This window comes from Oryx dammah, unplaced genomic scaffold (assembly GCF_014754425.2).
Source record: "Oryx dammah isolate SB20612 unplaced genomic scaffold, SCBI_Odam_1.1 HiC_scaffold_2, whole genome shotgun sequence".
NCBI classification, from domain to species: Eukaryota; Metazoa; Chordata; class Mammalia; order Artiodactyla; family Bovidae; genus Oryx; species Oryx dammah.
The window spans coordinates 82,443,169-82,678,488 of NW_024070186.1; the positions used below are offsets into that span (position 1 = coordinate 82,443,169).

General features: G+C 40.3%; 2 protein-coding genes across 11 annotated transcripts; one reads left to right on the forward strand and one right to left on the reverse strand.

Annotated features, from left to right (window-relative positions):
* The first annotated feature begins 72,680 nt into the window (after positions 1 to 72,680).
* On the forward strand, positions 72,681 to 134,896 carry PLAAT1 (phospholipase A and acyltransferase 1). Of its 10 annotated transcripts, none has more exons than XM_040267504.1 (6): positions 72,694 to 72,842; positions 80,351 to 80,484; positions 81,094 to 81,232; positions 86,665 to 86,933; positions 134,015 to 134,056; positions 134,589 to 134,896. In XM_040267504.1, the coding sequence occupies exons 2-5, from the start codon at positions 80,422 to 80,424 to the stop codon at positions 134,051 to 134,053; spliced, it is 510 nt and encodes a 169-aa protein (XP_040123438.1). In that variant the 5' UTR covers positions 72,694 to 72,842; positions 80,351 to 80,421; the 3' UTR covers positions 134,054 to 134,056; positions 134,589 to 134,896. The 10 variants fall into 10 exon arrangements, with proteins under 10 accessions (XP_040123387.1, XP_040123438.1, XP_040123431.1 ...); XM_040267497.1 differs by having other exon boundaries at positions 134,593 to 134,896; XM_040267461.1 differs by lacking the exons at positions 134,015 to 134,056; positions 134,589 to 134,896 and adding exons at positions 78,322 to 78,450; positions 94,089 to 94,337 and having other exon boundaries at positions 72,696 to 72,842.
* Positions 98,859 to 214,707, reverse strand: ATP13A5 (ATPase 13A5). Its single transcript, XM_040267447.1, has 30 exons — positions 214,583 to 214,707; positions 194,806 to 194,979; positions 193,973 to 194,119; positions 193,541 to 193,611; positions 193,354 to 193,434; positions 184,203 to 184,272; positions 181,178 to 181,312; positions 170,889 to 170,961; positions 169,822 to 169,950; positions 162,415 to 162,585; positions 158,718 to 158,875; positions 155,864 to 156,052; positions 151,977 to 152,038; positions 149,343 to 149,493; positions 145,684 to 145,770; positions 144,874 to 145,030; positions 142,712 to 142,829; positions 139,048 to 139,172; positions 138,093 to 138,253; positions 136,159 to 136,284; positions 134,973 to 135,052; positions 132,574 to 132,616; positions 130,594 to 130,703; positions 127,195 to 127,291; positions 125,127 to 125,199; positions 111,746 to 111,920; positions 109,211 to 109,413; positions 104,416 to 104,504; positions 101,775 to 101,855; positions 98,859 to 99,881 (listed from the first exon to the last, which is right to left on the reverse strand). The coding sequence occupies exons 1-30, from the start codon at positions 214,643 to 214,645 to the stop codon at positions 99,621 to 99,623; spliced, it is 3,660 nt and encodes a 1,219-aa protein (XP_040123381.1). The 5' UTR covers positions 214,646 to 214,707; the 3' UTR covers positions 98,859 to 99,620.
* Positions 214,708 to 235,320: the final 20,613 nt, after the last annotated feature.

A 235,320-nucleotide genomic window follows, 5' to 3' on the forward strand; every position in this document is an offset into this window, starting at 1 on the left:
AAAATGAGGTTTAGCTTGAGACAGTTCTATGAAGGAATCTAAAAACTTTTTTTGTTGTTGTTAATCTAAATTAACCATTTGAAAAACAGGACGGTAAAAGTATGTTTGGGGGAAACAAAAGAGTTATAAAATGTATTAGAAGGAAGAGATCTTGGAGACAGGAAATTCCTAATAGAGCAGCTTTTTTTTTTTTTTTTTTTTTTTTTTTTTCAGTAAAAGGAGGGGAAAGCAGAGATTGGAGTGGAAGGAAGCAGAAGGGACGGGATGTGAGACTCACAGGAAACTAAGTTGCTCCATTTGCCAATAGGTCTAGTTACTTCTGAAAGCCTTTTCATTTACTAATGATTCACTGTTTTGAGTTTTCTTTGGACTTCATTTTTTGTTTGTTACTACTGATTATAATAATAAAGCACTGAATTAGCACTCTCACCATATGTTAAGGTCTTGAAAACAAATGTAAAGGACAAAGATGTTTCTTCTTTGAAAAATTCTTTGTGATTTTAATTTTTCAAGCACTCAGGAAGTAAATCTGAAAGGGTTGGTGATTGAGATCATTTAGTAGTATTGTTTTCTGCCGTGCTTCCTTGGCTACTGAGTATATTTTGACGGGGAGTGTCTTATTCAGAGTACTGAGGTGTAAAAGATTTCTTCAGTACTTTGCAATAGTTTCCACATAACGGTGAAAAACACGTTCCCTTGGGCCCAAGCCAAAGGCTTTTAATCTATTGCCCAGAAACGCAACCTTGCCATATAATATAGTAGCTGAGGAACTGGCTCTTAGCTTCTAAAGAAAGTGAGGCAACAGGGGCTGAAATTTTCTAATAGTATTTTGTAAGTTTCACTTTTTAGTAACAAATGAAGTTAACTTGCAAGAAATGTAGAAGTGTCTACAGTTTATTTGAGGTAACATTTTAGGGTTTACTTTATTTCATTCCCTTCCTTAATTTTCAGAAAACAGAAGATATTGGAATACACAAATAAAAATATTCAAGACAAAAATAAAAATCAACCAGCTGCATTAATTTTGGAATTAGGGTTTTCAAAAAGACAAGCTGTTAAATTCCAGTTGCTCTTCTAGATCTGATCTCGAGTGGTCTCGGCCTGCAACAGCTTGGAATGGGGCTTGGATTCCCAGCCAGGGATTGAGGCTGGGTCTTGGCAGTGAAAACGGCACACTGTAACCACTAGACAAGTGGTCAGTGACAAGTGTCCCGGCCTTTGGCTCTGCAGAAAAGAATTTCCAAAAAGATGGAAAGTAATGAAGCAAGTAAAGCATTCATTAAGAAGAAAAACAGTATAGTACGTGTGGATAGACAGGGAGAGAGTCATTGAGTCGTGCCCTTGTGGTAGCTTTGTTGGGGGTGTGTGCAATTTCCATGTTTCTCTCTCGCAGCAAATATTTGAAATGGGCAGACCAGTATTACAGCTCACTTACAACTCAGTTTTGTTCAGGAAACAAAGCATATTTCACCCTCGAGGTGTGAGGGTGCGCTGATCCAAAAAGAGAGGCCTCAATCCGTCTTGGCTTCCATCTTTTACATATTTGTCTCCTCCCCTCCTTGAGCCTACCCTATGCAAATCAGGCGAGCCAAGAAGTGGGCATGTTTGTTTCACCTGAAGTTCTCACTCCAGTCCACAGATTATCTTTTGTTCCATTTTCTTGGGCTTTTCTCTGTCTTTGTCTTTTAGCCACTGCCATTTTGGACTCCTTTTTCCTGTTCTAACTACCTAACAGTTTGAATTACTTTCATGGGGTATTTCTTCTGGTTTTCCTTTGGTAAATCATTTGATTTGCCTGTTTCACAGTCCATATTTGGTGTATCTCAGTATCCTCCCATATGTGTGCATACATCTCTTAGCCAAGATAGATTTTACCGAAAAGGCATCTGGGTAGAACATCATTTGATATACCTCACCTTTGACCTCCAAGGAGCCTTTTCTGTGCATGTGTGGACACAGAGGTCTCCTGACTTCGACAATAAGAGATATGTGGTCTGAGCAGAGCCCAGCCTCCTCCCTTAATTATCCTGCTAGTTTTGTTTTGGAATTTTGGTCAACAGAGAATGTCTCCAATTGCTTTACCCAGGGGGAGAAGGGTGTCCATCTGCCTCCTGCCTCATTATAATATGCTGAGAAATGGAGTTTCTGGTTATTAAATCCAGAGTTGAAGTTATTTTCAAATAATTACTGTTTCACTCTTCACAGGCCAATGAAAACAAGCTTGAAAACCAACATTTCCTGAATATGATGCTGAAAGCTCAGCTTCTCATACACTAGCACCAAATGGAACCTCAGGGACAGTTTGGGTGAAGTAGAAAAGAATAGTTTTATTGCTTTGTCAGGCAAAGGGGGGCACAGCAGGCTCCTGACTCAAAAAGACTGAGTTTTCATAAGGAGTTTTACAGCAGTTGTTCAAGCATGGGGTGCTGACAAGCTTTGGTTGTATGCAGGGTCTGCAGACACACACTTAATCTCATCTCAAGTGGTTTCCTAAGCTTGATGAGCTTCTCAGTTCAGTTCAGTTCAGTCACTCAGTCATGTCAGGCTCTTTGCGACCCAGTGGACTGCAGGACACCAGGACACTTCCCTGTCCATCACTAGCTCCTGGAGCTTGCTCAAACTCATATTCCTTGAGTCAGTGATGCCATCCAACCATCTCATTCTCTGTCGTCCCCTTCTCCTTCTGCCCTCAATCTCTCCCAGCATCAGGGTTTTTTCTAAGGAATCAGTTCTTTGCATCAGGTGGCCAAAGTATTGGAGTTTCAGCTTCAGCATCAGTCCTTCCAATGAATATTCAGGACTTATTTCCTTTAGGATTGACTCTTTTGATATCCTTGCAGTCCAAAGGACTCTCAAGAATCCTCTGGTTTTGAACCATAGTTCAAAAGCATCAATTGCTGATGAGCATCTCAGGTCCTTTTAATCTTGCCTCAGGTGGTTTATCACCTGCTTTCCCTTTGATTAGCAACTGTTCTAATCTATCTTTTGGAATGCAGGAAAGCTCACATAAACTAGATTCTTGCTTACAAGAAATGGGGACAGAAATGTTTCCATGCCCAGGAGACCCACAGGGTCTTGCTTGGTCTCAAATGAAGAAGGTGAAATGATAACATTCAATAAAACATGACTTTGAGAAGTATCTAAACAGAAGATATTTGTTTGCAATTAAGAATTTCTTATCTTACACTGATGCAGGACCCTTCAGGGATTTCTGGGCCCAAAACCCTTTTTGTGTTTCTGTTTTCTTGTTAGCAGGAGATAGGCTTCATTCAGCTTCCATGAATAGGTTGAAAGTGAAAGTGAAGTCACTCAGTCATGTCCAACTCTTTGCGACCCTGTGGACTGTAGCCCACCAGGCTCCTCCATCCATGGGATTCTCCAGGTGAAAATACTGGAGTGGGTTGCCATTTCCTTCTCCAGGGGATCTTCCTGACCCAGGAATCGAACGCAGGCCTCCCGCATTGCAGGCAGATGTTTTAACCTCTGAGCCTACTAAATGCTGACTGAGCATGCACACAGCCTTACAACCTTTTCTGCATTGCAATACTTAGGTTCAGTTCAGTTCAGTCACTCAGTCATATCCAACTTTTTGCAACCCCATTAATCGCAGCATGCCAGGCCTCCCTGTCCATTACCAACTCCCAGAGTTCACTCAGACTCACATCCATCAAGTCAGTGATGCCATCCAGCCATCTCATGCTCGGTCGTCCCCTTCTCTTCCTGCCCCCAATCCCTCCCAGCATCAGAGTCTTTTCCAATGGGTCAACTCTTCGCATGAGGTGGCCAAAGTACTGGAGTTTCAGCTTTAGCATTATTCCTTCCAAAGAAATCCCAGGGTTGATCTCCTTCAGAATGGACTGGTTGGATCTCCTTGCAGTCCAAGGGACTCTCAAGAGTCTTCTCCAACATCACAGTTCAAAAGCATCAATTCTCGGCACTCAGCTTTCTTCACAGTCCAACTCTCACATCCATACATGAACACTGGAAAAACCATAGCCTTGACTAGATGGACCTTTGTTGGCAAAGTAATGCCTCTGCTTTTCAACATGCTATCTAGGTTGGTCATTACTTTCCTTCCAATGAGTAAGCGTCTTTTAATTTCATGGCTACAATCACCATCTGCAGTGATTTTGGAACCCCACAAAATAAAGTCTGACTGTTTCCAATGTTTCCCCATCTATTTCCCATGAAGTGATGGGACCAGATGCCATGATCTTCGTTTTCTGAATGTTGAGCTTTAAGCCAACTTTTTCACTCTCCACTTTCACCTTCATCAAAAGGCTCTTTAGTTCCTCTTCACTTTGTGTCATAAGGGTGGTGTCATCTGCATATCTAAGGTTATTGATGTTAGGACCAAACGGGACAGACTCAGGGGGAGGCTAGGCCGGAGAAAAGCTGAGGCTCTGGGAACTCCCGCAGGCAGTGTAGCTCGACCAATCAGAAAAAAATCCCCATAGCCCCGGCCTGCGCCAGACCCGAGCCAATCCAGATAGGGATGCGAGGTTTAAAAGTCCCCCGCGCGCGTATGGTTTAACCAATCAGCTATGCTGTTACAGAAACAACAGTCTGTATAAAAGTATATGTGATTCAGAGCTCAGGGCCTTTGTCAGATTCCACTGTGCTGGATGAAACCTAGGCCCGGGCTCGAGCTTATAATAAACCCCTTTATGCTTTTGCATTGCTGTGGACATCTTATTCTCTCAGTTTTGGGGACTCGGACTCTGGGCACAACAATTGATATTTCTTCCGGCAATCTTGATTCCAGTTTGTGCTTCTTCCAGCCCAGTGTTTCTCATGATGTACTCTGCATAGAAGTTAAATAAGCAGGGTGACAATATACAGCCTTGACATACTCCTTTTCCTATTTGGAACCAGTCTGTTGTTCCATGTCCAGTTCTAACTGTTGCCTCCTGACATGCATACAGGTTTCTCAAGAGGGAGGTCAGATAGTCTGGTACTCCCATCTCTTTCAGAATTTTCCACATTTTATTGTGATCCACACAGTCAAAGGTTTTGGCATAGTCAATAAAGCAGAAAGAGATGTTTTTCTGGAACTCTCTTGCTTTTTCAGTGACCCAGCAGATGTTGGAAATTTGATCTCTGGTTCCTCTGCCTTTTCTAAAACCAGCTTCAACATCGGGGAGTTCACAGTTCACGTACTGCTGAAGCCTGGCTTGGAGAATTTTGAGCATTACTCTACTAGCATGTGAGATGAGTGCAATTGTGCAGTAGTTTGAGCATTCTTTGGCATTGCCTTTCTTTGGGATTGGAATGAAAACGGACCTTTTCCTGTCCTGTGGCCACTGCTGAGTTTTCCAAATTTGCTAGATATTGAGGGCAGCAATTTCACAGCGTCATCTTTCAGGATTTGAAATAGCTTAACTTGAATTCCATCACCTCCACTAGCTTTGTTCATAGTGATGCTTTCTGAGGCCCACTTGACTTCACATTCCAGCATGTCTGGTTCTAGATGAGTGATCACACCATCATGATTATCTTGATCATGAAGATCTTTTTTGTACAGTTCTTCTGTGTACTCTTGCCACCTCTTCTTAATATCTTCTGCTTCTGTTAGGTCCATACCATTTCTGTCCTTTATCGAGCCCATCTTTGCATGAAATGTTCCCTTGGTATCTCTAATTTTCTTGAAGAGATCTCTATCTTTCCCATTCTGTTGTTTGCCTCTATTTCATTGCATTGATCACTGAGGAAGGCTTTCTTTTCTCTTCTTGCTATTCTTTAGGACTCTGCATTCAGAGGCTTATATCTTTCCTTTTCTCCTTTGCTTTTCAACTCTCTTCTTTTCACAGCTATTTGTAAGGCCTCCTCAGACAGCCATTTTGCTTTTTTGCATTTCTTTTCCATGGGGATGGTCTTGATCCCTGTCTCCTGTACAATGTCACGAACCTCCATCCATAGTTCATCAGGCACTCTATCTAACAGAATTAGTCCCTTAAATCTATTTCTCACTTCCACTGTATAATCATAGGGATTTGATTTAGGTCATACCTGAATGGTCTGGTGGTTTTCCCTGCTTTCTCAATTTAAGTCTGAATTTGGCAATAAGGAGTTCATGATCTGAGCCACAGTCAGCTCTTGGTCTTGTTTTTGCCGACTGTATAGAGCTTCTCCATCTTTGGCTGCAAAGAATATAATCAATCTGATTTCGGTGTTGACCATCTGGTGATGTCCATGTGTAGAGTCTTCTCTTGTGTTGTTGGAAGAGGGTATTTGCTATGACCAGTACATTTTCTTGGCAAAACTCTATTAGTCTTTGCCCTGCTTCATTCCCTATTCCAAGGCCAAATTTGCCTGTTACTCCCAGTTGTGGATGTGACTGGTGATAGAAGCAAGGTCCAATGCTGTAAAGAGCAATATTGCATAGGAACCTGGAATGTCAGGTCCATGAATCAAGGCAAATTGGAAGTGGTCAAACAGGAGATGGCAAGAGTGAACATCAACATTCTAGGAATCAGCTAATTAAAATGGACTGGAATGGGTGAATTTAACTCAGATGACCATTATATCTACTACTGCGGGCACCAATCCCTGAGAAGAAATGGAGTAGCCATCATGGTTAACAAAAGAGTCCGAAATGCAGTACTTGGATGCATTCTCAGAAATGACAGAATGATCTCTGCTCGTTTCCAACGCAAATCATTCAATATCACAGTAATCCAAGTCTATGCCCCAACCAGTAATGCTGAAGAAGCTGAAGTTGAACGGTTCTATGAAGACCTACAGGACCTTTTAGAACTAACACCCAAAAAAGATGTCCTTTTCATTATAGGGGACTGGAATGCAAAAGTAGGAAGTTAGGTTCAAGCAGATGCTAACTTGGGAAGGGAGGGGATGCAGTGTCAAGGGTTGTTGTTGGTCAGTCATTCAGTCATGTCTGACTCTTTGCCACCCCATGGACTGTAGCATGCCAGGCTCCCCTGTCCTTCACTATGTCCTGGAGTTTGCTCAAACTCATGTCCATTGAGTTGATGGATACCATCCACCCATCTCATCCTCTGTTGTCCCCTTTTCTTCCTGCCCTCAATCTTTCCCAGTATCAAGGTCTTTTTTATTGGGTAGGCTTTTCATGTCTGGTGGGCAAAGTATTGGAGCCTCAGTTTCAGCATCAGTCCTTCCAATGAATATTCAGGGTTGATTTCCTTTAGGATTGACTTGTTTGATCTCCTTGTAGTCCAAGGGACTCACAAGAGTCTTTTCCAACATCACATTTTCTCTAAAATGTCTATTTTATTTCATTCTGATGTCTTTGTGAAACCCGTTATGTTCTTTAGGAACCCAAGGAACAGAAATTTTAGCATCTTAAATTTCACAGTTACTACAATCCAAAGGACTAAGGTGAACTTTATTTCTATAACTCAATTTGATCTCACTTTGTGTTGCACAGCCTATTGATTGTCAATTCAAATTTCTTCTCCATTTTCCACCTCCTTCAGGGACAGTGTTTGGACTAAAGGAGATGTGTATTGCAGGGATGGGCAGGAGGAGTGAAGGGGAGCTTGTGGTCCTTGACAACACTAGTATGGTTTCTGCCACTAACGTGTTTGGAATGCCTTCTTGGTCTTGCATGGCGACTGCTGTGCAAGAAAAGAATGTGCACTTTTCTTGACTCTGCCAGGAATGATACATGAAGGATTTCAGTCAGTGACTGAAATATCATACCCTTTCAATTGTAAGTTTTCTCTCTTCTTTTATGGAAATTTGGGCAGGTAATGGCTCTCACTTTCAGTAAATTTCCATATTCTATTTACGGGCATGACATTTTGGATCTTCTTCCTCACCATTTGTGAGTTTACAACAAAAAATTCAAGAGTATTTATCCCTGTGTCACCTGCCCATTAATTTTAATCCCCAATTATTTAAACACCTAACCCAACTCTCTGCTACCAGGGATTTATTTTTATAAACAAGATGAGGAAAAGTGAGAAAAAAATATTGATTCAGATGGGTGGTAACTACTTTCAAATTCTCCACCTTACACATACATCCTTGACTTTTCCATAAAACCCTCCCTCCCAAATATGCTGTCTTTGCCTGTTGGTCTTGACAACTTTTTCTCAACCTTCAAAGGGACCCATATGCTTCAGGGTTCAAAGAAGAAGGGTCATGGAGGCGAAACACATGCTGATTAGTATAATCAGAATTTACACTGTGGCCCAAGCTCATGTTTATGGTAGAACCCGATAAGATTAATGATGGAGGTCCTGGTGGTAACAAAAGAGTGTCATAAGATTCGACTAAATGTCTAAGAAGGTAGGTGCTTCTCTAGATGGATAATGAGTTTTGGCTGCACTTGAGTCTAATTAGGAGAAAATGAGTGTTAATTTTTGAAGCTCAATTGTGTCTCACAGTTTAAAATGTTAACACAGTGGAGGTGGTTGATCACAGAACTAAGATGTCATTTTGCACAGATTGTCAGAGCAGACTCTACCAACGGAATGGCAGGATATTTGCATGAGAGGACATCATAAATTCACTTGGTACTAATAATGAGAGAAAACTCCTTTCAGAAGAGATACTGTGCACAAAGAGCCAAGAGGGAAGAGATGGCAATGGAGACATCCATCAAGTAAAGAACGGGTGTTTAGAAAATCACTCTTTCTACTCCATCCATCATGCTTTCAGAGACTGCTGTGTTAATCCACTTACCACCCCGGAGCATGAGTCCAAAGACAAAGTACAGAAGTACTCCTTGGGGAGAGCTCTCAAGGAAACTTCTGTAGAGCCTAATATAGACAATGGGGATTTCCTCCATGTCACATCCGAAAAATATTGAGAGCAATTTACATACAGCAACATGCAGTGGCAGGTAGTTTTTCAAATATGAGTCATTTCTTAATTATTTGGCCTAGGGAGTTTTTTCTTTTCTTTCCTCACAGCACAAATTCTGAGTTGTGAACACATGCTGTAGATTCACCCTCACCTCTTCATGGCATGTGAATTTGCTAATTTCTTAAGGGCAAAAACCAAAATAAGCTCTTACTTCTCTGAATGCTACTGGAGTTTATTGTGTACTCAGTTACAGGAATTTATTAGCTCTCCAGATAAAAGGAAAGGATGTTAGTTAGAAATGTTGCAATAATTACAGAAAATCTTCAAAATATTATTTTCTTAGCTTTTATAATTGCGCCAAAGAAGAAAAGCAAATGCCAAGTGCTTATTTGACTATTACATGTAATCAATTTCAGTATTATACCTTGGTAATGAAAACAGTTCCTTTAATTTTCAGAGTGCTTTTTTGTCTTTTTATAGTGTTTTTGTAACTTTTGGGGGCTTCCTTGGTGGCTCAGTGGTAAAGAATATAACCACAATGCAGGAGATGTGAGTTCGATCCCTGGGTCTATAAGAGCCCCTGGGGAAGGGAATGGCTACCCACTCCAGTATTCTTGCCTGGAAAATTCCATGTACAGAGGAGCCTGGCAGGCTACAGTCTATGGAGCTGCAAAGAGTCAGATATGACTGAGCGACTAACACTTCGTAACCTTTATCACACTTGATTCATTGATACAAATGTTCTGAAAGTTAAGCATTTCCTTATTTGATCAACTAATAATTCTTTGAAATAAGTGAATAAATCTTTCTTTATGTGTAGAAAAAACATATGAAATTATACAATGGAAACAGTTTTGGGGCATATTATATTCTAGTGGTTTCAATGGAGCACAGCAACAAGAGAAAAAATAATTAGATCTCATCAAAATTAGAAACTTCTATGAATTAAAAGACACAATCAAGAAAGTGAAAGAACAACTGATGGAATGAAAGAAAATATTTGAAAATCATATATGTGTAAGGATCTAGTATCCAGATTATATAAAGAAATAATATAACAACAAAAAAAAGACAAACAACCCAGCTTAAAAAATGGGCAAAGCACTGAAATAGACATTTTCTCAAAGAAGATAGGCCACTAAGCAAGCACATGAAAAAATGCTCAATATCATTAGTTATTAAGGAAATGCAAATAAAAGCCACAATGAGATACCACTTCTTGACCAGTAGGAAGGCTATTTTTAAAAAAGTGAAAAGAAACAAGTCTTGGTAAAGATATAGAGAGGTTGGAGCCCTCCTATACTGCTAGGGGTAATGTAAAATGGTTAGCCTCTGTGGGAAACAACCTGGGAGTTTTTAAAAAGTTAAACATAGAGTTACCATATGATCTAACAATTGCCTTCCTATGTATATACCCAAGAGAATTGAAAACATATGTCCAAACAAAATCTTGTACATTAACATTCATAGCAATCAAAACCATAATAGCTACAAAGTAGAAACAACCCATGGCACCCCACTCCAGTACTCTTGCCTAGAAAATTCCATGGACGGAGGAGCCTGGTAGGCTGCAGTCCATGGGGTCTCGAAGAGTTGGACACAACTGAGCGACTTCACTTTTACTTTTCACTTTCATGCATTGGAGAAGGAAATGGCAACCCACTCCAGTATTCTTGCCTAGAGAATCCCAGGGATGGGGGAGCCTGGTGGGCTGCCGTCTATGGGGTGGCACAGAGTCGGACACGACTGAAGTGACTTAGCAGCAGCAGCAGAAACAACCCCATAGACTGAGCTTCCCTGGCAGCTCAGAGGGTAAAGCGTCTGCCTGCAACGCGGGAGACCTGGGTTTGATCCCTGGTTCAGGAAGATCTGCTGGAGAAGGAAATGGCACCCCACTCCAGTATTCTTGCCTGGAGAATCCCATGGACAGAGGAGCCTGGTGGGCTACAGTCCATCGGGTCACAAAGAGTCGGACACGACTGAGCGACTTCACTTTCTTTCACCTTTCAGAAACAACCCAAGGGCCTATCAACTGACAAATCTCTAAACAAGATGTGATCAATCCATACAATAGAATATTTTTTGGCATAGAAAAGGAATGAAATATTGATACATGGTACAAAATGGTTTAATTTTGAAGACATAATGCGAACTGAAAGAATCAGACAAAATAGGCCATACATTATATGATTCCATTTATGTGAAATGCCCAGGAGAGTCAAATCAGTAGAGGAAGAAAGTAAATTAATGATTGCAAGGGTCTAGGGGAAACAGATCATTCTGTCTTTTTTGAGACTGCATCCAAGTACTGCATTTTGGACTCTTGTTGACCATGATGGCTACTCCATTTCTTCTAAGGGATTTCTGCCCACATTAGTAATCCAAGTCTCTGCCCCAACCAGTAATGCTGAAGAAACTGAAGTTGGACGGTTCTATGAAAACCTACAAGACATTTTAGAACTAACACCCAAAAAAGATGTCCTTTTCATTATAGGGGACTGGAATGCAAAAGTAGGAAGTCAAGAAACACCTGGAGTAACAAGCAATTTGACCTTGGAGTACGGAATGAAACAGGGCAAAGACTAATAAGAGTTTTGCCAAGAAAATGCACTGGTCATAGTAAATACCCTCTTCCAAAAACACAAGAGAAGACTCTATACATGAACATCACCAGATGGTCACACCAAAATCAAATTGATTATATTCTTTGCAGCCAAAGATGGAGAAGCTCTATACAGTCAGCAAAAACAAGATCGGGAGCTGACTGTGGCTTGGATCATGAACTCCTTATTGCCAAATTCAGACTTGAAGAAAGTGCGGAAAACCACTAGACCATCCAGGTATGACCTAAATCAAATCCCTTATGATTATACAGTGGAAGTGAGAAATAGATTTATGGGACTAGATCTGATAGAGTGCCTGATGAACTATGGATGGAGGTTCGTGACATTGTACAGGAGACAGGGATCAAGACCATTCCCATGGAAAAGAAATGCAAAAAAGCAAAATGGCTGTCTGGGGAGGCCTTACAAATAGCTGTGAAAAGAAGAGAGTTGAAAAGCAAAGGAGAAAAGGAAAGATATAAGCATCTGAATGTAGAGTTCCAAAGAATAGCAAGGAGAGATAAGAAAGCCTTCCTCAGCGATCAATGAAAAGAAATAAGAGGAAAACAATAGAATGGGAAAGACTAGAGATCTCTTCAAGAAAATTAGAGATACCAAAGGAACATTTCATGCAAAAATAGGCTCAATAAAGGACAGAAATGGTAGGGATCTATCAGAAGCAGAAGATATTAAGAAGAGGTGGCAAGAACACACAGAACTGTACAGAAAAGAGCTTCACTACCCAGATAATCATGATGGATGATGTGATCACTCACCTAGAGCGAGACAGGCTGGAATCTGAAGTCAAGTGGGCCTTAGAAAGCATCACTATGAACAAAGCTAGTGGAGGTGATGGAATTCGAGTTGAGCTATTTCAAATCCTGAAAGATGATGTTGTGAAAGTGCTGCACTCAATATGCCAGCAAATGTGGAAAACTCAGCAATGGCCACAGGACTGGAAAGGGTCAGTTTTCATTCCAATCCCAAAGAAAGGCAATGCCAAAGAATGCTCAAACTACTGCACAATTGCACTCATCTCACACGCTAGCAAAGTAATGCTCAAAATTCTCCAAGCCAGGCTTCAGCAATATGTGAACCGTGAACTTCCAGATGTTGAAGCTGGTTTTAGAAAAGGCAGTGGAACCAGAGATCAAATTTCCAACATCCGCTGGATCATTGAAAAAGCAAGAGAGTTCCAGAAAAACATCTATTTCTGCTTTATTGACTATGCCAAAACCTTTGACTGTGTGAATCACAATAAACTGTGGAAAATTCTGAAAGAGATGGGAATCTCAGACCACCTGACCTGCCTCTTGAAAAACCTATATGCAGTTCAGGAAGCAACAGTTAAAACTGGACATGGAACAACAGACTGGTTCCAAATAGGAAAAGGAGTATGTCAAGGCTGTATATTGTCACCCTGCTTATTTAACTTATATGCAGAAACGCTGGGCTGGAAGAAGCACATGCTGGAATCAAGATTGCTGGGAGAAATATCAATAACCTCAGATATGCAGATGACATCACCCTTATGGCACAGTGAAGAGGAACTAAAGAGCTTCTTGATGAAAGTGAAAGAGAATGAAAAAGTTGGCTTAAAGCTCAACATTCAGAAAACGAAGATCATGGCATCTGGTCCCATCACTTCATGGGAAATAGATGGGAAACAGTGGAAACAGCGTCAGACTTTATTTTTGGGGGCTCCAAAATCACTGCAGATGGTGATTGCAGCCACGAAATTAACAGACACTTACTCCTTAGAAGGAAAGTTATGACCAACCTAGTTAGTATATTCAAAAGCAGAGACATTATTTTGCCAACAAATGTCCATCTATTCAAGGCTATGATTTTTCCAGTGGTCATGTATGGATGTGAGAGTTGGACTGTGAAGAAAGCTGAGCACTGAAGAATTGATGCTTTTGAACTGTGGTGTTGGAGAAGACTCTTGAGAGTCCCTTGGACTGCAAGGAGATCCAACCAGTCCATTCTGAAGGAGATCAGCCCTGGGATTTCTTTGGAAGGAATGATGCTAAAGCTGAAACTCTAATACTTTGGCCACCTCATGGGAAAAGTTGACTCATTGGAAAAAACTCTGATGCTGGGAGGGATTGGGGGCAGGAGGAGAAGGGGACGACAGAGGATGAGATGGCTGGATGGCATCACTGACTCGATGGACATGAGTTTGAGTGATGTCTGGGAGTTGGTGATGGACAGGGAGGCCTGGCATGCTGTGATTCATGGGGTCGCAAAGAGTCAGACACAACTGAGCGACTGAACTGAACTGAACTGAACTGAGGGGAGAGAGAAAAGGGAAGTGAATGCTTATATGTATGGGATCTCTTCTTGAGGTCATAAAAAAAATTTTAACTTTAATATATGGCATGAGTGCTTAATTGCTCAGTCATGTCCAAGTCTTTGCGATCCCATGGACTGTAGCCCTCCAGAATCCTCTGTTCATGGGGATTCTCCAGGCAAGAATACTGGAGTAGGCTGCCATGTCCTTCTCCAAATATATGGCATAGCAGATTTTTTTGTAAACAAAAAATAATCAGTAAACTGGAACATAGAAAAAATTACTCAAAATGCTTATCAGAGAGGAAAAGTAACTGAAAGTGAGAATAAGCGATATGGAAGGGAGTGAGAAGTCTTGGCAAATTTCTAACTAAACTACAAAAGAAGGGCAGAGAGGCAATAGAAGGGAATCAACATGTATTTTTTAAAAGAAGTGAGACTCAAATATATTTTAAAATAAAAAAGCAGTCCTCATTTCAGAAAACAAAAAATTCTGAAGAGTATATATAAGAAAAAATCGCCAAGTAGACTCAGCACAGCAGAACACAATGACAAGAAAGGAGAAGACAGATAATCTACTGATATCGAGAGAAAAGATAGATTTCCCAAGAGAAATAAATATTAAAATGGCAGTTAGCTTCTCAAGGAAAAAAACAAAAAACAAAAAAAGCATGCCAGAAAAGAATGGCTTAACACCTTCAAGGTATTGAGAGAAAATAACTAACATTCTAGAATTGTACACATCATAAAAATATCTTCCAATAATTAGAGCAAAATAAAATCTTCTCAGGAAAAAACTGAGAGAATGGGACAATAACAAACTCTAAATGAAAGCTATTAAAAAGTGGGAGGTTTGATAATGGGCAAAGACATAAATATATGACAAATATAAATATGATGAACATAAATATAAATCTAAACAAAAAATCAATAGTATAATAATTAATAGTAATAGCATCTAACTTATAGAGTTAAATAAATAAGGTGAGTCAAAATGCTGTACAATAATAGTATATCACTTGGGAAGAAGCTGATTAGAGTTACAGTCATCTGAGGTTCTTGCATTGTTTATGAGGAAGGAAAAGATAAAGATTAAACTTTGCATATTAAAATTTTTTACTGAGCATTAACAGAGTAAAAAAAGGCAGTAAAATTTTGAATTGCTAAAGGGAAAAATAAAATGAGAGGAAAATACCAAACCAAACTAAAGCTTCTATATTCACTGTGTAACAAACTAGCCTAAAATGTAGTGCCTCAAGACAGCAATCAATTGCTACTGCTCATGCGCCTGTGAATTAATCAGACAGTTCCTCTAAACTGGGCTAGTTTAGTTGTTCTTGAATGGAATCACTTATGCCAGGTTATCAGACGCTTTGTCCTTGGGAGCTGCCTAGTCTGAACTAGTCTTACCTAGGACGATTCATCTCTGCTCTATGTGGTTTCTTGGCAACTGTCAAGTTTCAATAGAATGAGTGAAAGCCTAGTCCAGAGATTGGCAAACTTTTTCTGTAAAGATCCATACAGTGAAAATTTCAGACTTTGTAGACTAGACCACTCAACTCTGCCGTTTTGTCAAGAAAGCATACATAACCAATATGTAAGTGGTTGAGCTTGGCTGTGTTCCTATAAATCTTTACTTACAAAAATAGGCTGCAAGCTAGATTTGGCCAGTGGGCTGTAGTTTATTGACTCCTGGCCTTGGCTTATAACTGGCACTAGATTATCTTTCACCTCTTAATATTAATAGAAGGAATTGCAATCTTATTGCCAAAGGGATTTGCTTATAGGGAAAGACCTAATTGTATCATATTCTGAATGAAAAACCCTTTATAATTTCAGTAAATCAAAAAGAAGTCAAGAAAAGATGGGGGAAGGTCCACAGAAAAAGCAAAAATAAGATAATAAAGCAATATAAATAAACTCAAACAGGCTGTTATTCATAAATTCACAGTGAATGTGAAGGGAATCTTCTCTCAATTTAAGGTTATAAAGCCAAAAGTGTTAGAACTGCAGAGAGGAATTTTAAAATTCATCATCACTGTGGGAGATTTTAGCTCATTTCTCTCAGTAATTGATTAAGCAAATGACATTGTAGAATGCAGCTGAAGACGTGCTTCACAGCCCTGCAATGCTAGTCCCTGATACATATTTGAAAGTTATTCATATATGTATGCACCAAGTCTCATGTACAAGATGGTTCACAGAAATCATCACGTATAAAGCAAAAGACTGAAACCAATAAAATGTCAGTCAAAAGGAGAATGAACAAAGAAAATGAGCATGAGGTCCATAGTAGAATCCTACACAGTAGAAAGACAAATAGAAAGACTCCAGCTACACAGATGAATCTTAGGAACTGAGAGGATATGTACAAGGCACCCTGCAGAAAAGCATGTATAGTCTGACTTCATTCACCCAATGCACAAAACATACAAAATTAAGCAATGTATTTTTAGAAATATACAAATGGTAAAACTATTAAAAAGGAGCTTACCTTTGTAGGTGACCTTTGTAGGATGGGAGTGGGATTGATTTTGGACGCATGATGCAGTAAGTGGCAGCTTGCAAAAAGCAGCAGTGAGCCGTAGCTGGAAGCAGGGTCTTAGTTTCCTGGATGGGGAGTTCTAACCCCTGGACCACAGGGGCCAGCAGTTAGGGCTAGAGTCCCCAGTCCTTGCCTGCCTAGTCAAGAATGAATTCAGGTGAGAAGGCAGAAGGTAAGGCATAAAGGAAAAATTTTATTGAAAAGAAAATTACTGAAGAAAGGCACATGGACAAACAGAGTTGAGTTTTGGAGACGTTTAAATCCTTTAAAAGGGGGCAGTTTTCTGGGTCTTTGTCTTCCCTCAGACAAATCATCTTGCTTTGTCTCCCCTTCATTAATTTGTCTCAGGACTCTCCCCTGGGGTGTGCATGTAACCTTCAGCCAAGATTGATCTCGAAGTGAAGCCTTCTGGGAGGAACAAGACTCATTATGGCCTGGAATTATCCCCTGGTTTTTGACCCCAAGGAGCCTTTCTGTGCATGTATAGTGTCTCTCTTTGATTGGTAAAGAATCTGCCTGCAATGCAGGAGACCTGGGTTTGATACCTGAGTTGGAAAGATCCTCTGGAGAAGGAAATGGCAACCCACTCCAGTATTCTTGCCTGGAGAACTGCACGGACAGAGGAGCTGGGCAGGCTACAGTCCTTGGGATTGCAAAGAGGTGGACATGACTGTGTTACTAACTTTCACTTTCACTTTCAGAGATACCTTAATCCTTTACTCAAACAGGGTTTGCCTCCCTTTGTCCTTGCTATAATGGTCATCTGAGTTAAATTTGCTCATTCCAGTCCATTTTAGTTGGCTAATTCCTAAAATGTAGACATTCACTCTTGCCATCTCCTGTTTGACCACTTCTAATTCACCTTGATTCATGGACCTAATATTCCAGGTCCTATGCAGTATTGCTCTTCACAGCATCAGATTTTACTTCCATCACCAGTCACATCCACGACTGGGTGTTGTTTTTGCCTAGGCTCTGTCTCTTCATTCTTTCTGGTGTTATCTTTCTACACTTCTCCAGTAGAATACTGGACACCTACTGACCTGGGAAGTTCATCTTTCATTATATCTACTACTGTGCAAGAATCACTTAGAAGAAATGGATGGATTAGCCATCATAGTCAACAGAGAAGTCCGAAATGCAGTACTGGGGTGCAATCTCAAAAATGAGAGAAGGATCTCTGTTTCCAAGGCAAACCATTCAATAGCAGAGTAATCCAAGTTTATGCCCCAACCAGTAATGCTGAAGAATCTGAAGTTGAATAGTTCTATGAAGACCTACAAGACCTTCTAGAACTAATACCCAAAGAAGATGTCCTTTTCATTATAGGGGACTGGAATGCAAAAGTAGGAAGTCAAGAAACACCTGGAGTAACAGGCAAATTTGGCCTTGGAGTACAGAATGAAGCAGGGCAAAGGCTAACAGAGTTTTTCCAAGAGAACACACTGGTCACATCCAACACACTCTTCCAAAAAAACAAGAGAAGACTCTACACATAGACATCATCAGATGGTCAATACTGAAATCAGATTGATTATATTCTTTGCAGCCAAAAATGGAGAGCTGTATACAGTCAGCAAAAACAAGACTGGAAGCTGACTGTGCTCAGTTCATGACCTCTTTATAGTCAAATTCAGACTTCAATTGAAGAAAGTAGGGATAACTACTAGATCTTCCAGGTATGACATAAATCAAACCCATTACAATTATACAGTAGAAATAACAGATTGAAGGGATTCAGTTAAGTTCAGTTGAGTTGCTCGATTCTGTCCGACTCTTTGCGACCCCATGAAATGCAGCACACCAGGCCTCCCTGTCCATCACCAACTCCCGGAGTTTACTCAAACTCGTGTCTATTGAGTTGGTGATGCCATCCAACCATCTCATCCTCTATTGTCCCCTTCTCTTTCTGCCCTCAATCCCTCCCAGCATCAGGGTCTTTTCAAATGTGTCAGCTCTTCGAATCAGGTGGCCAAAGTATTGGAGAGTCAACATCAGTCCTTCTAATGAACACCCAGGACTGATCTCCAAAGGACTCTCAAGAGTCTTCTCCAACACCACAGTTCAAAAGCATTAATGCTTCTGCGCTCAGCTTTCTTTATAGTCCAACTCTCACAACCATACGTGACTACTGGAAAAACCATACCTTGACTAGAAGGACCTTTGTTGGCAAAGTAATGTCTCTGCTTTTGAATATGCTATCTAGGTTGGTCATAACTTTCCTTCCAAGGAGTAAGCATCTTTTAATTTCATGTCTGCAATCACCATCAGCAGTGATCGTGGCACCTAAAAAAATAAAGTCAGCCACTGTTTCCATGAAGTGATGGGACCAGATGCCATGATCTTTGTTTTCTGAATGTTGAGCTTTAAGCCAAGTTTTTCACTCTCCTCTTTCACTTTCATGAACATGCTCTTTAGTTCTTCTTCATTTTTGCCATAAGGGTGATGTCATCTGTGTATCTGAGGTTATTGATATTTCTCCCGGCAATTTTGATTCCAGACTGTGCTTCTTCCAGCCCTGTGTTTCTCATGATGTACTCTGCATATCAGTTAAATAAGCAGGGTGACAATATACAGCCTTGACACACTCCTTTTCCTATTTGGAACCACTCTGTTGTTCCATGTCTAGTTCTAACTCTTGCTTCCTGACCTGCATACAGGTTTCTAAAGAGACAGGTCAGGCGGTCTGGTATTCCTATCTCTTTCAGAATTTTCCACAGATTATTGTGATCCACACAGTCAAAGGCTTTGGCATGGTCAATAAAGCAGAAATAGATGTTTTTCTGGAACTCTCTTGCTTTTCCCATGATCCAGTGGATGTTGGCAATTTGATCTCTGGTTCCACTGCCTTTTCTAAAACCAGCTTGAACATCTGGAAGTTCTCAGTTCACATACTGCTGAAACCTGGCTTGGAGAATTTTGAGTATTACTTTGCTAGCATGTGAAATGAGTGCAATTGTGTGGTAGTTTGAGCATCCTTTGGCATTGCCTTTCTTTGGGATTGGAATGAAAACTGACCTTTTCCAGTCTTGTAGCCATTGCTTAGTTTTCCAAATTTGCTGAAATATTGAGTGCAACACTTTCACAGCATCATCTTTCAGGATTTTAAATAGCTCAACTGGAATGCCATCACCTCCACTATCTTTGTTCCTAGTGATGTTTCCTAAGGCCCACTTAACACATTCCGGCATGTCTGGCTCTAGGTTAGTGATCACACCATCGTGATTGTCTGGGTCATGAAGATCTTTTTTGTACAGTTCTTCTGTGTATTCTTGCCACCTCTTCTTAATATCTTCTGCTTCTGTTAGGTCCACACCATTTCTGTCCTTTATCGAGCCCATCTTTGCATGAAATCTTCCCTTGGTATCTCTAATTTTCTTAAAGAGATCTCTAGTCTTTCCCATTCTGTTCTTTTCCTCTATTTCTTTGCATTGATTGCTTAAGAAGGCTTTCTTATCTCTTCTTGCTATTCTTTGGAACTCTGCATTCAGATGCTTATATCTTTACTTTTCTCCTTTGCTTTTCGCCTCTCCTTTTCACAGCTATTTGTAAGGCCTCCCCAGACAGCCATTTTGCTTTTTTGCATTTCTTTTCCATGGGGATGGTCTTGATCCCTGTCTCCTGTACAGTGTCACAAACCTCATTCCATAGTTCATCAGGCACTCTATCTATCTATCAGATCTAGTCCCTTAAATCTATTTCTCACTTCCACTGTATAACCATAAGGGATTTGATTTAGGTCATATCTGAATAGCGGTTTTCTCTATTTTCTTCAATTTGAGTCTGAATTTGGTAATAAGGAATTCATGATCTGAGCCACAGTCAGCTCCTGGTCTTGTTTTTGTTGACTGTATAGAGCTTCTCCATCTTTGGCTGCAAAGAATATAATCAATATGATCTCGGTGTTGACCATCTGGTTGATGTCCATGTGTAGAGTCTTCTCTTGTGTTGTTGGAAGAGGGTGTTTGCTATGACCAGTGCGTTTTCTTGGCAAAACTCTATTAGTCTTTGCCCTGCTTCATTCCACATTCCAAGGCCAAATTTGCCTGTTACTCCAGGTGTTTCTTGACTTCCTACTTTTGCATTCCAGTCCCTTATAATGAAAAGGACATCTTTTTGGGGTGTTAGTTCTAAAAGGTCTTGTAGGTCTTCATAAAACCGTTCAACTTCAGCTTCCTCAGCATTACTGGTTGGGGCATAGACTTGGTTAACTGTGATATTGAATGGTTTGCCTTAGAGACGAGCAGAGATCATTCTGTCGTTTTTGAGATTGCATCCAAGTACTGCATTTTGGACTCTTTTTTTGACCATGATGGCTACTCCATTTCTTCTGAGGGATTCCTGCCCACAGTAGTAGATATAATGGTCATCTGAGTTAAATTCACCCGTTCCAGTCCATTTTAGTTCACTGATTCCTAGAATGTCGACGTTCACCCTCGCCATCTCCTGTTTGACCACTTCCAATTTGCCTTGATTCATGGACCTGACATTCCAGGTTCCTATGCAATATTGCACTAAGTGCAGGCGGTGGCAGCGGGCCAGCGGACTAAGGGCAGGCGGTGGCGGGCCGGCACACTAAGGGCAGGCGGCGGCGGGCCAGCGCACTAAGTGCAGCCGAGAGTTACCCCACGTCCGAAGTCAGGGACAGCGGCCCAGAGTGCCAGGCTGCTATGGCGCAGGAACGGCCGGGAGGAGCCACCCCGCGTCCAAGGTCAGGGGCGGCCAGGAGGAGACACCCCGCGTCTGAGGTCTGGGCGGCAGCCAGAAGGAGCTACCCAGTGTCCGAGGCCAGTGGCGGCCAGGAGGAGACACCCCACGTTCGAGGTCAGGGGCGGCTGGGAGAAGCCACCTCGCGCCCGAGGCCGGGGGCGGTGACCCTGAGGAGCCACCCTGAGCCCGAGGCCAGGGGCGGCAGCTGGGAGGAGCCACCCACGCCTGAGGCTAGGGCCGGGCTGCCGGGAGGAGCAACCCAAGGAGCAGTGGCTGAGCAGGCACAGGAGAGCCTAGCGGAGCTATCCCACGTTGAAGGTCAAGAATGGCGGCAGTAAGGAGATACCCCTCGTCCAAGGTAAGGAGCAGCGGCTGTGCTTTGCTGGACCAGCCGTGAAGAGATACCCCACACCCAAGGTAAGAGAAACCCAAGTAAGATGGTAGGTGTTGCAAGAGGGCATCAGAGGGCAGACACACTGAAACCATACTCACAGAAAACCAGTCAATCTAATCACAGGAGGACCACAGCCTTGTCTAACTCAATGAAACTAAGCCATGCCTGCGGGGCAACTCAAGATGGGTGGGTCATGGTGGAGAGATCTGACAGAATGTGGTCCACTGGAGAAGGGAATGGCAACCACTTCAGTATTCTTGCCTTGAGAACCCCATGAACAGTATGAAACAGCAAAATGATTAAACCAGGTATGCCACCTATAAACCTTGCATTGCATTGGTGCATGCATGCTCAGTCATGTTCAACTCTTTGTGATCCCACAGAATGTAGCCCACCAGTCTCTTCTGTCTTTGGAATTTCCCAGGCAAGAATACTAGAATCTGTTGCCATCTGCTCTTCCAGGGGATCTTGCTAACACAGGGATCAGACCTGCATTTCCTGTGTCTCCTGCGTTGCAGGCAGTTCTTTACCCCTTAAGCCATTGGGGATGCCTGTAAACCTTGCATCCTTTAGTAAATGAAATTGAGTCTTGGGTATTCTAGCCGTCTTCCAATTACTTCTCTGGAATCCTCTTGCTCACTCAGTCACTCTTGATTGGATGAAATAGGAAGGAAAGAGGGAACATTTTCTCATCAACCAAGGGCTCCCCTGCAGATGGGACCCCTAGAGGATTAAGAACCTCCTTTGAGAATCAGGGCCTTCCCTGATGGCTCAGATGGTAAAGAATCCACCTTCAATGCAGGAGACCCAGATTTGATCCCTGGATCAGGAAGATCCCTAGAGAAGGAAATGACAATCCACTCCAGTATTCTTGCCTAGAGAATTCCATAGTCAGAGGAATCTGGAGGGCTACAGTCCACTGGATTCGGACATGACTGAGTGACTAACATTTTTCACTTTTGAGAACCAGAAAGGCAGGGAGCACAATGTTGAGAGATGACTGATCTCTTAGACGGGATGAGGCAGAAGCATAAACTTTACTCACTCTTTCCCTCGCTTTGTCTCTAGTGCCCAGGCAGCTTTGGGCTTTGTGACCTTGACCCTCACCCTGATTCATGTTTGCCTGTGGGATTTTCTGGCAGAAGTGAATTTCCATGGCTTGCTGCTTAGCACTCCCTAGCCCAGGGTTTTCACCCTTCCTCTAGCTCTTCCTGCCATGTGATATTTCAGTGACCCATCCCCTAATCCAGATCCAACAGCCAGTGGAGCTATTATTATCCCTTGTAAGTGAGGTTCACATAGCATTAAGGCCAAATCTTTATTGATTTCTTCACATATATTAAATTACCACTGATGGTTAAGAATATTGTCTGTAGCATGGGTGAGACTTCTTGGGTTCTAATCCCAGCTTGATCACTTACAAGCTGTGTGCATGTGTGCTCAAGCGTGTCCTATTCTTCACAACTCTATGGACTGTAGCCTGCCAAACCTCTGGGTCCATGAGATTTTTCCGAGCAAGGATACTGGAGTGGGTTGCCATTTCCTCCTCCAGGAGATCTTCCTGACCTGGGGATCAAACCTGTATCTATTGCAACTAGCTGTGTGCCCTGGAACAAATGTTCAAATCTTTGTTCCTGGATTTCCTGTTTATAAAATAATGTCCCATAAAGCCCAACATGATCTATTTTCCATTTCTTTCCTCACTTCCTTCAGGTCTTAGTTCAAATCTCAGTCATCTCAATAGAAAGACTTTCACAACTAGTTTCTGTAAGATAGCAACCTCCCCCTCCTCATCTGCTGCCAACCTTGTTCTCTACACCTTGTAACCTGTTTTAGTTGCTTCCAAGTGCTTATAAACATCCAATATGTTACATATGTTGTTGTTCAGTTGCTAAGTTTGTTCTGACTCTTTGCGACCCGTGGACTGTAGCATGCCAGTCTTCCCTGTCCTTCACTATATTTGTTCAATTGTTCTCTCCCTCATAGTAATGTAAAATCTGTGCACAGGAATTTCATCTTCTCTGTTCATTACTGTATTCTGTGTGTCAAGAACAGTGCCTGATACTTAGCAGTTCCTCAGATGTTCTTGCTGGTCACTTAAACTCTATGAAACTATGAAACTTGATTTCTTCTTTTGAACAAAGGGAGAAAAATCAAATTGTCTTGCAGTCATGTGGCAGAATCAGAATGAAAGAAAATTCATTTCCCTGACCTCCAAGTCTGGGTCAGAGATGACTCCTAAAGTCTCCAGCACCCAGAGATTATCCTTATGGTGATACTTGTTATAAAGAACTTGCTTACTTTTCTCTAACTGAGGTCTATGTGATACCTGTGATGCTTAATTACATGGTAGATGCTCCATCAGAGTTTTGAAAGTGAATAAATAACATGAAAAACAAGGCTTTAAAAAGTAATACATCATTCTATGCATATTTAGGCTGCTGTCTGAGGAAGGAGGGCTAGCTTCCTCTTTAAACAATACCCAAGCTGGGGAAAGGAGAGGGTAAACAGAAAGCCTGAATGGTGACAGCAGTCACATTTCAACTGATGGAAATGGGTAGAAAATGAAGGAAAATAAACACTGATTAGCTCCAAACTATTTCCAGTTATGTGGCTGACAATCACCACTACACAATGCATAGCAAGCATTTCTATCAGTAACACGTCATATTCTGGTTCTTTCCATTTTTACTTATTATAAATAAATTCTTGCAAATTGAATCCCACAGTGGAATGTCCTGCTCTAAGCAATATGTAGTCTTTCCTAATGGACTGATCTGGGTGAGAAAACTTTCCCATCCAACCTGTGCAAACTGATTCTGTGAGCAAAGTCTAGATGGATCCAACGTCACCCATACTGTTTTATTGAGATGAGATAATATAATTTCCTTAGTCAACAGTTTCTAGTCTATGAAGCCATAGATCCATTCCAGGAAAACATCTGTCAGATTGCTTTTATTCCTATGAAAGAGTTGTAGTTTTTTTTTTTTTTTTGTCATGGAAAACTGCTAATCTAGGAGAGAATATTCTTGTCTGGACTTTGCAAGTTATTAGCTGTGTGATCTCGGTACAATTAAATAACCTCTATGAACTATGATTTATTCATCCCAAAACTGGGATAATTGTAAGAGATGACCCCAAGGGTCTCTAATTCACCAATCACTTTCCCCAGCATCTAGTTTAGTTCAGTTCAGTCACTCAGCCATGTCTGACTTTGCGACCCTTGGACTGCAGCACACCAGGCCTCCCTCTCCATCACCAACTCCCGGAGCTTTCTCAGACTCATGTCCGTTGAGTTGGTGATACCATTCAACCATCTCCTCCTCTGTTGTCCCCTTCTCCTCCCACCTTCAATCTTTCCCAGCATCAGGGTCTTTTCTAATGAATCAGTTCTTTGAATCGGTGGCCAAAGTATTGGAGCTTCAGCATCAGTCCTTCCAATGGATATTCAGGACTGATTTCTTTTAGGATTGATTGGTTTGATTTCCTTACTGTCCAGGGGACTCTCAAGAGTCTTCTCTAACACCACAGTTAAAAAGTGTGTTCTTCAGCACTCAGCTTTCTTTATAGTCCAACTCTCACATCCATACATGACTACTGGAAAAACTATAGCTTTGACTATACAGACATTTGTCAGCAAAGTAATCTAGCAGCATCTAGAAAAGTGTCTTAGACATAAAAGATGCTTGATAACTGTTCAAAGAATTCTGATACATGATACTGAGAAACTATGATTGGTCTTTTGCATTTTTATAGCATATCAACTCCTAGCACATAAGTAGAGTTCTGTACATATTTATTAAAAAGGAAATGATTTCCTTTTACTAGTAATAAAGAATTTCAGATATTGCAATTTGAATTGTGGGTAATCTAGAGTTAATAATTTTAAAACTGTATTATTTTAAATGAATAAATAAATACAAGAAAATCAATCCCTGTGACTTGTGCTTCCCCAGTCTTCCCTGGAGAGCTCAGTCATGTAGTTGCTGATTCATTGCCTTCATAAGGGGACTGTGTCCACACAGAGGAGCATCCCATGTGAATCTGAATCTGAAGATCTCAGGGCATGGTTTTTGACATGGAAATTGGTGAGAAAGTGAGGTCTCAGGTCACTCAGTGTTTTCAGAGTCAATAACACAAATGTCAGATCAGAAAGGAAGCTCGCACACTAGCAATATAAGGAAGAGACAGAATTTATGATGAACTATTTTCCTCCAGGAGAAGAGGAACTCCTGTGGCATTGGTAAAAGTCACCTACTGCCCAGCCCAGCAAGAAAACCTTAGAGCCCTCTTTGTGGACACAGCATAGCCTAGAGAGTTGTGAATGGAATCACTGATTTGCAGGCTTTATGGACAAATGATTTTCTCTGTCTTAATTTTTTGACATTATGTATGAAGGAATTGTTGATGTCAGTCTGTTACACAAACATGGTTTCCCTAATGATGAGTTGTTTACTTGCAGATATAAATCACATAAAATCTATGAAGACCTCAGCACAGAACCATTAATCTTGCTGAGAAATGAATACCCTGTGAATGCTCTGGAGAATGGAGCATATCATCTTCTGTGAGATTAGCACATTTTGGATGAAGCTCTGTTTCTGTGTATCCAAGTGAAAGTGAGTTGTCTTCCTTCTTAGAACTTCGTTTCTCTCTTGAGGTCCAGAGAATTTCTTTCTTCTATTACAGTCATTTGGATGTGTGTTTCATTTTTTTTTCTTCTTCCAGTCTTATATGAGATATAATTGGCATATAACATCATATTTGTTTAAGGCATATGACATAATGACGTGATATATATATGTTTTGAAATGATTGCCATGATAATTCTAGTTAATACTCATCAACTCACAAAGTTATAAAAAATTTTTGTGACGAGAGCTTTTAAGGTATTCCCTCTTAGCAAGTTTCAAATATGCAATATAAAGTTATTAATTATAGTCACTATGTTGTACACATTCCCAGGGTTTATTGATTTTATAACTGGAAGTTTTGACCACCTTCACCCATTTTGCCCATTCCCAACTCAAACTTCTGACAACCAATCTATTCTCTGTATCAATGAGTTCAGTTTTTTTTTAGATTCCACATGTAAATGAGTTTAAGTATGGGTTTTCATTCCTTCACTAGACCAAGGAGCTGGAGTTGATTTCATAATCATTGCCTCCTGAGCTGAGCCAATTACTTGCCAAAGTGATGTTCCACGTGCGTGTGCGTGTTCAGTCGCTCAGTTGTGTCTGACTCTACAATCCCCTGGACTGTAGCTCAACCAGGCTCTTCTGTCATGGGATTTCCCAGGCAAGAGTACTGGAGTGGGTTGCTGTTTCCTTCTCTAGGGGATCTTCCTGACCCAGGGGTCAAACCAGTGTCTCCTGCATTGACAGGCAGATTCTTTACCAGCGAGCCACCTGGGCAACATACTCTAGTAAAAAAAAAAAAGGAATGATTTAGGCATTAGTCTACTATTTCAGAATTAATTATTATCATCTTCTCTTTTAAATAAACTCCACTTGATTCAGCTTTAGAAACTAATTTATGCAGAAGCCCTCTGGCTTAGTAAATGGAGTTAGCTTGGAAGTCAGGAGAAACTTTTTACTGTTCATTTTTAAGGATCCTTGGGGGAAAAGACCTTACTTAGCATTTCTTTCCTGGAATAATAGAACTGAAAGGACTCATAAAGGTCATTCGGTATATTTCCTCAGACACACAGAGGAAGAGGGACATATATCGATTGGCACTGTACGTTAGTGGTCAAGGTGAAGGCTGTGTCCTGACCCTCATCTATGTGACACGAGACAAGATAGTGTTGACTTTGGTGGGGAACTGGCTTCGAAGCAGTAGGAGGACACTCTATCAAGTGATAGAAATATTCTCTATCCAAATCTGGATGATGATTGCTGGCATGTGTAAACATGTAAAAATCCTGCACTTCTACACTTAAATTTATATATTTTATTGAGTATAACATTATATTTCAGAAAAAAAGGAATATTTTAATGAAACTGCCTAGTTCCTCATCCATTATTTTATTATTTCTTATATGTCTGCCATTTTTCTGATTACAAAATAATGCATACTTAGTAAAAATTCTGACATATCAGATATGTAAAAAGTTAATGAGTAACTTTCAAAATGCCATTATCAAGAGAAGAAATATTGTTAAAATTTTATTATTCCCAGGGTGTACATTCATTTTAAAAAGCAGGTCTTTTGAGAGTATGGAAGTACTAAGTGTTGCCTTCACCCCAACCACACCCAGCCCCGGCTCATAATCTCTAGGATATATTTACAGTGGAGAAGTAGTGACAGGCACTACTGTCCCCTGCTTCTCAAGCTTGTTAACCCCAAGTCTCCTTTTGGTTCTGGACAAGTCTTAGTTTTCTCCATCATTGGTTCTTCTCTAGACTCCAGAGTTTGAGGCTTGTTTACCTTTTCGGTGACTCCTCCATTCTACCTTCCTACAATTGACATTAGGAAAGTATTACTGTGTCACTAGTTCTTCCACTATTAAGGGTCTTAAAATGGGTTCATGTTACGGCTCTGTTTCAAAGATATGTTGCTAAACATCACAGAAGAATGAATGAGAGGTGTGATGTGAGTAACCAGCCAAGGAACTGACAGTCTCAGGGAGCTGTGAACACAGTTCTCCTTTGTAAGATACAGATAGCAAGATTTTAAATTTCCTCACACTCCTGTTCCTATTAGCAGAGGATTAGCAGTCAATTTTGTCTCCTTTTAAATTCCACACGTTGGATAGGAGCTAATGAGAATGGAAATTAGCTTGTCTGTCTGAGCCTGGAACTTGCCAGTTCATCTTCTTCTTTTCTCTTTCTTTCTGATCAACTCGATCCTGAATAAAAACTGGTGGGTCCAAGTAGATTAGAGGTCAGGACTTAGAACATCTGGTTGTGCTAGAAAGCTAAGGAAGTGCTCAAAGGATGATGGAGATACATTAAAAGGACACAGAGCATCAAGATAAGCAATGATAGTAAAGAATTATAAGCCATATTACATACACGTTGATTATGAGTCAGTAAATGAATCAACTGAAACTGTGGGAAAGAAAAGGATATTGACATAGTTTCAAGGTACCTCAAAATGCTTGTTATTACACGGAAAAATAATAACTTTACAGTGGATCGGCAGACTCTAAGCGACTGGCCAAAGTGCACATCATCAGTAATGCACCAAACTGAAGATCAGAGAAATAGAGTCAAGGGATTAGATATGATAGATGTTTGTAACATTGCACAGGAGACAGGGATCAAGATCATCCCTAAGAAGAAGAAATACAAAAAAGTAAAATGGCAGTCTGAGGAGGCCTTACAAATAGCTATAAAGAAGAGAAGTGAAAGGCAAAGGAGAAAAGGAAAGATATACCCATTTGAATGCAGAGTTCCAAAGAATAGCAAGGAGAGATAAGAAAGCCTTCCTCAGTGATCACTGCAATGAAATAGAGGAAAACAATAGAATGGGAAAGACTAGAGACCTCTTCAAGAAAATTAGTGATACCAAGGGAACATTTCATGCAAAGATGGGCACAATAAAGGGCAGAAATGGTATGGACCTAACAGAAGCAGAAGATATTAAGAAGAGGTGGCAAGAATACACAGAAGAACTGTACAAAAAAGATCTTCACAACCCAGATAATCATGATGGTGTGATCACTCACCTAGAACCAGACATCCTGGAATGTGAAGTCAAGTGGGCCTTAGGAAGCATCGCTACGAACATAGCTAGTGGAGGTGATGGAATTCCAATTGAGCTATTTCAAATCCTAAAAGATGATGCTGTGAAAGTGTTGCACTCAGTATGCCAGCAAATTTGGAAAACTCATCAGTGGCCACAGGACTGGAAAGGGTCAGTTTTCATTCCAATCCCAAAGAAAGGCAATGCCAAAGAATGCTCAAACTACCGCACAATTGCACTCATCTCACACACAAGCAAAGTAATGATCAAAATTCTCCAAGCCAGGCTTCAACAGTACATGAACTGTGAACTTCCAGATGTTCAAGCTGGATTTAGAAAAGGCAGAGGAACCAGAGATCACATTGCCAACATCTGTTGGATCATTGAAAAAGCAAGAGAGTTCCAGAAAAACATCTATTTCTGCTTTATTGACTATACCAAAGCCTTTGACTATGTAGATCATCACAAACTGTGGAAAATTCTTCAAGAGATGGGAGTACCAGACCACCTGACCTGCCTTTTGAGAAATCTGTATGCAGGTCAGGAAGCAACAGTTAGAACTGGACATGGAACAACAGACTGGTTCCAAATAGGAAAAGGAGTATGTCAAGGCTGTATATTGTCACCCTGCTTATTTAACTTAAATGCAGAGTACATCATGAGAAACACTGGACTGGAGGAAGCACAAGCTGCAATCAACATTGCCGGGAGAAATATCAAAAACCTCAGCTACGTAGATGACAGCACCCTATGGCAGAAAGTGAAGAAGAACTAAAGAGTCTCTTAATGAAAGTGAAAGAGGAGAGTGAAGAAGTTGGCTTAAAGCTCAACATTCAGAAAACTAAGATCATGGCATCTGGTCCCATCATTTCATGGCAAATAGTTGGGGAAACAATGGAAACAGTGAGAGACTTCAGTTTTTTGGTCTCCAAAATCACTGCAGATGGTGACTGTAGCCATGAAACTAAAAGATGCTTACTCCTTGGAAGAAAAGTTACAACTAACTTAGATAGCATATTAAAAAGCAGAGACATTACTTTGTCAACTAAGTTCCGTCTAGTCAAGACTATGGTTTTTCCAGTAGTCATGTATGGATGTGAGTGTTGGATTATAAAGAAAGCTGAGTGCTGAAGAATTGATGCTTTTGAACTGTGGTGTTGGAGAACACTCTTGAGAGTCCCTTGGACTACAAGGAGATCCAACCAGTCCATCCTAAAGGAGATCAGTCCTGGGTGTTCACTGGAAGGACTGATGCTGAAGCTGAAACTCCAATACTTTGGCCACCTGATGCAAAGAGCTGACACATTTTAAAAGGCCCTGATGCTAGGAAAGATTGAAGGCAGGAGGAGAAGGGAATGACAGAGGATGAGGTGGTTGGATGGCATCACCAATTCAATGGACATGAGTTTGTATAAACTCCGGGATCTGGTGATGGAGACGGAGGCCTGGAATCCTGCAGTCCATGGGACTGCAAGGAGTCGGACACAACTGGGTGACTAAACTGAACTGAACTGAAGATTAGACGCATTGAGAAGAACACAGCATCACTCCTGTGATATTTCTGCCAGAGATGAATAATCTAGATCTAGTTGTGAGGAAACATCAGAAAACATAAATTGGGGGATATTCTACCAAATAACTAGGCAGTAACCTTCAAAACCATCAAGGCCATGATAGCATTTCATATAGAAATAATTAAAAAGACATGCACTCTGTGATTCTGTGAACTGTATCCTTTTTCTATAAAGGATAAAGGACATTATTCTGGCAATTAGTGAAATTTGAATGGATCCTGAAGATGAAATGGTGGCCAGGTTATCAATGTGAATTTCCTGATTAATGGTTGTGCTGAGGTAACGGGGAAGAATGTTCTTGTAATGAGGAAGAATGTTCTTGGTTTTTGGAAATACAATATATTAAGTATTGTGGGGGGTTAAAAAGTATAACCTCAGCAACATTGTTGTTGTTTAGTTGCTAAGTGGTGTCCAACTGTTTTGTGACTCCATGAACCCACCAGCGTCCTCTGTCCATGAGATTTCCCAGGCAAGAATATTGGAGTGAGTTGACATTTCTTTCTCCAGGGGATCTAAATTTACAAAATATTTTTATTGATACTCTCTAATTAAAAAGGATAATTAATAGACATATAAGTGACATAGTATAATTCAATGAAAAGAAAACAGGTGGGTAACAGAGGGCTAGAGTCTATCTAGTTCCTTCACTGTCATTAAGAAACTTTGGGACTTTAGACAGTCACTTTCTGGACCTTAGTTTAATATGTATCAAGTGACAATAATAATATCCATCTACATCTGTCTATAAAGATAGAAAGTCACTAAGAGATTTAAGTGAAGTAAATTTTTAAATGATTTCTATATTACTATATAAATAGAACTCTATTAAATTTCCCAGATTTTCTATAAAATCATTCTTAGAATCTATGCATGGGAACATTTTATCAGGTGAAGACAATTAAAAATAGGTCCATATAATACAGATTAAAGCCCTAGAGATAAACTTGGTCTTTTAATGAAGTTTTCTGTAGAACAAAGCGAGTAAGAACACTATTCCAATTGACTGCTGCTGCGGCTAAGTCGCTTCAGTCGTGTTCGACTCTGTGCGACCCCACAGACGGCAGCCCACCAGGCTCTGCCGTCCCTGGGATTCTCCAAGCAAGAACACTGGAGTGGGTTGCCGTTTCCTTCTCCAATGCATGAAAGTGAAAAGTGAAAGTGAAGTCGCTCAGTCATGTCTGACTCTTCACGACCCCATGGACTGCAGCCTACCAGGCTCCTCCGTCCATGGGATTTTCCAGGCAAGAGTACTGGAGTGGGGTGCCATTGCCTTCTCCTCCAATTGACTATTTAATGCCTAATTAAATATGGGATGCCCTATGAAAGTAACAAGCAAAGTATTCAGGCAGTGGGATAAGTTGTGGGGGAGGGAGCAGTGGAAATCCCTATGGAGAATTTTAAAAATATTAAAACCAACCAAAAGACCATCTGCTTTTAATTTTTACCATGTGCTAGTGATTGTAGATTGCTGTCACTGTTCATATACCAACCACTTTCAGGATGAACCATAGTTCGGCCCAGTCCTTCTACCCCATCCTTGTTATAGCAACGTATCGTAGTGTTTAGGAATAGAAGTAAAACTTCAGTCCTGCAAGGGCAATCTACAGGCTACTGAACACAACTCCTCTTCACACATACATCCATACACACACTCACCCCTCAGTTGGCAGTACACTTTTGACCTTTCTTATCCAAGATCTAAAGGATCTTATAAGATTTTTGACAGAAGTTTGTCAACTAAAGTTGGAGTTCTGCTATGCTCACAGGCAGCAGAATGTGGAAAGATCTAATCCAGGGAGGCCAACTTCTTCTGGAATGTGAAGAACTGGCTGTGATTAAAGATGAAATTTTATGAAACTTCTTTTATATGGTGGACTATCTTTATCAACGACTTGCTCTTGCTTTGTATTTTAGTTTTGAAATATTTTCTTTCATTGCTTCTCACTAAGAAACTATTCTATTTGGCTCCCCATAGTTAGCCAGCTAATGAATCATTTATAACTTGCCATTAACAGCCAAGTTTTAATTTTTATATCTGGATATAATTTCTATGTCTTTTTCAGACACAGCTTATAGGATTTTTAAAAACTTGTGAGGGTTCTTTAAAATCCTCAGAATCTGCAAAATTCAAGTATAGAATAAAACTGAAAACTTTACTATAGAACGTGATTAATAACTAGATGACTTAAAAAGTCTTTGTTAAAAGGAATATTATGTACTTGCAAGCTTATTGGGAGTTTTCAGTTTGTTTCTATTTATTCACTTATTATGTCTATCTTCCATGAAATCTATAAGCCTAAACAGAGGAGCTGTTTTAAGCATCCATCTGCTAATTTCAACCCCTGTCATCTCTGGGTCTGTTGCTGTTGACTACCACATACTCCCCCCTGTTATAGGCGACAGACACCTTTTTGGCTTTTAAAGATAGCTATCTAATTTTTTAATTATAAGCCAGACATTGGCAAGGCTCCATTTTTAAGAGTCTGGTTGCTTTTCTTCCAAGAAGGGGTGTTGAATTTTTTTATGCCTGGAATAACTGACTGACAGATCAGCAAATTCCCTTGGAGGCTTGTTTTTAAGCTTTGTTAGGTGGGGTCTAGGGCTTCCCTGGTGGTTCAGTGGTAAAGTATCTGCAACACAGGAGCTCTGAGTTCGATCCCTGGGTCAGGAAGATCCGCTGGAGAAGGAAATGGCAACCCACTTCAGTATTCTTGCCTGGAGAATCCCATGGACAGAGGAGCCTGGTGGGCTGCAGTTGATAGGATCACAAAGAGTTGGACACTACTTAGTGACTAAATCATCTTCATCATCGTCAAATGGGGTCCAATGCAGTCCTTAGTGGAGAGCCCGATCTCTTTGGTTCCCAGAGGCAAATCTGTAGTTTTCAATGGTCTCTTCAATTGAGATGGTCAAGCTCTATGGGAAGTCCAAAACCTCCTGAAAGCTCACAGAACCCCTGTAGCTATTTTCTGCCAGTTTCACTGAGCTGCCTTGTTAAGAACCGTATTTAGGTGAAGATAAGAGACCAATACAGAGAAAGCAATGGCACCCCACACCAGCACACTTGCCTGGAAAACCCCAGGGACGGAGGAGCCTGGTAGACTGCAGTCCATGGGGTCGCTAAGAGTCGGACATGACTGAGCGACTTCACTTTCACTTTCCACTTTCCTGCATTGGAGAAGGAAATGGCAACCCACTCCAGTGTTCTTGCCTGGAGAATCCCAGGGACGGGGGAGCCTCATGGGCTGCCATCTATGGGGTCGCACAGAGTCGGACACGACTGAAGCGACTTAGCAGCAGCAGCAGCAAGAGACCAATAGGTGGGTTTCTCGAACCCTTTCTCTGTGTGACTCCTTCTTCCCGGGACCCTGGCCCACAAGTCGCAGCTCCTTCCGCATCCCCACTCTGATCTCTGCTCTCCTGTCAACTCAGGGAAACTGCTCTGTTGGGGCTTCCCCTCCCCCACCCAGAGAGTGACTCAGGCTAAAGCCTATCCATCCATCAAGGGCTCACTTAATGCATATTTCTTTTCTTAGGAGTCAAATTCTTGAGCCGCCCATTGCCCAATGTCTGAAAACACTGTCTTCATGTTTTATGCCCACTTTCATATTTGTTTAAAGTACAAGTCTAGACCTGTCAGTACCAGAAGCAAAGACTAATTTGTTTGTCTTTACTTCTCTGTTTTCAATGTATTCAAAAATTTTAAAATACTTATTGAGCCCTTAAAAAGTATTATCTGTGGTATGATTTTCCAAAGTGTATTCCATGAAAAATTTAAAAGACTGTGTGCTAAAATAGCTTAGAAAATGCATTTGTCCTGACAGCAGGACACCTCAGAGCCATAAAAAGCTAATATGGATTATACATTTTCAAGGGACTACATTATTTGCATTTTTCAAATTCATTTTACCACAAAATCCATTTTTTAACAAACTGTCTTATGATAGTACTAAACAATGGACCACTTTTTGGGCAGTGATGATCTGTGGCTGCTATTTATTAATTTTATTAAAAATTTATGCACCTAATTAAAAAGGAAGTATGGTTATAACTATCTTCTAAAATTAATTTTTAGATGGAAAGTAAGCTCAGTTTCTTCTTTTCCTTAACACACTTCTAGCCAAAATTATTCCAGGAAGTCCTCAAGACATCTAGGGAAATACATGTGTACATATACATAGATTCCCAATGGTTAAGTTTGCAGCTGGGCCCTTTTAATATTTTATGTATCATGAAAAAAGGATAGTTTTAAAGGGATAAGTATAATTTTATATTATGGAAACATGTATTTCATTTTGACATTTTTTTCTTAAAAGAAAAAGGCATTTTTTTGATACTGTAAGATTAAGTCAGTATTTTTCATTCTCTGAAGTTATCGTCTTATTGTGCTATTTGATAAACGAGGTGTCACTAAAACATGAGAATGATGAGCCTTCAGGAGAAGGAGCAGCAGCTGTGAGATCTCTTCTTTACCATTAATAATTAAACTATTTTAAGTGTTTCTTACAGAGCTGTCCTCCTCCAACACACACAAAGATCTGGATACAGCTGGTCTGGTTGAGAGCAGTTCCTAGCTGCCACAAGTCTAGGAATTATATGGAAACAGCAGGAGTTGGGAAGATCCCCTGGAGAAAGAAATGGCAACCCAATACAGTATTCTTGCCTGTGAAATCCCATGGACAGAGGAGCGTGGTAGGCTGCAGTCCATGGGGTAGCAAAGAGTCAGACACAATTTAGAGACCAAACAACAACAGGAGAGGGAACAGACATGAAGACAACTGACTGAGGGACATTCAGGGCCCAGGGTATAATCCGATTATTTTGCTTATGTCTGCCAAGCACTGTCCCTCTCTGGACCTTGGTTTCCGCAACAGACAACGAGCTCCTTGGACTAGGGAATTTCAGAATTTGCTTCTAACTCTTACATTCTCTGGATCTTTTTGAATAATACAGTGCTCAGATGCTCATTCATGTCTGACTCTGTCACCACATCGACTGTAGTCTTCTAGGCTCCTCTGTCCATGGGATTCTCCAGGCAAGAATACTGGGGTGGGTTGCCATTTCCTCTTCCAGAGGATATTCCTGACCCAGGCATCAAACAGGTATCTCCTGAATCAGCAGGCAGATTCTTTACTACTAGCGCCACCTGGGAAGCCTTGAATAATATTGTGAGTGTGTTGAGTCGCTCAGTTGTGTCACGCTCTTTGCAATCCCAGACCGTAACCCACCAGGCTCCTCTGTCCATGGAATTCTCCAGGCAAGAATACTGGAGTGGATAGCCATTCCCTTCTCCAGGGGATATTCTTGACTCAGGGATGGAACCCAGGTCTCCTGCATTGTAGGCAATAAGAATGTGTCAACTACAAATTGGCAGTTACCAAGAGCATTGCCAATGACTGAACAAGACCTTTGCCATCTGCCTCTATGGAGATTGAACCCCGTGCTGCTATAGCTGTTGAACTTCAACAACCCGGGGGAGTTCAGGCTGGAGTGAGGCACTCCGTGCTCCACGGAATCTGATGGGACAGGTCTTTAGATAGTTGGATGTTTTTAGGAACAGATTTGGTGATCTCAATCCTTGCATCTCCTCATATCTAGAGAAACACTAAATCCCTTCATGGTGACATCAGATCCTCATGAATAACAAAAAACCTTTGTTAGCACTCAACCTAAATTGAGTGCTTCATGGTATTGAACTCCTCCTTCACCAAAATGTTACATATTGACTTTCCCCCACTGCTGCTTTGGAGCAGTCTCTCAGAGCTATCTGCGATGCTGCCTCCCAGGCTGCAGTCCTCATTTTGCCCCAAATAAAACTTAACTCACAATTCTCAAGTTGTACATCTTTTTTAGTCAACAAATGTCACTTCTAGATAGCATTCCTTCTGCCTGGAGTACAAGAGATGTGTTCTGGAAAATATGGCTGTCAAGCAACTTGTGGGTTCATTTTAGCTTTATGCCTGTAAACTGAAAAATTCTTACCCCTCATATTTGGCCTTCCTGACTTAAATAATTCCCCCCAATCATTATCAATTTGTTATCTGTCAAAACCTCTCATTTCAGTTCTTGTCAAATGACAGAGATGATGGCTTTTCTCCTGGAACATTATTCCATGTTCCTTCCTACCAATAGCAAAAGATTATTAAGCAGGAGAGAGGCTTTTCCCGCAAAAATGGGATTTTGCAGAGAACTAGAACAAAAGGTTTTTAAATCCCTAAATGAAGTCAGGAGGAAAAAAATAAGTCATTCTGGTTTTAGTTGCTAACAAAGGCAGAGAAAGAAAAAAATCAGTTGCTATATTACTTCTCCATTAGCCAAGCTCAGCACAAAGTGAAAAAGGATTTCCTGATACAACTGTATATTACCTTCAATTGCATTATTGGTTTAGATTACAGCAGAGGGGAAAAAATAAAAGATTTCGTCTTTGTTTTCCCTGGAGCCTCAGATGCACCTGATAGTGTATCTATCTCTAGGAGCATTATATAGGGATACCTTGGGATGCTCTGTGTTGTTGTCCTAACTAAGGACAGGTAAACCTGCAGAGCTGCAGGTCCTGAGGCAGCATTCCCTGAGGCAATGCATTTCCCCAGAGAGCTGGAGCACCTTAGCTAAGGGTGGTGCAGACTGGAGACTACCCACAAGTAAAAATGCAGGAAGGCTAGCCCTGAGGGGCAAGGCATGTCCATGAAGTGGGGGAGGGGCAGCAAAGAGATTTGAGATCTAATGCAAGGAAGATGGCCCCTCACTGGGCCATTGATTGAACTTTCTCATTTTGGAATCCCACCGGCATAATGGCTAAGTACAGGCTACGACAAAGTCAGCTACTTACTGACGATATGAACTGGGGTGAGTTACCAAAATCCTCTGAACTTCAGTTTCCTCCTCTGTAAGATGAGAATGATAAATTTAAAGCAAATAAAAGAAGTGAGGATAATAAACTGAACCATAAGATGATGAGAAGTATATTGAATGAGTGAAAGCAAGTAAAGCACTTAGTACCTGACTTGCCAAAGTTCAGTTTTGGAAATACTACAGTCACATCCTTCTATCCTCTAGCTCTGCCCGCTTCCAGCTATCCCTAGTAGCTACTAGAATGTAAGCTCCAAGAGGGCTCAGATTGTTTCCTTAAGGTTCATGGTTGTATCTTCGGCTTAGTAGAGTACCTGACACATTGGAGGCACTTCGTGAATAATTGCTGAATGAATAAGTTAATACATGAAAGAATTTCTGACTAGCAGTCTTGGACAGCCTGCCTCCATCTCTGTGAGGGTGGGTCATGCAGCCCGAAACACTGGGTCATCCCAAGTTGACAGGCTTTGCCCTGTACCTGATCATTCATATTATCGACATATGGCTCTGATGATGTAGGCAAATGTATTTGCTTTTAAAAGGCAATGGCAACCCACTCCAGTATTCTTGCCTGGGAAATTCCATTGACAGAGGAGCCTGGTGGGCTTTAGTCCTTGCGGTCACAGAGAATTGGACATGACTGAGTGACTAACATTAACTAACTGTAGTTTCCAGCACTTTGGTCCAGGTCTTTCTTGTATGTGTGTGGGACTGTAATGTTATCTTTTTTTGTTACACATAAACATTTTAAAATTCATGGTGCTGGGCCAACAGATTAGTGATATCACTTTGTCCTATCTCTCATAGAATTTCCCAAAGGAAGCAATTATAGCAGGCACTTCATTTCATCTGCTCTTCTACAGTAGAGTATATCTGTATACAGACAACTCATTATCCTGATACAAATTTTCCACACTGAGACTCAGCCACTCAAAATCTTCTTTAAAGCCCTGCCCATGGAATGACTATCACATTTTAATACATCTCTCGTGGAATCTCATTTCATAGGCAAAGAAAAGAGAGAGAAAAAATGGGTGAATAGAAGAAGGCATGTCAGTAGCGGTGCAAATAGCAAGCTTAGAAGTTGACAACTGAAGTGGTGGAGGATAACACAGAAGATCAGAGAGGAATCAGAGAAATGAAGGAAGTAGGCAGGAAGGCAGATAGTCACTAACAGGCTCCCACCATGTGCTGTTCATACTTCTTATTATAGCATGCACCACATTCTATGCTATTTTTCTTTTTCTAAAAGTTGTTCCCTACCACTATATTGTAGATTTGATGATGTAGACCCTGTTTTAGTCTCATAGGCTAGCCTAGCCTCTGTCATATAGTAATTCTTAATAATTTTGAATGGGTCAGTGAATTAGTAGATGGAAGGATGGATGAATGGCCAGACTATAAGAGAGAAAGGAGAAAAGTAGAGATTATTTAATAAGAGTGATCCAAGTATCTAGGACCCAGAGCAATTCCCAAGGTTGACCACAGGTGCAGAGTCTCTTTGGGTTTGGACTGAGGGAGCTTCTCTCCTGAGAAGGAGAGGATGGAAAAAGGCACAATTTTCAGTCAGAAAGCTGAGTTCCATATGACAGAGAAAAATCTAAATATTTTACCACATGAGAACAAGAATCAGCATCTAGTTTTGAAAGTAGAGGGAGTAGCTTGAAAAAAAAAGTAGACAACATTTCAGGGTACTTACTGGAAACAGATATTGCTACCTAATTAGATTTGATGTGTCTTCTTAGGAAAGCTTATGTGTGAATGGCCAGTTCAAGTGTAGCAACCAATATTTCCCTGCCAAACCATTGATTATTAAAAACATAAACTTGGATTTGAAGGCTTGAGGATGGAGTCTGAATACTACACAGAAATCTTTCTTACAGAAAAGCTAGGTCATTGGGAGAATGAGTTCATTGCATTTGAAAGGTACAGGGAATGGAGACTTCAGCATGGCTTCAAGAGTCAATATGAGTATGATTAGACCTCAGAGTATAACTCTTCTTGGAGGAAGAGAAGCTCACAGTGCTTAGTTTTGCTCTTATACTTGGGGTACCAGATACCAGTATGTTGCCAAGCTGAAGATATAAAGCTCAGAGGCAAGAGCTAGCACATTAGCATAAGGGGAATGAAGCCATTCAACCTGCAAAAGGAATGCTGAGGATTTAAAGTTCCAGAATATGAGATGATTTTCCAGGAATAAAACTTCTACCAAAGAAAAAGACTAGGAGTATCCTATTTAGTGATGTTTTAAGGGTTCCTAGATTTGTTTTAATCATATATGCTGAGACACTCAGACATGGAAGTTATTGTCGCAAGGGAAGAAATTTGTTGTATTCACAGATTCCCTATAATCAGCTGGGCCACATGGAGTAGCACCAGGGTCAATTAAGAGTCAGATGGAGAGAAGTAAGAGGCTTTGTTGTGTTTTTTGTAGGATAGAATGGGTGAATCAGGGGGCTTCCCTGGTGGCTCAGGGGTAAAAATCCACCTACCCAGAAGAAGACATGGGTTTGATCTCTTGGGTCAGGAAGATTCCCTGGAGAAGGAAATGGCAACCAACTCTAGCATTCTTGCCTGGGAAATCCCATGGACAGAGAAGCCTGGTGGGCTACAGTCCATGGAATCACAGAATCAGATACGACTTATACTAAAACAAGAACAACAACAAAGGGTGAGTCAGGGTAAACAGGCTTAAAATGTGCTAGTTTGAATAATTTCAGCAGGCTCCAAGATTTAGGGGCTGTCACCAGTTATCTGCTATTTGGCTCTGATAGTTTTCGGTTTGGCTTGGCTGAACCATGGTACCTAGATATTCAGTCAAACATTATTCTGATGTCTGTGACAGTGTTTTTTTTTTTGTTTTTTTTTAAGATGAGATTAACATTTACATCCATGGACTTTGAGTGAAGCAGATTGCTGTTCATAATGTGGGTGGGCCTTATCAAATCAACTGAAGGCCTGACTAGAACAAAGACTGATCTCCCCTGAGCAAAAAGTATTTCTGGCAGAAGTCTGACTTTGTACTCACATTACAACTCTTCCCTGAGTTTCCAGCCTACCAACCTGCCTGTAGATTTTGGATTTACCACATCTGTACAACCACGAGTCAATTCCTTAAAATAAACTCTCTCCCTCTCTTTCTCCACAACACACACATATACACACATCTCCCATTGTTTCTGGCTCAGCAAAAGCCTGACTAATTCACTGGATGTGGGGTGATTAGAACAGATGGATAGCAGCCAGGAGTGTGAGAGTAAAGGAAGTGGCTGGGGATGTAGGCTCTGGACTGGTTGATTTGCATTCACAAAGGACCCTCCCAGGAGAGTGGTTACTACCTCTAGGAACTGGCTAGGCCTGGGACAGGAGCCCCTTCAGTGTCATCAAGGTCACTTGTGTCAAAATGTCAACATTTAGAAAAGAAAAAGATATGGTTATTACAAGTAAGAAAGAGGAAAGCTATGGGAAGCTGATGGAATAGATTGGGGTCATTCATATCTCCAAATAAAAATGCTGCAGAAGCTGTTACTGAGAAGCTTCTGTGATGCGTGGAGACCAGCAAGGCCCCTGCTCTCAATACGCTTACTTTTAGCATTGAATAAAGGCCTGGAGAGAAGCAGTGGGAATCCTCAAGCTTACTAAAAGGCTAGCAAAAATATAACATATCTCACCCTAGGCTGAGGCTGGTGATTGAAGCAGAGAGAGGCTTGGCCAGGGAAATCTAAGCTTTTGGAAACTCAGAGCTCAGACCATTTAGAATAGATCCATTTAGAACAGGTCGGGGCAAGGGCAATTGTGGGTGACTCAGCATCAAGTTCATCCAGACTGAGACTGATTTCTAAATGATCCAGAGGACCTCAGCACAGCAAAGACAGTTGCAGTAGTCTTACCTGTGGTGTTGCCAGGTCATGAATGGTAGAGGTAGACTGAACCAGGTGGATGGGGAGGCTATACAGGCAATGAAAAAGGTGACCGCTGTTTTTTTTTAATTGGAGTATAATTGCTTTACAATGTTGTGCTAGTTTCTGCTGTACAATGAAGTAAATCAGCTATATGTATATGTATAGCCCTTCCCTCTTGGACCTCCCTCTCCCCACCCATTAAGGCAGCTCACCTCGGTGCTCTGTGGTGACCTAAAAAGTGAGCACTTTAAGAAACGAATCGCCAGTCTATGTTCAATACATGATACAGGATGCTTGGGGCTGGTGTACAGGGATGATCCAGAGAGATGATATGGGGTGGGAGGTGGGAGGAGGGTTCAGGATTGGGAACTCATGTACACTCGTGGCTGATTCATGTCAATGTATGGCAAAACCAATACAGTATTGTAAAGTAAAATAAAGTAAAAATAAAAATTTAAAAAAAGGCACTGCCTTTTTCCAATTTATCTATAGGTTCCTATAATCTGCCTTTCATATTTCTTGGTCTAATCTCGTAATAGAGGTGGCTAGCTGTTTACCAAATTAATTTTCTCTGGCAATTAATGTTTGTGGACAGAGTTTGACCACATTTTCCAGCCTCTTTTACTCATAGGGGTGGTCATATGACTCAGTCAGTGGAATGTGAACACAAGTGATGGGTATGGTTTCTAAGCTAAGGGTTTTAAGAAACAAAAGTGCCGCCTCCATGCTCTTTCCCCTTTATGGCTAACCGGGATGGCAACCCCCAGGCCGATCTTATAAATCACAAGTTAAAGACGGCAGATGCATTGCCAGCATGGGTCCCTGAATGACTTTACGGTCTGAACTGCAGACCAGGAACATATACCTTGGACTATTAACGTGAACAAAACCCAGATTTTTGGAGCCATTGTTTATGTTACATCAATTCAATATCATGACCCTACTGTAAGGATAAATGAACATTATTTTCTCTATGTACAAAGGGCAAAGAGACCATTTCCCCCTTTCTCCTCTTAGTATTTTTTTGTTTTCTGAGATGCACTGAATCTGAGGTTTTGCTCTAACCTTTGGAATAAGACAAATCTCCATGAGAATTAAGCCCAGGCTACAGTTTTTATAATATAGAGATATCTCCAAAGCCATGAGCCACATAACCTTAGCTTAGGGGCCTCTCATGAGATGAACTGAGACTGTCACAAGCTTCAGCCCTTTTGTCTCTCAAGAAGATAAAAAAGCTTTCATTGCTTTTTTCCACCATTTTGCTGTATAAATTTGACTGAAACTCTGCTCATACTTTGTAGTCACTTTTCTACCTTTTGTGCATATAAATGTTTTAATGTTCACTCAATAGTAGATGTGTTCTCTCTCTCCTACATAGAAGGATTGAATTATTGTTGGCAGGATTAGATTATCAGATTATTTCTCCAACACCAATCAGAAACTGATCCCATAAGTGGGACATTGCTATAAGAAAACCCTAAAATATTTAGATTTGACTTAGTGGTCCAGCATCTGCTGGGGAGGAAACAGATATATCGTGTTATACAGTGGCAAAATGACAGGTAATATTTTCACCTTCATTGACCTGGAAGCTAGAACAAGTGTCTTCTACAGTTTTTAGTTCTAGGGGAATAGGTTAGAAAAAGCAAGAATGTTTTCATGTCCATGTGTGTTTTAGTGCATTTAGCGAGGTATTATAAAGAAGAAGTGAACCTGTACAAGAATTGGCTGGTTTAAAAGCAGAAATAAAAGTTGATAGAGATGTAGAAATTTAGGTCTGAAAAGTTCACTGCTTCTGGATTCCAAACTGGAAGAAACATAAAGGCTTTGAGCCTTTGAGAAGGTCTGTAAAAACTTACCAGTTTAATGAAGAAACTCAGTCCTATAGCACAGATCAGATTAAGAATGCTATTAGTTTGAGAGAATTCAGCATAGGTAAAAAAATAAAGATATACAGCCAGCTGTAGCACAAAGTCCAGGAAGGAACTTTGGGTATGGTCCTTGGTCATTGATGGAATTGACAGGGAACACCCAGATCAGAAGCCTAGCACTTTTGAAGGAAGTGAAAGTGAAAGTTGCTCAGTTGTGACTGATTCTTTGCAACCCATGGACTATACAGTTCTTGGAATTCTCCAGGCCAGAATACTGGAGTGGGTAGCCGTTCCCTTTTCCAGGGGATCTTCCCAACCCAGGGATTGAACCCAGCTCTCCCACATTGCAGGCAGATTCTTCACCAGCTGAGCCACAAGGGAAGCCCTTTTGGAGGAAACACATTGCTAAAAACAAAACAAAACGAAAACTATAGGGTAAGCTTGGCCTTAAAAGTTCTTGACTGCAAAAATCTTTGAGCCTCCATCTTCCCAGAAGATAGAGATATGGACCATAGGAAACTATAGACTGGGGAGTTCATCCAAGAAGCAAGATCCAAGGTTTAGTAAGAATTTTCTCCTCTATAGAATAAGTGTTCTTCATAAGATCCATTCCTCAGTTCCCCTTCCTTGCCATGAACCACTGCCTCCTAGTTGGCCTTACTTCCTTATCCAGAAAAAAAAGTTTCATTTAGTTGCTCTGTCCAGGACTGCCCTTGGGTGGTGGGCTAAGTGTCCAGTGGCAGAAACTTCTTGTCTATATTCCCAAATTCAAGATGCCATAAACAGAAGACAGAGAAAGAAGCACATATCTCCAAGATATTCTGGCCTTAGAGGTGGTAAGATGGGACTTATAGGCTGTCTCATTTTGGGAGGAAGGCAAGTGAAGCTTTGGGGAACAGATGGATAAAGATTTTAGGAAGTTATGCTCTATATTTACTCATTCAATTTTCCTTCTTCTCTTCTTCAAATCTTTAGCAAACCTTGAATGTTTTTCAAAACTTTCAGAGATGGATTTGTTTTTTATTTAATGTTTTCTGCCAGACAGAGAGAGGTTTTAAGGCAGAGCAAATGGTTTAAATATGACCGTGTTATACGCACATCACATTTATTTGGCTAAATAAGCACAGCATAGTGACGATACCACTAGTACATCAGTCTTTTAAAACAAGCATTATACTTTCATCTTACAATTAAAAATTGCCCCTAAGTCCTGATAGTAGCTTGTTTTACCCATTTTCTGTTTCTATGAAGGAGCCCAGCTTGCTCAGTATATACATAGGTTATTATTACTTCTTTTTAACTCTAGGGTATTTCTGTCTTGAGCTGCAGAGCCAAAGAAAGAGACAGTGTTCTCATAGAAAATGCATGCTTTTCTTCCTCCACTGTGGGGATGGGGTGGCCCACAGTTGCACTGGCTTAATCATGCCTGCACCTGGCAATCAATCACTCTTCTGGAGACTGCATCCCATTAGGCAGCAGCACAAAAAGGACTCTTGCCAAGCAGAAGCAGGGGCAGAAAATGCAATTCCAGTCTCTGACAGTGATGGAACATAGATTATGCCAAATCTTTGCCTTGTCCCTGGATATGAAACAGGCACAGAAAAGTTGCCAACTGAGTAGCTCGGCTCATGCTTCCTTTAGAAGAAAACACCATGTTTTTTCATTACACAATTTATCCACAAGGGACACAAAACTAAAACTATTATGTTTTTCCTAGAAGAGGAATTATAATATGATATGATATGCGAGATATACTCCAAGTAGAAAGTTCAGTGGCAAAGAACTGACTCTTAATATTTCCAACCATGTGCAAGAATTTTGTGAATATTCTTTGCAGATTTAACCCTTTCCTTTTCTACCTAATCCCTCAACTGCCTACTTCATTTTGTTCCCTCCCCAAAACAGTTCATTTAAACCCTGGTCCAACCTAAATAGATTCTTCTTGAAAATCACAAGATCACAGAATGTTGAGACAGGAAAATTTCATGAGTGATTTTTGCTTCATCACCTTGATTTGAGTACTGAGAAACTAAGCCCAAGAATGATGAAGTGATTTAACCAGTTTCAAACAGCTAGAGAAATGTCAGGCTAAGGATTAGTTCAGAGCTTTTTTCTTATTTCTAAGTGTTTTTCTATTTACAGTGAGGTTCCTGAATGTTTGATAGACATTTTGTCAGCTGAATCCAGTAAGTCTTCAACTACAATTCTAAATTTTAACTCTGCTGAAAAGACACTGAAGAGGCAAGTTCAATGCTCTATTTAAGGAGAAAAAATAGTGCTCCTTGGGTTCTTTTATGAATTGCTTCCTTTGTACTCATAGATCTTCCTCAAACAAAGATTTGCTGCCTAAGAGTCTAGAGTGAGAAATATTGGCTTGTCCAAAAAAGGCATTTATCCTAGACAGATGAAAGTTATCAATTGTAGACCTGCATATAAACAATAGTTATGTAAAGATGGTTAAAGTTGATAATCAATTATTCAATTAGTTAATTCATTCTTTACTCATTTCATATGTAAATAATTAGTGCCTGTGATGTAGGCAAGATACTGTGCTAAGGCTGTTCATGAAGAACCCAAAGGTGAGTAAGTCCAAGTCTGCCCTGAATGAGCTAATTTCTGGTCACCTAAGAAACACTAAGAAAATGGATTTTCAGTAGAGTATTTTGATTCTGTAGGAGTGGAGAGAAGCAAGATATTTCTGGAGGAAAAGGTTATCTAACACAATTTCTCTATATATCCATTTTTAAAAGTAGCTTTTATTGAGGAATGATTGACATACAGTAAACCTCATATATTTAAAGGGAACAATTTAATATGTTTCACAAATGTAAACATCCATGAAAGTCAAGTCAAAATGATAACATATCCACAACACTGTAGTTTGCTAGTGCCCTTCATAATCCCCTCCTCTCACTTGTTCTTGACGTTATAACCCAGCCGCCAAGAAAACAAGGAGTGCTCTCTGTCATTATAAATTAGGTGCAGTCTCTATAATTTATGTAAATGGGATCATCAAACTCTTTTTTGTTTAGCTTTTGTCACAGCATAATTATCTTGGGATCCATCTACACTGCTGTGTGTATCAACAGTTTGCTTCTTTTTATTGCTAAGTAATATTCCACTGAATATATATATAAATATATATAATATATATACACATATAGATACATATAGATACATATATATTCACTGAATAAAATATTTACATATACATATAATATTTATTCATATTATAAGTATATATTTATAGATAATATTTATACTATCTATATATTATATATGTATTTGTACTATATATTTATTTTTACATATTTATATATATATATATAATATGTTAAATGTGTGCGTGTGTGTGTGCTAAGTCATTTCAGTCGTGTCCTACTCTTTGCGACCCTATGGACTGATCCTGGCAAGCTCCTTCGTTCATGGGATTCTCCAGGCAAGAACACTGGAATGGGTTGCCATGGCCTCCTCCAGGGGATCTTCCCAAGCCAGGGATCCAACCTGAGTAAATGTATAAATATATAAAAATAAATATATAGTACAAATACTTATATATAGATAGTATAAACATTATCTATAAATATATTTATAATATAAATATTATATGTATATGTAAATATTTTATTCAGTGAATATATATATATGTATATATCACAATTTGTTTATCCATTTATCTATCATTGGAAGTTTGGGTTGCTTCCAATTTCTGCCTGTTACAAATCAAGCTATAAATATTCATGTGCAAGTCTTTGTTTATGCAGACATATGCTTTCATTTACCTTGAGTAAATAGAAGGGAATGGAACAGCAGCGTCACGTGATCTATGAATGCTTAACTTTTGAAGAAGCTGCCAAACAGTTTTCCATAATGGTTGCACCATTTTGCATTCTTACCAGCAATGTATGAGAGTTCTAGTTGCTCCATGTCCTTGACGATATTTGGTATAGTAAATCTTTTTAATTTTGGTCATTCCAAAAGTATCTTTCTATATCCACATATACATTGATTTACAGAAAGGCTGGTAGCCTCTTTGGAAAAAACCTTGAACTCCATCTATCATTTCCATTCAGACTTATATATGGAATAAGACAAAATGCACCCCTGGAAAAAAATGTATCATAAAGGGAAAAAGAGTGTGTCAGCGGGAACCAGACTCAGGAATGGAGCCAGAGAAGACTGTCAGTCCTGGAGACAGTGTGGTGGTGAGGAAACTCGTCTTGAGCCACTTTGCTGGCCTTACACAGCACACACGTGCACGCATCACCTTTGTTCTTCCCTGAAGTCTGAAGCACTTGAAGTGTGGGAGCCACCCGGCTAAGGCGCTCTTCTTCGCCCACATAGCACACAGAAAGTGTGCCATCCTCTTCACTTTACAAGGGTGATGGTGGGGGTCTCTTAGGTCAAACTGTTCCCTATCCATCAACAACAGACATGGCAGCTCCCCAGCTCCACTGGGTCTCCTGTGATGGCAGTGGTATTGGTGGGGGCAGAGTTTCCAATCCAAGTAACACCTCTGAGGAACAGTGGGGCTCAGGCTGACTGAGGGGATGATTTCTAATCAGAACTTGATGAAAGAAACATGGCAACAGCCTTGAGGATAATTGAGAAGAAACTGTGATTTACTGTTGCATTTCTAAAATAACCAAGCGGAGGATCAGAGTCATTGATCTGATCAATAGATCACATCAGAATAGAATAGATGGTAGAACAGATGGAACTACCCTTACCAATTGCAGAAGCCTGAGACTCTCAGGTAACACACTTATGTAGCCGTTAAGTCAGAGAGAATTTAAAAGAGACATAATAGATGGGTGAGGGCCTCCCTCGTGGCTCAGCAGCAAAGAATCCACCTGCTAACGTAGGAGACGTGGGTTCGATCCCCAGGTTGGGAAGAGCCCCTGGAGAAGGAAATGGCAACTCACTCCAGCATTCTTGCCTGGGAAATCCCATGGACAGAGAAACCTGGTGGGCTACACTCCATAGGATCACAAAGACTCAAACACAACTGAGCAACTAAACAACAACAAGAAATGGATAATGACAGTGGATATTTATTGAGAACATAATGATGTATCAGGTAGTATTCAGAGTGCTTTAAATGGATAAACTCATTAAATCTTGTAGCACAAGGCTTTCATGTTGTAGGTTGCAAAGCCAATACAGAAGTCAAAGCATCTTCATAGGAAATGTGTGGGTTTTTTCTTAAGCTATAGGGATGTAGTAACATAGATTTATTTGCTTTATCATAACTGTACCTAGAGATGCTGTCAAAAATATTATTCCCATTTTAGAGGTGAGGAAACTAAGCCCCAGTGAGCTTAACATAATTGCCCAAGGTTATATAGCTTAGAAGTGGCAGGATCAAGATTAGAACCGAGGCAGTCTGGCTCCATAGTCCATGTTTTTAATCACTCTGCTGTGTTGATGTAGAGAGAGATGCAAAATGTTCCTGATTTCAGAGAAATGGAGCATTAGCTTTTACTGAGGGAATTGGAGGAGCTTCATGCACAATAGAGTATTTTAAATTACATTTTTGCATAATTATGAAAGTAGAGAATGGGAGGTTTATAACCATTAGGTCAGGATGGAGAGAATTTCTGCCTGATATCAAATTATGCCAATGATTTTGGATACTTTTTTTTCACTCTAAAATTGAGTGGAGTCAGCTTATATCAAATATAGCTGGACTGATTTATTAAGGATGCATACATATTTTATTAACTTTTATATAATGTAACACATATTTGAATACTATCTTCATGTCTTCTGACCACTTAGAGTCTTTTTTTTGTGTAATTAGGAGAAAAACAAATTAAATAAGTAAAAGCAAAGTACGTTCTGTAGATCATAGTAAATTCAAAATATAAAATAATTCAATGTACTAGATCAAGGTATTTTTCAGTTACATTATTATGTTACTTAGAGTCTTTTAATGTGATAGGCTAGACAAGGCTGTGGTCCCTGTGATCACTTTGGTTAGTTTTCTATGATTGTGGTTTTCATTCTGTCTGCCCACTGATGGATAAGGATAAGAGGCTTATAGAAGATTCCTGATGGTAGAGACTGACTGAGGGGGAAACTGAGTCTTGTTCTGATGCACAGGGGCATGTTCAGTAAATCTTTAATCCAATTTTCTGTTGATGGGCGGGGCTGTGTTCCATCCTTCTTGCTTGAGCTGAGGCCAAACTATGGTGGAGGTAATGAAGATAATGGCAACCTCCTTCAAAAGGTCCGATGCATGGACTGCTGACCTCAGCGCCCTCAACCCTGCAGCAGGCCACCACTGACTCACACCTCTGCCAGAGATGCCTGGACACTCATGGGCATTTCTGAGTCAGTTTCTTGTAGGGTCTCTGCTCCTTTTTCCTGGGTCCTGGTGCTCACAAGATACCAAGGGAACATTTCATGCAGAGATGAGCACAATAAAGGACAGAAATGATATGGACCTAACAGAAGCAGAGATATTAAGAAGAGGTGGCAAGAATACACAGAACTATACAAAAAAGATCTTTATGACTCACATAACCACAATGGTGTGATCATTCACCTAGAGCCAGACATCATGGAATGCAAAGTCAAGTGGGTCTTCAAAGCATCACTACGAACAAAGCTAGTGGAGATGATGGAATTCCAGTTGAGCCGTTTCAAATCCTAAAAGATGAAGCTGTGAAAGTACTGTACTCAATATGCCAGCAAATCTGGAAAACTCAGCAGTGGCAAAAGGACTGGAAAAGGTCAGTTTTCATTCCTATCCCAAAGAAAAGCAATGCCAAAGAATGCTCAAACTACTACACAATTGCACTCATCTCACACGCTAGGAAAGTAATGCTCAAAATTCTCTAAGCCAGGCTTCAGCAATATGTGAACTGTGAACTTCCAGATGTTCAAGCTGGATTTAGAAAAGGCAGAGGAACCAGAGATCAAATTGCCAACATCCGTTGGATCATGGAAAAAGCAAGAGAGTTGCAGAAAAACATCTATTTCTGCTTTATTGACTATGCCAAAACCTTTGACTGTGTGGACCACAACAAACTGGGGAAAATTCTTCAAGAGATGGGAATACCAGATCACTTGACCTGCCTCTTGAGAAATCTGTATGCAGGTCAGGAGCAACAGTTAGAAATGGACATGGAACAACAGACTGGTTCCAAATAGGAAAAGGAGTATGTCAAGGCTGTATATTGTCACCCTGCTTATTTAACTTATATGCAGAGTACATCATGAGAAATGCCAGGCTGGAAGAAGCACAAGCTGGAATCAAGATTGCCAGGAGAAATATCAATAACCTCAGATACACAGATGACACCACTCTTATGGCAGAAAGCAGAGAAGAACTAAAGAGTGTCTTGATGAAAGTGAAAGAGGAGAGTGAAAAAGTTGGCTTTTATCTCAACATTCAAAAAACAAAGATCATGGCATCTGGTCCGGTCACTTCTTGGCAAATAGATGGGGAAATAATGGAAACAGTGAGAGACTTTATTTTTTGCGGGCACCAAAATCATTGCAGATGGTGACTGCAGCCATTAAATTAAAAGACGTTTGCTCCTTGGAAGAAAAACTACGACCAACCTAAACAGCATATTAAAAAGGAGAGATGTCTCTTTTGCTGTCTCGCATACAGCAAAAGTTATCATTACCTTCTTTCTAAATTCCATATATATGTGTTAGTATACTGTATTGGTGTTTTTCTTTCTGGCTTACTTCACTTTGTATAATCAGCTCCAGTTTCATCCACCTCATTAGAACTGATTCAAATGTATTCTTTTTAATGGCTGAGTAATACTCCATTGTGTATATGTACCACAGCTTTCTTATCCATTCATCTGCTGATGGACATCTAGGTTGTTTCCATGTCCTGCTATTATAAACATTGCTGCGATGAACATTGGAGTACACATGTCTCTTTCAGTTCTGGTTTCCTCAGTGTGTATGCCCAGCAGTGAGATTGCTGGGTCATAAGGCAGTTCTATTTGCAATTTTTTAAGGAATCTCCACACTGTTCTCGAGAGGGAGAGGGTGGGATGATTTGGGAGAATTGCACTGAAACATGTATACTATCATGTAAGAAACGAATCGCCAGTCTATGTTCGATACAGGATACAGGATGCTTGGGGCTGGTGCACAGGGATGTTCTAGAGAGATGATATGGGGTGGGAGGTGGGAGGGGGGTTCAGGATTGGGAACTCATGTACACCCGTGGCGGATTCATGTCAATGTATGGCAAAACCAATACAGTATTGTAAAGTAAAATAAAGTAAAAATAAAAACAAAAAAAAGAAACAAAAATTTTGTTAAAAAAAAAAAGAGAGAGAGAGAGAGAGATGTTACTTTACCAATAAAGGTCCATCTAGTCAAAGCTATGGTTTTTCCAGTAGTCATGTATGGATGTGAGAGTTGGACTGTAAAGAAAACTGAGTGCCTAAGAATTGATGCTTTTGAACTGTGCTGTTGGAAAAAGACTCTTGAGAGTCCCTTAGACTGGAAGAAGATCCAACCAGTCAAATCTAAAGGAAATCAGTCCTCAATATTCACTGGAAGGACTAATGCTAAAGCTGAAACTCCAATACTTTGACCACTTGATGGGAAGAACTGACTCATTAAAAGACCCTGATGCTGGAAAAGACTGAAGGCAGGAGGAGAAGGGGACAACGGTGGATGAGATGGTTGGATGACATCACTGACTCGGTGGACATGAGTTTGAGTAGGCTCCAGAAGTTGGTGATGGAGAGGGAGGCTGGCATGCTCCAGTCCATGGGGTTGCAAAGAGCTGGACACAGCTGAGTGACTGAACTGAACTGAAGTGAATGTGATGGGGCAGAGCATGTGCTAGGAGGTGGGACTACCTGTGCTGGTCCAGTTCCTGGCTCTGCAACTTTGTAGCAGAGTGGCCTTAGATAAGTTGTCAACCTCTTATCGCAACTGTAAGGAGTTTGAGATGTTTCCCTACTTGCCATCCAACAAGTCAGCCCTGTCACAGTTTCGTGGATACTGAAAGAAGATATGACACTTTTGAGTCAGAGACAAAGAACTTGATTACTTATGGCAACAGCAGTGGCTAAAGTGCCAGCATCAGTGCCAGTCCCCTCAGCCCCAATTCTTATAGGATGATAGGAAGAGAGCAAGAGATGCCTACACATGCCATGGATTGTGTCCACAAGAGAGGAACCTCGAGTGCAGGGAACCTGAATCTTTTATAGTGGGCAGTAAGCCTGCCTGAACTTTGTCCTGAAAAATTTATCTTTATTACACAGGACAATTAACGGACTTGCCCTTTGCACCTGAGGGAGATGTTATCTCTGTTTTCCCAGCCTGTTTGCTATACAAACATTTTTAAATAGATAGTCTGGAAAAAACTCACCAGTGCCTCTGCTCACAAGTTGTACAAAAACATGAGAGACTCATGGAGGATTGTCTCCCAATTTTTGTAGGTGCACAGTTTATTCATCTAAGAAAGAGGCTTAATTATATATCTTCACAGAATTGCTGTGATGCTATATTTGAAAAGAACTTAGAAGATTATATCCACATTTTAATATTCAGTGTTACTTGTAGTTCTTGTTGCTGTTATTGTTGTTGCTATTATTAATTATTATTATTCCCTACATCCTTCCAAAAAGAAAAAAAAACTTGTGTACAGCCTCAATTAACATCAAAAAGTCCTGCAAATGATTACTGGGGTTTGCATATTATCCATTATTCTAAACTCCTGCTTCTGGTACAACTCTCTAATTTTTAATGTCTGTTTTTCAGATTCTCCAGTTCTATCTGATTTGTTCCTCAAATGTGACCATAGTCTCATCTCCTTTACCCCTGCCACAAGAACAAATAGAATATTCTTCCATTTCCACTGAAATTTCCACTGAAGTAAACCTTACTCACTGGAAAACCATTCAAGTTTAGAAAAATGCAACATCCTCTCTTCTTGACAACTGAATGCTTTCCTGTTCACCTCCTCATAAAAGATGCCAATATTTATAGAATAGAAGCATTTATTTTGTCACATTAAGGTTGTTTGACTTTCTTCATATGTATTTTCATACTACCTTCTCTTTTGAATATTGAAATGAATAAATTTAATTTTTCCTACTGTTCAAAAGCAATCAAAACAACACTTTTTATATCTGTACTTTAATGAGCTTTGCTTTAATGATTAATTTAATGTGAAGTTAGTCAACACTTAATCATTACAAAAATAGAAAATAATTATTCAAATGCCTGAGTTGGGGTTCAGTGGTAGTTAAGTACAGCAAAATCATGTTTCAACTTTTTTAACAGGAACTTTTGGGATTCCCCAGTGGCTCAGCAGTAAAGAATCTGTCTGCAATACAGGAGACAATGCAAGAGATACAGGTTTGATCCCTCAGTCAGGAAAGTCCCCTGGAAGAGGGCATGGCAACCCACTCTGGAATTCTTGTCCAGAGAATCCCATGGACAGAGGAGCCTGGTGGGCTATAGTCCATAGAGTTGCAAAGAGTCAGATATGACAGAGGCAACTTAGCACATGTGCACCACTGCTAAGTCACTTCAGTTGTGTCCAACTCTGTGTGACCCCATAGATGGCAGCCCACCAGGCTCCCCAGTCCCTAAGATTCTCCAGGCAAGAACACTGGAGTGGGTTGCCATTTCCTTCTCCAATGCATGAAAGTGAAAAGTGAAAGTGAAGTCGCTCAGTTGAGTTCGACTCTTTGCGACCCCATGGACTGCAGCCTACCAGGCTCCTCCATCCATGGGATATTCCAGGCAAGAGTACTGGAGTGGGGTGCCATCACCTTCTCCGACATGCACCACAGGAACTTTCAATTAAGGTTTCATTTTGTTTTGGAGAAACAGAAGAGCAAAGGAGGGAGTTACGATCAAATAAGACAGAGCAAAGTAGTTTTGCTCCACACTGTGAAACAATTTAAGATAAATTCAGGTAAAACACAGGAGAGACCAAGCAGAAGAGGGGCACAGAGGAGAAGTTCAGCACCCTGGTGGTGGAGGTGGTAACGATGGTGGTTCTTGTGATGATGGGAGCTGTTAATTTTGGGTTATTTTCTTACTATGGCTACTCACCTTGCTAAGCATTTTACTTGTTGAAGTACATTCATTAGGCTCTAAGATTCTTGCATTCAAGTCAAAGGGTGGAAATGTAATAGACAAAAGGTGAATATAATTTAAGAATTTAAAAACAGAATTGGAATTTGTGGGAAGAAAAATGTTTGCCCTTAGGACTGTTTCTAGGAGCTTTACTTTTTAAAATATAATTTTCACAATTGTCACTGGGGTCACTGGGGTCATTGGACACAAGAAGTTGGTCTCCTCAGAGCACTTTCAATGGATACATTTCACAATGTGCTGAAATGCCTTGGGTTTTATAAATTTTGTGATTTATCCTAGACCCTGACAAATTCCAGCTGGACTTTTTGGCCTGCAGTAATCAATTCACACAACCAGGCTCAATATGGGTGATTTAGAAGATTTATCACAATAGTATGGAAAATATATTTGATGTACAGTCTAAGGAAGGACAAACCCCCCACAGTGTGCCTATCTTCTGGAGCACTGAAGAGGAAAGATGGTTCCTCTCTGTTGGATTCAAATCCAATATCTCTTGGCTGGTTTATTTTAATTAGAGCTAGGAAAAGAAGTGAACCTACAGATTTCATTTTAATCAATAAATTCAGTTTTTTTTTCTACCTAAAAAATCTTTTTCCGAATTTTATTAAAAACCAAGCAAAGGGAATGGAATTAATTATACAGTTTCTTTGCATAGTTGGAGTGTTAATCTAGGGTGTTATGTCTATGGGACAGAGACAAACCCAGAAAGTTTCCAAGTAATCTTTAACAGTTAGGGTTACTTCTGATTTTGTATGAAAGGAAAACCAACATAACAGGAAGCACTCAGGGTTTAGTCTTCTAATAGAAAAGGAAGTAGAATAGGCTCTTCTGTATTGACATGAATAATTAGAAGATCAGACTCCTTCTTTCTCTCTGCCTTTGGCTTTCGCCTTGAAGGCATTCATGGTCCAACACAACTACTGGAGAGCTCGCCATGTCTGTAGCTCATGCAACAGAAAGGAAGAAGCAGGATGAAAGAAGAGTGTACCTCCTAGCTGTGTTAACTCCCTTTTATGGAAAAATCACAAAATTACTCCATAGTAATGCTTCCATTACCATCTCCCTACTCAGAACATCATTATACATGCATTAGAGAAGTCTGATAATTATAAGTTGTACATGGGCATATTGCCAGTTCATATAAAAGTGGGATTCTTTATTGAACAAGAAGTAGAGAAATTTTTGGATAGGCAAGTAGCCATTGGACAGCAATCTAAAAAAATAAGCATCCAGGTGCTTCCTCTCACCTCAGTTTATTGAGGTTGACTGTACAGAGAAACCATACAGAGTAAATGAACACCTGACACTCCCACCCAAATAACTCTCAATAATCCTCCTGGAAATTCTAGCTGCTAGTGGACCTCACACAGACCAGGACCTGACGGAGAGTTAAGCGTCCAGGCTGTAGAATGGGTTTGAATCCTTGCATTACCCTCTCTGAGTATATGGCTTCATTTTCTTCATAAAATAGCACTGTCAGGGAACTCTGCCTCAAAGGACTGTGGGTTAAGAAAACGCAGGAAAAGCCCAGAGGATCGTGCCTGGTACACACTAATCACACTATTAGCTACTCTCCCCAGAGAATTCTATTAGCTATTCTGTTAGCAATTCTCGACAGCAACTTTCCTTATCACTTATCCCACATGACTTTTCATGACTCTAATCAAAATAGATTTATAGTCCTATTCTAAGTAGAATAAGACTTTATGTCCTATTCTATGTCTAATGACATAGAAACACCTCATTACTCAAGGAATAGCATCAGAAATATCCACACAGACTAGCCAGTCCCCTCTCTGATGGTGGCATTTTTAGGTTGTGGCATTTTTTTGGTCTCTAGTCTCCTGGGGCTAAACTGAGTCTGCACATGTGGTCTTACATGTAAATGGTGCTTCTGGTGACAACTGGCTAATGTACTTTGAATGGAGACCGCCTAGCAAAGGTCCCAGGTTATGGTGGTAGAGGTTGGTCTTTTACCTGGATCATAGAATACATCTCAGGCATTGTATTTATTTATTTATATTTATATGTTTTAAGTTTTTTTTTAATTTAACACAATGTTAAAAGTATACCAGATGGCTAATTATAGTTTCCAGAAACAAAAGACTACACCTAAGTTTATTGCAGTTGCCTCATAAGGAATATTATGATGAAATCATGCTTCCATAAACTTGACAACAAAACAGTGAAATAAACTTTAAATTCAAGTTTTGGTTCATTTAAAGTCTCATGCCACTTTGCTTCCCAGTAAACAACACAAAATGCTTGCTTTGCAATCACTGAAAAACCCAGAATTATCTAACAGCATACTCTTCATCTCCAGGTTTCCTTCACAATGCCTTCTTCCTCATTATTTTAGGTGTTGTTTTTTTTTTTTCTCAAGTTGAATGTCTGTAACCACATTCTTCAACCAAAAAATCATATATTACTTGCTAAAATAGTGAAAAATCAGAAAGGTCCTAATTTTCAACAATGGAATATTGCTTAAAAATTATGAACAGCTAAATAAAGGACCTCTGTACAGTCATTAAAAAAATCATGTTCCTACACTTAATGTATCATCCGGTCATTCCACTCCCAGTTATTTACCCAAGAAAAAAGAAAGCATACACTAAGACTTGTACGTGAATGTTCACAGAAGCTTTATTTGTAATAGACCCAAACTGGAAACAACCCAAACATACATCAGCAGGTGGATGGATAAAGAAATTGTTGGCTCTTATCAGGCATTGCATTCAGTTTGACCTTCTTGTAGAAATTCCTATATTTTAGACATTGTACTTAATTTGATTTTCCTAAAGAACACCATTGTGGAAAACCAGACCACCAGGGCTAAAGTGTAAATAATACTGTATTACTACCCACTGTTCCCCTGATGGGGAAGCCTTGGTAGCTCAGCTGCAAAGAACCTGCCTGCAATGCACCAGACTGCCTGCAATAAAAGAGGCTTGGCTTTGATCCCTGGGTGGGGAAGATCCCCGGGAGAAGAAAATGGCAACCCCCTCCAGTATTCTTGCCTAGGAAATCCCACTGACAGAGCAGACTGGTGGGCTACAGTCCATGGCGTTGCAAGAGTCAAACATGAATGACTTGGTGACTAAACCACCACAACCACCACCACCATCCCTCTGATGAGTTTCAGTTCAGTTCAGTGGCTGAATCGTGTAAGACGCTTTGCAACCCCATGAATCACAGCACGCCAGGCCTCCCTGTCCATCACCAACTCCCGGAGTTCACCCAAACTCATGTGCATGAATCTGTGGTTAGATGATTAGATTAGTCAGTGATTAGATTTCTCATCCTCTGTCATCCCCTTCTCCTCCTGCCCCCAATCCCTCCCAGCATCAGAGTCTTTTCCAATGAGTCAACTCTTCGCATGAGGTGGCCAAAGTTTCAGCTTTAGCATCAGTCCTTCCAATGAACACCCAGGACTGATCTCCTTAAGGATCGACTGGTTTGATCTCCTTGCAGTCCAAGGGACTCTCAAGAGTCTTCTCCAGCAGACTGGGCCTCAGCTTTCTTCACAACCCAACTCTCACATCCATACATGACTACTGGAAAAACCATAGCCTTGACTAGATGGACCTTTGTTGGCAAAGTAATATCTCTGCTTTTTTAATATGCTATCTAATGAGTTTACTATTTTGTAAAAGGATTTCTAATTCTTTACATTCTCTAAACTTCATAAGCAAGGTCAGTAGGAGCGGGGAAAGGATCCTTTTCTTGTTTTGAACACAAGGAAACAGAGACACAGCTCTCAGTGTCCTACATGAAGTCATATGCATTTCAAGCTGCAGAGCCAAGACCAGAATTCAGGCCTTCTGACTACAAGCTGGTGCCTTTTCATCTCTGCCAGAAAGCAAATCAGCAGGGAGGATGCTGAACAGCTTCTAGTTGTCAGAAAGCCGAGTTTGCAAGCAGTTTCTGGAATGGTAGTGATGACAGCAGGTGAGACAGGGCAGCTGTTTTTATCAGGTCATAATTCTGTGTTAGCAGCTTCCACAGAACATCCTTCATTTACCCTGGAGGAGTTAGTGAGAGTCACCTTACTTTCATTGGCATCTGAGGTTTTGCTGCGATGTGGTATCAGAGCAATGGGAACTGGCACTTGTGATTAGCAAAATGAATCCCTGGTGAGAAGTGCCAAATGGTGGTAGGGAGACAGAACATAAAACAAAGACAAGCTCCTTCATATTTTCATCCCACTAAAATTAATTTAACCACTGCATACATTCATACATCTGCAGTCCTGAGTTAGGTATTAGGAACAAAATATGAATAATAAACTACAAAACTATCAATAGTTTTGATTCTGGTGTTCACAATCAACTGGGAAAGAGATCAAAGCACATCTGACAAGTACTGTCTTAGAAAGTTATACAGAAATTGTAAGAAGAGGGACAGGCTGGTTTGGTTTTGGTGTAGTAATATTTAAACTACCCCTTGAGATATGAGGCGCTTTTATCACTTAAACAGAAGTCGTAAGGGCACAGTGGTTGAGGAGACAAGATGACATGCGTCATGGTCAGGGAATTCTAAGTGTTCATTGTGGCTAAAACATATGGTGTAGGGACTGAGGCTGGAAGGGTGGCAGAGAGAGGTAGAGGTGAGAGATGAAGTCTGAAAGGTATAATGGAATCTGACATCAAGATGGAAGTGAAGGGCTGAGGAATTTACACTTTATCTCACAGGTGGAACAGAAAGGTTTAATCAGGAGAGTGACATAATCAGAGCTGCCTAAGAAATAATTCTGGTTCGCCATGAAGGTTAAACCCAGAAAAGTGATGCTAGGCGGGCCTGAAAAGGTAACCCGGTAAAGCAATGGGTGTTTCCTGGATAGGAGAGCTGATTTGTATGTTTTTCCCCTTAAATTTGCTTCTACTCTTTTATGTATTTGTTTTCCCAGTAGTTTACAGGCATTCTGGAGACATTAGCACTGTTTCCAACTAGTTTAGGAGTCATAGCCAATGGTCAACATGAATATTGATAACAGACCATACTCCCAATTAGCATGAGTAATTAAAGATGTGTTTAAACAGTCCTGAGGTCCAGGAGTCTCTGGCGGAGGCATGGGTTGGTGGTGGCCTGCTGCTGGGCTGGCGGCACGGAGTGTAGCAGTGCATACATGGGACCTTTTGAAGGAGGTCACCATAATCTTCGTTACCTCCACCATAGTTCAGTTCAGTCACTTAGTCGTGTCTGACTCTTTATGACCCCATGAATAGCAGCATGCCAGGCCTCCCTGTCCATTACCAACTCCCGGAGTTTACTCAAACTCATGTCCATCGAGTCAGTGATGCCATCTCCTCTTCTGTTGTCCCCTTCTTCTCCTGCCCGCAATCCCTCCCAGCATCAGAGTCTTTTCCAATAAGTCAACTCTTTGCATCAGGTGGCCAAAGTATTGGCGTTTCAGCTTTAGCATCAGTCCTTCCAATGAACACCCAGGACTGATCTCCTTTAGAATAGACTGGTTGGATCTCCTTGCAGTCCAAGGGACTCGCAAGAATCTTCTCCAGCACCACAGTTCAAAAGCATCAATTCTTCAGCGCTCAGCTTTCTTCAGAGTCCAACTCTCACATCTATACATGACCACTGGAAAAACCGTAGCCTTGACTAGATGGACCTTTGTTGGTAAAGTAACATCTCTCCTTTTTAATATGCTATCTAGGTTGGTCATAATTTTCCTTCCAAGGAGTAAACATCTTTTAATTTCATGGCTGCAGTCACCATCTGCAGTGATTTTGGAGCCCCCCAAAATAAAGTCTGACACTGTTTCCACTGTTTCCCATCGATTTCCCATGAAGTGATGGGACCGAATGCCATGATCTTAGTTTTCTGAATGTTGAGCTTTAAGCCAACTTTTTTACTCTCCTCCTTCACTTTCATTAAGAGGCTTTTTAGTTCCTCTTCACTTTCTGCCATAAGGGTGGTGTCATCTGAGTATCCAAGGTTATTGCTATTTGTTCTGGCAATCTTGATTCCAGCTTGTGCTTCTTCCAGCCCAGCATTTTGCATGATGTACTCTGCACATAAGTTAAATAAGTAGGGTGGCAATATACAGCCTTGATGTACTCCTTTTCCTATTTGGAACCAGTCTGTTGTTCCATGTCCAGTTCTAACTGTTGCTTCCTGATCTACATATAGGTTTCTCAAGAGGCAGATCAGGTGGTCTGGTATTCCCATCTCTTTCAGAAGTTTCCACAGTTTATTGTGATCCACATAGTCAAAGGCTTTGGCATAGTCAATAAAGCAGAAATAGATGTTTTTCTGGGTAAATAACAGGGAGGGAACACAGCCCCACCTATCAGAAAATTGGATTAAAGATTTACTGAACACGGCCCCGCCCATCAGAACAGGACCCAATTTTCCCCTCAGTCAGTCTCTCCCATTAGGAAGCTTCCATAAGCCTCTTACCTTTCTCCATCAGAGGGCAGACAGACTGAAAGCCACAATCACAGAAAACTAACCAATCTGATCACATGGACCACAGCCTTGTCTAACTCAATGAAACTATAAGCCATGCGGTGTAGGGCCACCCAGGACGGATGGATCATGGTGGAGAGTTCTGACAAAATGTCGTCCACTAGAGAAGAGAATGGCAAACCACTTCAGAATTCTTGCCTTGACAGCCCCATGAACAGTATGAAAAGGCAAAAGATAAGATGCTGAAAGATGAACTCCCCATGTTGGTAGATGACCAATATGCTACTGGAGATCAGTGGAGAAATAAGAAAGAAAGAAGAGATGGAACTAAAGCAAAAACAATACCCAGTTGTGGATGTGACTGGTGATGGAAGAAAAATTTGATGCTTTAAAGAGCAATACTGCATAGGAACCTGGAATGTTAGGTCCATGAATCAAGGCAAATTGGAAGTGATCAAACAGGAGATGGTAAGAGTGAACATCGACATTTTAGTAATCAGTGAACTAAAATGGACTGGAAAGGGTGTATTTAACTCAGATGACTAAAATATCTACTACCGTGGGCAAGAATAGCTTAGAAGAAATGGAGTAGCCATCATAGTCAACAAAGGAGTCTGAAATGCAATACTTGGATGCAATCTCAAAAATGACAGAATGATCTCTGTTCGTTTCCAAGGCAAACCACTCAATATCACAGTAATCCAAGTCTATGCCCAGACCAGTAATGCTGAAGAAGCTGAAGTTGAACAGTTTTATGAAGACCTACAGGACCTTCTAGAACTAACACCCCCAAAAGATGTCCTTTTCATTATAGGGGACTGGAATGCAAAAGTAGGGAGTCAAGAAATACTTGGAATAACAGGCAAATTTGGCCTTGGAGTACGGAATGAAGCAGGGCAAAAGCTAATAGAGTTTTGCCAAGAGAATGCAAAAACACCCTCTTCAGAAAACACCCTCTTCCAACAACACAAGAGAAGAATGTACATATTGACATCACCAGATGGTCAATACGAAAAACAGATTATATTCTTTGCAGCCAAAGATGGAGAAGTTCTACACAGTCAGCAGAAACAAGACTGGGAGCTGACTGTGGCACAGACCATGAACTCCTTATTGCCAAACTCAAACTTAAATTGAAGAACGTGGGGGAAACCACTAAACCATTCAGGTATGACCTAAATCAAATCCCTTACAATTATACAGTGGAAGTGACAAATAGATTCAAAGAATTAGATCTGATAGAGTGCCTGAAGAACTATGGACCGAGGTTTGTGATATTGTACATGCGGCAAGGATCAAAACCATCCCTAAGGAAAAGAAATGCAAAAAAGGAATATGTTTGTCTGAGGAGGGCTTACAAATAGCTGTGAAAAGAAGAGAAGTGAAAGGCAAAGGAGAAAAGGAAAGATATACCCCTTTGAATGCAGAGTTCCAAAGAATAGCAAGAAGAGATAAGAGAGCCCTCCTCAGTGATCAGTGCAAAGAAATAGAGGAAAACAATAGAACGGGAAAGTCTAGAGATCTCTTCAAGAAAATTGGAGATGCCAAAGGAACATTTCATGCAAAGATGGGCACAATAAAGTACAGAAATGGTATGGACCTAACAGAAGCAGAAGATATTAAGAAGAGGTGGCAAGAATACACAGAACAATTATACAAAAAAGATCCTCATGACCCAGATAATCACAATGGTGTGATCACCAACCTAGAGCCAGACATTCTGGAATGCAAAGTCAAATGGGCCATAGGAAGCATCACTACGAATAAAGCTAGTGGAGGTGATAGAATTCCAGTTGAGCCGTTTCAGATCCTAAAAGATGATGCTGTGAAAGTATCGCACTCAATATGCCAGCAAATCTGGAAAACTCAGCAGTGGCCACAGGACTGGAAAAGGTTAGTTTTCATTCCAATTCCAAAGAAAGGCAATGCCAAAGAATGCTCAAACTACCACACAATTGCACTTATCTCACACGCTAGCAAAGTAATGCTCAAAACTCTCCAAGCCAGGCTTCAACAGTACATGAACTGTGAAATTCCAGATGTTGAAGCTGGATTTAGAAAAGGCAGAGGAACCAGAGATGAAATTGCCAACATCCACTGGATCATCGAAAAAGCAAGAGAGTTCCAGAAAAACATCTCTTTCTGCTTTATTGACTATGCCAAAGCCTTTGACTGTGTGGACTACAACATACTGGGGAAAATTCTGAAAGAGATGGGTATACCAGACCACCTGACCTGCCTCTTAAGAAATCTGTATGCAGGTCAGGAAGCAACAGTTAGAACTGGACATGGAACAACAGACTGGTTCCAAATAGGAAAAGGAGTACATCAAGTCTGTATATAGTTACCCTGCTTATTTAACTTATATGCAGAGTACATCATGCAAAATTCCGGGTTGGAAGAAGCACAAGCTGGAATCAACATTGCCAGGACAAATATCAATAACCTCAGATAGACAGATGACACCACCCTTATGGCAGATAGCAGAGAAGAACTATAGAGTCTCTTAATGAAAGTGAAAGAGGAGAGTGAAAAAGTTGGCTTATAACTCAACATTCTAAAAACAAAGATCATGGCATCTGGTCCCATCACTTCTTGGCAAATAGATGGAGAAACAATAGAAACAGTGAGAGACTTTATTTTGGCGGCGGTGGGGGGGGGGCTCCAAGATCACTGCAGATGGTAATTGCAGCCATGAAAATAAAAGATGCTTGCTCCTTGGAAGAAAAATTATGACCAACCTTATAGCATATTAAAAAGCAGAGACATTACTTTGCCAACAAAGGTCCATTTAGTCAAAGTTATGGTTTTTCCAGTAGTCACATATGGAAATGAGAGTTGGACTATAAAGAAAACGGAGCGCAGAAGAATTGATGCCTTTGAACTGTAGTGTTGGATAAGACTCTTGAGTGTTCTGTGGATTGCAAGGAGGTCCAACCAGTCCATCTTAAAGGAAATCAGTCCTGAATATTCATTGGAAGGACTGATGATGAAGCTGAAACTGCAATACTTTGGCCACCTGATGCAAAGAACTGACTCACTGGAACAGACCCTGATGATGGGAAAGATTGAAGGCAGGAGGAAAAGGGGACAACAGAGGATAAGATGGCTGGATGGCATCACCGACTCAATGGACATGAGTTTGAGTAAACTCTGGGAGTTGGTGATGGACAGGAAGGCCTGGTGTGCTGCAGTCCATGGGGTTACAAAGAGTCGAGCACGACTGAGTAACTGACCTGAACTGAACTGAACTGAGGTACCTACTGCAAAGACCCGCAAGCAGACATGGTTGGACTCCTTTGTGGCAGCCCCATCAGGAAACATCCACCGCATTTACATATGTCTGTGCCCCTCTGCCCATTGCAGGTCATTTTGTTTCGGATATAACAGCTCTGTAGTTTATGTGCAAAATCCCAGGTACTGGCCTGTAAAAGGACAGCCTTAGCAGGATAAGACAGATACTGAGAATCAGTAGTCTGAGGATTCTTGACATTTCCTGTAGCAATAAGCCACAGAGAATCACTATTCAAAGTTCTTTAAGAAGCAGTGCTTCAGGTTGCCCTGGGCAGAGTTAAGATTAGTAATCTGCTAAATAAAGAAAAACGTTGGGAGGGAAGCTGTTCCAGGCAGCCCAGAAGATATCTCAGGTGGTTTTGTGATCCTAATGCAATCAATCCGATAAGTGTGGACAGAGAAGAACAAAACGAAAAGGGTCACCTGAGCCAAAAACTTGATTTCAACAATTTCGTTTCCTGAGTTGAATGATTGGTTTCTGGATAAATTTTCCAGGTAGTTCAGTGACTTGAAGTCACTGTTTTATGTCTAATTTTACATATACACATGAATATGCATAATTTTCCAGACAGTCAAGTTTTATGAATAGTCCCAGCTAGAGATATATGGGCATCTGTGATCCATTTTACATAAGGTAACGTCTTTTGTAAGTAAGACATATGGAAGTAAATATCATGCTATTATTTCTTTTGCAATTCTTTTTTTATTTGGAAACAAAATATTTATGTTTTCTTTGTGTCCTTAAATCTACTTAGTCAAAAATCCACCTCCATTATATCCTTCTGTCTACTCACTGACCACTTTGGGTAGGGACAATGACAATAATAGCTAACATTTACATAACATTTGCCAGGTACTATTCTAAGTATTGAAGAGGGCATGGCAACCCACTCAAGTATTCTTGCCTGGAACCCCATGGACAGAGGAGTCTGGTAGTTTACAGTCATAGGGTTGCATAGAGTCAGACACAACTGAAGCAACTTAGCAAACAGCACTTTCTAAGTATTTACTATTTATTAGTTTGTTTAATCCTCACATTTATCTAAAAAGATAGGTCTTCATAAAAGTTGGGAAATTTGGGAACAGAGAGATTTAGTAATCTGCCACAATCACAGTGCTACATATGGCAGAGCTGGAGCCCACCTCCAGGCAATCTGTCTTTCTTACCTTTCAGAGTGCAGCCTGGCCAGAGGCTCATAAACAGCAAGCACTAGAATTTGATGGAAATCAAGTTAACTCAAGGGCAAAGTGTTCACCTTTAATATCCAGTATCTTTTTGTCGGTGGTGTTGATTATTCCACAAAAAGAACTGAAAGCCATTTTCTAATAGACTGGAGAACATGCCAATTTGATAAGATGTACTATCTGTGGACCAGGGGGCAACAGGCCTGGGTCCTTATCCCAGATGTCACATTTGACAAAAGATTTCACAGCTAGTGCTCATTTTTTATTAATTTTATTTTACCGGTTTCCCATCCATGCTTCGTTGAAAAAGAGATCCAAGTGGCTAGGCATCAAATATCACAAAGCTCAAAATGCCTGTGTCACATGTCATCATAACTATCATTACAAAACATAAAACAAAACAAAACAAAAAACCCCTCTGCTTACTCTTTAAAAGGCTGCAAGAGAAAACAATGGAGTTACATGGTGTCTTATGATTGTATTATACAGGACTTACTCGAAAGTCTGGGAGTGTTAGCATCTGTAATCTTCAGGTCCACATTTTCAGACCTGATTCTAGCGCTCTGAGATTCAGAGCCATTATTTTCTTTTGCACCAGAGAACTAGATGCATGGGATGCAAAGTGCTTGAGATGAGAAGGTAAGAAGGCTTTTCTTGCTTCCTCTCTCCCTCCATACTTGGTGTTCTGTACAGATTGCTTTCTCATCTATTGCCCGACATATGAGACCTGAATTATGCCTTCACTCTCTAGTTGATACATTACGCCACTGATTGCTCATCAAAGACATGAAGAGGAGAGCTTATCTGGCATCAAAATCTGAGTCTTTTCCAGATTCCCTTGGAACTTGAAGGACACTGTCCTGGGTTATAGTATCAACCTGCCAAGAACCAAGTTTTGGTAAATCATTTAAAGAGAGAAAGATATGTCCAAATGTTACATCAAAACCTGGTCTTATTCTTTTGCAAATCATGAATAAGAATGTGATATCAAGTAGGTAAATATGGCTTTTGGCTTTTGTCCTTACTCCCCAACTCCCACCACTGACACAGCAGACCTTTTCTCAGCTCTTCTGGGCTTGTCCCTTTGGTCATTTTCCTTTATTTAACAATTCTGTTCTCTCCCTTGTTATACCCTTCTACCAACCTTCTCTAACAGAATTACATGTGTGATTTTTTCCCATAATTATATGAAAATATTTTCATTTAATGAAACTGTAATTAAATTGGAAAGATAAGTCATATAGATGGCTACATTTTCAAGAAGTGAAGGGTGGAAGAAACAGGCATTACAGGGTGAAAGCGCTTCCTGAGTGCTTCTGGTTTACTGAGTCTTACGGTTTACTAAGTCTCTACTCAGTTGTGTGATGTAACTGGAGTATGGGAAGCACATAATCTTATCAGCATAAAATTGATTTCATTAGTCATAGGATTCTCACCTGCCTGTGTCCTTCTTTAAAAGCCTAGAAAAGCCAAATACTCACTTTCTCAGCCTCTTTTGCAAATAGAAGTAACCCCTGACCCAGTTCTAGTCAATAAAATATGAAGGGAAATCTGCTGGAAAATTCTAGAAGAATCTTCTCCCTGTTTTCTCCCTGTTAAGAGAGCAGTGCAGGAGGAAAAGTCTTTCTCCCCATTGCTCCTTACTTCTATACGTGGTTATGTAAGGACATGATGGTGGGAGCTGCTGTAGCCATCTTGCAACAAGAAGAAGGCCAAGAGAATTTCAGGGACACTGACAGAGGGGTTGATGTCATTCAGTTGCTGAAGTATTCACTCAAAAACTGTTGAAAGCTTATTATGCACCAGGCACTATACTATGATGGGGGTTCATATGTACAAAATAAACAATGTCCCTGCTTACAGGAGGAAAGACAACCAATAATAAATATACATCAACTAGAGTTAAGAATTATGGTGAACAATTATGAAGGATAAGGGGTCTGGGAAGTGATGGAGTGATATTATATATAGGTGGATAAAGTGACATTTGAGAGACCTAAAGGAAGTGAGGGAATAAGTCAGGCAGATACTGGGAGTGGGAGTGAGAAGGAGTGCTCCAGGAAAAGGGAATAGCATATGCAAAGGCCTCATTGCCTCCCTGGAAGCAACAACAAAGGAGAAGATGTAAGTAAGTAAGATTTACTTACTGAGATTTTGCCATGGAGAATTACATGGGTGAAAAAGAAACTGGACCAAGAAAGAAAAGTATGGTTGAAAGGATTTCTTTTTCAAGGAAACAATCAGTGCTTCTAATCTCCTTATTCTGATGAAACATACGTGGCAAGTCAATTCTGAGACTGAGTGAGGCTGGAAATGACCAAAAATAGACCTCTTTGGAAAGCTCTGGATAGTTTCATTAGAGCATTTAGTAAGTATATTAAAAAAGTAAAAACAAGTCAAATTAAGGTCATATTTTACTTAACTGAATATATTCAGCTATTATCATTTTGACATGTGACACAAACCACATTTCAAGTGTCCAGGAGCCACTAATATGGCTGGGATATCGAAAAACATATCTTCAGAGAACCAAACATGAAAAGAAATGTTTTTATTAGAAAACTTCTGTAAGTTTGTGTTTTTAAAACTCATTAATAATTTTACTTGTTTTAATGTATGGGCTTTCCTGGTGGCTCAAATAGTAAAGAATCTCTGCAGTGCAGGAGACTCAGGTTTGATCCCTGGGTTTGGAATATCCCCTGGAGAAGGGAATGGCAACCCACTCCAGTAATCTTGTCTACAGAATTTCATGGACAGAGAAGCCTGGTAGGCTACAGTTCATGGGGTCACTCCATTTTATGGAGTCAGACAACTGAGTGACTAACACTTTCATAACCAAAATACAGATCATTTTTAAATCAATAAAACCTAGAACAATATTTGAAAAAAATCCAGGTCTTGCAAATTCAAGGGAAAATGGAGATAATAATATCCACTTAGTTGATACGTACTAAATGAGATGATACGTGGGTTTAAAAAAGATAGAGCACTGTAAGAATATGCCTCTATGGATATGAATAGTATTGTTTTCTTGTTTTATTAGAATCTTGGTTCCTGGTCCCTGGTTAAATAAACACTTCAGAAATCTGTAGATAATTCTTTCTTTCCAATATTATTATGTCACTGACTTTAAAGTCGTTATACACACTGACCAGGAACACATTTAAAGACCTAGGAATAATCATTTTGATAAAACCTGTGTCCTTTCCCAACATTCGAGAAATATCTGAGTATGACCACATGGAAAATCTAGATAGTTTCTAAAGTAGCTACAAATATGTGGGGAGAGGGAAATTCTGATGGTTTCTCAAGACTTTTCTGAATTAAAATCTGATTTAATTTCCTGTATTCTGAGAGATATAAGTAAATGTAAATATGTAAACATCTTTTTTATTGGTAATGACTGAGATTTCTGAATTTCTCTATAATTATGTTTAGCAGGGGGCTATGCTGAGTGGCTCCCCGGAACCTGTCAGCTTTTCACAACATAGTAACCCACCGATCACTGCCTCAGACCTTCAGTAAATACACAGGCCATGTGCCTGCACTTACAGAACTTCACATGTTTCCATGGATACTGGAATTTTAGTGCTAAGGCACATTTACTACCATTTTTCTTGTCACCGAGAGTCCTGTAAACACTTGTGCTTTAAGATTTTGTTCAGAAATTTAGCATTTTATGGAGGACTGAGTCAGAATTGCATTTTCCCAAATGCTTTGTATGATTTGCCCTTAGGGCAAAGTCCCTGAAATCATTTACATTTGTGGCCTCTTTTTAGTGATGAGCTTTTCTTTATTAGACTAATAAAAGACAATAAAGGCTTAACTGCATTGTCAGTATCACTTTTAAGGGACAGATATTTATAGTATATAAATGTTACAATTAATAAATAAGTTTGATCTACATTAAAACAGAAAAAAGCAAATAGAAAAGCAAGAACAGGAATATTATGTAGATATTTAGCCATTTCTCTTTCTGAGTGGGGTGAAATATAAGTGTCAGTTTTAAGGACAACCCTGTGTCACATCTATTGACCAATCATTGTTTGAATGCACTTTCTTATATTCAGGGTTTTTTTTTTCTTTTGTATAATTAAAAGAACTTTTTGTAAATCTGTGAACATGGAAGGCTATGTCATTTCTTTTCTCATTTCCTATGTGTATAACTGAGGCTCAGGTTTAAGGAACATACCCTGTGTCACACAGCTAGCAAGTAGAAGAGCTGGGATTAGAACTAAAGACTCCTAACTCACTGTCCAGGGCTCTCCCACTGTCCTTCTCCTGGGCAGAATACAGGCAACTTCCTCTATAGAGGGCATGCCCCTGTTCTTCCTTCCTTGCCACATGCTGATAGGTTTCTGTGCCTCTGACCTGGGCTCCATTAAATCTTCCTTTTCTCCACTTGTTTTCTGATCATTCAGTCCCCTTAACTGCCTCAGATACTTGGCTCAGCTTAACACACCAAGCTGAGTAATTTCACATGCACATAACCATTGGGAAGCAGAGTCGCAGAGACATCACATAGCCTGGATATGCACTGCATAAGGACTCAGTATGGAAACAGATTTCTAGTTCCAACCATATTGACCAAGAATGTACAAAACCCATTGAATGAGAGGCTCAAGAACTCCATACCAAAATGCAATCTGAGCAGACATGTTGCCTGGATAGATAAGTAGAGAAAAAAGCTTTTATTTTTTGCAGCATTGACTTTTGGGGCAGCACTGGAAGTATATGCTTGTCTCCACTCTCACCTGTTATGCTCTTGTAGCCAAAAACCTCTGGGTCATTTCAGCAAGTATCTCAGTTAAGGTCATGAGATCATCACAACACCATTTTTGAATGAAGTCTCATTCACCGTGTATTTGTATAGGCCTTTTGTTTTTGCAGTCTTTTCACCTAACAGGTAGACATTGCTTTTAATATCTAAGGGAGTCTGAGTAGAGGATGAGCTCTTTTTTTAAATTCATTATTAATTGAAGGATAATTGCTTTACAACGTTTTATTGGTTTCTGCTATATAACAATGTGAATCAGCCATAAGTATACATATATTCCCTCCCTTCTGAACCTTCATCCCATTGTCTGCTACCCCACCTCCCTAGGCTGTCACAGAGCACGATGTTGAGCTCCGTGTTACACAGCAACTTCCCACGAGCTGTCTGTTTTGCATATGGTAATGTATATGTCTCAGTGCTACTCTCTTAATTCATCCCATTCTCTGCTTCTCTTGCTGTGCCCACAAGTCTATTCTCTATGTCTGCATCTCTATTCCTGACCTACAAACAGGTTCATGAGTACCATCTTTTTGGATTCCATGTATATATGTTAATATATGATATTTGTTTTCTCTTTCTGACTTACTTCACTTCGTATAACAGGCTGTAGGTTCATCTACCTCAGTTCAACTGACTCAAATTCTTTCCTTTTTATGGCTGAGTAATATTTCATTGTATATATGTACCACAACTTCTTTATCCATTCATCTGTCAGTGGACATCTAGGCTGTGAGGAAGAGCTCTTGACTAAGAGACCTGATCTGGACTCTTCCCAGGGGGAGGCCCTGAGTGAGGAATTCCATGTCTCAGGCCTCAGAGTGACTGCCAGAACCTGAGGAATCATGGGTTTGTTGTCAGGCTCAAATGAGAGAAAAAATAGGAAAGCGCTTTGCTACTTGTAAAATATGCATTAAAAAATATAGGGTTCTTCTGGATAAACAACAAGGTCCTAATGTATCGCACAGGAAACTATATTCAAGATCCTGTGATAAACCATAATGGAAAGGGATATAAAAAAAGAATGTCTACACGTGTACAACTGAGTTACCTTGCTGTGCAGCAGAGATTAGCACAACGTTGTAAATCAGCTCTTCTTCTATTAAAAATCAAACCAAACCAAGAATTCTTTTGAGGAGTAACGTCACACATTGCCAGTTGATTTTAGAGTCCATATGTTAAAAAGGCAAATAATGATTCTTGTTAACCCTGGGCTTTTGCTGGACTTTATTCATTTTACAACAAATATGACAAAAGTATCTCCATTATGGTTATTTCAATGTTTCAACCCTTTCAGCCTAACTAGGCAGCAACTTAAAGGGTCATCCATGTGGTGCTTCACTCAATATAATAGCCAAAATAATGGGAATTAGTTATTTGGTTGTAATCTAACACCTGGTCCCATCACATATCATGTACAGCCCTTGACATCCCAGGACTACAACTCTAGATTCAGGCAAACTGGCTATTACTACCCTACGCTAATTCCTCCTTCTTTCTGGATGGAAATTTTAATTCTGTACTGTTCACCCATAGAGTACCACTGAGGAGTGATTAAGTATCTCTTCAATCTGTTGAAAGGAAGAGAGAACTCAGAGTTCTCCTGAACAACAAAGCTTTCTCTGTTTCTCCTACAAATTCCATTCAGGCATCAAATTGAATTTACTCTTAACCGAATGCATTTTATCTATACCTGGCAGGGATCTATAAGTAAAATTACAAGATTTATTTCATTTTAATTCTATCATGATGCATTTAATCACAAATACCCCCAAAAAATGAAAAGATAATTTATCATTCTGTTCTGACTGAGCAACCCTCCTTGGTTCACATTCATGAATCTAGAATGCAGGGAGGAGAGCGGATGATTAAGTGTCCAATTAGAGAAAACAGATTAACCTGGCAAACATAATAAATTTAGCTCATAAGCAGGATGGCTTTATAAATGCTCACAATAACTCTCCTGCATAAAATCATGAACCACAGCCTTCGGTGATGACTCAATTGAAATAGTTGGGGAACATAAAGCAAATGCATGTTTATGGATTTCTTTTTGACATATTAAAAGAACACTGAAAGGTAAATCTAATTCAGTGTATAACTCTAAAAGTACACTAAAAGGGAACATGTGGGAAAAATATTAACTCATGAAAATAAAGCTACACTCTCAAGTGTTCAAGTTTCTACTTTATCAATAAATGTATCTAGATTCCACGTGTTTTCAATGTCCACTGGTTAATTTCCAAAGATATCAAAGCCAGACCTCGATTTCAAAACCTACAGATTCACCCTTAACCTTCACCACAGAACCTGGTTCCTTTATAAAGGCGGCTGCATCTTTAGGTAGTTCTTATTCCATTGGGACAAAACAGCATAAAATTAGAGAGCTAGTTCAGCCTTTGAATCAGTAGGGAAAAATCCTTTCTTTTAGCTGAGAGGCCGCTTATATCAGAGTAAAATGTAGGTTAGGACGACTTGTTTGAAGGCAAGTCCTTGTGCTGTGCTCCAGAAGGTTCACTTAGCAGTCTGTGGGCCTTCCTTACTTAGCTGGTTTGTTTTCCTGGCCTCCCGTTTTTAGCAAGGAGAAAATGGATACCCTTCACGCCCAGCTTTATTTTTAAACTCTCATGGCTTTATTCCTGGAGGCCTCTGTTGGCCTATGGCCTGAAAGAGAGTCAGATAGGTGCTGCCCTGTCACATGCACGCAGGTCACACTGAATAAAAGACCTGCTCTGCTCCTCTAAATAGAAGCAGACCCTTGCTAGGGGCAGGGCAGGGATGTGGGGGAGGGGAAGTGGCTGCCTCGGAGAGCCTTGTCTTTAAGAAGGCCGCATCCGGAGCCAGGTAAATTTCCCACTGGAAGAAACGGGTACCTGTGCACCCTTCCTTCCTCTGTTCCCCACTCCGCCCACTTGTGAAGTTGATCCTGGGCTGCAGGGTGGCAGGCCAAAGTTGGGGGCGGGGGGCGGCCCACGCGTGTCCCCACAGTCCTGGGCGCTGGATCGCGCTCACAGAATACACCATGTTAGTAGGTATGTGTGGTGGGAAGGAGGAAGGTTTTTTAAAGTCACTGCTTCCTTCCCCTCCCCTTTCCCCATTCCCCTCCCTTGCTCTCTTGGGGCCCAGGGACCAGGACCTTTCTACTGACTCCGAGAGTCTGTATAGAGCTAGGAGGGGGCGCACTTCGAGCGGATGCAGTGTGTATTCATGCTTACAACATTTCTGGGCTCAAGACAAGTTAACTGTACAGCCTCCGCGCCGTGACCAGCCAGGACGTCCCAGTGGCGGGGCGCGGGTCCTTCGTTCCCGCGCTGGGGCCGTGCCTCGGCGGTAGGGTCTGTGTGTGCCTGTGCGGGCGCGGGCCAGGTGTTCTGTGGCGGCTCGCAGCGGTGCGGCCTTGGGGGTGCCAGAGACGTGTGCGCAGCCGGGGGCGAGCGAGCGGAGGGTACTCCGGCGGCGGCGCGGGGCCGGCCGGCCGGCCGGGTGGCAGGAGCGGCGAGCGTGCGAGCGCCGCAGCGTCGGGGCGCCGGGAAGGCTCCGCGCGGCAGGGTGGAGTTGGCGCTGGAGGCCGCCCTGGTTACCGGTAGACGGCCTCTGCCGCCTTAACCTCCCCCCAGATGGAGCGGAGCCCCGGCCGTTAGCGGGAGGGGCAGCCGCGCTGAGGCGGGCGCGACCCCAGGACCCTCGCCGCTGCCCCTGGAGGGGACACCAAGCCGGCGTCAGAGGGAGGTGTCCTAGGGATGGGGAGGGAAGACTGCTGGGCCCGCAGACAGCCTTGCTGAACCTATTGTCCCGTGAGAGCCCCAAGAACCAGTGGAGAGCATGTAATTTCACCCACATCCTTTTTTTTTTTTTTTTTTTTTGAGGCTACAGGGAAACAGAGACTCGCTTTCCTAAATCACACAGCTATCAAATGACAGAACAGGGACTGGATGCCTGGTCTTGCTTACTGAGGCCTCTATCCCTTGTGTGTGTGTGAGATGGGGGTGGTGGTGGTGGTCGTCGTGGGGTGCGCAGGGGGGTGGTAAGTCGCTTCAGTTGTATCCGACTCTTTGCGACACTATGGACTCTAGCCTGCCAGGCTCCTCTGTCCAAGGGATTCTCCAGGCAAGAACACTGGAATGGGTTGCCATGCCCTCCTTCAGGGGATCTTCCCGACCCAGGGATGGAACTCGCATCACTTTATGTCTCCTGCATTGGCAGGCGAGTTCTTTATCACTGTTGCGGTTGTTCAGTCGCTCAGACTCTTTGCAACCCCGTGTATGCCAGGCTTCCCTGTCCTTCACCATCTCCCAGAGCTTGCTCAAACTCATGTCCATTGAATTGGTGATGCCATCAGACCATCTCATCCTCTGTTGTCCCCTTGTCCCTCCCGCCTTCAGTCTTTTCCAGCATCAGATCCTCATGGAAATGAGTTAGAATATAAACCTTTATTATTATTGGAGAAGGCAATGGCTCAAACAATGGTGATATCACCATTCAGGACTGTTAACATAATTTATGTGCTGGAAAAGCCCAGCCATTCTCTTCTCCCTGAGCTTGGGATCCTCATTCCTTCATTTATTAAACATTCTGGGCAGTTATTTGTGCCAGATAAGCTCTGCAGCAAACTGAAGGTGTAGAGATAAACAGGAACCACCCCTCTCCATGGAGCAGGAAATTCCCTAGACATCAATAAGTGATGCAGGTGTAGGAAACATAGTGGGTGTTAGAGAAAGGAGCAGTGGTAATTTGGAAGCACACAGTCAGTTCTGGCTGAGTGGAGGAAGACCCTGGGGAGGAGGTGGTATCTGATCTGGACCTTTAAGAGTGGGTCATTTGGAAATGATCAGCAAATGCCAAGTAGAAATTTCGTTATTAGCAACGTAACTCCAGGTGAGAGTGAGGAATAATGGTCTGGTTTGCTTAGAACATAGGGATGAAAAAGGAGTCCAAGATTACAGATGGGGTGCAATGCAGACTCAACATGAGGATCCATGGAGTTCCAGGCAAGGAATGACTGGGCAGTGGCTAAGGAAGGTTCATCAGACTGGGACTTGGAACCCTTAGCTATAGGGATAGGATGTTGGACCAAGGATCCTTGCAGCTCTGAGAGTTTGTGAAGTAGCCAGTCTGGGAACAGGGAGATTTGTGGAACCATCTCAGTGTGGCAGGGCTATGTATGAAATGTGCTGCTGGAGTGGGAAAGGGTCCAAATTGAATTGGGAGACTTTTGGACTATAAGGTTAGCCTGTGATCATGTTTCAGACTGCCGATAGCGTCCTTGGGAGCAGTTTGTGAAAAAGTGCTCTTAGTATTCTTGTAGCACAGGTGGCTCCATGGACATGAGCAGCAGTTAATCAGCCTGTCCCTCTCTGTGCAGGGGGCTGTTATTTCTTTTGATGTATTCCCGGGGACCAACAGGGAGCTACAAACAGGGCAGCTTGTTTTGGCAGTTGAAAGAGGAAATTTCTTGCATAAAGATTATGGACTTACTTTCTTGTCACTCTTTATTATAAACTAGTCAAACAATTCTGTGCAGATGAACTGTTAAAATGAAGTATTTTTACCTTAAAGGTGACACACACAGCTTTCAGCAGAGGACTTAAAAATGTATCTTTAATTGGTTCTGAATTATTGTGTTTCAGAAGCACAACATGACATACATGGGCTTGAATGAAATGGGTAGATGGCCAAGAAAATAAAATTATTCAAGCAGACAGGTTTTAGACATTTCTCTGAGGTATGAGTCTGGAAACCTTCTAAATGCCTCTAGAACCTTCTCATCTTGACACCTCCCCTGCAGAAGAGCAGGGGTTCCCTAAAGCTCCACTTCCGATGACTCACTGGTTCCATGTATGAATGTTTAAAACCTTCCGATGTTGTTTTATGAAATACACATTCTGTATGCTTTTGCAGCTTCTTTATCTGATGGATATTTGAGGAGAGGGGAAAGATGAAATTTTGTTTTGTAGCAGTTCCTCTGGTTAATGATGTTAATCAGTGATGTAAGGAAGGAGCGTGCAGTCTGGAAAAAGAAGAGACTTGGGACTGAATTATAGTTCTGTCACTATCTGTGTGACTTTAGTTCTGACACTTAAATCATATGAGTCTCTTGTTTCCTCATCTGTAAAAAGGTGATGGTAATTGTCAGGTCACAAATGTCACGCAGTCTCAAAGGTCAGTAAGGGAGGAGATACAGCGCACGTGGGGGCAAGCAGTTAAGGATGGAGAAGAGCCTGGCCTAGGCGTAGGCTAATCCAGGTCCAGATGTGGGCTCTGCCCTTTCCCACTGTGTGACTTTGTATGAGTCCCTGAGCTGTGGTAAATGTCAGCTTCCTCATCTTTAAAACGGGGGAAATAATTATGTCTACTTTGTGGGGTTGGTCTGAGGATTACACAGTTACTGGGAATTAGAATGAGATGAACACTGGAGATCAAAGAGAACTTGGAAGGCCTCCTTACCCTACCACCATCTTCCCCACCTCCCATGGAAATCTTTTTATTGGCTATGACTGTGTTTAAAGATCTTCAGTGACAGGGACTGCTATCTGTACGAGGTCCTCCATTTCATTGTTAGATCACCTTCAATGTAAGAAGAATGTTCCTCATATACAGCTAAAAGCTGTCTCAGTATAATTTCCACATATTTATCCTCTTCTATGCTCAGTGGGAAAAAATACAGTGAATTTTCTTTTTCTGTTAAGGATTTTTATTTTGAGGTAACTGTAGATTCACATGCAGTTGTAAGAAATAGTGCAGAGAGATCCCTTGTACCATTGCCTGCTTTTTCCCAGTGGCAACTTCTTGCAAAACCACACTGCAGTATCACAGGTTATTGACATGGACCACTTGGAGAGGCAGAGTATTCCACCACCTGTAGCCTTTCTCATATGTTGCCTTTTTATAGCCACACCCACTTCCTTTGTACCACTTCGTTAATCCCTGGCAACCACTATTCATTCTCTATTTTTATAGTTTGGTCATGTCAAGGATGTTGTATATAGATGGAATTATATATATAAAATGAGTTGTGTCATTGGCTTTTTTCACTCAGCACAGTTCTCTGGAGATTCATCCTGGTTATGCTGTTGCATTTATCAGCAGTTTGTTCCTTTTTATTCCTTAGTAATGTTCCATGTTGTGGATGTGCCACAAATTGTTTATTGTTCACCCATGGAAGAGCATCTGGGATGTTACCAGTTTGGGGCTATTATGCTAGAATAGGTTTTTGTATAGGTTTTATACAGGGTTTTGAGTAAATATAAGTCTAATGTCTTCAATCTCTGGAATAAATATGTAGGAGTGCAAGTGCTGGGTCATATGGTAGTAGTAAGTGCTTCCTTGGTGAGTCAGCGGTAAAGAATCTGCCTGCAGTGCAGGAGACATGGGTCACATCCCTGGGTTGGGAAGATCCCCTGGGGGAGGACTTGGCAACCCACTCTAGTATTCTTGCCTGGAGAATCCCGTGGACAGAGGAGCCTGGCAGGCTATAGTCCATGGGGTTGCAAAGAGTCAGACATGACTGAAGCAACTTATACATGCACACATGGTAGTTTTGAGTTATGTTTTTAAAGGAATTTCTAGACTGCTTTGAGTGACTGCAACATTTTATATTTTTACTAGCACTGAGTGAATGATTCAGTAACTCTACATCCCTGCCAGAATTTTCTCTGGTCACAGTTTTTTTATTTTAGCTATTGTGACAGGTAAGTAGTGCTATCGTGGTTTTAATCCAAATTTCCCTAATTGCTAGTGATGTAACATGGCTTGCTTGACATCTGTGTCTCTTCTTTGACAAAATGTGTCATTGTGTCTTGTGCTCAGATTCTAATTGTCGTCTTTTCAGTTGTTAAGTTTTGAGTGTTCTTTTTATGTTCTTGATACTGGTCCTTTCTTGGATATGTGGTTTTCAAAAATATTCTTCTGCGCCATAGCTTATCTTTTTTGTCATTTTAGCAGGATCTTTTGTGTTGCAAAAGTTTGACATTTTGAGGACATCAAATTTGTCAGTTTTCCCTTTTATGGATAGTGCTTTTGGTATCAGTTTCCCAGGTAGAGCAGTGCTAAAGAATCCACCTGCCAATGCAGGAGATACAAGAGATGCTGACTCGGTCTCTGGGTCGAGAAGATTCCTCGGAGAAGGAAATGGCAATCCTCTCCAGTGTTCCTGCCTGGGAAATCCCATGGACAGAGGAGCCTGGCGGGCTGCAGTCCATGGAGTCGCAAAGAGTTGGACATGACTGAGCACACATATGCACACTTCTGGTATCAAGTCTAAGAAATCTTTGTTTACCCTGGAGCCCGAGGATTTCCTCCTGTTTTTCTTCTTTATGTTTCATAGTTTTATATTTTGCATATAAGTCCTGAAGTGATAGAAGTAGCATGGAGAAGACCTGAAACAAGAAATCATATCTCTCAGACATAGGCCAGTTATTTTTTTCCCTCTCTGTTTTATAATTCAAAGATTTCAGTGAGTATTTTTCAGAAATTGGCATTTGCTACAATCATTTTAGCTGTAAAATGGGATAATAACATAATAAACTCAAATCATGGTAGATTTTTTAAAAAATAAATTAGGGTTAATTGAGATAGTGCACTTGAAAAAAAAAAAACATGTTATACTACAAAGTACTTTCTGTTCAAATGGTGGTTATTATTGTAAGCTTGGCTAGGTCTCTGAATGCTAACAGGCAGCTGTGTGTGCTTGCTGCTTCCTATTCATGGGAAATGTGTTTGTTTATATCATAGTATAGTATCTATTTTTCCTTTTAGTGCCCATGTGGCCAAATTTTGAACTGCCATTTTAATAAGACTCAAACATATTTGAGAGGGTGGTTAGACTTAACGGTTTCCATAAAGTTGTTTTAATAGTTGTTTTTCAACAGATGGACAGCTTGCATTTGGCCTCATTTCTGTGACAGGGTGATGATTGAACTTTTCTACAGATGGCTTACAAATACTTGAGAAAACACCCTCCCAATATTAATTGTTGTAAAAAAGGCTTTTAGCGTGCCAGGGAAATAATAGTCTGTATTCCCAAGTCCTTTGCCTGTGCTATTATAATTATAATTTAGATGATTTGGAAGTTTCCGTTTCTGGCACTGGGGTTTATTTTGTAAATGAGTATCTACATTAGAGTGAGAGATGCCGAGGAATACTCTTTTGTCAATTAGATGTTCAACATGGATATAGCATGAAATCCCTTTTTGATTATCAATGAATGTACATAACTTCCTTTTACTGAGTCATTCTGCTTCATTGCTATACATAGGAAATGTAATGTTCCATAAAAATCACCCATCAGAGACTTATATGTTCTTTCTTAAAAATACTGTCTTCAAAGGAAAAAAATCACCAAGCTGAGAATTTTCAGACATACACATTAATATGATGAACCCCCCAAACTTCAAAATTGTCTCCTTTCTGCTTCAACTACTTTGCACTGTTTTAGGATTCAAAAATGAAGAATCAGACAGTAAGCAGGGCAGTTGAGGAGTGGTGGAAATCTGGAGGTTGTTTGTGGTTGTCACAGTAACAAGGGGCATTTGCTGATATTTAGTGGGTATGTTGCTGAACCTGGATTTGGGTCCTCTTGCTTGACATGCAGCAAAGTCAATCTCCTAAGACTGGATTGTGGTGAAGGAAAGTATAGCATTCACTGCATGGTGCCAAGCAAGAAGAATGGGCAGTTCATGCTGAAAAGATCTGAACTCCCCAATGGCTTTCAGAGAAGGGTGTTTAAAGTTAAGATGAGGGAGGGGTTCACAGGCTGTGTGATCAGCTTATGCTCAGTTCTTATATTGGATGGTATCCATGTGAAGTTTCAAAGATGATTAATCTTGTGATTTCAACCATTTAGGGGTCTATATGCCTGAGGTCAGTAGTTTTCACCTGTAAAAACAATTTAGGAATGTGAGATCTTTATCTGTATCTTTCAGGGAACTAGGAGTTTGGTGACTCTACCATGTGGCTGATTTATAGTCTAAATTGTTACCAGTTTCCCCACTCAACAGGTATTCCTTTTTTCTACCTTTTCACATTTCCTAATCATTAACTCTTCTTTTAAATTCATTAACTCTTTCTTTGAATAGAAATTATGACAAAAAAGTATTTGTGGGGAATGTCCCAAAGATTAGCTATTTAATTGAGACAGTTGAGACATATATACTACTTGTTATGTGCCAACTACTTCTTTACTTATTTTAAATTTAGTTTTAGCTGGAGGATAGTTGCCTTACAGTGTTGTGTTGGTTTATGCCGTACACCTAATCATTAACTCTTGAGACTCAGGGGGAGTCTGGGAGACTCAGATAAAGCAAAAGACTTTTACTTCAAAGGACAGTGACACAGGGAATTGTATATGGTTTCAGGTGGAGGCAAGTGTGCCTAAGTCTGCACAGCACAGTTCGGCACAAGGAAGAAAGGTCCTGTGTCTTACAGTATGCCTGGATGTCAGACTGGACACTCATCTGAGCCTGGAACTTGTGTCTGCTTAAAACACAGAGTAAGTTTTGCAATTCAAGGTTTTTGCTTTTTTTTTTTTTTTTGCACAGAATGTTAGTGTCTACCCAAACCTCTTCTTTTTGATTTTACTATGTTGCTATATGAAAGGCTGAAAGACTGATCTTCTACTTCTAAACCCTGACTTATGTTTATTATAAGTTCTTTATTATATTTTTGGGTATTCATTAACTGAGCATTTACACAGTAAAACAAATATTATTACAAATTTATTTCCCCTTTCTATTCCAAATAGGGCATCATATTAATTTTTGAAATATTGTGTATAGGTAAATTACCTTATCCATGAATTTCTGGATTTAAAGAGAGAATTATGAAATGCTTATTATAACAAAGGAGGCCTGGGGTTAATCAGTATGAGAAGCATTGCTGTAGAAAATTAAGCAATAGCAGACAAATTCTTTCTCCACTTGCCTGTATGTGCACACATAATTCTGTGTTGGAATCATTCAAAGGACAGTGGTGTGAGTCTAAATATTTACTAAGGAATGCAATCCCAATAAAGTCTGTATTGTTATATTTCTATAGAAGCCTTGAACTGATTTTCTTTTGGCAAGTCATATCAGCTAGATCTTGGTGTCTGTCATTGCAGATGGCATTTAATGATTGCTTTAGTTTGAGCTATCCTGGCAATCCTCAGCCAGGGGATTTGATTGAAGTGTTTCGTCCTTGTTATCAACATTGGGCACTGTACTTGGGTGATGGGTATGTTATCAACATAGCACCTCTAGGTAAGTTTTGCTTTCTGAAGTTCCGGGAGTTTTTTAGCTTTCTTGCTACAAGGGGTAATCATAAACAAAATCATAAAATAAACCAGAAATGCAATGTAGAAACTAGGTAAATCCAGCTGTTCTAGGTTTTTGGAAGGATATTCTCAGACATCCTGGACTGTGAAGTCAAGTAGGCCTTAGGAAGCATTACTACGAACAAAGCTAGTGGAGGTGATAGAATTCCAGGGCTTCCCTGGTGGCTCAGAGATTCCAGCTGAGCTTTTTCAAATCCTAAAAGATGATGCTGTGAAAGTGCTGCACTCAGTATGCCAGCAAATTTTGAAAGCTCAGCAATGGCCGCAAGACTGGAAAAATTAAGTTTTCATTCCAATCCCAAAGAAGGGCAATGCCCAAGAGTGTTCAAACTACCATACAATTCACTAATTTCACATGCTAGCAAAATTATGCTCAAAGTCCTTCAAGCTAGGCTTTAGCAGTAAGTGAACCTAGAACTTCCAGATGTACAGACGCCAACATCCATTGGATCATAGAGAAAGTAAGGGAATTCCAGAAAAACATCTACTTCTGCTTCACTGACTACGCTAGAGCCTTGGACTGTATGGATCACAACAAACTGTGGAAAATTCTTAAAGAAATGGTAATACTAGACTACCTTACCTGTCTCCTGAGAAGCCTGTATGCTGTATAAGTCAAGAAGCAGTAGTCCGAACTGGACATGGAACAATGGACTGGTTCAGAATGGGAAAGGAGTAGTATGTCAAGGTTGTATATTGTCACCCTGGTTATTTAACTTATATGCAGAGTATGTCATGAGAAATGCTGGGCTGGAGGAAGCACAAGCTGGAATCAAGATTGCCAGGAGAAATATCAATAACCTCAGATATGCAGATGACACCACCCTCATGGCAGAAAGTGAAAAACTAAAGAGCCTCTTGATGAAAGTGAAAGAGGAGAGTGAAAAAGTTGGCCTAAAGCTCAGCATTCAGAAAACTAAGATCATGGCATCCAGTGTCATCACTTCATGGCAAATAGATGTGGAAACAGTGGCTGACTTTATTTTTGGAGGCTCCAAAATCACTGCAGATGGTGGTTGCAGCCATGAAATTAAAAGACTCTTACTCCTTGGAAGGAAAGTTATGACCAACTTAGACAGCATATTCAAAAGCAGAGACATTGTCAACAAAAGTCTGTCTAGTCAAGGCTATGGTTTTTCTAGTGGTCATGTATGGATGTGAGAGTTGAACTATAAAGAAAGCTGAGCACTGAAGAATTGATGCTTTTGAATGGTGTTGTTGGCGAAGACTCTTGAGAGTTCCTTGGCCTGCAAGGAGATCCAACCAGTGCATCCTAAAGGAGATCAGTCCTGGGTGTTCATTGGAAGGACTGATGTTGAAGCTGAAACTCCAATACTTTGGCCACCTGTTATGAAGCACTGACTCATTTGAGAAGACCCTGATGCTGGGAAAGATTGAGGGCAGGAGGAGAAGGGGACAACAGAGGATGAGATGGTTGGATGGCATCAATGACTCGATGGACATATGTTTGGGTGAACTCCGGGAGTTGGTGATGGACAGGGAGGCCTGGCACGCTGCAGTTCATGGGGTCACAAAGAGCCGGACACAACTGAGCGACTGAACTGAACTGAATCAACTGGGGAAGATATTTGCCACAAATGTGACAAGAATCAGTGTCTTTATATATAATATAAATAGATTATTTCAATCACTTAACATCTATTTTTAGATTTTCCATGTATGTGCCAAATATTATTCAAATGCTAGGGATACATAAGCCAGTCCCTCTACAGTAGAACTTACATTCTAGTGCACAGAGAGAGAGAGAGAGACAGAGAGAGAGGAGACAGAGAGCCTGAGAGAGGGAGTATGAACAGAATACAGAAAGCAATGTTAGAGATAAGTGATATGGAGAAGATAAATCATAGAAGCAGGTTAGGAAGTGCTGGGGAGTTGTAGTTGCTGCAGTTTGAAGTTAGCTGGTCAGGAAAATCTCACGAGAAAGTAACATTTGAGAAAACTTGAAAGAGGTGAGGAAACCCAGCACCTATTTGGGGCAAGAGTTTCTTTGTCTGAGGGAGCAGCGAATACTCAAATCCCAACAAACAAATGGGTAAAAGATTGTGAACAGTTTGTAGAAGATGAAACTCCAATACCCATTTTTAAAGCATTCAGCTTTTCAGTCATCTAGGAATTATAAAATGATAGGTTTTATGCCTCTCACATTAGCAGAATTTTAAAAAATGAAAATCAATGTTGATAAAGGTATAATGAAATGAACACAGGATATTGCTGATAGAAACACAAGTTGATAAAATCATTCCCCAAAACAGTTTAGCAAGGTGTGTTAAGAGTCTTGAGCTTCCCTGGTGGCGGGGTGGTGAAGAATCCGCCTACAATGCAGGAACTGTAGGGCACATGGGTTTGATCCCTGGATCGGGAATATCCCGTGGAAGAGAGCGTGGCCACCCACTCCAGTCTTCTTGCCTGTCCAGGGACAGAGGAGCCTGGCGGGCCACAGTCCATGGGATTGCAAAGAATTGGGCATGACTGAAGTGACTTGGCATGCATGCATGTTAAAAGTCTTAAAGTGTTTTCATGCTCTGACCCTGTAATTTTACCTCTATGAGTCTATTCTTGGGAAATATTTTTAGAGAACTTATTTAGGATTTGCGTATGAGAGTGTTCACTGCTATCTCATTTATAATGGTTTAAAAAAAGGACAATGGGAAAAAAATAGGGAAAAGAAATAAGTAACTATTGATTCTTTATGGTGGGTAAAACATTAGACAATGGATTAATAATATTAAAAACATAATGGTTAAATGAATTTAAGATTTAGCCACAGATATTAGGATTCTGTGTTTGGTAGAACTTTTTAGTTGCAAGTAACATAAATCAAGTTAGTTTAGACAGAAGGCAAATTCATTGCTTCACTGAAGGAAACTACAGGAAGGGTAGAGATGATGCTGGTCTCAGGGATACCTGGATCTAGAAGTTTAAACACTATCAAAACTTTTTGTCCCACATCTGCATTCTTTTTGTATATATTTTATTTATTTTCCCAGGCTGTGTCTAAAAAGCTGAACTGATGACCCTCAGCATCCTTAGGCACACATCCTTGTAGGCTGGTGACCCACAGGAGAGAGATACTCCTTGTCTGCTGAAGTTAGAAAAATCATGGGGAATGATTCTTAATTGTCTGGTATGGGTCCCCTGTCCATTACTGAACCATCACTATGTCCAGGAATGGGACAGTATGACTGGCTTAGACAGTCTTTTCTAGAAAGAAAGAAGTAGTGGTAGGATGAGGTGCTAAGCAGACTAAAACAGTGGCCACTTTTACAGCTGAAAGTCATTTCTAGATATCTTTAATTGTATGAAAGATGATCTTGTATGACAACTATTGGCAAATTACAGATTAAAATGCAATGTGTAATATGGTACCAAGTTTGCAAAGAAATCATATATACACACATACATGTTAATGCAAATATATACATGTGTATTTGTAAGTGATAAAGACAGTATAAATACATTAAAATAATAAGGATAGTTATTTCTAGCAGGATAGCAGGTAATTTATATTTAGTGTTTATGCTGTATTTTTCTGTATTTTCTACATGTTTAGAAATGAGTACAAGCTATTAAGAAAAATGTATGCAAATAACAGAGAGCCTAGAATATTTTTTCCCTCAAGATGCATTTAAAAAGAAGTGTTTACAGGCTGAAGTTTTACTATCTTGAGAGCTTCTGAGAACCTTTAATGAAGTGATTTTTGTGAGATTTTGAACTATTTGCTACTTTTTCTGGAATACTGGAAATGGAAATGGCAAATAAAATGACATTTACAATACAGAGCTATTCATTCTGTAGAGTCTAGTGATTAATACTAAGGAATTCTTTATATTAACTCTGCAGCTTTCACATTTAGAAAACAATATGAGGCTTTTGCGCTGTTTCCTTTTTTTTCATGTCTTAAGCTCCATACTATATGGTTCAAGCACTGAGCTTTGACTGAAATTAAATTCCTGTTTCTGTTAACTACTTGTGTGATATTCCACAAGCCAGTTTCTCTCTCCAAGCTTTGATTCTGTCATCAATAAATTGATTGCTTCAAACTAGTTGATGAGTAATTCTAACTAGGATATACGTGTTCTGTGAACTTGTACTGTGTAAGAATTTGGAATATGTAAGGTATTGAAAATGCTACTCCAACAAAAAGGAGTTCAAAGGAGTGAAAAAAAGAGGAGTAGGAAAAAAAAGTTTGCTTTTAGTCATTACTGAAAGGAGAAGTGTCTAAACACTGGTTATATAGCAGCCCTTCATCTCATGGTTTACTTGAACAATGGACAAGCATAGCAATCTTGGGCAGATAGAGAGGGCCTAGGGCCTGGCCTTAAAGCTGAACACTAAGGAATCACTTTTCCAGTCTCAGATGACAACCATGGCAAGTCAGGATACAGAGATTTGGGACTGTTAGGCAAATGCCTACCAATAGCGGCAGTCAGATGGAGTGGCGGGGCACAGGGCACTGTAACAGCGGGGTGGAGCACAGCAAAGGACCACACAGAGTGGATAGTGCCTACTGCATTAGGGTTAGTTTTAGGACTTAGTTTCTTGGCTGAAGGAACTAGCAAAACAAAGACAGGGCTCCAGCTGATCCCAACGGACCCTGTCAAATGCCTAGGGTCCCCTGCAGATTTCAAAGTAAAGCCTGATTAAAAAACAAGTGTAAAAGCAGAGAGGTGGCTGTAAGAAGTGCAGCTTAGTTATAAGAGGAGAGCATCAATCTTAACACTCTGCTGCTAAGCCCAAGCGTACTAGTTTAGAAGGGTTCTAATGCCAAAAAACAGGGGCTTTATAGAAAAAGGGGGCAATGATCTTCTCTGTACTACGTTAGAAACATATGCCAAGATCCCTAATAATAATACTAATTGATAGAGAACTTATACCTCAAGAAAGAGTAGATTTTTCACACCCAGTTTGTTCTATATGTTGTTGTTTAGTCGCTCAGTCATGTCCGACTCTTTTGCAACCCCATGGACTATATAGCCCACCAGGCCTCCTCTGTCCATGGGATTTCCCAGGCAGGAATACTGGAGCGGGTTGCCATGCCCTGCTCCAGGGGATCTTCCCAACCCAGGGATCGAGCCCTCATCTCTTATGTTTCCTGCATCGACAGGCAGATTCTTTACTGCTGAGCCACCAGGGAAGCCCAATGGGGAGATAGAAATTTTCAAAAAGTTTTCTTATATTCTCACTTTTACAGTATTGAATAAGTGTTACTGGTAAATTAGAGAGTGAGTGTTGATGGTTAGTAAGATTAAGTGGTTTCTGGTTTGAGGATAAGTAGGATGGCATTGGAGTTCACTGGGCTGGATTGTTGTGTTTTGCTAACCAGAATTCTCCTTACAGAGGATGGCATTTCCACATCATTTACAAGTGCCAAGTCTGTATTCAGCAGAAAGGCCCTGGTGAAGATGCAGCTTTTGAAGGATGTTGTTGGAAAAGACACATACAGAATAAACAATAAATATGATGATACATACCCCCCTCTCCCGGTTGAAGAAGTTATCCAACGCTCAGAGTTTGTTATTGGGCAAGAGGTGGAGTATGACATACTTGTCAACAACTGTGAGCATTTTGTGACTTTGCTTCGATATGGAGAAGGAGTTTCAGAGCAGGTGAGTTTTCTTTAAGCAAAATAAAAATTTCTTACATTGGGAAGATAATAACTACCCAGTCTTGATCAAGTTTTCAGGCCTCAAACAAATGGAAAAGAACAAGAATATATGAGAACACTGAAGGACAAAGAAGGGAATTGAGTTACCCAAGGTCACTCAGAAAGTTCATGACCAATCAGACGAGAACATTTTGTGTCATGAATCTGGGGCTAGAAGGGACTTGAAGCAGAGTCAAGACCATGTCTTTCTGTCTGTCTTAATGCCCCCTGTCCTTCAGTGTTTTTGTTTTTGTTTTTTTTTTTTATTACCGTACCATACAGCAGTTAAATCAGTAACTATATATATTGAAAAGAATGTTGACTTTTTTGAGTGGGAGTTCCTTTGCCAAAAACATAGATGTTAGTACTGAGATTCTTTTCCATTAACTGAAAGAGGCTAACTGATACCATGGATTTGTGGATGTCTTTTTCCCTGGTGGCTCCGAGGTTAAAGTGTCTGCCTGCAATGCAGGAGACCTGGGTTTGATCCCTGGGTCGGGAAGATCCCCTGGAGAAGGAAATGGCAACCCACTCCAGTATTCTTGCCTGGAGAATCTCATGGAGGGAGGTGCCTGGTAGGCTACAGTCCCTGGGGTTGCAAAGAGTCGGACACGACTGAGCTACTTCACTTTTCAATTTCCTTGCAACACTAATTCCAAAGAAATGTTGTGCTTTTAAGTGGATCCAATGCTAAAGTGTCTGCCTACAATGAGGGAGACCCAGGTTCAATCCCTGGGTTGGGAAGATCTCCTGGAGAAGGAAATGGCAACCCATTCCAGTATTTGTGCCTGGAAAATCCCATGGACAGAGGAGCCTGGTAGGCTACAGTCCATGGGGTTGCAAAGAGTCGGACACAAGTGAGTGACTTCACTTTCACTTTTGATTCATTGAGCTTTTGGATGATTTTTTAGTGGATTAATTGACTTTATTTTAAAGTAGCTTCTAGTTTTGTTATTTACCACCACTGTTCTGTAGTTTAGCAGATTCCTCACTGAAAGCAAGCTCGATTCAGTTGCCCTTTCCCTACTTACCTTCCCACCAATTCAATTGCATCATTGATATTTTAACCCAAAGATTTATTAAAATTAATATATAAAGGCTCCTAGTATCTTGAAATGGTGGATCTGTTGTATAAATGTCTATTCTAAGAATTGAAATTATAACTCCGCTCATGAAAGCTTGGAAGAATGGAAAATAGAACATAATGAAAGGATACATTTGTTTTTATTAAGAAATAATTTAATTGGAAATTCATTTTTACTAGGAAATGGCAACCCACTCCAGTATTCTTGCCTGGAGAATCCCATGGACGCAGGAGCCTCGTGGGCTACATTCCATGGGGTCGCAAAGAGTCGGACACGACTAAGCGACTTAACTGACTGACTAACTAGGAAATACATTACTATAATGAACTATACACATGTAGCAATAAATTGTTTCTGAGTCAAAACACAGAGGATACATACCTAAATATCTGCTCATTTTTGCATTGAAAAGTAGTGGTATAGCTAGGAAATAAAGTTTGTTAGTGATAAAGTTATCCACAGTACTCAATCAGCAATTTTTTAAAATGTGGCTAAATCGAAAGATATTTCAGGTCTCTTTTTGCTCTGACTGTTACTTGTACCCTATCATAGTCTTTTCACCTTTCATACCCAGATCAAGATCCATGAAAAAGTAACTATTTTTCAAGAACTAGGAGAACTCTTCTAGTCTAGCAGGTTCTGATGGGTGTGGTAACAGCCTTAAAGACACATCTGAGCTTTGGAATTCTGCTGATCTGAGCTAGAACCCCATCTTCACCACTTCTAACCTGGATAACTTTGGACACGTTTATCAGTTTCCTAATCTATCAAACAAAGTTGTTTCATAGATTGTAAGAAATTTTTAAAGTCTCTTAGCATGTTCTATTAAATATTATTCATCCCAATAAAAGGTATACTTTCCATCGATATTATTTTTATTTTAGCAATTTTATAGGTCTTTGTTGATACTATTCAGTAATATTCTGTTGATCTAACAGAAACTGCAGCATTTGAATTATTATTTTTATTACTATCAATAATAGTACTAATAATAGCTAATGTTAGATTTGTTTCTGGGGTCCCTTTAAGGCTCAGGGATCTTGAGCATAGAACAGTTTCCTTGGGAAATGGCTGTGTATTTCCAGTTCAGTTCAGTTCAATCGCTCAGTCGTGTCCAACTTTTTGTGACCCCATGAACTGCAGCACGCCAGGCCTCCCTGTCCATCACCAATTCCTGGCGTTCACCTAAACCCATGTCCATCGAGTCGATGATGCCATCCAACCATCTCATCCTCTGTCATCCCCTTCTCCTCCTGTCCTCAATCTTTCCCAGCATCAGGGTCTTCTCAAATGAGTAAGTGCTTCGTATCAGTTGGCCAAAGTATTGGAGTTTCAGCTTCAGCATCAGTCCTTCCAATGAACACCCAGGACTGATCTCCTTTAGGATGCATTGGTTGGATCTCCTTGCAGTCCAAGGGACCCTCAAGAGTCTTCTCCAACACCACAGTTCAAAAGCATCAATTCTTCAGCACTCAGCTTTCTTTATAGTCCAACTCTCACATCCATACACGACCACTGGAAAAACCATAGCCTTGACTAGATGGACCTTTGTTGGCAAAATAATGTCTCTGCTTTTGAATATGCTGTCTAAGTTGGTCATAACTTTCCTTCCAAGGAGTAAGAGTCTTTTAATTTCATGGCTGCAATCACCATCTGCAGTGATTTTGGAGCCCCCCCAAAAATAAAGTCTCTCACTGTTTCCACTGTTTCCCCATCTATTTCCCAGTTAAACAAAAAACGGTAAATGATAAAAAGATTAGAAAGGTGGAAGGATTGTGGGTCCTATCCTTTTCTTCTTTGTACTTTTCTGTATTTTTTGAAAAAATTAATGGACTTTGCTTTTTAGAGTTTTACGTTCACAGCAACATTGAGCTGGAAGTATATACAGAATTCCCACATATTCTCTACCCCCTACCCTGACACACACACATATCCTTCCCCACTGTTAGCATCCCATAGCAGTGTGGATTATTTGTTATAAAAGAAGAGCCAACAGCGATACATTATTATCAACCAGAGTTCATACTGAAGGAAACTAGAGCATACCACCCCAAATATGTTACTTTGGCATAAGGATTATTTTGAGCAGTTGAGAAGCAATTGAGTAGAAGCAGAAGGAAATAAAGCTCCCTGTCCTCCCCCTGTTTTTCTAAAAGTAGGACAGAAATTTTCAAAGGTGTCCCCCCTCCCCACTCTACCAGGAAGGACAGAAGGTAATCACCCGGGGCAACCCGTGTTTAATGTCAGACCCTTAGCAGCCTGGAGAGGGCACTACAGGAATTTACTTAACAAACTACTTAGAGACTTCTCTATACCATCAGTAGCCTACCTTCCCGCAGGTTGTTGCCCTTGAAAGACGAACCACCTTTCCCTCACTTCTCTACAAATTTATTTTCCTTTGGTGAAGATGCTCTGTAAGTCTGGATTCTAAGCCACTTCTTTGAGTTACTTCTTCCCTGAATTTCTCCCATGAGTGTATGAGACGTGCATGTTAATCAACTTTTGTTCATTTTCCTCTTGTTAATTTGTCTTTTATTACAGAGCCTCAGCTGAGAACTTAAGATAGGTAAAGAAAATAATTTTCCTTTCATCGAATAGTTAACTTTAGGGTTCACTCTGTGTTGTACCTTCTGTGGGTTTTGACAAATATATAATGACATGTATCCGTCATTATAATATCATACAGAATAGTTTCCCAACCCTGAAAATCTCTGTACTCTGCCTATCATTCATTCCTCCCTCTCCATAAACCTCTGATAATCACTAATTTTTTTTTTTTTTTACTGCTGTGTGTTTTATCTTTCCCAGAGTGTTATATAGTTGAAATCATACAAAGCAAAATGCACTTAAAATTCTTCGGTGTCTTTTCATTAGATGGTTTGATTGCTCATCTCTGTTTATCACTGAATAACATTCCATTTTCTGGATGCACTACAGTTTATTTATCCACTAACCTACTGAAGGATATCTTGATTGCTTCCAAGTTGTGGTGATTATGAATAAAGTTGCTAGAAACATTTGTGTGCAGCTTTTTTTGTGGATGTAAATTTTTGACTCATTTGGATAAACACCAAGGATTATGATCGCCAGATCATATGGTAAGAGTATGTTTAGTTTTGTTAAAAGAAAAAAAAAAAACAAAAAACTGCCAAGCTAGCTTCCAAAGTGGCTGTATTATTTTGAATTCCCACCGGTAATGAATGAGAGTTCCTGTTGCTCCACATCTTCTTTAGTGTTTGGCATTGTCAGTGTTTCGGAGGTCAGCCATTCTGATAGGTACACAGTGATATCACCGTTGCTTTAATTTGCAATTCCTTAAATATGTATGATGTTGACCATCTTTTCATATATTATTTGCTATCTGCATATCATATTTGGTGATGTGTCTCAAACTCTTTTGCCCATTTTTAATTGGGTTGCTTACTTGTTTTCATATTTTTGAGTTTTAAGAGTTCTTAGCATATTTTGGAAAACAGTCCTTCATCAAATATGTCTTTTGCAAATGTTTTCTTCCAGCCTGTGGCTTGTCTTTATTTTTATAAATTCCTAAAATCAACATTTCTCACTGTTAGAGTCTAAACAAGTTACTAAAATACGCCTGTCTTTGTGAACTATGGCAGCACCGTTGAATGCGCCTGTACGATCTGACACACAGTACACCCTGACTGTGCCTCATTGCAGCACTGTAGCCTTAGAGTCTTGGGGGAAGAGAGATTTTTGATAACCACTGTAGTTGTCTGTGGCCCAGCTTCACTGAGACCTGGACCCAGCTGCTTCAGTTGTAGCTAACATTTCACTGGGCATGTATAGATCCTCAGAATGAGGTCTTTACCATGCCTGTCCCCCATCCCACACACACACCTGAAAGCCCTGTATAGGACAAAGTGTGCAGGATAGGATTTGGTGATCGGATAATTCTAAATCAGTCACAAAAAGTTCTTATTCATGCTGGCTCACCACAGACATCCTAGGATTTTTTTAATCTTGCAGATCGATCCTATTACACATAACTCTAAGGGATTGTCCAAGTTACGTGGGATTTTTCCATTTAGAATGCAACTTGAAATAAATAAATGTTTGGAATTTGGGGAACGGCACACTGGAAGTGGTTTATTATAATTTTATCTTGCCTGTGCAGTCTCAGGGAATTTTGATTTAGGATTGAGTTGTCCTCTCCCCAGGTCTCATAGATGTATGAGATTTCTCTCACATGTTCTGTTTCTAGTGGCTGAAAGACAGCCAGTGAGTTAGGACTGCATCTAGCTGTCCCCCTCCCCCCACAGGATCCTGCAGGTTTTCCCAGGGCTGTCCCCTGCTGCCATTTGACACCTCTGTTTATAGACACCAATTACACTTTCCAATTTTTTCACTGCCTGCCACTTTTCCTGTGTCAGACCTCCTTGGGATCTCAGCATCTGCCTGGAATTGCATGAGGTTTGGGCTTGGTTTGCAATCCTTGATCCCTGTCTGATGATTGATTCTGCCCCTTTCTGGAATTCTGCCAGGTATCTTGTATCTCCCACCCTATTTTTGCTCCCTGTGTGCTATGTGGGTAGTTCTCTGCTACAGTGAATTCTGCTGGGAAACAATTTAAGTAGCAACTAATTAAGAATTACAAATAAAAGAAATAGCCAACCAACCAAATACATAAAATGAAGAGTTGTAAACTAAAATAGGATTTTTCAGTTGTTTGCCAATGTCATTCTCCCTGGCAACTAGGAATGGTGGCAGAGCAGAGACTTACAATTATAGGCCATGTCCCTACAGACCACAGGGTGGTGTAATGAAGTGAATACTCTTTGTGCTGCTTTCCTGGCCAGAACCCTTGCTGCCTGTTCCCCACAGGGAAGCCTCAGTTAGGGAGGGAGCATTATGTTGCATATGGGGGTGGCAGGCTCAGTGGTGGAGGCTATGGGTTAGACAGAGGGCATGCTCCAGTGTTAGCTGGGTCAGGTTTTTCAGCATTTGGGCTGGTCCCCAGAGTCGTTGAGGAAAAATGTTTTGCTTTATTTGAAAGCCTGACTCTTAACTCTTAGAAAACAACTCTTGTTTTCCAAATACCTGATGACACTGAAGTATCTGAATGTGACCTTTGGGTCATAAAATTGCACTCAAACCCTTGCAGATGGAAGGTAATATTAGTTGAGTGCCATGCAACCATGAATATTCATCAGTTCCCTCATCATGATGATGATTAATACCCTTAAAGCTATAAATGTCTGAACTCCTTTATGGACAATTGAACTTGAGAGTGATTTATTTTTGTTTGTCTACATGAGAAATTAATTTTTGCCATAATAGTTAACATTAGTATTGACTTATCTTGAAGTTTGTTTATTGGAATAGAAAGTTTACCTACCAAGTAAGAGTATATGATATTTAGCTCAGATCACATTCCTGAATTATTTTCCTAACAGCTTTAAGTCAGGGAACACACACACACATGTACACACACATGTCCATCCAAATGCTGTCATATTTTTCATAGACTTCTTGAGTGAGTACTCCTGCTTTCTCGTCTACACTCCCTCGACCAATGCACACACATGCACGCACACACTATTGACCTTGGTATGGACCCAGCCACATGAGTCTGTGCTTAGGAGGAGGGGTATATAGGGGGAGGACACATGGTTCAGGTCTACACTATATCTAAATGCCCTGGTGCTATTACCTCCCTTGGGCAAATCACTTTTACCTTCTCAAATTGTATAAAACAGTAATGCTATACTGTCCAGGTGTACCATGATGATTATTAGGAATTGTGGCATAATAAGTTTACAAACTGTCAGACGCTATAAAAAATAGGACTGTTTACCTATGTGTATTTATATCTTTGTCATAATTATAATAATTATAAATTTATTTCATCTTCATACAAAATTTTAATTTTGCATTCAGCTTTAAGTTCATCCATTGTACATTAAAATGAGTTAAATGAATTAAAATTTAGGAAACAAGCTAAAGCTGAGGTTTAGGACACTAAGATGCTTTTAGAATAAGATGTGTTTTTGATTCCTTTTTCCTTATAGGCCAGCCGAGCGATAAGTACCATTGGGTTTGTGACAGCTGCTGCTGGTGCCTTCTCCTTCCTGGGCTTATTTCCAAAAAGACTAAGACCAAAATTCTATTAATTTACTGAAGAGATATTGGAGCTGAAGGAATTTGGGAGGAGGAAAAGTAACCTGGGATAAATACTTATTTTCATTGCATCATTATTGTTCCAAATTCCAGTGATGGATGGCAGACTCTTTAATAAATTGCTTACTGGCATTATCTCATCATTGAGCCATGGAAATTTTTCTCCCTTAGTAGTATAGCTTCATGTGGTAGCTTGAACAAGAAGCAGTGGCCTTTTAAGTGAACCAGCAGCAGATCTTAATATCACATCATCATTTATCCTTTTTCTTCTATAAATATTGTTTTTCTTTCCCCTGAGGGTAACTATTTTGCCAGAGAGATGAACCTTTTATATGTGACTGAAAAAAATGTTAAAAACCCCTAACTGTTTGGATTGGTATCAGAATTCATATTCCTTTTCTGGTGAGAGAAGAAATTTGAAATAAAACATTTGGTTAGGTAGCTTAAGAATCTTTTATTAATAAACTATCTGAGAGTGGATACTCATCTCCTTGACCCTGTATAGGCGTGAGCAGGAGGTGAATGGGAAAAGGAGCTCTTGGTTCCAGTGTCTTGGATCCAATGATTTCCCTGGCAGCAACTCCTTTGTCAGGAGTATGTGACAAGCAGGAATGGGCTGTGGCTTCTACCGAGTTCCATTGTTCCCTTTGGATTTTGAAGTATTTGAAGAGTTTGGCCCTTTAAACCTGAGTTCTGTTCAGTTCAGTTCAGTCGCTCAGTCGTGTCCGACTCTTTGCGACCCCATGAATTGCAACACGCCAGGCCTCCCTGTCCATCACCAACTCCCAGAGTTCACTCAGACTCGAGTCCATTGAGTCGGTGATGCCGTCCAGCCATCTCATCCTCGGTCGTCCCCTTCTCCTCCTGCCCCCAATCCCTCCCAGCATCAGAGTCTTTTCCAATGAATCAACTCTTTGCATGAGGTGGCCAAAGTACTGAAGTTTCAGCTTTAGCATCATTCCTTCCAAAGAACACCCAGGACTGAGCTCCTTTTTTTTTTTTTTTAAATTTAAATTTATTTATTTTAATTGGAGGCTAATTACTTTACAATATTGTATTGGTTTTGCCATACATCAACATGAATCCGCCACGGGTGTACATGTGTTCCCAATCCTGAACCCCCCTCCCATCTCCCTCCCCTTACCATCCCTCTGGGTCATCCCAGTGCACCAGCCCCAAGCATCCTGTATCCTGCATCTAACCTAGACTGGCGATTTGTTTCTTATATGATATTATACATGTTTCAATGCTATTCTCCCAAATCATCCCACCCTCTCCCTCTCCACAGAGTCCAAAAGACTGTTCTATACATCTGTGTTTCTTTTGCTGTCTTGCACACAGGGTTATCGTTACCATCTTTCTAAATTCCATATATATGCGTTAGTATACTGTATTGGCGGAGAAGGCAATGGCACCCCACTCCAGTACTCTTGCCTGGAGAATCCCATGGACGGAGGAGCCTGGTAGGCTGCAGTCCATGGGGTCGCGAAGAGTCGGACACAACTGTGCGACTTCCCTTTCACTTTTCACTTTCATGCACTGGAGACGGACATGGCAACCCAGTCCAGTGTTCTTGCCTGGAGAATCCCAGGGACGGGGGAGCCTGGTGGGCTGCCGTCTATGGGGTCGCACAGAGTCGGACACGACTGAGGCGACTTAGCAGCAGCAGCAGCAGCAGCATACTGTATTGGTGTTTTTCTTTCTGGCTTACTTCACTCTGTATAATCGGCTCCAGTTTCATCCATCTCATTAGAACTGATTCAAATATATTCTTTTTAATGGACTTGTTGGATCTCCTTGCAGTCCAAGGGACCCTCAAGAGTCTTCTCCAACACCACAGTTCAAAAGCATCAATTCTTCGGCACTCAGCTTTCTTCACAGTCCAACTTTCACATCCATACATGACCACTGGAAAAACCATAACCTTGACTAGATGGACCTTTGTTGGCAAAGTAATGTCTCTGCTTTTGAATATGCTATCTAGGTTGATCATAACTTTTCTTCCAAGGAGTAAGCGTCTTTTAATTTCATGGCTGCAATCACCATCTGCAGTGATTTTGGAGCTCCCCAAAAATAAAGTCTGACACTGTCTCCACTGTTTCCCCCCATCTATTTGCCATGAAGTGATGGGTCAAGATATCATTAAACATAGGTTTAAGGTGCCATATTTGGAAAACAATATCCTATATTACTTTTTATGGCTTTTAGTAGAAGGCAAGGAGTGTGGCTCAGACTGTAAAGCAGCTTCCTGCAATACAGGAAAGTTGGATTCGATCCCTGGGTTGGGAAGATCCCCTGGAGAATGGAATGGCTACCTACTTCAGTACTTTTGCCTGGAGAATTCCATGGATGGAGGAACCTAGTGGGCTATACAGTCCATGGGGTCCCAAAGAGTTGGGCATGACTGAGTGACTAACACTTCCACTTTTTCAATCAGGGAGAGACTCATGATCTTATTCTTGCATCTTATTGATTATGTGTTGGATGAAGCAAACTATTTTTTAACACCTTTCCAATAGAATTCTTGTTTGGTAGCAGATGGAGAAAAATGGATGAGAGTCTCTCTATCCTGGGATTATATCAGATATTATAACATTACCCTCCAAACCACATTGCTAGTCAGTGACATCGTTATTGTATCACGGCCAAAAGCATGACATTAAATAAAGGAAAAGTTTAAGTAAATATGGGGGGTTGTAGTGCAGGGAGGGAAACAAAAATATGGTAGATAAAGGTAACAAAACAGCTGCCTCAAAGTCTTGGACATAGTAAACTGATTTGATTTTACTCCTGGGCCAGAAAGTCTGTACAATCTTTAATTGTAGGATTAAGTACAATGATAACAAAAAAGGGTCATGTGCTTCCATCAGGGCCCATAGAGCCTGTCTTTCTTCCTGTTCCCTGACTAATCCCTTCCCTTTCTTATGGCACCAGTTCTGTTTCCAGATAAACCCCAAAACTCTGTCTTCCTCCCCTGTTCCTCTGGGAATAGTAATTGTCTTCTATCTGATAGCATGGTCCAAAGTTATCCTTTCATTTTCATTCTAAATTCAATTTCTTATTCCTATTATGTCCTACTCTTAAGTAACAGTAACATAAAAAAAAAAAAAAAAAAAAACAACAGGCTCTTTCCTAGTATTGTCAAGTCTGGGCAGAACTGGCAGCAGCTTTATGTGTTACGTCCCCCAGGATATGCTTACTTTTTAGTACAGATGACTGCAGAGGACAAATCTTAGCCTTGAACAGGAGACCTGGGTGTAGTGGAAGTACCACACTGCCTGTGACAGAGGGAAGGGAATTGGCAACACAGAGGATATTTTGAGGATCCTTAAATCAAACTTCTGGATAGCTAGACACGCCCACTCCAGAAGACAGTCTTAGCAATACTGAATAATTGTTACAGATGCACTTTTAAATTAAATTCATGGATTCATTTTTTCACAAATAGTGTTCAGGGCTCTAGTAATGTTCAGCCTTAAGGGTAAGCACATAAAGTTAGTCATCAGTTTCCCCTGAAAATGGCCACTCTTGGTGACGGGCAGCTTCAGCCTGTCCATTTATATGTGGCCATGTTCATTGTGCTTTTATTGAACATCTTTTTCTAAGACTAGTAAACATTTCTCTGAGTGTACTTTTAGTCTAGTGTAGAGATCAAATTTATCATGTCCCACCCCCACCTTCAAAAAGATGTGTAACATAAAGATATCACCTATCAGATACCTAACAGATTGTTGAAGAAACTGAGAGAAGTGAAACATTTATTGAAAAAAGATTAAAAAATATTTTTATGCTATCTAGATATACTACAGTATCAGCTGAATCCTCTCATTCTAAAAGTCAAATTACTAAATAGAGATACGTCAGCTCAAGGAACCTAGCTGTTGTCTGTTTTAGGTTGACATATTTCTTAATCTTTAGCTAAAATATTTTTGATATTTTGTTCTTTTATTGGTATCCACTAAATTAGACATATTTAAAAATTATCACTCTCCAAGAACTGTGCATCCAAGAAAAGGTTAAAAAGCAAATAAAATATAAATATAAAATGCTTGTTTTCATAGGAATTTGCATTTATGCTGCTGGCTTGTGTAACAAAGTGTATGGTACTATTTACAGCAATGAATTGCTAAAATGTTGAGACATTTTTTCAGTCCTAAAGATCTCATAATTGTAAAGACATGATTGAATCCATATATCACATTATTAGGCATGTAATTGACACTCATGGAATGGGACTGGTTAGCTAATTGCCTATGACCCATTAAAGATCCATTTAATTAGCAAAATTAGATTTATGGTTACAAGGAAAATGTAGTAGGTAATTTAAAATGTTCACTAGGAATAAATATCCTCTCAAGGTCACAGTGAGGTTGATATATGTTAAAGGTAATAATGTGCAGAACATATTTGTAAAAAGGATGTACCCTTTCTTGTGATCCTTAGTGTGCATCTAATTGATTTAGATTATGAAAAGATGAAATGGAACTTAAGGTTGTTTAATATTCTGAGAATTGTCATGCTGTAGATAAAAACATTATTGGTTCCTTCCCTGGGATTGATTTTTTTCAGATGAGCAATGATGAGTCTGGGCCAACTTTTAAAGTGAGAACTTGAGATTCTTCTTTGTCAGTAATAAAAAGCAAATAAAGGTACCATACTTCTTAAGAGTGAAAAGTACATTTTAATAGTTTTATTATTTTTGTGATCTAATCCGGAACCTCTAGCTCACTAGCCCCGAAGCAATATACTTGGGAGATGCCAATTTCAGTAGAGTTTGCTTAGCTGTGCCCAAGCCAAAGTTATAAACAATTATCAGACACCTCCATCTTTCTCCACTTCCATACTTAACAACAGGGATGAATTTTCTGAAGTAAATTTCAATTCTTGTTTCTCTATTAAAACCATACAAAGAACCAAAAAGAAGAATTCTGTGACCTGGAGAAAAGATATATGCATAGATGTTCTTTGCAGGTGAATATAAGATTAAGTAAATGTGTGATAAGTTATTGAGATAAGCTTTTTAAAATATATAGATTCTTTTATTTCAGTAGATGAAAATAAAAATACATTGGTGAAACTTTCAAAATTAAACTCTCCTTTAATTTTTCTTTCTTCTATTGGTGGTCATACTATTAATATTACTACCATAAAGAGCTGTGCATTTGAAGCAAGTCAATGCTATGCATTGTGAATAAAATTTGTTAGGAAAAAAAATGATACTTTAGAAAATACATTATTTTTCTTAGTGATAGAGGATGAGGTCAAAATAAACATATATAAAATCCTTTGTTGCAAGGTTCAATGCACTGAGAAATGCACTTTGAATCTTCAGATGGAGGAAGAAAATAAAAGGGTAGACTATTATCACCTCTCTACAATGTTTTAGATTGTGGTAAAAGGAGGATGCTATTTAACAATTCTGATTACAATCTGGTCCAGAAATGTTGTTCTGTGGTTTGGCCTCCCAAATTAAGTTTTTCTTTTGGAATCTGTTCAGAACTTTCAAAGCCTTGGTTGATGTAGAATCCATTTCTGCCATCGCCTGAATAATCTGTCCTGTTTATAGGAGGCCAGGTTGGATCTTTTGCCAGTTTTCTTTGCCAGATCCTATACTGACTTTTAGAATAGATTCCAAATTCTTTCTTGATCAATAGCCAGAGTGCTCGATTTTGAAGGATGGCATCCTGGAAGATCAGGTGGAAAAGACAATCAAACCGTCACCTATTTTCCCTGGCAGCCAGGTTGCTCATTGCTACCCTGTTTCCCCAGGATTCCTCTAAATGTGCTTATTATTTATGCTCAGTGGCCACTTCTTCTTGTAGCCCCATGAAGCCTAGCAGCTTCCTGGGTTCATTTCCTTGAGAACTGAGTGAGCTTGTGTTCATAGAAATCTGCCAAAAGCTTACAGTCTTTCATTTCCACAGATTTCCTAGTTCAATTCTGGCAGGAGAGTCACTTAAAATTATTTTGCTGCCAGAATGAAATAGCAAAATAATGTACTCAAAATCAAGAAAAGAAAAAAACAAATCACTGTTACTTGCTCCTTGATACAAAGAAGGCATCAAGTAATGGTTTGTTGAATGAATGAATGAACTCTAAAAATCAAATGGGTTTTGCTTTCCACTTTTTGTTGTTGTTTAGTTACTAAGTTCTGTCTGACTGTTTTGCGACCCACCATGGACTATAGGCTCTGCCAGTCTCCTCTGTCCATGGAATTTCCCAGGCAAGAATACTGGAGTGGGTTGTTATTTCCTACTCCAGGGGATCTTCCCAACCTAGGGATCAAACCCATGTCTCCTGCATTGGCAGGCAGATTCTTTACCACTGAGTCACCAGGGAAGCACTTTGCTTTCCATTTTGGGGGTTCTCTTTTTTCCTGTGATTACAAGCACACACAATTTTATGCATTTATAGGAATAGAAGTGATCAAATATTGCATTCCACTTTCTCTGTCATATACAGTTTGTAGCTACCATCTTCTCAATAATCATTTTTAATGACTGTATAATGTTTACTCAAATTTCTATATTACTATTTAGTAGCACCTCGACTTTTGGAACACTTGATTCTAATATTTTATCCCTGTAGATAATACTGTGATGAAAATCTTCATACATGTAAAGTTTTCTCTCTTTTTAAGTCATTTTTTAAATGAAATCTCAGAAATGGAATTCCTTAAGAGTATGAGAAATTTTAAATGCATTGTATACAATGGAATATTTGTATATACACATATTTTTTCTTAATTTGGTTGATACCTTTTCTCAAGGAACTTCATGAATCTTTTCTTTTAAACTGTCCCTTAAAAAATAGTACCTGAGTTTTTCACTGAGAAGGTAAGTTCATTTAGTGACACTGAGTAGAAGAGAAATGCTATAGGAGAAGACCTTCAAGGGTAAGAATTGACTAGAATGAGCAATGGCTTCCCTTCTCTCTTAATTAAGGAAGCCCTCCTAGACAGCTCTTCACTCTAAAAGGTCTCACTGAATTTTAGAGCTGGAAGGTAATTTAATCTAGTCTCTACCAGATTATTAAGACTACTAGGAAACACTTCAGTACTCTTGCCTGGAAAATCCATGGACGGAGGAGCCTGGTAGGCTGCAGTCCATGGGGTCGCTGACAGTAGGACATGACTGAGCGACTTCACTTTCACTTTTCACCTTCATGTACTGGAGAAGGAAATGGCAACCCACTCCAGTGTTCTTGCCTGGAGAATCCCAGGGACAGGGGAGCCTGGTGGGCTGCCGCCTATGGGGTTGCACAGAGTCGGACATGACTGAAGCGAGTTAGCAGCAGCAGGAAAGTACAATATAAGGCCTTCATGTGAGACAAAATTAGCTAATTTGATGTTTTGCTTCTTACACTGCAGATACGGAGAGCATTTCTTTGCAGCCTTCAAAGAATTTTAAATCATTCTCATTTCCCCCAAAGAGAACATGTGTAGTTTTTAAAAAACACTTAATAACTATTACTTTTGGGGGATAAAAGTGGTTGCTCTAAACAATGAGCATCTGTTGAGAGTCAGCCCTTTATTTATCCTTCCCCCCAGATAGTGAGCCATACAGAAACTTCTTTACCTCTACAAAGAAGGCCACACAGAACTGGGTGAGAGCTGCCACCAAAACTGAAACCCTCCATGATGTCACAGTTGGGACGAACTGTTGAAAAAGAAATACTACCTTTATACTTTGCATACTTTACACTTGACACACATTCTCTTATTTAATTTATATATATTTTCAACAACTCTCTGGGCTTAGAGGGTAGACGTTACTCTCTCAGCTTTACAGATGAGAAGGTCAATACCTTGCCCTAGGACTCAGTACCAAGAGATAAATGGCAGAGTCAGAATTCAAATAAAGTCTGACTGCCTCTTGCCCAGTGCTCCCTCCACTGCCTGATAATAAACATGGAGTCAGCGTGCCCTGGATCAAAGACATGAGACAGGACACTTTGGAGCCTGTGTTCTCTCTCTTCATTTTTATCTTCTCAAATACAAGAAAGATTAAATCATGCATCTAATGATATTATTACTTCTAATGCTCCCAAAGCAAAATCTACTTGGAGCTCATTTGTTCAGTAACATTGACATATGAGTAAAAGAAATAAAAAGTAGACAGAGGTTCAAGTTTATTTTGATAGACACTTGGTGAATAATTTATGTATAAATATTCTCAGCCTTAAATCTAATGCCTTGATGAAAGCTGAACTGGCTCAATCTATCTCCTTTTAAGGATTAAAGAGTGCCCTTGACTACCAAATACACTTATTGAATAGATGTGAAATCTACAACTTCCTATAGATACATCCATAACAAAAGATGAATTATGAAATTCCTTTTTTGACCCTAAAAGGTAGGATGACTGTGTAGAGGCTGAGCTCTGCTTAGGACTAAAACCACAGACCCTCCATAATGTTTAAATGCTCACCTTTGATTCTTATTCCTGTTCTCATAGGTTATTTAAAGTAACAACATGTTATTTTTCTTCCTAAGTGGAAACAGCCTTTCTCAATGATGTGAAATAGGCTTGCTGGGTAGCAGGTGGTCTGGAGAGGGCTGTGAGATCCGGCAGTGGATCAATGGTAGTGGAGCACTTGGCCCTTTCCCACATCCTGCTACTGCCCTGATCTGGGAGGTCACTTCTCCATGCCTTGGCCTGGAAGGGACTTGTCATATCACTTTGGAATTATCTTCTGTGATGCTCTCCCCTCCTAGCTTCTGAGCTATTTGAGAGCAGTGACCACATCTTACTTGTTTTTGTAACCCCAGTGCCAAGCCCACTCTGAAGCTTCACAGTGCTTTGTAAGTGACTGAATGGTCTGGGTTTTCATATCCTAACTGCTTCTCCCTCCACAGCTTGTCTTCCCTCACACACAGCATCCTGCTGTCATCTAATGAATCTGTCTCAATGCTCCCCTGAAAACCCTGCTCTCACGTCTTCAGGGACTCCCATCGCTCTCGGCATAGTGTTGAACTGTCACTTTCTGCCTTCCTCCATCCACGTCTACTCCACAATTTACTGGCTTAATCTTAGCTAACCTTCTAGGTGGTCTGTGAAACAAATCTTGCTTTGGATTTTCCTCTCGGCCATTCTCCATTCTTTTGCATTTCCAAAACGAAAGAGATTGGGCCAGCCCTCTCGGCTTGTGCTTAGGCTGTTCTCCTAGTTGGGAATATCCCTACCTCCTACTTAGCAAAGTCGAACCTATCCTTCCAGACCAGATCAAGTTGCATCTCCTGCATGAAGCCTCCCATGGAAGCCACAGGCCCCAGCGAGAGCTCTTCCTTCCAATGTCCCTCCCACTTCTTTCTGTTTTACACTCTTTGCAAGCAGGGATGGCCTCAGGTGGCCATGCCATGACTTCACTGGGTATGGCTCATCTTTGGAACTAAACTATAGGTAGAGGGCCAGAGCCAATCTTTGTCTTTCTATTTTTCCTACAATGCCAGGTCCAAAAATAGGCTCAATAACTTATTAATAAATTTAATTTTAACCCTTGAAATAAGACCCCTCCCCCCATTGTCAGTGTCTTACAGACAGAACATGACTGGCTTACAGTCAACATTTTCTTACTCTTCACAACTACATTATAAAGGACTTATACTATATGATTAAAAAATTAAAGTTGGAGGATTAATTATTGTATTAATGAATTAATTTCATTGTATTAGTATAACATAGAAGAATAAAATATCCAAACACAGTGTTTCAGGTATAAACAGAATAAATGACCCAGTTGATGATACTAATAATATGAAAACACTCAGACCAGCATGTGTGAGATAGAGATATGTTATTTGCTCTTCTAGTAAATGAAAATCTTCTTCTTCTGCATCGCTTCAGTCGTGTCCGACTCTGTGCGACCCCATAGACGGCAGCCCACCAGGCTCCGCTGTCCCTGGGATTCTCCAGGCAAGAACACTGGAGTGGGTTGCCATTTCCTTCTCCAATGCATGAAAGTGAAAAGTGAAAGTGAAGTCGCTCAGTCGTGTCCGACCCTTAGCGACCCCATGGGCTGCAACCTACCAGACTCCTCCGCCCATGGGATTTTCCAGGCAAGAGTACTGGAGTGTGGTGACATTGCCTTCTCCGAATAAATGAAAATAGCCTCACAATATTCAGTGACCAGAGAGAATATGGGTGTAACTGACTTGTAAATTATCAATACAATGCAAATACAGCCCCACTGCACATAGGAGTCATGGATTCCACATACCTCCATTCCACGGTATATATCTTGAAAATCAGAAAACTGAAGGAAAATTGTGAGGCCCAAGGCAGACGCCAGCAAAAATGAGAATATATCTGAAGAAACAGCAAACATTATTTTTAGATGCTGAGGGAATGTTTCCTGTAATTTGGCACACATGTTTCAGTATCAATTATCTTTGTTGGGCAAATACTGGATACATCTTCAGATGTTTTGATATATCCTCATATGTTTTAAAATGTGTTCTAATGCTTACAAGACAAAGGTGATATCTTAAAAATCTTTCCTTGAAAGGCTGAGTATAGAAAGTTGGTAATTAAATATATTCTAGTAAACTCCATGAAGAAGTTACCTCAACTGAGGAGTCCTTGGGGCTGGGAAACCCTGCAGTGACCAGCTCATGTAAATGGTCACCGGAGAGTTCCTGATGCTTTATCACCTCGGGTCTAGTGAGTCATTCATGAATAAATTATTTACACAGTCAGTCTTCTTAGTGGCACCTCCCTCTTCTTCACTGCTTAGAGAACAAAGTACAAGGGTCTTGAATGATTGATATTCAAGGCCTTCCACAATCTGGTTCCAATCAGCCTTTCTAAACTGATCTCTGGTTGCTCTTCCTTAAGTTCCAGGAAAGTTAAACCATAAACCTGCTACTCACAGAGACCCAATGCCTTCTAGCTTTTGTGCCTTTGTTCACAAAATACCCTGTGTAGACGGTAGTCTTCCAGTCTTGGCAAGTTACCAGTTTTTCTTAAAAAGCCCTGTTCCAATACCACTTTCTTTTTAAAGACTCTCCCAATTTTCCCTTACCAAGTTTTATTTCGTATGGTATTTATCACTCTGCTCTGCATGATCTTTATATATATATATATTCAAAATGTTATAACCACCTTAAAGGGATTTTGATCTGCTTCTCTGGGACTCCAGGTGGAAGTGGAAGTGAGAAACTCACATGCATATCTGCTGGCTTCTTTCTCTCCAGCCTGCCCAGATGGCTTTACCTTGGGATGCTCAGTTTCTCAGGATGCACAGTGCCAACACCCCTGTCCTTATTTCCCCAACCCCATCCCCTCTTGTGACCATCAGCTTCTAGGCACTTTGTAGACAGTGCTTTATATATGCTTTTCAATGGGATTAGCACCTTCAGGCCCAAACAGCAGCATTTAATCAGTGTTGCTGTGATATAATACTTACGGCCTTCAAAACTTAAAAACAAACTAGATTTTCTCTTATATTCTCTCTACCTCATTTCTTCCAGTGTTGATGGTTTATGGGCCCCCAACTCTGCATAGATCTACATTAAACAGAAATCAGAGGAACTGTCCCGCTACAGCAGGCCCTATATTTTGAAGCTGCAAGAGCTCTATTTTAATCCTCACCACCTACACTCACCTTCATATTCATCCATGCCTCACTCTACATGTACAACTAGATGTAGCACCTCTTAGAAGAATACCCATGCTTGCTTGAGAGGAGTGTGAGGCAGAGAGAAGAAACGAGGGAGCTGCATCTCCTAAAATAAAGCAATCTGAGCAGATTGGTGATGAGAAGGCCCTGGGAGGTGGCTGTGTGGAATTTTAATTTCCTTCAGTGTTTCTAAGTCCCAAGGACCCAGATGTTGGGAAGAAGGTGATGCCCCAAATGTCCATCCTGATAAAGTACTCACTGAAACTGGGCTGAGTACTGTGCATGTCACACTGCTCTCAGACCAGGGGTCTGAAAAGCAGACCAGGCTAGGGCACAATGAGCAGAATGTAAACAAAATGATGAGGCTCTCTTCTTTAATTCAGCTTTGGACAACTTCATAAAGAACTGAAGTGAATGTTGCCCTCCTATAATTAACTACTAATGATGAGGAAACTGGAATGAATGGGGTTCTGTTTGCACAGGTGATTTGGGAAGACAAGCCCTGGGCAAACCATTACAGACTATTCTCAGATAAGAAGAGGCTTAACAAATATTCACACCCGTTTCCATAAAAATTAAATCAGTACTTGTTCTATAGCTCATCATCTTAAAGTTGATCTGTCAAAGACTGTTAAAAAAGGTAAAGACTTTACTGTTACATTAAAATAGAATTGTGTATTTTAATAGCCATACTGAGAACTTTTGACTTGTAACCTTGAGACTATATGATTTACTATAAGATTATGTTTGTTAGAATATGTTTATAAAAAACTTTTTTCATTTAAAATTACCAGTTATGTTTGACATAAAGACTTGAATTTACCCACAAAATTTAAGTCCCTATGATGTAACTAGTTCAGCTCTAATTAACTCATTATGTTTAGAATGACTTTGCAGCTATTAGTCAAATTAAAGTACTAGCCAATGCAATATATTCTCCTTGTAAAATCTATTTACAATAAAAAAAATAGTAACCTGAAAACATAAAATAGAATCTTGATTTGTTTTGACAGGAGCCAGGGACATTATCAGATACTATATCAAAATTAAGAAAAATTTGAACAAAAATAAGAAATTCAGGAAAAAAATTGTAAAAACTGTAATTAAAACAAGATTTTAGCATGCTCTCAAAACCTCTGACAAAACAGCTATACAAAAGAAAATGGTGGTGGTGGGGGTATAAAAACAGAAAGCATGTGAATAATATAATTGCTAAAACTGGTTTTATATGATAAATTAATTTTTAATTTAGGAATAAGAATGAGACTTACTTCTCTAATATCTATGACTCTTTTGAAAATTAGAAATTAGAGTTTATGACATGTGATATACAAAATTGTAGTAAAATTTCCAGATCAGAAATATTACAGGCTAGATTTTCTTTGACCATGACAATAAAACTAGAAATTTGTAACTAAATTTAAAGGAAAAATCTCCCCACATACAAATCAAAATTCTAAAGATCTGTTGAGTCAAAAAGGAAACTAATAGCTTCCCTTTGGAAGCTTTTAAGAAAAAGAGTAGTAAGGGAATGAAAACAAAATCCTTTCCCACTTGAAAATTGAAAACCACTATTCTTGTAACTAGTGGGTCAAAGAAGAATAAGTTATAATAAGAGAAATATGAAAATATAAATAATGTAACCCAAACTACAATTATTGGTCTTGATGTTTTTTTCTAATTTTATAAGAATAAAAGAATATATATGGATTATAAAATCAATTCAAACATTAAAGAATTTTCCAAGGAAAGTAAGAAGAGGGGGAAAATGGGAAAAGCAAAAATGAATAAATTAGAAAATAGAAAACATACAGAAGTATTAAATCGGAGAGCTGGTTATTTAAAGAAAACCAGTAAAAGTACATTTCTGGTAAGAATAAATGAACACAGTGCACATAAACATAATATGAGAAGATATTAAAAGTTGTAGATGGCATTAAAATTATAACAATATCATTCAAAACCCTCTCCTAAAAAAAAAAAATTCTCACTGAAATGGAATTATGGGTCAAATTTTTAAAATTTTAAAAAACAGTTTAAAAAGAGGATACCTAAATAAATTCTCAAGAAATTAATTCTTTTAATGAAAATATTTGGAACCAGATGATTTTACTGGGCTCTCATAAATAGTAAAGGAATAGACTATTTCTAACTATAAAATATTTTTCAAAGGAAAGAAAAAATCCAAGAATTTTGAAGTCTTAATATCCACACCTAAAAAATCTCTAACACAAAATACTTCAGACCAATCCCAGACAAAATATAGATAGTAAAAGCAATATTAAAAAACAGTAGGATTCATTTTACTAAAAGTGAAATCCACTACAAATAAGTAGAATTTGTTCAAGAATATGGAAATATTTAATAAGTTTATTAATGTAACATGTTCTAGCAATAGGTCAAAATAGAAAACAAGTATAATCATCCTAGTAGGAAGGATGAAGGGCAGGATGTAAGGAAGACAGTTGATGAAATACATCTCCCATTTTATAAATTTAAAACATACTCTTGATTTACTGGAAATAGAAAGGTATTTTTCTGCACATGATGTGGCCCACCTTGAACCAATATTCAAAACCACATTTACAAGTGAAAAATTACTAGAAGTATTTTTATGACGGAGTAGAACTATCTGCTGCTTCCACTAGTACTTAACATTGTCCTGGAAATTCTGGATTGTACACTAAAACTGAAAATGATAAGCATTATAGCTATTGGAAAGGAAGAAGGAACATTGTTTTCTTTTTTTGATAATGCCGTGCAGCTTGTGGGATCCTAGTTTCCCAACAAGGGATCGAGCCCGTGGCTCCTTAATGGAAGAGCAGAGTCCTAACCACTGGACTATCAAGAAATTCCCTGTGGAACATTATTAATTGCAGATGATAGTAATTACCTTTCTAGAACACTCAAATAGCAAAGACTAATAGCAACATTCAGAAAGGATTCTGAGTAGAAAATAAACATTATAAACAGCACTATATCATTCACATATATTTGTGATCACTGATTAGAAAATATTATGGGAAAAAATCAATCACTATATAAAAAAATACAAAAAGCAGAAGATTCGTTTTTAAAGTAAATGCATAGGAGCTATAATGGAGAAAGCCACAAATATTTACTAACAGACAAAAGAAAGTATGAACAAATTAATAACACTCAGATTAGGACATGACTCATGACTAATCAATACAGCACATGCTTATCTGCACGTAAACGTGTTTCTGCCCTTGGGCTTTTTACCACCTGTGATAATTATGGTTCAGTACTCAATTTTAGAGTATTGCAATTGTTTCCTTCTCGGCCAATCACTTCACCAGTAAGTTGCAACTCTGGGGATAGTGGGAGAGTAGAAAAAACATATTTGAAAAGAAAAATTAAATTTCACACTTACAGTTTGTGTAGATAGGTTTTCGAAATGGCTTGCCCTTAGAAAAGACAAACGCTGTTGTGATACAGTTGATGGTGGTGATCGGCCACAGTGTGGTACTTTCAAAGCTTAAAACTGAACCAGGAAGCAATGCTCCATTTCCAGTCCCATTTCTTGACAAACTCACATTTGTTGAGAAATTACTCTGGCTGTCCAGAAAGCACTTACTGGAAAAGAATAACCAGCATTTATGGAACTTTCATTGTATTTTTATCAAGCCAGTAGGAAAAAATTAGCTCATCATGACCCAGGGACCTCACCTTGCAAGCTGTTCCAGCAAATAACTACCAGGATCTATTTTGTTCACCTCTTGCAGTGGCAAAGCAGAAATAAACTGCAGAGGAAGTTTGTCCAGAAGCCTATCTAGAACAAATATCTGTCTTGAGAGGGCTTGGATGACAATTTCCTGTGCAATTCCTTTCAATTCAGAGCATATGAACTCTATATGTATGTATGTGTGCATGCTGTGTTTCCTTTTGTGGACTCTCAGATCTCTTAACATGGGTCCTGAGTTGGAATCTGCCTATTCTGACCCACTCTCCTCACATAACCACAACCTCTTATAAGGATTTGAACAGTCTTCTGCGTATAAGTGTCTGTGTTTCTGTTTTGCTAACAAATTAAACTCAAACTTTTCAGGCATGCCCAGAAGACTTTCAAACTCTGGTCTCAGTCAGCCTTTCCAGCCTTATCTTTTGCCAGACTTCCCATGCTTGTTATACTTCAATCATAGGGGAATATTCCTTTCCCCCTTTTGCACACCTCTGAGTCCACATCCTATTTCTATCTGAAACTCTTTACATTCAGTGGTGAGCATAACTAGTGCCCTTCAGTCTTCTCTCTAGTGATGCATTTAGTTCATTGTTTTGCAATTATTCCTTCACGTATCTTTATTTTCCATTCTTGGGATCAGAGTTCTTTGAATGAAATTTTACTTCTGGTTTTATTTCCCTTTGCTTGTTTGTTTTACTCAACTCTATAGCAAATTCTTAGCACCTAGCACAGCGATGCCACATGATATTTTCAGAAAAAATATTTAAGATATGGACTTTCCCAGTGTTGACTGATCCATTTGCAATCTTCCTTTTTTCAGTAATCAAACCCACAAAGAAATTTGTTTTCATTGGCTTTCTTGTTTAGTTTCAAACTTTTTGCTACTATTACAACTGTTTATAGATAAAATTCATTTTTCAATTGTGACTTCAAATGCAAGGCATAAGTCTTATCCTAGACTTCCTAGGCTTCCAAAATGTGCTTTGCATATAGTAGATATTCAGTTGGTGCCTGCAGAATACATTAATGAAGCAAGCAAGCAATCTACAGTCACAAAGCTTTCTAGCCCAAAGGGAATAGATAGACTAGAAGGCCTGAATTACAGAGTTTAACACCAAATATATCTAATCTAATAAACTTGCATTGTAGATAAGACAGTTGAGTAGGTAATGACAAAGGCAGGACAACCCATCCATCACCCTTTTGGTTACCCCAAGTTGCCTCCTAGATTCATTCAGAAAGCTTCTTCTCTGAATATATGTGCTCCAATTTGTGGAAAAATCTGGTTTTGAAATAAAAGTGAACTCTATACTCTAAGTAATACTTGAATTGCTGAATTTGGGTTTTAAATGACAATCTTAGGCATCATTTTGTAGTTTCCAATCTCTCCACTGATCCCTGGGGCTCTGATGCCTTCAGGATGACAGAGGACTGAAGGGGAATTTGTACAAGCCCTACTCTAAAAGGATCAGCTCTTTCTGCCCTTCTCTTTTGGAGACTGGGCAGGCTTTGTCAGAAAAAACAGTTTGAGTATCTAAGTTCACCTCATCTTACCCTTTATTTATAGTTAAGGAAATTAAAGCCCTGGGAGGTGAAGAGACTTGCCCTGAGTCTACAGTAAAATCAGAACGCTGATACCATCAACAGATATTTTAATTTTAACATTCATTTGAAAAACTGAAACTAATATAAACAAATCTGTTTTGTATAGCAGGGGCCCATTGACTTAAGCCCATCGGCCAAATCTCGACGCCTGGTTTTGTCAATAAAGTTTTATTGGAACACTGTCACACTGACTTGTTTATGTGTTGTCTCTGGCTGCTTTTTCACTGCAACTGAAGAGTTGAGTAGTCGCAGCAGAGCCCACAGAGCCCACAAGGCCCAAAATATTTACTACCTGGCCCTCTACTAGAGATGTTTGCCAACTTCTGGTTTATATGACATCCAAACCACTAGGGAATGAATATAGTCATCCAGTCAAGTAACTATTACATCTATATATCAACAACCAACGTGGAGATCTTTTCCCACCCGCTCCACATAGCTCACCCCCGGACTCCAGCCATTGACTCTGTCCTGTGTTCTATCCCATCACTGAGGTTTTGTAGTACAGAAACAACTTTGGTTAATTAAAATTTTTGAATATATTTCAAACTAATTTGAACAAAGTCATTAGATATTCATTGTACCACCTTCAGAAAGGAAAACTAAGGAACGGAACTTTACCTGTATCTGTAGACCTCACAATACCAGGGCTGCTGCTTCAACAAAAGAAATGCGCAGAGCTGCACAATGCAGTTGAAGCAGGTGTTCAAAACAACTGACAGCAGCAAAGGGGGAGAGAGAAGCTGTCCTGATGGTCGGTATGGAGCCAATTTTGGGTAGGCATGCGTCACGCTCACTGAAAGACAAATGTATTTTTCCTAGGTCCAATTTCACTATTGAGAATAAAAGATTGAGATGCATGTTATTCTGAGTCTCGCATCAGGGTTCAGATACAGTAAACATGCACTGAGGGTTTACATCTAGGTAAGTTCACTGCCCAGCTGCACACCAGTGCTACCAACCTTGGCCTCGTCCATGCTTTGATTTCATCTTCAGAAATGAAAAGTGATGGATTCAAAAGTTCTATGATTAATACATGTACCATATTGCATGGTGCAGATATTTTCTTTACCACCAGATTGGTCAGGAATGGTGTATAAAAGATGGCCTCCCACCTGAATAAGAGTACTGTTATCTCTCAAGGACGATGGGGAAGTGGAGAATTCAGCAGTAGAGAGCAAGGAGACATCCAGTTGCACTAATGTTCATATGCTGGGAAATTTTTTAAAAAGCACAAAACATTCACTCTGTTATTCATTCAGCCAACATTCTTTGAGCACGTCAGTGTACCAGGATAGATGCTAGAGGTGTGTTCTGCCATCTCCTGAAGAAGTGTGCAAATGGAGGACTGCTAGAATGCATTAGACTTAGGAAAAGGAACTTAAAATATTGCCTTTAGATGGGAGTGTTAAGAAATATTTTGGTCCTAGTATTTGTTTTTTAACATTTGGTGTTGGCAATGGGCAGTCACCTGTGGCTCAGCAAGAAAGCATTCACCTGCAATGGGTCGGGAAGATCCCCTGGAGGAGGAAATGGCAACCCACTTCAGTATCATTGCCAGGAAAATTGCATGGACAGAGGAGCATGGCGAGCTATATTCCATAGGGTCACAAACAGTTGGACAGAACTCAGTGACTAAGCACACAGTGCACACCAAAAAAAAAAAAAGGCGATTACATCTGTCTTCAGTTCAGTTCAGTTCAGTTCAGTTCAGTCGCTCAGTCGTGTCCAACTCTCTGCAACCCCATGAATCGCAGCACACCAGGCCTCCCTGTCCATCACCAACTCCCGGAGTCCACTCAAACTCATGTCCATTGAGTCAGTGATGCCATCCAGCCATCTCATCCTCTGTCGTCCCCTTCTTCTGCCCTCAATCCCTCCCAGCATCAGAGTCTTTTCCAATGAGTCAATTCTTTGCATGAGGTGGTCAAAGTACTGGAGTTTCAGCTTTAGCATTATTCCTTCCAAAGAAATCCCAGGGTTGATCTCCTTCAGAATGGACTGGTTGGATCTCCTTGCAGTCCAAGGGACTCTCAAGAGTCTTCTCCAACACCACAGTTCAAAAGCATCAATTCTTCGGCGCTCAGCCTTCTTCACAGTCCAACTCTCACATCCATACATGACCACAGGAAAAACCATAGCCTTGACTAGATGGACCTTAGTCGGCAAAGTAATGTCTGTGCTTTTGAATATGCTATGTAGGTTGGTCATAACTTTTCTTCCACGGAGTAAGCATCTTTTAATTTCATGGCTGCAGTCACCATCTGCAGTGATTTTGGAGCCCCAAAAAATAAAGTCTGCCACTGTTTCCACTGTTTCCCCATCTATTTCCCATGAAGTGATGGGACCAGATGCCATGATCTTCGTTTTCTGAATGTTGAGATTTAAGGCAACTTTTTCACTCTCCTCTTTCATTTTCATCAAGAGGCTTTTTAGTTCCTCTTCACTTTCTGCCATAAGGGTGGTGTCATCTGCATATCTGAGGTTATTGATATTTCTCCCGGCAATCTTGATTCCAGCTTGTTTCTTCCAGCCAAGTGTTTCTCATGATGTACTCTGCATAGAAGTTAAATAAGCAGGGTGACAGTATACAGCCTTGACGTACTCCTTTTCCTATTTTCTATTGTTCCATGTCCAGTTCTAACTGTTGTTTCCTGCCCTGCATACAGATTTCTCAAGAGGCAGGTCAGGTGGTCTGGTATTCCCAACTCTTGAAGAATTTTCCACAGTTTATTGTGATCCACACAGTCTAAAGCTTTGGCATAGTCAATAAAGCAGATTTTTCTGGAACTCTCTTGCTTTTTCGATGATCCAGCAGATGTTGGCAGTTTGATCTCTGGTTCCTCTGCCTTTTCGAAAACCAGCTTGAACATCAGGAAGTTCACGGTTCACGTATTACTGAAGCCTGGCTTGGAGAATTTTGAGCATTACTTTACTAGCGTTTGAGATGAGTGCAATTGTGCGGTAGTTTGAGCATTCTTTGGCATTGCCTTTCTTTGGGATTGAAGTCTCATATTCTAGCAAACTGATGAAAATGGAGTGTACTTTACTCTCAGGGCAGAGCAGGAAAGAAGCTTGGTGAGGTCAGGATGTTTTAGTTCTTTACATCTGTCACTTCTCCCATTTTCATAGCTTATGACTGCTTTCTTTGATGTAAGAAAGAGGGGGTATATATCCTTAGGGCTGTGTTCATTCCCTGGGGGACAGGGCACTGAGGAATGAGCATCCAGTGATGGATAATAAAAGTTTACAGTGGGTCTTTAGTTTGTTTGGTGCATGTTCTGGGGTAACCACAGACAGTCTTTGGTCTTTCATTATCTCATGCATGCATACTAAGTCGCTTTAGTCACCCCCAACCCTTTACAACCTTATATAGACTGTAGTCCCCCAGGCTCCTCTGTCCATGGGATTCTCCAGGCAAGAATACTGGAGTGGGTTGCCATGCCCTCCTCCAGGGGATCTTCCCGACCCAGGGACTGAACCCATGTCTCTTATGTCTCTTGCCCTGATAAGCAGATTCTTTATCACTACTGCCACCTGGGAAGCCCCTCTGGGGCTTCCAGATGTGTGAGAATGTCTCAATGGCCTCCAAAGGCTCTTGCAGCTCATTTAGCTAAAGCTCTCTGGCTGTCTAAGATTTAACTTTACTAATTTAATCAAATTTTCCAGAAGGATGTAGAGCTAGAGTCTACGAGGTATGCAAAGGTAAGAAGGACATCTCATCTGCTTCCAAAGAGCTTGAGTCCCATTGGGAAACACATGGGGTGTGTAATAAAGAAAGTGACTAGTCTTTGTCTCAGATTCCCGGGAGGTCACTTCTGGACTCGGAGTAAGGAGTCTCACTGGCCTTTGTCTTCACTTCCTGGAATATATCCTCTAAATTCTTGGAATTTCCTAATTGATAGGACTATCTTTTCTATTCACTGTAGGCCTGAAGAGAGTTTGTGCTAATGAGATAACTCAGAATGTGAGTTGGCCATGCCCAAAATATCAACTGTGTGATTAGAAGGCTGGGGGCTTTGAGCCACTTGCTATCAACTCAACCTTCAGGGGAAGCTGGAGTCTGTGTTCAACCTTATGGCCAATGGTTCAGTCAATCATATCTATTGAATGAAACCTCAGTAAGAATTCCCTACACTAAAGCTTGGGTGAGTGTCTCTCTCTTTTTTTTTTCTTTCAATATTCTGAATATGGTCATACATCACTGTGCAGGAGAGTAAGGCAAACTGACTCCTGAGGGAGAGGCCAATGATGTCATGTTTGAGATCCTCCCAGACCTTGCCCTTATGTCTTTCCCTTTGGTTGGCTCTATCTTGTACCCTTTGGCTATAATAAAGCTCTAATAAGCTAAATAGCCCTTTCCTGAGTTCTGTGAGTTGTTGCTGTGCATGACTGAATTCTGAGGGACTAGTAAGAACCCCTACATTAATAACCAGCAGATGAGAGGTGTTCATAGCATGGGGACTCTCAAGCTTACAGCTGGCATCTAAAGTGAAGACAGTCTTACGAAGGCTGTGAGGTCTGGCCCAACTCCAGGTAATTGGTGTCAGAAGTTATCGCATGAGCTTACAAGGCAGACAAGGTGGCCTGAGGTCAGTGCTGAGAATGGGTGCAAGGAGACGGGGGCTGCAGGAGGCAGAGGCCGCAGTGCTTGGAATTCTCTCTGTCGTCCAATATCCAAGGTAGAATGTGGCCACAGAGTTCATGGACAGGCTGTGGGTACTGGAGAGACGTGTAATTGCATCTCTGTGCATCTGCCTTCTACTTATTTGGTTTTCTCCTTTTTGGATGCTCATTGTGATTTCTGCCTTTTCTTTTACACAGGGACTGTGAGAGACTGAATTATTGGTCTCATCTCATTGTGAAAGAGTATACTTTATCTCCCCTTAATGTTGTTTTTTACTGTGTGATCTTCTCTGGCCAAAGAGATGTTAGCAGGGTTATTATTTTTATTTTTAATTGGAGGATAATGACTTCACAATATCATGATGGTTTTTGCCACACATCAACATGAACCAGCCACAGGCATACCCAGGTCCCCGCTTTCAGGAGCCTCCCTCCCCATCCCACCCCTCTAGGTTGTCACAGAGCACTGGCTTTGGTTCCCTGCATCATACAGCAAATTCCCACTGGCTATCTATTTTACGTATGGTAATGTATGTGTTAGCAGAGTTGTGAGGCGTGCTTGCGTGGCTTGGCTTGCTCTCTAGCTCTACTGTCTTTGATCTATACTGATAACACGCCCAGGTCTGTCTATTCAGCCTGGCCTCAGAAAGAAAATTGTGAAACAAACCTCAGTTAAACTCAGAACCTGGACCACGACCATCTAATCTACATCCTAAGCAGAGTGGCTCAGAGGAGTCCACCTAGACCGACTGAATGATAGTCAGCTCACATATGCGTAAGTGGGTGTTGCAAGCCACTGAGTTTTGAGGGTGGTTTATTATACAGCATTACTGTGACAATAGCTGATTGATACAGATTATTACATAAAGATTTTTTTTAACTTTTTCTGTTTTAAAGATGTTTAATACTTTCTGATAGGGAAATATACTTGTATACTTGAACTATGGACAGAGGTTTGTGACATTGTACAGAAAACAGGAATCAAGACCATCCCCAAGAAAAAGAAATGAAAAAAAGCAAAATGGCTATCTGAGGAGGCCTTACAAATAGCTGTGAAAAGAAGGGAAGCAAAAAGCAAAGGAGAAAAGGAAAGATATACCCATTTGAATGCAGAGTTCCAAAGAATAGCAAGGAGAGATAAGAAAGACTTCCTCAGAGATCAATGCAAAGAAATGGAGAAAAACAATAGAATGGGAAAGACTAGAGATCTCTTCAAGAAAATTAGAGATAGCAAGGGAACATTCATGGAAAGATGGGCTCAATAAAGGACAGAAATGGTAGGGACCTAACAGAAGCAGAAGATATTAAGAAGAAGTGGCAAGAATACACAGAAGAACTGTACAAAAAAGATCTTCACAACCCAGATAATCATGATGATGTGATCACTCACCTAGAGCCAGACATCCTGGAATGTGAAGTCAAGTGGGCCTTAGGAAGCATCACTAGGAACAAAGCTAGTGGAGGTGATGGAATTCCAGTTGAGCTATTTCAAATCCTGAAAGATGATGCTGTCAAAGTGCTGCACTCAATATGCCAGCAAATTTGGAAATCTCAGCAGTGGCCACACGACTGGAAAGGGTCAGTTTTCATTCCAATCCCAAAGAAAGGCAATGCCAAAGAATGCTCAAACTATCGCACAATTGCACTCATCTCACATGCTAGTAAAGTAATGCTTAAAATTCTCCAAGCCAGGATTCAGCAGTAGGTGAACCATGAACTTCCAGATGTTAAAGCTGGTTTTAGAAAAGGCAGAGGAACCAGAGATCAAATTGCAAACATCTGCTGGATCGTGGAAAAAGCAGGAGAGTTCCAGAAAAACATCTATTTCTGCTTTATTGACTATGCCAGAACCTTTGACTGTGTGGATCACAATAAACTGTGGAAAATTCTGAAAGAGATGGGAATACCAGACCACCTGACCTGTCTCTTGAGAAACCTATATGCAGGTCAGGAAGCAACAGTTAGAACTGGACATGGAACAACAGACTGGTTCCAAATAGGAAAAGGGGTACGTCAAGGCTGTATATCGTCACCCTGCTTATTTAACTTCTATGCAGAGTACATCATGAGAAACACTGGGCTAGAGGAAGCACAAGCTGGAATCAAGATTGCAGGAGAAATATCAACAACCTCAGCTATGCAGATGATAGCACCCTTATGGCAGAAAGTGAATAAGAACTAAGGAGCCTCTTGATGAAAGTGAAAGAGGAGAGTGAAAAAGTTGGCTTAAAGCTCAACATTCAGAAAACTAAGATCATGGTATCTGGTCCCATCACTTCATGGGAAATAGATGGGGAAACAGTGGAAACAATGGCTGACTTAATTTTTCTGGACTCCAAAATCACTGCAGATGGTGACTGCAGCCATGAAATTAAAAGACGCTTACTCCTTGGAAGCAAAGTTATGACCAACCTAGATAGCATATTCAAAAGCAGAGACATTACTTTGCCAACAAAGGTCTGTCTAGTCAAGGCTATGGTTTTTCCAGTGGTCATATATGGATGTGAGAGTTGGACTATAAAGAAAGCTGAATGTGGAAGAATTGATGCTTTTGAACTGTGGTGTTGGAGAAGACTCTTGAGAGTCCCTTGGACTGCAAGGAGATCCAACCAGTTCATCCTAAAGATCAGTCCTGGGTGTTCTTTGGAAAGACTGATGTTGAAGCTGAAACTCCAATACTTTGGCCACCTGATGCGAAGAGCTGACTCATTTGAGAAGATCCAGATGCTGGGAAAGATTGAGGGCAGGAGGAAAAGGGGACGATAGAGGATAAGATGATTGGATGGCATCACCAACTTGATGGACATGAGTTTGAGTGGACTCCGGGAGTTGGTGATGGAGAGGGAGGCCTGCCATGCTGTGGTTCATGGGGTTGCAAAGAGTCAGACACAACTGAGCCACTGAACTGAACTGAACTGAAGGACAACCATTTTCAAGTCCCTACTCGTTCCTGGGATTCTCCAGGCATGAATACTGGAATGGGTAGCCATTGCCTTCTCCAAGTGATCTTCCCGATCCAGGCATTGAACCCAGGTCTCTGGCTTTGCAGGCAGATTCTTTATTGTCAGGGCCACCAGGGAAGCCCTTTTACTAGGTCTAGAGGCTGTGCTGAGTGTTTTATAAATATTATCATTATTTCTTTAAGAAACAATGTAATGTATGTATTTATCTCCTACTTTACAGGTGAAGTAACTGGAGTTGGGAGAAGTAGAATCCTTGCTTTAGTGAGGGACACAGTGGTGATATAAGTCTGTCTGATTGTAAAGCTTCATGTTGGCTCGAATGGTAAAGTATACATGTACCTAGCCGACTGTGAGCTTCCTGAGGAAAGAAATCCTGTCTTGCTCAAGGCCTGTCCTTTATTGTACCTAGCACAGAGCCGGCTGTATGGGAGGACTTAGCAGCTTCAAAGTCTATTCTCAAAGTATAGTTTTTAATTGCTCATCATCATCTGGATATTATGTATGTATGTTTCTCCTAAATAGTTGGTTTACTGTTTTATTATGGACATTTCAAGTCATGTAAGTCAAGTTTTAGGAGGCTAATGAACCTATCCAAACAATGCAAAATTTTGAGCATGTGTCAGGAAATTTCTAAGGAGAAAAAATGTCTTTATCTTTCATTAGATCCTTCAAGAGGCCCAAGACCCAGAAAGGACTCACTGAAGCACAGATGAAACTTAAGAGATGTATTTATGTGATGGATAAATCCTCCCTGCAGCCTCCTCCTCTGTACACTGCCTTCTTCCATGTGCTGGGGTGATTGCCCAAATGGAGCTGAATTACATGACTCTTCCCTCATTCATAAAAGTGATTGACCTAAAGTGGGCAACTCACCCAAGTGAAGGGGATCAGTTTTCTTTCTAAACAATTTGCAAATGACACTGAGAGGTTGAGCTAATTGGCTGTAGGAGGACAAGCAGAAAGGTTATGGAGACCCAATAATAGTTACCATTTGGGCTCATTTGCAAAGCGAATGAGTAGAAGTCAATTGAAAATAAGAAGGTTAGAAAGAAGAAGACAGACAAAAGATGGTCTCTTGGAAATAAGGGAAGAAGACTCTAGCCCTCCTCAGGCCCAGGTGCTTCCCAGTTTCTGTTCTCAGATTATTTTTTGTGTGTGAGAATTGTAGTCTTAAACATGCTCCTTCTTCAATTTTCTTGTTCTAATTTGAGTGGGATTTACTGAAGAGAACAGAGACATAGCTAAACAAGTTCCTTTCAAGACGGCTTCTATACCTAAGAGGATCAAATGGGACTTCAAGAGATGTATTTTCTTTTTCTTTCTTCTTTTTTGGCACTGGTGCAGCTTGCAGAATTTTAATTCCCCAACCAGGGATTGAACCTAGGCCCCTGACTGTGAAAGCTTCATGTCCTAACCACCAAGGAATTCTCAATGCACACGTTTTCTTAATTGACTATTGACTCCATCTTACTTTTGTCCTAGATTTTTTCCTTCATATATTGTATCTTACTGGTGGTGGTGAAAGTCACTCAGTCATGTCTGACTCTTTGTGACCCCATGGACTATACAGTCTATGGAATTCTCCAGGCCAAAATATTGGAGTGGGTAGTCTTTCCCTTCTCCAGGGGATCTTCCCAACCCAGGGATCAAACCCAGGTGTCCTGCATTGCAGGCGGATTCTTTACCATCTGAGCCACGAGGGAAAACCAAGAATACTGGTATGGGTAGCCTATCCCTTCTACAGGGGATCTTCCCAACCCAGGAATCGAACCAGGGTCTGCTGCATTGCAGGCTGATTCTTTCCCAGCTGAGCTATCAGGGAAGCCCATCTTGTCTTATTAGCAGCCTTTGTATGTTGCCTTAAAATCTTGTGGGGACAATGCGGGGAGTGGCTATATAAGCAAGTAAATAAATAAATAATATGATAGTATTATCTTTCTAAAACATTCTCCAAGAGAATATACTGGTAGATTTATTTCATTATGGTTTTGAAATTAATTTTGTAAATTTTTATACAATTTTTAAGTGTTACAATCCATTCCACTTGCAGTTATTACAAAATATTGGCTATATTCCCCGTGTTGTACAATTTATCCTTGTAGCCTATCTTACATTCAGTAGTTTGTACCTCCTACACCCCCACCCCTATAGTGTACCTTCCACTCCACCGCAGGTAGCCACTAGTTTCTTCTCTATATCTGTGAGTCTGCTTTTCTTTTTTTCTTTTGTTATATTCACTAGATTATAGATTAGATTCCAGGTATAAGCAACAGTATTTTGTCTTTCTGTCTTATTTCACTTAGCATATTGTGATGGCATTATCTTCGTTCCTTACTAATTCAGGCTTGAAAGTCAAAGCCCGAACCTGGGAACCTGGAAATGTAGATGGGTTGATGAGAGTGATTTCACATGGATCGTCCATGACTCAATGTCAGCAGATAAATGTTCACAGTTCTCAGCCTAGTAGTCAAGATTCTGTGATCTGACCCAACCTACTTTTTCAAATTTTATCTCCTGCTGTTCTTTCCACATACCCTACAGTGTGGTCAAATTGAAAAACTCACGCCCTATATTTATCAGCTCTCTCTTGCTCATGCTGCTTCCTTCTACTTGAAATGCCCTTCTTTTGGTAAAAGATATTTGAAATCTATTCAGTCTTCTTATTTTGGTTTAAATGCTGCTTCTTCCATGAAGCCAACCCCAGTATCTCTCTTTTCTCCATTGCTGTCTCGTCTCTAACTACAGATCATCAAAAACAAACTCCCCTTTTCCAAAACTCCCAGAGCATCTGTTGTTTCCTGGTACTCACTATTTTTGATTTGTATTTCATCTATTAATGTATGTGAATTCTCCACTAAACTCTATATGTCAGTGATCAACATTTTAATGCCCAGGTACTTATGTGCCAAACACACAGTAGGAGACAAACACTTTTCTGAGGTGAGGTTGAATGGAGATTCTCCTCTTGTCTGGGGAATTTGCTGACCTTCATATTTGAGGACAATGAAAAGGAAAAATAAGTGAAAATGAAAGTGTTAGTTGCTCAGTCATGTCCAACTCTTTGTGACCCTATGGACTATAGCCTGCCAGGCTCCTCTGTCCATGGAATTCTCCAGACAAGAATACTGGAGTGGGTAGCCAATACTTTCTCCAAGGGATCTTCCCAAACCAGGGATTGAACCCAGGTCTCCTACATTGCAGGCAGATTCTTTACCATCTGAGCCACCAGGGAAGTCCAAGGACAATGAAAGGTAAGTGCCAGTTTAATGTCAAGAGAGATGACTGCCATGTTGCTATCATACCTACTAAGAGGGATTTGTAATGGTCCTTCAGGGGCAAACAGGCCATCCTCCATCCCCCAGGTACCTACGTACAGACTATACAAGAGAAAACCATGGAGATGATGAAGAGATTCCTTAATAGGAATTGTTAGGAGCAGTAAGAACTGTGGTTTTAGTCTCAGCATCACAGCACAAATGAGAGCAAATCATAAGAACCTCTGTAGGAAAAGTCCTGAAGTGGTGAGGTTAGAGATTAGCACTCATTGTCCTGCTTGTAAATATCAAAGGGAAGAGAGAGGGGACAGCAGTGAGAATACGTGCCACATCTGTCTAGTAGGTCAAGCAGAAGCTCTGTAAATTAGCCGGGCTAGAGCAGTCTCAAGGAATTTGCCCAATGGGGCAGTCAGCTGAAGTTAGAGAGACCAGCAGAAGAAACAGGCTGTGTGATATGCACCACCAGAAGGCAGTTAATGAAGGGAATCCTGAGGGGTCAGAGGAGAGAGCACCACCTATGTAAGGGAGAGTCCCTGTGGATTGTCTGAAAATCCACAGGGAATCTCTAAAGAAATCAGGAACTCACTAGTGAGCCCCATGCAAAGGGCCTGAGTTCACATGCCTACCTTGTTACAATACACTCAACAGGTGATAAGTACAATACCCCCATTTAAGTAAAAAGTCCCAGGCTCTTGCTACTTGCATTCACCGCAGCTGGGTTGGAAGTAGCTGACACAAGGAAAACAGAGTTCATGGCCTTCTCTAATACCACCTACTCCAAGCCATGGGTCAGGCTTCACTTGGGGAAGAAAACTTTGAATTGGATGAGAATATGAACTGTTAATTTATAATACCTGGACTTTTCACATCTAAAGATGAGATCATTTCAATACCTGGAAATGAACAGGAAATGATCTGCGTATAGTATGACTGAACTCACAGGGATGGGAAAGTGACAGTGTTCAAAGGCAGAAAGTAAAAAGAGACCAAAAAAAAAGGTATCTCCACTCTGTGTTTCTCACTTCATCAGTCTAGCTGATTTAGTAAGCCAGCTACACATTCGTTGCATACTAATCGAATGAAGGGCTCTCCTTTGGAAAGAACCCTGTGATCTATCACCCTTCTTTTTACTCCCACGGGTAACAGTGGTCTTGCTCTGAGTCATCCCAACTCTCCCACTCAGCCTGCTCTGAAATGAGAGGCTGGTTCACAGGGAGAGCAACTGGTATCAGAGGCCCTAGGCTCTTGCCATGGGAAACAGTAAAGTATACTCATCACCTTGAGAGTCAAATTCGTGACCAAAATGAAAATTAAATGTGCAAAAGCTCAAAACAACTTGCTTGAGGTCTTCTGGCAATTCTGAGGCAAAGCTACCACCCATATTTTTGAATTTCTAATCCAACAGTCTACTCGTACACAGTCTTAAGTTTTTTCAAGCGCTCAACAAGTTAGTCAATCATCTCAGAAAAAACCAGTGAGGGGTGGGGTAGTGCAATATCGTTCATCTTGTAGTGAGTGTTTCTAGGGTGTCATGCACTATGCTATACACTACGTGCACTGTGTTATCTAATCCTCACAACCCTGTAAGGACCTTTCACATGAGTCGATTTTATGTGTGTGTGCGTGCTCAGTCACTCAGTTGTGTCCGATGCTTTGTGGCCCCATGGACTGTAGCCTGCCAGGGTCCTCTGTCCATGGAGTTTGACAGGCAAGAATACTGGAGTTGGTTGCATTCCCTTTTGGGGGGTCTTCCAGACCCAGGAACTGAACCCACATCTCCTGTGTTTCCTGCAGTAGCAGGCAGATTCTCACTCAGTCACCTGGGAAGCCCCAATGAATCAATTATTTATTTAGTAAGTAACTTGCCAAAGGTCACAGAGATAGGAAATGATGGAGGATGGCCGTACCCTTCACTTTATGCTTCTGCCTGCTAGCTTTGCTCTTGAAACCTCCTGGTACTCTTTTCTTTTTTATATCATTGTCCATGTTCACAAGAAAATCATGCAAATTGCTTAAAATGTAGCCAACATTGTAGAAGCAAATTTATCCATCGATTTATCTGATTCAAAATTATCCAGCCATATGAATATTAATAACAGTATTTTAATGGGCTATGAATAGATATTTCATTCCTAAGAATCAAAATTGATATTACTTAAATCTCTGACACTGGCAAATTTTGTCACTGTGATGATATAATAAATGACTTCAATATCAGTTTCATGTTTTATGATGCTACATGAAATGCTCAAGGTTATTAATATCCTGCATTGCTGGATGTTTTATCTGTTATTTTTTCATAACACTTCTATTGTTGAACAAGGAAAAAGAGATGAGTGTGTCATTCTTTTCCTTTGCTCCCTGTTAAGGCAGTTACCTTTCTCACTTATTAAGAGTTAGTATCAAGCTTTGAGTTCCTTGATAGGAAATACTTTATCAGTATCATCTCAAAAGAAGGAAATGAGCAATAGTTGCTGTGAGCCACACCTTGCTTTTGAGAGAATTCCACTAGAATAAAATGCTAGCATTTGTTCTCAAACATCAAAGGCCTTAGCAAAAATCTGGTTTCATGTCAATGAGAAGTATAGCTGAATAATGGAAAATGACCTTTGGGTTTTAAAGATTTCCCTTCCTGGATTTCTTGTACATTTTTCTGTGTATAAGACACAAACCTACAAAGAACTCAGAATATGTTGACAATTTTATGAAATTAAGACCTGTTTTTTAATCAGAATATATTAATGTCAAGTCTGAGGACTTCAAGCCTCACCTTACTACCAACACCACTTTCAAAAAATTGATAGGTCTGGCGGGCTTCCCAGGTGGTTCTACTGGTAAAGAATCTGTCTGCCAATACAGGAGACGAGAGATTCAGGGTTCAATCCCTGGGTTGGGAAGATCCCCTGGAGGAGGGCATGGCAACCCACTCCAGTATTCCTGCCTGGAGAATATCACGAACCCTGGTGGGCTTCAGTCCAGTTTGCAAAGAATTAGACACAGCTGAAGCGAATGAGCACACACGCACACAGTGAGATCTGGAGTTAAAGTGTCATTCTCAGAAGCTCTTATTTGTATGAATATTTCTGGAATTTTATGGATAAATACAAACAATATGGTTTACTTTGCTAAAGATCTTACTTGTTAAACAGACCATCAACGTAATGGCAACATCTTGCATGAGATACTGGTAATTCCCAAACAGTTGTAGTTGCTGAAAATGAAGAAAAGTAAAGATAAGTAAGTGAGGATTCTGACATCAAAACATCTTCACCATCCCCAACACTCTTCTTGAAATCAGTCAGGAAGCAAGTGTTATTTTCCTCCCCGTTTTAGGAGGAAAGTGATTTACCTAAGCTCTTTAGCATCTCATTGGATAGAATAAAACCAAATCACTCTTTTTCCAATGTTTAACTTAATTCCATATTATTAATTGCAATGAGAATCAGTCAGTTGGGAAAAACACTCTCTTATTGGTCACAGTGATTTTGGCAGCTGCAGACTCAGCCTGGGTATTTGAACTCTCAACAGAAGATATTAAAATTTTGCTAGGAACTTTACACTTAAAATTTGAAATCAAGGCTTCAAATCATTGAACAGGGTTTTCTCTCTGTCTTTATCCATGGGTTGAGTTCACATGATTCTCTTGAAACCCATTTACTTTCACAAACAAGTTCCCTATCCCAAGTAAGCCCATTTCAGACTTCATTCTGGTACACTTGCCTCTTTAAGGTTGGTATAGACATAGAACTCCCTTTCAGTTTATACTGAAAGTATTTAAATAAACGAGTCAGCTAAGTACTCGGCAAGAACTTGCCTTGCAATACCTTTTGCAGACAGGTCAGGTTTTCTTCATAGCTGTTGACTGAGCACTAAGTCATAATCTGGCTCTATGCATATTACCAGATCACACTGATGCCAGTGAAAATATTTCTGTCCCCTTAGAAAGTGAACTCAAGGCCAAGATGCTTCCAGGCAAAGGTTCTTGGAGAGCACTCTTAACTTAGATCTAGACCATCAGAGTGAATGACTTGGAGTAGACCGATTTCAATCAACTCTATCCATGGAGACTTTGGAACTGAAATTCTGATTTCTTAACTTTCAGAGGATGCAAATGGTTTCTGAGTTCTTCTCATCCTGCAATTCTATCTCTGTCTTTTTTACATTTCCTTCTCACATTCTTTTCCCCTCAGAATGGTAACATTATACATGCAGGGTGAGATGGAATAAGGAGCATTTTTCAAAGGCAGCTTTACTTTTTATTTTGGGAGTTTTCAGAGAACTATAGAGGGCTTTAGAAATCAGTCAGCCTGACTTCCTGGAGGTGGATAAAAGCTCAGCCAAGGGCAAGAACGAATTTGTTCTTAGGGACAGAAGTAGAACTTGAATCCAGGTTTCCTGGCTTCCAACCAGTTTCTTCTCTCTATCCACCTGGTTGCCCCTTAGCCTCTATGTGCTTCTCACAATCATTATCCCACCCGAGCCCGGAGTCCTGTGTTCCTCGCTTTCATCACTATGTCTCAGGAAGGCAGTAAATTAATTCCCCTTGCCCCCAGTGTTCCCTGAGCCTGATGGATTATTTTACTGTAGACCAAGTTATGACTGACGTGATGCAGATTACTTTCAACCTATACATATTTCTTCCATATAGCTAGTTAATTTTTAGATGATTATTTTTATCATTTCATTTCAAAAGACTTTTCCAAACATTTTTTACAGAACTGCTAATCCTTTACTAATGACATGTAGAGGTTCTGGGCAGGTTCAGAACTAAAGCTCTGGTATGGGAATCTTTCCAGTTTTTAGTCCTTCAAAGTCAAATCCAACAACTTCTCTCTCTTTTTAATCTCTTCTTAGTCTGCCAAAAATATTCCACAGTTGGAGACTGATGCATTGCCTGCCGAGTTATATTTAGGCTGCTCTGAAGCTCTCTCCATACTCTAAGTGAAGAAGTAGAGGCTTGAGGAGGTCAAGTGTCTCAGGTTATCGAGAGAAAAACAACACTCTCAGAAACTGAGCCACATCTACTCATTTCTAGCTCTGTCTCACGCACAGTTATACCAAGTTCTCAAGTTTGTGGACATCTATTTTGAAAAAAAGTAATTTATTTATAAAACATTAAATCCTGTGTAGGAGCTGCACCCCCACCCAAAATAAACAGGGGATGTAAATGCAATTAGAACTGGGAAGAAATTATTTTGATTCATACCCAATAGAGCAGTGATGTGCCAATAAACTGGATCACGCCGTACATGGTCAAGTATTTAAATACCCCGAAGGATGAAACAAGAGCAGCTCGGCCTTCTCTGTTTAAGAAAAAAATAAAAATAATTGGTTTTATATGATACATATCTCCCAGTCTCTTTTATATTTTCAAAGGAGCTCATTTTAATGGCTTGTTGATATATTCTTGGGCTTCCCTGGTGGCTCAGATGGTAAAGTGTCTGCCTACAATGCCAGAGACCTGGGTTCAATCCCTGGGTCAGCAAGATCTCCTGGAGAAGGAAATGGCCACTCCAGTACTCTTGCCTGGAAAATCCCTGGGCAGAGGAAACTGGTAGGCTACAGTCCATGGGGTGGCAAAGAGTCGGACACGACTGAGCAACTTCACTCTGTTTCTTTGATATATACGTTCACTTCATCACTGATTCATCCTCTCAATGATTCATTTAACTATTCATTCACTCATTCTTTCCTTCAACCATCATCTCACCCATCGACTCTTAAGCTCGCTTTTACTTAAAGCTTATAAGACAGCAGCATTATGCTCAGAGTCACAGAGGATATAAATTAATCAGGCACAGTCCTTATTTCCAACAAGCTTCCCATGAATTAAGAAGATTATAAACACAATACACTGTGACAAGGTGCAACATGTCAAGCATTGACTGGCTTGTGCTTCGTTTCATCCTGGCAACACTTGCTCCTTGTGTATGTTTTAGAGTCCCTTAGAGTCATGATGCTAAGGACTGGGTGCTCTCACATTATAGGAAAAAAGTAGATGTGATGCCAATATTTGAGATGAAATGGGCTTTGTTGGCTTCGGTACACCAGGAAGAACCCAGGGTAATAATGGGAGCTGGTTTGGGAACACAAAGAGAAAAAGACAATTGTAAAAATCACAGTGTCAAAAGTAAACAGTCCCTGGTCAATAATATTGTAATAATTTTTTAATGTGTCAGATGGTTACCAGACTTATCATGGTGATCAGTTCATAATATACATACATGCTGAATCACTATGTTGTACATCTGAAATTAATATAATTTATGTCAACTATACTTCAATAAAAAAGGGAAAAGGTAAATATTCTTTAAAAAATTCTGTTTGAACTGTTATTTTTCTAATTGGGTCTAATTAGTAATGGATTATGTCAGGCCAAAGTAGCACATGTCGGGGGAGGGAGGAACTTGGCCAACAAGCATTCCTGCAGCCTCCTCTTGTCAAGGTAGAAGCGAATCCATATGGGAGGCAGGCCATATACTCTTGATTTCCAGTCCCCAGTGACATGGACAACTGTGCTGCTCAAAGTTTTTCTACAGACCAGGGACATGAAAAGGAAAACCCAGACAGCCAAAAACCACGCTGGGTCTTGGGCAAGATGAGAAGGTTCTGGCGGGAGATAGGCCAGGATACCTCAGGTCAATGTTTTCCACCGGACTGTGAGACACTACCTTTCTATTTTCAGCACAGAGGGGAGAGAGAGAACCAGGTGAGAAGGGGAAAACATGTGAAACCTAGATTGTTTTCTGACATAAACTTTGTAATTTCATCCTTTATTCTTCAGTTGTGTACATTTCCCAGAGAATAGACACCCAAATTAAAAAAAAAAAGTGCAAAAATCCAAAGTGGTAAAGCATAAAGAATGTTTGCAAGGCCTCCACAATGACTGCTATTCCTAATAGATGTGAATTTTAAGTGGTTCATTCATTTACTTAATGCATTCCACAAATGTTCATCAAAGGCTCCGAAGTGTCACGGGAGGCACAACAACATAGAAATTAATAAGGCATAGTCCTTGCCCTAAAGGACTTGAACTATAACAAGCCAATCATGTTTGAAAGAATAATAATGGAAACCTGTAGACCCATGTACCTAAAACTGCACATTATCGCTCCTCTAAAGGATATTTTCTCAGGACTAGGCAGACATCAAGAATAGCAAGGGTAAATTCAGCATAACAGAGCTGAACTCTGTATTTTTATGAATTTGTGAAGTATAAAAGAAGAGAGTTTCTATCGTGAATACTTACTAAGCCATCTGCCACTAGAGGAAATTTTGCATCCTGACTTGTATTTTAAAACAATATATTGCAATCATAAATGCATCACACAACTTGCATGAGAAAGAGCATTGGAAGTTCAAGTGCTACTGCCTTTTGGATGAATCAAGTATGCACTTGGTGCAACTGACCAGAAGTTTGAATCCCCTATAAGAGGCCTCCACACCTGGTGTTCCAGCCTCACCTCCACAGCTCCCATCTGAGAAATCTTCCAGCTCAGTTTAGCAGTCAGGCCCCTGCACTCTCCAGTGAAAGCCCCATTTCTAAACATGGCTCTCCATTTCCTTTATCTGGAATTCCCTCCCACCTCCTTAGTGCTTCCATACATCCCATTTATCCTTCAAATTGCAACCTACCTCTGAAACAGTCCCTCCTAGCTTGAGTTATCATTCTGAACTACTGGCATGATGACTGTATTGTTTGCACGTTCATTTATGGAAAGCTAATTTATTGAGCACCCCTCATTCCTTAGGCAGAAGATTCTGTGTTAGGTGATTATATCTACATATATCTTTCTATACCCCTTACTGGAATGTGAATCCTCCAGGGCAAAGTTCTGTCTCATTTTTAATACACCACATTTTCAAGAACAATATTTAAAAAGAGCCACATGAGTGAGGTGAGTGTCCCGGGCACTCTTGTTTTGTGGTCACATGACACAAAGCAGGTTAAGACAGTAGTGATAGTAAAGGTCAGTTCAGTTCTGTCGCTCAGTTGTGTCCGACTCTTTGCGACCCCATGAACCGCAGCACGCCAGGCCTCCCTGTCCATCACCAACTCCCAGAGTTCACTCAAACTCACGTCCATGGAGTCGGTGATGCCATCCAGCCATCTCATCCTCTGTCGTCCCCTTCTCCTGCTGCCCCCAATCCCTCCCAGCATCAGGATAGTAAAGGTAGGTGCAGTCATTTTGGATATTCACTAATCTGTACTTTGGAAACATACTACTACTACTAGGAGAAAGCTATGTGGTAGAGGATTCCTCTTCTGCTGCTTCTCCCTCCCCAACTCCTGAGGGAAAGGTTCCAGTGAGCATCCAACATAAACTAAAGGAGAGGAGACGTGAGATATACAGTTGGCTTTAAAATATCAACACCAGCGTCCACAGCCATGTATTCTTTAAAACTCAGCAAAAGTCACCTTTTTGTTGATTTTATCAGCATTCTTAGGCAGCACTCACAGCCCCCTCCCCTTAATTGGCTCTCGACAGCACTTGCAGCCAAGTTTCTGCCGTGACATTTGTCACTTTCAATTAGAGTTGAATTCCACCTGGACCCAAACAGTGAGCCAGACAGTCAGAGGATAGAAGAGGAAGAGGTAGCTTACCTGATGAGATGAGGCACACACTCGATGTTGGTTGTTTTTGAGGTGAAAGGGGAGGCCACAGATGCCTCCTGCTCTGACAGCGAAATGCCCGCATGAGCCATTTTCAAAGCCTAGAATGATAAATCCATGTTATATCCATGACTCCTCAAACCAGGCTCTAACTGTTCAAACACCTCAAGGCTATTTTTCACATTATAGAGTTGATAGTATTGTACCCTTCCCCTGCTGGATCTCTGCTTAGGCTGCCCCTCCACCTGGATACATGAAGTTACCAATTGAAGAGGCACCAACAATGACTCAGTGGTAGAAGGGGTGTGTGTGTGTGTGTGTGTGTGTGTGTGTTGGTTGAGGGGATGTAGACAGGCTAAGAAAGTGGAAGGACTCATTTGAGAAGTCGATTAAAAAGATGACAGCGTGTGGATGGACCTTTGTAGAGGCCTTTACCATCACAATTTTATACTTAACAGGTCACCTTCATGAACTACAGGAAAAACTGTCTAATGCCCACCTTCTCCCAGGCTGCTTGATCCAGCCAACCAGCTAACTGCTGGGATGAAATTTGGGACATAGAGCACCTTCGCTGGAAGCAGGGACCAGATTACACTCATCAGAGAATCTTTCCAAGGTATATGATGTCTCACTGAAATAAGGACTAACTCGTTTCTCATCAAGACTGAAAACTGCTCAGAGAGTGCCCCAAGCATACAGCAGCCAATGAGCAGGCCAGCCAGCCCCTAATCCTAACATAAAATGAGACTTTGTATTTCTGTACTGCTATAGAACTTGCAAAGTTCCTGGTAACCATGGCCAGTATACACCAAGTTCATGTTCAGTGAATATTAGAATATTTCCTTCTTCCTCATTTTTCCGTTATTACTTTGTACCTCTACCATGTAATTTAGGACCATCTGCTTTATATGTTAGGATTAGTTTTAGGCATGATTTTTTTCCCCACCAGGTAATGAACTTTTCAGTGGCAGAGACTATGTCCTGTATAACATCTGATTTATTTGTTTTGTTTTAAATTCCACATAGTTAGTGAGAATGTGTACTCACCCTAGATTTGAAGAGCAGACTGACAGCTAATTCCTTCTCACAAAATATGAGGCAGAAAAATTCATAACCACTATCTAAGTATGAGCTTAGTTTATCACAGAACTTTGAAGAAAATATTTTAAAAAGAAATAAAATAAATACCCAGACCTTAAGTATACAATAGGCTTTGGAAATACAAAACAATTCTCTTCATTACTTCTCCCACAGATTGGCTCCCAAAATATTTTCTGACATACATAAATCTTCAAGGTAAGCTACTATTTCAACTGTATCTTTGAAACTGAGATTATAAAACATGTACTGCCTTCTCTTGTATCAGAGAAGTAATCTGCTGAGAATCTTGTAATTTCAGTTTGCTATTGTATGTAATAACCAAATAATTCGGTTTATGATTTTGCTGAGTGTGAAAATTTGGGAGTAAATCCAGATTGTATAAAGTAACCCTGGTGGAGAATTTGGCAGGAATAAATACGATTTACACATAATTCAAACCTTTATCATCAGTTTCAAATTTTTCCTTCACTAAGCCTTTACCAGCTGTGTGACTTTAGGCAAAAAAAAGGAGAAAAAAAAAAAAAAAAAAAAGAATTTACCTCCCTGAGGCTCATTTCCTTATTTATAACAGGAGAGATTTAAACCACCTAGTCTTGTAAAGTCCCTTTTGGGTCTGAAATATGGGAGCCTCTGTAGCCTTTCTTTGTCTTTATTATTCTAAAAGTTGCTAGAAAACAGCTGAAGTGACTCGTCTCACTTTACTCTTCACCACATCCAACCCATACGCTGGTAGAAATGAATATAAACATCAAAATGACTAAGTGATGTGGTTGTTGGCAGAAGGGTGAAGAGTCAGACCACAGGGGATGTGGGGTCCTCAGGAGGGATATCAATGCACCCCTTGCGTTAGAAGAAGTAATTTCTACTCACCCCACAGTCATTAGCTCCATCTCCACACATGCCTACATAATAACTGCGAGGGAAAGGATAAGAAACATTAATAGCTTAATGCCTCACTTGAGTAATTTCCATCACAACTAACATGCATGATGTGTGTGTGTGTGTGTTCGTGTGTGTGTGTGTGTATGTGTCTCCTGAGCATGTGTAGAATCAAGCTGAAGGAAAATAACTTGGAGAGAAATATTCCCAGAGGAATAAAGCTCGGGAATATTGTTTCAATCAGTCACCTGGAAATGATGGCAATACTGCCTAGGACATCCACAAAGATGGTCACACACTTCAAAAGAAGTCCTGTTGGATTATATCCACCAAGGCCAAGTTGAAGTGAGTACTGTCGTAATCACAGTGTTTCTCACACCCTAATGCACAGATCATAACCTAGTCCATCTGTGTTTTGGTTGCTCACTGCTACTGAAAGTTTAGCATGTAGACACTAGAAGAAACATTTGGGAAATGGTTTAACAGATAACAACTAGAGATGTATATACATATTCTAGATGCATCTTGGAGTGAAAATAAGATAACATGCTTCCCATCTATACCAGTTTGATGTGCAGGCACAACTGTATAAAGAGAAGAGTACATTTTAAAGCTGTTACTAAAGGAGTTTCTGATGCAAGACACACTGTGTGTTCTATTATAAGTAAATAATACATTGGAGGTATTGACTAATGGCAATATTATTAAAGGCTCAGTTGTAACTTGCCAAAAAACACGTGAAATAATACAATATAGGAGAAAATGAAATTCTCAGAGAATTTCCTTATTATTAGTTGACATAAAAAACGGCCATCTTTATAGCTCAAATATGGCCAAATGTAAACAAGTTTGTAGGTTAAATCTACTCTTTGGTAAGTATATATGAAAATCACACAGTAAACATTTATTTGTGCTGATGTACATGTCAAGACTATACATTTGCTGAAAATGGCTTCCTTTCTTCAGGTATAAAGTACGTATTTAGTCTTTATATCACAGGAGGAATCTTATAGCTTCTAGTGTTGTCTGAATAAAGAATAAATTCTGAATGAAGAGCAAGATATGGAAATTGAGAAGATAACTTATTCTGAGATAGCATATATCATCCTGAATTGATTTTTCTTTAGGGGAATACAGCTTTTCAAAAGTAAGCATTTAAGTTGGCAACATTTCTCAAGTATTTGAGAAGGGTAAAATTACTTTCTTCAGCCAATATCATATAATGACCATGTAAGTAAAATAGTCATTTTAGACACTGGTTACTAACCCAGCCTCAAGGCATTATGGGAGTTAATAGGCAGTTTTGGAAACATCCCTAAGAATGCTTAGGCAACAAAAAATAATAGTCAAAAGCAGTCTCTTGAGTTTATCTACTACTTATCAGCAATTATCTAAAGTTTTACTACTCTTCATTCCTTATTTAACTTTCTAGAAATCTGAGTCCAGAAGCTGTAACCTTCCCAGCAAGTAATAAGTAGGTCTGGTCTCAAGAAGAACCATTTCACTCTCATGTGACTTGGTCATCTGTATTTTTGAAGGAGTTAAGAAAGAACTTTTTCTTTTTTTTTTTTATTTTTGCCTCTATACCTAAAACAGTAAAAATATAATTTCTTCTCTTTCCTGGAAGATCTGAAATTGTTTACGTATCGTCTAATGGACCAACCTCAAATAATTCCAGGTGATAACTCACACGCTTCCTCATTTTTTCCCCCCATTCTGAGCTGTACAGAATGCTGTTGTTTCTAGTCTCTGTATCCAAGCAGGGGGATCTTCCTTTATGATAAGCCCTACCAGCCACAGAAGGAATGTTCTTTGGGGCAGACAGCTTCTAAAATGGCCCACCTTCTGGAATTCATGAGGTTATCTAGTGCCTTCCTCTGAGTGTGGACTTCTAATGAAAGGAGTAAAGTGACAGGATACGATGTCATTTCTAAGATGAAGATATAAAAAATAGTCATCTCTCTTCTCTCTCTCTGACTCTTCTTGCTTGCTAACTCTCACTGGAGCTAGCTGATACTCTGTGAGCATTCCTATGAAATCATTCATGGCAAGGAAACAAGTGCGGCTTGTGCCCAACAATGAGTGAAAAATTGGGACTCTTAGCCCAACTTTCCACAAGGGACTGAATCTTGCCAATGACACCTGGAGTGAGGCTGGCGGCAGATCCTTCCCCACCAAGTGCTCGGAGGACTGCAGGACTGGTCGACGCCTGATGACACCTTGAGAGGGACCTGGAGCCAGAAGACTCTTGCTAAGCACGGCTGAATTCCTGACCCACAGTAACGTTAAAAAAAATAAATGGTGTTATTTGAAGCCACTGTGTTTTGGGGATAATTTGTTACACAGCAATTGATAACAAATACACTCTCCTTTCATGCACTAAAACCTACTTTAATTTCTGAAATTCTTCAATAAGGCTAGATTTCTGCCCAGGGGACATTCTTGCAAAAATCGTTCCATTCACCAGAATCTAAAGAGAAAAATAACAGTTGCAATAAGATTAGAACAAAGAACACTTTTAAAATAAAAGAAGAGTCTTGAAAAATTACTTCTGGCCACCATTTTAATATAGCATTGGGTGATATAACATCAGACCAAATATCAGGAAAGGGCAAAAGGGGGATTTAACAGTTTAACTTTCACTTTTGGTTCTCCATCACAAGTCTATTACTTTGTTCCCGATCATTTTTCCAAGATGGGATAAGCTCTAATGAATAATAGTAACTGAAAAGCAGAGGAGTATATAAGATTAAAATGCTTAGGCAACTACAGTTCTTTTCATTAAGCACCATCTCCACAATGGCAGAGGAAGGAGCAATAGATTGGGAGTTAAGAATCAAGGTTCTATTATAGTTCTGTCCTGGACTGTGAAGACCTTAGGCAGATGCCAATGTCTCTGAGTCTCAGCTTTCCCATCTCTTCAATGAGGAACTGCACTAACAGCTTTCTAGACACCGTGGGGGTCTATACTCTATGGTCCTCGACTGGAAAGGTGACAGGACTTCGAAGACACTGCTAACAGATGGTTGCTGCTGCTCCGCTTGCTTCCTTCCCACCAACGGCACCACTCTGCACGGCACTATTTTAAAATAGACACACAGCAACAAGATAACAAATGATTTTGAAAATAAACCATAAAGCCTTTGTTTCCTCCCGCTGTAATTTAAGAATCCAGACAGGAATGGGAATAGAGCTCAGCCTGACATGAGTTAGGTGGCTTTCAGAGAAAAGCAAATTCCAAACAACAGGCAGCGTGTTTGGAACTATCTCTAGGTTCCCTCTGCTGGGGAGGCAAGGAGGAGGAAAACTGGGGTTGGACTGGCTATGGGGGGCGGGGCAACGGGGCAACACCAGCCTCAGGCTCTGAATAGGAGGCCTTGGACACGTGGATGTGTGATGAGTGATATACGAGGAGTGATGAAGGGACACCTCTGAAGAAACAGTGCTCCCTGTGAGGCTGTTTAGTTCCTAATTCTGAGATAATCTTGCTAATCATCTCCTTCACTGTTCACTTACCCTTTTTTATCTCACTAATTTGAGGAGCAAAACTAAACATGTCATTTCTCCAGTACTTACTTTTGGAAGCAAGCTGTTGAAATGCTGCAGTATCACTTGGTATGATTTCCCACTCATTGCAAAATGGTAACAGCTCCCTTTTTCTTCAACAGGCACTGAACTGTTTCCAATGTTGATGTAGGTTTCCTAAAATCAAAAGGGCATTATTTCTACCTTGGATCTTAAGGATGTTGCTATTTTCCTACATTTTATGAAAGGAAGTGTATTCATGTTATGCAACAGTGTGAGGACCAGCAAATATATAAAGTAGAATTTGTCCACAGAACTTAGACTCATATAAAGAAGACACTCAAAATGTTCCCCCAAAATTAAATGAACAGAGATTACTTTGGCAATACGAGGCTCTGGATCCTAGTCTGGGAGATGATATGTGTGCTGTCAGGCTACTGAGGAAATCATTCCAAGGTTCCAATGAGTGATTCCAGGGAAGAAGAGGAAACATTCTTCCCCTCTCTTCCTTCTCCTCATGCAACCTTTTGTTTCCTAAGATCTCTTACCATTCATTCAGAAATCATGTCCGGATTTCTTCCCTGTAAAGTAGGTAGACCCTCTCTTCAGAGCCTAACCTGACCTCTGCCCAACACTTCGCTCAAGGTGCCCAGATCCCCTTCCACCTTGTGTCCCTGCACCTTATTATTATTATTTTGGATGCACTATGCATGGCAGTTGGAATCTGAGTTCCCCAGCCAGGGAGTGAACCCATGTCCCCTGTACTGAGAGCACAGAGTCTTAACCACTGGGCTGCCAGAGAAGTGCTTGGACTCTATTAAAAATTAGTGAAAATCTGTATCCTGTAATAAATTGTAACAGGAAAAATATGAAAAAAGTATATATGTATAACTTTGCTATATAGCAGAAACTAACAACACTAAATCAACTATACCTCATTAAAGTACATTAAAAAATATACCATCCTTATTTAAAAATCTGTATATGTACATGCAAACTAATTTTTATTGAAATATGCTAAGGACTTTTAAAAAATTAGTGAGGATCTGAGTTTCGTCACACAGTGCAATTGAGGCAATACATGTAGTTGCTGAGGCAAGTGAGTTTAGAAGGAAATCAGCACCAGAAATCCACTGAAAGCAGAGATTGGCACACAATGAATTTGAGCTAAATTAACACACCTCTTCACAGGGTAGGGGCAGGGCCACTCCATACAGCTGTGCAGTTTGTGTGCTGCACAAAGAAATACTCGACACTGAACAGTCTGAAGGGCTGGTCAGCCTGACGGAAGGGAGCTTTTTGTAATTTATCACCCTGAGAACCATCTCTTTGAATTCACACAAAAGCAGAGGCGACCCATCTAGTAATGAAACGTCGGGCTGCAGCCCATTCTCTTCACAAGAAAGAGCCGTCCTGGGGGAAGTGCACAGGAAACTTGCTGCCTAGAGAATCCCAACATCTGTTCACGTCAGTTCACAAGTTCAGTACAATCTAAATGACCATGAATTAGGGGAGCGGGGATCAAACAGACCGAACTTGATTCCCTGCTCTGCAGCTCACCAGTGTGTGTCGTGGCAACCTTACCTCTCTAGGCCCCAGCTGTCTCATTTGTAAAATGAATACTTTGCTCAACTGTGTAGGGTAACTGAGGATCAGATGGGAACTATGGATGTAAATCAGTGAGTCTCAGCCACATCTGTACTCTGGAATCACTAGGCGAGGGACTCAGTTCCCAGCCCAGAGATTCTCACTGAATTTCTAGTTTTAGCCTTGGAAGCTTGAAAACGCTTCTGGGTAATTTCTACATGAAGCCAAGCCTGAGGAGTGTCAGTGGAAATGCTAAAAGCTTTGCAAACTGTAAAACTCTGGGCAGATGGGAGGGATTACTACTGTGATGACTTCTAATGCCGAGAGAGGGCTGCCCAGGGTCAGGGCTGTATTGCATCAGCCCCGGTCCATGGAGGGGCTTTCTGATATTCACTCACATTCTTTCCAGGCCCATTCTCCTGGTTCTCCACCAGCTGCCAGGTCACAGAAGCAGGGGCAAACTCTTCAGCTTCGTTGGCTTCAACAAGGATGACTTGGCTCCCTCGAGGAATCATTTCAGAATTCTTCGCAACAGTAATGGCTGTTTGAAGGTTGTCACCTAGATGACAAAGAAAGTGGACTTGATTTAAGTAGAAACCTCTCAGCATCCAGGACTGAATGCTCCCTCCGCTGAGTGACCATGCTATGTTGTTAGTGCTCTTTGGGGGCATTTAACACTTTCTGCATTTTTTCATAATGTTTTATCAAGCCTGTCTGTTCCCAGTAGTCAAACATTATGTCTACCTCTCCCCTTCATCCTAGCATCGAGTCCATGAACACCACGTATTTCCAAATATGCACTCATGAGTAAATAAATGTTCAAGTGCTTTACAACTCGTCCTCAGGAGACTGAAAATCTTCAGTGGTGAAGGTATAGGCTTGGTCTGATAACATCAACCTATTCTTGGGATCTGAATTCCAATTAAGTTAAAGAAAAAAAAGCACTTAGGATCAGCCATGTTGAATTTAATCATCACAAATCATGCCTACCCCACCTGCCTGAAGGACAGTCTCACCCCTTTACACAGAGGTGTCACTGGGGTTCTTCAGGGGTTCTTCATGAGAACCCCGTTCTCATCTTTCAATATCTGCTGTGAGCCTATTGGCCCTGAACAAACTCTGGGTAGGAACAGAGGGCCTTAGGCAAAGAGAATGAGACATGGTCCTTGCCTCCAAAGCTCACAGTCATTGAGAGGAGCTCCCCAAGTTCCCAGGTAACTGGAGCAGAGGGTAATAATCTTGACAGCAAAGCATTGTTCCTCCTGCCTCGGCCACAGGGACTCACTCAGCTCACATTGTCTTTTGCTTATGCCTAGGATGGATTTAACTTGTTAGGCTTCCAGAAAGGCATACCAGTAATCATCACAGTCCTGATGCGGGCCTCACTCAGCTCCTTCAAGACTGCTTTGGTTTCCTTTTTCAAGCGATTCTCCATTATGAGAAGTCCCAGAAATGTTAACTCTGACTCCACATGTTCTCTTTGGATTTGGGAGAAAGTCAATATTAAAGCATATCCATATAGTCTCAACAGTTGGATTTATTTCTTTTTAAAATTTCTAAGTTTTATTAATGTCATACATGCACAGGTTTAACAAATCAGAAAGAAGCCAAAAGTTCATAATAAAGAAAACCTATAGCCCCTGTCTTCATAGCACCTTCCCCCTTCTCCTTCCCAGATGTGACCATTTCTACATCTTTTAGCTGCTCTTTTCATGTTTTTTAACTCCATTCTTTTAAAATAATGTATTTATCTTCCAATTCTTCTGTTGGTATTTAAAATTTTTTGTTAGTCATATATATTTTAAATTTGTAAGCATACAAGCAGTTTAAAATTTATAAGTATATAATCTGACATGTAAGCATGTATTTTTAAATTTGTAAGCATTTTAGTTTAGTAGACATTTATTAAGTACATACTGAATACCAGATATTATAGTAATAGTTGGATATGGAATCATTTATTTCAGCCTCCATCTGTTGCCTCCAGTAAATTCATGAACAATATCAGTCAAGAATTTAGTTTTCAGAATTTGAAATTGGAGGCTTGGAGTCTGTGTTCCATTAGTTATGTGAGACTTCTCCTCGAAAATAAAGCTCAGGTGTTTTTTAGAAAGTAAATTTGGGGGCCAAGACTTCTTTCTTGATCCTCTTTCATTCCTTTTTCTGTCCAGAGTGGAGTTACAATTGCAGGGAGAGGAAGGGGGAGGAGAGGGAGACCTAGGGAACCGACCTCTGTGCCTGCTCTCAGCTCACCCCCCATGTTCAGGGTCTACCTTCTATGTGCTGTGCTGTGCTTAGTCGCTCAGTTGTATCCAAGTCTTTGTGACCTCATGGGCTGTAGCCCACCAGGCTCCTCTGTCCAGAGGGATTCTCCAGGCAAGAATACTGGAGTGAGTTGCCACTCCCTTCTCCAAAGGATCTTCCCAACCCAGGGATTGAACTAGGGTCTCCTGCATTGCAGGTGGATTCCTTACCAGCTGAGCTACCAGGGAAGCCCCTACTTTCCATAGTACATATCAGAGCCTCATCCTCTCAGGTTCCACAGGGTGAACCAGCTTTCCTCTTGGAATCTCTCTCTCTCTCTCTCTGGCATGATGTAGGCTACAATTTCTTCTATCCTGCTGATTCAGCTACCACTCTTCCAGTTACTTTACATCTTATAGAAATTTGTAGAAATCTCTCATCTACACTTATTGCTTCTCTAGTTTTCTTTGAAACGATTCCTTTTCTATTATGTTAGTAGGACTTGGGAGGGAAATGATCACATGGTCAGTAAACTTCTTTAAGAAAAAGAATACAGTTGAATCTCTTGATGAGAAATAATTCACCCTTGGATAAGAATACATTAAAGAAACATCTCTCTGGAGTAGAGAGTGAGTAGCTACATCCTCCATTCAAAAGTCCAATCACTAAATCACTACTTTAGATCTTACATTAGGCACGTTGGTGAACACTCAGATAATCAAATATGAATTCTGTCATCATGATCTCAGAGAATATTATAATTCCCATCATTTAGCTTCATGACTTTCTATTAAAAATTGGATTAATGTTCTTATTAACTAGAACTGAAAGATCCCAAAATCTTCTCATCAATTTATTCTGTTTTGGATCTCTGTTTTATGACTCTTCCTTGTTCACTGCTTCAGGTACTTGGGCATCTCAGGATTCTACAACATTCCAGCAAAATCCAGCATCAGGGCCTTTGCATTATCCACTGTTCCTAATGTCTGCAGTGCTTTGCCCTGGATATCTGTATGCCTTACTCCCTTAGTTTTACTCAGATCTTCGTTCAATATCCTCCTTGGAGTGCTTCCCTGATCACCTCATGTAAAATACCACCCTCCTGTCATTTAAAAAATCCTTTTAACCTGCTTTATTTTTTCCTTCAGGGCATTTATCACTGCCTGACCATATGTTTAGATTAACTTTATTATTTGTTTCCCCCAAGTAGGATATAAGCCTTGAGAAGGCAAGGATTTGATTTTATTCACTTCTGAATCCTCAGTGCCTTGAGGGACATCTAATAATAGCCAAGCTCAATAGAAATGGGCTAAATTCACAAAAGGGTGAGTCTTGTTAAGGAATTTTTTCTGTTTTTGTCTTTTTTTCCCTAAGCCATCCTAAGAAACTCATCTACTTCCTCACTATGATGCCAGCTTTTTAAACATTTTTAATTTTCCTAATTGGAAACCTCTCCTAAATATAATTTGACTCTAAAAAAAAATCCTATTCTTTTACCCTGTTTGAAAATAATAACTATATTCTAGGAAGCATGATAAATAGGCTCCTGATATTCTTTGGGAAAACCTGAGATGGTTGGAAATCTAGCACATTTATCCTCATTTTTTGTTATATTTATAATAATGTCTATCTCACTGGTAGTTTTTAAATGAGAATATCACAGTTGCCTCCATATATATAGCAGCTGGGTAGTGTCTACATTCCACTTCAAGCAAAATACATCTTGTCTTCACATATGACCTTAACTTTCATTATTAAAATTTGTATCTTGAAAAATTACAAAATCCTGTGTTATGAGTCTTTATGTTTGCTCAAGAATAGCTAACACCTTGAATACTAAACCTGAGAGTGCCATTCATATATTTCAAAATGAGCTTTGTGATTCTATTTAGAAGATTAAAATGTCATGACTGGAAGACTCATTAGAGATCATCTAATCCCACATTTTATAGTTGGGGGAAATAGACACAGTGTAAGGAAGGGATGTGATTGTTGATTATATTAGAGTAGATGGACTTAGGTTGTAAATAGTAACACACTACATCTATGCAGATGGGCAGATAATTTTAAAAAATTGTATTAAGTGAGGACCTCTCTGTCAGCAAAACAAAATCAAAGATGAGTAAAATATATGGTCTCTTATTCAATTTGGCACAGTATTTCTTTACTCTTTTGTCATAAATAATTCAAAAACAACCTTTAAAAACTGCAAAACTTAGAAAGAAAAAATTTACAGATTACCCTCTGCAGAGGACAATTTACCCCTTGAATGTAATAAAGAATACTGAATTCTATTTCATATAAGGAACTCAATTTGCACTCACTCCTCCAGCTTTGAGGGGGTATACTACTGATTCCTGAAAAAAATCAAGTCTAAAAATTTCTAGAGGTCATTCGAAGTGACAACTGTATTCTCTGAACCCTATTTTTCTAGGGGACCTCTAATCTGTCAGCCACATGATGCTCCAAAGTTGAAGAGGGGTTGGTTGTTTTGGATGGGATGATGGGACATAGGGCAGAGATAACTCAGTGACATCTGAGAGTTAGGAGATCTCAACTGCCATCCTTGTTTCATCACCAGCCAGCACTGTGGCCTGAGCAAGTCCTCCCCAATGTGGCTTAGAGTTGCCCCTCTCTAAATCAAGGCATTAGATGAGTGATTCTCCATCTCTAAGTGGTTTCCTGGTGATTTGGCTTCCATCCATTCATCTCCAGGGCTCATTCTTTTCACGCACACAGAGCCTGCCCTGGTGCCAATTTCTGAGCTCCCTACCTAGATAAACTTTCCACTTCTGAAAGCTTCTCCATCTTCAAGACTTTGTGGGCAAGGGCAATGACACGGAAGCCTTGCACTGTGTAATTTCTTAGCTCCTTTGGGAAATTCCTGGGCACTGCCAAGAGAGAAAAGAGAGGTAAGCGCACGTCCCACTAAAGGTGGCTCAACTCCGAAACAAAATCCTGGATACAGTCATTGTGCTTTGTTTTAACTTTCCCTCCATAGAAATGCTTTAATAGAAATACTACGGGGCTTTCCCTGGCAGCCCAATGGTTAAGACTTCACCTTCCAATGTTTGGGGCGGGGAGTGTGTGGGTTCAATCCTTGCCATGGAGCTAAGATACTCTATGCTGCTCAGCCAAAAAATCGAAATGTGAAACAGAAGCACTATTTAACAAATTCAACAAAGACTTTAAAAATGGTTCACATTAAAAAAAATATTTAAAGAAATAGAAACACTATAACTTCAGTTAAAAGCCACAAACAACTTCATCAGTATGTTATTCTTACAATCTAACAGAAATAAATGCCAAAGATGTACTGGTCATCAACTGGGTGTCACATACATTAGCTGAGTACAGTAAAGACGTACCTCAGGACCATCTACCCAGATGAAACGTACTGCAGGCCAAATCTATCCCATTCTTTTTTTTGCAATTAAGGTTTTACTGGAACACAGCCATGCCCATTTGTTTGTTACCCATGGCTGCTTTCAGGTTACAATGGCAAGGTTGAGCAGTTGAGCCAGAGATGGTGTGGCCTGCAAGACCTAAAATATTTATTACTTGGCTCTTTGCAGAAACATTTGCCAATTTAGATAATGGATGACACATGCCAACCTTTGTGTGTTTTGACATGATAATCAAAACTAAGGTTAATATGTCTGTAAAATTTGTATGGTTTATGTATGTATGGTTATATAAAGATATTAGGGAAAAAACAGCATAATAAGTGTAGTAGCTTAGATTCTAGTCTCCACTGTGCTGCCAGCTAACTTCCTGACCTTGGGCATTTTAAGTCTCTCCTCTGTATCTCAATTTTCCCATCCATAAAAAGAAGAGGTTATAGATGTCTATGCTCCCACTCAGCACAGACTTTCTGTAATTCTAAAATATCAATAATTCTGGAGGTGAGGATCTATTTCAAGGAAGCTGCTAACTCTCTATTTCTTAAACACAAGAAGGAAAAAGAAATCACTGAATATGATATTATCATATGTCAAGGATCAGAAGTTAGGACAATAAGAAGAATTAGACTGACCAGACAAATAAGCGGTGGCAAATGACACCTAAAAAAAGTAACAGCCAACTGTAGACCAACAGTCTGTAAAGGATGGAGTTAATGGGAGCTATGAGGAAGATAATAGAAGGAATTCTTAAAAAAAAAAAAGACTCCAAGTAAAGAAAGAAGTGAAAGCAATCATTTGCCAATTCTTAAAATTCTATGCACAAGCTGATGGCTATCAGCAATTATAAGGAGAATATGGATGAAAATCAGGAGAAAAAAAAACAATTTTATCCAAATGAACTCATCTGAATGCAGCAATATTCTTACAAATCTGGACTGCAGCTTAGAGAGTACATGTTTATAAGATGAAGAAACAATACAAATCAGCTTAAAATCTGGCCCAGAAAGATGAAATTGCTGTGAAAATTATCAATTTCCTTGCTCTAATACCACCTAATTTACTCTAATCACTTTTTCCCCTAAAAGATTTCTTGTTTTTATATTCTCCTCCCACTGATCTGAGACACCATAAGTGGCTCCAGCTCCCAGGAGGTGGGGGACAGAGCATCCCTATTTGGAGAGTGAGTCTGGTGTTCAGACCTGTCTCTTTGGTTCCTTCTGAGTGCTACTCATTCTCACCATCCCTGGTCCTCTGACCCCAGTGTAGTTTCCAGATTGGTCCTGATGCTTGTTTCACGTCTCCTTCTCTAATGCCGCAGTGTGGTTGGGCTTTTCTGGCAAGACCACAGTCTGATATTTACTCTCTTTTTGTCTGCTTTGAAATGATCACCTCTGCCTTAGCAGATCTGCTGGGCCCACTTTCCACCCACCGAGAAAACAACCACCTTCATGTTCATTGATTTAGGCTAGTTTGCTCTGTCTGAGTTTTTAAATATTTTCACCTCCTGAAAGAGGGAAGTGCCAGTTAGTACCTGTTTCAGGTCTGCAGAACCGAGCCAGCATCTCCGGGGCTCCCTTCACGTAGACATGGAAGTGATCCTCCCCCACCAGCTGAGCAACCACAGACATCCTCTGCAGGCTGGAGGAAAATGGAAACTGACGCAGGACGATGATGGCTTCCACTGGACTCTAAGTGCAGAAAGAGAGGGGAGCTTAAGAAGCTATTAAGGAAGATTTAGAAGATGCACACCAACAAATAATCTTTACTCTGCAGTGAGCCCAGGGACGTGAGGTGGTATATTGTCACAACATTGATATTTTTCTAGCTGAGTCTAAAGCGGTTCCCTCATCAAGTTGTCTGGTCTACAAAGCCCTTTCCCTTGGGGGCCTGAGAAATCCTAATCATCTTCCAGGCCAAGCTCATAGGTCACCTTCTCTGCGGTACTTCTCTCTCAGCAACACTACTGACCCCCACCTCTGGACTCCCGCTGCTCTTTCTTCAGCCTTTATTCTAGCACTTGGCACATTGTATTGCATTTGTTTGCACTGGTATTGATTTTTCTATCAGTCTATGTATTCCTCCAGCACAGAGCACAACACGTCTAGTTTTGAAATCACTTTATCTCTTAGCACCTAGCACAGAGCTTGAGATACAGAGGTATTTTGTGAGTGTTTGTTGAATAAACTAACAGACAAATTTAGGAATGAAGGAATGAGCAAACCAACTGTACATACAGTTAGGATAAGACAAAATAATAGAAATATAAAAACAAATAAAAGGCAGGGGAATTTCACCAGTTTTAAGGGGAAAGATTTATATAATTTAGAAAAGCAAACTATACCTGACTGGCTTTTGGTCCTGGCTTTATTATTACATTTGAATCTGATATCCCAAGTTCACAGTAGTCTGCATTGCAATCTTCGATTATCTGCTTTCAAATGAAAACATTCATAAGATTCCTTAGAGAAAAACAATAAGAAATACCTCTCATTTGCATAGCACTTTAATCTTTTCAAAACGCCTTTTACATTTTTTTCTCTTCTAAGCCAATTATTTTAATACCATCATTACCAAATTTCTGTTGTTTTGATTCAAATTAAGGATCTAATTGTAAAATGTCAAAGAGCAGAATTATTGGGATTACATTTGAAGTAGTAACTGTGTGTGTGCGCGCTCGGTTGTGTCCGACTCTTTGAAGCCCTATGGACTGTGTTCCTCCCAGGCCCCTCTGTCCATGAGACTCCCCAGGCAAGAATACTGGAGTGGGCTGCTATCTCCTTTCCCAGGGCATCTTCCTGACCCAGGGATTGAACCCGTGTCTCCTGCATCTCCCGCTTTGCCAGGCAAATTCTCACCTCTGAGCCACCTGGAAAGCCAGCAATAACTGACGGCGGAAGCATTAACTGCAGCCCACTGGCTCTTCCTAAAAGGTATGTCTTGTAAATGGACAAGGGTAGAGAGACCTATTCTCCATTACACCTGAGCACATTAGCTCCCAGATGACAGAGGATGGAATCTTGAACTACTTCTTATGCTACGTCTATGCTACTAGCCTAACTGGTTAGCTAGAGAGTTACAAGTTAGCTGCTAGCAAATTAGAAAGCATATTTGAAAATAGTTTGTATTCTTTGGATGTTACAGCACTATAAGTTATACCATCTGAAGAACCAATATTTAGCTAAAATATGGGAAAGGCAGTCAGATAAAAATAAATAGTAGAAGTCAGAAATAAGAGATGACATCTGGTCTCTGCTCTACCACTTACTTGTTCAACCTTGGGGACATCACTTTGTTTCTCCAAATCTCAATTTCTTTGGAAAAATATTCTGACATTCCTTATGGTTGCTGATATTCTTAGAGTCTATAAGAACATTTTCACTCCCCCTTATGCTTAGTGAAAGTTTCTTAATAACCAAAAGATATTTAACTAGAGACTTATCCAGCTTTAAACTCAGTGAATGATCTTGCACTGTTATGCTGTTTGGAGTGGATACAACTGGTCTTAAAAATAGTTCTTACAGAGCTAATACTAAAGATTTATGTCCCCACAGAAGACCCCAACTCATATGTCACTTGTACTTAGGAAGCCTCCTCTTTTGGAGAAGGGGAAGCAGTGTTAGAACCAGGATCAAAGTCGTATAGAGTAATAATGACCATGTGGAGCTCCTCACTGTGTCAGCACCAGCGATGCTGGTAAGGACGTTGGTGCTGCTTGCTTATAATAATTACACTGATTCCTCTTCATTAAGATCCAGGAAAGTGATTTCTGTCTTGCCTTTATATTGCAAATAAAAAATACTGCCTTCCATATCAGCAAACAAAGAATGTTGCAGCCATCAAGCCATCACATTACAGCCATCTGGTTGGTGAACCCTGAGGGAACTCAGGATGGAAACTCTGCCTGCCCCTGCAGCCACTTCCTACAGTGTACCCTTAGGAGGAGACTCAGGATGCCTGATGGCTCAGTGGTAAAGAATCTTCCTGTAATGCAGGAGACGCAGGAGACATGGGTTTAATCCCTGAGTCAGGAAGATCCCCTGGAGGAGGAATATCCTATGGGCAGAGGAGCCTCACAGCCACCTCCATCAGTGCACCCTGAGGAGACTCAGGATGTGAAAACACAGGACATTAGCCCCAGACAGCTGAGATGCATATCAAAGAAAAGATTGCAGTGAGCCCAGACTCTTGCATCTTCCCATACAAATAAAAGCACTAAACTCTTTAACTTGAGATATGTGGTTTTCTTTAATTAACAGTAATTTTTTTTTAAATTCCAGCCACCTTGTCTTTGCTGCAAAAAATCCTATACATGTATCCTAGCTACATACCCCTTCTTCCCTCTTCGGGACAGTCTCTTAGAATTATCTGAGATGCTGTGTCTTGGGCTTAAGTCCTCAGTTTTGTCTGTCAAATAAAACATAACTCAATTTTTAGGCTGTGCTTTTTTTTTTTTTCCCCCCGACAGTATCAAGCATCTCTCCATAGCAAATGCTCTAATTTTACTTACTGATATCAGAAATTCCCTGTTTACAGGTTTCCCCTTTTATTACTTTGACCTCTAGAAATCCACAATTTTCCTACAATAAATCTTTAAATTAGCCTCTTTGTGAACTGTCCTTCAGGCTTCCCAGGTGGTGAGTGGTAAAGAACCTGCCTGCCGATGCAGAAGACGCAGGAGACATGGGTTGGATCCCTGAGTCAGGAAGATCCCCTGGAGTAGGAAATGGCAGCCTGCTCCAGTATTCTTGGTGGAAAATTCCATGGACAGAGGATCCTGGTGGGCTCTAGTCCACGTGGTCACAAAGGGTCAGAGAACTTGACTGAGCACACACCCTGTCGAGGGGTTCTACACATCCCTCCAATTGTTTGTTTTCACTTCTTTACAGCTCTGTTTAAATGCTGTTCTGCATTTTATGTAAGTAGTTTTAGAAAAAAATTTTTTTGAAGGGAAGAACACTGTGGTTAATTAACTAACTAATGAATGAATGAATACCCTCCATTCTTTGGACTCTTTATAATGCCTGGCCCCTGCAGGCTCACAGTTTCAAAGCTCCAGAAGTGAGTCATTGTTATCCAAATGCACATATGAAGTAATGATTCAGAATCTTTGTTCTGGATTTGAGGTCAGAAAGCTAGAGACTGGTGGAGTCGAGTACTTTCCCCATCCTGTCCCGACCGTTGCCAGTAGGACCTTATATCCTTCAGCTGTCATTCACACTCAGCTGAGGAAATTGAACCCCCTGGATTGACGGGCCTCCATTCTGGTGTCAAACCCTTTCGCTGGGTTGGGAAGGTCCCCTGGAGAAGGAAATGGCAACCCGCTCCAGTATTCTTGCCTGGAGAATTCCTTGGACAGAGGAGCCTGGGGGCTACAATCTGTGGGGTTGCAAAGAGTGGGACATGACTAAGCCGACTAACACTTTTAAGACTTATACTGTCTATTAATAATACAGCAGCTACCAGCCAATTGTGGCTATTTCAATTATTTAAAATTTAAAAATTTAAAATTCAGTTCCTAATTTGCATACCCACTGTTCATACGCTCAATAGCCAGTGTGGCTAGTGGCTACTGTGTTTACAGCACTGCTTTGGATGAGTGTTTCTCCAAGGGTGTTTGTGCTATGATTTGGCCTGTCAAGGTTTTTGTGGTGAAACAGGTTTAGTAAATGCTGCATATTATATCCTCTCTTGAATATTCACAATATACCACCGTATATTAACATTAAAGAAATTCTATAATCAAGAAATCAAATTATCTTTGTTTAAATATCAGTTCCCAAATTTATTTGGTGGTAGACCCCTATATCATGTTGCAAAGGTTTGTAGAGTTTTGGAACAGAGATTGGGAGATTCAGGTAGGATCAGACCTTCATTCATTCATATACTACTATGATTCTCTGAGTTTCAACCAAAGTTAGGAAAGCCTAGGCACTCCCAGTGAGTACTGGATATTTCTTCACATTTTCCTCATTCAGTTGAGCCAAAAAACAATCACCTTACCCAAGCAGTGCCCTCAAACATTTTGAGGTCCAGTGGATCTCCCTGGATGGTCCCATCGAGGAGGATCAGAGAGTGGCAGCTGGCCATGGCTGCACACTGTGGGCCCCAGGGCAGAGCCTTGCCTGAGGTAAAGCTGTGGACTTCCTGGAAACTGGTAGAGAAAATAATTAGCAAGTTAAGGTCTTCAACAAAATCATTTTGCACACCCTGTCCTTCAATTTTACTGAGATAAAATTTACTGATACCTCTATGCTCAAAACCTTCACTAGCTCCCTTTCCCCCCATACCTTGTATGATAAATTCTCAGTGTTTGGGTATAATGACAGGGCATCATTGACTCGACGAACGTGAGTTTCAGCAAACTCCAGGAGATAGTGGAGGACAGGTAAGCCTGGCAGGCGGCAATTCATGGAGTGGCAAAGAGTTGGACACAACTTAGTGACCGAACAACAAACAGAGCCTTTTGTCAGGTTGCCTGCAGCTAGCCCACAGGGTGGCAGTGTTGTGGGAAGGTAGAATGTGGGAAGCCTCAGAGCTGACATCCGCAAATTGCAGAGCTGTCTCTAGAAAGCGACCAGGCAAGAAGTCTCCAGGCCAATGGGGTAGCAGGGATGGAAAGGAAACCTGCCTGCTGGCTCCATTCTTCTTCAAGTAAAAGCAGGTATGGATGGGGAATTTTCCTGGCAGTCCAGTGGTTAAGATTCCACCCTTACAACTTAGGGGCTGTGGGTTCAATTTCTGGTCCTGGAACTAAGATACTATATGCTGTGCTATGCTGTGCTTAGTCGCTTAGTTGTATCCAGCTCTTTGAGACCCAGTGGACTGTAGCCCGCCAGGCTCCTCTGTCCATGGGACTGTCCAGGCAAGAATACTGGAGTGGGTTCCCGTGCCCTTCTCCAGGGGATTTTCCCCACCCAGGGATCGCACCCAGGTCTCCCACACTGCAGGAGGATTCTTTACCATCTGAGCCACCAGGGAAGCCCATGTTGTGCAGCATGACCCCAAAATTGAATGAATAAATAAGTACAATAAAGAAAAAAAAAGCAGGCATGGATTCAAATAGTTCTCACAAGTCAGCCCTTTGGCTTTCACCCCTATTTCTTAAAACTCCTAGCATGGATATCTAGCATCAAAAACTCATTTCCCTATTTGACAGTAGACGGTCTCTCCTCCCATCTTACAGCTGAATAAAAACTGTATCCAGGGTTTCTACTCCTCTCAAAGTCTCAGAGTACTAGGGCAAAAGGAGAGAAAGAAGGAATGGAAACTGCAAACATCCCTTTCCCCTTTCATTGCTCTGGTCCGTAGAGGTCTGCCTGTCTGGCCCAAAACCTGATCTGTGCATCCAAGTACCCAGAAGCAGAGGCACATTAACAGGAGCCCAGGGAGTTCACTGTCACGTAGCCCAGGAATCCTCTGCAATGTCACACTGCCTGACTACTGTTCCCTTGCACCAGGGCTGTACCCAGGACCCTGTCACTAACCTGGAGAGTCCCTGCATGACTCCTTCAGTGACAGCAGCCTCAGCCACTGTTTGGAGCCCAAGGGGTATTCCCAGAGCTCAGGAGCAGAAGTGTCTCCACTCTGAGTGAGAAGGTGGGTCCCAGCCCTGCAGGGAAGGGAGTGCAGGTGGCATTCTCTGAGGATGGGCCTCCCTCCTGTCTCTAGCTCCATTTTGGGGGTAGTATTTATGTGATTGCCCTCTCCACTTCCTGTTGTTGTTATTGAGTTGGTAAGTCATGTTTGATTCTTCGCGACCCCATGAACTGCGGCACACCAGGCTTCCTTGTCCTTCAATATCTCCCAGAGTTTGCTCAAACTCATGTCCATTGAGTCAGTGATGCTATCCAACCATCTCATCCTCTGTCACCTCCTTCTCCTCCTGCCTTCAATCTTTCCAAGCATCAAGTTCTTTTTCAAGGAGTTGGCTCTTCATGTCAAGTGGCCAAAATATTCGAGCTTCAGCTTCGCTCCCTAGTGTCAGCTTTTAAACTTCATCTGTAAAATTTGCAGCCATACTCCCTTCAAAACCCATCTCATTTGTTATCTCCTCCAGATGGTATTCCTTGATCTATTCATTTTCAAAATGAAGTTCTACCTTTTATCCACTATGTTATTATAAAAATCAGGACTGTGTCTTTTATCAAGCAATCATTATGATGTCTTCTTCTCTGTTGTGATATCTGTGCCTTAATTCTTTCCCCAGCCATGTGGTACATTGCAGTTGGGTCCATTTGCACCTTTTATCTCACTAAAGTGTGAACTCCATGAGGGGGGAGATGGAGGTCTTTCTTTCTGGATTTCCCACCTCACAAGCCACCCAGGAAGTCTATGCAGTTTTAAATTAAGCACAGTCCTGATTTCACTCTTTGCCTTTTGTTTTATTCACTCAACTCCCTAATCGTCCACCTTATTCTATTCCATTTTTCATGTGGAGTTTGAAGATCTACTTTCCCCCTCTGATTCCGAATTTAGAACTCATTTAATTTAGCAAGTTGATTAATGGGGAGCCAGTACCAGCCAATTATTATGTATATTTTATGTGAGATTCATCCCTCAACACTGGAAGGATGGACTGGAGTGTCACAAGGTAGCCCTACCGATCACACACTCTATCTTCATTACAGTGCCTACCAGTTGTCAACAGTAGGGACAGTCCCCCAGAGGTCCAGTCCATCTTCTGTAAGAGTACCAGTCTGCAAAGAAAAATTAGAATGGGTTTTAACAGAAGATTAGAGCTTTTAATTATAATTTACACAAAGCCCAAGCTCCCAAGAAACCAAAGTATGTTTAGCTGTCCCAAGCCCTTTCTTTTTACATTAGATGTTTATTAAAAATTTTTTCATTATTGTTTATATTTGTAGTAAGTGTGATAATCAGCTCTCCATGAGTTTTCCTGTTTTTTCCTTCTAAGAGCATACTTTTAAAATTTTTATTTTCCATTTGTTCAATGATTCTTTTTAAAATTTAATTTGCTTTTTATATTTGATTAAAGTATAGTTGGTGTAAAATATTCTACAAGTTATAGGTGTATTATATCACTATAGTGATATTTACAATTTTTAAAGGTTATACTCCATTTACACTTATTATAAAATATTGGCCAAGCTCTTACTAGCAAGCATCAAATTTTAAATCAGAGACGAGCACCTGAAGGAAAGATTCAGCCAGTGACAAATGATTCCCAAAAGACCATATTGAAAATTAGGTTGAGTCTAGTCACTAATTACCAAATGCAAGTGTTTATTTTGTTTGTTTATCACCATGACCACTGCTGTTGCTGAATGAGAAAGGTTCAGTGAATAGAAATCCAACAAGAACCAGCTCAGTCTGACTTCTCAGTTGGCACCTGTTGTCTTTCTAAAGCAGAGGTCAGAATTTTTTTCTTTCTTTGCAAGACTGTTTAGTTCCTAGACTGCTATACAGTTCACAGCTATTTCCTAAAAATATGGGTGACATGGTGACTGTCCAGATTGATAACGAAATGTTGATAAAGGGCTTTGAGACTACAGAGAGAAGTGAAGTGCTCATAATAAATATTAATTAATGCCCAGCAATGGGTTTGACTGTTAGATCAAGAGGAAAATGGTGAGGGGGGCTGATTTGCTGCATCAGGGGAAAGTATTTGTCAGATAATGTAGCAGAGAAAGCAAAATGGGGCTGAGTGCTATCACAGCACTTTTAATTTGCCCATTGCTTCACAGTCAGTTATTAATTACAAACCCTACTGTCTTTATGCAATAGGCCAATGGCATTTGGCCTGGTCTACACGCTGTCAGAGCAAGGAGGTGGGTGGCTACCGCTGGCTCAGCTCTAACTGTCAGTAATGCATTGCGAAGTGATAGGAATGTCCTTTTCAACACTGACACCTATGTTTCTGACACTTTTTTTCTTGTAAATCTTCACCGTATAAGACACTGAAGTTTTCAGTTTTCCATCAAATGATGTCTTTTATCATCATAGCACATTTGCATTAGCGCCATGCTTTACAGAGAAGTGTCTGCAGTGCTTTCTCTTCTTACAATTGAGTAAATAGGGTATAGACAGTCTCAGTATAAAGGTAAAATGAGCGGGCAAGGGTCCATTGGCACATAGGCTGGAGAGAAAGAACCAAAATCCAGCCTGTTTGGAGGCTTCCACCAGAAGACAAATGTTAAGTGAATTCTGAAAAGCATGTGGAGAGACAACGTCTGAGCTTCTGGATTAAAGAAACAGGAAAGTTTGTTTTATTAACTAATTTGGACTTCAAGGAGAGCTAACATGCTTCATGTAGGTTATTCCTTCAAGAACAACAACAGCAAAAGAAAAAAGCAAAACATGTACCTCCTATATTTTATAAGGACTCCAATCTGTGTGATTAGATTCCAAAGGCTCTTGAGTTGCTCCATTTCAGCAAGAGTTAGCAACTTAATTCAAACTGAAATGTTTTCCTGATGATTAGATATGTTTTAAAACATCAATATCTTCAACATGAAAACAGAGATGATACCGTAGCAAAAATAGATAAGGGACAAAGTTATTTCTCTACATGAGAATAACCCTTATACAATAAAACTAGCCATAAATGGAAAAAGCACTAAATTACAGTTGCTGTTCTAAAGTGAATAAGATAGAAAAATAAAACTTCTTAGTATAAATACTAGTTCAGGCTTAGACTGAATTGAATAGAAAAGAGAGAAAGAAAACTTGTTTTAAAGAACTTGTAAGAAACCAGTGTAAAACTAGAAATATATGGGAATAAATGTACTCAGAAGCCCAGTGGTGAATATCTTCTAAATTGAAATAACACTAGATGGAAATTCAATTAATTGTGGAGGGTTTTATTCTAACATCATGATGATAGAGTTTTATAATATGAAAGCTAGAAAGAAACAGAATTGTACTTCAGCTATAAAAGTCACACAGAAACTTAGTGTCAAATTCATGATTAGATTTCCCATTTTGCTGATTCCCAATCATGAGTATTTGCATTATAAGATGCCATTACAACATATGGAGTCTGGCCAAGTCTGCTGTCGAGCATCCTTAAGACAGTCTAGCAAAGGAGCGCAAGGATGTGGAAAAGCTTTCTACAGGAACGAAAGGGAACACCTCTGGAAAAATTAGTTTTAGAAACAGATATGTAATGAACACATTTTGTAAATCTCCCTCCTATATTCTACACACTGGTGAGGCTGCTGAGTCAGTAACAGGAATTGTTGTCAAGAGTTGTTCTCTGGCCCTGAATCTAAAAGGTAGCTACTGTTAAGTTAACCTTACAGGTTTCTTTGTCAAAGGAAACTAGAAAAGAATAGAACTGAAATGATGTAAGAGCTACGCCACTTCTACCTGGGGACCAGGATTTGCCAGGTCTTTTCATGGTGTCTCTCCAGCTTGGCCTTTGCTCTCTGTTCCTCTTTGTCTAGGACAAGGAGCCATCTTTTCAGAGCACATGAAGCCCTGAGCACCTGGGCTCATCGGTTCCAGCTGCATCCTGACCTCGTAGCCACGTTCTTACCACCCAGAGTCTGGCTCCCTGCCTGTGGCAGCCCTGGTATCTGTGTGCTGCTGGGCTGCTCACTGCTGAGCCTGGGGCCCATTCTGCCTGACAGCCAAAGCCACAGCTCAGAGATGACTCCCACCTGAGGCAGGTAACCACACCCCAGTGCTTGGCTTATACTTATTTAGCATGCATTTCACTGTGTTTTCATCATCTATGTTTCCCTGTTTTCTTCTTCCTCATCTAGCTTGTGAGCTTCTCAAGAGCTCGGAACATCTCACTAATGGGGCTGTCTGCCAACGTCAGTTATCTAAAAAGCAGCAAAACCTTCATTATTTATTCTCATGAAGACAAAGTGAAGACATGTAGGGACCAGACCAGACCTCTGGATTAGAGCTGGTAAACTGGGTGCCCGAGTGAGGTGACTGATACTGCAGCTTTGCCTGGTCCCCCACAGGAGCCACAAAGAGGGGTCCTGGGACCTGTCCCAGAACAGCTGTCCCCTCCTCCGAACATACTTCCCTTCTGCCACCTTCCAGGCCCTAAGCACAGACAATCTGCCCCAGTCCTGAGGCTCAACATCCTGGGAAGCAAAGTGGAAAAGAGAGACCAGAGTGGGTAAACACAGGTCACAGCCCCTGCTTTCCAGTTCCTGAAGAAAGCAGCGGAGGAGAAATGAATATGCCCCCTTAAGCTCTGGAAAAAGCACCAAGGGAACAGAAATGTTCCTCATATTATTTTTTGCCTGAAAAAAGCCAGTCACTCATAAAAGTGATTACAGTAAGAGATTGTTTTGAAACCCGAAAGAGGCACAAAAATATTAAATTTGACAGGAAAGAAATGCTTGATATGACGGCTAAACCACTTCCTCAGGACTCGGGAGAGCAGGCTTCCAGAACAGGCTCTCACACCAGCTCTGTGTGTGACCCTCGTGGCCTCCGTGTTCCCAGGAGAGTGCTGGGCTAGACAGTCTCTGAGGCCCTTCCCAACTCAGCTATGTCCCCATATCATTAACCTCCAACATGGGGAGTTGAGCTCATACTTTGTCAAAGCACACAAGGTTGATTTGCCCACACATATTGATCCGCTGTGGGGAGACGCAGAAGATTCTCTTTTTCTTCAGCCTCCTCTGTGCGTACACGATGCCTGTGGTCAGGGCAGCTGGCAGCACAGGAGGGACCGCCACAGTGAGGAGGAGCAGGGCCATGGCAATGGTGTCTTGTGGAGAGGCCTGGGGAGGGAGGGACACACAGGTTAGCCTGGCAGAAAGCATGTGCACCCTTCCGCTCCATCTCCTGGCGCACCAGTGGAGTTCTGGAAGCTCAGAATAGTCATCATGAGCCAACTGTCTTGGTTGGACTGAGTATTCTACAGGTTGAGTCTGAGAAATCAACAAATTGTCACCCTCTGCAGAGGAAATGACACCCTGGACCCCCAGCCCACACCCTACTGTCCTTCCTGACCCAGCTTCTCTCCACTCAGCCTTCTGTCCACCCAGAGGGCCACCCCTTCTTTGCCCATCAGGCATTTGCACACCCTCTGGACTCCTGGTCACTGGGACTAGACTTGAGTTGTAATAGTTCACACATGGCCTGACTGTTGCTTTCTCAACAGTTCTACAAACTCCTCCGGCACAGCAGCTGTGCCTCCTTCATCTTTGAAGTCATCTTGGAATTCACCTTACTCGTCACCAGATGCAGAGCCTAGCGCCTTCTGACACAGAGAAGGTGCTCAACACATACGTGGAGTGCCTGAAAACCTGATGAAAACTAGGACCAGGATTCTGCGAAGATCTCAGCATATATTCACTGCTGTGGGTAAGCCAATAAAACTAGCTTGTTCTCACTGGATACATACCCTGAAACAAGCACTGTGTACACACACTGTTTATTTACTCCTCACAACCACCTTGCAATGTAAATACTGTTATTTCCTCCATTTAACCAAAGAGGAAACTGAGACTTAAAAAAGTAAACAACTTTCCCAAGGCCACATGCTGCTTAAATGGTGAGGATATAATCCCTAATCTATTCATCTAGAGGGAGGGCACAAATGTGCATCAAATCACCAAGGCAAGTCTCACAGAATCAGGATTCCAGGCAAGCTACCGAGGATCACAGGACTAATAAAGGCAGGGCCAAGATCAAATCATAGGCTGCATAACTTTCCCATGCTCTGTTAACTAATGGCTTTCCCTCTACAACTTTGCCTATGTTTTTATGAAATTACCTTGATTTTAGCCATAAAGTTCTCTTTTCAGTATTGGAAACATAGATTCAAGTTTAGTAACAATGGCTACTTGGCACATCTTTGGGCCAATTCTAGTTTATCATGAATTCTATCATTTCCTGATTTTTCCAACCCCAGCCACAGAGGAGCTTTAACCCTGAAGACTCAGCCCTGCCTAATGCTGAGCCAGTGCAGATAGAAGCAGCCAAAAGGTCTGCAGGTCCAGACCTACAAGATGGGGTGTACAATGAGAATGCTGCTTTGGTATATATTGGACATTGAGTCTTGCCCAAGAAACTATCATGTGCTATCCCCACCAGGGCTTCCTGGCCCATAGCAGAGGGCTTTTGCTTGTTTTCCTGCTCAATGCTCATGTTCCCCAGATGAAACTGGCACACTGCCTCAAATTCCAGCCCCACTGGTTTTGACTTTTTGCTTCACTCTTTCCAGACTCTATTCTACTGGTGCCCATGTGCCCTGGCCTCCTCTAACCTCCTTCCCCCTAGAAATGCTCTCTGAGAGTTTATTTCAGATTGCAATGACTATGCAGAGCTCAGGTTTGAACATGAACATTGCCTAAAAATTCTCATGACTGCCTTTGCCTCTCCCACACTCAACCACACACTCTTCTATGTCATCACCAATGCCATCATTTGGGGCATTTTAGAGTCCACTCACTCCCAGTTTCATACCTGTGTTTGGATCCTTTTATTCACAATGTTTTATTCTTCCCTATAAGCCCACACTGCTAAGATCCCAGCATGTTATATAGAAATGACTGCAAAATTCATAACAGAATCAGATTCTCAGGATCAGAAAGGACCTCCTGGGTTATTTGTGACAATTCTTTCCTGTACAGCCATCACAACTATTCAGGGAGACATCCAAACAAAACCAGACATCATGAAGCTTATAAAGGGAAGTGGGGATCCATATAGTACACAACTCTGTAAAACCAGACATTCAATTTCATCTCAGAACCTAACAAGAACACAGGGCAACTCATTGACTGCATGGTGTGTTGAGTATTCCCTTGACAATGTACACACTCAAATACAGCAACACTTTCAAACAGTCCAAACGTCTAGGCATGGCATTCACTATCCCCTTTAATCTGATCTAATCCTACCTTATTAGATTTATCTCATAACTGCTTGCTAGTTCCAGAATTCCTTTGTGTTTTTCTTCCTTTGCATTTTTGTCATTCAAATGTGTGTATCCTTACTGCTTTCTAATCTTAAGACCAAATCTTCCCCATCCTATAATGTTTGAGTAGCATGTATTTCCTCTGAGGGAACATGTATTCCTCTGGGCTTGGATATCACAAATGCCACACATGCAGTAACCTTTCACTCCCATCCAGGTGGTGAAAGGAGCTGTGAACTTCACAACTTTTAATAGCTACATCTTCCAATACAATTTCCACTAATCACATGTGGCTATTTTAATTTTTAAAAATTGAAAATTTATTTCCTTTATTACACCAACACATTTCAAGTGCTCAGTGAACACATAGTTAATTGCTAGCAAGTTGACCAGTGTAGAGATATAGAATATTTTAATCATTCTAGAAAGCTCTATTGGATGACATTGATTCTAACCCTTTAGTTAGGTTAAGTTCCTTGAGAAAGTTATCCTATTAAAAAGCCCTACCCCCAAGTACTTACTCCATGGTACTTATATACACCAAGGGCATAGAAAAAACCCATGATTCCAAGGAAGGCCAGGGACACTATGAACTTGAAGGCATCATTGTACAGTTTGAAGTTCAGAGGCCGGGGGTAGAGGATGGATCTCACCAAGTCCCCTTTGGCTGTATTGTAACCTACACAAAGATAATCACAAGTAGTGTAAGGTCCTTTAATACATTTTTCCCTAAAACCAAAAAGAAAAAAAATGGTTTGCACTGAATTAAGAATTGGTTAATAGACTCATTTGAAAATGGAATTAAAACAGTATTGTTGTGACCTAACAGTTTTACATTTATTGTTCTTCCAAGTTGCCAGGAATAATAAATGGTGTTCACTTAGCTCATCTCAATTTCTCTTGCTCTGGAGGGCAGTGCTTCAATGGCTCAAACAGTGTAACCCCCACTTCACATATGGGGCTGAGAAAACAGACCAAGGAGGGGATGAAGGCAATGACCAGACAACAAGAGATGCTGAGAAGAAGACTTACAGAAACATATGTGTTGAAAGTAATGGAAAATTAAGAGAAAAGTAAAGCACAAGGCAAGTAATTATATATGCCTCTGGTCATGTTGTTCTTAAATTCAAAAACCTTCCAGGACACACACATTTTATTTTATTTTATTTTTACTTTATTTTACAATACTGTATTGGTTCGCCATACATTGACATGAATCCACCACGGGTGTATACAAGCTCCCAATCCTGAATCCCCCTCCCACCTCCCACCCCATATCATCTCTCTGGATCATCCCCATGCACCAGCCCCAAGCATCATGTATCCTGTATCAAACATAGACTGACACTTCGTTTCTTACATGATAGTATACATGTTTCAATGCCATTCTCCCAAATCATCCCACCCTCTCCCTCTCCCTCAGAGTCCCAAAGTCCGTTCTATACATCTGTGTCTCTTTTGCTGTCTCGCATACAGGGTCTTCATTACCATCTTTCTAAATTCCGTATATATGTGTCAGTATACTGTATTGCTGTTTTTCTTTCTGGCTTACTTCATTCTGTATAATCGGCTCCAGTTTCATCCATCTCATTAGAACTGATTCAAATGTATTCTTTTTAATGGCTGAGTAATACTCCATTGTGTATATGTACCACAGCTTTCTTATCCATTCATCTGCTGATGGACATCTAGGTTGTTTCCATGTCCTGGCTATTATAAACAGTGCTGCAATGCACATTGGGGTACATGTGTCTCTTTCAATTCTGGTTTCCTCGGTATGTATGCCCAGCAGTGGGATTGCTGGGTCATAAGGCAGTTCTATTTCCAGTTTTTTAAGGAATCTCCACACTGTTTTCCATAGTGGCTGTACTAGTTTGCATTCCCACCAACAGTGTAAGAGGGTTCTCTTTTCTCCACATCCTCTCCAGCATCTATTGCTTGTAGACTTTTGGATCGCAGCCATTTTGACTGATGTGAAATGGTACCTCATTGTGGTCTTGATTTGCATTTCTCTGATAATGAGTGATGTTGAGCATCTTTTCATGTGTTTGTTAGCCATTCATATGTCTTCTTTGGAGAAATGCCTATTTAGTTCTTTGGCCCATTTTTTGACTGGGTCGTTTATTTTTCTGGAGTTGAGCTGCATAAGTTGCTTGTATATTTTTGAGATTAGTTGTTTGTCAGTTGCTTCATTTGCTATTGTTTTCTCCCATTCAGAAGGCTGTCTTTTCACCTTACTTATAGTTTCCTTTGTTGTGCAGAAGCTTTTAATTTTAATTAGATCCCATTTGTTTATTTTTGCTTTTATTTCCAGTATTCTGGGAGATGGATCATAGAGGATCCTGCTGTGATTTATGTCGGAGAGTGTTTTGCCTATGTTCTCCTCTAGGAATTTTATAGTTTCTGGTCTTACGTTTAGATCTTTAATCCATTTTGAGTTTATTTTTGTGTAGGACACACACATTTTAGAATAAAGTTCAAATTTGTAGGCATGGCATTTGAGGTCTCCCGCCTTATCCCTAGTCCCTGCTCCCTGGTCCCAGAAGACCTTCATGCATTCCTTCTTTTATGTTTCTTGGACACAAGTTAGCCTATTTTTCCAGCTCTCTGATGTGATTGGCTAAATCCTTCCCATGGTATCATGTTTGGCTCAAAATACCATCTCTTCAAATAAGTATTTCCAGAATTCTACTCCCATATTTCATAATCAAAGTAATTTCTCCCTCTGTCTGTAATTTAGAGCTGGTATTTGCCAGTTTTAAGAAAGGATAAAAACCAACTTGGTTGTATGACATCCCTCTATGCTCTGTGTTTTGTTAACTATAAATCCATTTGTCTCTTGTATCAAATCATAATCTTCTTTGCGGGCAAAGAGTATCTCACATTTGCTTTTCTTTAGCCCTCTATGCATAGCACTTAGTAGATACTCATTCACCTCTAAAGTACTGGCAAAAAAAATTGGCTACTATATATTTCAGACATGAATCAGTATTGTAAGTATAAAGCATGCTTTAATCCCCCTTCTTGATGAACATCTGCTCTCCTCAAACATGACTTTGTAGACTTTGAAGGAAAACAGCCAAATTTTCTCTAACCTGTTGCTTTAGCGTTTTACAAGCTCAGATCAGTAGTTTCCATGATCTCCACCCATGAGCTTTTTCTTAGGCAGCAGCTTGAAGGATATTCTCATGCCCACTGACTATTTTGAGCATAAAAATCCCTCAAACCTTGATATTTTTGATTAAAAAACTAGGTAGAACAGTTGAATCATGGACTAAACTAAAGCATAGCAATATCAAATGCAAGATATATTTTGGGTCTATAAATATATGGGGTGGCAGAAACACAGGAGTAAATACAGAGAGCTGAGACCAGATCATGGAAGGTATTGACCATGTAATGTCATGTGAAAGAGTGGGAGTAATATGGGTCGTCTTGAAACATTCTTGAGCATGGTATTTATGAATTGCTCCAAACTATGTTTTAGAAGTGTGACTTGCTGACAGATTGAGGAATAGGTTAGAGAAAAATTAAGCAAAGCATAAAAAAACAATATTTAAGGTGAAAGTTAAAGTGATACTTTCAAATAAATATTTCTTCTGTAATAATTTAGACATGAGACGATAGCTTCAGTTCGGAGGGAGACAGGATGCAGGAGGTATTTGCAGAATCTGTAGGATGTGGTGCCTTATTTGGTAGGAGAGAAAATGAGGAGTAAAGACAATATGAAGAAACTTGCTAGATGGTGATGATGTCTACAGAAAGAGGCACTAGAGGAGGATGAGTCCCCTTGTAGATGCCTTGACTTTGAAGCATCTTTGGACCTGTTGAAGGCGTCCAGTAAAAACCTTGAGATAACAGCCTGGCATATGACTCTTTGAAAAGAAAAGTTTCTTAAGTGATCATGGATGAAACTATTTTCTTGGTAATCACTTAGAGGAAGTACAGAGTGAAAAGAGAAGAAGTCTATGGACACAGAGTAAAACCAAGAACCCAGTTTTGCCTTTGAGGAAGTGTTCTTCATCCCTGTATGCACTTCATCACAAACAACAGTATTCACAATGAACAGTTCAGTTGGAAATGGCAGCAACCTGGAATAACAAGCATTTCATTGGAAACCAGAATGTGACAAACTCCATGACTGTAAACAAGATTTCCCTAATCCAGCTCCCCCACCTCTGATCATGGACCATGTTTACAAAAATGAAATTTACTGACCTGTTTGCAAAACGACTGCTCTTACTGGTCCCTGCCCAGAGGGCTTGACCTGAATAACTTCTGTTCCACAGAAAAGGACATGTTTCCGATAATCTTCCAAGCTGTGGGATTTCCAGGCTGTGGTGTTCTCCGCATGGGGCAATGGTGTCTTTATAACAGGTATACTTTCTCCTAAAGAAGATGGTATTTTGTTGATTTTGTGTGAACTTGGGTAGTAATTTAGAGCTGGTATTCACCAGTTTCAAGAAAGGATAGAAACCACAGTTAATCTGTTCATTCTTATCTCAAGAGTCAGATGACTATTCTTAAGGATGTTAGTGATGCAAGCAGTGGTATACTTGATTATCTTTCAAATATTTGTTTACGATTTGGTTATCTTTCCCATACCTGGCCAGTATGGTTTGCTGTTTTTTATTTCAAAAGCATCCCATTTTAGAGAAAGGAGTTGCCACTTAATCATTTTCCTAAGTTTTCTTTAAGCCCAGCACTATTCTGGGCATGAAGAAGCTACAAAGCATGTGTATAGTTATTGTACTTGCCTCTTATTCACTTGTTTATCTGTCCATTCATCCACTGATTTGGCAAATATGTCTAAGTGCTTATTCCATCCCAGGCATTGCTCTAGATGCTGGCAACATAATCATGAATAAGACAGAAATTCTGACCTCCTAAAGCTCAGGAAGCCAGAACCGTAAATATCAGTAAATAATTAATTAAAACAGTGTGGTAAATATTTAGATAGCAGAACCAGGTGATCTGAAGATCCAGCCCAAAAGGAAAATCAGGAAAGATTTTGTGTGCAAGTAATAGGTGACAATTGAAAGGCAATAAGCTCAGTTAGCTTAAGGAGGAGGGGAGAGTGTTCTTAGGAGATCTAAGAGAAAGAGCATGGTGTGCTCTGGGTATTAATGGCAGTCGAGGGTGTTTGGATGTTGAGTTTGGGGTAGAGAAAAGCAGCCCTGGAAGTACAGAGATGGGTGAGAAATGATGCCTGCAGGAAATATGTACAATATTCTCAATACTCTTCATGCTGGGGTGGAAGGAGAGGGAAACAGATGAAGACTGTCAAAAGGTACCAACTTCTCAATAAGATAAATAAATAGTAGGGATGTAATGTAAACATGATAAATATGACTAACACTGAATATGATCAATACTGTCGCATGCTATATATGAAATTTGTTTAAAAAAAAAGAAAAAGAAAGAAAGAAATTTGTTGTGAGAATAAATCCTAAGGGTTCTCATAAGAAATTTGTTTTATTTCTGTAATTTTTTATTTATTTATTTTCTGTGAGATGATGGATGTTTACTGAACTTGTAATCATTTCATGATGTAAGCCAAGTCACGCTATACACCTTACATTTATACAGTGTTGTATGTTAATTACATCTCAAAGAAAAAAAAATATTCTTCATGATCTTTTTTGGAGCTTGCAGTGAAAGAGAAATTAATGTAACAAGATAGGACCTCTCTTTCCTATTCCTCTTTCTGGATGACCTCAGCTGTACTTCCATTAATTAGCGTGTCTAAAAAGATATACTAGTAATGCCTAGCTCCAGCTTTCCTCTCTCCTGGGCCCTTGTTTGGTGCTTCTCAGTTGTTGGTTGTTCATCCCAACCTGGATATTCTACTAGCCTCTGGAATTCAGCATTTCTAAAATCTGTATCAATATCTTTAGCCCTAAATCTCCTCTTTAAATTTCTGTTTCTCTTATGGTCTTTACCTTGTTGCTGAGTCACAGATTTACAGTCTCAGAACCGTTTTGATTCCTCCTCTTTCCACAATCTGCCTTTTCACAGAATGATTTTCCAAGTCCTAACATACCTTCCTCTGAGTGTCATTCTTGGACTCTTGCATCTAGGTCCCAGTGGCTTAAATGGCAGTCATTGTCTGGTTCTTGGTAATTGCATTAACAATGGATTAGCTGTGATTTGTTTAGTTCTCTGAAGTGCAAACATGTCCTCTGGGTAATTTGAGGCTACAATGGAACTAAATCTTTTTTATAAATAAACATCTCAGCTTTAAAGTCCTGAATTAGGAAAATCCCCAATTCTTCCTTATGTGTTTTGTCTTTAGTCTTGCACCTACTACCATACTCACAAAGCTTCTGACACCAGAGGTGTAGGGTTTTTTTCCTCCACAACATGCAATTCTGTGACATCGGCTGATTGTCCTATAATTTAACTCAATTAAATTCAATTTTGATACCATCTATCTGGAGATAGTGTCACATTCCACAGGTTAAGGGCTCGGTCCTATAAGACTGTCCCCACCCCATTCAGATGTCAGTTGCAAATCCAGTTTGTCATCTGTGCTTCTAAAACATGACCCATAAATCTGAGGTTCCCATGATCCCTTCCTTGGATTCAGTTAATTTTATGAAGTGGCTCACAGAATTCAGGGAAATGCTTACTTATATTTAGCTGTTTATTAAAGAGTATTATAAAGGATACAGATGGACAACCAGGTGAAGGGATACTGGGAACGGTCTGGGAGAGCTCTGAGTACAGGAACTTCTGTCCCCCTGGAGTTGGGGTGCCTCATATTCCTGGTATGTGGGTGTGCTCATTCACCTGGAAGCTCTTTGAACCCCATACTATTAGGATTTTATGGAAGCTTCCTCATGTAGATGTGATTAATTATCAACTGCATTTCCAGCCTTTCTTCCCTCCATAGAGAATGGGGGTTGAGGTTGAAAATTCCAAGTTTTTAATCATGGTTTGGTCTTTCTGGGGACCAGCCCCCATCCAGGAGCCATCCAGGTATCCACCAACAGCAGCCTCATTAGAGCAAGAGGTGCTCCTAGTGCTTTTATCAAGTAGGAATTTACAAGTGTTTCAAGAGCCCTGTGACAGGAACTGGGTCAGAGACTAATATATCTATTTTCTCTTATCTCCCATTCTCCGAACTGTTCCTCCCCTCCAGTCCCCTCTTTTAGTCTTCCCAAACCATTTCCAGATGAATCCTAACAGAGGCCCCTTTTATTATCTCATTCTTTTCTCAAAAATCCTTCAACCTTTTTCTTTTTTTTTGCCATTACTAATAAGCCTCAAACTCTCCTGCTAGGTTGTCAGAGCCACCACCATCTGAGCATCCATGGCTGTTATTACCCTACACAGACTTCAGCTAAACTAGGCCAGGGATGTATTCTATTACTGACTCCCATTCTTTGCCAGTATTCTTCCTCGACTTTCCCTAATGTTGTACAACCAGATATTTCAGATACCAAAAAAAAAAAAAAAAAAAATCAACTAGGAGTTCAAAAAGAATAAGCTTCAGAGACAAAATAAAAATGCCAATAACACTTCTGGCCTCATAGATTTAAAATGCCCTAGAATCAGTTGAAACTGTCATCAGATTTTTGCTATTCAATTAGCAAGATAATGCTATATTTCCTACTTGGAAATACAGTTGTACTGATTATAGTTATACAAGTTTAGGTTCTTTCTCGTGATCTAGGTAATATCAGAGGACAAGGACTTTGACATTTGAAATTTTTATATTCAGCATTTTCCCAGGGATCCCAGGAAAGTATGGATTCTCCAAACAAAAATTTGGATGTCTATGTAGGCTGGAGAGGGTTTCAGAAGGAAAGACACTCACAGCCAACTGTTCAGTTGGATTCTGAGACCCGAAGATCCTGGCTGCTGTGAAGTTGAAACTCCCTCCTTTGTCCACAATGAGCCAGATGTCTCCACATGGCGACAGTGCTTTGAAAGGTCAGGTCCTTGTTTATTTATACTTCTGGGACCATCAGATTATAAGCTACTTGAGGGCAGGGACCTTTTCTAATTTCTCTTGTTGATTCTAGCACACAGTGCAGTACTGGCACATAGCAGGCATCTCCGAAACTTTATTTAATAAGTGGATGAATGAGTAAATAAATGAAAGAGAGACAGGAGTGAGAGAGAAGAAAGGAAAATGGGAAGAGAGGAGATCTGATCTGTCCACTGACTACAAGCTTGTCTGACAGCATATAAACATGAAATAACCTCTTAGGGGAATGCCTGTGTCTAGCTCAGATCACTACATGATTCTGCACATATGATTCAGATAGATCAGTAATTCTAATGAGCAGAGGAGGGTGAGGGATTGCGGCAGAGTGAAAGTTACCCTTCCCCCTCATAATTATCCCTAAGAGAACGAGGAACAGTAGTTGCAAGCGTAGGCTCTGGGGACAAAACGGCTGGGTTTAAGTATTTTATTTTCTTCATAGAACTTACTGTTATTGGGAATTTAAGTCATTTATCTGCCTTCATGTTTTCTGTCCCCGACTAGAGTCCGCTGCACGAGGGAAGAATCTGCCTGTTCACTGCTATCTCCCCAGCACCTAGTAGAGCGTCTGCTCCATAGCAGGGGCTAATAAACACTTGTGGAATGAATGAATGAATAAACAAATGAATTCTAATTTCAGCTCTACCACTTTCAAGCTGTATAACTTAGGCAAATAAATTACCCTCTCTGGACCTCAGCTTTACAGAGGTTGTGGACTGAATGAACAAACGTGTAAAATGCTAGCATAACACCTAACACTTATGAGAGCTAAGAAAAATTAGCTATTGCTACCAGGAAGAAATTTCTCCCCATGGTACTCCCTTTTTCCTCTGGACCCTTCGGAAAGAGCTAAATCTTGAAGGGGATCACTGTCTCAGGAGGCACAAGAAAAGAGCAAGGGACTGGCTTTTGAGTTTCAGAAGTCACTCATAAATTTCCCGTAAATTTTAGAGACCATCTGAGAGTAAGAACAAAGCTTTTCTGCTCATCTTGCCTTTCTTTCACCACGTTTCTAGCCAAATGAAAATCCAAGGAGTAGGAATTGGAAGAAAGTCTAAAGAGAGCTTGGATACTGTATGTCTATGAGAGAAGGGGCCTGAACCAAATAGGACATGGAAACATTCTATAAGTTTGTGGAAACTGAAAGGAAACATCACTGGGGTCTGCCTCATTTCTGGTAGATAGGTCCCTGACGTTCCCCGAGCATTCCCTGAGCTCTGAGTGGTGTGAGGCAACCACAGAGAGGAGTGTGTCCTAGACCAGAGGCCTCTCCCCAGGACCTGGCACAACTTCTGTAGCCAGAAATTTCTGTAGCCAGACTAGAATAGGGGCATGGTGGGGGGTTCCTGCTAACTGCTGGGGAGGTCCTGCTAACTGCTGGGATACCTGACTTATATCAGATGCTTCACACTACACACTTTCAAGAAGAGCCAAATTTGAAGCCAAAATTAAAATGAAGTGTACGTATAAAATAAAGTTGAGCTTTTTGCATAGTGGAGTTTATGACGAGAGGATGAGGTTAAGATGATGCTAAGGAAAATCCTGCAATGCGCATGGTGCTATAAATGGGACTAATCCCGAGAAAGGAAAAGGCAAGGAGACACAAAACACAGAAACAGTAGCTGGACCCCTCCTCAAATCATTGTCTTCGCTCCTATGGTCCCTCGTGCCTGGAAGCCAATCCACCTCCAACTCGGACCCTTTCACTCATTAGCTGAGCAGCACTAGTCTCTTTACTTCAGTTTCCCTATATGTAAATTGGGTATTATAATAGCGCCTAGTCTAATTTGTTTTATGCTACAATGAAGTGAGATATAAAAGTTGTTTATGAAAATATAAATTGCTATACAGATGCTAGGAATATTTGCTACTCTTCTTACATAAAGACTTCTGTATATATAAAGGACTATTTTTGCACATGGAGGATATTACCTGAGTCACATTTGTGAATCCATACTCAAGAAATACAGTTGCAGTTTCAGGAATCTAACCTTAATCTAATTACTCCATCAGGATCCTTCCCAGGAATACATAGTGAGTGGGAGGATCTAGTCAAGCTATGTAATAAAATATTCAAAGCATGCTGGTACTGAGGTCTGTTTCAAGAAATTAATGAGAAAGAGATGGATATATTTCTATTTTATGATTTTAAAAAGTTGACTTTATCAGTACTTAGGCTGCATAGATATTAATGCTGATGACTTTGTTTTTCCTGAAACAGGCCCTCAGAAAAGCCACTGACCATTTGAGGTCATTTTAGGTCAACTTTGCACCTTTGTTAAAAGGTGGCATTTTTGCCTTTGCTGCTTCTCTGGGACTTTCTGAGCTTTCGTAAGAATCAGGCAAGCAAGATCCTCCAGGTCAGTAGACCCAGGGGAGTAAACCCAGCTGTGTGTCCCCTCTCTATTCTCACTGCCATGCTCTCTTGCCTTCAGAGACACTGTGCTTGGTTGTCAGGCTATTGGGAACTAGAGATAGTCATTGCCTCTGAGTGAAGAGCACGGTTTTCTTAGGTGTGAGGCTTGTACTTGAGATACTATGGCAACATTCTGGATGAGAGATATGATCAGTATGCAAATCGTCATCACTACCATTACAAGGCAGTTAGATCTTAACACATTGGGGTATTTTGTAATTATACTGCACATATTTACATTTACTACATTTTCTTGTCTCAGTTTTAAATTAAGCAGGCTCATCTTTAATGAGGAATATGCTTCTGTTGAACAATTTAAGGATTAGAGAATGACTCTCTTTATGTTTAGGTGATGTTAAAAAGTTTTGTGCATGTGTTTTTTCTTTTCCTTGTCTTTACACTATTTGGAAACAGAAAAACGCACCAACTGTAAACACAAAAGACCAACAATTTCTTTTTCGTGGTTCCATATGGTGTTTTTCTTCTTTTATTAAGATGCCCTGTGTATTTTCTTCTTTTTGGCTTAAAGAATATGTTATAGATAGTGCCTTACTAATTACACAAATTCAAATGGACTGTACAAAGTACAAATTAGGACAAGGATAGTTCAAGCCATAACTAGAAAACCAGTTTTATGCTCAGTAAGATCAACTGGAAACACGATTCTAAAGAACAGAACTGTTTTACTGCCTTTCTGGAAGACCCAACTCAATCTTTCTCCCACTGAAAACTGGGGCTCAGTTTTCCATCTACAGAATACAGGGCTGGATAAAATCTCTATGCCCTGTCAATTGTGAGGTGACAGTTTTTGTCTGTGTTTTGTTCTAACAGGTGTATAAACCATCCTCATATTTATAAAGAGACTGTGCATCAAACAGTATGGTCTTCTCACCCACCTTTGAACTCAAAGAATCTTATTCCTCTCTCTCATGGGGTAATTAATTAATTCCAAGTTGTATCAGTCTTTTCTTCTAGTTTCATATGTATTGTGGTTTTCATTCTTATATTTTTAAATCTTCCTTATCTACATATATTGTTTTCATTCACATGAATAGTCAGGATGTGTCTTCCCCATCTATCTCTCAATACCTTTGTTGCTGTTGTTCAGTCACTTAAGTTATGTCCATAAAGCAGGTAAGTGTATGCTGATCTGCTTTGCTCACTTGGCCTGGTTGTTGGAAGGAAAGAAAGAGGAAGCTCCATGACAACTGCCTACCTGTGAGCATGCCTTCATTCACCACACAACTTCCATCAATCAGAACAGCATCACAAGGCAACGAAAGCTTTCCTGGAAGAATAAGAACATCTCCAGGAACCAAGAGTCGGGATTCCAGCTCTTGCAAACCTATATAAGAGCAACATTTTCATGATCAGATGAACGTTTCATGTTTTTACCTAACAATAAAAACAGCTGAGAACTCTTATCAACTTTTTGATCAAGAACTACCCTGCATGCTCACCTGCTCCAGCCTCTTTCCACTCAACTGCAGATTCCCAGGAAACTAGGATTAGGGAATTGGTGTCTGGGTCTTAGGAAAGGATTTGCTCAGCAATAAGATCCCATCTTGATCCTAGTACCTGGGATAGCACTCTGTCCACGGGAGACCCTTAAGGGCATTGTCCATGGAAGAGTGCCCTTTGTGTCTGCTTACATCCTTTAGCTGGGTTCCTGACCCCCTGTAGCACACTCAGTACTTGGATCAGGGCCCATGTAAACACTCCAGACAACTTCCACTGCTCTGGAGTGCAGCTCCTCACTTCCTGCTGAGAGCCGTCGTCACCTCAGCCCAGGTAACTCTGAGCAAATGCCTACTGTCCATCCAGCCATCCATAAGCCTTATACAGGTCTGGTTTCCATATAACAGATACAAATATATGCTGCTGGGTCTGTTTGAGATGGTTAGTTAGCAAATCAAAAAGCCTTAAGAAGGCTTACCCAGTAACATCCCAATGAGTGAAATATGGAGTACAGAGGGGATTTGGAATAAACCAGACATTGAGTAGAAAGAGTTCAATCAGGGCTGGGGTCAGGGTGAGGCATGCCAGGCACCTAAGGTACAGAATTCAACAAGGGGCTCACTCTCAGTATCCTGCAGGCGCAAGTCAGCATTCTTCTGACCTTGCTGCCTTAAATTTTCAATCTATGATGGCTTGTTTGCCTTACCCAGCCCCAGTCCTCAGTATCATCAAAAAAGACTTCCTCCTTGACTAATCATCGAAACAAATGAGACCAACTCCACTCCAAATACTAGGATGCTGATGAAAGCAAAACACATCACTTACCTTTGCCTTTTACGGTGATCTTGACCTGGACTTTGTTGTGATCCTCCACGAGGTTGTGCAGCTTCACTGATTGCTGTAAATTTAAAGTCAGCATTTAAATATTAGATAATCCGTATCCTGAAAACCACCTGATCTCAATACAGTAAATGCTGAACCTGCTGCCACAGTCAAACTGACTCTGGGAAAGACTCATCTACTTTCCAAGCTCCTACTTTCCTGTTTCAACCCCTACCTCGCTCAACTCCCTATTCAGAGCAGCAAGTATGCTCATTAGCTTAAGCTATTTCAATCCCAGGAAAAATGATGCACAGCCAATTTCACCGGCTAAAGCTAAGGAGCTGAGACTTCATTTCTGGAAGATGCATGATTAGACTGAAGAAAACCAATGACACCACAAACAGGTTACTCCCCTTCTCTGTGTCTCTGTTGCTCTGTCTGTAAAAAGCAAAGCTGAATTTGATCTGTAAGGGGTTTCCATTGTAAGAGCCTCTGAATATTTAGGTTGTATTTTGATTGCACGTGGAACAACCATCACCTCTTCTATGAACTGGTAGATTTTCATATTGGATAATTCTGCAGACTGGAGTCATACTGCTCTATTTGGAATTCTGGTGCTACCACTTTTGAGTTATTCAGCCTGTTTAACCCCCTTTTCCTCATCTAAAGGCGGAGGTAAGAACAGTATCTATTTTATATGGTTATTTTAACCTACTTTATGCTTATTTTACTTATCACTTCGGATAGTACTCATTACTATAGTATGAGTTTGATGAGAGTTGATGATTAATAAGCTGTCATTAAAGAAACAAAACAAAACACTTTTCTGAGTACATCAGCTGAACAAATTCACTTGAAGTGGGATTCATTGAGATACGACCCTGACAAAGTGGAGAGAATGGAAGCAGCCTGGAGAAGTAGAGGAAGCATCTCCTAGGATAACTCAGGGAATGAGAAAACAGAGGTGAGAGAGGATGTGATCCACAGAGTCATCTAAACTGACTCTTAGGCCACCAGCCAGAGGCGAGTGCAATGCCAGACCAACCGGAGCCTCCCTGGAAGGCTGTGTATGGATGTCAGTTACTCAGATATCTCTAAGTAGAAGAGATCTAAATACTGTCAACAGTACTTAACCACCATAATTTAGCTTACCATACAGCTTACCATAATTCAAATATAATAAAACTTCTCTTCAGATATTAAATTATTTTTGTCTATTTTGTTGATAATGTTTAATGTTATAAATGTCACCAGGCTTAAACAAGAATTGCACACAATTATGCAACTTTCCTCTTGAGAGAACATAATGAGTTTGGTAAGTTTGGTATTAATATTTATGTAGAACAATTTACTATTTATTTCAGTTTTGCTTGAAAACCTAAACTTCAATCATTTGGGCCAACTGAGTGGAAGAAGTGATATTACTGTTGGGCACAGATTCATTGGCCTAAGGTGACTTACTGAGGCTTACCTGTTGGCGCATTCATTTAATTATGGATGACAATGAGAACGTGGTTTGGTAGCAAGACCGCTGGATTCATTCAGGATTCCTGAGTGGTGGGTCAGGCTTACCCACCAACCAGTCAGGTACCCCTATATGACTAACACATTTCACTGTATAAGCTGTTTCCTTTGTCAACAGACAACAATGAATTGGATCATTTTCAGGTTCCCTTCAAGCTCTACAAAAACATGATACTGATTTATTTTGCATATCAAAGATTCCTTCAGACTTCCAAGGCTTCATAGGAGAAATATTCATAGTATAGCAAAAGACTCAAATTATTGTTTTTAAATAGTTTAAAACTTTATTCAGTCACCAAGGGCCAAGTGTTGTTTTAAGCACTTGGAATATGTTGCTTGATTTTGTTAATCCTCAAAATAATCCTATGATGAAAATGCTGTTACCTCCGGTATACATATAACTAAAAACAAAAAAAATAAAACAAAAAATAGGGGCTTAAAAATGTTAAAGTAACTTGCCCACAATCACTGACTTATTAAGTATGAAAATCAACAACAAAAAGGTTCATATGACTAAAGCCTTTTCTGTGGGTGAAAATGTTCTCTGAAAGTGCTTGAAAGCAGCTTTTGTCCTAAAGAGAAGAGACACATCCTTCCTTACAAATTCCTTTATTTTCTTGCATAGCAAACTCCTTTAGTTAATGTCAATTTCAACTTTGCTTAAGAGGATGGTAACACATTTGGAAGTGGTGAAGTCTGGGCCAATAGTGCTTGACTATAATTCTGCAAACCTATGAAGGCGTAAAGTTGAATTTGTTTATCAAACTTAGCATCTTGCATAACCTGCCAAGCTTTCCTGTCTTTGCTTGAGCTATTCCCTAGGATGTTCACCCCCGTTTTCTACTAGCCAACTCTTTCTATTCCTATACATAAAGCCCTGTTGAAATATCTCCAATCCATAAGTCCTGAACACTCTCAGGAAGAATTAACTGTTCCAGTCTCTGTGTGTCCTCCTGTGTTAGTGCATAGATCCCATTCCACTAGAGCTATCTGTTTTCTTGTCAGGTCTCCCCTCCAAGTCAGGAGGTTCAAAGATGGGACTACATAAACATCTATGTATCCCCTGTGGCCTTCACATAGTAGGCCCTCCGCAAATATTTATTTAACTGAGCTGAATAGTTCTACCTTGCCCAACAATTCTGCAGTAAGATAATATAAGCATTCTCTTTGAGCTAATGTACTCAGAAACGCTACACACACGGGTTTCTATGACAACCAACCAGCTAGGAGAAAGCCAGCACTGTGATGCTTGCCATGATTTCCAAGCTCGCTGCCTGATTTTCATTAGGTCCCCTCTGGTTTCTCCAATTCCTGTTCAGTGAGACCAGGATTCTCTTCCAAAACAAATTTGCATATTGTTATTATTCGGAGTCTGTTGCTGTGTGTCCTTGTGTTTGCGGTGGCTGGATTTCCTCCAGAGATGAATAATGAGGGCATTAACTCAGGTGTCTCCTGAGCCCAGCTCAGTCCTGAATGAGGCAGAGAACTATGGGCCAGCTATGTCCATGCTATTGACAGCAGCCACCCGTGGAGCCGGCAGTGGAGGGTGCAGTACAGTTCAATGGAAATGCAATTGGGTGCCAAGGTTTGTGCTCATATCTGCGTCAAAAGTGGCACAAAGGGACCATGTTGCCCTGGGGCGTTTCTTGGCAAGGTAACCTCTTTCTGTGCGACATTGTCAGTGGCTAGAGTGGATGCAGGGAGATATCTTCTTATTCCACTTCTGACAACATTCTTCTCCTTTGCAGTTTTCAAAACCATGTATTTGTTTAGCATAATTTAGAAATGGCAGTAAGTAGATGCTTTTTCTTCCCTTTTTCCCAGCTCTCCTGCCCAAATCTGCTCTTTGTTATAAATGATCAAAACATCATTTACTGCCACAGGAAACTCACAAGTTACTTGGAGATTTTGCTCAAGGGGAAAGTGACTCGGAGTCAGGAAACCTGGGATGAAGGTCTATAGCCACCCTTCCTGGGGTGAATGTGATTAAATCACTTTACCTCCCTGATTGCTCCTATCCCTCCCTCTCATTTGAGTATCATTTCACAGTTTGCCAAGCCTCATACAAGCACCTTCATTATAAATATCAAATTCCACTGCAAATTGTAAAGCACTAAATGGATTAGCTGAGGACTATTTAATTAATTAATAATATAGCAATTAACTAATATTAATTGCTGAGAACTTGTGATTTAAACTACAAAGAGATAGTTTCAGGAAACTGGCCCTTTTTGTATAGTGTTACAAGAGGCCTTGCAGATTGGGTCAGATAAGCTTTTATTAACAAATGCTAACTGCTAATGGGCTTAGTGTCGTCATTTCAAAGAAGTCTTTTGCAATATTGCCATAAAGTCTGAAATTCCCATGCTACTGTTTGGAATAAAGGGAGGCATTCAGGGCTTTTTAAGTTGTAGGATCTGAATATTTAAATTCTATGAATAATTTTAAAGTAAATATTAAGAAAATGACAAATAAAAAAAATTAAAATACCTAATTTTGGAAAAGGAGAACTTTATAACAAAAAGAGAGAGGAGACTTTTAAAACAAAAACCCAGAAACGATAAAGGAAAAAAAAAACATATTTAAAAGGACATATTTTTTAAATCTAGCAAAAGTCAAGGTCAAGATAAAGAAGATTTAAAAAATAGAACTTTTTCACATATATAATGGATATAAAAAGATGATAAATAAAAGTGCAAATTTCTTTTAGACAAAGGAAAGTGTGTCTAATCTCACTAGCAATCAGGGAAGTATAAATTAAAACATCAATGAGACATAATTTTCAAATACGTATTAGATGGAAAATTTTAAATACCAAGGTATAACACCTAATGCTGGTCGGGATCTGGGAAAATAGATATTCTCATATGTTGCCAGTAAGAGACTGAATTATTCCATTTAGGGAAAATAATACTACAGTATTTATTAATGTCCAAAATATACATATCTTCTTTTGCTGAAAAAAAAGACACAAACACTAATATGTAGGATACACTATATTGTTCAGTTCAGTTCACTTCACTTCAGTTGCTCAGTCATGTCCGACTCTTTGCAACCCCATGAATCACAGCACGCCAGGCCTCCCTGTCCATCACCAACTCCCGGAGTTCACTTAAACTCACATCCATAGAGTCGGTGATGCTATCCAGCCATCTGATCCTCTGTCGTCCCCCTTTCCTCCTGCCCCCAATCCCTCCCAGCATCAGAGTCTTTTCCAATGAGTCAACTCTTCGCACGAGGTGGCCAAAGTACTGGAGTTTCAGCTTTAGCATCATTCCTTCCAAGGAAATCCCAGGGCTGATCTCCTTCAGAATGGACTGGTTGGATCTCCTTGCAGTCCAAGGGACTCTCAAGAGTCTTCTCTAACACCACAGCTCAAAAGCGTCAATTCTTCAGTGCTCAGCCTTCTTCACAGTCCAACTCTCACATCCATACATAACCACAGGAAAAACCATAGCCTTGACTAGACAGACCTTTGTTGGCAAAGTAATGTCCCTGCTTTTGAATATGCTATGTAGGTTGGTCATAACTTTTCTTCCAAGGAGTAAGCGTCTTTTAATTTCATGGCTGCAGTCACCATCTGCAGTGATTTTGGAGCCCCCCAAAATAAAGTCTGACACTGTTTCCACTGTTTCCCCATCTATTTCCCATTAAATGATAGGACCAGATGCCATGAGCTTCGTTTTCTGAATGTTGAGCTTTAAGCCAACTTTTTCACTCTCCTCTTTCACCTTCATCAAGAGGCTTTTTAGTTCCTCTTCACTTTCTGCCATAAGGGTGTTGTCATCTGCATATCTGAGATTATTGATATTTCTCCCAGCAATCTTCACTCTAGCTTGTGCTTCTTCCAGCCCAGCACTTCTCATGATGTACTCTGCATAGAAGTTAAATAAGCAGGGTGACAATATAGAACCTTGACATACTCCTTTTCCTATTTGGAACCAGTCTATTGTTCCATGTCCAGTTCTAACTGTTGCTTCCTGACCTGCATATAGGTTTCTCAAGAGGCAGGTCCGGTGGTCTGATCCCCTCTTTCAGAAGTTTCCACAGTTTATTTTGATCCACACAGTTAAAGGCTTTGGCATAGTCAATAAAGCAGAAATAGATGTTTTTCTGGAACTCTCTTGCTTTTTCCATGATCCAGCGGATGTTGTAGTTAGTTTTAATTCAATATATGTGTTGTAGAGAAGAAACCCCTTATTTTCCATAAAGAGGAAAACAGTTGAATAAATTATGGTAGGCCATGGAATATCACATCATTATTTTTAGACATAATTTAGAATTATTTGTTATGGTGGATGGCCATTATATAAGTTGTAAAGTGAAAAACGCCCGTTCCAGTTTAATTCATATAGGACAATTCTGTTTTGATTAAAAACAAATTAAGAAATTCATCAAGGGACTTCTCCGGTGGTACAGTGGATAAGAATCTGCTTGCCAATGCAAGGGACATCAGTTCGATCCGTTGTCCAGAAAGATTCCACAGGCCTTGGAGGAACTAAGTCCATGTGCCACAACCACTGAGTCCACGGGCCTAGAGCCTTTGCTCTGCAACAGGAGAAGCCGCCACATTGAGAAGTCCATGCTTTGCAAGAAGAGTAGCCCCTGTTCCCAGCAACTAGAGAAAGTCAAGCGACTGAACTGAACTGAACAGAAACTTGTCAGGCTGGTTTAGGCAGAAGTTTAGAGTATGAAGATGCAGAAATGTCTTATGAACCTAAGGTGGGAAGCACAGCCAAGTCTCCCGAGTGAGTTTCCAGACTAGGTACAGGGAAACGCTGTGAGAAACAGGTTACTCTGTCTCTGTTGGAATGATTATTGCCTACCTCTATGTCTCACTGTGTATTTTGTTCACTCTTTTCCCTACTTTTTCTGAGGAAGTGTGTGTGTGTGTTTCTCTGCTTGTTCATATGCAGGGATAGAGGGTGGCCACGCTGGCCCTAACTATATATCATAGATCACTTTCCTAATAGAATATGGCCAGCACCTTCAAGCTTTTATTCCAGGATCCCAGGCAGAAGGATCCCAGTCAGCTTCCACCAGATCAGATGCCCCCTTTCCAACTAGTTGTGCCAGTGGAGGGAGAAAGCCACATGGAACAAATCATCTGTGGGCTTCCAGAGCTCTAGGTACACCTAGTTTTCAGAAAAAAAGGAGTGAAGGTGCAGCATTTTCTCCAAAATATGTTTGCTTCATTGCATACTTGCCATAGAATAGGAGGCTGGGAGGAGGAACCCAAGTTCCTCAGCTCATCCCCCTGGTGAAGTCCATCTATGCTTTAGGTTCTTGGGTTCCATGAGCTCAGTTCAGTCCATTTCAGTCACTCAGTTGTGTCCGACTCTTTGCGACCCCATGGACTGCAGCACGCCATACTTCCCTGTCTATCAGCAACTCCCGGAGTTTCCTCAAACTCAAGTCCATTGAGTCAGTGATGACATCCAACCATCTCATCCTCTGTTATCCCCTTCTCCTCCTGCCTTCAATCTTTCCCAGCATCATTCTTTTCAAATGAATCATTTCTTTGCATCAGGTGGCCGAAGTATTGGAGTTTCAGCTTCAGCATCAGTCCTTCCAGTGAATATTCAGGATTGATTTTCTTTAGGATGGACTGGTTGGATCTCCTTGCAGTCTCAAGAGTCTTCTCCAACACCACAGTTCAAAGGCATCAGTTCTTCAGCGCTCAACTTTCTCTATAGTCCAACTCTCACATCCATACATGACTACTGGAAAAACCATAGCTTTTGACCAGGTGGACCTTTGTTGGCAAAGTAATGTCTCTGCTTTTTAATATGCAGATATTAAGTATGTCTAGGTTGGTCATAACTTTCCTTCCACGGAATGTCTTTTAATTTCATGGCTGCAAGCACCATCTGCAGTGATTTTGGAGCCCCCCAAAATAAAGTCAGCCACTGTTTCCATTGTTTCCCCATCTATTTCCCCTGAGCTACTGGTGTATATTTATAATATATATTCCTTTTGTGATGAAGGGAATTAAAATGGTCTTCTGTTATTTGTCCACTCCTGACAGAGTAGTTTATGTGATTAATCAGTCTAAAATTAATAGGGTCCTATAGAAATTTACTCCAGTCTACAGCACATGCCCCCACATTCCCCCTGGCCAGCCAATTTCTTAATTAACGTTTAAAGTTTTCAAGGGCTCTTGTTCGTGCCTTGCTGGTAGCCCTGGCAAAATGATAGAATCCTAACAAGGTGGGACCTAAAAGAACAGTTTAACCTCCACTATCTACAGCTGAGGAAAGTGAGTCCAGAGAGGAGAAAGAGTTCCCAGAGCCACAGTGGATGAATCAGTAGTGGTTAGAAGCTCATCCTGGGGCCTTCCTGCACTGCTTTCTTGTTCAAGTTAGAATTCCTGTCTTCCCTCTCTAGGCCACCTCCCATCTTTCCATAATCATTTCTCCACTCCAAGAATAACAGTAAAAACAGCAACAAACATATCAGTGGTAACAAAAAGTAACATACGATGAGTGCCTGCTATGGACTAGGAACACATGTAATTCAAATGCATTGTTTCATTTAATTTTCTCTACTATATACACGGCATCACTGACTTGATGGACATAAGTTTGAGCAAGTTCCAGGAGTTGGTGATAGACAGGGAAGCCTGTGTGCTGTAGTCCATGGGGCTGCAAAGAGTTGGATGCGACTTAGCAACTGAACTGAACTGAACTATAACAGTGAACACACACACACACACACACACATCTCACAGAAAAGGAAACTGACTACTAAAGTGTCCAGTAACAAACTATGTCAAGTAATACAAATAGGATTAGTGTGTGGGGGGAGGGAGGATCTTAACTTGAAAAGATCTCCCTGCCAAAGTCCTCAGATCTTTCTGTACTTTTCCTAGAACCCTGAGATGGTCAGTGATGATATACTCAGGTATATGTTGAGTATGTGTCTTCCCAACAGAAGGAAGCACATGGAAGAAGAACTGTATTCACTGCTGTCTGACATCAGCCAGAAAGCACATGAGTGGCTTGCAGGCATCAAATTATCCATTCTTTTAAAACAAAGATTTCTTAAAACCCAGGAGCTAGAAATTTGATTTGGGGCTTCACATTACATACCTCTATCAAATGACAAAAGTAAAACAACTATAATTTGTTTCCTACTGTGGCTGAACAGAATCTGGCAGATCGTTTATTGTCCTGGTGTCTATTTTCCTACTTTTGTTCACATGCTAAGAGTTCACCAGAACAGTCACTCTTCCCCTAGACTTGGCAGCCAGACGCAAAGAAATTGTCACCATGAAAGGCAGGTTACTTACTGATCATTATTAATATTTGTGTGGCTTTTGTGATTTTAAATTAGTTCATGATGAAATACACTAGGCCACTCATTTTTAAAAAAGCAAAAACAAACAAAAAACCCTAAACAAAAGAAACCCCTGTAGTCTTCACTCTCTAGCTCAAAGTGTCTCCATTCATTTAACTTTTCATTTTTAAGTCCTGCTTTCTAACTCTTTAAATATATTGCCTTTCTTTCATTTCTCATCAAACACTTCATAACTCAAAATTTGCAGAATCTAAAACCTGATAAAAAGCCAATCTTAGACCTCATATTTGCCTAGTGACGGAAACAGAGTAAGAATAAAAATCTCTTTCGATTGGACTTGTTTAAAGCCTCCAGATCTGTTTTACTGACATGTGCCCAGACTCCTGACAGCTAGAAGGCATCTCTCCTCTCACACATAGGTCTGACTTTTCTTTCCGAGCAATGTGCTACTTTGGAAAGGATCTTCTGCTAAAGAAATATCACACATGTAATAGAATTTCATTTATAGGGAACCAGAAGCCCTGATTCTGTCACAAAATCACTATATGACACGAACCAACCCCCTGTATCTTAGCTTCCTCTTCACCAGATAATAGATGAAGTTTGAGACCAGGTGATTTTAAAAGTTCGACAGAGTTGACAGATACAAGTATCACTCTTTCCCCTGTCTAAAAAGTCAATTTCACAATTAAGTTTCCAAAAATATACAACAAATACATTGAGACACACTTAGAAGTTGCCTCATAGTTTAGCCTGATGAATCTTGAGCAAAGTAGAACATTATCTGGAAAGGTGCAGTGGGAAACAGAGACTTAGAGGGCAGCCCTTATAAGTAATATTCAGCTACATTCCACTTCAGAAAGCATTAGTCACTCAGCCTTGTCTGACTGTTTGCGACCCCATGGACTGTAGCCCACCAGAATCCTCTGTCCATGGAATTCTTCAGGCAAGAATACTAGAGCGGATAGCCATTCCCTTCTCCAGGGCATCTTCTTGAGCTAGCTCTTGAACCCAGGTCTCAATTCATTGCAGATGAATTCTTTACCGTCTGAGCCACTAGGGAAGCCATCCACTTCAGAATACGCTGTTATATCATTTATAAGACTGATTTTCCTTAAAAGGAAATTTTAATTGGCTATAAGATGAACAATGATGGAAGATGACAGAAAGGTACTATACTGTCATCATTAATCCATCATTTTTCTATCAGACTCAGACATAGCCTCAGAGTCCTTCTAAACATAGTTACTCAATGCAGCCTTCAGTCAATAATCAGAGTTTGCAAAGATGTTTACATCTGACATTCCTGAAACCCTCCTTCTGAGATCCAAGATTTAGTAAGCCCTTGCTTTTTGCTTTATTATGACTTATGTTTAACGAAGCAACTCTTTGCTCTCAGTGGAACCATATGTTTGGCTTTTCGTGCAGCCTGAGGCTAAATAGAATCCAACTATGATTTCTGTTCTTACCTGTCGCAAATCATACACACTTAAGCCAATGGAGAGAACAGATAATATGATGATGGCCACTGAGTATTCGATGTAACCTTGAGACAGCCACAAAGTGAGGGTAAAGACTTGTAACACGTAGAATGGATTTAAAACCTGCAGGTACGAAAAGAGATTCTGGGTCACCTGCAAGGACCTTAGTGGTAGTCCAGATGATGTCATTTCTTTATAGGATTCTTTTCTTTCATTTTTGCAACATACAACAATAGAATTCACTCAGAGCTCCATTAATTTCAGTAGAGGCAATGTCAAGCTCATAGAATGTGATACGGTAGAAGCAAATTTATTTTAGGTGTTTAGTACCATGCTCACAAATTGATCCTTCTTATTTATTTTGAACTTTCAAAAATATTTGACCAATAACAAAATCTAATAGTTTACCTTTTAAAACAGATGTACCCACATTGAAGGAAAAACAGGATTCAGACTCTTTTAAGAACAAACTTCAGTTTTGAACTTTGTATTGCAGGCTTCTTTTTCATGTAATCACATGCTACAGATGTAGTCAAGTTGTGCAATGAAAATGAAGGATTTCACTTTTATCCAAATAATTCATTTAAAAATAATACTCTCATGTCACAGGTCTTAGCAAGATCCTCTGAAAGCATGGACCTTCTCTTAAACAAGGAGGGATAGTCTTACTCAGGAAAGAGAGAAGTCTTATTCAAAGTTGTAGTGAGAATTATGTGCAGAATGTATCACCAGTTCCAAGCAGGTATTTTTGGTCTCTTAATAATATCTTGGACTTTTTTTGTTCCCTCAATTGTCCCCATTCTAGTCCTGCTGACTTTACTATTAATAATAATAGCAGAGAGGGCAAACCCCAGGGAGCTAGAGAAGGTCACATGACCTACACACTTAGCTTGAATTAAACACCCCTTCTGAGCAGGACAAAGATTTTTCTTTTTCTCAGTAAAGTACTCTTTATAATTAAAATGAATTAGATGAAATATTACTTAAAATCAGTGCTGTTCTTTCTTACCTCTATCTTCTATAATTTTCTAATCTATTAAATAAATTTCTACCTTCGTTCTAAAAATAAACTGACATCTGGTTCATAAGTTAATAGGATGTAACTTTAACGTTTCTGAAACCCTTGGCCGTATTTCATTGATTAAGAAAGCTTGTGTTCCTTAACTTTTTTATTATTTCCATTGCAACATGCTTTTCTTACAAATTATAGCTCTTCTGTCTGTTCGGCATGAAATGCTTTAATTATAAATTATGCATTTCTAGTAATACGATTTTGAGTTTGTATAAACTCAGTAGAAAATTGGTTAAATACTTCTTGTAGAAGAAACAAAATCATCCTAATTAATTTAGTTCTCTTATTCAATATTCTTTTGAAATCAAATGTAAAGACATAGGTTTTCTTGTTATTTTTTCTACTAAAGACCTAATAAGTAAGTGTCAGGAAATATTAGCACTCTTTTCAAAGTAGACTAAATAGACACTTGAAAGAGTCTTTGGTAATTTGAAAATGTACTTGAATAAGAAGTTTTAAAAGCAATCTGCTTTTTAATAGTTGGAGAGATTGTGCTTATGTGGAGGCATGGGATACAGAGGAAACCTCAGTACCTTCCGATCAATTTTTCTGTGGACTTAAGACTGTTCTAAACAAAAAGTCTAATAAGAAATTATTTTTTAAAAATGGCCATGTAAAAACCAAAATGGCCATCTTTGTGGATTAGAAATAGACTGGAAACATGGAGCACTGAGCGGAGACAGATTGATCAGTGTGTTAGGTTTTACACAAAGACAGGAGATCAACGGCTAGGAGCTCAATTTTATGAGGAGGCAATGGCAACCCACTCCAGTCCTCTTGCCTGGAAAATCCCATGGACGGAGGAGCCTGGTAGGCTTCAGTCCATGGGGTCGCGAAGAGTCAGACACGACTGAGCGACTTCACTTTTACTTTTCACTTTCATGCATTGGAGAAAGAAATGGCAACCCACTCCAGTGTTCTTGCCTGGAGAGTCCCAGGGACAGCAGAACCTGGTGGGCTGCTGTCTCTGGGGTCGCACAGAGTCAGACACGACTGACACGACTTAGCAGCAGCAGCAGTAGCAGCAGCAAGTATCCCACAAATGGCAGGAGACATAACCAGGCTTGCTAAAGATAACAACAATAGCCCCTGGATTTGTTCTGCCTCAGAGCAGAGGCTGAGAAAAGTCACAAGCAGCCAGGGTTCCCCAGCAGCAGAGGGCGGAATAGGAGAGACAAGTTTGTGGTGCAGCTGTGACTTTGGCCAAGCACCAAGCTGACTCAGGGCCTGCATCCAACAGATCCACGATGGACAGAGCACAAACCTCCAATACAAGCTCCAGTTCTGAACTTGGGACCCATGGTGACCAGTATGACCCGAAGAAGGAAAGTGAGCAAGGAGTGAGGGATGCACGGAGGAAGGAAAGTCCCACCCAAACTGAGCTTACTAAAATAAATAGATAAACTCCACAGCATACAGAGAAAATATTCTAAAACAAACAGAAACACTAAAAAGGGAAGAAGTCACTATCAAAAGAATAGATATAATAGAGTGATAGAACAATTCAAAAAAGGATCAAATAATACTTTTTAAATCCTCAAAGAGATCATGAAATGATAACAATCCTTCCCCCTCCCCACTATAGCCATCATCAAAAACTGAAGAAAACAAAGAGGAGATTGTGAAATGAAAATCTCTCCCTCACACTGGGAAGGAATTTTTTTAAGCAGATTTGAATTTAGAACAAGTGATTATTGAAAAGGATGTTATAAATCCCGGAATTAAAAATATATATATTTATTGAAATAATAATAAAAAAATAAAGCCTCAGTGGACAGGAAAAGTAGAAACTAAAGTCAATGGGAATAACCAAAGAAAGTTGCACAAAATACAGATTTTTGTCTGTGTCAAAGTATCCATGTTTTTAAGATTTCCCTGAGTGCTAGAAATGAAAAAGGAAAAAAAAGGATTTTATTTTTAAAAACAAACGAAAACAGTTACCTGTTTAACAAGAAGCTTCCATATGGGTTGGATTTCAACCTCAATGGCATTTGGCCCGCACACTAATCTTCTGTAGGAGATTGATCATCAATTAGTGTCACACCAACATGCTTACCAATGAGTGAGTACAGGCGACACGAAGCAAAATTCCCTTCTCTCCCCTTAAGGGACTTTGTGCTTTCAATTAAAAATTAATATGCCAATCTCAAAATACTACTATATTTGTAAATGAAAGCACATGGTGGACAAGTTGTTTTTCTGTTAAATATACCTTAAGTACAGTGTAACTCATGAATCAAAATGAATTTAGAAAGGCATTTTTTTAAATTGATTATACTCTAAGAGCAGCTAAAAAGAAACAGATATGACAGTGTTCCTAGAATTCTCAGGAATTCTAGATTGCTCTTGATGTTGGAGATCATATCTGTCTTACCTTGGTATCTCTAGCACCTAGACAGGTCTTTAGTTTTTGAACTCAATGAGTACATGAAGGAATGAACCAATGAACTGGAAGATGGTATGTGGCTTTCATGGCTAACACTTTGTAAATCCACACACATGTACATTACAATAAGAAGCCCTAAGGGAGGACTACATTAGGAGGTTGGGATTAACATATACATATTACTATATATAAAGTAAGAAATCAACAGGGACCTACTATGCAGCACCGAAAGCTCTACTCGATATTCTGTAATAACCTATCTGGGAAAAGAATCTGAAAAAGAATGAATATATGTATATATATAACTGAATCACTTTGCTGTAATCACCTGAAACTAACATAACATTGTGAATCAACTGCACTCCAGTATAAAATAAAAGTTAAATTTAAAATAGTTTTAAAAACCAAAGAAATAACTGATATTCTCACTTTGCCAATGGGAAGAACTATTCAATGTGGGTATTTTGACAAAGATGCACATACCTAATATTAATCATGACGATGTAACTTTTAAGCAGAGATGACAGTGTCAGAAACTGCATTTAACCATTCATATACATTTTCCCTGTGAGACTTTATATTATCATCATTATTATAAAGAAAACTGAAGTTCAGAGAAACTAAGTAACTTTCCCAGAGTCTCAGAGTGAGAAAGCAGCAGAGCCAGGCTTCCCACCATAGTCTCTGTGGCTCCACTTTACTCTCTCCCTCAGTAAAGATGGATGAGAAAATCTGCCTGATGGACCTTTGGTCTATGACAGAGAGCTGAGTCCAAGGTTGTCTGACCTCTAAGCCATGCTAGTCCAAATGCAATTATCACTTGCAAGGGATTGCAAGGACTCAAACCAAGGTCTTCTGACTCCATGTGTGAAAACATCGTGGTTCAGAGATATTGAGAAACAGTGAAGTCAAATAGCATGTACTACTGTAAGGGAAGTCAGAAGTCCCTAGGTCTCACATTGAGAAAGGACCATAGCTCAAGCCACTTTAGTGGTTAAAATCCTTTTCCAAAAGCCGTCAAAATAACCTGTTGTTGGCAAGTATTCAGAACTTCTCAGAATCCTAAATTTGGTTTTCCTCTCTCTCCTTGGAATACCCTCCCCACATCCTTCACTTTGTTAAGGTCTGCTTGGCCTTTGAGAGCTAAATCTGATAATAGAGCTTGGTGGTGATACAGACAGAGTAGGATAACCAGACAGTTAGTTTAGAAATCCCACTAGGGGATTATAGATAGAGAACGAAATTTAGGGGGCTTTAGGAGGCAGCTGTAAGTTAATATCACTTGAGAAAACAATCCAGACATTGTAAATATAGCAGGCTTGCTTAATAACAAAACTATACAGGTCCATGGCACCTGCATCTTGCTGGTTGAGGTAAGTAAGTTAATGATCCCATATATATATAGGGAAATGACATTTTAAAGTACAAGCACCTCTTTACACTGAAACCTGAGATAATTTACTACATTTTAGCATATGTTAGCTTCCCTCATGGCTCAGTTGGTAAAGAATCTGCCTGCAGTGCAGGAGACCTGGGTTTGATTCCTGGGTTGGGGAGCTACCCTGGAGAAGGAAATGGCAACCCACTCCAGTTTATTGCCTGGAGAATCCCATGGACAGAGGAGCCTGGCGGGCTACAGTCCACAGGGTCGCAAGAGTTGGACACGACTTAGTGACTAAACCACCACCACCACCACCACCTTTCTACTGATTTGAATAGCTCCATGACAATCTGGGTTTGACTGTGGAGGGACAAGAAGACTCCCTCACCTGATTTAGAGGAGAAGCTGATGATGAAGCTTGATGTCTACTCAAGGATGAGGAAGAAGGTAGTCTCCTCCCCCTCCCCACTTTCCCTTTGATTATAAAAAATGTAGCCCACTAAGTTCTTATGTAGAGTCCTCTGGCCTGTCCACCTGTATCCTTCACAAGTGTCCTATACTAATGACTCACGTTTATCTATCACTTTGCCTCTCACTGAATTCTTTTTATGTCTTGACTCCAGCAAGCTCTGAAATGTAGTCTGTGGTTTCAGAGTTAAGAAATTTGAGATTCAACAGACTTGGGTACTGCTAAGCCTTTGTGCTTGTTGCTCCTTCTACCTGGGCCAGTTTCCCTCACATCTTTGCATGGCTCATGCCCTCATTTCATTCAGAAGTTAGCTAAGTTGCTCAGTCATGTCTGACTCTTTGCAACCCCATGGACTGTAGCCCACCAGGCTCCTCCGTCCATGGGATTCTCTAGGCAAGAATCCTGGAGTGGGTTGCCATTTCCTTCTCCAGGGGATCTTCCCAACCCAGGGATCAAACCCAGGTCTCCCACATTAGAGGTAGACGCTTTAACCTCTGAGCCACCGGGGAAGCTCATTTCATTCAGGCCTCTGTTTAAATGGCATCTTCTTATTGGAGGCTCTTCTCCAATTCAATTTAAAATAGCTACCCTGACCACCGAATCAGATTATCTTTATCTCCTTAACCTAACTCATTTTTCTTTATAGACTGTTTGATAATCTGAAGTTATACCTTATCTTTTACATGTTAATCAGCATGCAAACAATAGACTATCTTCCACTATTATATAGGCATCTAGAGGTCACTGGCATATTCTGAATGCCTAAAGCAGGGCCTAATTCATAGAATGTACTGAGGAACGATTTGTTAAATGAGTTGAATGGATGAATGATGTGTGAGCCTTGGTTCTCTTACCTAGAAAAGTGGTTGATAATACCTGCCTAATAAAATTGCTATTAGTAACAAAATAAGCATTTAGCACAAGTGCCTAAAACATGTGCCATGCTCAGTCATGTTTGACTCTTTGCTACCCCATTGTCCGTGGAATAGTCCAGGCAAAGAATACTGATTGGGTTGCAATTTCTTCCTCCAGGGGATCTTCTCCACCCAGGGATCAAATCTGTGTCTCTTGCATCTCCTACGTTGGTGGGTGAACTCTTTAGCACTGCACCACCTGGGAAACCCACCTAGAACGTGATGAGTCCTTAATAAGTTACAACTACATTTGACATAGTCTCCATTCCTGTATTAATTAATTATTTTTCTTGTCCCTAATAACCCTTCCTTTCTTAGCAACCTCTTTGAATTGTAACATATAATTACACGTCTTTTACCTTGAATTTCCTAGGCTCTCTTTAATGGCAGAGAGGGAGCTTTCTCAGCTCTATTTTTCTGACATCTAGGGGCACAGTATCTGTCACAGAGAATGTTCCCTAAATATTGGAATTAATTAATGAGGACCTTCATGAACCACGACTAGAATACTGTCTCCCCTAACAAGTCTGTACACCCAGTTTCCAGAACGATAGCAGCACTCAGGCTGTGGAAGTCAGTTTAGAAAGAAGCAAGCCAAGTGCCCTATGACCTTTTTCTTTGTCGGGCGTGACGGTGTCTAATGTTACCATTAAAGGAGAGGTGCCCAGCCCTTGTGAGAACTGAGATCCAGCAGGTTCATACTGGCCTGTGATGATTCTTTAGGGGACATCTGGAAAATGTGGATAAAAAATACTGCCTGTCATGTCAGTAAATAAAAGACGTTGTAGCCATTTGACCATCACATTGCCACAGCCACCTTGAAGTTCCATCCTGAGGGAACTCAGGATAGAGACTGGATGCCCGCTATCTAGAGGGCTGCAGTCCACAGGGTCACAAAGAGTCGCTCACAACTGAGATGACTTAGCACGCCACGTAGCAGTCAACTGCTGCAGCCTCTGACGGTGCACGCTGAGGAGATACGGGATGAAAAAACACAGGATGCTGGCTCCAGAGAGCTAATGTCCATACCAAAGCAATCATTTCAGTGAGCCCAGATTCTTGCATCTTCCCATACATCTTCCCTTACATGCTACATTCTTAAACTTGAGACCTCCAATTTTCTTCAATTAACAGTAACCTGAAGTTCTCACTACCTGGTCTTTGTGGCAAAAATTCCTATATGTCCTGGCTCCTCAACCCCCTTGCCTCTTTGAAGCTGTCCCTCAGAGTGATCTGAGAGTCCGGTCTCACTGGCTGAAAGTCCTCAGAATGCCTGCCAAATAAAACATGATTCTCAATGTTTATGTTGTCAGACAGCAACCATGTTTGAATCACAAACTGGCATGCTCCTTGATGTTTCACCTTTTCCACTATCTCTTGCCAAAAAGTATTGTGTGGCTAGAGATCATGTACTCATCTCAATCTCAGCATGAACCACATAGAATTTTCAGGTATATTGACCACTGGTTGAAAACCAGAAGAAGAAATACGAGGTTTGAGTTGGGTCACATTAGCAAAGTTCCAAGGAACAAAGGAAACGACATTCCCTGACTTTAAAAATCTGATAAGCTGGCAGGGAAAGGAAGCCCTAGAACAATTCCAGGTGGCCTCATGAAACTCAGTAGTCTAAATGAAATAAAGTAGACTTGCCTAATATTCAGAACCATTCATAATTACTTTGGATGTAGAAGATCTCTCTTCAAAAGAGATTGAAGGGTTTCTTAACAGGGAAGTTATGAAGGGATTTCTGCACTGGCTATGGGCTACGCTTGAAGAAGCACTGAGATTTCTTGCAACCATGAGATACTAGTAAATGTGCTGAAAGTTATTTATTTCTTAAAAACCAAGGGTGAATGACTAGGAATATTTTCTTTGGCAAAGGTCTATATCTCTTTTCAACATGATTATTAGTTCATTCATTCGTCAATTTATTCACCAAATAATTGTTGAGAATATGTTGTCTGCTGGGCCTTTTAGGCTCCGGATGGTGAAGACTAGGCTGAGCGTCCTCAAAGAGGCAGAAGGACCATATCAGAATCACTGGTGAGCATTTTCAAACTTCATATAATCACTCTGTTTCCATTCTGATAAGCCATCATTAGCGTCCTTGGCAGGGAGGGAGGTCTGAGGTTTTCCAAAGAGTTAATACTAAGCCAGGGGATTCTGGCATGATCCATTTCCATGAAACTTGGGATTTTAGGGAGCAGCTTTATTAGTGTTTGAAAAAAAGTTCCCAGGTGATTCTACTAGTTAATCCCTCGCTCTCCTAATGGAGACCTGAGAAGGAAAGAAGACTTGAGAAATTCACAGATGCAGAGAAATGCCATCCAATTGCTGGCATTTGGGTATGTCGTAGAATATAACAGGTATATTAGTCTTTGAGCCCTCCCATTTTAAAATAATAATAAAAGTAAGATTATCATGTTTTGAGAAATTGCTTTCAGGGGAGAAAATTCCCTATTTTAGCAGTCCAGAGCCTGGTTCTATACTTTATAATTTATACAGAGAACATTCATTTTACAAATGACAAAAGTCATTTTATTTTTTCACACTAGTCTTCATCTGTGACCTGTTCCTTTCATTTCCTAAAGCACGTTTCCAGATAACCTCAGGGAAAGTCAAGTTCTTGCATAATTTCATGCCCTGTATGTGAGCTAATTCAGGTGCTGCTCATCAGCTTTTGTGGGGACGTGCACAGAGCATTCCCAGGCATGAAGATCCAGAACACAGAGGACCATGAGGGCATCTAAATGGAGGTGGAGGTGGAGAAATCCCAGGGACAATCTCACCAGGGAGACTCGGGTCTTAGGCTTACTTGTGCTTTCATAATGTTTTGCTCTGAAGCAAAGCATTGGAGTTAAGTGATTTTATACTTTCAGTGAACCCAGAACCATCGAAACATGGGTTATATTTTTAAGTATGTTATTGACTTCTAATCTAATGCTAAGATTTGAGACAATTTAATTGGCTTCCAGAACAATGAGTGAAGCCTGTCTCCTCCACTCTGATCAATTCTTCCTTGTTCTTTTCCAAAGAACTGATCTGATGGACAAGTGTCTACACTTGGGTTGTATTTCTAAAGATGGAGATTTCCAAGAGGATAAAGGTGGTGGTATATAGAGATGATTTCTTTTCTGACTTCGGCTTCCCACAAGACCTGAGGAGTAAAAGAGTAGGGTTTCATAGCAGCCCCAGTCTTTCTCTCCCCTGCCTTCCGCTTGCTTAGGTTTTCTGTCTCTGTTCTCTGGGAAAAGCTTCTATCAGCTTGGAGCTGAACATTGAAGGGAAACCCATCCTCTTTTGTTGCTGTCCACTCAGATCTCTTTCCTCTGGTACTAACAAGCATGCCTTTTTTCTCAGTGGCGTAACAAGTGTTGAGAATTAAGTTTGGTCCTATAGAATCACCAAGCCACAGCTTGTGAACACCACTCCACAGCTCCACATTCAGTGATGTCACACTGGAACCAGCCATGGGTGGAGTATCCCTATTATGGAAATTGGTAAAGCCTATCCATCAAAGCTTTTTTGTTTTTTTTTTTTTCCTTCCAGAGTTCTGGGATACAAGGTGATTGGTCTGGAGCTAGCCCCCAGTTAGGAGGCACCTGGATCTCTTCTGCCAGAAAGTTCTTATGTTTTCAGGAGGCTAAACAGAGGAGGCAGGGACAGGGAGGGCTGAGTGAGGAGATGAAGTGTCACTCTACTGAAAAAAAACTGTTCTGATACGAAGACAGCTTGGATGGATGGGGGATGAGGTAGGTGTGTGTTTTCACAGGGCCCTGTGTCCATGAGGTGAGAGAATCACTCCAAGTGTCTGTATACCTGTCTAGGACAGTCACTAAGCTGGCAAGATGTGTTCAGTTCCTGGATGAGTGAAGGTGAGAGCAGGGAGCCTTCTCGAACAATTTCCCTGCTCTCCTCTTGATGGCTTCCCTGGGGGCTCAGATGATAAGGGATCCACCTATTACGCAGAGACCCAGTTTCAATCCCCTTGACGCCCTCTGATAGTTTCCCTCCAGGGTAACTGTGTCACTCCCAATGTCTTCATTAGCTCTTTGCTACTGAAAAGTGAGAACTATGTTCATCTTTGCATTTTCTCTCTTTTTCTGGCTGCTAGGAAGACTGAAAGAGGAGGTTGTATTTTTTGATGACTTTTCATGATCAGAAACTTTTGTGTATCCCTCTTTCTTTATTTCTTATATTGGGTCCTTGCTTTTCATGCAAGCAAGCTCAAATTCATTGAGGAAACTGTATGGCTATCACTCAACCAACCAATCCATCATATTTAATTTTTGGAAAAAGTGTTTAGTCTTACATTAAAAAAATAAAAGGGGAAATTTGTGGATGGGTGAGGGATGCTCCATATTTTACTTTCTCTCTTTACTCTCCAAATGGAAAGACTCACAAAATAAAATATGACTATATATTTCTAAGTAGATTATCTCCTCTGTTCTTCATATTTGGGAAACTATATGCTTTATCTTGGTTATTAGATTGTCAAGTTCTTTATTGTATGGACCAAATTTAAATTTAATTATGTATGATGTTTATTAAAGCTTGGCACCTGATAAATAAATAAACGTGAGGTAGCTACATGGATGGAAAATCTGGGGAAATGGTTTCTTAGCAGAGTATATCTATATTCATCAATTAGATTTCCTAAATAGATCAATCCTTTAAATGTCTTGTCAGTGCTAGGAAAGCAATGTGTTTTTAATGACTTTGAAAACTTTTTGTACTGCAGTATTTAAGCATTGTATCTGAAATCTTATATAATGATACCCTGTTTCTAATGCATTTTGGAATATTGTCAGAATCTAGATGCCCAGTTCATTTTTCATAGTGTTCAAACAGAGGGAAAACTTGAAAACAATAATAGATCAATAACTCACAGGCTTGGTATGAATACAAATCATGGAGATGCTTGCTAAAAATCCTGTTTTTCTCTCACCACCACCCTAGCTTCTACTTACTAAATCAGAATTATGGAGAAGAACCCAAGAACCTGTATTTTAAAGACTGAATTGCTCCTTCACTTGAGAATTTGTGTTTCTGACCAAGTGTGAAGAAGATCAGGCAAATCCTTCTTCTCATCCCTAAAACTGGGCAAGAAATATAGGGGATTATTAAGATTCTTGGGAAAACTTGCAATGGTTTTCTTTCAGAGTCACCAGGATTCACCATTTTAAATTACAGATGAGTGAAGCAGGGACTCTAGATCACTGTGAGTTAATGAGAAGCCTAAGCATTTCCTGTACTACTATTATCCTATCATTTCCTAACCTATATGCCTTTATAGATCTCATTCTCACAACTGTACCTCTATTCTTTGTCGCTTTTTCCCACCAGTCAGTTAATGTCTCCTGGACCATGACTAAGTCTTATTTATCCTTAGATTCCTAGTGCCTTGCAAAATGCCTGGCATATTAGAGGAGTTTAGTTCATAGATCAATGAATGCATTTATTTATTCATTCTTTCCACACAGTCTATTGAGCTTCTACCATGAATCAGGCACTGTTCTAGATTCTGTAAATAATAGTGGTGAATGACATAATTAACTGAGCAAACAAAATCCTCATCTCCAGGGCCAGTTCTCCTAGTAAAATGCAATCATTATATTGTCTTTCTGTCTCTCAGAGGACCTGGAGGACTAAGATTCTGATGTTTATGAAATGACTCAAGTTTTTTTGAGCAAAGAAATGAGACAACACAGAGAATACTGTTCTATAATCCTGAGAGAAAAGATCAAATATTATTTGATTGCATTGTTCTTTTAGTCTTCCCTTTTTAATAAGTGTGCCTACAATGAGAATAATTTAGAACACTCTGATGCCAGTAAATGAACTGGGGTTATGTGAAGTTGAGGTAGCCTTGTGCCAACAATTCACTCATCTTAAGCCATGCAACATTTCCATTTATGCTAGCAAAATTTTCTCTGGAGTACCTGATCTCTTGTTCTCCAGTGGTAAGACCCAGTCCAAACGTGTGATGGATGTCATAGCAGCTGTTGCTATCTTCCAGCAACCTAGGATGTGGTCAGGACAGGAACTATACTTCAGTTCATGGTGCTCAACAAATCAGTGTTCTTCCCCTATATTCTGATGAGTGCTGAGGGAAAAACTCAGACTTACCCAACTTTCTGAAACTTCTTCTCCAAGTTGTTCCAAACGTACCTAATTTTCTGCACTTGGATACATCGCAGCTGCAAGTACAAATGTGATAGAACAGAAAAGTGAAAAGAAAATAAAACCGCTCAGTTGTGTCTATTTGTGACCTTCCCAACCCAGGGATCAAACCCAGGTCCTTCCACATTGCAGGTGGATTCTTTATCAACTCAGCTAGCAGAGAAGCCCATAAAACAGATGTCATTCACAAAGGAAAGCCCGTCAAGGAAGGTGAGGTTTGGTTAGTCCAGGTCCTCAAACAGCTTTCACTTTTCTTGACATAGAGCTATAATTTCCAGCCCAGCAGTGTGATTTTCAGAACTTTCATCCAATAAATACATTATTCTCTTGCAAAGAAAACACGCTCTAACATTGTACTCTTAAAATCAAATCACTTACTTTTAATTCTGGCTTCAGTACAGCTTTGTTTATGACTGAGTGGCAGTCGGCCACCAGGGGTTCTTCTGTGTTCTTGCTTATAGGGATCTTCAGTGTGGATAAGTAGAGGCAGATTACCTTCTTCCTCATGTATCTTTGAAATTCATCCTAGAGAAGACAATTCAGCCCATGAAATTCTGCAGTGTTATTCCATAAAGCACTCAGTCAACCAAATACCTGCCAAGTCCTAGACCAGACGTTGCCAAAGTTTGGGCTACTGATAAAAGCATTTACATTGCCTTGTAACTTGCTAGACATGTAAGAGTCTTAGTCTAACCCCAAACTTGCTGGGTCAGATATTATTGGGAGGCTAACAGTCCATGTTTTAAAGAGTCCTCCAGGTAATTCTGAATTGCACTAAAATTTGAGAACCACTGTGCTAGGGAAAAAGAGAAAGATATACTTTGCAAGAAAGTTCATATCCAGGAAATAGTCTCCAGCTATCTTAAAATGACATCTAGGTGTTTAAAATGTATAATATCCCTCAAAACGTTTTTGAAAAACTGAACAGTAATTCCCTTGTATATGTTTAAGAGTTATAACACTGACAGCCATTGCTCATGTTATGGCTAAGAGCACTTACAATTAGCCTGACATGGCAGAAAGTTCTCCAGGCAAATGTGGAGGAAATGTCCTACATTCCTGGGTCAAAATAAGATGTAGCAAATAGATGGCAGAGATAGTCCTGCCATATTGTATCTGGGGGCAGGGAAACTCTTAAACAGAGGAGGATCTGCTCTGGAGTGCTGAGCATCACAGGTTGTGCACTAGATGCGACACAGAAGGGCACGCACCGTTGTCCTTAGCAAAACCGTGTCTGCTTCTTGCAAGGAGCATGGGATACAGTAGGCCCATACCCTCCACTGGGGCTTCCAGTAGAATATTAGGGGAAGGACCCCGCAGGTCAGCACGGATGTCACAAGGAAGAGAACTCTGCGTAGCTTCTGGGTCTGGTAACCAAACACCTCCTGGAGAGTAAATAAAAAATCAATCTATGTTTTCCCCACATAAAATCACATTTTGTTCCAGGGCACACAAACTTTAGGTGCAGGTTGGGTTGGGAGAGGAATCTAGTTTTGGTTGGTTGGATCAGATCCTTTGCTTACAGCTGTCAGCTGATACAATAAAAAAAGAAAAAGAAAGAAAGACTCATTTTGCAATCCTGGCACATGGAACTAAAATGTTAGGAGCAAGGAACAGGCAGACTTATTTGGTTCTGAATATTCATGAGTCACCTCAGTTTTATCAGTATAAAATACCTATGTTTTAGATCAGATTTACTTCTTTTAGATAAAAGGCTTTTAAAAATTATTAATATGAACTTATTGGAGGAAGATGATAAATTATGACCAATAGGATTCATATCTTGTTTTAGGAATGAAAGTGTGCATAAATGTACTGCTTTGTAAAACAGTAGGGTGATATAAATTAAAGATTATTTGTACATGTGAAAGATTTTCAACAGACAGCTTATAGGTATTTATCCTGAGAGTAACATGTGAAATATTTCTGCTTTTAATAATTGATTAGTTAACACTTGTCATGAATTGTGTAAAGACTTGAGATGTAGTTTTAGGGGAATTTAAATAGCCAAAAACAATAGATTTGCTTAATTAAAGCTAATTTCTAGTTTCCACCTCCTACCATGAAATTTCACGGTATTGTTTTCTAAATTTCAAAAAACTAGATAGTGTATTTCGAAAACCCAGAGGGCTCCTGATTATGAGTGACATTGTTACTCTACCATTATTTTACTTGCTGCTGTTATTGTGTGTATGGGTGTGTTTTCTATGACTGAAATTGGGGTCCAGATCATAGGAGTGTCATGTCAAGAAAATAGGTTTTTCTACAGCACTTTCAGTGATGGAATCTCCTGAATTTTATGCCAGTTTACTTTGAAATTTTTATCTATTTTCGACTGTGCTGAGTCTTTATTGCTGCACGTGGGCCTTCTCCAGTTGTGGCGCGTGGACTTCTCATTGCAGTGGCTTCTCTTGTTGAGCACAGCCTCTAGGACACGTGGGCTTTGGTAGATGTGTCTGCAGGCTTAGTTGCCCTGCAGTACATGGAATCTTCCCTGACCAGGGATTGAACCGCTACATTGGCAGACAGATTCTTAACTGCTGGACCACCAGGGAAGTCCTTAAGACAGTTTGAAAGTGAAAGAAAGTGAAAGTGAAGTCGCTCAGTCATGTCTGACTCTTTGCGCCCCATGGACTGCAGCCAACCAGACTCCTCTGTTTATGGGATTTTCCAGGCAAGAATACTGGAGTGGGTTGCCATTTCCTTCTCCAGGAGATCTTCCCAACCCAGGGATTGAATCCGGGTCTCCTGCATTGTAGGCAGACACTTTACCGCCTGAGCCATCATGCTCATAATAAATCTTTTGGCTTACTTCTTTGGGGAAATTTTTATCTTCAAAATAATCATTGTAATTAATGTTTTCTAATAAAGAACTCTGGTAGATCAAGATTTCAATAAAAGTTGATGAAAGTAACCCTTAAAGATATTGAAAAGTTCCCAAGTTTAAGAAGCAAAGACGTAAGTTAGAGTCACCACTCTGTTGGTTTCCAATTATGTAAACTTAGGTAAATCATTTCATTTCTAGGGAATCCCAATTTACTCTTCTACAAAAACAATTAGAAATATGTACTTTACCGGGCACTTGGATTCAAATGAGATAATGTCACCTTAAGTGTTCTGCAAGTAATTACAAGGTTAAGAGTTTCTTTCCACTACTCCTTAATAGGATCACCTACTTGGGGAAAAATTATCCATTAAGTTTTGTGATGCAACTATTTGGAAATTATTCATGATAAGCTTTACATGTATCTTAGAAACACACATTCAGTCTGCTTTAAGCATATTTTCAGTTAGAGCTCCTTTCTCTCTCCTATCTTTCCTCTGATTCTGTAAACTTGCTTTGGTTTTATTTGTCAGTTACATTAGGTTTATTAGACTCAAATAAAAAGTATATGCCAGTGCACATATTATGTCAAAAATATGCATTCTTTCACATTTAAAAAAAAATGGAATAGCTTTAGCTTTACATTTGTAAAATTTATTTATTTACTTTTAGTTTGGGCTGTGTTTAGTTCGTTGCTGCAAGTGACTCCCTAGTTGCAGAGCCAGAGCTACTCTTCAGTTTTGGTGGCAGGCTTCTCTTTGTATCAGCTTCTCCTGTTGCAGAGCACAGGCTGTAGGTGTGTCGGCTTCAGTAGTTGTGGCACATGGGCTTAGTTGCCCCATGGCATGTGGGATCTTCTCAGACCAGGAGTTGACCTACTGTCCCCTGCATTGCAAGATGAATTTTCAACCACTGGCCCCCCAAGGAAGCCCAATATTCATTCTTTTACAAAGCTATTTACAGGGTCTGTTTCCAAAGCCCAAGAGTATGCAAAATAGAAGCAAAATAGTTTGGAACTTTAGTTCAGGTTTTAGCTAAAATGAGCACATTTGTAGACAACATAACTTTTTTCTGTTTACTTACATACAGCAATGGCATTGGTAATCATAATTCTGGCTTTCCATCAGGTCTTTTCTATACAACAATTTTTTTTTTATTAAAAAAATAACTCACAATGCTATCAAGACTTCAATGAAATCACTACAGCTACATACTTCCAATAACCTTATAAATTGAGTAATTCTTTAGAGAAAGCAAGGTGATAAATTGTATTAAGAATTATAAAGATGTTTCTATCCCTTGAATCAGTAATTCCACACTCAAAAATATACCCTAAGGAAATAATACAGAAAGTGATGTATATAAAGATTTCAGCACAGCATTATCTGTGATAGCAAAATTATTAGAAAGAATAAATGATAGCTTACAGTTCAATAAGATGTGAGTCAAAACAATGGGCTATTGTGGAGCCATTTAAAACAAAATGTATGAACTCGATTTAGAAGTATGGGCATGATATGCTGCTGCTGCTCCTGCTGCTGCTAAGGCACTTCAGTCATGTCCGACTCTATGCGTCCCCATAGACGGCAGCCCACCAGGCTCCCCCGTCCCTGGGATTCTCTGGGCAAGAACACTGGAGTGGGTTGCCATTTCCTTCTCCAATGCATGAAAGTGAAAAATGAAAGTGAAGTCGCTCAGTCGTGTTTGACTCTAGCGACCCCATGGACTGCAGCCCACCAGGCTCCTCCGTTCATGGGATTTTCCAGGCAAGAGTACTGGTGGAGTGCCATTGCCTTCTCCGGGGCATGATATGATATATGATATAATGTTAAGTGAAGAAAAGAACAGATAAAATAGATGGACAACAAATAGCAATATGATGAAATTTAACCTAACTATATCAATAATTACAGTAAATGCAAAAGGTCTTAATTCTATGTTTGAAAGCAAAGATGATCAGGCTAGACAATAGAAGATTTAGTATATGCTGTTTAAAAGAGACACATTTTAAATGTAAAGAAGCAGATAGATTACAAGGATAAAGAAGGGGAAAACATAGCATACAAACACTAAGAAAACAGAATCAATAAAGCTATATTAATGGCAGAAAAATAGACTCTAAAAAAAAGAAATAAGAGGAAAAGGACAAAGATTCATTCAACAAAAAGACATAACAATCTTAAATTTTTGTGCATCTATAAATACAATTTCAAAACTTATAAAGCATACTTGACAGAACTTAAATTTCTCATTATTAGAGATTTTAAAACATAAAGAAGGAAATAATAAAGATAGGAAGAGAAATAAAGAAGATAGAAAGCAGACATACAATAGACAAAATCAGTAATGCCAGATTTGTACTTAGAAGGGTTAATAAAATTGATAAACTCAAATCTGAATATTTTATGGTTAATAAAGAAAATGAATGTGTAACTAAAAGCCATAATACCAAAAAAGATCTTCAATCCCACATGGCTTGTGAATCCTTTCAAATATTTGAGGTAGAAGAAATATCAGTCTTTCACAAACTCTGTCATAAATAGAGGATGTAGGAATCCTTCCAACTCATTTTATGAGGCTGGCATATTCAGATACCAAGATCAGATAGGTATGTAATAAGAAAGAAAAATTATAGGCTAGGATTTATAAGAAACATGGACGAAATCATCCTGACGTACGTTTTCTAAATCAGTGAAATATTTTAAAAGTGATGTGTCATTATCAAATGCAGTTTATTCTACGACTACAAGAACCTGAAAATCAATGTATTTTGGTAAATTAACTTGAGGAGGAAAATGATAGTCAAGTACAGAGAAATTTTCATAAAATTTAATACCAATACATTAAAAAAGAAAGAAACCTCTCAGCAACCTAGCAACAGATAAGAACACCTTTCAGCTAATATCCCATGCTTAATGATAAAATATTACTGCTTTTGAAGTGACAAGCAAAATAAGGTTACCAGCAATCACCACTAGTATAAGTGTAGTACTGGAAATCTTAACCATTGCATAAGACAAGAAAATGAAATAATGTTTATAATAATTAGAAAATGAAAAGTAATAATACTATAGTATATACTTGAAAGTTGCTAAGAGAGGAAGTCTTAAATGTTCTCACCACAAAAGAGAAGTGATAATTATGTGAGGTGATGGAGGTGTTAGCTAATATTATGGTGGTAATTATTTCACAGTATTTAAGTATATCTAATCAATTCCCTGGTGGCTTAGACGGTAAAGCATCTGCCTACAATGCCGGAGACCCGGGTTCAATCCCTGGGTTGGGAAGATCTCCTGGAGAAGGAAATGGCAACCCACTCCAGTATTCTTGCCTGGAAGATCCCATGGACGGAGAAGCCTGGTAGGCTACAGTCCATGGGGTCGCAAAGAGTCAGACACGACTGAGCGACTTGATTCGACTTGACTTTACTAATCAACATGTTGCATACTTTAAACCTACAAATTTTTATATGTCAATTATATCTCAATACCTTTGGAAAAAAGAAGTAAAACTCTCTTTATGAGTAGATAATGTGATTACATACGTAAAGAAATTCAAAAGAATGTGCAAACAATTATTGCAGTTAGTAAGTGAAATTATCAAGGTCTTTGGATACTGTGTCAATATAGAAAAATCAATTGTATTTATACACTATATACTAGTATAGTATATACTAGTATATAGTTTGTTACTATATGCTGGTAACAAAGAACTTGAGAGTAAAGTCAAATATCATTTGTAGTACTATCAAGGGGAAAAAATCAATTATCTTGTCATAGTTCTATCAAAATTGTGCAGGAGCTCTGAACTGAAAACTACATATTACTACTGAAAGCAAAGATACAAATAAAGAGGTTTATTAAGTTTAAGGACTAACCATTAGCCATCCCATTTAACTAACTGATGATTGAATTCATGGAACTGTACAATGAGGATCATTGTACTTTTTGACATCACTGTATGTATATATGTCGATAAAAAATAAAACAAAAGTGGAGTTTGTTATTAGATGTCCAAGCAGGTGGAAGTTACTTTACTTACTTTAGTGTGATTGAATTGAGAAAGAGAGAATGACAGCAAAACGTGGGAAGTGAATGATAAAAGAAAAGGACCATAGAAAGGATTTCTATGGAAAGTGGGAAGTTTGGTGACCCGGGGAAGACAGTAACTGTCTTGAGCTGTGGATGACTAGAAAGTGCCAAGATACATAGGAACAGAGTTAAAAATCACCTCTCTAATAACCAAGATAAATTTCTGTGTAAGACATTGCTTATGGCTGGAAACAACTCTGTATTAAAATATCAACAGCTTTTTCCCTGATCTGTCAAAAAAATCAGTAGAAAAACAGATAATAGATAGACAGAAATAAAAGACCTTGCAAATGTCAGAGTAACTTTCAGAACTGTGTAGCTTCTTGAGCAAAGATGAGCAGAAGGAATGTTTTTGCTTCCTTGATAAACTGGCCTCATAAATCTTAATAAAATTCCTTTCTATCCTTTCTCAGTTTTCCTAGAGTTTATGTGACTAAATATGGAACTTGAGGTCTCAGCTAAAAGAATCACTACTCTATTTGGCACTCTTTCAACCTAGTCTCAATTGGTTTGTCAATGTTTGTGTGATTCGAGTTTATCATATTTTCATTTTAACCAATTAATCTCAACTATAATTTGATTGTTCTAAATGATTACTCTTCGATACAGTAAGATTCACTCAGATTTCTCCTAAATACTGATTCAGTTATAGTAAAATCCACTAAGAAATGCAGGATAGATGAGAGAGCCAGGAATATTATGTGAGCCATTATCGGAAGACAAGTGGTATGTAGAGGTTTTGTAAACGTAAAGGTACTGCAAATAGGAGTGAGAAGATCAAAATTTCAAGCTCCTTTCAGTGAAGTGAGCTTTGCTGTGACCTCAGGACTTAACCTAAGTCTCAATTTCCATCTCTATACTTAGGGGATATTAATAACACACACACCTGGACAAATAGTTGTGGAGGTTAAACATGAAATGTAAGGTGCTGAGCACAAAGGAAGTGCTCAGTCAATGTTGGCAGTGGTTTGATAATAGGTTCCTAGTGGCTCAGACAGTGAAGAATCTGCCTGCAATGCATAAGACCTGGGTTTGATCCCTGAGTCAGAAAGATCCCCTGCAGAAGGAAATGGCAACCCATTCCAGTATGTCTGCCTGGAGAATTCCATGGGCAGAGCAGCCTGGTGGCCTACAGTCCATAAGGTTGCAAAGAGTCAGACACGACTGAGCAATTAACACTCCGGCTTTTCAGTCAAAGGAGGAAAAGAGGTGACTCAGTTTTGAGTTGCAATATACTGAGTCAAGGTTGGCAATGGAAACAGGCTGTATTCCATTGGCTGAAGACCCCAGACCTGCCACTTACTACTGGAGTTGAATAGCACAGAGGTTGCATCCATCTTTGAATAAACTTGAATTGTAGTTTCTCAAAGCAGTAATGTTCCCTCATTTCTTTGTTCCCCAACAGAATTCTGTATTCCAAATACTAGGAGAGGTGGCACAGCCTTAAATGTCTTTTCCTAGACCCAGAGTACAGAGTAGGCAGCCTCTGTACTGACTAGGAGTAACTGAAATGTGCAGGTGCCTTTTGACGGAGGTTCTCTAAGGTCACAATTTAGAGCCTTATCCAAGTCTGCCAGCAGAGCCCCTGTTCTTTACAGCCTACTCTGTTACCTTCTAGAAGCCCTCACTATTTCTTGCTCCGTCACTTGCCAGTTAATGTGATCTGCGTAAATGATTTAATTCTCTGAACTTTAGATTCCTTGTGTGAAAAATGTGGCTGGTTGTAAAACAATGGAAGTTGTCTGACATCACAGTTAAAAGCTGGGGATAGGGCATAAGAAAACCAAGTTCAAATCATGCCTCTACCACTTAGGCACTTAACCCTTGGGAAATCCACATGACTTCGGATTATTCAATTTCCTCCTTCATAAATAAAAATAGAAACATTAACTATTTTTCTGGGTTATTGTGAGAAAATAATGAGATAATGCATGCAACGCACTTAATACAGTTCCTGAAACATCTTGAACATTCTGTGTATGTTGAGAGTAAACATTAGCTTGGTTAATTTACCATCCAACAAAATTTCAGTGGATTATAAGTAGCCAGTCTTGTTGAACTGACTGTGAAATGATTTGACCCTAGGCAATATTCAGAGCTAAACGCTATTTGCCAAAACCATAAGTTGTGCTTCTAAAAGTGGCTTAAGTGGAATTTTTGCTTTTTCCACAGAGCACAATTTGTCAAAACTGAAATAAAATGCAGGCTAAAGAGAAAACTGCTCACCTTTGTGATATGTGAAACTAGGAAAGGCTTTACGATAAACACCAACTTGATTCAAAGACTTACTAGATGTAGTAACTACATACACGAGTATCCCAATGCATACATACACACCATTACAGTCACCCTTCACTAGTATGGGAGGTAAACAGGGTACCAGATTATTGTCTCTCTGATGCTGACCTATGACCTTTTGTATGTTTACTTCACTGAGTTCAATTTTCTCAGCTGTAAAACTGATATCTGAGTAACTAGCTCGTGGGGATTTAGTGAGAACATACGTGAAGCACTAGCACATAGAGGACTTTAATTATTTCTTCTTTTCTTTATAGGTAGTTTGGCAGATAGATGGCTACCATCAGAGACAGAACCAAGATTGTTCACACTATTTAGGAAAGGAGAATTACAGGGCCCAGCTTCATCTAAACATAATTTCTTCCCCAAATTCCTTTTTGGTGGGGTCTTCTTTGTCTTATAGAACTATCCCCAAGGGTTTCCTTCCTACTTGTTCTGGAATTTTCATTGCATCTGGAGCGCTAGAATTTATGAACCCCTGGTCTTGTGAACAGGTCTTTTTTCAGTTTTTGTAAACTGTCTTATTATGTTCACCATTCATTTATTTATCCATCTGAAATATTTGTTGCATACCCACCATGCAAAAGCACAATAGTGATTCAAGTTTTTTGGAATGGGTATTTTGGGTTACAGTTCATAACATTCTCATTTATTCAAGCCAGATTATTACAGCTCACGGTTACAAGTTTATTTATTCAAATAAGATAGGACATAAATAACTCTCATTACTTCAATTACATTTTGTGGATGGCAATGCCAATTTCCTGTTGTGACAAGTTGGGTTTTACCGTAAGTAAGAATTTTTCAATAACATTAGAGTAAGTTAGCCTTTTCTCTGTAGGTCTCAAACTTTTAGTCCTTTGAATCATAGCCAAAGAGATAATGTCTCTGTGTCCTTTTATGAAGCTAGAATTCATCATGGTTTATCTTCCTTTTTTAAAACAACAATCACAGCTCCAGGTTTCTCTTCATTATTCACAGTCTACCTTTTGTTGTCTTTATCTGGACATGCCAAATTGTGTTCTTTTATGTGTTAAAAGGGAGGATATTCTTAAAACTGCTCTCTTATCTCTAACTCTGCCATGTTTCAAAGTTCTTTTCTTTAATGTTAACGATAATATTGTCTGTAGGTAATGAATCATGTTAGTGTGGCCATTGTTCCTCATCCTACTGTTACTGGTTTGGTGTGATCACAGGTAGTAATTTGTGTTAGTTATCACTAGTCACCAAGTATTGTTAATTATAGCTTTCTATGTTTTGTCCTGCATTCATGCCATGGAGTACCCTTTGGGTAAGGACAAAATGTCATGAGTACTTTCACTTTTGTCCACATTTGGCAATAAAACTAACCTTTCTGAGCATTTACTTAGGTGTCATTTAATCTTCACAAAAATCCTATGAAATAGATATTACTATGTATTAAAATAGGTACTATTAATAATAATATTTGTAAGTTATTATTTATAGATTAGATAAACTGAGTTTTATGGGGGAGGGATAAATTAGGAGTTTGAGATTTACATACATATACTACTATATATGAATAGATAACCCACAAGGACCTACTGTATCAGTTCAGTTCATTTGCTCAGCCATGTCTGACCCTTTGTGACCCCATGGACTGCAGCATGCCAGGCCACCATGTCCATCACCAAATCCCAAAGTTTACTCAAACTCATGTCCATTGAGTTGGTGATGCCATCCAGCCATCTCATCCTCTGTCGTCCCCTTCTCCTCCCGCCTTCAATCTTTCCCAGCAGCAGAGTCTTTTCAAATGAGTCAGTTCTTTGCATCAGGTGGCCAAAGTATTGGAGTTTCAGCTTCAACATCAGTCCTTCCAATATATATTCAGGACTGATTTCCTTTAGGATGGACTGGTTGGATCTCCTTGCTGTCCAAGGGACTCTCAAGTGTCTTCTCCACAGTTCAAAAGCACCGATTCTTCAGCACTCAGCCTTCTTTATAGTCCAACTCTCAGATCCATACATGACTACTAGAAAAACCATAGCCTTGACTAGACCGAACTTTGTTGGCAAAGTAATGTCTCTGCTTTTGAATATACTGTCTAGGTTGGTCACAACTTTCTTTCCAAGGAGTAAGTGTCTTTTAATTTCATGGCTGCAGTCACCATCTGCAGTGATTTTGGAGCCCCGCAAAATTAAGTCTGTCACTGTTTCCACTGTTTCCCCATCTATTTGCCATGAAGTGATGGGACCGGATGCCATGATCTTCGTTTTCTGAATGTTGAGTTTAAGCTGACATTTTCACTTTCCTCTTTTACTTTCATCAAGAGGCTTTTTAGTTCTTCCTCACTTTCTGCCAGAAGTGTGGTGTCCTTTGCATATCTAAGGTTATTGATGTTTCTCCTGACAATCTTGATTCCAGCTTGTGCTTCCTCCAGCCCAGCGTTTCTCATTATATACTCTGCATATAAGTTAAATAAGCAGGGTGACAATATACAGCCTTGACATACTCCTTTCCCTATTTGGAGCCAATCTATTGTTCCATGTCCAGTTCTAATTGTTGTTTCCTGACCTGCATACAGGTTTCTTAAGAGGCAGGTGAGGTGGTCTGGTATTCCCATCTCTTTAAGAATTTTCCACAGCTTGTGGTGATCCACAGCATCAAAGGCTTTGGCATAGTCAATAAAGCAGAAGTAGATGGTTTTCTGGAACTCTCTTGCTTTTTTGGTGATCCAACAGATATTGGAAATTTGATCTCTGGTTCCTCTGCCTTTTCTAAATCCACCTTGAGCATCTGGAAGTTCACATTTCACATACTGTTGAAGCCTGGCTTGGAGAATTTTGAGCATTACTTAGATAGTGTGTGAGATGAATGCAATTACATGGTAGTTTGAACATTATTTGGCATTACCTTTCTTTGGGATTAGAGTGAAAAACTGACCTTTTCCAATCCTGTGGCCACTGCTGAGTTTTCCAAATTTGCTGGCATATTGAGTGCAGCACTTTCACAGCATCATCTTTCAGGATTTGAAACAGCTCAACTGGAATTTCATCACCTCCACTAGCTTCGTTTGTAGTGATGCTTCCTAAGGCCCGCTTGACTTCACATTCCAGAATGTCTGACTCTAGGTGAGTGATCATACCATCATGATTATCTGGGTCATGAATATCTTTTTTGTATAGTTCTTCTGTATATGCTTACCACCTCTTCTTAATATCTTCTTCTTCTGTTAGATCATTCAAGTATGACCTAAATCAAATCCCTTACAATTATACAGTGGAAGTAAGAAATAGATTCAAGGGATTACATCTAATAGAGTGTCTGAAGAACTATGGATGGAGGTTCATGACATGGTACAAGAGGCAGGGATCAAGACCATCCCCAAGAAAAAGAACTGCAGAAAGGCAAAATGGTTGTCTGAGGAAGCCTTACAAATAGATGTGAAAAGAAGAGAAGTGAAAGGCAAAGGAGAAAAGGAAAAATATATCCATTTGATTGCAGAGTTCCAAAGAATAGCAAGGACAGATAAGAAAGCCTTCCTCACTGATCAATGCAAAGAAATAGAGGAAAACAATAGAATGGGAAAGACTAGAGATCTCTTCAAGAAAATTAGAGATACCAAGGGAACATTTCATGCCAAGATGGGCACAATAAAGGACCAAAATGGTACGGACCTAACAGAAGCAGAAGATATTAAGAAGAGGTGGCAAGAATACTGTATAGCAAATGGCAAATATACTCAATATTTTTTAATAATTACAAAGGGAAAGAATCTGAAAAAGGATATGTGTGTGTGTATACATATACTGAATTACTTTGCTGTACACCTGAAACTAACACAATATTGTAATCAACTATACTTCAATAAATAAATAAATAATCAAAAATTAAAATCTTTGCCACCTCTCCCCAACAAAATAAAATAAAATAAAATGTAGACTTGTTGACAAACTAGAAAAATAAAAAATAAACACATGGGCTGCCCAGAAGTAAAAGTACAACTAAGGATTTTTGTCTGATGAGACTCATGGTGAGAGAGCACTAAATATACATCAAAAGGAAATGAAATGCATAGGCTGATTACCAGGGGCAATTTTAAGAACCAAAATTGGCCCTATGTCAAAGGCATGGGGCCACATGGCACATTCTGTTTAAAGTTATTTGTGGAGTAAGAGCATCACTAAACAGGAGAAGTATCTCAGTAATTATTTGCTTCTAATTTCTCTCTTGGAAAAAAAAAAATAGCTGTACACCATCTTTCACAGATGAACATCCCTTGTCTGCTTAAGACAGACTACTACCTGGTAGGGTTGCACCTTCACTTGTTGGACAGCTGTGATGGCATATTCATTTTTCTATCACTGAATAACCAATGGCTTAAAACAACACAAATTTATTGTCTCACAGTGTCCATGAGTTAGGTCTACCTAGCTGGGTCCTCCGCTCAGAGTCTCATAAGACTAAAATAAGGTATTGTCTGGACTCTGCGCCTTCTGGGGATCAAAGATTTCATTTAAGATCACATAGCTGTTGGTAGGATTCAGTTGCTTGTAGCTTTAGAACAAAGGTCCCCATTCTGTTACTGGTTGTCAGCCAAAAGCTATTCTCAGTTCTCAGTTCTTACAGATTACTCAGAGCTTCTTATTACTCTGAACCTTCCATCTACAAAGGTGCAAAGTAAAGCCTCCTTTGCTCATATCTCTCTCGTGCTTTAAATCTGACTTCAAGAAATGTCCAGTTTGTTTTCTGGGTTCACTGATTATGTCAGGCTTATCCAGATACTTTCTCTCTCTTTTTTAATTGCAATATAGTTGATTTACAAGATTGTATTAGTTTCAGGTGTACAAAAAAGTGATTCAGTTATTTTTTTTATTCCATTATAGGTTATTGCAGGATACCGAATATAATTTCCTCTGTTATACAGTAAATCCTTGTTGCTTATCTGTTTTATATATAGTTTATACTCATCTCACACGCTAGTAAAGTAATGCTCAAAATTCTCCAACCCAGGCTTCAGCAATACGTGAACCGTGAACTTCCAGATGTTCAAGCTGGTTTTAGAAAAGGCAGAGGAACCGGAGATCAAATTGCCAACATGAGTTGGATCATCAAAAAAGCAAGAGTTCCAGAAAAACTTCTTTTACTGCTTTATTGACTATACCAAAGCCTTTGACTCTGTGGATTACAATAAACTGTGAAAAATTCTGAAAGAGATGGAAATACCAGACCACCTGACCTGCCTCTTGAGAAACCTAGATGCAGGTCAAGAAGGAACAGTTAGAATTGGACATGGAACAACAGATTGGTTCCAAATAGGAAAAGGAGTACATCAAGGCTGTATATTGTTACCCTGCTTATTTAACTTATATGCAGAGTACATCATGAGAAATGCTAGGCTGGAATCAAGATTGCCAGGAGAAATATCCATAACCTCAGATATGCAGATGACACCACCCTTATGGCAGAAAGTGAAGAAGAACTAAAAAAGCCTCTTGATGAAAGTGAAAGAGGAGTGAAAAAGTTGGCTTAAAGCTCAACATTCAGAAAACGAAGATCATGGCATCTGGTCCCATCACTTCATGGGAAATAGATGGGAAAACAGTGGAAAGTGTCAGACTTTATTTTTGGGGGCTCCAAAATCGCTGCAGATGGTGATTGCAGCCATGAAATTAAAACACACTTACTCCTTGGAAGGAAAGTTATGACCAACCTAGACAGCATATGGAAAAGCAGAGATATTACTTTGCCAACAAAGGTCCATCTAGTCAAGGCTATGGTTTTTCCAGTGGTCATGTATGGATGTGAGAGTTGGGCTGTGAAGAAAGCTGAGTGCTGAAGAATTGATGCTTTTGTACTGTGGTGTTGGAGAAGACTCTTGAGAGTCCCTTGGACTGCAAGGAGACCCAACCAGTCCATCCTAAAGTAGATCAGTCCTGGGTGTTCATTGGAAGGACTGATGCTGAAGCTGAAACTCCAATACTTTGGCCACCTCATGAGAAGAGTTGACTCATTGGAAAAGACCCTGATGCTGGGAGGGATTAGGGGCAGGAGGAGAAGGGGATGACAGAGGATGAGATGGCTGGATGGCATCACTGACTTGCCGGACATGAGTTTGAGTGAACTCCGAGAGTTGGTGTTGGACAGGGAGGCCTGGTGTGCTGCGATTCATGGGGTCGCAAAGAGTTGGACATGACTGAGTGACTGAGCTGACTGAACTGAACTGATACCTGTTAACCCTGCACTCCTAATTTGCCTGTTCCTCCCTCCTTCTCCTCTTTGGTAAACATTGTTTTGTTTTCTAGGTCTGTTTCAGTTTTGTACATAAATACATTTTTATTATTTTTTAGATTCCACACATAAGTGATATTATATAATATTTATCTTTGTCTGACATTTCATTTAGTATAATATTCTCTATGTCCATCCATGTTGCTGCAAATAACAATGTCTCATTTTTTTTATGACTGAGTAGTATTTCATTATGTATATATACATTTTGTCTTCTTAAACCAGTTGTCTATTGATGGGCATTTGGGTTTTTTCCGTATCTTGGTGACTGTAACTAGTGCTGCTGTGAACACTGGGGTGCATGTATTTTTTTTTTTTTAAACTACGGTTTTCATCTTTTCTAGATCTATGTCTAGGAATGGGATTACTGAGTCCTGTGGTGACTCTATTTCTCTTTTTTTTTTTTTTTTTGTCTCTAGCTGTGCATCACTGCAGATGGTGATTGCAGCCATGAAATTAAAAGACGCTTACTCCTTGGAAGAAAAGTTATGACCAATCTAGATAGCATATTCAAAAGTGGAGACATTACTTTGCCGACTAAGGTCCGTCTAGTCAAGGCTATGGTTTTTCCTGTGGTCATGTATGGAGGTGAGAGTTGGACTGTGAAGAAGGCTGAGCGCCGAAGAATTGATGCTTTTGAACTGTGGTGTTGGAGAAGACTCTTTGAGAGTCCCTTGGACTGCAAGGAGATCCAACCAGTCCATTCTGAAGGAGATCAGCCCTGGGATTTCCTTGGAAGGAATGATGCTAAAGCTGAAACTCCAGTACTTTGGCCACCTCATGGGAAGAGTTGACTCATTGGAAAAGACTCTGATGCTGGGAGGGATTGGGGGCAGGAGGAGAAGGGGATGACAGAGGATGAGATGGCTGGATGGCATCACTGACTCGATGGACGCGAGACTGAGTGAACTCCAGGAATTGGTGATGGACAGGGAGGCCTGGCGTGCTGCAATTCATGGGGTCGCAAAGAGTCGGACACGACTGAGTGACTGAACTGAACTGAACTGTGTATCCTTATTTTTAATTTTTTGAGGACCCTGCATACTGTTTTCCACAGTGGCAATACCAATTTATATCCACCAACTGTTTAGGAGGGTTTCCTTTTCTCTACACCTTCTCCAGGATTTATTATTTGTAAATCCCTTTTTGCCCTATGTCCCCTGCATTACAAGGGAGATTCTTAACCAATGAATCACCAGGGAAGTTCCCAGAGAACTTTTTAAATCTTGATTCTGTCACCTATATTGTTCTTTCTCCCTCATAATGGGGTGCCGGTTGAAGATTAGATAAGCTTGTCAATCTATAATATAAATGGTGACTAAATAAGAAAGAGACAGTAAGGCTCACTTTAAAATTTTCCAAGTTAGTCCTTTGAGTTTTATTTTGTTTGTCCTTTAATGGAAGATTAGGAGTACGTGATACTGTTTAAAACAATTCAGATGTTCAAAATTTCTGATTTTTCTTACCAACTCTTTACATATTATTTTTGAAATGATAGACTTCAAACAATTATCATTCCCCAAGTTTAAACAGAGGAAGAGGAAATACCCTTAGCATCAAGTTTACCTATTACATTATTTCTGTAATTTTTAAAGCCACGTGACACCCCCTGACTCCTTGCATGTAAATTTACCCTTTATATTTTCATAGCACTTTCCATGTTTCCTACATGACCCTTGCAAACCTTGTGAGTCAGAAGGGGTAATTGATGTCATTCTCAGACAGCTAACAACGTTCCATTAGGTGTCCGTAGCCACCCAGTCAGCTGTGGAGCCTTGACTAAGATCTGCTGTCTCAAGTCCATGGCTCCACCACTGTATTCCAGAAAAAAAGTTACCACCAAGGGAAGTTCTCTCCTATCAAACCTGTGTCCTCTGCGCCAAGCAGCCATTTTGCCTTCTGGGCTGCTGCCATTTGTGATTCTGACACTAACGTGGTGGGCATTTGTGCAGAGGGGAGCACCGAGGGGATGGTCGGGCCTGACAACCAACGTGACTCCACAGCGCTTCTGTCTCAAGGGCAGAATCTGTCTCATCTCCACCAAGCAAATGCAGCAAGTGAGGCCCGAGAGGACCCCGAAACAGAGGCTGCTATGCACCCCCTGTGCCTCCTGAGGCACGTGGCTGAAGAGAAATATGACTTTTTCTCCCAGCAGAATAATCATAATGCTAAAAGGATACCAGTCATTCATTGAAAACAGCCTTTCTTACAGAGGTTCCATGGAACAGTAGTTATGAAGGAATCTGCCCCGCCAAGAAAGGATTCCGTGTATACCATGTGTGAAACAGAGCACGCTCTAATGCCCTTTGTGTAGTAGATTCACGGTGAGGTACAGTATACTGAAAGCTCTGAGAGGCCCTGATGTTATTGGTTGGCCTGTTTCACCAAGTACTTCTCAAACTTAATTGTTAGAGAGAAAAGGGAGAGTTTTTATATAATAAATACTATTAACAATATTGTACAACAGAAGATATTTTTGGAAAGGCTGTCTTACCTCATTTCATCCTCACCACAATTCCAAATGGTTGGTATTACTAGCCTCATTTAACAAATAACCCAGCGAGGTTAAATAACTTACCCAGCAGGACCAGAATCTAAGCCCAGGTCTGCCTGAGAACAAATCCCTATCCATTAGGCATGAACTGTACAGACTCCAGACTCAGTGAGGTTCTGTGGCTGTGAAGGAGGCTGTGGGCTGTGAGTGAAACAGCGGAGTCCTGAGAAGATCACAAGAGGAGACAAGAAAAGCTGACTGCAAATGGAGAGGCTGATGAACACTTGGGCAGAAGAAAGGAGATGCTTTTGGGGAAAACGTGAAGGAACAAGCAACCACTGGAGCCAGGTGGCTGTGTGGGGGTAGGGAGTGGGAAGCAGGAGACTGGGAAGGACAGTCAAGGCCTGTACAGTGACGCTACCTATCACATGAGCTATTGTGAGGGTAACATGAAAGACTGTTTGTCAAACACCCAGCACAGCATCCACACAGAAAGTATGTGGAGGAGCAGGGGCTGGAGAACAGGAGATGGTAAGGCAAGGTTCAACTGAGATACGCCGGCCACACCTTGTATCTGAGATGAGCTCAGGAAAATGACCCAAGACTGCACGTGGATCACCTCACAGGCCCTCTCCACCCACAGAGGTAGTTTCCACCTCACACCCTTTCACACAATCACAGTGTTTGTTCACTGGAAATGAAGACTGCAAGGAGAAGTCAAGTCTGGGCCACAGGAAACCTTTGGGAAAGGAAGAGCAAGTGCTGAGAGGTTGCAAAGGCTGGGATTAGGCCAGGCCCTAGTTGAATTGGCCTATTAATTATCTAAGAAAGAAAAATTCCAGAGTTTATCATAAGGCTATTTTACATTCGTATACAGATTTCTGGCTTCTCTTTCAAACTCAAAAGATCTGACAGTGCTGGGCCTGCGTCATCTAGAATGGCAGTGGCCTGGTGGCAGGTGCCAGTGTTCTGTCAGCTGTGGACCTAGGTCACCCCTTTAGTTTGCCTACTGGCCAGGTTTCCTGACTCACCTCAGTAGGATTTGCATCTGTGCTCTCTGCCTAAGTTCATGAGTAAGATTTATGAAGGAGAGATCGACAGCCGCTCCTTCTCCCCCTCCCCAAGACGCCCTGACAATGAGGTAAACCTAGTGGGAGTTCCTAACAGAGGGGTTTTTTTTGGTGGATTTCTCTAGAACTGTTTGATCACCAAACATTTTCTTCACCAAAGAAATTGGTGACTCCTGCTATTTAATCCTTGGATACCCATGCCTTCTGTGTGGTTAATAGAAGTAAAACACTAGACTGTAAACTTTAAAAATATAGCACTGAGTTAGAGAACAATGAAGAGAAAACAGATATTTTCTTTTGCACGCTCATCAACATGCTGGAAAAAAGCAGCAGACCTGGTACAGAGTTGTTCAGTAGTGAACACAAGCCAGTAAGTTTTAGTTCTTTGCATCCCTTTAGTCTGAGGATTTTAGAACACTATACCACTGTCAAGATCTGTAGGGCAGAAAAATGTAAGCCACTGATGTGAGCCACTTTTGTCATTTCAATTTCCCAGCAGCCACACTGAAGAAGTTAAAACCAAAAAAAGCAAGTGAAATTAATTTTCATAACATTTTATTTAACCCAATCTATCCAAAACATTGTTACTTCAATGTGTAACCAATATAAAAATTATTCATGGGATATTTTACACTTTGTTTTTAGTGAGCTTTCAAAAGCCTATGCGTGTTTTATTAACACACTAAAGCACATCTCAGTTGGAATTAGCTACTTCTCTAAAGGGGCTTCCCTGGTGGCTCAGTGGTAAAGAATTAGCTTGCCAATGCAGGAGACAAGGGTTCAATCCTTGGGTCAAGAAATGGCAACTCATTCCGGTATTCTTGCCTGAGAAATCTCTCGGACAGAGGAGCCTGGCAGGCTGAAGTCCATGGGATTGCAAAAGAGTTGGACATGACTAAGGGACTAAACAGCAACAACTTCTCTATAACCACATGTGGCCAGTGCAGGTATAAATGACACCATTTATTTTCCATAGGTTCACAAGCACAGTAAGTACGGAGAGAGTGGATATGAATTTCCAACAGATTTCACAGGGAACCGGAAGAACAAGGCAGAAAATTGATACCCTTTGGATATTTGAACCCTGTCCTCCTCTGGGTTCCTTTCTGCCCTTCAGTGCACCCTCTCTATTCCATCCTCTCTTTTTCTTAATCTCTATTTCTCATTGCCTCGATAGAGTGCAAACAGCACAGAGTGTGGAGCCGGGAGGAGTGGACTGGTTTCCTAGGCTGGCCCTTGGAGGCTAAGGGCAAGTTGCTTAACCTCCCAAGTCTCATGTTTCTTGTCTATGAAATAGGATTAATTCCTTCCATGAGTTCCGAGGATCAATAAAACAATAAATGTAAAGTCTTCAGTACCAAAGAGATATTGTAGGAGTTTTCGAGATTTTCATAATTACTTTTCAAGAGTTATATGTGTTTGGTGGAAGGGGCGGTGGGGAAAAAGAAAGAAGTGAGAACTGTTTTTTTGTTTGTTTGTTTAATGTGGTTACATTATAGTGCTTCTTCAGTACTTGGTGCTTAAAATCTCTCTCTTGGCTCTTGTAAGGCATGATTTCAGCCCAGAGCACTAAAAATAAATGAAAAATGTTTTAAAGAGTTTCGTTTTTTTGCCTGCATTTGTCTAATTATATAGAGTGCCAGATGATAAGTGGGAACGCCTCCGTGAGTACCCTGTGGGTGTGCACAGCCATTACTCTGCAAAATGTCTGAGGAGGGAACTTCAAGGGTCCAATCAAAGCACATCAGGATGGCAAGAGCTAAAAGACATACGGTCATCATCTAGAAGACACAAGTTTCTCTCCCCTGAAGGTTTCCCTGCTGTAAAAGTGTGCCTTGTGGATCTCCAGGAGCCTTATCAGACTTCAGCCTCTCCAGCTCCTAAAGTCAGCACCACCCCAGGTAGCCTACAGGCTCAGACACTTTTGAGAAACTATAATAAAAAGAAGGGAAGACTCACCAGTTCGTTCTCCTCTCCTGGGTTGAGCAAAGCCTGATGGTCCTTTTTACTCTCCTCCTCCATCTGAACAGGACCGCCAAACTAATTCCCTGGGGAAATGTCAAAACCGCCAGGGCTTCAGTGAATTCAGAACAATCACTAATTGTCATTGCTGTTCTCAGGCACTTTTAAAATCTCTTAGCACACGCCTTACCTATTAGACTAACAAAGGAAAGAGAGGAAATACTTTCCTCAGCCACAGGATTGGTCTGTTAATCTACCCTTTTCTTTTTTTTAATTCTTAGTATTTACTTGCCGAACTAAATATAAGTGCCTCCAGACTTAAACTGTTGAACTAGGAAGATAAATCATTTCATGTGCTGTCCGTAAATATCTCAGCCAATGAATGTAAATGGTCATTTTGCCAAAAACCTGAGACAGAACGATTAACCAGTGACAGGTGACGGAAAACCTTATGGACTTCGGGAAAGTAATGAGCGTACTGTAACCATGAAAACTGAAGGAACGGGTTTTGGTTCCTGACGGGGAATGTAGGAATCATTTTGGAATCGGGAAAATCTGAATTCTAATCCCTGCTCTACTGATGACTCTGGACAAATCACTTAAAATCTGAAGTGAGGATTTCTATTATATAACATGTCAAAAGGAAGGATAGAGTTGACGTGAAGATCTAAGATCTAAGATAATGCTGATAAAAGTCCAGCTATAGCTGGACACTCCACAAGAGACCATCATAGTCACACTAACCAAGAAGAAACAAGCTTTCTAGAAGTAAAGTGTAATAATAAAACATATTTTTTTCACTTTCACTTTTTAGTTTAAAAAGTTTTCAGAATAAAAAAAAGTAGATGGATCTAGAAAGGCTAAATATTAGGGATGTCATCTAGATTTCAACAATTGTATAATCACCCCTAAATTTTAACAAAAAGTAGGTTCCTTGTGATCTATCCAGGAACTGGTTAATTTGCTCGCAGTAAACAATTTTATCATCTTATTGCCTTTTTGTTCCATCTAGTCCTGGTGCAATAATATCAGGATGCAATAACTGAACAAAATTCTTGCAGCTTTGGCCATGGAAGAAAATCTTCTAGGAATGAATACTACTGGAGGATGATACTTATTGATTGCCTTGAGGGGGCACCATTGCCCACGCTGAAGTTCAGGAGAGGTCAATATGTTTTCTGCCTCAGGAAAAAAGTGGCTGATGAGAATAAACAGACAAGTATAGCATTTCATGCCAGACGGGCTACTGAAAGAAGAACATGCCATCACAAATGTTGCATTTTAAGTGACACCAATCTAAAGTAGAGCTAAGACTCAGAGAAAAAGAGCCCACCATTTTAGTAAAACCTAAGAAGAGGTGGCAAGAATACACAGAAGAACTGTACAAAAAAGATCTTCACAACCCAGATAATCATGATGGTGTGACCTCTAATCTAGAGCCAGACATCCCGGAATGTGAAGTCAAGTGGGCCTTAGAAAGCATCACTACGAACAAAGCTAGTGGAGGTGATGGAATTCCAGTTGAGCTGTTTCAAATCCTGGAAGATGATGCTGTGAAAGTGCTGCACTCAATATGCCAGCAAATTTGGAAAACTCAGCAGTGGTCACAGGACTGGAAAAGGTCCGTTTTCATTCCAATTCCAAAGAAAGGCAATGCCAAAGAATGCTCAAACTACCGCACAATTGCACTCATCTCACACACTAGTAAAGTAATGCTCAAAATTCTCCAAGCCAGGCTTCAGCAATACGTGAACCGTGAACTTCCTGATGTTCAAGTTGGTTTTACAAAAGGCAGAGGAACCAGAGATCAAATTGCCAACATCTGCTGGATCATCAAAAAAGCAAGAGAATTCCAGAAAAACATCTATTTCTGCTTTATTGACTATGCCAAATCCTTTGACTGTGTGGATTACCACAAACTATGGAAAATTCTGAAAGAGATGGGAATCCCAGACCACCTGACCTGCCTCTTGAGAAATCTGTATGCAGGTCAGGAAGCAACAGTTAGAACTGGACATGGAACAACAGACTGGTTCCAAATTGGGAAAGGAGTATGTCAAGGCTGTATATTGTCACCCTGCTTATTTAACTTCTATGCAGAGTACATCATGAGAAACGCTTGGCTGGAAGAAACACAAGCTGGAATCAAGATTGCTGGGAGAAACATCAATAACCTCAGATATGCAGATGACACCACCCTTATGGCAGAAACTGAAGAGGAACTAAAAAGCCTCTTGATGAAAGTGAAACTGGAGAGCAAAAAAGTTGGCTTAAAGCTCAACATTCAGAAAACGAAGATCATGGCATCCGGTCCCATCACTTCATGGGAAATAGATAGGGAAACAGTGGAAACAGTGTCAGACTTCATTTTGGGGGGCTCCAAAATCACTGCAGATGGTGATGGCAGCCATGAAATTAAAACACGTTTACTCCTTGGAAGAAAAGTTATGACCAACCTAGATAGTATATTCAAAAGCAGAGACATTACTTTGCCGACTAAGGTCCATCTAGTCAAGGCTATGGTTTTTCCTGTGGTCATGTATGGAGGTGAGAGTTGGACTGTGAAGAAGGCTGAGCGCCGAAGAATTGATGCTTTTGAACTGTGGTGTTGGAGAAGACTCTTTGAGAGTCCCTTGGACTGCAAGGAGATCCAACCAGTCCATTCTGAAGGAGATCAGCCCTGGGATTTCCTTGGAAGGAATGATGCTAAAGCTGAAACTCCAGTACTTTGGCCACCTCATGGAAAGAGTTGACTCATTGGAAAAGACTCTGATGCTGGGAGGGATTGGGGGCAGGAGGAGAAGGGGATGACAGAGGATGAGATGGCTGGATGGCATCACTGACTCAATGGACGTGAGTTTGAGTGAACTCCGGGAGTTGGTGATGGACAGGGAGGCCTGGCGTGCTGCGATTCATGGGGTTGCAAAGAGTCAGACACGACTGAGCGACTGAACTGAACTGAACTGAACTGAACTGAACTGAATGAAAGACTTGAAGTTCAGTCATCATTCACTTCTTACTGATCAGTTATCTACTCATATATTTTGCTAGAAATAGTTCTACTCTAAGGAGCATGACTTCAGGTAAAAGCACCAAGGATGAGTCATGATGTGTCTTAGAGTGGGCACAGGACCCAGTTCTCAGCAGTAAAATACAAGGGAAAGAGCTGGAGTCTTCTGGGAAAGAATGTCCTATTGACAAAAGAGAGAGAAGCTTTTTCTTCCTTCCTTTAAAGATGACACATGAGAATGCAGTACTCCATGTGTGACAGGCATCTTTAGATCATGAAGAAGATAAAAATAGTCAAGTTAATGATGGCAGAGAAAAGGATAAAAGGGCTTAGATCCTTACAATTCCACTGAACCACAGTGCTACCCCGGGACCACCTAGCTCTAGACACTTGTTAAACATATAATTAAATGTTCCTAAAAAGTCACTGTTTGTGGTTTCTGTTACAGCCCAACGATACAAAATAGAACACTCATAGCAGCTCCATTCGACTTTTACTCAGCAACTGTGAGTTAAACAACAGGTATTCCAGACCCTGTGCTGAACTCTTGGGAGTCAGTGGTGAAAAGGAGAGAGTCACCACCCCAAGGGCTGGTGCTTGGGTACAGTTGCTATAGGCAAATAAACAGCCTCTTAAATAGGAAGGGCATCAAACTCAGGCTTAATGGGATAATAACAGGGTAATAACTCAGGATAATAACAGCTTCCTGAAGGAAGTGACACCTATCTGACATCTCAAATATGAGCACATGCTAACTAGGTGGAAGGAATAGAGGATAGTTGTGGATGGTGAGCACACTCTTGACCAGAGACAGAAGCATAAAATGTGTGAAAATGTTCAAGAGAGGTGAGAAAATATAGCTTATTTGGGGGTACCGAGAGATATCAAAGTAAGGCTTGAGAACCAAGGGAATGAGGAAGAATATTGGACAATGAGCTTGGAATGAAAACAGATGCGCCTGCCACGAAGAGCTTGTAAACCGAGTTAAACTGGTTGATCATGAAGCTCGGTAAATACTGAGCCCTTGCTTCAGCCACCAGAGGACATGCTCTGTAGGAAAATAATCACTCCTGGTTTAAATCCTACCTCCTGGAGGATTTGCAACAGATATTAAAACTTAAGGGATCTGCTGAGAGATGCCCATAAGCAAGAGAGAGCCAGTCAATAGCTTAGCCAGTTCCTTGAAGGCCCACGAGAGGAAGAGTCTTGTGGGGGGTAGTGGCTAGTAGTGTGGGGGTGAGGATAGCAAGGAAGGTGACTCAGTCATGGTGGGAGGACCTCCTAGGGGTTGTTTAGTCATGGAGCTCAGGAGGTAGAGGTTGCCACTTAAGCTGACACTCTTCCAATCTTTTCGATCTGGAGAGGCCAGATTCCTGATTGCCTGTGACTGGAAGCAGAACACAGTCATCCTGATGAACCAAAAAGGCAAACTTCCTACTCATGAGAAGTTGTAAGCATCACATCCTGTAAGGTAGGGCCCTCCAGGGACACCACCTGCAATGTGGGAGCTTCAGAAGACTTGGGTTCGATTTCTGGGTTGGGAAGATCCCCTGGAGGAGGGCATGGCCACCCACTGCAATGTCCTTGCCTGGAGAGTCCCAGGGACAAGGGAGCCCCATAGGCTATGTAGTCCATGGGGTCACAAAGAGTCAGACACGACTGAATCAACATAGCACTCACTCACTCACTCCAGAGACAGGAAGGAAAGGAAGAGCCAAATGAGGAAACAAAAGAAAAATAAAGTGAAATCTTCACTTCACACAAGGACCTGAGGAAGTGATTAACACCCTTAAAGCCAAGTCTTAGCTCTTCAAAGGGTCTCTTTGTTCAGAGTGAAGCCAGAAGTAAATGACTGAGAGAGTATCTCCCTGGACAATCCTTAACTCCAAATACAATTTCCAGAAAACAAATAAGAAATGCAGAGATGGAAGTTGTTTGCTCAAAGCTACACAGCAAAATACTGGCAGATCCAGGACACAGAGCCAGGTCTGTTGGTTCTAGTCTAGTCCAGTTTATTTCAACCAAGAAATACAATACTTCCTCCTTTAATGCTGTATTTTCTCTAGAACTCTGCCATGGTTCTGGAGAGGTGAAGGACATGGAGGGTTACATGGATTAAGGTAGAGGAAATGTCTCCACCTCTAGCTCATGAGGCCTAGAAAGGAAGAAGCAACAGGCAGAGTGGAATGTATTAGAACCATGCATCACACTCCTACATGGTAGGGACAAGATTCCTTCTGAAAGGTTGTTGTTGAATCACAACGCTGGGATTCCTGGCCTTGAAGGAGAAGAATTCAATCCAGGGCCAGAGACGAGGCTTGATTGCTCAGAGCTTTTGTGTAATAAAGTTTTATTAAAGTATAAAGGAGATAGAGAAAGCTTCTGACATAGGCATCAGAAGGGGGCAGAAAGAGTGCCCCCCTGCTAGCCTTCAGCTGGATGTTATATAGTCACTGAAGTGAAGTGAAGTGAAGTCGCTCAGTCGTGTCCTACTCTTTGCGACCCATGGACTGTAGCCCACCAATCTCCTCCGTCCATGGGATTCTCCAGGCCAGAATACTGGAGTGGGTTGCCATTTCCTTCTCCAGGGGGTCTTCCCGACCCAGGGATTGAACCCAGGTCTCCCACATTGCAGGCAGACGCTTTAACCTCTGCACCACCAGGGAAGTCACTAGCAGTCTGTTAATGAAAGAAAGGAATGTCTTAAAACTCAGAATGGCACCAGGCCCCTCACCCATAAGATGCATTTTGGGATAATCTTGGCACCAAATGGTTCATCCTGGGCCATAAAATGATTAACTTGAATCTTGAAAAAGGGCAGATCACCACACAAACAGTTTCATTTACATAGATTTGAGGAATAATATCTGAGTATAACATACCGGTTTGTCAAGTAGATTCTGAGCCAAAAGGCGGAACTGACTTGAAGACAGAGTTTGGGGTAAATGCATAGTACATTAGCATAGCTTAAGATAAACATTTCCTTAAGAAAAAGGCATTGGTTATCTCTAGGTTTGAGAAGAGCTTCAGGTGAAACCAGGTGTCTTTATGGCAACACAGTATTTTGAGAGAAACCTCCTTTTAAATTTGTATAAAGAAGGAAACAATATCGCTGGTTTGTTTCCTCCTGCTGCTTAAGAGAGATAAAAATGTCTGACACTTGCAGGCTATTTCCTCGGTTTGGAGACCCCTGGCCTTCCTGCCTGTTACCCTCTCACTTCTCCCCACTTACCCATGACCTAGAGAGAAAACTAGTGTGGATTTAGATGTTTTATTTAGATTTCTCGACTGCACTGGAGCCTTTCTGAAGCATCCCATCTCACAAACATTGTTGGACACCTACACGGGCAAGATTGCTTAGTTAAGGTAAACTGACTGCATAATGACCACAACTGTAATAATTTTCAGTGGTTTAACACAGGAGAAGTGTGGGTCTAAGTCTATAATAATAGGAGGGCATTGGTGGAGTAACAGAGGGGGGTCTCCTCCAAACAATGATTCTGAAGCTGCGTTCTTCCATCCTGCATCTCCACCATCTTCAACACAAGCTGCCTGAGGCTGCTATGATTGTATGAAAGACAGGGGAGAGTTAATAAAGGTGTCTATGGACTAGTCCTAGAAGAAGTACTTTGTCCTTGTGCCAAAAGATTGGCTAGAACTGGGTCAGATGACCACACCTGACTGCAAGATGATTAGGGTGTGTGGTCTGCCTATGTGCCAAGAAGAAGAAAACATGAACTCGGTGGTCACCCAGCAGTCTTTGAAGAGCTAAGATTTCCACATAGACCCTGTGATGATCCCAGTGAGGGCTAAAGGGGTGGATCAGATCAGATTCTTTCCCTGAGAAGACTCAGAGTCTGATGAAAGTGGCAAAGCCATGTAGAGATGACTGCCACACAAGAAGTGAGGGCGGCTGGGTTATTGCAGACTAAGGAGGAGCATACCTAAGAGGCCCGATTATCATTATATTATATTATATCACAGGACACGCCACACCCTATGATTCCTCCACAAAACAGGCTTCATCAACCTACAGGAATCTCACCCCATACCGATAAAATTCCATTTCATCCCTATTACACAACTAGACTTTTCAGGGCTCTTACTCTAATCTTATTAACATAATATCTGTTTGAGGGACCTTATAAGCACTCTGTAATGACCACAACGTTAAGAAAATACTTGAATTTCTGTACATGACTAATCTTCTTTCTGAAATATGGATTCAAGAATGTAGGCAAATGTCCACTCTAACTGCACTCAATCTGCTGAGAGGCAGACCTGCCCAAAACTTGCTCCTTCCAGCCTCAGCCTTCACTTCACCAAAACAACCCACACTTTTCCCACAGAACAAATCAGGGCAGAGGGAGCTCTGTTTAGGAAACACAAATATGGTGAAGGTATGCTTTGTCTTTCCCACTCTCTACTTTAAATTTCTATTCAGAGATCATCAGCAAATAGAGAATTTGGTGACTGTGTCAAAATTTAGATGAGTAGAAATAAAATTGTATCTCATCCGAGGACAAAAAAGAATCCAAACTGTAAACAGGGACCTTCCCTTTTTACCCCTCAGCTTCTCTCTATCCTTTAATTCATTTAGCAAACAGCTTCTGAGCGCTCAGATCAGGGTTAGGACTGAAGGAGATGGGGAAATAAATCACTCTCATCCTGTCTTTGGGGCTTCCCAGGTGGGTCAATGGTAAAGAATCTGCAGTAGACATGGGTTTGATCCCTGGGTCTGGACAATCCCTTGGAGGAGGAAATGGCAACCCATTCCAGTATTCTTGCTTGGGAATAGACAGAGGAGTCTGGTGGGCTACAGTCTCCGGGGTCCCAAAGAGTCAAACACAGCTGAATGACTGAGCACACAGCACAGTCTTGTCCATAGTGAGTTCACGGTCCAGTGAAGAAAGAGTAAAAAATGTGACTCTGCTTTAGGGGAAAAAAATGAAATAAGCCAGAGGGGACAGATGGAGAAATGGCTGGAAAAGCTCAGAATCCTTGAAAGCAGAGGAATGACAAACATCTTTCATCCAGGAACTTATTCACTTTGGTGGGGTTACAGAGAACTTTGAAAATTAGGGAACTTTTATCCTCCGAAGAGTAATACACCTATCTATACACATGCATAAAATTTTACTTATATCAGATTTACCTACCCATTATCAAGTCCAATCGCTTTATTTCATATTACATGAATTTGTTAAACAAATACTTACCAGGGGCTTCCTTTTTAGAAGGTCCTGTTCAAGGTGTTAAAAGGACAGTAGGGGTCAAAGCAGACAAAAGTCACTGCCCATGGAGATGACAGTACAGTGGGAAAAGACTGACAACACAAGTAAATGCAGTAAATTCACAACTGGGGAAATAGTGACATGGCTGTGGAGGGAAATAAGGGTAAAATGGGACTAGGCATGTCAGAGGTGTCTGGAGTGAGTGGGCAGAAAACAGAAGGAGAGGTGGAGTTGTATTTTAAATAAATTGGGCAGGGAAGATATACTGACAAGGTGACAAGGACAGAAATGGTATGGACCTAACAGAAGCAGAAGACATTAAGAAGAGGTGGCAAGAATACACAGAAGAGCTGTACAAAAAAGAGCTTCATGACCCAGATAATCACATGGTGTGATCACTCACCTAGAGCCTGACATCCTGGAATGTGAAATCGAGTGGGCCTTAGGAAGCATCACTGCAAACAAAGCTAGTGGAGGTGATGGAATTCCAGTTGAGCTATTTCAAATCCTGAAAGATGATGCTGTGAAAGTGCTGCACTCAATATGCCAGCAAATCTGGAAAATTCAGCAGTGGCCACAGGACTGGAAAAGGTCTGTTTTCATTCCAACCCCAAAGAAAGGTAATGCCGAAGAATGTTCAAACTACCATATAATTGCACTCATCTCACACACTATCTAAGTAATGCTCAAAATTCTCCAAGCCAGGCCTCAATAGTACATGAACCGTGAACTTCCAGATGTTCAACCTGGATTTAGAAAAGGCAGAGGAACCAAGATCAAATTGCCAACATCCACTGGATCAGCAAAATGGCAAGAGAGTTCCAGAAAAATACCTACTTCTGCTTTATTGACTATGCCAAAGCCTTTGACTGTGTGGATCACCACAAACTGTGGAAAATTCTTAAAGAAATGGAAATACCAGACCACCTGACCTGCCTCCTGAGAAATCTGTATACAGAACAAGAAGCAACAGTTAGAACTGGAGATGGAACAACCAACTGGCTTCAAATTGGGAAAGGAGTACGTCAAGGCTGTATGTTGTCATCCTGCTTATTTAACTTATATGCAGAGTGCATCATGAAAAATGCTGGGCTGAATGAAGCACAAGCTGGAATCAAGATTGTCAGGAGAAATATCAATAACCTCAGATATGCAGGTGACACCACTCTTATGACAGAAAGTGAAGAGGAAGTAAAGAGCCTCTTGATGAAAGTGAAAGAGGAGAGTGAAAAAGTTGGCTTAAAGCTCAACATTCAGAAAACTAAGATCATGGCATCTGGTCCCATCACTTCATGGCAAATAGATGGGGAAACAGTGAGAAACTATTTTGGGGGGCTCCAAAGTCACTGTGGATGATGACTGTAACCACGAAATTAAAAGATGCTTACTCCTTGGAAGGAAAGTTATGACCAACCTAGACAGCATATTAAAAAGCAGAGACATTACTTTACCAACAAATGTCCATCTAGTCAAACCTATGGTTTTTCCAGTAGTCATGTATGGATGTGAGAGTTGGACTATAAAAAAAAAGAAAGAAAGAAAGATGAGAGCCAAAGAATTGATGCTTTTGAACGGTGGTGTTGGAGAAGACTTCTTACAAGTCCCTTGGACTGCAAGGAGATCCAAGCAGTCCATCCTAAAGAAAATCAGTCCTGAATATTCATTGGAAGGACTGATGCTGAAGCTGTAACACCAATACTCTGGCCACCTGATGTGAAGAACTGACTCTTTTGGAAAGACTCTGATGCTGGGAAAGATTGAAGGCAGGAGGAGAAGGGGATGACAAAGGATGAGATGGTTGGATGGCATCGCTGACTCAATGGACATGAGTTTGAGTAAGCTCCAGGAGTTGGTGATAGACAAGGAAGCCTGGCATGCTACAGTCCATGGGGCCACAAATAATTGGACACAACTGAGCAACTGAACTGAACTGAACTGAAGGCATATGGCTATCTGGGCCAAGAGAACTCTGGGTAAAGAGAATAGCAAATGTCCAAATGCTTAAGCTGGGTGCCAGGAAGGAAGTTAGTGTGCCCAGACCTGTATCTACAAGGGACAGGGCCACAGGACTGGAGGTAGAGATGCAGTACTGGGGAGCTGGGGTATTTCACACCTAACGCAGATAGTTTTTATTTTTTATTTTATTTTATTTGAAGTATAGTTGCTGTATAATATTATATGTTACAGGTGTACAATGTAGTGATTCTCAATTTCTAAGTCATACTCCATTTGTAGTCATTATAACATATTGACTCTAATCCCTGTGTTATACAATCCATCCTTGTAGCTTGTTCTACACCTAATAGTTTGTACCTCTTACTCACCTAAGTTGCCTCTTCTCCTTCCCTCTTCCCACTGACGACCACTAGTTTGCTCTCTATGTCTGTGAGCATTTTTCTTTTCTGTCTTATTCACAAGTTTGTTGTATTTTTTAGATTTCACATATAAGTGATGCTATAACATATTTGTCCTTGTTGAGTAGTTCATTCTTTTTCCTTCCTCCTCTATGTGACAAATGATTTTCAATTTGTGAGAACAACAAACAGAAAATAAACATGGAGGCAAACAATATTTTATTGGATTTTGTATATGTAATTACACCAGTAAAGTGTTTTTTTAATAAATAAATAAATAAATATTACTGTGCATGAGGAGAGATAATGTTTTAAAATTTTATTAATGTATTTTTACAAAAGAAAAAATTCAGGCAGTGTAATTAGTAGATATTGTGGTAACTAATACATGAATTTTAATAAAACCAAAACTGCGGTGAAAGGTAAAATTTGGGCAATTATCAAGTTGTTCCATGTGATGTAAAATTCTATCTTCTTGACCCAGTCTTTAGTTTTATAATGAACAATTGAAAATTTAAAAGAAAAATAAATTTGATTTTAAGGATATTCAAATTAGGTAAAATATTTCAAGTATAAACTAAAATTTGCACTTACCAAACACGGTATTTCAGTTTGCATTGTTCACTCTGTTTTATTCTTTTTGAAGAAAAACTGAGGAAGTAAAACTGGATAAGTAGCTGGAGAAGGGATAGGATATCCACTTCAATATTCCTGAGTCCCAGGTGGTACAGTGGGAATGAATCTGCCTGCCAATGCAGGAGACACGGGTTTGATCCCTGGGTCTGGAAGATCCCTTGGAGGAGGAAATGGCAACCAATCCAGTATTCTTACTTGGGAAATTCCATAGACAGAGGAGCCTGGTGGGCTACAGTCCAAGGGGTTACAGAGTCAGACATGACTGAACAACTAAGCACGCAAATTAAAGCCAAAGGATGGAAATCTGAACTCTCTGAGTAATAAGTTGGATTTACACGGTTGGAAAAAAGCAGCCTTTGCAGTTGTAATCATAGCTCATCAACATCCTAAGCTCTTCTCAATTCAATTCTGCCCATACATATAAAAAGCTGCCATAAGCAAAGCACTGTTCTAGGCCCTCAGATGAAAATCTAGTGACGACTGAGACTGGAATCTTGTCCTTGAGCTCAGTTTACTGCAGCCATGCTCTAGAATCAAAATCTTCCATATACTCCACTTCCCTCCAGTTTCTCTTAGGATCCATGTCCCAGGGAGTGTTGACAAACTCATCTCTCACGGACAGGCTCAAGTTTAGCTTGTCATTGTATGCATAAACCATCCATTGCTTAGCTGGAGTGTCTGAGGTATTTTCCTTCTATAGAAACTAGGTAGTTCAGAATCCATTGACAGAGGTTGTGACTTTTGAAAATGATTGATTGTTGGAATATCTGAGCTTGTAGTAGAACAAGGCAGCCCAGGGACTTCTGATTAGAGCGTTTGAATCAAAAGGGAAAGAAATAGTCCACTTTGACCACTCACTGCTATGACCTGGTCAACTGGAAGAAGGCTCCTCTTCTCCTGTTACTGGCTTCTCTCTGGGGTTCTCATTTCTGCTCCTATTTTAGGCATTAGTGCCCCTCCATCTGCCCTTTGTAAGGTCAGAGACACAAGTTAGGTAGCTGACCTAGTTCTTCCATGGCCCTCGTGGGAGTCAAGGATGAGAATTTGTATCTAATGCAAGGCTCTACTTCTTCTTTATTGTAAACCTTACTTTATGTAGTTCAGGTACAGTGACTTTGTGTGAGTCACTGAAGCATTAAATTTGTATTTAATTGCTCCTATTTGAGATTTTTAAAATGTTGTCTCTTCAGTCATTAAATGTGTTCATTTATTTACTCTATTATATAATATTTACTCTATTTATTTACTCTATCATTTATTTAGGGAAAACCACTAGACCATTCAGGTATGACCTAAATCAAATCCCTTATGATTATACAGTGGAAAGATTTAAGGGCCTAGATCTGATAGATAGAGCGCCTGATGAACTATGGAACGAGGTTCGTGACATTATACAGGAGACAAGGATCAAGACCATCCGCATGGAAAAAAAATGTAAAAAAGCAAAATGGCCATCTGGGGAGGCCTTACAAATAGCTGTGAAAAGAAGAGAAGCAAAAAGCAAAGGAGAAAAGGAAAGATATAAGCATCTGAATGCAGAGTTCCAAAGAATAGCAAGGAGAGATAGGAAAGCCTTCTTCAGCAATCAATGCAAAGAAATAGAGGAAAACAACAGAATGGGAAAGACTAGAGATCTCTTCAAGAAAATTAGAGATACCAAGGGAAGATTTCATGCAAAGATGGGCTCGATAAAGGACAGAAATGGTATGGACCTAACAGAAGCAGAAGATATTAAGAAGAGGTGGCAAGAATACACAGAAGAACTGCACAAAAAAAATCTTCATGACCCGGATAATCACGATGGTGTGATCACTCACCTAGAGCCAGACATCCTGGAATGTGAAGTCAAGTGGGCCTTAGAAAGCATCACTATAAACAAAGCTAGTGGAGGTGATGGAATTCCAGTTGAGCTATTTCAAATCCTGAAAGATGATTCTGTGAAAGTGCTGCCCTCAATATGCCAGCAAATTGGGAAAACTCAGCAGTGGCCATAGGACTGGAAAAGGTCAGTTTTCACTTCAATCCTAAAGAAAGGCAATGCCAAAGAATGCTCAAACTATCGCACAATTGCACTCATCTCACATGCTAGTAAAGTAATGCTAAAAATTCTCCAAGCCAGGTTTCAGCAATACGTGAACTGTGAACTTCCTGATGTTCAACCTGGATTTAGAAAAGGCAGAGGAACCAGAGATCAAATTGCCAACATCCGCTGGATCATGGAAAAAGCAAGAGAGTTCCAGAAAAACATCTATTTCTGCTTTATTGACTATGCCGAAGCCTTTGACTGTGTGGATCACAAGAAACTGTGGAAAATTCTGAAAGAGATGGAATACCAGACCACCTAACCTGCCTCTTGAGAAATCTGTATGCAGGTCAGGAAGCAACAGTTAGAACTGGACATGGAACAACAGACTGGTTCCAAATAGGAAAAGGAGTGCGTCAAGGCTGTATATTGTCATCCTGCTTATTTAACTTATATGCAGAGTACATCATGAGAAACACTTGGCTGGAAGAAACACAAGCTGGAATCAAGATTGCAGGGAGAAATATCAATAACCTCAGATTGCAGATGACACCACCCTTATGACAGAAAGTGAAGAGGAGCTAAAAAGCCTCTTGATGAAAGTGAAAGAGGAGAGCGAAAAAGTTGGCTTAAAGCTCAACATTCAGAAAACGAAGATCATGGCATCCCATCCCATCACTTCATGGGAAATAGATGGGGAAACAGTGGAAACAGTGTCAGACTTTATTTTGGGGGGCTCCAAAATCACTGCAGATGGTGACTGCAGCCATGAAATTAAAAGACGCTTACTCCTTGGAAGAAAAGTTATGACCAACCTAGATAGTATATTCAAAAGCAGAGACATTACTTTGCCACAAAGGTCCATCTAGTCAAGGCTATGGTTTTTCCTGTGGTCATGTATGGAGTCTCTTGGACTGCAAGGAGATCCAACCAGTCCATTCTGAAGGAGATCAGCCCTGGGATTTCCTTGGAAGGAATGATGCTAAAGCTGAAACTCCAGTACTTTGGCTACCTCATGCGAAGAGCTGACTCATTGGAAGAGACTCTGATGCTGGGAGGGATTGGGGGCAGGAGGAGAAGGGGATGACAGAGGATGAGATGGCTGGATGGCATCACTGACTTGATGGATGTGAGTCTGAGTGAATGCCAGGATTTGGTTGTGAACAGGGAGGCCTGGCGTGCTGCGATTCATGGGGTTGCAAAGAGTTGGACATGACCGAATGACTGAACTGATCATTTATTTACTCTAGTATATTATTTACTCTATTATACTCTAGTATTTTCCTAATGCTTTATATGTCCCAAGTTGGTGGCCCTCACTGCCCTCGAATCCACTGACTTTGATTTGGGGACTATTCACATAGCATTTTATACATAAGTCAATAATGGCTCTTAACACTCTCAAGGGAAAGAATCATTCATCTTCAAATCCAAGCACTTACCTCAGGGAGTAGAAGAAATAGCAAGTGTGCAATAAATACTGTAGATGAATAAATCACTCTTTTCTTGTTTGGGGAAACTGCTTTATACTATTGCATTTTTCAGATTAGGTGAATGCTTACAGAGTTTTCCCTTTAGGATGCTCAATGTCAGAGTGGAAAATAGAACTATAGGCGATATCCATGGTCTGTCTAAATCCCCTTGAATGTTCTTCAATGCATTTATGTTTTCTTCTGAGGTACCTGTAACTCTATGCAGAGGATTGCCCTTGAACCCTTTAGCCTGCCCTAGCAAAGAAACAAAAGTACCTGGAGTTTATTCCCCATACCCACCTGGCCCAAACAGCCGTGACCAATGACTAAGGCTGAAGCCTGAAGCTCTTCCTCTTCACCAAGCATTGGCACACAGAGGTGAAGTTTACTTTCTAAAGCTGCCTGATAGCATTGGGTTGAGGTTAAAACTTTGTCAAAAATGACATTCTCCTTTGTGTTATCTTCTCCCTCACCAGTTTCTCCTAGGAATACTTCCTTAATAAAATATTTGCATATGAATCCATGGCTTAGTGTCTGTTTCTGGGAAGTTCAACTCCAGAAAAGAGCTAAGGGTTCCTAATATTTGTAACCCCCATTCTGGATCTATAAAGGAACTCATTTTTGGTGGGCAAGAGATGGGGAATTACTTACTGATAAGCAGATTTCATCTTTGTTTTCTTTCACCTGGCTCTTACCTAATACCTCACTTCAAAGCCTCTTCTCTCCCTAATTTAAAATTTTCCATTCAACTTCTCTGAGTTTGGTCTAACCATTCTTTCTGCCTAAGGTATTAAGATTGTTCCAAGAGAATTCAATAGCTCATTTTATGCTTCTGGAAATGTATTGACTCTTGTCAAGGACTTTAGGCCTGGCTAAGCTTAAGCCACACTGTCCCAGCCCTCTGTGTGTTTAGTAGCAGGATAGGACCAGAATGTCTGTTTAATTTCATATTCTGGAGGGCTTTCCAGATGACTGGCTGCAAGAACAAGTCGACACAAGCTGCCAGGTGCATGGCTTGTCAGCGGAGTACTGGAAATGTCCGTGAGAATGATTGTCAACTGTTAACTGCATTTGTCAGGTTAAGTCACCTACCAGTGTCTGACTAGTGGCCACAAAGATATCCCAGTGTTGATAGATACAGATTGATAGAGACAGAATGAAGGGACAGGGTAGTTGATTAAATAATCTCACTAGGGGATTATAAGTAGAGAGAAGTATGGAAGACCCTTATAAGTTAATGATCATTCAAGAAAACAGATCTGCTTAGCCACAAAACTAAGCAGGCTTGCTCAACAACGAAACTAACAACAAAACTATAGAACAAGTCAGTGACGCCTGTATCCTGCTGGTTGAGGTCAGTAAATTAATTATTCCTAGAACATGCTCTCTGAACACACTAAAAACAAAAATATGAGGGAAAGGGGACATTCGAAAGTAGCAAATCTTCATTACACTGAAATCTAAAGGTGATTAGCCATCTTTTAGCACATGTTACCACCTTTCTACTGATTTGAATAACTCCATGACAGCCCCAGGTTAACCACGTGGAACAGAAAACTCCCCTACCCAGTGTGGAGGAGAAGCTGATGCTGGAAGTTTAAAGTCTACTGAAGAATGAGTAAAAAGGTGATCTTCTCCTCCTCCCAACTTTTCCTTTGATTATGAAACTGTAGTTCTCAGTTCTCAGAGCAGCTCTCTCTTGCCTGCTCACTTGGATCTCTCTTAAGCATCCTATACTATGAAATCCACTTCTTATCTATCACTTTGCCTCTTACTAAATTCTTTCTGGGCCAAGACAAAGGAACCTGAGCATCAGTAAGTCCTGACACTAGATGAATGGTTTTAATTAAAAGACAGTGTGTTCAAGTCCCCTCCTAAGTCATGAATCATGGGTTCAATCCCCTGTCTGAGGTGTGCTTGGGTTCAAGTTCCATCCAAGAATTGTGCTTTCAATATCAATACCTTAGTGAACACTAAACTCATATCTCTGCTCCCCTCACAGCTAAAAATGTTATTGACCATTGAGACCAAATAAAGACACTGACCAGAAGAACAGTGGCATTTCTAAAACTGATGTTGTCACTGCTCAAAGAACAGAGGTTCAATAACATTTGTCAATATAAGAGGCTTCCCCAGAAAGAAAACAGCTGGGATGAGATGGGAAGTTACAAAGATGAGAAATGGACTTAGACATTCTAAAGTGAGCTGGGGCCCAGGATCTATCCTAAGAAGAATATAACCCTCTAAATTCATGTCCTAAAGCAAATTTATTTCTTATTAATCAATTCTAGATGATCTAACCTGGTTGGAGAGATGAGTGTATTCAGACCTGGGTATGGTCCAGGATCAGTTATTCTTTTTCTTCCTCATATAAAGGATGGATTAGATTGGATACCTTAAGGAATGAAGGTTTTACATATATTTTCAAACTAACTTCAAGAATACAGGGTATTAAACACCATTCTACATTTTTGCTTTTGGTTAGTGGCAATGCTTTCCCACTGAACTTAGCCAGCAGGTGATTGTTTTGTCAAGAATGGAGTATTTAGTACTCTAACAAAGAGCAGGGATAAATGAGCTCATCTCAAAGGGAGAGAAGCCTGTCAACAGGCTTTCTTCCCACCAGGAACTGCTTTTTAACATAGAGTCGAGCATATAGCAGTGACATAGTATTTCCAAAGGAAATATGCCACAAAACATCTCAACACTGCAGGAGATGGCCGAAAAAAAATGTAGATGAGTCTCTATGAGGACAAATGCAAGATAGTACATTTAGGGAAAAATAAACTAAGTTATTCTTTTAGGATTATAGTTCATAAATCTGATTCATCATCAGAATCACCTGGAGAGCTTGACAAAGCTATGATTCCTCAAGACTCCTTCTGGAGATTCAGAGTATATCTGAGCTTGGGTGCAAAACTTTATTTCTAATAAGCTCCTTGGGGATGTGCATAATGGATCAAGTTTGAGCACCATGTTCCAAAAAGAACTTTATGAAGTGCTGTGGACAATTCCTTGGAGAGAGTGGGCAAAAAGATCAACCAAACACTACCTACAAATATGTCTGAATCTGGACTATTTACACAGGCCTTTGCATCTCATGGGAGATTCTGTAGACTCAGAAGTCATGGAGGAAGGGCCAATTCTAAAAAGCATTCCTTCAGAGCTGTCAGATAATGGGACAAAAAGGGCTTCAAAATAAAGTCTGAAAAGCAATGTGGCTTTAGAAGTGCAAGTAACTGATTCTGTAAACAAAAGCCAGCAGTAGGCCACCCTGCATCTCATTTTAAATAAGTAAGGAGATTAACTAAGAAAATAATTTTAAACAATTAGCAAATCATAGATAATTACATTTTAAGTAAAATAAAATTAGATTAATTCAATTCCTGCAAGTTTCTCAACAGTTCATTCATTCTCAACTTACGCATTCTTTTATTTACTCCTTCACTGATTCACACAACACATTAAATAGCTATATTATGTGCAAGGCCAAGATTTTAAAATCCTCTTTAAAGTTTGAGAGATGTAGGAAAAAAAATAATGTGCTGCATTTAATATTATTTGATTTTTGCAGATACAGATTAGGTAATAAATAATATTTTCATGCCAATAGTCAGGGAAAGAAGATGTAGACACAGTAATTTGCTCAAAATCACAAATGAAAGAAGTCTGGGTTAGAGTTCAAACCTGCCTGACTCCTAAGCTTATACTCTTAGCTACCATATGCCATTATCTGAAAGAGACACCTTTGAGATTGACTTTATCTATCTGAGCACTGCTTGACCCCATTGAATAGGTCAGACATGGGGTACTGGTCAGGAGCCCATGACTTCAGCTAGCATGGCTATTCCTATGCCCACAGAGGCTAACTCTGTCCCACCCTCCAGACTCCAGGTGCAGGCCTGAGCTTCCACTTTGCCCTGGGACATCTGCTGTGCCAGAGTGAGGTCTGGGCAGACACAAACACTTGATCTTTCCCAAATATGAGTTTTGGCATCCAGATCAAATAGGTTATAGGTTACAGAATTTATCTAGGGAGGATCTGAACTTTAAAAATTGTCCCCAGATCAACCAGTTTTCAATTAGTCCTGGATTGTGGTTCGACGCTTGAGGCTATTTTAGCCCTTATCCAATTCTCAAGGGCTTCCCAGGTAGCTCGGTGGTAAAAAGAATCCTCCTGCCAAGGCGGGAGACACTGGTTCAGTCTCTGGGTTTGGAAGATCCCCTGGAGGAGGAAATAGCAACCCACTCCGGTATTCTTGCCTGGAAAATCCCACGGACAGAGGAGCTTGGTGGGCTACAGACCATGCCGTCGCAGAGTAGGATACAACTGACTGGCTGAGCACTCGCACCAATTCTCAAGACTAACCTTGGCCTGGAATCAAGACCTCAGATATGCAGATGACACCACCCTTATGGCAGAAAGTGAAGAGGAGCTAAAAAGCCTCTTGATGAAAGTGAAAGTGGAGAGCGAAAAACTTGGCTTAAAGCTCAACATTCAGAAAACGAAGATCATGGCATCCGGTCCCATCACTTCATGGGAAATAGATGGGGAAACAATGGAAACAGTGTCAGACTTCATTTTCTTGGGCTCCAAAATCACTGCAGATGGTGATTGCAGCCATGAAATTAAAAGATGCTTACTCCTTGGAAGGAAAGTTATGACCAACCTAGATAGTATATTCAAAAGCAGAGACATTACTTTGCCGACTAAGGTCTGTCTAGTCAAGGCTATGGTTTTTCCTGTGGTCATGTATGGTTGTGAGAGTTGGACTGTGAAGAAGGCTGAGTGCCAAAGAATTGATGCTTTTGAACTGTGGTGTTGGAGAAGACTCTTGAGAGTCCCTTGGACTGCAAGGAGACCCAACCAGTCCATTCTGAAGGAGATCAGCCCTGGGATTTCTTTGGAAGGAATGATGCTAAAGCTGAAACTCCAGTACTTTGGCCACCTCATGGGAAGAGTTGACTCATTGGAAAAGACTCTGATGCTGGGAGGGATTGGGGGCAGGAGGAGAAGGGGACGACAGAGGATGAGATGGCTGGATGGCATCACCGACTTGATGGATGTGAGTCTGAGTGAACTCTGGGAGCTGGTGATGGACAGGGAGGCCTGGTGTGCTGCGATTCATGGAGTGGCAAAGAGTCGGACACAACTGAGCGACTGAACTGAACTGAAACTTGGCCTGAATCAAGAGAAAAGTGATTCAGCTTTCAGGAAAGTGCATCCAGCCAGCTGTCTTGTACTTTGTTCAGTTCCTGAGCAGATCAGGAACTTGGTATGACCTTGGGTCTCTGAGCTGTTTGCTCGGGGTGCTTTATCCCTAAGTCTTCCTGCATGTACTTTCACCAAATGCACCTTCACCTCCTGGAGAGGTATCTCTCCTATCTTTGTAATCGATGTCTCCTTGGTCACATAAACCCAGGACTGTAGTCACAAACAGGGTCACAGAAACACTGTCATGCTGAAGTCCCTCCTGGATCACTGAGAAGATACACAGAGTGCTATAGCATGCTCTTCTTTCCCCTGCAGACCACAGTCCACCAGCCCAAGGTGATGATGCTTCCATGAGGTTTCTGTGAGTTTCATTTTACCTGGAGGTTGGTTGCAGAGAACTGCAGTCTGGATTAGATCAATCTCATTGCAATCTGGATAAATTTGGATTAGGTGGTCTAATCACATCTCCTCATGCTCTGTCTCCTTTAGCTACTCTCTAACTCCTTTAGCCATTTGGAGACATGCTCAGACTGTTTGTAATACCTGTGTGATACCATCAGCCACTAGCAAAATGCATCTTACTCTGGGGCTCGCAGAGTAAGCCCCAGTCACGTCTCTGCCAAGTGACAGAGGGCACAGGTGGATTCCCTTCACTGTGCTTTTATTACACCCTGACACACCAACCACAGAGTGGGCTTCTATCTCTACCTGTGCCCCTACCCCTATCCTTCTCTCTCTCTCTATCTCTAGCCCTTTCTCTCTGTTTTCATCACAGGCCCTTGCGAAAGTTT

Bases quoted from the DNA above. Each gene is read 5' to 3' on its own strand.
- PLAAT1 (XM_040267453.1), top strand. From the start codon at position 80,422: ATGCCTGGATGTCAGACTGGACACTCATCTGAGCCTGGAACTTGTGTC. The intron at 80,485-81,093 runs GTAAGTTTTGCA...CTGTCATTGCAG, and splicing joins GTGTCTGCTTAAAACACAGA to ATGGCATTTAATGATTGCTT. The intron at 86,934-94,088 runs GTGAGTTTTCTT...TTTTCCTTATAG, and splicing joins GAGAAGGAGTTTCAGAGCAG to GCCAGCCGAGCGATAAGTAC.
- ATP13A5 (XM_040267447.1), bottom strand. From the start codon at position 214,645: ATGGAGGAGGAGAGTAAAAAGGACCATCAGGCTTTGCTCAACCCAGGA. The intron at 193,435-193,540 runs GTAAGTCTGAGT...ACCACATCCTAG, and splicing joins AAGAAGTTTCAGAAAGTTGG to GTTGCTGGAAGATAGCAACA. The intron at 152,039-155,863 runs GTATGAGCTCAA...TTTTCTTTGCAG, and splicing joins ACCTTGTGTGCTTTGACAAA to ACTGGTACTCTTACAGAAGA.